Raw genomic sequence first — 288,358 nt, 5'->3', positions numbered from 1 at the left:
AATGAAAATGTTGTTGAAAATGTCCCACACAGCTTGGAGACGTTCGAAAAGGTCATGGCATGTGAGGAATGGGGAACAAGTAGTACACCTGTAAATATGTTAGTTACGCATAAATGTCTGTTCAATTACTCACATTTAGTAACCGTTTTAGATTTGTTCCCAAAGGGAAGCTCAAGTGCAGTTGGTAGTTGCAAATCAATAGAAGAAAGGATACCTCTTGCAATTGTCATTGAAGGTGAGCAGTATAAACATTACAGAGGATAATTATAGTTTCAGTCGTTGATAGTCCGTGCACTAATGGTTGACCTATTATAATGCAAAGGATGATCCCACTGGTATTGAAGATGATGATCAACCAGACTATGAAGAGTTTGATTCTCAAAATCCATATAGAGATACAACTGACATTCCTGAAGAATACATAATTGCCAGTCCTCGAAGTAATGAGGATGTTGAATTTCAAAATGAAGATAAAGTTCAAATACTAAATGATTTAGTTGATACAGCTGACATTCATAAAGAAAACATAATCGGCAGTTCTCGAAGTAATGAGGAGGTTGAATTTCCAATTTCCAAATGAATATGAAAATGAAGTTCAAATACTAAATGATTTAGTTGATACAGCTAACATTCCTCAAGAAAACATAATCAGCAGTTCTCGAAGTAATGAGGATGTTGAATTTCAAAATGAATATGAAGATGCTGCTGCGGGTGAAGTTGTGGTAGTTGAAGATGATGAAGATGATCAAGTTAAAGAATACGATCGTGATGATGGCGATATATGGTCGACTCCGAATCGAAGTCAAGAGCATTTGTGGGGGGACACACCTATGATAGTTGTGAATGATGGCGATGAGGAAGGTGCGATTGATTTGATTTCGAATGGGAGGGAATGGTTAATGCTAGGGTTACTGGTGCTAAAGATCTAAATTCTGAAGACTTACGTCAAGGATATGATCCTTTGTGTGGTTTTTATAGTCCAAAAACCACTATGAACCAAAGTGAGGTTGTAAATCCTTATAATGAGGGGTTGAAGTTTGTACCCCCTAAAGTAGGTCAGCATTACGCCACTCGAGATGATCTTATGAAGGACATGAAATCTTACGCAATTGCACATATGTTTGATTTACGTCATTGCAATACTACCTCCCAAAAGTTGGTAATCAAGTGTAAGGCAACTAACTGTCCATTTCATTTGTATGCAAAACCTGCAACTGGGTCTGATATGTGGGTGGTTATAACTTTTAGAGATGCATACACTTGTGCACAAGATAAGGTCGTTTCAAAAATTCACAAGCGCATTAAAAAGTGGGTTTCAGAAATTGTTATGTCCAAGCTTAAGGACAATGAAGAACTGACTGCAAAGAACCTTCAGTTGGAGGTGAAACAGTCATAACTAACTGATGTGGCATATAAAGTTGCGTGGAGGGCTAGAGAAATTGCATTAGAAAAGGTCAGAGTACTATTGTAATTGTCAGCAACTATGAGGATAACTAGTAGCAATATGTAACGTCTTAGTACAATTCTATGTTTAGGGTATACTATGAAGAACATCTAGTTGTACACCGAATTATTCTTTATAGTATGCTATGAAGAACATGGTTGTTGTTTTCGATTAACTTGTATCTGTCATGGCATGTAACTGGTAGGCATATGTAATCTGAGATGGTGTATTTTGTGCACATGTAGATAAGGGGCAGCTTCAGTCAATCATACCAGATGCTGCCAGTTTATTTTAAAGAACTGAAGAAAATTGATCCAGATTTCCACACTTATATAATAACAACAAGCGAGCATAGATTTGAGCGTTTGTTTGTGAGCTATGGTGTAACTGTTCATGCCTACAGAAGGTGCCTTCGTTCATTGATTATGATCGATGGAACTTTCATGAAGGGTAGATACAAGTCTGTCATTCTAACTGCTCTTTCTGTTGATGGAGATAGTCATTGCTTTCCAAATGTAGTTGGTGTAGTCCCAAAAGAGAATAATGAACATTAGGATTGGTTTCTTCAAAAACTCAGAGATGTTGTAGTTGGTCCTACAGATAAGTTTGTTCAATTATCAGATAGGCATACAAACATTCTCCAGGTAGTGCCAAAAATCCTTCCAAATGCGTACCATTGCTTTTGTGCACAACATATCTCCAACAATGTTAGCAAAGAAGACACCAAAGGGAGAGTTAAGGCTGCAGCAGAAACTTATGATAAAGCTGACTTTGTGAGAATCATGTGTCACATTTGGTGTAGTGATAGTAAAGGTTACGCAACAATAATAAAGATTCCGAAGGAACAGTGGTCATTTGCCTGCTGAAATGAGAAGGTATGGAATTTGTTATACAAATCATATCGAGAGTTGGAATAAGATGATTATGCCTGAGCGAGCTAAGCTAATTACATCTCTACTAAATGGTATTCGAATGAACATTATGAGGCACTTTTATGACTATCGGGTCATGGCTTCGAAACTGAAGACAAAGCTGACAAAATCAGCTGAGGATGTAATAATTTCCTCTCGTTATGTTAGTCGGCAGTTCACTACAATAAGGGTTAGTGAGTACGTATACTCGGTTACCAACGTAGGGCCGGATACAGTTGACCTACTAAAAAAATGTTGTACATGTGGTTTTTTTCAACAAGTTGGTATTCCTTGCAGCCATGCAATGAAGGCCATTGACGATGCTCGGTTCTGTGTATATGACTTCTGCCTGCCGTGCTACTCAAAGGAAACGATGATGGATACCTATCAAGAGAATTGGACACCGATGAAGGGCAAAAAATAGTGGCATTGGGGAAGTTACAACATCATGGTTCGTCCTCCCACATATGAGGTAATGCCTGGCAGGCCCCAAAAGAAGAGGAAACGTTATAAAGGGGAGGGTGTGCCAGTGCAAAGGAGAAGGTGCAGCCGTTGTGGTGCCGTTGGACACAACAGAGTAACCTGCCCTACTGCGACAGATGATGCTGCTTGGATTGACTTTTCAGCTAGGGTTCCGGCTGATTTTACCAACGAAGACAACATTTGAGTTAACCATCAGCGACAAATATAAGTACTGTCAGCAACTAATCTTGTAATGTTATTTGGATTTTCTTGGGCCTTTCAATGACTATGTAAGTTATTTGGGAATCAATGTAATGGTATTTTGTTGTTTATACTTGCAGATGTTTTTTCTATTGAAGTTATCAATATGTAAGGTAGCAAAAAAAAACAAATACTATAAAAAATACTATAAAATTAAGGGTTAAAATTAACGCCACAATTGAAACACTTAGGATTGTAACTTAAAAATTAGAGACGTTATCTAGGGCCGTTATCTAAACAAACTATTGACTTCAAACCCCTTCAAAATATTATGTTTGTCAAAATGGAGTACTGCAAGATTAGACACATAAGTTCCAAAATAATAACAAACATCTGAAAATGAGAGCATTTCGATGTCCCCTAGTTCTTGTCTTCAGCTATTTTCTCCTGCTGGTCAGCATACCCATCTTCAGCATCCTTACCTTTGTTGTTTTCTGATCCCGCAAAATTGTATTCGGCTTCTAGTCGTGGTCGCCATGAGTCTCTTCATCTGGGTCAATGTTGAGTTGGTCCTCAGTAGCAGCTTCAGCATCCTCCTTGACTTGGTCACTTCCAACTGCACTCTGTTGGCATTGGTTCGCCTCCACTTGGACCAACTTATTAGCAGGTTCAACATGGAGTTGGTCCTCAGTACCAGCTTCAGCATCCTCCTTGACTTGGTCACTTTCAGCTGCATCTGCTGCACTCTATTGGCATTGGTTAGTCTCCACTTGGACCAACTCATTAGCAAGTTCAACATCCTCATTCACTTGGTCACTTCCTGCTACATCTGATTCACTCTGTTAGCATTGCTCAGTCTCCACTTGGACCAACTCAGTAGCAGGTTCAACATCCTCCTTGATTTGGTCACTTGCAGCTGCAGCTGCTTCCTTTTGTTGGCATTGCTCCGTCTCCACTTGGTTCAGAGTAGCAGGTTCAACATCTTTGTCTACTTGCTCACTTCCAACTTCAACATCCTTTATCTCAGTAGCTGTTTCAACATCCTTGGGCTCTATGCCAATGTCAACTTGCTTCAGTACCTCTATCCCAGTAGCTGCTACATCCTTGGACACATGCTTCAGTACCTCTATCCCAGTAGCTGCTACATCCTTGGACACTTGGTTATCTACTTGCAGACTTTCTTCTGTAAACCTCTGTTCAAATTCTTTTCTCTTCTTAGCCACTTCATATGGATTTAATCCACAGGATATAATGTCCATTCCAATCCTCAGCCACATTCTAAATGGTTGCATGTCAATATTGTTTACCCTCTCAGGAACACCTCTAAGAAGACTATCAATAAAGGCAAGACAATATAACCCACAGCTGTTGGAATCTGGTTGTTGTGTGACACTAACAAATTCACGAGCCCATGGTGTGTTCAAATCAACAATAGAGCTTCGATCAACACACCTGAGCACATAAGGAATCATTCTCTCCAAAGCTAGTTGTTCATCAGAAATTTGGTTTCCACCAAGAGAATTATAGGTGCACACTTTCATCTCTTTAAAGTTAAAGACATCAACAATCCAGTGACTACCATGAACTTGAAGAGGTACAATTACTCCCTTACTACCCTGTACTGGGTGCGGTTGATTTCTAATCCTTCTTTCAAAAGGGTCCAAATACTCTTTCACAATTTCATCTATATGGTACAAACCATTAACCAATCTTTCCTCTGGGCTTGCAGCTCGAAAACTTGGGTCTTGTAGTTATTATTGAATATCCCATACTCTCTTATCATGAATTTCTACATCCACAAAGTGATTATTAAGCTTATCAAACTTAAGTAAGATTAGTGAGTAAGCTTCAACAGAAACTTAGTATTAAAGTATAGAGAACTCACAGCAAAGTAAACATCCTCCACAACATTATACACTTCATCTTTCGGAATGACATGTTCCTTACAGTACTGCTTATACCACCTTATCAATAGCTTGACATATAAGCTGAGAACCTATAAAAGAATCAAATAGGAATTAGTAACAATTAACTTTCTATAGTAGTTTACTTTGCACATTAATACCAAATTGTTGATAGTTTTAAAGCAAATTACTAATGGTAGATTCATTACCTCACCATCCACCCATTGTCTTCCATGTAACGAATGAAAATTATGCACTGAAATAACTTGATCATACCCAAAAACTCTCATATCTGGAGAGCTCTGTTGATCCTTCTTCCTACTGCACTTTCTCCAGTAATAATTGACAACATTTACCTCACCTGTGGTAGTTGTTTTCTTGTAAAAGGTTGATAACAGAGCAACCTTGATTAATGAATCACAGTCCTTTCCCATCTTCTCTTCCCATAAACTAGTACTTTCTTTTCCCAGTTTTTTCTCCCTCCTCCTTCTTCTACGGCCACTCTCTGCACTTTTCTTATCCATTTCCTTCTCCATCTGAGTGTGAATGAGTACCACATCAGGGTCCTCCACATCACCAACATCATGCTGACCCACAACCCACAGTGTTCTGGTCATCATCTACAGCTGCCACATCGTGTTAAGTGCTTACTCCTTCTGATGGTGATAGGGCTAGCAATACAGTTATGTTAGGGAGCTCTGCACTTCCAGCCAATAGAGAAACAAAACTGAATTTTTCCATTTCTCTATTCAAGATTGCTTCCCCATCAAGATCACCAGGAGGAAGGACTAAAACTGAAGCCAAAGGATATGATTCCCCATCAAGATCCCCAGGAAGAGGGACAAAAGCAGAAGACAAAGGAGAGTAAAAGGGAACATGATCAAGCATCAAGAGTCAAGATAAGATACTATAGCAACAGTACCCCCACCAGTCCTCCTCCAAAGACCACACTATGTTCTTGGTATGTCCCATTGGGTTTGACCTCACTAATCTCTTGCAAAGCACTTGCAGCAACTGACTCCAAATCATTTTGCCCTCTTTGTTTTTGTGCAACATCTTCATCTTCATCTGACCCAGCCTAAATCAACTTCCTTCTTTGTTTGGGTGTCTCAGCTTCCTTAAGCTTTAGCTCCCTGTCTCTTGTTCTCTCACTGATTTGATATTTTTTCTTCAAGTTTTGCCTCTTACTAGCCTTTATAGCCTCATTTTTGCTGGCCTTTAATGCTGAACTCGAGTACCACAAACTTTGACCACTTTCCTTTTCTTTATTTCAATCTGAGCAGGTATTAAAGTATCTCCCACAACTTCAAGGCTTTGATCCTTATCCAATGCTCTTTTTCTTTTAGATGAGGAACTAGGAGAAACCTCAAAGGTAACTTTCTTAGAAGCAGATGAACTCCCTTTCTTAGGTTCTGAGTGAACCTTCTTCTGGGAAGACTTCTTCGGGGTAGACTTCTTCTGGGAAGACCTTGTTGGTGTTTTCAGTTTAGCATCAGCACCTACATTGCTTGGCTTCCTTGGGCTTGGGCTTCTAGTTGTAGCTCCTTTCATAGCCTTAACCTCTAAACTTCTGCTCCTTGTTCTACTCCTACTCCTTGTTCTACTCCTTGTTCTGCCCCTTGTTCCAGGCCCTTTCACAACCTCAACCTCTGAACTTTCCATACCACCTTTCATCCCACCATGAACAATCTCTTGAATTATTGTTTCCATGCCAGTCCTTATTTCACTCTAGAGTATATCCCCAACAACCCTAACCTCCTTACTGACCTATTTTAGATTAATCATAGTACATAACAAAGAATATAAGTAAGATCCCAAACACTATTTGTAAACCACTACAGATACATTGTAGTGGCTGACATATCATGTCTAACAATAGCTCACTCATGGTACATTAACATATTACTGCCTCATATATGAAACAATGCTGCAACATACAGTTCCATAACAGCACATTATCAGTGCTTCATATAACAACATGGGTCCACACAACATTTGCAATTCCAATTCAAAACTGTACCCATATCATATTACAACTTTCTATAACATTTTAAGATTATATGAGTACTTCAAATGTCAAAAACTGGTTACCCATATATTATCATGGGTACCCTATTATTATTCTGGGATCAACATGCAAGATCCCACTTCACTATTTGTAAACCACTACAAATACATTGTAGTGGCTGACATATCATGTCTTACAATAGCTCACTCATGGTACATTAACATATTACTACCTCATATATGAAACAATGTTGCAACATGCAGTTCCATAACAACACATTATCAGTGCTTCATATAACAACATGGGTCCTAACAACATTTGCAATTCCAATTCAAGACTATATAATAGGGTACCCATATCATATTACAACTTTCTATAACATTTTAAGATTATATGAGTACTTCAAATGTCAAAAACTGGTTACCCATATATTTTCATGGGTACCTTATTGTCATTCTGGGTTCAACATGCAAGATCCCACTTCACTATTTATACATTGTAGTTGCTGACATATCTTGTTTAACAATAGCTCATTCATGGTACCATAACATATTACTGCCTCATATATGAAACAATGCTGCAACATGCAATTCCATAACAATACATTATCAGTGCTTCATATAACAACATGGGTCCTAACAACATTTGCAATTCTATTATCATATTACAACTTCTATAACATTATAAGATTATATGAGTACTTCAAATGTCAAAAACTAGTTACCCATATATTATCATGGGTACCCTATTATCATTCTAGAATACAACATGCAACATTGTTGAACACAGTAAAGAAAACAAGTTACTTACAAGGCCTTCAATTACTTTTGCCTGTCTTTGAAAAAGTTTCTCATTATTGTATGTCCCTGAAACTGCTACACCACTTTGCATGGGCTGTTACCCCAAAGCATCCTTTAGCACTTCTTCATTCAGTTCTCCTTCAAAAAGATCTAGACTTTCCAACACCACTGCCTTCCCCTTATGAGGCTGAAACTTTTTCTTATAAGTATATAGATGTATGTTTCTGGAAGGCAAGTCTACCCAATCTAGTATTCTGGGGAACCTACCATCAACTTGTCTCCGAGCCCCAAGAGATGGGATGTGAAGATACCCAAATAACAAAACAAATTAAACAGCTATAAACTGCGAAAGAATCCTTTCTAACACTTACCATGTTAGACATGTCTTCCAAAGACTTTTCCAACATTTCAAACAGAGGTGTGCCCCAAGGAAAGCTGTCAAATGCATTTAAATTCTCAGCCAGATCAATATACCTCCCATCAACTGTCCTAGCAGATCCTGAAAGCACAACCTGCAAATAAAGATATACAACCTATTCAAATTTAAACACATCATTCGACTTTCTTCACCAACACTTGATTTTGCCAAGTTTCTAGCTTCCAATATTTACGCTTTGAAAATCGTGGTTCCTTTAAAAAAGCTTGCACGAAATTGGGATAGGATCTTGATGTCCGCCGTGTAGAATGAATTAGAAACCGGCTTCACACTAAGACCCATTATAAGAGCAACATCACTTTTTTTAAACACCAAATCCTTCTTACCGATTCGGTAGCAAAGTTTACCTACTTAGTGTCCCAAAACAGCATACACTAGCGTAGTAGTGGTGTGCATTCTCTTGTTAATGCTTAAAAACTTCCCAAAGCAAGACTTCTCAAAATCTCCCCTCTCTTCAATAGTGAATGTTTTGAACAATTTATGCATTTTATCGAGTGACATACGAACAGTCAAATTAAGCTTTCTCATTTTTGAAAGATTGGAAATGGTCTGAAAATTAGGGATTCAAGGTATTCAATTTGGGCGGTTTTTTTTTGTCCGAAAATGAACACTGAACCGTCCTTATACCCTCAAACATATTACTACTGACACATGCCAGTTAAAGGTTAAAAAACTATAATTTCTTCAACAGTTCGGCGAATAATTAATGCTATCGTATTGTTCTTAATACGTGGCAAAGATTTTTCCAGCCCAAACTAGATTTTTCATCTCACCAGTTTACCTTAGTACAGACAAATTGTAATGTACTGCCTATCAACAACTTCTGAGTCTGGTCATTTTACAAAGGGTGGGACTTCCTAACATTTTGGCTATTTGTATAAGAAAACTTTTTAAATATTGAACTATGGACAAGCTTGTAACTGAGTTGGGTGCGAACAATGGTGAAATATGGCACTAAGATGCTAGTTACTACTTCTCAACTTCAGTATGTGTTATTAAATGCTACACTTTTGCTTTACTTGATATTGAATAAAGGGTTGAATAAACTCATCAAAGTTAATTTTTGTCTAACTTGTTATTGGATAATACTATTTTGTACATAAGTTATAGGTGTATATTAAAGCCAACCTGATAGTCTTAATTGTGTTCTTGTATATTTTGTGAATGTTAAATGCATTTTTTCTTTTTTCTCCTTATTGAGTTTCCATACAGATTTCTTTCTATTAGGGTCTCATTATCTCCTTATAAACAACAACAGTGATATAAGGGTACCCCTGATATAATCACAAACAAAACATATGAACATTAACAGTTACTGTGATGACACTCAAGCACAATGAACCGGCCGTTTCACAAACAACAAAATACCATTACATCGATTCAAGCCCAAACCTATACAGTGAAACATACTTCCAAAACTCTATAAGGTGATATGTAAAGTGGAAGTGGGATTTCAAAGGAAACCCAAGTTGCTGACGGCACATGTAAATATCGCTTATGGTGACATACACAGAGTCTTCATTGCTAAAACCTGGAGGAACCGCGACTGAAAAGGCAATCCAAGCTCACCACAATGACTGCTCAGTTATCTTCTTCTACTTTTGAATTATGCCTTGAATCATATTCAAGTAGTCAATTTTTTCATGGATCTAGAAAGGGACTTGTTCATCAAGTACATCATACAAAAACTCAATTTCATGCACTTGGACAAACCTTCCACAAGACACATGAATCCTTCTAAGAAAATATACACATCAAACACTCTCAATTTCACCTTACCTATTACATACTTCTTCACTCCATGCAAAAAGACCAAAATCAAAATGGAAATAGTAAACATATATAACTATGGAAACCTTAAAAAAACTCTATACACTACTACGTAAAAGCAAACCTAAGTTGCTGACGGTACATGTAAGTGTTGCTTATGGTGGCATCCACAGAGTTTTCATTGCTAAAACCTGGCGGAACCGCGACTGAAAAGGCAATCCAAGCTCACCACAATGACTGCTCAATTGTTTTCTTCTGCTTTTGAATCATGCCTTGAATCATATTTAAGTAGTCAATTTTTTCATAGATCTAGAAAGGGACTTGTTCATCAATTACATCATATAAAAACTCAATTTCATACGCTTGGACAAACTTTCCACAAGACACATGAATCCTTCTAAGAAAATATACACATCAAACACTCTCAATTTCACCTCACATGTTACATACTTCTTCACTCCATGCAAAAACAATGAAATCAACATGTAAATAGTAAACACAACTATGGAAACCTTAAAAAAACTCTATACACTACTACGTAAAAACAAACCCAAGTTGCTGATGGTACATGTAAGTGTCGCTTATGGTGGCATCCATAGAGTCTTCTTTGCTAAAACTTGGCGGAACCGCAACTGAAAAGGCAATCTAATCTCCCCACAATGACTGCTCTGTTGTTTTCTTCTGCTTTTGAAGCATGCCTTGAATCATATTCAAGTAGTCAACTTTTTCATGGATCTAGAAAGGGACTTGTTCACCAAGTACATCATACAAAAACTCAATTTCATGCGCTTGGACAAACCTTCCACAAGACACATGAATCCTTCTAAGAAAATATACACATCAAACACTCTCAATTTCACCTCACCTGTTACATATTTCTTCACTCCATGCAAAAAGAACAAAATCGATCAATATGGAAATAGTAAACACAACTATGGAAACCTTAAAAAAACTCTATACACTACTACGTAAAAACAAACCCAAGTTCCTGACGGTACATGTCAGTGTCGCTTATGGTGGCATCCAAAGAGTCTTCATTGCTAAAACCTAGCGGAACCGCGACTGAAAAGGCAATCCAAGCTCACCACAATGATTGCTCAGCTATCTTCTTTTGCTTTTGAATCATATTCAAATAGTCAATTTTTTCATCGATCTAGAAAGGGACTTGTTCATCAAGTACATCATACAAAAACTCAATTTCATGCGCTTGGACAAACCTTCCACAAGACACATGAATCCTTCTAAGAAAATATACACATCAAACACTCTCAATTTCACCTCACCTGTTACATACTTCTTCACTCTATGCAAAAAGAACAAAATCAATATGGAAATAGTAAACACAACTATGGAAACATTAAAAAAACTATATACACTCATACGTAAAAACAAACCCAAGTTGCTAACGGTACATGTAAGTGTCGCTTATGGTGGCATCCATAGAGTCTTATTTATTTGCTAAAACTTGGTGGAACCGCGACTTAAAAGGCAATCCAAGCTCCCCACAATGACTGCTCAGTTGTTTTCTTCTGCTTTTGAATCATGCCTTGAATCATATTCAAGTAGTCAATTTTTTCATTGATCTAGAAAGGGACTTTGTTCATCAAGTACATCATACAAAAACTCAATTTCATGCGCTTGGACAAACCTTCCACAAGACATTTGAATCCTTCTAAGAAAATATACACATCAAACACTCTCAATTTCACCTCACCTGTTACATACTTCTTCACTCTATGCAAAAAGAACAAAATCAATATGGAAATAGTAAACACAATTATGGAAATCTTAAAAAAACTCTATACACTACTACGTAAAAACAAACCCAAGTTGCTGATGGTACATGTAAGTGTCGCTTATGGTGGCATCCATAGAGTCTTCTTTGCTAAAACTTGGCGAAACCGCGACTGAAAAGGCAATCCAAGCTCCCCACAATGACTGCTCAATTGTTTTCTTCTGCTTTTGAATCATGCCTTGAATCATATTCAAGTAGTCAATTTTTTCATGGATCTAGAAAGGGACTTGTTCATCAAGTACATCATACAAAAACTCAATTTCATGCGCTTAGACAAACCTTCCACAAGACACATGAATCCTTCTAAGAAAATATACACATCAAACACTCTCAATTTCACCTCACCTGTTACATATTTCTTAACTCCATGCAAAAAGAACAAAATCAATATGGAAATAGTAAACACAACTATGGAAACCTTAAAAAAACTTTATACACTACTACGTAAAAACAAACCCAAGCTGCTGATGGTACATGTAAGTGTCGCTTATGGTGGCATCCAAAGAGTCTTCATTACTAAAACCTGGCGGAACCACGACTGAAAAGGCAATCCAAGCTCACCACAATGATTGCTCAATTATCTTATTTTGCTTTTGAATCATATTCAAATAGTCAATTTTTTCATCGATCTAGAAAGGGACTTGTTCATCAAGTACATCATACAAAAACTCAACTTCATGTGCTTGGACAAACCTTCCACAAGACACATGAATCCTTCTAAGAAAATATACACATCAAACACTCTCATTTTTACCTCACCTGTTACATACTTTTTCCATTCACTCCATGCAAAAAGAACTAAATCAATATGGAAATAGTAAACACAACTATGGAAACCTTAAAAAAACTCTATACACTACTACGTAAAAACAAACCCAAGTTGCTGACTGTACATGTAAGTGTCGCTTATGGTGACATCCATAGAGTCTTCTTTGCTAAAACTTGGCAGAACCGCGACTGAAAAGGCAATCCAAGCTCCCCACAATGACTGCTCAGTTGTTTTCTTCTGCTTTTGAATCATGCCTTGAATCATATTCAAGTAGTCCATTTTTTTATGGATCTAGAAAGGGACTTGTTCATCAAGTACATCATACAAAAACTTAATTTCATGCGCTTGGACAAACCTTCCACAAGACACATGAATCATTTTAAGAAAATATACACATCAAACACTCTCAATTTCACCTCACCTGTTACATACTTCTTCACTCCATGCAAAAAGAACAAAATCAATATGGAAATAGTAAACACAACTATGGAAACCTTAAAAAAACTCTATAAACCCAAGCTGCTGACGGTACATGTAAGTGTCGCTTATAGTGGCATCCAAAGAGTCTTCATTGCTAAAACCTGGCGGAACCGCGACTGAAAAGGCAATCCAAGCTCACCACAATGATTGCTCAGCTATCTTCTTCTGCTTTTGAATCATATTCAAATAGTCAATTTTTTCATGGATCTAGAAAGGGACTTGTTCATCAAGTACATCATATAAAAACTCAATTTCATGTGCTTGGACAAACCTTCCACAAGACACATGAATCCTTCTAAGAAAATATACACATCAAACACTCTCAATTTCACCTCACCTGTTACATACTTCTTCACTCCATGCAAAAAGAACAAAATCAATATGGAAATAGTAAACACAACTATGGAAACCTTAAAAAAACTCTATACACTACTACGTAAAAACAAATCCAAGCTGCTGACGGTACATGTCAGTGTCGCTTATGGTGTCATCCAAAGAGTCTTCATTGCTAAAACCTGGCGGAACCGCGACTGAAAAGGCAATCCAAGCTCACCACAATGATTGCTCAGCTATCTTCTTTTGCTTTTGAATCATATTAATATGGTCAATTTTTTCATCGTTCTAGAAAGGGACTTGTTCATCAAGTACAATATACAAAAACTCAATTTCATGCGCTTGGACAAATCTTCCACAAGACACATGAATCCTTCTAAGAAAATATACACATCAAACACTCTCAATTTCACCTCACCTGTTACATACTTTTTCACTCCATGCAAAAAGAACAAAATCAATATGGAAATAGTAAACACAACTATGGAAACCTTAAAAAAACTCTATACACTACTACGTAAAAGCAAACCCAAGTTGCTGACGGTACATGTAAGTATTGTTTATGGTGGCATCCACAGAGTCTTCATTGCTAAAACTTGGCAGAACCGCGACTGAAAAGGCAATCCAAGCTCCCCACAATGACTGCTTAATTGTTTTCTTCTGCTTTTGAATCATGCCTTGAATCATATTTAAGTAGTCAATTTTTTCACAGATCTAGAAAGGGACTTGTTCATTAATTACATCATACAAAAACTCAATTTCATACGCTTGGACAAATCTTCCACAAGAAACATGAATCCTTCTAAGAAAATATACACATCAAACACTCTCAATTTCACCTCACATATTATATACTTCTTCACTCCATGCAAAAAAAATAAAATCAACATGTAAATAGTAAACACAACTATGGACACCTTAAAAAAACTCTATACACTACTACGTAAACACAAACCCAAGTTGCTGACGGTACATGTAAGTATCGCTTATGGTGGCATCCATAGAGTCTTCTTTGCTAAAACTTGGCAGAACCGCGACTGAAAAGGCAATCCAAGCTCCCCACAATGACTGCTCAATTGTTTTCTTCTGCTTTTGAATCATGCCTTGAATCATATTCAAGTAGTCAATTTTTTCATGGATCTAGAAAAGGGCTTGTTCATCAAGTACATCATACAAAAACTCAATTTCATGCGCTTGGACAAACCTTCCACAAGACACATGAATCCTTCTAAGAAAATATACACATCAAACACTCTCAATTTCACCTCACCTGTTACATACTTCTTCACTCCATGCAAAAAGAACAAAATCAATATGGAAATAGTAAACACAACTATGGAAATCTTAAAAAAACTCTATACACTACTACGTAAAAACAAACCCAAGTTGTTGACGGTACATGTATGTGTCGCTTATGGTAGCATCCAAAGAGTCTTCATTGCTAAAACATGGCGGAACTGCGATTGAAAAGGCAATCCAAGCTCACCACAATGATTGCTCAGCTATCTTCTTCTGCTTTTGAATCATATTCAAATAGTCAATTTTTTCATCGATCTAGAGAGGGACTTGTTCATCAAGTACATTATACAAAAACTCAATTTCATGCGCTTGACAAATCTTCCACAAGACATATGAATCCTTCTAAGAAAATATACACATCAAACACTCTCAATTTCACCTCACCTTTTACATACTTCTTCACTCCATGCAAAAAAACAAAATTAATATGGGAATAGTAAACACAACCATGGAAACTTTAAAAAAACTCTATACCGTACTACTACGTAAAAACAAACCCAAGTTGCTGATGGTACATGTAAGTGTCGCTTATGGTAGCATCCAAAGAGTCTTCATTGCTAAAACCTGGCGGAACTGCGATTGAAAAGGCAATCCAAGCTCACCACAATGATTGCTCAGCTATCTTCTTCTGCTTTTGAATCATATTCAAATAGTCAATTTTTTCATCGATCTAGAAAGGGACTTGTTCATCAAGTACATCATACAAAAACTCAATTTCATGCGCTTAGACAAACCTTCCACAAGACACATGAATCCTTCTAAGAAAATATACACATCAAACACTCTCAATTTTACCTCACCTGTTACATGCTTCTTCACTCCATGCAAAAAGAACAAAATTAATATGGAAATAGTAAACACAACCATGGAAACCTTAAAAAAACTCTATACACTACTACGTAAAAACAAACCCAAGTTGCTGACGGTACATGTAAGTGTCGCTTATGGTGGTATCCAAAGAGTCTTCATTGCTAAAACCTGGCGGAACTGCGACTGAAAAGGCAATCCAAGCTCACCACAATGATTGCTCAGCTATCTTCTTCTGCTTTTGAATCATATTCAAATAGTCAATTTTTTCATCAATCTAGAAAGGTACTTGTTCATCAAGTACATCATACAAAAACTCAATTTCATGGGCTTAGACAAACCTTCCACAAGACCCATGAATCCTTCTAAGAAAATATACACATAAAATACTCTCAATTTCACCTCACCTGTTACATACTTCTTCACTCCATGCAACAAAAAGAAAATCAACATGAAAATAGTAAACACAACTATGGAAACCTTAAAAAACTCTATACACTACTACGTAGAAACAAACCCAAAACGACCTAGAAAGAAACCAACACTGAAGATAACAAACCAAAGTTCAAAGCATATCAATAAATAATGAGAACCGTAGAAGGAAAAGATAATCAATAAGATGAACCTTAGAAAAATCCATTATCAAGATTTGTGTTCTTGTTCTCCATGAAAAACCTTACCAAAATCACGAAGGAGGTGATAACTAAGAAGATGAAGTAAAAAAAGTTATAAGCTTTGGAGGTTTGTAAACACTTTTATAGTTTGGCACAAAAATCGAGGTGAACGTTGTTTCATGTCTGTACAACAAAAACAAGCCAGAAATTGCTGATAGTAGGTTCATAAGTTGCTGGTTCCTGATTCCCACAATAGCTAATGTCTATTTTCATTTTTGCTCGGTTGAAATCCAACGGTCATTAATCGCTGGTACGTATCGCTAAGAGAATCTAACGGATAATTATCACTGTGCATGTCAACATCAGAAGTACAAGAGGAGAGAGAGTGTTGTACAGAAGGGCAAAATGGTCAAAAACCAGTTGAAAAGTTCAAAATTAGAAAGCATGGCCACTTGGAGAACAATGTCGATTTATCATGGCCGATTCAAGCAATTATTCTATTTTTTTCGTCTTCTTAGTAATTTCAGGAAAACTCTAAAATATCGATACGTGACTTGACAAGTTGACATATATATATATATGGAAACCGAAATATCGAAAAATTTCCCAAGCCGACACACCGACTAATTTGTGTTGTACGTTTTTACCCTCGCTATCATTCGCTTTGTTCCAAATATACCCACACTCTCATTCTTTTCACTCTACAAACATAACTGGGTGAATCAATAAAAAAGTGCATTTCATACATCACCTATTTTACTGGTCAGTTTTCCTTATTCCCCTTTTTATCTAATTGAGAACTCTATTAAAATATATAAATATTGTAAGTAAGTTGGAAACCCAACGGCTCAATTCTAGCTAAGTAGCAACAATTTTGAGTGTTTTTGTTTATTATATTGATAATCAACTTTTGGTGTGTTTTATTCTCATCATGAATTGGTGCACTATTGAATCTGATCCTGGTGATACGATACTTCATTTCGTTATTATTAGATCATGTTATCTGTTTGAATATTCATTGTTTATCTTTCTTTTCTAGGTGTGTTTACTCAACTTATACAGCAGGTGAAATTCTTCGAGCCTTTATTTTAACTGATTTGTTTAGTTACTCTTCTAGACGCCCATATGTTACATTTTTCATGCCTAAGCAGTGTTGGGTATTTGAATTGGGGGAGAAAGAAAGGAAGTACGGCAGAATTTGGATTCATAAAATGCCTGCTTAATATAATGTTGCCTGTATATGGAATAGAAGCTCTATACAATGTTCTTTCAAGGTACTTCCGTACTACCAAGATAAATTAAGGGCCAATTTTTTAGAAAAAGGGGGTTGGGTGGGTGATCTTTGATGAAGTGGATTCTGTAGCATACAAAATTTCAATGGCCTAATAAAAGAAAAGAAAAATTCAAATTTTATTTCTGAATCACTTTTAGATGTGCAATTTATTTTCAATTAGGGTCCTTTGTTGACCGAAAGGGATCTTGGTTGCTGAGGAAATGGGGTAAAGCTAAATGTTCATGGATGAGTCTTGATGACAGTTCAAACTGGCCTTAAAAGTGCAAAATAATTTTATTCTTTTTAGAGTTTTTTTTCAATTAGCTCATTACTTTTGTCAATAAAACACTTTATGCACAGAAGCCTTTCACACCCATAATGCAGGAGCATGGATATATGCTATCATGATGAACATACAAAGGTCTCTTTTATAATAGGTTTTCAGTAGACTCTGATTCCCCCCTTCTATCTAACGAATAGGACTCATGTTTCCTATTTGGGTTCCATCTAGAATTTCAAGCCATCTTAGTACTTAAAGGCCTTGAACCCTCCTTTATTTTTTATTGTTATCGAATTTAAGAATGAAGGAAAGTTTGTTTGAAGAGTTCTTTGTGGAAGAACCTAGTTTATCTTTGGGTAGCCATTGTAGAAGCTTCTACCAACAATTCTACATCAAATTGGTAACAGATAAATAAAATCTTGGCTAAATTGTGGTGGAGCTTCGTAGAAGAGGTTATTAGTAATTTCAAGTGAGAAAAGGGATGCAAACTTATTTTTAGGGAATCGACTATGAATCCGAAAAAATCGTCAATACTTACTACCATCGCCGCCATGAAAACTTACTGTGATTGATCTGGCAAATCCCCACACCTTCTCTTCTTATATGACTTGGTTACTTATCAAAACAAAAAAAAAAAGATGGGAGTGACATTGAAGTAGCTACCAGTAATTGATCTCAACGTTGCAAAACTCTTACGGCGTAAGTTCAATGTTACGACCAGCATGTCCAAACAAAAAAGATCCTGCTGTGCCACCTGATTACTTTGGATTCCAGTGCACCATCATACTTACTATAGTAGCTGTCCATCCTAGGAAGCACAACTCTTACAACGTGCTTCCTGTTCAGACTTGAGAACATTCAAACCAATAGGCAACATCTGTGTATGCACCATCACCTCTAATTTATCCCCAGAAGATGTTTACACTCTTTTGCAGTAGAATCTATTTAGTAGGTGTTTGTAGGTCCGTCTGGCATATCTTTTTTGTTTGCATATTTTCAATTATTAATTCATTATATAAATTAGACAAAGGAATACAGTGTTAACATTATTTGTGCTTTACGAAAACAACAGATTCGGAGAAATCTCATCATCAACGCGTGACTGGGCTTCATCGTCTGCGCTCCATGTATGTATTTTTTCCTTTAGCTCTTGCCATGTGCTTCTCAAACTTAGTTTGAATGCATTTCTTGTAAAGAAGTTTCTTCTTTATGTATGGGTTCTCTTGAACTTTTTTTTTTATCGGTAAAATGTGATGTGTCTATATATATAATCATAAATCAACTTTGTAGGATGAGATATCCCACTCAGATACAACAAAGGGAAAGACAGACACAATATCGATACTAGAAAAAAGAAAATTACAACTACTAGAGAAAATTAAAGAAAAGGGATGCAATCACGCATGACCGAGCAAGGAACCACATCTGAACATAATATCCCCAAAAGATGTATCTGTCCACTACTCCCAAAACTTTGACCAGAGAAAAATGATTCCCTTGACTGCTACAATCATCTGTGCCATGGTCATTGCACATCAATCAAAGTGTCTCATGTTCCTTTCCAGCCACAAATCCCACATGATAGCAAAAGGTAAGATGCTCCACACTCTGCATCCCTTTGGGGAATGGACACTAAGCACCCAAGAGCTCAACACTCTTGAACTTCTTTTGTCACGTGTTCTCTTAATATACTCCGAAATCTTTTTTATTTTGCATTTTAATGACACCTTGTTTGGTCATTTTATAATTAATGATACCAAACCAAGGTTTCTAGGTGAAATTGCATTTTTTTGTTTAGACAAGAAGTCCTACTTATAGTAGTCATATACACTGATCAAGAAGTATGATGCTGCTTTGTAGAGGTGATTGGTGTTGTTTTATGAGGTTTATTACAACGGTCGTTGTTCTTTTCGTAGCAATCTCTTGAAGTTTTAAACTATTAAAACATGTTAGTACAATCTGTAATTCTACTCATATCTTTAACTCGAATTTCTTTTGATGGTTTTTAACTCTGATTTTTTTGAAGATTTGGGACAAGTGAAAGAGAATGGGTAGAAGCTCAAGTTGAAAATGCTAAGCAACAAGCTATGCTTGCAGCACTGAAGTTCCAAGTAGAGACTCACACTCATCTTGATCTCCATTCTCTTCAGTATTGTACATCTGAATCACATTTTTAATGTATTTCAAGTTAATATTGATATGCCTCGCATTTATTGTATCTCTCCTTTAAGATTCCTTCGCTTATTATAGTTTATTGTAACAGTATCATTCTCTTTTGGAATCCATTTTTCATATTATGCTAAGTCACATCGACACTGATATGCGTGTCGGTGTGCGTCACGGCAACCTATATTAAGTAGGACACTGGGACACAGCTAGTTAAAAAAAAGTATTACTACTCTTTAGATACATAACTAATTATCAAGACCATACAAAGCGCCGCCTTATATATATATATATATATATATATATATATATATATATATATATATATATATATATATATATATATATATATATATATATATATATATATATATATATATATGATGGAGTTGTAAGTATGTCAATAGATTATTTCCTTAGTCTTTTAGGGTATAGAAGAAACCCTAGTTTGAAATCGTATGCACAACGTGTTTGTGTGTCAAGACACATGGAAAATTTTAAGAATGTGAAGTGTCCATGACTCTATGTTACTTAGAGATTGTGTACATGCAGTAGTGACCCTTGGCTACCCCATTCTTGATATAAGAGTGTGCCTGCGGCGCACCCGCAACCCGTGGCTATGACACTAGAGCATTATAGGTGCCTTTGGCATGCCAGATGGCTATGCGTTCATCATATTTCAGTGCGCCTTCTAGCATGTCCATAAACACTCGTGACTTCGGCACATTTGCAAGCCCATAACGCAAATATAGATGTTAGAATTTAGTGTTTGTCACCAGTCTCATTTGAAAAGTCAAGAGCGTTTCAAAAGATGAAATTTTGTCAAAAATGACTTGCGAATTAAAAGTGATAACATTTTGAATTTTATAATCCTAAATCACCCAAAATCTTCTCTCTGAATATCTGCACCTATGCTCTCTTAACACACAAATCACTTATTGCCTAATTTTAGGGTTGGTCATCGAGCTACTCGTGTCGAAAGTACTAGGGTGCTCAAGCTCGGCTTGTGTATCTCTCGAGTCGAGCTCAAATTTTGTTCGAGCTTTATTTCGTACTCAAGCTCGACTCATTGAGTACACGAGTAGCTCAATGAGTCTAGATTCCTATTCTTCTATACTACAAATTTGAATTCGATCATAGGCTCTAGAGTTTGATTTGACTTGTATTATGTATAGGCTCGACTTCAACCACAAACTAGAGATAATTGAGCACAAATAGACTCTAAATTTTACCTCAAGACCAAAATAACTTGCTAAACTCATCTAAATAAAATACTAAAATGCAACTACAATTCACTAATACCACAATAACCACTATCAAACAACTATTTCAAGGTGTGCACATTATAAATACAATCAATATGTGTTGAGTAATTATAATCCAACACACTAACATAAATAATTATCCCAAATAAGTGTTAACATAACTATATAAAGTGCGAACTGCAAGTAGCTCGTGAGCATCTCGAGTTCGAGCTCAAGTTTTAAAATGTACTTAAACTCGACTCATATTATTGAATGAGCGAGTTTGAGTCGAGCCTTCGACAAGGCGAGCTTGAGTTATTCACGAACAGCTCGACTCGATGACCAGCCCTACCTAATTTGTCTTTGTCCTTTCACATGCCATATATTTACACACATTTGATCACCTTTATACGAAGCTTCTGTCATTGATGTGTGATCCGAGGAATAGTCAACCCTCTGTAAGTTGTTCAATTAATATGAAAAGAAAATGCTTTGTGTTTGAATTTTATGTCAATAAAATCTCATAGCGAAGGTACTGTATTGGCTGGCTATCATTTTACTTTTCTGTTTGGGGGTTCCATGGATGCCTTCTTTTGTTGTTTTCAAATGTATATTCTAGCATCTATCTTCATTATCATTATTGATGAAAGAATCATTTATCTATGAATATCTGATGATGCTTTTGTTGCTGCCAAGCAGGAGAAAACATTCTGAATTGGCAGGAGAGCTTTCACATCTATATCGAAAAGTGGATAAAATGTTATCAGAGGTCTGAACTTTTTAATTTTTGTTTACTGTAACATAAATTACCATATAGAGTAGTAAAGCAAATCGTGGCATTATTTTGTCCTTCAATCATACTTAAGCCCATTTTATATACTAAATCTGTATTGTAGATATAGGTTAAATGTGAAATCCTTGTTAGTATTTTCAATGTGTTAGGGTTCAGCTGTATATATTAAACGTTGTAATGTATTGTTGTGATTTCAGCATGTGGAATGTAGTCTTTGAAATTTACATGGTATCAGCACCATGTGTGCTTGATTGATTGGATTGATATATATTCTATCCCATGCAATAGCAGATATCACACAACCTTCTCTTCTCTCTTCAGTTCAGTTAGGTTGATTACAGCATGATTGGATTTTTTTTTTGAACTCCAAGAACTCATTGTTTAACTTGGTTATTGTTTGCGTTTGATATGGCATCGGATAAATATTCATATACTTTGATTGCATGATTGTATCTTTTTTTTGTCAGGTGTTTGGTTGCATCTTTTGTTGGTCAATTGCAGGTACCTTTACTTTGGCAACTTCTCCGATTGCATTTGTTTTGTTTGTATAGTGTGATTGCATACATCCCGTGTTTTTTTATTAGCGGTTACGTATATTTTATCAATTGGCAGTAGCAATAGATCAATCCATTGTGCAGGTTTTATTCTGTGGCCTTAGTTTTAATTGAATTACTATGTTAATGCAAAATAAAAGTGGGATTGATTTTCAGGTGTTAAAAATAATGGTTGTAGAGAGTGTGGGCTTCTTATGATGTTCGTAGTTTTTAGTGTTGGTATATGATGTTTGTTATTCAGTTTTGACGGAAAATGAAGTTTGAAAACGATTTGATGTTTTAAAGTTAGCGTTGGGTGTTTGATGAATTCTTGTTTCAGTTTTCGGTATGGCGAATATTTGTATGATTATGACTAAAGCTAAATCAGTTAAGCGAAGCTTGATAATGTGAATAATTATGATATTTTTGTTGCTACATTTTAATATTTTATATTATCTGTATTTCTATGGTTTGGTATAGCCGTACAGCTGATGAAATCTATGGTCATTACTGTATAATGATTACTTAGATCTTTAAGGTTGCTGACTACCTTCATCTTTGTCTCTCTTCTGATTTTTTTTTCATTTTTTTTGGAAGACAATTCCAAATCTATGTTGGGAGCTTGCTCAACTACAAGACACATATATATTGCAAGGTATCACAACTTATTTTTGATTTTACAGAAAAAGTTTATTCATCTTGACATTACCTGCATATGACTTTTGTTTTGAGCTTGTAGGTGATTACGACTTAAAAGTTATGCGCCAAGAATATTATATTGGTCAACAGAAGGCGGTATGTTTTCCCCCCTTCCAAGTGTATTGTTTTTTTGTTCATTCAGATCCAGTGATTGCAAAGTTACTAAAATATGAAACACATTATTATTGTTTAACGGAAATGTTTAACACATTCTTCTGCATTCAACTCGCTGGTTGGTAAGGAAGCAGTGCTCAATTTCTCAACGCTACCTTACTGAAGGTTAAGAAAAAATACCTGATGTCTATTTGGACTAATTTGATTTGTCCATCTTTTCTCTTTATCGAAGCTTCCGAACTCAGCATATATTTAGCAAAAATGCATTATTTGCTCATTAGATCAAAGTCAAAAAATGTAGAATGTTCTCTTGCTCAGAAATATTGAAGATATTCTTACAAGAAACCACATGTTTTCCTTGCCCATTCTCTTGCTGTCTGTTCATTGCTTCTCATCATTGCTTCATTCACTCAATCATCATTGTCTCAGATGTCTTCTCATCAGTATCTGCTTGAATGTTGTCTTCTTTTTACCAATCAATTGCATGGTCTTTTCAGCATAGCATCTTATTTTAACTGAAGATAAACAAAAAGATGAAAGATTTTATGTAAATGGATTATAACAATGGACTGGTTTTGATTCTTAAGTATTGATGTAATCTGCTTTAGATCAATAATATAAGGATTACCTGTAAAAAACTGCAACTTTAACCTATTAATCTTCTGTTGATGCACTTCACCAGTTTATGAAGTTAGCTTGCCAACTGGAACATAATACAATGCTTGGAGCTTTCTCTTTACTTAAAGTTATTGAATCAGAACTACAAGGCTACTTGTCAGCAGCTAACGGGCGCGTGGTATGTAACCTCCGCTATATTTTTTGCCATGTGATATTGTACTAGTTATGTGTGATTATGTCATTTCTGCTGAGTATAACATTACATTTTACAAACGTTACATGGACACGCCATATTTCAAAAATAATAAGTGTCGGATACATATCCACGTGTCCGGACACACGTGGACACATATTCTGTGTGATATACCTTAGTTTTTTATATTTCGCCGTGTCAGACACTCCGTATCCGTGTCGGATACGGACACACGTGTCCATGTCAATGTAACCTAGCATTTTACCAGTTGTGTTTGTGTGCTTGTTTGTGGAGAGGGGAGTAGAGAGAAGAAAGGGTTTGTCTGTGTCTGCTGCTGGGGTGTGTGTGTGTGTGTTACAAGAAGCCATGGACGGATTCCAAGGTTTTGTCTATAGAATATGCCGCAAGCCATTTTCTGGACTCTGGAGTCACTATTTTCACCATGAATCCATGATACATGTTCATCCATTATCGTTACAACAAACTTCTCCTTCAAACTCAGCTTATTGAAGATCTTATATCATATACTTATCCATCATATTTGTCCCTGATTATAGCTAAATCGAGAACTGATATGTCATAACTATACAGGGGCGCTGCCTGTCACTGATTCAAGCTGCTTCAGATGTACATGAACAAGGAGCAGTTGACGATCGGGATACGTTTCTGCATGGTGTGAGGGACCTGTTAAGCATTCATACAAGTGAGCCAACAATCTGAATTTTCATATTTGCAAGGCCAAGATTTTCTTCAGTTGTGTCTTATGAGCCTGTGTTTTTTATAGATGTCCAGGGTGTATTACCGACATATGTGTCAGCACCTGGTATCGTTCAGCAGATATCTAGCCTTCAGTCAGATTTACTAACTCTTCAATCAGACCTTGGAAATTCACTTCCAGATGACAAAAACAGATGTATCAGTGAGCTGTAAGTACATCTTCATTGTTCAAAATAGAAAAAAATCAAAATTGTCCATTCACTTGTCTCCTGACGTCACCTTTTCCTTTGATTTGATTGACGTACCATCAAATCTTCGATGTTCCTTTACTCACTTGCCTAAAGTGATTATAACTGTGGAGATCTTTTCGCTTTTCATTATATTTGTACTAAATCTTATTTCTTAGTTTGGATGTCACCAAGAGTTTTCCTTTTATTTATTTATTGATGTTTTGTAAGTGATTCAAACAACATAAAGTTGCTTGGCCTAGATTTTGGTTTATGTTATGTGATTTTAATGATTTTTTCTTTGTATCTGTTCAATCTTTAATATCTGCAATTGTCTGTAGGTGTACTCATATCCAAAGTTTGCAAAAACTACTATTTGAATCATCAACAACGGCACAACCAATATTGACTCCTTGGGTAAATACTTCATTAAAAGACTCCTACTACGTTATGTATATGTCTGTTTTGTCTTATAGTTTTACTGTTGCTACTAATTAGCATATGAATCCATGTGTAGACTCAATAGATTTTTTGTGTGCAGCGCTTGAAGTACACATCTTAGATAATTCTCTAGGTGCATATTTCAGTGTTTCATGTGATACATCATATTACATTTGACTGAAATATCCCTCTCCCCCAAAGAAAAGTTATGTCTTTTGTCTCAAAATACCTAGTATATAGATTTCCATTCTCTTCACTAAAGTATATGTTTCCATAGATAACTAGATTAACTGCGAGCAATGGGTGGAGAAGAGGGAGAGATGGGTTTCGGGGGAGAGAGTTGGGTTTGATTGAGAAGGAGTGTTGAGCAAGTGAAGAAGAAGACGGGGGGGGTGGGTGTGTTAAGAAAGTGGTCATATCGCCCCCTTTTGCAAACCAAAACCAAAAACGTTCGCATACGCTCACTGGATTACCAGTTGCCTTTCCCATGTATATCTGCTCTTGAGCATATGTATGAACAGTTAAACACACTAAGATCTCATCGTTAAATTGCTTGTATACCTGCGAGTTTGTGTATTCTTTATAAGCATGTGTTGATGTTTAAACCTTGTTGGTGTTTCTGACACTTTTTTTGATGATTATCCAGCCACTCATGAAAGAGCTAGTTGAGATGGAAAAGGTTAACGCACAACTCTCTGCTGCAGTAGAAGAAGTGACACGTGAGCATCGTGAGAAAGCTGAGGTAAATCATTGTATCTTCTATTCTCCTGTATTATTTTTATTAGCTAGTCTAATTCCTTCATGCTGTTGTAGTCCTTTATGAAGATCAGAAGATCTAAACAAAACATATGGGCTCACTTCGTAAATGAGATAAATCATAAAATAATAGACTGGGTCATCTATGTCCTGCTACAGAGATCATATTTCAGCATACTCATCAGTCCACCACAATAACAAACCATTTGACATGAGCAGTGTGTATTGGTAGATGCTCACGCCATGTAACGTCAAAAGGAGGGTTTGTAGTGAAATGATGAGGGTGCTGCAGTTTGATCTCTGTGGCCGTGCAAAGCTGATCCTTTCTCACTTATTGAGGGTTATATTTACTTGTTTAGCTCTGTTTGGATCTTAAGAAGCACTGCCAAAGGAGAAAAAGTTATCAACAAGATTTCATATTTTATTTAGCTCTAACCAATTAGTATTAATTTTCTTCCTTTTCTAAGGGTCCCGAACTGTTCTTTAGTTGTTGAGAGATTGAAACTTATTGTTATGTTTCGGTTGAAACCCTAAGTTTGGGTGTTGATTTTTTTTTTATTTAATGGTGTTCATCATTGTTCCGCTTCCATAATTGACAAACTTTTAATCACAAAAAAGTATCAGTGTATATGCTTTTGGATTTACGTTTACGTCACAGCAAAAGAACAAGCAACAAATACAACAACTTTGTGGTTGAATATGAGACGTTTATTTTTAATATCAATTACCTTACAATAAGCTCTAAATTACCTTGGTTTTTTGTGTAGATTGTCAAGCATCATCCACATGAGGTAGGGCGAGAGAGAAAGGTTTTTGTTGATTTCTTCTGCAATCCAGAACGTTTAAGGAATCAAGTGAGAGAAAGGCAGCTCGAGTCGAATCTTTGCAAGTTTAGCATTATATATCTGTAGTGCACTACTGCCACCATTTTCGTTGGGGGCTGTTCTACTGTCCAGCCGACAAAATTATTGCAGAGATAGAGATTGACGGTCCACTTCATTTGTCCGAGCAGAAATCTGATTAGAGTTGCCTTCTGCCATCAGAGCATGCTATGAGATATACCAAAGTGAACTCCATTGTAGATTATATAGAAAGCTATTTGAAATTGCCTCCCTGCGTGATATCATTTGTTTGGTGAAAACAACCCGGTTTGTATGTTCATGTAAATTAGTTTTGCAACATGTTTCAACCCAACTCAAGTTTTCAAATGGAGCTCTTTCATTTTGGCGTTCGTGTCATTTAAGTTCGATTGGGTATTGCTTCCGAACATTACTTCTACCAGTGGAGTTTGATTGGGAATTCAAAAGTTTTTTTTTTTTTTTTTTTTTTTTTTTTTTTTCCGATAATCTATTCAAAAGGATTATTTAAGTTAAATAGACCAAGGCCCAAAATATCGCTGAGATTTCTGAAATATTGCCAATTTATCTCCTTTTTGGGTACACGAGACGCTTATTTAAGATATTCATATCTTAAGTTAAATAGACCAAGGCCCAAAATATTGCCGAGAATTTTGAAATATTGCCAATTTATCTCGTTTTTTGGGTACACGAGACGAAAATATTTGATATATCTCCATCGAATATTGAATTTTGTTTTTGTCGATATATATATTGCAATTTCTGATGTATTGATATATATCAACTAATATATCTATATCTTAATATTAAAACTCCCACAAAAAATATTTTTTGAGCTCTATTAAAATTCCACATCATCACCTCCTATTTTCTCCTATTGAAACATAAATTTCTTTCTTATTTATTAGACACTTCTAATTAAAACGGGAATCAATTTCCTATTAAAACATAAATTTCTCCTCTATTAGAAAAAAGAAATTCTAACACTTCTAATTAAAATGATAATTTCTTCCTTATTGAAAAGAAAAAATATAGCATATCTAATTAAAACGAAAATCATTCTCCTATTAAAACGGAAATCATATTTCTAAATTAAGTCAACTATTAAAACGGGGTTAAAAAATGGGTTTATAAAACTTAATTAAAACAATTTGTTAGAAAATTAAAACGGGTTTTTAAAACTTAATTAAAATTATTTGTTATAAAATTACAATAGGTTAACGACTAAAACGGGAATCACGATTTGTTAGAAAATTTCTATATGTATATAGTTATGATTGTTGAACATGTTTTCAAAAGAGCCGGTGCGTATGCACGGGCCTACTTTCTAGTACTATATAAATTGTAACTTTGACTGTTTTTTTATTAATATATCAATGATATTTATGATATAATCGATGATATTTCTAATATAATTGATGTTATTTCCAATATTTTTGTATATATCAACATACAAAACAAAAATTTGACTAGTCAACAAAAAAATGGATATCTTCGATATTTCTGATATATTCGATATATCTTGTTTTTTGGAGTACATGATATATTGTCCAAATTGCATATTTTGGTCTTTGAAATTAGGAGTGTCAACGGTCCCTGGTCCAGTTCTTAGTCTTATAAGAACTAAGAATCATTTAATTTTACGTTTTCAGTTCTGATTCCAGTTCTTTGCGGTTCTTAAAATTGTAGAACCATACCCATAACCATCGGTTTCTAGTTGGTAATCCTCGATTTCGATTTTTCATTTCGGTTATTAAGATATTTACTATTTATACTATTTTTTATTAGTTTTATTAAAAAATATGTACTAAAAACACAAAAATACTGCACGAACAAATGAGTCGTTTTTTAAATATTCATATAAGTAATTATGTCATTCAATAATAAATTAAATAAAATTATATTTTTATATTATTTATAACAATAAATACTATTAAAACTACATATTACACTAATAAATAAAATTTGGTAATATATAAATAAATGTTTTGAGTTTTTATATTAAATATTAAAATAAATGTTCGGTTATGGTTCAGTTTCAGTTTTGGTCTGTTTTTTTTTAAAAAACCATTAAGTTTCGTTCTGGTTCTATATAATCTGGTTTTTTAGTACCCATTTTCAAACGGTTCCTAAAAATAAGAACCAGAACTATGATTTTTTCTACGGTTCCGGGTTAAACGGTACCCATCAACGACCTTCATTTGAAAATTGAAATAGAGAGGTTTCAAATTAAAAACTTGGTAAGTCGAACGCGTTTATGTCCGACAAAATTGTACACTAGCATGAGTCATTAATGAAACCATCAAAACTCATGAGACCAACACGTGACCTAATCTAATCGAACAACCCACTAAATACGCAAGCTAAAAATCAAGATTACTATAAGACAGTTAAACTAGTCCCATCCTCAAAATTCAACTCTTGAAAAACCTCGACTCTCCGAAAACAAAAATGGCATATGTAGATCACGCTTTTTCAATATCCGATGAAGACATAATGATGGAACCGTCTTACATAGTTAACAACCGACCACCCATCAAAGAAATCTCTCTTTCTATCGCTTTACTCGTTGTTGGTACTCTTGGTATTGTCTTGGGCTTTTTCATGGCTTATAATCACATCGGGGGCGACACAACTCACGGTACATAGATTATATATAATATTTCTCTGTCCTATTTATTTCACTTTCTTGATTTGTGTTTTTGTTTTTGTTTTTGGTGTAGGAATATTCTTTGCTGTGTTGGGAGCTATACTGTTTATTCCGGGTTTTTATTATACGAGGATTGCTTACTATGCTTATAAAGGATATAAAGGCTTCTCCTTCTCCAATATTCCACCTGTGTAGTGAGAATTGTAATGAGCTTGCAGCTGGTATTTCTATGTACAAATGTCTTTAAACTTTTGTTTTTGTTTTGAATAATAATGGTGTAGAATAGTTGTTGTATACGTGAATGTGTTATTTTGTTGCTATTAGTAATGTGTTCTTTTGGTGTTTATATATATACATTTTTATATTGATGTTTTGGTTATTTTATTCGGTGGTAAAATCTTTGCCTGAGTACTATGCTTGTATATTGAGTAAGTAAAATGGTTTCATATAGTTATGTTGATATCGCCTATCAAGTAGTTACATGAATACCCGGGAACTTTTCTGAAATGTCCAAGTGATTAATGACTAAGTACTATAGATATGCTGACAGGGTGTAGTAGATGTGGTTAGTTGAGGTATATGTAACTCCATTCTGCAAGACGGACATGAATAAGAATGTAGCATTTGGGTCGTATTGGAGAAGAGACAGCAAAATATGAACCCTTCATAAGCATAAAGGTGACATTTAGGGTATAAGTAATACAAAACCATTCTGTTATATTCCATGACGAAGCAAGGGCTTTGCTGTGTAGTATAGGTTATATACTCAGTGGTGTTAGCCTTGAATAGGTGAAAAGGGTGTGATGTGTGCTTAGGGCAGTCTCATACCTGAATACACAGATTACCCTACTATCTTCAACGTTTTTATTCTTCAAATAGGCTATATAATCAGAATAGACGTATGTTGTTCTTGACATTGAATTTTTGAGCAAACGTTGACTCCTTATTTAGCGATTGGAGCTTTGGGGCTGTTAGGTTGTCGTTAATGTACCCTCTTAAACTCAGGGCTTGGAGATCAACTATGATCATATTCTTATAGTGTACCCAGTCCATTCTACTTTTGAGCGACTGTTTTCTACTTCCACAACTTCATGTAGTCATCGGCCATGTGATCTACCAAAATGTTCTTTGGAATTGGAGATACAGCTATTTCTCTCCGTAATAGTCCAATGGCTAACTGAAGTTCTGAACATGTAGAAAGATCAATTTCCTCTTTGCTGACAGAGCAAGATCCAGAAGAGTGAAATTGAGGTTCTCTTTGCTGGAGTTAGGGACCCTAGTACTAGTAAAGAATGAAATCTGGTAAAATCTCCCTAGCTAGAGATATGAGAAGAAAATATAAGGAATATCCTCCAATTTACTACATTGTGAACACCCTTCTTTGTAATTTACATCAACCTAAAATTGAGCATTCTGAGAATCCCTTTATGCTTTGGTGTGAGCAATGCTGTCAAAGGTGGTGTGGGACTCAAGGGAAATAGTTTTGAGTCAAAAAGGTTGCAGATTGTTGTCATGGGTGTTTTCGAGGTGGCCCAAGGTGCTACTTCAGAGATCTAGTGCGTAAGCCTCTGACAACTAAGGTGTGTGGGGCTGGAAAGTAGCTTGACCATGTATCGTTTTCTATTTTTGGATGAGTAAGATGTATGTCTAACACCCTAATGACCATGTTATATAATGAAATTCTTGTCTTACTGAGAAAAAAAAAAAAAAAAAAGATAGTTCTGATCTCTTGCCCTCTTTGTAAGTTTGTATGGCTATTGGACAGTTAATGTCCCTCACTCTTACTCATAGTTGGTTTCCCTGGTTGATGTGCCTTTCTTTTGATCGTCGTCAGTTGTGTTGGTTTAGCATCTACCTTGTCCAGAGTTCAGAGGAGGTTCTAGCCTTCATGGTACTCATGAGCTTAGTACTCAAAGGATAAGTATATGTTTTCCAGAGTTCAGAGGAGGTTCTAGCCTTCATGGTACTCAAAGGATAAGTATATGTTATCCAGAGTTCAGATGAGGTTCTAGCCTCATGGTACTTGAGTGACCATTCGGAGAAGTGGCATTTGTTTGGTTTTATGAGAGGATTTAGGGCTCGAGAGGAAAGAGAAATATTCCAAGGTAAAGGCAGAGGATATTCGGAATAATTTATAAATCATTTCGATCAATAGCTTTCTTGTTTACCGAAAAAATAATAATCAATAGCTTTTTTTCCTTTTGAGCGAAGATTTGGGAGCAGTTGTGTGATATGACCTAATCTGCTGTCTGAACATGCAAACTGCATCCTTTTATCCTTTGTGTGGATGCTATATAGGTATTGGTTTTCTCCTCTCATCCTACTGTCTGTTGCTCTTACTAATAACTTTTGTATTCTACTTAACAAGTCAGGATACAGTAATGCTAATTCAAACATCCTTTTTACATGCAAGCACTGCAGTTTTGTGCTTTGCGTTTGCAACTTTATCACCTCCGCTGTTGTGTGTGTGCCTGTTTAGTGTTAGCAATGAAAAGCTATTATGCTTTTTATGTTTAAGTACGAGATTATTTTGCTCTGTGAGCGAAATGATCTAAGAAACATCTCCGGACTTGTACTTCATCCCCGGAAACCATTCGGGCATTCATCCTCATTTATACTGGGCTGTGAATGTTGCATTGTAATGTTAGCAACAGCCAACAACAAACACAATTTGATTTCTCTGTTTTGATAAATCATGAGTCCCAGAGATCATTTTTTAGCAGCCCTTGTGAAGTAAATCTCGCGTGGCGATATGCTTAAAGCATTGATAACATGTAGATTTGGACTGGAACCTTATGAGTTTGAGTCAGTCTTGCTTTAGAATATTATAATTCATTCGTACTGCAGCAGTACAAGTATACAACTTAAATAAGAGCACAGTTGTGCTTGCCATCGCGATAAGCATATTACAATTTACAAGCTCTAAGGTCTACTGTTTCGGCAATAAACTGCTTCAACACAACGAGAGCAATGATAAAGAACGCACTAAGAAACAGATGAATTTGATGTTGGGGAGATGAAACTGAACCAAATAATGGCTGCCTACGTATCCAAGATCTATTCTCTAGGGATCAAGTTTCCAATGCATTCCTTATGAAAAATAGTTTGGTATTTATATAGGTAGAGTAGAGAGTCCTTTGTAGCTCAAAGTAATCTTGTAGCTTGAGTAATTGTGATAGAATATAACCGCTAACCGATAATTATCTCTTTGATAAGAAATGAATATGGACATAAATCAATGTACATTAATTGCAAAGTTTACGTGGCTAAGGTTCAACCTTAGACACACGAGTTAATTCGCCTGTACATTGATCCACGATATTGCGAATTAGGCTTTAGCCCTGTTGATTAAATGAATAAAATAGAGACCCCCTACTAATGGACGTTTGCCACGTAGGTGGGGGTCGAAACACCGCTCCCTCTTTGTCATGCGAACAAAGTTCACATGGCAAAGAAGAGAAGAAAAATCAAGGAAAACTTGGAATAATAAAAAGTAAGCGGAGTATATAACAAAGTGTCATGTAAACATAAACGATAGAAAAATGGACAATCGGAAAAAATTCGTGAATTATTAGAAATGAAAAAATTTCAAATTAACGTATACGATACGCAAGGACGTAGTTAAATAAAAAATGGCCGAAAATGCACAGATAAAATAAAAGATGCACATAAATAAAATTTCAAAAGAAATTGAGTGCGAACACTGTACCGAACACATTACGTAACAATGCGAAAGTGATGTCGATGACGCGTGCCAGCGGAATATTGATACGAGGATGAGACCGTTGAAATTAAACATAGGGGCAATATAGTAATAATAGTAATAAAAGAAAGTTAAACAGGAATCGGACTCAAAGTGTTCGGATGTGATAAGAATATGGAAGATATAAGAATTGAGATGACGGATGAAGTTTGATTATAAAAGAATCCCTCCAGCAATGAAAAACCAGCTCAACAAAACCTTATATAAGTCTTTGGCGCAGATGGGCTTATCAAACGAGCGCGGGTCAAGACTCCCTGAAGTCGCAGAAAGCTTGACGCAGTACTGCCGCTCTAGAACGCCGTACGCCGTGTTTCGTCTTCGCTTTGACTAGCAGGTACGTTCTCTCTCCAGCAAACTCTGCTTATATATAAACTTGTGGCGGTTTCAGTTAGGCTCAAGGTTGGCTGGCAAAGCAACATGGCCTTTGGTGGTAGAGCGTTGTTCGTGCCGCATAACGACGTGCTCTCGCCATGAAGTTTAGCGTGAACGAGGAACTCACGTGAGCCAGATTTAAGATCAATGCATGATCAAACACGAACAAATATCACATGGTGGTGTTGATGGTCATTTTGTTTCCGATCTCAAGTGTTGGAAATCTAGTGGGTTTGGTTGCAAAGTGATGTCCCTCTGTAGACCATTACTCCAAATGAAAAAAAAAATCAGCCGCGTCCATTAAATATCCACCTTGCAGCTCATCTTGGAGTTCAAATATACTGTGGTAAGTAAACTTGCGCGTTACGCTGCTGTTGTGGTTTCATTGCCTCTGAACTTTTGAACTCTTTTCTCATGATGTCCCCCGCATGGAACAGATGGTGGTGACAAAAAATCTAACGTTGGTTGGTGGGGTGAACTTCATCAGGAACTGGTGTGGAAGACGTTGAGATAGCGAAACTAATGGCGCCGCTATTCAAAACTTGTTTCAACAAAACATGATACCGTGCACTGCCAGTAAAAGAGGGGCACCATACCTGCGCTTCTTTAATATGGCCCAGTGAACACGGTTTTGGTGCTTTCTGACCCGTTTTTTTTTTTTTTTTTTTTTTTTACAGGGAGAAACGACCGTATTAAACAGGCGAAAGATAATCAAGAAGAAGAAAACTTGATGACGATCATAGATTTGGTGAGGTGGAAAGAAGGTGACAAATACAACGAACACACGACGCCACGACGATGGTCACTTAAAGAATTACGGAAAATACTAGCACTCGAGAGATTTGAGATGGACGAAGTGTATGAATTTGAAACGAAAGTCGAAGAAGATGAAGTAGTAATGACTTACTCACAATTAAGTTGCGGGAGTGCAATTCCGTTAAGCAAAGAAATTGCACAATAATTGAGTTATATTGGGCTGCCGAAAAAGACGGAGAAAAGTTCGGAGAATATGACAAAGCGGTGGCAAAAAAAAATTCGACGGCATGAAACAGGTATGTCAGTATTTTTTTTTTTCCAGTTAGCTTCACATTTTGGTTAAGTCTGAAAGACTAACGAAAAGATTTATATTTGCGTCGCAGGTTGAAACGGCGGAATTATGAGCAAAAGATATTGATGAAAAGTTTCGAACGGAAAGATCACAATGCCGTAGAAAAAATAATAATAAAGAAGCTGAATAAAGTTTTCGCTTAGAAAGTTAACGTAATGCGAATTTTTGCCGCACGGAGAAACGACAGTTGTACGAGCCTTGGAAAGTTTCGCTCAGAAAGTTCGGCTTAATGCCTTAGAAAAAATAATGAAGCTGTCAAAAAATTTCAGTTGGTAAATTTCTCGTAGAAAGATCGGCAGAATGCCTTAGAAAAAATAATGATGCTGACGAAAATTTTCGCTCGAAATTTTTTTCGGAGAAAGATCGGCATAATGCCATAGAAAAAAAAGGATGATTGCGGAAAATAGTTAACCGAAAGCGTTAAGCGAAGTGAATGCAGATTTCGAAGAAGAAAATGAAGATTTAATCGAACAACCGTAAGACAATTGATAGAGACAATTGATTAGGTAATTGTGTGAATGTAATACCATAGAGCTAATACTTCTTTTGATGAAAAATAAAAATAAAAATAAAGATAGGTTTATTATTGAATATTGTTGTTGTGTCAGATAACATACCTGTGGAAAATTGACAATATTATAGATTTATGTAATTGAAATGAAATAGAACAAGACGCCCCCATGTAGAGAAAAATGTCCCCAATGCTAACTTAACTCGGCAAAATTAGACTAAGCGAGTGTAAAAACGTTAGAACTTCGATTGTCAAAACGAAACGCGGTGACTTAGTCGGATATTGTCGTAGTGATAGTAACGGACTAAGCGAGCATAAAAGCATTCAAACTTAAACTAATAAAGTTAAACGCGGGTAACTTTGTCGATTTGTTATAGTGATAGTTAAACTGTAGTAAACTTAGATCGCTTAAACGTAGTAACTTCGTCAGATTTTGTTGTAGCGATAGTAATGACTAAGATAACGTAAAAAACGTTCAAACTTAGACTGACAAAACTAAATATGGTAACTTCGTTAGATTTTATCGTAGCGATAGTAATGAGTAAGTGAGCGTAAAAAACGTTTAAACTTAGACTGACAAAGTTAAATGTGGTAACTTCGTCAGATATTTTCGTAATGATAGTAATGAGTAAGCAAGCGTAAAAAGCGTTCAAACTTAGACTGACAAAGCTAAATGTGGTAACTTCATCAGATTTTTTCGTAATGATAGTAATGAACTAAGCGAGCGTTAAAACGTTCAAACTTAGACTGACGAAAAGACGACTGCAAAAGTGATGTGTCAAACCCTTCGCTTCTAACGGCGGTGGAGAGATAAGTCAATGAATCTGCATGACGTAAATCATTTCGGGGTCTTTGAGTGATAGAGATACTATCAAATTGTTGAGCAAGACTTGTATCAAACTAAGATAAGCCGCCATACGCTCATCTCTTGCTTCAAAAGACCCACCAAACTGATTTGCAACAAGGTGAGAATTCGTGTATAACTAGAGCTTTCGCGCCCCCAGTGTCAAAGCTGTTCTCAAGGCACAAATGACATCCTCATACTCGGCTTCGTTATTTGAAGCGGCGAAGCCAAGTCGCATATATTTCCCAATCTTTTTTCCACGGGTTTAACAAAAAACACATCCATTCCGACCCGTGATTTACTATGGGAGCCATCCGAGTAAACAATACATAGGTCAATGGGTTTAGGAATTGCGTTTTCAAGTTGGTCTTCGCCGCCCCGGTTATTGGCGGCGAGATGTCGTCCATAGATTCTTCCCCGACAAAAATCGTCAATAGAGAATCATCAATCGGAAAATCAGCTACCAAAAAGCGAGAGCATGTCCTTTTTCAAGAGTGAATACGACTTTCAAAGACAATGCTATATGCATTAAGATAACTTTTCCATTTGGCTAATCTACTTGATTCGATAAAAAGACGGGTCTACCATCATCAATGAAAAGAACATCACTAACAAATTGAGTTGTAGCCGCCGGTATATGCCACTAGGTTGACCCGTTGAAGGACTTGTTAATATAGGAGGACTGGCCAAGTATTTCTTCAGTTGTTGCAATGCCATCTCACAATCAATGTTCCAAGTTACCGCCTTCTTTAAAGTCTCAGTATCCTTCGATTTAACGACTATATCATCGATATAAGTCTCCATTATTTTTCCCAGCAGATCGGAAAAAATTGTATTGAAGAGTGAAATCCATTTCACCCAGAAGATTTAAATAGACAGACGCCCCCGGTCGAGCCTATGTGGAAGATGACACCTACCATTACCTCTTACAAGAGTTAAAGATTTTAGGCGGTACACACTTTCGGGTCCGACTGAAGATTGTCTTTTTCTTTGCATGTAACCAACTTATCTAGGTCGGTAGTTTGTCTGGGATTGTGGTCTTCCCTCTAGTTGCTTCTGTGACACCTTCATCCCTCGCCTGGGACTGACTGGTCGGGATGGCGCTTTTCTCAAATCTGCGAGGTCGGCCTTCCCCGCGGTCGGTCCATCTAGGATCAAGGTTTTCATTATACTTTCTTCCGCGGACGCTTTTTTCCTATCCGGATGGACTGCCTAGGATGGCGATTTTCCGCAAATCTGCGGGTCGGCCTTCCACCGGTCGGTCGGTCACCGGGATGAAGTTTTTCTTATACTTTCTTCCGTGACGCCTTTTTTCCCTGTCTAGACGGACCTGTCTAGGATGGCAATTTTCCACAAATCTGCGAGGTTGGCTTTCCCTGTCAGGTCGGTCCAATCTGGGATGAAGTTTTTCCTTATACTTTCTTCCGCAACGCCTTCTTTCGAGGCGTTTGTACCGCCGTTTGCGGTAGCGGCGGCGGCGATGCTGCTGCTTTCCGGAACCTAGTAACAAAAGTACGTAACTTTTCGTCACGTTGTTGCTTGATGTTCAAAAGTGAGTCAACATCCTTTGGCGTCTTGCAATTGTGGCGGAAATGATTAACAAACTGATTTTCTAGTTCATTGAATTGGTGAATTGATCTTGAAGGCAATTCACTAAACCGGCGTAATGCTTCTCCCTTTAGAGTTGATGGAAAGAGCTTACATATGAGCGGATCATCTCCACCCCATAACACCAACTTATTTTTGAACGATAGAACATGCAAGCCAGGATCTCCTTCCGACTCATCATAAAGTTTAAAATCGGGTTGTTTGAAGTCGGATGGTGGTAAGCTTCCGAATGTCGAAAGTGAAAACTTATCAAGCACGCCATCATCGATCGTCAAGTTTTTCATTCTTACATCCCTTGACTCTCTATCGTTAAGTTCTTTTGCAATCAACTCTTTCAACTGTTGTTCTGTTAGAGTTAAAGTATTGGCTCGAACAACTAGATGCCCCCGTTCGTGCTCATGTGGAGAAAGATACATGCCATTATCTCTTATTGGAGTTAGAGATCTTTGGTGGTACGCACGATCAGCTCCGACCGGTGATTGTCTTTGTCTATCCCCTCGTAACTAGCCCGTTTAGGCGGTAGTCACCCTCACCGGGTGGTCGGTATAATTATACCACTTCTCCATGTTTTGTTGCTCTTGTTTGGGATGCCCGCCTTCCCAGTCATGTCGGACATATCTCGGATAGCGGTCTTCCCTGAAATTGCTTCTCATAGGTAAATCTTCCATTTGAGATCAGACATGTCTAGGGTAGTAGTTATCCCTGCCAATCCGATTCTCCCCATAAGTATGGGTAATAGGGTCATTACTCTTAGAGTGTGCACTGGTTGATTGTGTTTGAGAAATAACACGTTGTTGAGGACGATGAAGTGGATCTTCAAGACGGTCCCATACACCGGAATGGCTGCGTCCCCTTCGTGGTCGCCGATGTTGTTGAATTTGCGCCTCGTTCACCGCCTTTGCCTCTTTGCCAGCTTCCTTCTCAAGTTCCTATTTTAAATTTTTGACTTGTCGTAACTCACGCTCAACCGTATTAGGAGTGGCGGTAGCGGAGGCGGTGGTGGTGGCGGTGGCACTGCTACGGTTGGATGTTGAGAATTGATCTTACCACTAGGAGCAACTTGATTGTTCAACGGTTCTTGCATTGGCCGATTTGAATTTCGAGGGTTGCAATTCCTATTAGCAGGAGGAATATGTTGACTATTTGGTCTGCTTCTTATGCTTACCATCTTGATTGTTTCACGTGATAATGAATTCTAAATTCCCCACATGACGGCCAATTATGTTTTACGCAATAAACCGCTTCAACACAATGAGAGCAATGGTAAAGAACGCACTAAGAAATAGAGGAATTTGATGTTGGGGAGATGAAACCGAACCAAATAATGGTCGCTTCGTGCACTCCAAATCTATTCTCTAGGGATCAAGTTTCTACATAGTTCCTTATGAAAAATAGTTTGGTATTTATATAGGTAGAGTAGAGAGTCTTTGTAGTTCAAGTAATCTTATAGCTTGAGTAATTGTGATAGAATATAACTGTCAACTGATAATTATCTCTTTGATAAGAAATGAATCTAGACATAAATCAATGTACATTAGTGGCAAGCCATGTAGCTAAGGTTCAACCTGTATACACATGAGTTAATGCGCCCGCATTGATCGATCCATGATATTGCGAATTGGGCTTTAGCCCTGTTGATTAAATGAATAAAATAGAGACCTCTACTAATAGACGTTTGCCACGTAAGTGGAGGTCGAAACATCTACTCCATACACTAAACATACAATAAAAGTTTCATTCTACTATAAAGAAAAACCTCAGTCAACTATGATAGGAGCCTTGGTACTGCTACCGTCCCACTCCTTATAGATATCCGATTGAATCTCACCATCGAGGATTTGAACTTTAAACTGAATAAGCTCACTGCTACATTTTGTCAGCTCAAAGACAACGCCATCTCCAGCTTTGAGGCCATTGTCATTAACAAAGAACTTCCAATTTGAATTGAACCGTTTGCACTCACGATCTCCGTAGTAGTGCATTGTCCACTTCTTCTTTCGACCAGTAAGAATAACTGGAACCATGGCCTGAGGAAGTTTGCGGTGTATTTTTGCTGGGAGCGCCTATAAGTAAAAATACTAATAATAATAAGAGTAATTAATTATCTTATTCCTGGATGGAATTTGCTAGGCATGTGACCTGTGGGTTGTTTCGTGCTTCAGCTATTCAGTTTATATATTCTAACATCGAATAAAACAGAATTGTATCGTGCACTAAGAAAATGAAGAAACAGTATCGCACGAGAGGGAGAGGTGTAAACATGTGTTGCAGACGCCAATGTCTTGGAAGTTGGATGAAACTTACCATGTTATACATGGGTTGGACATTTTGATTGCTAAGAATGCTGTGGAAGTACGGTTTATCTTCATTAATTGGCCAGTTTTCCACTTCTTCCACTGGAGCATAACTTGATTCTTGGTTTTGCTTCAGCTTCTCTGTCAAAAGTATTAAACAAAACAAAACCAAATTTTAGGCTTGATTCTGAGTACAGCATAGCAATAAGTTGAGATTCTGAAGTGAGAGGTTTCCGAGTTTGGAACAAACACCACTGCTGTTGTCTCTAACATTTTGTCCAACTTGAAAATTCTGATGTGCCGAAGACTCCATCTGTGAAACATGAGCAAGTTATGATGGATTTATCATGTAGAGAATACCACGAATTTCCAGCCAAACTGTATACTTTAAACTTGAGCAGGCAGAGTGACAAAACATGAAATGCAAATTTGTCAAAAATGTGGAAGATACAGACATACAGTTACTGAAAAAATGTGGAAGATATACTTCATTTGCTAGGAAACTAAACCAGTGTGCCAATGTGTGTGAGATAGCTAAAGAGTACTTAAAATGTCATTGAGTTGGAGAATAGAGACTGACACAGTTAATTGAGTCGAACTCATTTTCCTTTCTTTCTCTGTGTGTAAGCATGCATGTATTCGATCATGCATTGCATAAAGGCATATATATATATATATGTGTGTGTGTGTGTGTGTTGTGTTGGACTTTGGTGTATTTGTGTGTGGGTGTGGTGAGAAAGAGAGATACCTGGAATGGTAGCTAGAATGGGTCTGCAGAGTCTATGGAAAGCCTTAAGTGGAAGATGGTGGTAACTGGTAACTAAGCTTCCACAAACTTCAATTTATAAATTGAAAAGATATCAATGAAGGCGTACATGAGTAGGTAGTGCTTTTTTCGGTCATGAATGTAGATTTATGTGCAATCGATCCATTTTCTCTAAGTAGAAGGTGGAAGCACTTTTGTGTACAACTTTGAAATCAAACAACATTATTTCATGCAACTCAATAGATGTTGATGTCAAACAGTTCAAGCTTTCAATTGAATTTCCTCCTTTTGCAAACTCTTTCAATGTCTCAAAAAGTAGTTATCACCAAACGCCCCACTAACAGGAAAACAGGTATACTTTTTCAGTTTTTTGTACTTCGTGCTTTCGTAGGATAAAACTTTGTATCACTTCCTCATCTGAGCACCACGTAACGCCAAGCCCAAACCTAGTTGGAATCGAGCTTGGACTAAAGACTTTGACAGATCCAACAATGTGAAAAGTGTCCTGAAATGGTGCGAGGAGATTAACTTCATTAAGGGCCTGTTTGGCAGCACAAATGGGCCAACCTGTATATGGGTTAGGGTGTACTTCCGGAATTTTCTTGTTTGGTTCATATATTTTGGATCATATACTATGGACCTTAGGCTACTAGTTGGTTGGCCCAACCCCAAAAAGTATGTACGGATATCTTTAGATATATATTATAGCTACTAGCATATGTGCACGCCTTCTGGCGTCAAATTGAATCAGCTATAGAAATAGATATTCTAAAATTTTGTCCTATAAAAACATGTTAAAGGATCTAATTTAAATGAGACTTCGAAACCATATAGGTTCAAAATAACTTGAATTGAGGACATTAATAAGATTGAACCAAATGACCTTAAGTTGTCAAATACCAAGGTTAATTTGGAGCAAGGTAATCAATTTTCAAGGGTTAATGGTTAAAATTTGCCCGGAAAGGTTGTATAGATTTTGTCTTCACCATTGCGCTTTATGCTTATGTGGATGTTTAATTGCATATCGAACTTTAAAGAAAAAACGACTAAAAAGGGTATCAAACTTGACACGCTTTGACAGGTTTGTGGATCAATTGAGTAATCTTGTATCAAAGTAATCAAACTATCGGTTAACCTTTCAATTCTACCTTGAAATTTTATGACACGGTGTGCACATCAATCTTTCAAGCCCCTCCACCACTCGTGTTGTTCAATTGCCTCATGTTACCGAAAGCAAAAAAAAATGAACTCATGTTAAAAAGGATACCAATTTCCGGGAACGAATGTAAATTTTGGAAACAACAGTCTCTTATTTTTTTTATTCGCCCACCGTGTCCGGGCGACTTATGGTGCACCTCGACTAATCCTGGGCACAAAAACAACATGTCTTTAAACTTTAAAGTAGTACTTTCCCTAACATAGAACTATTGAGATCGTGTGGCCCTTTGTAAATATTCCAAGTGTTTTACTTTTACATAAAAATCACTTCTAAGCCATTTGCAAAACCCATAATAATTACAATAAACCAGAAATCTAGAATAACACATCACAATAAGTCCATAATGCTATTAGGAAGGGGAAAACAGTTCTCAGAACTACCAGTAGAAAGGTTGTTGACGAAGAATCTTTACACTTCTTTATGTTAGAACTGTTGAGAACGGCATATGAATTCAATCAAAAAGTTTGGATATTAAAAAGTTCACCGACTAACGAATTCTTGGACCCCACTTTGTCAAGCATGCATTTTCGTCCTAGAGAACCATTCCTTGCTTGAAAACCCGTGACACCGTAAACCGGTATGCAAGGGAAGGCCTCTTACAAAAAATCAAAAGCACTTCTGAAGTTCTAATAGTGCTTAGGTTGATCCTACGGGGATCATTTTGACAGCAGTAGCAATTGGCATGCCTGAAAACCCAATGAAAATAATAAAAAACCACTGCAACAAAGTGAGAGGAGAGGTATATGAGAGGTAAAAGAAACAGATCCACACTCAAACACCCTAAACTTGTGCCACCACATACACACAAACACACAAATATATGTCGAAGGAGAGACTTTCAAGGGAACGATGGAGATATCTTCAACTCCTCTTTGAATGTCCATGAAAAATGGGAGTGACTCGTTCTATCTTTATAACATATATGCATACTAAATGAGCAAGACATACTGACCTATGAATACTAACTTTAAAACCAATCACAAAAAGAAGACATGTTTAAAAAAAAGATAAAAATGGGAATTCAATAGTTCAGTATATAATACTAAAATATCACCAATTTACACGTGAGAAATGTTGCGGTAGCTCAAATATATGTAGATCACTTGAAGAAAAAAAAAAAGATTTAGTGCTTGAACAATACGTTGCCGAACATTTTTAACACATTCCTATATTGAATAATTAGTTCAAGTAGTAATGCAACTAAGGATGCCTTTGTGCCCACATAGTAGCCATAGGCGAGGGAAGTGCAGAATGCATGTCCAAACAGCAATAGTTAAATGCTAGTGGGAGCATGGTATTGAAACGAATGCAGAATGCAAAAGGTGCAACACTTCAATTGCTCGAAGAGAGCTATACATGCAGAGACCAGGTGAATCCAAATTATCAATACGAATATATGATCAATAAATCTTATAAAGAAAGTAGCAGTATTCTCCATGCTTATACTGCTAAAAGGGGTATGTATTTTGACTTTATTTGGTATGTACTTGTGCATGGGACATGTATTGTACAGCATATAATAATATTGCAGCAAGTTGGGAATAAACTCCCTGCGAAACTTCTACATTAATAGGTTAGCTCAAACTTTTGATTTTTGTACAAACTTTTCACAACTCAATAGTCTGCAGATTAGAGCGCTTGAGTGGTAAAAGTTGCCCACTAATATCCATAGGATTTCAGCTTATAAATAAGTGTGCAAATTGTATTCCCACAAATCGGGTATCAAACACGGCCTATATTATGATACGTAATCATGCACTCATGGTCACTATGTTTGCTTTGATATTCTAACTTCGAAGAATTACCACCCCACTCATTGGCTTTAAGTGTGGATGGTGGGAAGCTATAAAGGCTCCTCATAAGCAATCATGCTACCTACTGTTCATGAACAGCTGAAACAATATTGGTGTGATACCTCTGGCATACTCATGGTAGTACTTGTTAGGTGAACTTCGCAGTTCAGCATGCACAGAGCAATAATTGACTACATTTTGCTTTGTGCGCCTTGGCACTTGGTAGCAATTGGAGATGTTACTGTGCAACCACCTTGGATTTCATTCTGAATGTTGTTAATCCAAATATGAACAGTGTGAACTGCACTGCTTTTATTTACCTAAGGTGCAGGTCATCTTTGTCTATTTTTCAGCTGCACTTGATACTCAATTATATGAACTATTCGCAAAAGTTATGGACATTGGACCAATTGATGCCTTTCCTATTAGAACTACACTTGCTAATAATGGCTATTGAGTCATGTGGATGCCTAGTTGATTATCGACTTTAGCACTCCAAAGACAAAATTGCCAACTAAGCCTCCGACCTCACCAGGTACACGATTTTCCCCACAACCAATCATGTTGGTCAAGTGCTTAACCCCCTTAACTCATTAAGTCATGGCCCAACAACAGTCTTTCCATGCATTGCCAAAGCCTATATAATGTGGCCCATCAGGTCCGTTGGCAGTATGGAAGTACTATGGCCTATCAAACTTTAGAGCCTTGAGTACGCCCAAAATAATTAAGCTTTTATTCATTCTTCATGAGTTTAGTGTTCTACTCTACGGTTTAATCAAATAGTCATTTGAATAGTATACAATAAGATATTTTGATTTATGGATTACTTTTACAACGATTAAAGCATATATGGTTGGATCGAAAGGGCGTCACAGTGGTAGCATTTTATGTCCACAAACAGAGGAAGGTAAAGACTGGGCTCCTTTAGTTAAACTAAACAATTCTAAAATCAAACACTTAAAAATAATTTATGTGTAAACTTTAAAGAAGAAAGAGAAAGGAGTAAGTTAAGTGATTACCGTTGGTGATGAAGAATAAGTGAATCTGTTGATCCAGAGATTGACATAGTCAATAAGTCGATAAGTCGCAAATTTCTCTCATCCTTTTTTTTTTTTTTTTTTTCTAGCTCCACAATGGAGTGAGGCTCAAATATGTGTATTCTCTCTCACCCTGTATTCGAAGAGAGAAATGAGGCAGAGGTTGCATGGTTCGGTTTTTTAGTGGAAAAGGTTAAGTTCTAAATATAATATGGGTATCACATTCTATCTTCTATGAGGTACCTACCACCCTTTGGAGACAAAAGGGATAGCAAAAGATTATAGTTCAAATTATTAACAATATAACCCATACAGGTGCATTAATGGTTAACTCTTACCCACTTCAAATTTAAGTGTTGTATTTGTATTTGTCTGGGTTGAGTGGCAGAGAAGAAGATAATTAAACAGGGTAATGAGGTAAGTAGTAGGAGAACAACATCTAAAATATGTAATTAGAAAGAGATAGTTTATTTAAAAGAAAATATGAACATAAAACAGATATCATAATTGAGACAATAATAGCAAATCAAACAGGGGAAGAATCTATATATTGGTTATTAGACTATTAGTCCATAGAGAATAGCTAGAAACTCAACCAAGGTCACTAACTTGACCTTTAGAACTGCTCATATACTTAAACCGTAAAACTACATACGAGCTATAGTTCCTATATTTATTGGTGTGTTGATAGTACTACACTCACCTTGTATGCATGTCGAGCTTGCCTCCCTCTTCATTCACTTGAACCAACCGAACCTCAATGCATGGCGTTGTTGGTATGATTTTGAAAGTTCTCTGAAAATGGAAAAATTGAGTTAGAAACTTAGAACCGAAGTAGTTATGCAGTTCCCCATTAAAATAATAGAACAAAGAAGTTTATATTATCTATGCATTCATTTGTAGGTGCCAAATTACAGTTATCAATGAGGTAGTTTGGTTCCTTATATCTCTGATACAGGTCAGGCCGTCAGGGTAAACATGATTGACAATTTGAGGAATGCATCTATTGTTGTTTGCTGGTATATAATACAAAAGTCAAATGGTATTTGTATCTAAGTAGGTTCTTCTCCTTAATAGAAAAAAATCGACATGAACATACCTATACTTCTTCGTTTAGAAAAAAACAAAAGATGTCGCATGAAAGAATTTCCACTTCGAAGGTTGGAAATGAAGAGAACAATCTAGGTAATCAATTATAGTACTATAAGGTGAAAGGGCACCAGCGTGAAAAATATGACACTATATGCTTATTTTAGTACTCAAATCCGGACTTTGGGATGCATATTCGGACTATATGCTTATTTGTTTTCTTTAATGTCGCTGAAAGAAAACGCTTATCTTACTGTTGATTAAGGGAAAACACATTAACAAAAAGATTCCAATATAGTGTCAAAAGGCACGCTTTTACAACAGAGGATGAAGAAGCCTGCCTCGAAGTTCTTTGCTATTGATATCTTGAGCTCGAAGGGTCTCATAATTTCGCCCGCCTTAACTTGGGAATAGTCTTAGAGAATATCCCTACAGAGTAATGCCCGGAAGTTAATCAATAGAATAACACGCCTAATGGAACTTTTAGCAAAACAATAAATAATATGAAAGCTGAATAAAAAGAGATATGGATCACTTCAAACTACACAACTAAATTGGTGTTTTCAATTAAAACTACCAAACGAAGCAAAAAGAAACATAATAAAGGAGCAACACCAAGATAGCTTCTCAAACCGGTAATAGTTAACAACGATGAAATAATGATAGCTAATCATTTTACGTAAGCCATATGTGACTAACTGAATATTTCAAAATTCTCCATATAAGGTTCTGTTAAACTCAAAACTATACAAAACACAAACCGATTCACTTCTAATTCAAAACCCACCTAAACACAAACCGATTCGACATTTTTTAACTTTCAAAACCAATCAACACCAAATAACTCAATTGAACCTAACCGAAACCCCTTCAATAGCTAAATGTTGCATGGATAGTGAAGAAGGGGATTAACTCAATTAGATGCCTTTGTTATCTTTTTCATAAGAATTCAAAAAGTATACTTTAAGACTTCAACTAATTGTTTCTGGAGTTGGATAGGGCATAGGCGCAACATGATTTTTTGCTTGCACCCGCAATGCTACGAAGGTAACTGAACTTCGGGTGCTGGAACTGGCCTAATGTCTAGAGGCTACGACCAAAACACCTCTTGCTTAGCGAGCATCATCATTACAGATTAGCAATTGACTTTGCATGTATGGGGCAAAAATCAAGAACGCAGACAACAACAATCATATTCCATGGCCAGAAAAAATAATTTTCAAGTAAGAAATAAGAAGTGAATGGCCAAATCAAATAGAAAATTTGAAAAATATTTCATTATATAATTCAAAGACAAAAAGTCCGAAAAAACAATAATGGAACCAAACCTGGGGGTGCTACAAAGTGGCAACGACTCCATAACAGGTTTTTTCTAGAAGTCTCAATTGAAGATAGTATGTAATGTATACCAATACAATATGAAGTATTAATGGCTTCAGCTAGATAGTTATCCAATTCTTGGTTCAAATTTCATATGGGGATTTTTGATGGGTTCCTTCCTCCCATGTCAACGACCACGCTAGAAACCACCACGCATAACGGCGAAATTTGACAGAAGTCCTTCTTTAGTTATGTTCGATCTAACAGGAATTGGAAGCATAAAACAAAAAATGAGTTTATAAAGAAAGGAGGGGAAGTTGAAAGAACTAAATTTTTTAGGTTAAGCATAAAACAAAGAATGAGTTCATGAAGAAAGGAGGGGAAGTTGAAACAACTAAATTTTTTGGGCTGTTTTTAAGACCCGGTATTAATGGTATTTAAGTGGGTATTAATGGTAAGACTACCCGCGTACATTTCAATATAAGCGTGGATTTGGTTTTCGACCTGAATTTACATAAAACTCCTTTGTGAGGGTGTTGTAACTGAATGGTATAAATAGAAATAAAAATTTAAATGACGAAATAGTCCTTTTTAAAGACATTGAATAATTTTTCTTTATATTTAATTAGGGGTATTTGGTGGTAGTAAAAAGGCTGGTCTAATTTAAAAGGCCAGGTTAATTATGATGTACTTTACTAATAGAGATATCCTCTTGGCTCTATTTTTCAAGACTTCATAGAGTCTCCAACTTTTTGTAAACACTAATACTAATTACGAAAAAATAGAAATTCCAAATCCTTAGATATATATCCCATCTAGAGTTTCCCAGAGTCTCCAATTTTTCCTAAACAATATAGCTAATTACAGGAAAAAAAAAAAAAAAAAAAAAAAAACTAAATTGCAAAAAATAATATTTTCAACCAAAAACAATTTTCTTAAAACCCTTACGCCACAAAGAATAGCTTCCACACTAATCTCAGATGAAGTTTAATATAACAAAGTTTCTTTCTAGAAAATGATAATGAAACTATGAAAGAACAAAGGAAAAAATGAATTGAGTTGCTTGAACATTTACTTTATGCATTTGTTAACCACACATGTGACTGGGAAAAAAGGAAAAAAAAATAAACTAATCATAAAATAAAATAGTGTACACCAAAAACAAATAAAATTGTATTGTATACACTATATATATGGGCCTAACAAATAAAGTTGGATCAATTTGAGGTGTCATCCACTGTGGGATTTATACATTTAGTCATAGTTAATTAAAGATTTCAAAAACCACATGTCACAATAATTACGACATATTCTAATTAATTTTATGAATTTTATAATTCCCAATTTTAGCGGAGTAACGAGATTCAGTTAAAACGGACATTGGCTTAAATAGATTATATAACTATTGATTTAGTTAAAGTGGACGTTGGGCTTAAATAAATTATATACCAAACCAAAATTAAATTATATGTGGAAAATTAAATTATACAAAAAATAACATCACAAAATATATAATAGTAAATTTAAAAAAAACAATAATAACAAATATTTTCAAATATATATAATACTGCATGAAACTAACGTCAAAGAACAATTAACGAGAAACATAAAACTAGATACAAATACATCGAACTAATCTCAAATAATATTTAACGGGAAATCAGAAATTAGATGCACATGCAAACATTAAACTAATCTTTAAAATTAATTAATAGACAATCAGAATATTGGTACAACTGCATTAAACTAATCTTAAAGAATAATTAACGAGAAATCAAAACTTGGATACAAATACATTGAACTAACACCAAAAAATAATTATCAAAAAATCGGGAACTGGATGCAAATACATTGAACTAACTCTCAGAGATTAAATTAACGGGAAATCGGAAATTTGATGCAACTGTATTGAACTAACCTAAAAAAAATAACTATAAATTGGAAACAGGATGCAAATGCTTGAAACTAATATTTAAAAATAATTAACGGAAAATCGGAAACCAGATTCAACTACACTAAACTAATTTCAAAAAATAAATTGGAAGCAAATGCATTGAACTAACCTCAAGGAATAATTAACGGAAAATCGGAAACTGGATGCAAATTTATTTAACTAACCTCAAACAATAATTAATGGGAAATCATAAACTAGATGCAAATGCAACCTCATCGAATAATAAACGAGAAATCGGAAACTGGATGCAAATGCATTAAACTGAGCTTGAAGAATAATTAGTAGGAAATTGGAAATTAGATGCAAATGCATTAAACTAACTGCAAAGAATAATTAACAAGAAATCGGAAACTGGATGCAACTGTATTGAACTAACCTCAAAAAATAAATAACATAAAATCAGAAATTGGATGCAAATGCATTGAACTAACCTCAAAATATAGTTATGTTATATGTTGTGGGAATGTCTCGATAAGTATAGTTTTGCATTTAAAACGGTGTTTTATACAAGGAGGATCATATTGTAATGTTTCCTATCAAGTTTGTTTATTATGTAGACAGATTTAAGGTCTTAAGATTCCGAGTCATTCTACTTATTATGTAAATTCGATTTTGAAAATTAAGGATATTGGACCATCATAGATAATAAGTACAAACATTTTCCACGATCTATTTCATTAATTAAAAAGATAATGGCCTTGATCCTCCTATTCCACTCACACGTATTTGCATTTTATTTATTTTACTCTGCAGTATGACATACTTCACACATTGCAGTCAAGTTTTAAGAGTTCCTGAAAGCTCTCTTCTGGGGCTTGTAGGATCAAGTGGGAAGAGCGGAACTTGACAAATCTCGCAGCTACTAAGCTAACAGGCAGCTTTCTAAAATGGCTACCCCATCTGCTACGATTTGGGGCTCACAATAGTTACACCAAACTTTCCAAAATTTTCAGTATTGGGAAAAGACGCCCACATGAGAGACAAAGAAACTCAGATTTTGGAAACAAAGATACTCACATTTAAGTCTCATTTGAAACAAATTGTAAAAGATATTCGAAACTGTATTTTGCATAATAAAGCCGTTAATGGCAGAGACCATAATGCATGGTTAACGTGTAAATTGAGCGTTCTGAGTATTTAAGATATTTATGTCCACTCAAAATTTGACATGGCTGATCATCTGAAAGTAGGGGTGTAATACAGGGCAGGTCGGGTCAACCGCGGGTCAAATAATGATGGGTCAGGTTGGGGCGGATCTAGGTGATACAAACCCAGTGGTCACCAACGGGGTGGGGCGGGGCAGGTTGAAGTGTCATGTCTTAGTACCATCACCCGACCTGTTGGGTCACCTTACGGGGCGGGTTTTGGGCAGGTCATCCGGATCGAGTGGAAATTATCATTTTAACCCAATTTCACCCAGAAAAAAAACTTTCTAATTCTGCAAGTAATATATTTCCAATTCACAACATAGAGAAAAAATATATATATATAATCAATCAATTAAAAATAAAAAAAAAATTTAAAAAAAAAAAAAAAAAAAAAAAAAAAAAAAAAAAAAAAACTTGAACGAAAACCCAAAACCATATCTGTAAATTTGAAATTTTTTTCTCGTGATTTATCATTTATAAATTGATTATTTTCCATAACATGATAAAATGAAAATGGGAGCGAAGATCTATGGTACAAAACAATAAAATATAAATTAAAAGAATTCGAAATTAATACAAAGATGAATGATTAATCTTCTCCAAAATTTGAAAGTTGAATTTAAACTTTTGATATTTGCCCAATGTTCAAACTTGAATATTTGAAATTGATGTTGAACTCATAAGTTTGTGTTCATATCTCCCAAATTCCTACAAAAGTTAAAAGAAGAAATAAACAAAATACAAAAATATTAGAGTTAGAGTCTTGAAATTGTGCGGGTCAATGGGGTTGGGTCAACGACTTTTGACACGGTACGGGTCGGGTGGCTTGATGGGTCGGGTTTGAGCATAGAACCTACATCCATAGCCCGACTGCGTAAAAACGGTAGCGGGGTGGGGCGGGTTTGTTTTCGGGTCGGTGCGGATTTGGGTGGCGGGTGAAGGCCGGATACCCTACCGGATGATGAGTCAATGGTTTTTTTTTACACTCCTATCTGGAAGTATTGTTGCCATTAAGGTTGTGCCATGGTCTGCCGTTATAGTACTTGGACCACAACATAACGCCTTTATACTTGCTTGACCCCGGAAGCACTTCAGAAGTGAGATCGTTGACAGAATGAATTCACTTTGCCCGGTACGCCGAAGTAGCGGCGGGTAGTCCTCGAATATTTGAGCACCGTGGATGGATGTGGTACATTGCTTCCATGCATCTTCAAGATTGGTAATACTTCCCGTGGCATACCGACAAAGGGATTGTTGAAAAATTGCACCCAAACATAATCTAAAAGGCCTCATTGTCAAGGCACCCCCAACCCAAGCATCGAAATGGACATTGTGGTGCGGCCAGCCAAATACACGTTTTTACCTTTCTTGCTATATCCGGAGAGGTACCTAGCAAGGTCATCCCAATATAGGTTTGAACATCCTTCAATGTTAAAATCTATTCCATCCAAAACAACATCTCCAATTGGGCGGGATGAGGATTGCCCACCCAAGAAGTTGTTCCATAGATATGTGGCAACTTGCCTAGCATCATCAGAGGACGCAAGAGAGTAGCTCCCAAAAGCACCTCCTATAGAAAGAATCACTTTAATACCATTGCTTTGACAAGTTTTAATGTCAGCACCTGTCAGATTTTTTTTTTTTAATAGGGAAGAGTTCTAATTTAGTTTCCTAATCTATACACAATTTGAAGAGTCCTAATTAGTTCTTTCTAGAAGTCTTCTTTCAGCGAGAGACTCCTCAAATCAGGAGATTCCTTTATATATTAATCTTCAAATCAGGAGAAAAAAGCTGCGACCAATTCTTGAAATTCTAAGTGTTATTTATACAAGTCTTCTTTCAATATATCCCCATTATATATAAAGCACCATCTCGAGTTCTCTTAGCAACTTCACATTAACAATGAACGGCATTATTTCTTTCACACCAACATGATTCTAAGTTCTTACTAGGTAACTATGTTTGCAAGAAAGCGATGGTCACCAACAACGATGCACCTTCACATACTTGAAAGTGCATTTAATCAAAATAGTTCATATTATACTAAGGAAGAAATCAAACTTTTGACAACTCAGCTGTCAGTACATGGTCAAATTTCGGAAGATAACATAAAGAGTTGGTTCAAGAACCGTCAAATCAAATTCAGAAAATATCAACACGGTTCAAATCATAATGACAATACCTCTATTCAAGACATAGAACGATCTACTATTGAATATCCCATAAGTATAAGTCTTTTCTTTTAAAAAATATTTGTTTAATTATTAATGGACAAGTAACCAAAAAATCATTTCTTCTTCCATTATAATTATAATGTTGTTTAATTTTGTCAACAGATGCTACATCCACTAAACATCAACTTGATGGATTTTTTCCTTCACAGCCTTTTCCTAATGAAATTGGTAAGACATTCTTCATTGTTCATTGTTACTTGGCTTTGATTTGTACTTAACATGTTTTATTCTTATACAGTGGATGGTCAAATAATGAAAAAGCCAAAAATAGCCGATATAAAAGAAGACGTATATTGAGTAATAGAGAAATCCAACCAGTTGAAACTCATGGTTATGTTAATTGTGATGGTGAAACAAGTGATGACAACCATTATGCCCAAAAAAATCACCTATATCAACCAAACGGTGTTGGAGAAAGTGACGATGACTACGATTCTCAAATAAGTGGGAATGATTCAGAAGTAGAAGATGAAAATGATACCAATGACCATATGGAAGTTGAAGTTTCCAATGAGAAACCAAGTGAAGTTTTGCATGAAAGTTAGTATTATATTAGTTATAGTTTTTAATATTATTTTATTTTTTATATTATTAGTTATAGTTTTTAATATTATTTTATTTTTTATATTATTAGTTATAATTTTTAATATTCATTTTAATTCAGGGCGTTGTTTCCAACCGTTGGATTTTGGAGAACCAACATCGGTGTGTCCTTATTGTGATGCCATTGTTTGGTATGAAGAAAGGAATGACCGAACGAAAAATCCTAAAAATCCAAAGTTTTCTATATGTTGCGGTGGAGGGAAAGTTCAGCTACCTTTTTTGAAAGATACACCTGATTTTTTAAATGAGCTTATGGACTGCAATTCTGGCTCCAGATCCAAAAAGTTTATGAGAAATATCAGAGTATATAACAGCATGTTTGCTTTCACATCAATAGGAGGTGATGTTCAAGAATCAATAAACAATGGTCATGGTCCATACATCTACAAGATAAAAGGCCAAAACCACCACAAAATTGGCACCTTGCTTCCACTTGAAGGTTTACGCCCTAAGTTTTCCCAACTTTACATATATTATACTAATAATGAAGTTGTGAACAGAATGTACTCTCTTAGTAAGAAAATTTTGAAAAACGGATCTGAAGAAAAGTTGGATCCATATATTGTGAAGGGACTGATAGATATGTTGAACAATACAAACAAACTTACTGAGACTTATAGAATGGCAAGAGACAGGTTTAAAGAGTCTGAAGTAGGTGATTTTAGTATAAAGCTTATTAGTACAAGACAAAAGGATGGGAGACTTTATAACATGCCGACATCATCTGAAGTTGTTGCACTTATTGTTGAGGAAGAGAGTGAATTTAGCAATTTCCATGATATTGTGGTGGACAAAAAGGATATGGCTTGAAAAGAATAAATGAATTGCACCCAAGTTTCATGGCCATGCAATATCCTCTTTTGTTTCCTCATGCTAAAGACGGGTACAGGATTGATATCCCTTATCGGAATAATGTCAAAGTTAGGAAAAGGACAAACATAAGCATGAGGGAGTTCTACGCTTTTAGATTGCAAATGAGACTAAAAGAAGGAAAAACAATTGTTCTTGGTGGATGCTTGAAACAACAACTTATTGTTGATTCTTATTGTGTTATAGAACAGATTAGAGTTGATTGGGTTAGAAATAACCAGCAGACTATTCGTGTTGAGCTTTATCAAGGATTAGTCGATGCAGTACTTTCTGGAGATTCAAAACCAGGTTTTGTTGGAAGGCGAATAGTTCTACCATCTTCTTTCACCGGAGGTCCACGTTATATGCTACAAAACTATCAAGATGCTATTGCGATTTGTCGATGGGCTAGATCTCCTGATCTATTCATAACTTTTACTTGCAATCCTAAATGGCCTGAAGTTCAAAAATGTATTAACAAGATTGCTCCTGGATATACACACGTCGATTTCCCTGAAACTGTCGCTAGAGTTTTTGAAATCAAACTGCATGAACTTATGACGGATTTGCAAAAACGTAAAAGGTTCGGAAAAGCTTGGGCGGGTAAGTAATTTACTAATTTAGTTGTTTTTATAACTTATTCTTTCATAATTTTTAATGTAATTCATATAATACTATCAATGTGACATTACAACACTATAACCCCCACACAAGTTTGTGACAACTGACAGCACAAAAAAGAAAAAATAATCAAAAACAAAAGAGTTAACGCACCTGCTGCATCTGTCGGGAGGTTCTACTTCTCCTTGTACCCATCCTCAATCCAAGCTGTGCTGGTCTCTGATGATGGTATGGAGCTATATAGTTAGGGGCAATCCCAGTAACAGTTGTTCCTGGAAGCCATAAGCCGATGTAGGCAAAAAGCCGTGACCACCTTGGCCAAAATACAGTTGGGAGGGTAGCCTTGGTCCACTGGGGTGAAAACCGGGCATATAATACTGGTGCCACATTAAAAGGTGCTCAAATCTGAGCAAATTGTTCCTGGAAAGGGAACCAACAAAAAATTGACTACAGACGAATCTAACTTTGAAAAGGAAAATCGCATCTGTTTAGCACAATATGAAGAATAAATTCATTCGGATCAAAACAAAAACCAACTCCTACAACGATTAGCGAAAGACTAAAATAACATAAAATAAAGACAAGGAAACACAAAATTCTATATCCATCAAACACTGATTAGGGGGGAGAGGAAAACTATATTTATTGTGACTGTGTGTGAATAATAAATAAATACATTAAAGTAACAAAATATCACGTGGTAGGAGATACTATCTAGAAATGGACCATCAAGTATAATTACTACTACTGATAGAATCTCTTCAAGATAACTTACATGTGGGGAGCTCACGTACAATTAAGTGACCAACACTCTCCAGACCATGTAGATCAAAAATTCAGGGGAAGCAACTAAGACACAACAAGTTTCAGAGTGCCAAGCCAAATGGTTTCTTACTTTTCATCTACACATGGAGAAGCATCGTTACTCTGCCCAAATATATCCAGAATATCATGCCATTTCTTTGTTTCTCTTGCTTCCCAGTATCCACCTTCATAACGATAGCAATCATCCACATTGTCTTTCCTAAACCATTTTGGTTGCCACCCCCTTTCCTCTACAAATGAAATAAAAAAAAGGCGGACTCCTTATTTTATAAAACTCAAACTAAAATAATAATAAATAAAACAAACTAAAAACTAAACAGTTATTAAAATTTTGACGTTTCATTCAAGAAGGTTTAAATGTTTTGTGGTGTTCATAGGCATGAGACACGGTTATTAATTCCTAACAACATATACAACATTTCTCCAAGTTGACATTTTTCAGGTATACTTTGTTGTTGTCATGCCAATAAAAGCTACCAATAAAAATCAAGGCATGAAAATCAATAAGAATAGTAAATTAAGAAGCAAAGAGTAACATGCGGAAGGTACAATAATCAAATCATCAATATCATTTCTTTTTTAATATAAATTTCACTTATAGGTGATGCAAACTTCTTCAAAGAACATAAATCTCCTCTTGAGAAACAAGACCAACTAAAAATTGAATAGTGATCATGATTAATATGAAGTTTAATAGAACATGATGCAGTAGTATTTGGCAAAAGAAAATTACCTTCATCTAATCAACAACAAAAGAACATTATAAAGGTGAATCAGTATGTTGAAACTCCCCAACATTATTATTATTATTATTATTATTTATTTTTATTAATATTTGTAGGGGGCTCATTGCTAACAAAGAAGATCCAAGAAACCTAGCTAACTTAGTGACATACATTGTACTTCATATAGCAAAGTTCAAGATATTACTTACGTAAAATCATGAATGCTAAATCCCAATGTTATTTCAAGATTTTCAATATCACTACTCAAACTAAATTAACTGAAAATTTCAATAGTAAGGAAGGTAAGCCCACATGCACGACTAAAATGTGATCACACTCCGCATATAACTGCATAAGCAGAGAATCTTTAAACATGTGATTTTCCATATTCCAAGTTACCTATCTATGCTGAAAAAATGTCTCTCTGTATAGCAATGAAAAAGTACCTTAGTAATCCAATTACAGTTTGTAAAGCTCCGGCAACTAGAACATCCTTCTTTATGTTTGGGGATGAGTGGACCAAATTCCCAATCACACCAACCTGACATGCACAAAAAACAATTCTAAAAATGATATAAATGTATTAATAAAAAAAAATAAAAATAAAAATAAAAAAAAAAGGAAAAAATATCAGTTATGCCTCATGCACTCATCTGCCCTAACCTTAAGATTGTTCTTACTGTTAAACAAGATCTCACAAATAGATTAAACAAGTACATAGTACTAGAAGTTGCTAAAGTTTAGCGATGAGTTCAACAGTTTCACTAGATGTTATAGAATACGAAGAATTGCACTACGATATGTTCCAACTAAATGAGAAACGACAAAAATAATTTCATATATGTGTTATAATTACAAAGCAAATACAAGAGCTTCACCTTCGTTTCCAGCAGCACAGTCCATATCCACATCTGTATTTAATTTAAAAGATTTAGACGTGAAATCAAGTGGTATGTTGAAATAACCAACCTCAAACATGAAAAAGAAAAGAAAATCCTCAAGTCTATACGTGAAAAATATAATGGGCTTAAGCCCAAGTTAAAGACACCAAACCATATTTGCGACATTAGCCGAATAGTACAATTATAGATATACATAAAGTTAGAATAATACACAAACTAAACTTCTAATCAAATAGGGACCCTAATCAATTTAAACCTATAAATACACCACAATAATGCCTCAAGTAAAATAATTTTAAGAAAACTTATCATCATAAACAAGGATTCAGAGCTACTACAAAAAAAAAAGGTACACATTACAATAATTTTTTTTTCAATCTTATTAGATTTTTAAATAATATTAGTTAACATGTGTTATTTTAATCCATGAATTAAGCATAAATATTCGAACAGATAGTTGTATGAATAGGTATTGCTACATTTAGTTATTTCGATTAAAAAAATAATCTTCTACTTACTACAATGTGAACATAACATTTTTTCTTGGCTATCTTATACAAAAACACATAAAAGGATCACTATGGAGATGAGAACAGAGCAATATTCATGAGGGATTGAAGTGTCATTCAAACCTATGCTGGAAGAAATAATGAAAAAACTAAATCTGGATCAACCTGTTTACGAAAGTTCATTACATAACGAAATATACAATGCAAACGTCAGGATGAGAAATGATGTAGTTGGTGTGGAAGGTGCGTCTGAAATCATAAGTTTTAAAAGAGTACCATCAAAATCCATTGAAGAGACTGAAAACATTGCAGCAAGACGGGCAATTGAATTTACACAAAAAGTTAATGAATTCGAAGTTGTTGACTACAACTTTAAGGAGTTGAAAATCAATGAATATCAAAGAACAACAAGAAAGAATCGAATTCCTCGAGAAATCAATGAATATCAAACAACGAATAGAGGCAAGTTTTTTTTTTTAATATGATTTTTCATATGTTATATATTCCTAACTTTTTAAAGTTTAGGTTGGAAGAATTGAAGCACGTCGCTGAATATCCAGTACAGATATTAGAAATATTATTTTAGACAATACCAAACTCATGATCAAGGAGAATAAAAAACGGTACTCGAGTTTCAACAAATTCAATAAAAAGGTAAACAAATTTAACATTCATATTTTTTTGGTTAATTGTAATTTTTAAGTGTTTTACTAACAATAAATTGATCTATAAATTGATGCAGCGAATTCAATTTCAAAAACTTATCCCTCTAAAATTCAAAGATATGCTGATGCACTACACCAAAATATTAAAGATAGACGGCCGAGAATTTTCCAATGAAATATTGGGAGAAAATAAATACAGATGTCAAATATTAATTGACGTTCCAATCTTTAACATCAAAGACAATCACCAATTCGAAGGAAATTCAACAACTCGAGAAGATTCAGAAAATTCAGCATCGAAGAAAGCAATTGATTTTCTGCGCAGTGAGATAGGCTTTGAAGTATTAGACTATAACTACGAAGAAATAGAAGAAATTTGCAACAAACTTGAGATTGCAGAAAAGAACGACATGCTTAGAAATCAGTGCATACAAATTCAGGAAGAAGAAATTCAGAGTCTGAAAAAAGATATTGATTATCTAAAGGCAATTATAAAGAGGGAATGGTAGAGTTATGATTCTCTCTACGTAATTATGTGTTCGATCTTGGAGATGAGATGACTTATCAGACATTTTTACATATATGGAATCATATTTTTAGTAATAAATGTAATCATTTTTTAGCCAAGGTTTTGTGTACAAATGGAGTTTAAGAGCTATCCCCAATCATCAAACCACAATTATAGCTATCCGACCCGTTTGTAGATAATTTTTGAAGATCCCATATAGTGAGTCAGGTATATAATTTAAAGAATAATTAACGAGAAATCAGAAATTGGATAATCTTTGATGATCCCATATAGTAAATCAAACATAATTTATTTTTATGTCATGTTTGCAAGGACACTACAGATGGATAAGTAGAAAGTTGGTATTACACACCACATTGGATAATTAAAAGAAAATCGAAAAGTGGATTCAAATACATTGAACTGAGCTCAAAGAGTAATAAACGGGAAATCGGAAACTTTATGCAAATGCAATAAACTAAACTAAAAAAGTAATTAACTAGAAATCGAAAACTGGATGCAATTGCATTAAACTAACGCCAGAAAATAACTAAATGAAAATTAGAAATTGGATGTAAATCCTTGAAAAATATTTAACGAGAAATCGAAAACGGTATGCAAAAATGCTACAAATAAACCTCAAATAATAATTAACGGTGAATCAGAAACTGGATGCAAATAATGCATTGAACTAACCTCAAAATATAATTAACAGAAAATCAAAAACCAAATGCAACTGCATTAAACTAACCTCATAGAATAATTGACGGGAAATCAGAAACTGGATGCAAATGCATTGAAATATAAATAACTTCAAAGAATAGTTAACGAGAAATCAGAAACCGGATGAAATTGCATCAAACTAACCTCAAAGCATAAATAATCAAAAATTATAAACTAGATGCAGATGTATTGAACTAACATCAAAGAGTTATTAATGAGAAATCAAAAACTGGATGCAAATGCAATAAACTAATCTAAAGACTAATTAACGAATATAAAAACATCAAAAAATGGATGCAAATGCACTGAACTAACCTCAATGAATAATTAACAAAAATCATAAATTTGATGCAACTGCATTGAACAAACCTCAAAAAATAATTAACGGGAAATCAAAAATTTGCTGCAAATGCATTAAACTCACCTAAAAACAATTAACGGAAATCAGAAATTGGATGCAACTGTATTGAACTAACCTCAAAGAATAATTAACGGAAAATCGAAAACTGGATGCAACTGCATTAAACTAAAATCATATATTAACTAACAAAAAAGCTAGGAAATCAAATTAGATGTAATATCCTTGATGAATATTTAATGGAAAATCATAAACTAGATGCAAATGCATTGAAATAACCTCAAAGAATAGTTAACTGGAAATCAGAAACCGGATGTAACTACATCGAACTACCCTCAAAGCATAAATAACCGGAAATTGGAAACTAGATGCAAACTAACTTCGAAAAATAATTAACGGGAAATCAGAAACTGGATGCAGATGTATTAAACTAACCTCAAAGAGCAATTAACGAGAAATTTTAACATTGATGCAAATGCAATTAACTAATCTCAAAGAGTAATTAATGAAACATTGAAAACTATATGAAACTGCACTGAATTAACCTTAATGAATAACTAACGAGAAATCGTAAACTTGGTGCAACTGTACTGAACTAACCTCAAAGAATAATTAACGGAAAATCAGAAACTTGATACAACTACATTGAATTAACCTCAAAGAATAATTAATGAGAAATCGAAACTAAATCCAACTACATTGAACTAGCATCAAAGAATAATTAACGTAAAATCGGAAACTTGATGCAAATGCATTGAACTAACCTCGAAACATAGTTATATTATATATAAGGAGAATATAATATCTGAACAAGTATAGTTTTGCATTTTAAGTAATGTTTATTATAATTATTTTATTATGATTGTGAATGACTTGCTATTTAAGTAGCTTCAATATCATCTTCGCCACATTGGACATTCTCACAAAATTTCAATCAAATTTCTATTATTAAACAAAACAACAAAAATAAATCGATGGGTTTTACCAAAGTTTGGTGCTTTCTTTTGATAGAGAGTGGTGTAAGAAATTTGAACAACTGATTAATATAATTTACATATCTTATAGCTATGAATAGTTCCTAATATTTTTTAGAATAATTTAATATAATAACACCCGTTCGTAGGACGGGTTCGAAAGCTAGTTTAAATTAGTAGTAAAACTAAAATAAAAACCATCGATTAAAACCCAAAAAAGAATGAATAATAAAAAAACAGAAAATAGTGGCTTCTTCTTCAATTCTTTTTCTTCTCCGGCCATTAAGCTTTCAACTCCACCAGAAATTTAAACAGTCACAATCTCTCTAAACCCATCTCTCTCTATCCATCATCTCTCCCTTTTCTCGCAATATCTTTTGGTCAAGAACTCTTGAAGATGAGGTATGTAGAAATTGGGGTTTCTTGAACCCATGTTATATCTTAATTTGTTTAGCTGATTTGGATGAATTGGATGGTGGGTATTCATATAAAAACTCTCACTTGTATAAACATACTCTTTTGAGTACTTAAAAGTTGGTTGGTTGGTTTTTTTTTTATTATTATTATTTGGAATTTTAGTTAGGGTTCTACAATGTAAAATTACCAATGTGATGGATAGAATGTTTTGGTATGCAATTTCAAATGGTGAATCTTCTGATAAATTTATATTATTTCTTGATCCTATAGTGATTCAATTTCAATGGTTTTTTTATTTTTTTTTTTTAGTGGATTGCCAATAGACTACAACAAAAATGATACCAAACACCTTCCACATTGGTTTTGAGTTGTTCATACATCTATAGACTTGTTTATACATCTATTGTATATGAACAACCTAATGCAAGGTAAACAACTTCTGCCAAACAGAGCCTAAAAGTTAAAACGAAAAATCAATAACCCGATAGATTTAGCACCAAAGAGGGATCAAATCCGATATTTTAGTTAATCTGGTTGTCTACCATCAGTTTGTTTGTATCTTGCAGATCATTGTAACACATTAGACAGATGATTAATGTAAATAGTAGACTATGTCACGGCAGAACTCGAGAAGATTGAATGTGAACAACTTAACAGTACATTAGGGGGGGAACCTCCCCCCACTGGATGAGGCAATTAGGATTCTCTTCCCTTATATATATATATATCCTAATTGGGTCGTTCAGTGGGAGTATATATTCTCTCCCCAACACTAGATGAGCCAATTAGGATTTCTCCTACCCCCACTAAATGGGAAATTAGGGTATTTCCTCCAAGTCCAAAAAAAACTATCAACTGAAGTTGATTTTTTTTTTGTTTGTACTTAGGAGGAGACCCTAATTTCCCATCTAGTATAGGGAAAATCCTAATTGGCTCATCTAGTAAGAGGGTAATACTAGTTAACCCTATATATTTTTGGCTAAAGATTATAGTATTCATCGATAACAAAGAATAAGGGTGTTACAGGAAAAAAAAAAAGAAAAAAAGAAAATACATAAAGTTACATGTCTAAAATAGGTGAATTATTGATGCTCGATTCTAATAAGAAAGTTTGGTCTGCTGCTCCACGATTGAGATATATCTTTAGTAAGTTGACTACGTACCCATTAGGCTTATATCATGCACACTGAAGAACCTATAACTGTAGGTGCTCAATATTGCTTGGTTCAGTTTGATCATTCGCATTCCATGGTCTCTACTCTCATGTGGACTTGTGGTGCAAAGTGCAAAGTGCAAAGTGATAGCTAAAGGCGATTAAGAGCATCTCTAATAGTAACACCAATTCATGACCAGACACTAAATTTTTGAAAATTTAGTAAAAAACAATTTTTTTGTGGAGAGACTAAATCATCCCGACATTAAAAAATCATCGAACCAAATACTAAATGGATTCTAATTTAGTGTTTGGTTTGATATTTCATCAAATGTCCGTGGATTTTCGAAAAATCATGCACACAAGAACCTATTTATGGGTGGGCTTTAATTCCATGGTTTTGTCTCATGTGGGACTCTCAAAACAAATAAAATACATCAATAACTAAACGCATATATATTATTGGTTTTCATATTCTTTTTCTTTTCCCTCTTTGTAGTCCCCCAAGACAATCAAATTTTGGTCCCCCCAAAATAAATCAAATTTTGGTCCCCCAAGACACATCATTTGGTGTTGAAAAGTTGATGTCTAGACTAAAAATGTTTAGTGTTTGAGTGATTTGAAATTTGGTTTAGTAAAAAAAAATCTGTGTTTTTGAGTTATCACCACTAAAAAATAGCTAAATAGTGAATCAAATAACGAATATGGTTCAAACTCGGTTTCACTGTGGAACTAATGTGAAAAGCATCAGCAATGCCAAACGGAACCACGGAATATAACTGATTCTGTTCGAAAATTTCAACATCTTTTATGTCGCAAGCCTGCAATAATGTATGTCTAGTCCAACTTCAGTTGAACTACTTGTAAAGGAAAAATATCTTTTGGTTCTAATTTGACTGTGATTTTTATCCAAATCCGCATCTAAGTGTTGACATAATGCGCACTGTGCAATAACAGAGTATTAATGCCGTCCATGCTCGGACGGTGCCCATATTCCTCTGAGTGTAACAAGCATTTGGAGCGTGGGATTTCCACCTGCGTAACACAAGAAACATTGACCTTCGGAACAGCTCCGCCTAGCTTTTTGTTCTACCTCAATTACTTTGCATTGGTATGGCAAAATGTTTTGGTCCTCACAAACAACACAATATCTCTAATTTATGTAGCAACTGCCTAGGCCTACAACTTCGTTGGGGACTTGGGGGGCTCTGGGGAAAAAGGATAGCATTTGTATGCGTGCTAGAAAAATTGGAATTTAAGTCTTGAACCAAAGAAGACGCTAGTTGACACTGACACTTCGTCAATCCTATTTGAGTATTTGACACTGACACTTCGCCAAGTGCAAGGTATTTTCAAGATTAAGGTTCCTAAACCATTGGATGATCTAAAACATGCAGTTCCTATTGAGTAGATTCCATCATCCAATCATCCCAAAATTTACTTGTACAATTGCACTAATGCATGTTTGCCCACGTGATTGTTTGAGAGCTAAGAGTTCGTAACTTCGTATGAACCAGTTTGTCAAACACGTGGTTTTGAAAAAAGAAAATAACACAAAAACAGGAGGCAGGTTGGAAAGTCCACAGTGTCTGTCCCTAAATATTAAGCAACAAACTAACAAACTAACAAATTAACAATATATTAAGCTAGTAGTATCTAAGTAATTGAGTATCTCATAGGGCTGCGAGCTTAACTGGAAAGTTAATTAGTGCAGATAGTGATCTGGCCACTCTCTTAATTATATAGTTCAATTCAAACACGGTTTTTTAAAGTGTGATTCTCGAGCAAAGTCACAGCCCACAGCCGACTCTCACTTTCGCATTTTCTTCTTTATCCGAGCTCAATGGTGAATAATATGCAGATATTCCTAGAGTGTGTCAGCAAGAGTCTGCTTCACGACATCATATGAATGGTGCTTCTACCATGCATTCAATAAACTATCAATTATAAACTCTGTTTCATTTTTGCTTCACTTTTATTTTTAATTTTTGTAGTCCAACACTCCAACATACTAATAAGGCGAATCATACTACAATATGTCGAGATCGATATATCGTGATATCTGTTCAATTTTGAAGAATCGACACGTTATTTTACAGTATTGATAGTAATTGAAATCTCTGTATTTTCGGTGTTATAGTGTCAATGTCTTCCATGTATACCATAGTTTGAGGCTTTGAGCAATCAATATCAACATTTTTAGCTATGCATGTTTCCACCATTAAACTATAGCTCCCCAGTAATGAAACTAATAATATGATTGGTGGGGATCTAGACTTGTTAGCAAATTGATGGAGTCATGGAGAGGGGCCTTTCCAACAATTTATTTGAAAACAGTGATGAATAAAGCTCATCATCTGTGTACTGTAATATCTTATCCATCACGTACATAATAAGGAAACGGAATAACTAGCGCGCGCATGGCAGGAGTAAGTGAAATGATGAGAGGTTGCAAGTTGCAACAGATCACACGCTCAGCAATGAACATGCCCCTTTTTGTGCTTCGCCTGCACTGCCATTAGTGAAGGAGAGTGAATTCATACTAATATATTGCATGTTGGCAATCAGTGAGACCCGGTTGCGTTGAATAGCTTCGAAACTTTGAAAGCAAAAAAAATGATGGTATTTGATGATCTCCCACGCGCATGCATGCATCACTGATTTGGCTTCATATATATGATCTAGCATAATAATTGTTATATGGTGTCCATTAGTTATTCACTTATTTGGTTCTAAAAGTGGTTGAGAGTTGAGACCTGAAAGCATGAGCAAATTACAATATCACAATGTAAAATAATATAAAATGAAATATATAATACAACTCCAACCGGTTATGAGGGCAACTGGGCAAGAGATATGATTTTGGATTAGAGGCGACTCTGTATAAAGTAGGGCACTGTCAACGAACCTTTTTTAAGATTTGCAACTATGCAATCATGCAACGTTAAGGTAAATTATCCATTGCCTGTATTTCTTTAGCAAAACATTGCGGACTTCGCGCGGTTCTACAACCTGAACGGCTGAACCTATAGACTGCATTCATAATTTGGTATTCCACAACCACTGGATTCAAGGGATGATTTGTGTATCCTAAATCAATCCATTATAAACCATTACTGCAAAAGTGATTAAGATTTTGTTCAAACGCTTTGAGAAACCAAAGACTTCCTTTTTGTTTCACCAGAAGATCGAATTGTAAATTTATGTAATTGAGCACCAAATGGCATTTGTTATCGTGTTGCAATATTGTTAAAAGGAATTGCATGAGTGTGAAACTGTGAAATGTGAACCCGCTGCCTTCTCAGTTCTCACACAACACTGCAAAGTGGAATTGAATGGCCTATAGCTCGTGGTTTCGAACAGAATCTCGAAATTCCACTGAATATTTCAGTTATTCAAGAAGTTGGAATAATAAGGTAACGGTAAAAATGCAAATTCCGAATTTTGCGGAATTCCGAGAATTCCCATGAACTCCTGTGCTTGACCAATGCTGTATTTTCCATAGAAAAATAGAATATTGGTGTCCTTTTTTCTTTTTTTTTCGATAACCAAATATTGGTGTTATCACTTCCTCCCATAATTCGGGATTTCGGGATTATCGGAATTCCGACAAATCCAAAAACTAAAATTCATAATATTTTGATCCATGTTATGTTCGGAATTTCAACAAATTTTGGAATTATCAATATTTTGACTCTAAACTGTTTTTTCCGATTTTTTTTAAAACTGAAATATTAGACGGAATTCCGATATTCCGTTCGGAATAATAAACACTGCTATTCCTCCTAAGAGCAAGTCCAATGGGGAGCAGCTATAATGGGCTGCTAAAAGGTGTCACATGGGGCCTTTAGCAACCCCAGCCAAATTTGGCAGCCCAAATTCAAAAAACCAATCCAATGGGGACTTTTAGCAGGTGTTAAGTTCGGGATACGGCCGGCAGAGTTTCTGCCAACTCTGCCGTCTATACGTTAAATTGCAACGGGGCATAAACTCTGCCGTCTGTCTAGTCCAGACATCCCAACGGCTAGAAACGGCTAGTTTTTCTGAAATTGAAAATTTATAGCAACTACTTCACACAACTCTCTCACCATTTGCTCTCAATTCTCATACAATTTCTATCTACTCCAACTATAACAATCACAACTCCAACTACAATAATAGATCCAAATGAACATTCAACCACATCAAAAAGAAATAAATCTACAAAGTCCACCAATTTTTCAATTCAAGAAGACGAGGCTCTTTGCAAAATGTAGATATATGTTAATGAAGATCCAATTGTTGGTACGGGACAACGAGTCACACACTATTGGGAGAGAATATTAGAGAAATTTCGAGAGAGAGTTGGCGAAAGCAACAAGAGAAGCAAGGATTCAGTGTCTACTCGATTTGGATACATAAAAAAGCTTGAATTATCTCCTCTTCAGAGAGGACAGCAAGAAATGGCACAACAATCCAACATCGGTTGGCCGAGGCAAAAATAACATATATGTTGGCTCATAACACACACTTTCAATTTGAGCATTGTTGGGCCCTCCTCAAGGATAGCCCAAAATGGAATGAAGAATTGGAGAGTCGATCCACAACTACATCGAGGAGACGAACCAACGTCATTCTCGATGTAGATGATGAAGTCATGCCTTTAACACCCACAACACCATCGGCAACTCTTGGTGGCAATCCAATTGATCCGTTTCCTACACAAGTTGGGGATAGAATTGGAAGTAGAGGTGGAGGTGGAAGTGGAAGTGGAACCAAGAAAAATGACCATCGGGAACAAGGGGTGAGAAATAAAGAATGAAGAAGGGAGGAGAGAATTACAAGATGATGGAAAAGTATTTGGCACAAATGACGAATGCCGTCGTCGATAGGGTGAAGATGATGGAGCTCAAGAAATGGAAAGAAGACAACAAAATATTAACACAAGATACTTCTACTCTTGAGCCGGAAGTTGCCGAATACTTCAAGACGATGAAAATAGAGATAATTCGTCAAAAGAGAGAGAGAGTAGAACGTTTGGAACTCCAAATGGTGCTTCTAGTGGTGGTGGTGCTTATAGTGGGGGTGGTGCTTCTACTACTTAGATTAATTTCAATGTTGTTTTAGTTATTTCATTTCCATTGTTGTTGTTAGTTCATTTCCAATATTGTAATTTCAATTTTAATTTGAATTGTCTTGAAACAACATAAAGTCAAGCATAGATAATACTTAAACTATAAAACAAACATAGATAATACTCAAACTACAAACATAGAAATACTCATACTACATTTCTTGATCCTCACGAAATTGCCAAAGGTGATTGATAAAGTCAACTCTTAGTTGATCATTAGTTTCTCTACTCTGAATATGACGAAGTGTGTTGAGTCTTCTTGCAATCTCCTTATTTTGATTCCTGACAACATGCAATGCGACTAGAGGCTCCCAATCCATGTCAATTTGCCAATCTTCGATATTAATCTCTCGTTCATCCTCGACAATCATATTATGTAAAATTATACACGTCTTCATTATTCGATTAATGTCATCCCTACTCCACATTCTCACCGGCCTCTTGATTATCCCCCATCTAGCTTGTAAGACACCAAATGCACGTTCCACATCTTTGCAACACGCTGCTTGCATCTTAGCAAAGAATCCCTCTATTTGAGTTGTTGGGTGAGGGATTCTGTGTACAAGTGTAGCCCATTTAGGATAAATCTCATCGGCTAGATAGTAACCCATTTTGTATTGGCGACTATTCACAGTGTAATTACAACGAGGAACGTCATCACGCATAAGATTGTCAAAGAGGTGAGAACGTTAAAGCATATTGACATCGTTATTTGAACCCGCCATACCAAAAAAAACATGCCAAATCCACAAGCCTTGATCAACAACAACTTCCAAAATTATTGTAGGTTTCTTCTTATGTCCTACATGTGTACCTTGTCATGCCGTAGGACACATTTCTCATTGCCAATGCATACAATCCAAACTTCCAAGCATACCTGGGAAGCCACGATTTTCACCTTGTGCAAGTAGACGTTGAATGTCTTTTTCGTTTGGAGCCCTCAAATATTCTTCCTCGAAGACCGCCAACATGGCATCACAAAAATGCCTTAAGCTTTCGAAAAGGGTGCTCTTTGCAATTTGAACGTATTCATCTCACGCATCTGCACCACACCCATATGCAAGCAAATGAATGCAAGCAGCCACCTTTTGCATACCCGTCAAACATGGCTTTCCAATACCATCAACCTTATATGTGAAGACTGAAGTATTTGTCATGGTCGGAGATGGCTTTCAAGATTCGGAGGAAGAGATGGCGGTGCATCCTAAACCTCCTACAAAAGATATCAAGGGGATACCTCGGGTATTGCACGAAAATAATCCTTCATAATCCTATTGTGAGCGTCGATTCGATCACGATAAATGTACTTTCTACCGGGGACTGAGCCTCGATGATCACGAGTAGCTTCGTGCATGTCTTGCAACAACGAGAAAATAGGTACGAACATGTTCTCATCGTCATTCATCATGTTCTCATCTTCGGATGGGGAGCTTGATTCAACATAGCGAGAAGAAGAAGTCATTTTGAATGTGAGAAGAAAGGTTGCAAAGTTGAGAATAGTAATGCAAAAAGTGTGAGTGAAGAGTTTGTGGTCTATAAAGTTGACACAAGAAATGAGGTTGGTGGTTGAAGAGTTGATGGTTGAGGAGTTGAGGGATGAGGCTTTGATTACAAGTAAATGCATGTGAGTGAAAAATTGGTTAAATTTGGCTAAGTCTAAATCGTATTGAGTGTCTGGAAGGTACGGACGGTATAGTGTCCGGTGAATTCTATTTAATTAAAACCGAGAGATTCTATGAATGAATGCTGCAAAAAATAACCAACGACGGGCGAAACTATGTCGTCCGTATCCCTAACTTATTGTGGGCTTGAAGGTCCTAACTTTGGTTGGGTTTTGACTCCTTCCAAATTTAAGACCCTTTTAGCATTCCATTGAATGACATTTTTGTGGTTGGTATAACACCCGTGTTTTATTATAATGTTCGATTTTTCTATTTAATTAATTAATTTAATTGTTTATTTTAAAATTTGTTTCGGGACTTTTTACGTGGGCTTGGTTTTGGGCCGAAGTCGGTGTTAGGCTTGGGTTTCGGACCCAAACATATAAACACATTATTCTAGAGAATAGGGTTTTGGAAGAGAATAAAATATAAAAAAAATGGAGGCGGAAAAGAAGGTGTTGGTTTGTTGGAGAGGTGGAGCACCCCACGATTTGGGCTAGGAAAATTCATCGAAATAAGTTAGTTAAGGTGAGTAGCTATTTTGCTATTTCACCGAAGTTATAGTTTTAGATGTATCGGTGTATAGATTTCTGTTTTTATAAAATTGCTCATTATCCGGGATTTATTCTCGTCGTGTTCGCCGTGTTGTTAAAACTTAAAACTCTAGAATTAGATATTGAATCGGAATCATTGGGACTCTAAGTCGCCAATGGTGGCGCCAATGGTCCAACAACAAGGAATCGTCCAAGATTTTCATTTGAACACTTATGATTATATTTACCGTGATAATGTAGAGTATGGATATATTGTTTGTAACCGTTATTTGGTGTTTTTTGGTTGGTTGATGTCGGGGTTTAGAATCGGTGATTGGGTTGAGTCACAAAATAGGGAAAAAGCTTGAACAGTGCTAATGGTGGCAAGCGTTTATAAAGTTTTGAAGAATTTTATATGTCGTGATTTTTTTGTGATGATAATGAACATGTGTTATTAGCCGCCAAATCATTGTTTGATTGGATTCGAATAGACTTTCTATTACAAGGGTTTTGTTTAATCCGCTCTTGTTAGTTGCAATCCGGGATTTGATTTGGGGTGGTTGGAAGTGTTTTGTTGTTAGGAGAGGATCTATATAGGTGGTGTGGGGTGCCGGAATGATTGGTGGTGGTGGAATCGTGGTATGAGCCGAAGCTTCGGAGCGTAACCATTAATGGCGCCGACGAGATTTTTTCATGAAATTGAGAATTTAAGGTATCGGCAGTTGGGTTTTTCTAAGGAGTGAAACCGTGGGTTTTAAATTTGAGATAGGTTGGTGGGTTGTGGTGGTCAAATTTGGTGGAAGTTTTGGTGAGGAAGGAGATGAATATAGCCTTCGATTTGGGCTTGGGCCAAACCGGGGGCTTTATATGTTTTACTTTTGGATTTTCAAATTTTGATTTAAGTTAGACTTTGGGCCTTTGACTTTGGGCTTTTGGGTTTGGGGTAGGTTGACTGCTGTTGACCCTTGGCAGGTCGACTTTGACTTTGACCAGAGTTGACTTTGATCGAGTTGACTTTTATTTTTTGACTAGGGTTGACTTTGACCAGTTGACCCAAAATTTGACTTTTCCTAAAATTATGATTCGGTCTATTAGGATAAGTCTATGACTATTAACATGCTTGGCTTTAGGCTAAGACCTCTATATATATAAACATGTGTATGTGTATTAACTACTATGTGATTTTGAAGATTTTTATGATATGCAACGCATGACACTAAGACATCCCCTCAAAATTAATAACGCGTAAATAAAAATACATGAATCAAGATACTACTTCGTTCTCGAAATAATACATGCAATCAAGTTCAATAATCGTAAACAAAATTACCCCCTCTTTTAGAACTCTCCGCTTTCTAAAATTTCATAATTGAAGTTTATAATGGATGATGTCATATGTAGGTGGGCAATTTATTGAATGTGCCATAAATGGCCCGTTAGTGTTATATAAGGGTATTCATTGAATGTGCCATGAATGACCCGGTATTCATTGAATGTGCCATGAATGACCGAGTTAGTAGTGGACCCCCTAAAGAGGAACTAAGGTATTCGGCCATGGGTTAGTTGTATTCCTTGGAATGTTGTAGGATTAGGTATTCCTTGAATGTTGACCCGGGGCATTCATTGAATGTGCCATGAATGGCCCGTTAGTGATATGATAGGTATTCCTTGAATGTGGCCCTAAGGTATTCATTGAATGTGCCATGAATGACCTTGAGTTTTGTGCCCAAAGAGGGCTCATGAAATATGTGTATGAAAGTCCAAGAGATGGCTATGATATTGTGATATTCAAATGAGGCAAAATGAATGTGTGATTTGGCAAATGTGTGGAAAATCGTGGAGTAGGTACTAAAGGGTGGGTGTATAAGAAAAGTAATGGAGTAATTGACAAGAGAAATTGATTTGTTTATACGAAAGTGTGCTTAGGTTTTACCTTTGAATACATATAGAATATCTACATATGTTATATATACAAGTGCTAACTTTCTTTGCGGGAGGGTAGGACTTAATAATATTTTGTGCAGGATGGGTCCTACCCTTATACAAATGGATATATCGGTAAAGTGAAATTCATTTATTTAGATATTAAAACGAAGTTATTAGAATGAGTTAATAAGATGGAAGTTAATAAAATGGAAGTTTTGCTTGGGAAGAAACTATGCCGTTTGAGATGACGGAACTACACATCTTCCAAAGTGAGAATGATTAGGTTATGATAGATTTAAAGTGTTAGTTGGATAAGTAAAGTTGGAAATGTTAATATGTAGTTTAGTCTATGTTCTCATCCAATTCAAATTCAATTTGTCACCCATGTTTGCTTTGTTTTTGGCAACGGGGTGTGTTCTTGGGAACATAGGTGGAAGGCCTCCAAATTTGATTCGATTTTGGAAGCGAATTTGGAGTTTAGTTATTAGGTCCGGATCTTTTAGAATGATGTAATAACGTAGGTTACATTTTTTTATATGACATGAGAATAATGATGTTGGAAATTGTTATTCTTAAAGTTTGTTTATGTTTGTATTGGGATGGAAGAAAGTTCTAATAAAGTGATATTTGAGGAATTTGGAGATTTTTGTTGTTAAGTTGATCCTGTTGTGATGTGGGTTTTAGGTTTTGATATGTGTTGTATCACCCGTCATAGCCTGGGTTTTTAGACAATTGAACATAATGATGTTTGAGATATTTATATTTCAAATATTCATTATTTTTAATTGTTTAGAAAATCGGGCTGTGACAGTTGGGGTGTTATATTTGCCTTTAGCAGCCCATATAGCCCCCCATTGGACTTGCTATAATAAGAGTTCACATCTATATAACAAATAAGGGTGGTGTGGGGCCCACTGGGCCTCCATCCTATGGTCCAAACACCTTCTCAACATTTCATGGCTGCCTTGTGACATGGCTAATCCAAGTGTTTTAAGGGTTTGTACAGTTTGTTAAACTAAATCAATACCATGAGATCTATCAAAAATTACCCAAAAGTCAACAATTACAGCTGGGTTTCTAAATTGTAGGGCCTCCAAATTTGATATGGTACTGTACAATTGGCTGGATTTTTTGGGTGAGCAGTTGAGATTTTTTTGTTGGGATTCTGCTTGGATGCGCGTCGGGGACGCAGAAGGCGCACGTATTTGTGTCGTAAGACACAGCAAAATACTAGTCAATTGACAATACACAGAAGTTGATACTGTTTTAGTAAAAATTCGTGTCGGAATTCAGTTATACTAAAAAGATTCTGTTTATATTGTCTACTATCTTTATATGTACAGTTATAAGAACTTGGTTATGTTTTCTTTCCCTTATATAGAAGCGATATAACAAAAACAAACCTAGCGTACATAAAATCCTTTTCCTATGTTGTAAAGACAGTTAACCGAATAGGCAGCTTTAAACAGTTTCAATGTTTTATAGATATACCAAATGGAAAATATAGCAATAGCGCTCTACAAATGGAAGCCATGAAAGCTACCACCTGAGAGCTCTCGAGCTTTAACGGTTTAAACTTCAACCTCCTCTTATCTCCACCTTTCCAAATCATCTCTCTCTCTCATCTCCTCTCCTCTGAAATGGAGAAAACCAATGAGGAACTACAAAATTTAGAAAAAGATTTCAACAAAAAACTCTCCATTCCTGCCCAAAAAGAAAAATGAGTAGTTCTACCTACTGATGTGTGGGAGAACATGGAGGAAAACAGCAAGCTTTTCTTAGCTGCAAATGTGGTTAGTGATAACCATCATCAACAACACCCAGGCCTCTTTTTGGAAGCCATTAGAAATGCTTGGAACTCTATCCAAATTTCATCAATCAAGCATCCTGGAAACCTGATATTCATCATCAAATTCTCATCTCAAGAAGACCTTGAAACGGTCTTCAAAAGAGCCCCCCTAGATAATAAGGAAACACCTCTTGGTTCTTAAAAAGTTGGACCATCACACTGTTACAAACAAAATTCAGTTCGATAATGCACTTGTGTGGGTGCAAATTCATGACCTTCCTCAGGCTTTAATCACAAAAGTAGCTTGCGTCTTAATTACAGATAGTGTTGGTTTCTCGATTGCAGACCCCTACGCTGAAGTTACTCAACAGGGGCGCTGCAATGTAAGGATTAAAGTATGGGTTGACATGCATAAGCCTCTTACTCTACACTCCGCCACAACAAATCCAAAAAATGGTGAAGAACTGAAAATCTCCTTTCAATATGAGAAAACTAGTATTGTTTGCTTTAAGTGTGCAAGGCTTGGACATTTTCAATCAGAATGCGAGTTCAAAGAAGCGGAAGCAGTTCCAACAGGAGCACTTTCATATATTGTCGCCAAGGTGTTCAAGCCATGGAAGTTAAACAACTCAAGTAACACATCATTGACTCCAAAAACTCTTAGTGTTGAAACAACAGTGGAGCAACCACTACCAACAACAAGCTCTCCATTAACAATTACCAGAAATCTCTTACCACAGTTGGAGGCAGTAGCTAACTCCAAAGGGAAGAAGGTGTACAGAATCTCTCCATCAAGCACAAGATCGGTCCAAAAGTAAACCTAAGCATGTGAGCTCTCCAACGGTCAATGCATCGAAATCGGTACCTAGTACCTCGAGCAAAGTATCGTTGGGGTCTGTTCCTAGTACCAAGTACCAACAAAGTTGAAAACCTAGGAACAAGCAGCCCTATGATAGACGACTCTGATTATGACCCTTCAGAAATCTCTCCAATGAATATTTCAAACTCAACAACTAGAGCTGACTCTGTTAGTTTCATTGGGCCAAACAGTGCTGCTAAGTTGGTTAACCTAGGGTCAGCCACAGGGAAACAAGTGGAGTCAAACCCCAACCCACTTCAAAGTATTCTCAACTCTGAAAGCCCAACACCCTTTGCAAACCCTGTTGCAACATTGTCGAGCCTACTTCCAGAACCCAAAAAGCTCTCCACCACTTTTGTCTTTTCCTCTCCATCACTTGAACGCCCAAAGCTCCCCACCTTGAGGCACAAGCAACAGCCAAGAGAAAGCCTGACAACCTTCGTGTTTTCACCAGAAAGCACATGGAATGTGAGCTTGACTCTTCCAATTTCAAGTCCTTTGAAGAATTTGGAGGCAGCTGGTGCAATTGGTGAGGAGATTGTGTCGTCTGAAAACGGTAATGGAGGCGTGGGCAACACCGAATCCGAGCACGACAATGCACATATTCACTTTAGTAATGCTGATATTGGAGGGTAACGCTCCCTCCTCGAGGTAACTTTATGGTTAAACTTATATAGATATAATATGAAATTGAATATTAAAGACTGCATGTTCTATTTCATATTCGATTTCTTTATTGACTATGATCAACTTTTAATTTCATTAGTTACTTCGACTCTTTTTAACTCCCCTCACCATCATAATAGGCAACATGACATGTCTTTTCTCTGTACACATGTTGAGATTACTTTTTGTGCTGAGCTTAGCTTGCTTGTTATAGAAAACATACTACTGTTGACTTTTATATTATGCTTGATCTTACTTGCACTTTGAGTTGTAATAATACATACAAGCCCTTTGACAATGATCAAATGCATCATGACATGTTAGTTTCCTTATCTCGCAATATAAAGGTTAACTTTTGGAGTATGCACTCTCATGTAAATAACAAGTTCTTGCCTGATGATAGCCCCAACATGCTAGAACTACTTATTTGTATGTCTTTGCATATTTTGCATTATGTTAGATTTAGTACCAATCCTGCTTTTTGTGGAGCCTTGAGGATTAATTACTGCCACATGTCGAATCTCATCACACAAGCACACACCATCTGTACCTATGGTATCTCTGTTGGGCATGAACATTTATTCTCTCTTTATGCTTTTATAAGGAATATGTTTAGGTCCATTGATCTAAGTGCTGGTTTTGCCTTGCTACAAGTTTCCATGATGAGTGTCGTTTTTACTCTCTATTCGTTTACGTTTGTTGAACATGTGGTGAAACCTCTATCTTGCATCATGTTTTCTTTGGCTAGTCAGGTTTGGTGTGAACACCATTCCTCTCAGTACTGTCATTTACTCTTTTTTTGGCGGTGAGCCCAGTGAAGGCTCTCCGCCAATACTAATGAGTATCTTTGTGTGGAATTGTCGTGGGAGTGGGAATCCTACGACAATTCGTCAGCTTAAAACCCACATCAAAGATCTTGACCCTGATATATGTTTCCTCTCTGAAACAAGGGTGGATACATCCACTAGTTTCATGAGATTCTCCCCCCTCGCCTTCTCCCACTCTACGTGCGTTCCAACCGATGGCCTCAGTGGTGGTCTCTGGCTGGGATGGAAATCTTCTCTTGATATGGAAATTCTTTTCACCTCGAAACGGTACATTGCAGCATTAGTAAAGAACTACCCGACCAATCAATAAAGGGCTTTTTGCACTTTCGTGTAATAATGGCACCCCGATGTCTCAAGAGACCGAGCTTTGGAACAACTTCACTGACCTCGCAGCAAATCACTCCATCCCCTGGCTTATTGTAGGTGACTTAAATGAGATTACTAGTCCAGATGAGAAATATGGAAGAATTCCTTTCAACCCTAAACAAGCAACCCCGTTCCTGGATTTTATGTTCTCAGCCGACTTCTTGGACTTGGGTTTTGAAGGTGTTCCTTTTACATGGAGTAACAAAAGATACAAGAATGTTGGTAAAGACCTTACTAAAGCACGTTTAGATAGGGCTATTGTCAACATGGCCTGGCGCACTTTGTTTCCTAATGCTAAAACTATCAATATACACATTATAGAGTCGGACCATGGACCGATTATTGTTCACTTGGAACCCCCCGATGAACGTACTCCAAAACCTTTTCATTTCCAATCCATTTGGACTACATCCCCGGATTGCAAAGACATCATCCAAAAGTCTTGGAGGGATAATAACAAAGGCTCGCAAGCCTATCGTTTTTGTCAAAAGCTTAAGAAAGTGAAGAAGAATCTCAAAGTATGGAACAATAATATCTTTGGAAATGTCCACGCTCGGATTAGAAATCTCCGAGAGGAGATTAGAATTATCCAACAAAATCGGAATTCCGATCATGAACAAGAGAGGCAGTTGCAAGAAGACCTCCGCCAAGCTACCTTATTGGAAGAAAAGCTTGGCGTGATAAGTCAAGAGACCTCAAGCTTCATTGTGATGGAACAAACTCGCGTTACTTTCATATGTCTACTGTGGTCCGCAGAAACCGCATATCTATCAACAAGATCAGAGATGCTAATGGAAATTGGGTCAAAGGAAGAAAACATATAAGTGATACCATTGTGGAGCACTTTTGGAAGCTCTTCACCTCGTCCAATCCAGATATTCATGTTGATGATCTTAATATCATCGAACCGGTCATTACAGAAGATGAAAATGATGACCTCACTAGAGAGATAACTCTTGATGAGATCAAGATTGCCCTTTTCGCTATGGACCCTAATAAGGCACCTGGGCCGGATGGCTTCACACCCCTTTTTACCAAAAATATTGGGACATTGTCCATGTTGATCTTCTCCATACTATCCAAAACTTCATGACATCTGGCCACCTTCTTATTGAACTCAACCACACCAACATCACTCTCATCCCTAAAACCCAAGGACCCGAAAGCCTAGGACAATTTCGTCCGATCAATCTTTGCAATGTCTGTCTAAGAATCATTACAAAGATCCTCGCTAACCGTCTCAAACCTTTGCTAGACAAAATTATCTCACCATCTCAAAGTGCTTTTGTTAAAGAAAGACAAAGTTTTGACAATATTGTCCTTGCCCATGAGATCATTGGGACTCTCAAGAAGAAGAAAGGAGCTACAGGATGTATGGCAATTAAGATTGACATGAGTAAAGCGTTTGACAGAGTGGAATGGAGTTTTTTGCTCGAAACGTTACAAGCTTTTGGGTTTTGTGAAAAATGGAGGAGTTGGATTTGCCAATGCATCTCTACCACCTCTCTTTCTTTCAAACTGAATGGATCCCCGACAGGGTTCTTGAAGCCAGAGAGGGGCATACGACAAGGGGACCCATTATCTCCCTTTATTTTCATCATATGTGTTGAAGTCCTTTCTAGGTTGCTTGCCAAAGTCGAGGAAAATAAGCTGATCCATGGGATAAAGATTTCCAGGAGTAATACCCCATTATCACATTTGCTTTTCGCTGATGATAGTTTTATCTTCTGTAGGGACAACATAGCGGAGTCTCACGAGCTCAAGGATATTTCGGACACTTTCAAGAGAGTCTCAGGACAAGAGATTAACTTCCAGAAGTCTGGTATCCTTTTTAGCAAGAACTCTCTACCTAAGCACCAGAGACTTGTCAAAAGAATCCTCAAGATCAATAAGAACATCACAGCAGACAAGTACCTAGGTGCTCTTTTGGTTCTCCAGAGAAAATGCAAACAAAATTTCCAAGAGATCACAACACGGGTCCTCCAAAGAATGGAAGGATGGAGAGCTAAAACACTCTCGCAAACAGGAAAAGTCACTCTTATAAAATCGGTCACCTCGGTCACCTCGTTTTCATGATACCATCGACCTCTATGAACTTTTCATGATGAAAACAATGCGAACAAAACTCACTTCATAAAAGCTGAATAAGCTTTGTCAAAAAAATCTCTTGATTCTATGAACTCCATAAAGCTTTCTTCCGCTCTTGTGGAGAATTAAAACAATGCGAACAAAACTCACTTCATAAATAATAATAATAATAATAATAATAGGAATAAGCTTTGTCAACCAAAAAACTCTCTTGGAGGTTTGGGCACAAGACTTGCTTTTGTTAAACCACAATAAAGCTCGATTGAAACTTAAGCTCTTGTGGAGAATTTTTTCTTTTCTCGCTCGCTCATCAAAGAGCCCACTAACACTTATCCTACAAAATGAAAATAAGAGAATGGGCACGTGTTTTTTTAGTTCTCTTATAGTCTCATAAAAATACTCACCTAACACACCTTTACTCAGTGGCAAAATGCCCTAATGCTTCCAAAAACTGGAAAGGTATTATCAAAGTGAAGAATGATATCCTTCCAAATCTCTGGCACATTGGCGATGGGTCCATTATCAATATCTGGATTGACCCTTGGGTACCTACGTTACCCACTCTAAAGCCCATAGGCCCCCAAGGCCTAATGCCATTAATTTAGTAGCTGAGTTGATTGATCCCACCAATCGAACTTGGAACACTACTATCATAAATAATCTCTTCATCCCTTCTGTTGTTGATGAGATTATGAAAATACCGTTGAGCCAAACTAGGCACGGAGACACTATCAGATAGTTGGGTGATAATAACGAAGAACTCACAGTCAAATCTGTGTACAAGTACCTTAGCAGAACTTATACAACAATGAAGGGAATGACCCTCGGTTTTGGAAGTTCATATGGCAACTAAATGTAGCAGAGAGGGTAAATATCTTCCTTTGGAAAGCAGTGAAAAATGGGTTGCCTACTCGAGAGAATCTTCACATTAGACATATCATTCAGTCTGCTATTTGCCCAAGGTGTAGTAATCAAGTTGAATCCACTGCACATGCCCTCTTCCACTGCACTATCATCAGGTGACTCTGGTATGCTTCTAACCTGTGCATTAGAACTGAAAACTGGGATCCAGGTGAGAACCTCTACTCTATTATTTGCAAACTTATTGATAGTAATTCATCAAAACCTGGTATTATTGATTTGCTTAGCATTATGGGCACCATTATGTACTCGATTTGGCTAGATAGAAATGACATCATTTTTAGCAAAGATTGTCATAACTCTATGGCATGCACTCTTACTAAGGCTTCGTCATTCATCACATCTAATATAGGGATGAAATGCACTAAAACTGCATTAGTTGAATCTTGGCCTAAATATGGCCAAGATTGGTTTTATGTCTCAACAGATACATTATGGATGGATGCAACTTCCCATGCCGGTATAGGTTTTGCTTTATGGAATAATAATGGTGTTTGCATTGGTGCAAGGCACGACAGGACTACAACTAGAGATCCAGAAGAGGCTCAGGCTCAGGCTATCTTCAGAGGAATAGAACTAGCTAGAAAAATGAAGGTCAAGAAACTAATGATCTTGACAGATTGTATGAACTTAATTGCTGCCATGGAAAAGCGATCAGGACTGCTATTATGGGGAGCGACCTCTGTGGCTCAGGATATTTATTTTATTTCTTCAAAGTTGGATGACTGTAAAACTTTATATATCAGTAGATCCTTAAATATTGTAGCTCATAGTCTAGCATCTAGGGGAGGTCAAGCACTTCTGTTCTTTTGTTTGGATAGAGCTTTGGCAAAATCCCTAATTGACCTGTGTAAGTGTTGGTCCCATTGAGGAATCCCTAATTGGGGTGATTCCCTTTTTGCTTAAAAAAAAAAAAAAAAACCTGTGTAAGTGTTGGTCCCATTGAGGGAATCCCTCCATTTCGGTGGGGGTGATTCCCTTTTTGCTTTAAAAAAAAAAAAAAAAAAAAAAAGGGTTTCATAGATGCAGCTTAACTGCTCAAGTAATTTATATATCTCACTTGCTCTTGATAATCGCTGATCTGAAGTGCCAATTAACATATATGATATATATCCAACTTTTTCATGGAAGGCAGAAAATGTCTACATCCGACGGTATTTTCTAACTTTCTGATATATATAGTCATAATATTGTGATATTTAGGGCCATTGAAAGTTGAGAGTTATAAAAAGGCAAAAGAATTAGGCCCTCATATGCTTCTTTGTAAAGTACTTTGTCGCATAATTTACGCAAAAATGTTTGGCAACTACGCTTGAAGAAAACCATAAATAATGCTTGCACGCGTTGTGCATTTGTTCCTGAAGCTGAGTTCTTTGGCTCTCTTGCCCAACCAACATAGTAACTGAATCAAAAGTGAAGCATTGTCTAAGCATTGCCCATGAGCTTTTCAGAAAAATTGTTGTTCAATTCTGCTGTTACAAATGGAAATCACGGACTTATAAAAGGTGAAAAGTCTATTTACGTGTAAGCTGGTCTTTCTACATAAAGAGCAAGTCGATTTAAATTTGGAGATTTGTCATAAACTTGACTATTGAACTAGCTACTAAATATGTGAACCCAATCCGCAATCACTACGATTTGACTAATTTATATTTGACTAATCTTGACTGGTTGACCATGTCACATGATCTGATGATCCCCTATAGTTATTCTCATTTCATATGCCACTTGAATCTTGGTAGGAGTCGAAAGAAAAATTTAGTATGGGGGCATATGCGTCCAATAGTGTACTGTCAAATACACGATACATACCCATATGGTGTCCACAAGAATCTGAATGAAGTGGACCAAAAGGTCCTTTTCATGTTGGATCCAACTTTTCTTCGCAGCAATTGTATTTGTTTGTCAAATAAAAACTCGGAATCACTCACGTTTCACTATCACATTTATCACCATCGTCCAAGTCAATTTAGCACTCTGTATTCCTTATTTTCTTCGGTGCACTGTGCACTACATCCCCTCTTAAATTATCATCTATTTTATTTCGCGAAACAAAATCTAACAAACATCCATGTTTTTTAAAAATAAAAAAAATAAAAACAAACATCCAGTTATGTTTACTTTGGAACAAAACAATCTACAAAAAGTACCAATTACACTTTCATTTGAATGTAATCGACTTTAAATATCATAGAAAATACTTTCAAACCGTCTAATTCGAAAACGACATTTTATTCCTAACCCAAATTTTCATTTACCGTCAAACAAATGGATGGCCAGACTAAAAACAATGATATCATCTAATTTAATCTAATATTGTTCGGATTCCATTCAAACTTTCAAATTTTCACTTTATTCAATTTTTGTAAATTATGATATGCCAATACTACACTGACCCACTTATTTGACCTACTATTTGAATTTATTAGTGTGTCAAAAGTCTTAATCATTAATTTATATAGAGATATGTGTCCGTGTGTATTGCAATGCATACTAACGTTATTCAAATAGTAAGTCGCAATATTAGGTCTAAAAAATATGTCTATATAGTATGCAAAAGTATAATTTGGGATTTCAAAATTATCCAAAAACCAAAAAACCAGCTGGAATTCTAAAATATTCCAAGTAAAATTTGGAAAATTTTCAACTCTTACATAATTATTTGGATTTCTTTAAAACCGAAATATTGGATGGAATCCGATATCTCATTCGAAATCAAGAACTATTTACCCGGCATTATTTTCTAGATGAGATATGCCAATGTCGGCATCAAAGTCGCGATAGATGAAAAAGTGGGATTGCCTCCACCAACCTCATGACTACTTTCGTCTTTTTGCTAATCTGGACACCTCAGTAATTTCAGAACTCTTCAAGGCTAATAATTCGATCATAACAACTGTTTTATAGCTGACAGAAACTGAAACTGAAACCAAAAAAGAAAAGAAAAGAAAAAAGAGTATTCGACTCCTATTGCTTTCCTCTCACCACCACCGGAGATATGTGCCCGACAACAAAGCATCTCACCACCGAAGAAGAAAAAATAAACTGGAGAGAGGAAGCAATCAATGGTGGATCTTTAAAACACGTGGACTTACTCACAGGAACCAACGGCTGGGCATCACCACCAGGCGATTTATTCACACTCCGTGGCAAAAATTTCTTGACAAAAAACAAGCAGAAAACCCCATCGGGTGACTGGCTACTCAAACCAGCCGGTGTCGACTGGTTAAGATCAGTCAACAAACTAGACAACATCCTAGCCCGAGGCGATAACCGTATCCAGAATTCACTTAACAAAGCACATAAACTCGGTAAAAACCTTAAAACATTTATCTTTGCAGTAAATTTACAAGTCCCTGGTCGTGATAACCACAGTGCAGTTTTTTACTACTCTACTGACGAACCCATTCCAGTGGACTCGTTATTTTACCGTTTTATCCACGGGGACGACAACTTTCGCAACCAAAGGTTCAAAATTGTTAACCGGATCGTTAAAGGGCCGTGGATGGTGAAAGCGGCAGTGGGAAATCATGCAGCGTGTTTATTAGGAAAGGCATTGACATGTAATTATTATAGAGGTGATAATTATCTTGAAATAGATGTAGATATTGGTAGCTCTACAATTGCTAGTGCTATTTTGCATTTGGCTTTCAAGTATGTAACAGCGGTGTCTATTGATATGGGCTTTTTGGTTGAGGCTGTAAATGAAGAGGAGTTGCCTGAGAGATTGTTGGGGGCTGTTAGAATTGCTCATATGGAAATGACTTCGGCTTTTTTTGTTGAATCTACTGCTGCTAGAGGGCTAGGGTTGTCTAAGGTTAATCATTGTCATGGAAATGGAAATGTTTCTAGATCTGGAGATGGAGGTGGAGTTCTTGATAAGGAAGGTTAGGGGATCTATTTTTCTTTTTCTTTTTTTAATTTATGTTTTTTGCTCTATTTTTTCTTTGTTGTTGTAGTTTGTACTTTGTAGATAAAAATAACTTGTGAAATTGGGGAGATTAATTTTAATTTAATTTTCTTCCCCTTTGGGCTGTTTGCAGTTTTGCACTAATTTGGTTCTAATGAGAAAATTATTTGGAATCTTTTTTCTTTACTTTTCTAGTAGGTTGTGAGATGTCCAGGTACACAATTACAGATGATAAATTTATTTATGTGAATTCAAGTTGATACTAGGACAACAAAAGCTGACACAATAATGTGAAATCATTAGGAAAAGACAAACACGTCTAAGAAATATCAATCTGCTATTTTTTCTTCTTTTTCTTGTTTGGTAATCAGATATTTGGGGGAAATGTGGGTATTTGTGGAAAGCATTTTACTCTTTAAGATTCTTGTGTGTGGAATGAAAGGGGTGAGTTAATTGTAGGGAACCTTTTTCTGTAAAAGGAGGTAATTTTACTATCAAACTTTGGGTGGTCGTTGTTTTTGTCTCTATTAGACCATCAAACTTTTCTTCTTTACTTTTCCTGTTTTGTCATTCTTGGAGGAAGATTGGGATTGAGAAAGGAAAGTCTATGGGCATCCTCAGTGCAGTTCTTACTGGCCGTCTATCTTCATAATTGATAGACCAGTACAAAAAACTTTCTGCAATGCACCCCTGATATGGCCTTTTTTTCAATCATCCTTGAGAATGTCCTGAATATTTGGAGTTCATCTCAACGGATAAGTGTCAGAAATATTCTCCGAGTTCCTTTCTCAGTACTAATTAATCAGTACTTTTTTAACACTAAGAAGTTTGTGCCGGAGTTTATTAGAACTCCTGTTACTTTTAGTCTAGAAACAGCAGCCATATTTTGAGTCATGCAAGTTGTCATTGGGTCCTCACTTTAGAGGTTTTCAATATTTGTTTACATTATATTATTGTAATTCTGTTAGTATAGTTAATAAGAGTACAGAAGCTAGTTGATATGACTAATACTCGTGATGTTGCTGTTGTAAGCTAATGTTCAGAGTGTGGTGTTTGAATAAGATTTTGAGGAGAGCTCTCCCATTGTAAAATTTTATTAGAATCCAGTTTTGGATGGATGATATCATTTGGACAGACCTTAGAAGAGTGGAATGGAACTATGGATGTAAACCCCTCAGTAGACTTTTGCATCTCCTTGTCATTGGTCCATGCATCAATTGTCCCTCTTTCAGTACAAGTTCACCTATTGAAACGGAAGATGCCATTGGACTCTCTGAATCTATGTTATTCTTGTATCAGATAACCCAACCTTGCTTCTCCAGATGATGATGTACCTTCAGAATCGCTTGTGGTGGTTGCCAACCTTTTTTGGTTCCTTCTTCTTGAACTGTGAAATGTCAATTGGTGGATTTGCAACCACTCTTAATATTTCTAGACCCTTAAGGAGGTCATTTTTCTTATGTTTTCTTGAGGGTGGGATTAACACAATGGTAGGCTGTCCCTCTGAATCCAGAAATAGCAGCTTTGTGTTCAGCGGTAAGGCGGCATGGTACATCTTTCCCTCCCTAGACTCTGCACAGGTGGGAGCCTCTTAAACTGGGGTGCGGGTGCGTTTTTCTTGTGTTTTCTTCTATATATATCTTGCAACGAGTTAGTACTTTAGTAGTTGCAGTGTAAACCCTTGTCATCTCTCATCTCCAATTCATTTTCTTATATGGCGCTGTAAATTATCTTTTTTAGGCGAGTTTTTTTGTTTTTTAAAGTTCCAATAGACATTTTGAGACCTTTTTCGAGTTAGTTGGAGCATTCACTTAATCCAAAGCACGGTTTGATTCTTGGCATACTGCTGAGTGTGGACTTTTGTCGATTTTTATTCTTTGTATTTTGGGCATGCAGTGTTCTAAACAATTCAAATTTATAATGGAGAAATAGTAACTGAGTATGCATTTCTTGATTCGTTTTGTTGTGGGTGACAGGATGAGTTGTGTTAAATAGCTTTTCTCTGAATCAAGCATGGCCATACAGGACATGCTTTGCAATATTTTTTGTGCACCACTCTTCTCAAAAGACAAAGTTTGCTGGACTAGCCAGCAAAGCTAAATTGTTTTCTAGGATTCCTTTTAGTGCCAGAGCAGCAAGAGTTGTTGTGTATGTATGTCTTAAAATATTCTAGCGGACAAAACTCAAGTTAAAGTGATTAGATCTCTGTCCTCAGTCTGCTTTCGCCCTATCGCATATGCATTAGCTAATTTTTTGCTTAATAGATTATATATTTGGAATTGGCAATATAGGGCCTTTGTGATCTTTTATATTTCTGAATTATCTTCTTGATGAAAAATTAACAGAAGCTCTATTTGGATTTGAAGACTGAAAACATCTCCCATATACCGAGTGTTGCCGTTATCCAAGCACTCTCATGAATTTGCTCAACACAGAGTGCCTGTGGTATGCCAGCACAATCATGCTGAAGCCTACAATCTGTGGATCACAAGCTCATGTGTGCACTGTTTAGTGGTGCTGTTGTAGAACAAAGAGATTTTTGATAGTCGGAATCTCCCACGTCCTAGATATATGGGTCGGTTGGTTGCATTTTATAGGATGTCCCAGGAACTTGTTCTAGTGCTGTGGAGCAATAGGTTCTGCCATACTTTTTATAGAGCAGAAAATCACTGGGAGCCCTGAAAACTTAATCGGCGTTGAGAAAGTGGCCTCCATTTTGTTCATAGGAGTAGCAGCACTCATTTTCTTGTTCTCAGCAATCTTTTGCCTTACACCAACCGTCGAGCAATCTTTTGCCTTACACCAATACGTTAGTTTGGCTTTTGGATTCTTTTACTTAAAGTGAGGGGTTATAAGGACATATTTTATCTTGACACTTAAACAAACTCAAATCGTTAGGGCATTATTTACAAGTTTCGGATTAGATTAATTTTTTGTAGATATGATTTCCTAATTATTTTAAACATTGTCATAAATAATTAAAAAAATTCAAACTTTTTTTTTTTTTTTTTGCAAATCATACTATTATATTTATATTAACCAACCACCATCACACCGATATAGGAACACAGTTTGCATCAGCCATACAACTCGGAAGATCAGAGTTTCCTAGTTGCTGATAGGCCCAAGCAGCTAGGGAGTCTGCATCCCCATTAAAAGCCCTACTAATCCATTTAAATTCTACAGAACTATAAACAGGTACTAGAGCGGTAATATAGTTTTTCATAGCTTCCCATTCCCATCGACATGAGTGACCTTGTAGTGATCTGATCACTTCTTTGTTGTCTCCTATACACACAAAATGTGGTTTCCTAAGCCTCCTTGCCCGACAAAAACCGCAACCGGTGCCTCCGGCTTCCAAATTTCAAGATCACCGCTTCTCCTATGGCTCTAAAGCGCCGGCGATTTTGCTCCAACTATGCATCCTTCACTGTCCGATGCTACGGCCCCAGCTCCTGCCCATCCCAATTCCCTGTGAAAAAATGCATCAAAGCTTATTATAATACTATCATTTAGAATAATAGGAAAAACTTCCTCAAAACTATTTTTAAGTAAAGTTGAGCTAGGGTTAGGGATGAGAAGTTCTTCTCTGAAGGCCTTGTAGCAAGTGTCTGCCTGTCTGCTGCTCTCCCTGAGAATTCTTTCTCTGTTGGGCTTTCTGTTCTCAAATTTGAGCTCATTTCTGGAAGTCCAGATGTGATAAAGTATAAAAGCCATATGTGTCCCAGCCAGCACTTGATCTTTGTCCTTACTGCAACTCCACAAGATCATCATGTCCAATCTCTGTCTGAGAGGAAGGTGCTGTGGTATCCTCAGCCCTAATATAGAACTGTACCACACAGTTCTTGTCCATTCACAAGTAAAGAGCAGATGTTCAACTGTTTCTAAATCCCTTAGGCAATATGGGCATGAGAAATCCCCTTTTATCTTTCTTTCAGCCAGTATGTCTCCCATTGGAAGCATATGCATATATAGCTTCCATAGAAACATCTGAATAAAGGCTGGTAGTGGGGATTTCCACACCTGGGTGAGGGAGTGGGAATTACAGCTTGAACTTTGTCCCAATTCATCCTCTGGTTTAAAGAACTTATATGCTGATTTAGCAGTTAGATGCCCATACTTGTCCCCATTCCATTTCATCTTGTCAGCCAAGGCATGCTCAGGTCTAACTTTGATATCCAGGATGTGTTTGCACAGGTAAGGATCAAAATGACTCCTTATCTTGGTTTCATCCCATCCACTTTTGTCAACCAAAAACAACTCCGAAACTACCTTGTTCTGCAGTCTAGGGTCTGCCACCCCCAATTCTTCCAGGGTCACAGGCTTATTCTTGCATTTTAGCCATGGGTCTTTTAGCAGAGAAGTTGTTTCCCCATTCCCAATCCCCCATATTAATCCCCCACTAATGGCATTGAAGGCTTTGTGTATGTCTTTCCAAAAGTAGGAAGCTTCATCAGGGGGTTTGTCCACATCTCCTATCCAGTTCTTCCCATATATGATGAACAAGGTTCTTGTCCATAAGGAAGATACATCAGTAGCAGCCTTCCATGGTAACTTTGCAAGGATAGCCATATTCATGTCTCTAGCCTTCCTTAACCCCAAACTTCCAACTTGTTTTGGTTGACAGATGTAGTCCCACCCTTTGGTATGGACATTTTTTGTTTGATCCTTTCCAGACCACTAGAAGTCTCTACATGCTCTGTCAATCTTATTACAAGTAGCCACAGGGAGCAAATAAGTTGACATTGCATATAAAGGTATGGTCTGAGCCACTGCTTGGATAAGTGTTGTTCTCCCAGCTTGGGACAACACCTTTGCTTTCCAGCCTTTTATCTTAGTATGAATCTTGTCTACCAAGTAGTCAAAGTCCTCAGACTTTTTCCTTGAGAGCATAATAGGCACCCCCAGATATTTCTCTTTTAGAGAGAAATTCCTGATTTTCTAATACCTCTTGAGTTTCATCTTTTGTCTATAATTGACATTCCTACTGAAGAAAACACTAGACTTTTCATAGTTAATTTTTTGCCCTGAGGCAGCACAGTAATCGTCCAGTATTTTCTTCAGGTTTCCACTCTCTACCACATTTGCTTTAGTGAAAAGGATCAAGTCATCTGCGTATAGCAGATGAGTGAGGGCAGGAGAATGTCTTTTGATTTTAATCCCATGGACCCTTTCCTCTTGTTCAGCCTTGGCCACCATTCTAGATAAAGCTTTTGAGACCAAGATGAACAAGTAAGGGGATAGGGGATCCCCTTGTCTAACTCCTCTTTCAGGGGTGAATTTCTCCAGAGGAGACCCATTGAGCATGACTTGAAATGAGACAGTAGATACACACTGGTATATCATTTGTCTCCATTTCTCATTGAAACCAAGTTTCTCAAAGATTTTGTCTACAAAGGCCCATTCCACCCTATCATAGGCCTTGGCCATCTCAAGCTTAAGTGCAATCCATCCCTCTCTTTTAGATTTCATGTTTTTCATGTTGTGAAAGACCTCACAAGCCAGGCCAACATTATCCCCAATGCTTCTGCCCTTAATAAAAGCCCCTTGGAATGGGGATATGATTTTATTAATCAGACATTTCAATCTCTTGGCCAGAATTTTGGAGATTATCTTGTACCCAAAGTTACAGAGGCTAATAGGCCTGAATTTTGAAGCATGGTCTGGGTTAGCAACCTTTGGGATCAATGCTATAAAGGTCTCATTAAACTCTGAGTTCAGGGAACCCAGGTTAAAGAAATCCTGAACAAAATCAATCACTGTTGACCCAATGGTTTCCCAGCACTTCTGATAGAAAATGCCTTGGAACCCATCAGGTCCAGGGGACTTAAGGCTCCCCATCTTCTTGACCACCCCCATATCTCCCTCGCCATAGGTGTAGCAATGAGCCTTCATTTTCTTTGGGGGTGACACAAGGTTGAAACAGATTAAGGATTTCCTCATTGGTCTCAGGTTGATCAGAGGTGAAGATCTCCTTAAAATATTGATTAAGAGAAGTGCCCACCTCTGTTCTACCTTCCTGCCATTCCCCCTCGTTATTCCTAATCTTATCGATGTTATTTTTTCTTCTTCTGTATATGGTGGATAGGTGAAAAAAATTTGTGTTTCTCCCACCATCTTTTAGCCAAGTATTAGAAGACTTTTGTTTCCAAAAATCTTCCTCTTTGATGTACCAATCCTGGAGCTCCTCTTTAAGCTTCTTAGCCTTAGTATAGTTTTCTGTACTGAAAGGCTTTGACAGAACAGAATTGAGCTTGGCTTGGGTAGCCTTTATGTTGGTGAAGATGTTCTCAAACACATACTTATTCCACAAGCTGAGATCCTTCCTGGTCTTACTCATCTTATTTATAAAGGTTCTATCTGGAAGATCAACCTTTATCGAATTCCAAGCTCTCTCAATAACATCCAAGCAATCCTCATTTTTAAGCCACATATCAAAAAACTTGAAAGGTCTAGACAACTTTTCTACTTTATTGGCCAGATTTATAAACAGGGAAATATGGTCAGAGGTAGCATTTGCCCAGGTCCTGATCTGGGCATTTGGGAAAGCAGCTAGCCAGTCAGGCGTAGCCAAGGCTCTATCAAGCCTTTCCAAGATGTGGTCTTGAGTCCTCCTATTATTGCTCCAAGTGTATTTAGGGCCCTTGAAACCTAAATCCACCAGCCCCAGATCAGTAATGAGGCCATTGAACTCCTCCATACTTTTTGTAATTTTACTTCTTCCCCCTATTTTCTCATCTAGACTAGCAATGGCATTAAAATCCCCAAATAAAATCCAAGGTCCAGGGATCAAAGGGGTTATTCCCCTTAGCTCATTCCATACTTTATTCCTATTATGTGCAATAGGTTCTCCATAAACAAAAGAAAAAAACCAAGGCTCTTTATGGAAATAATTGACAATTTTACCTGTAACCTGGTGTCGTGATGCTCTAAGAATTTCCAACTCTACTCCTTCCCTCCACAAGACTGCCAGACCTCCACTCCTTCCTATCGCAGGAACTGCAAAAGACCCACTCAACTCCAGTTGTTTACTAAGCTTCTTTATTCCTTCTTGACTTGCTTTAGTTTCAGACAAACACATAATATCAACTTCGAACTTTCCCAACAGGTCCTTTAGTTGTTGAACCGCCGTGGTGGTACCTATCCCCGGCAATTTCAGGCTTGGATCGTCATGGAGACAGAGGCGGCTGTGAGGGGACAGCCACCGCGAGCCCTGAGGGAGAAACTAACAGACCCTCACTGTTTATGTTGTTCTCACTTTCTTTCTTGTTGTAGTCTTGCTTATTACTGCTCCCCTCCATAACTACTTGTGTCTTCCTATCTAGTTCTGATTCTGTACTTTCTTTGTCCTGAATCTTCCTGATCACTGTAGAGTCGTCCATGGCAAGAGGTATAGGTTATACTTCAAACCTATCACTGTCTTCCTCTAGGCCAGCCATATCTTGGGCCTCATAGTTGATAACTTCTTGATCTGGATGTTCAGCCTCAAACTGTATCTCATCCTCCATGTCTTCAGAGTCTTCTGTATCCACCTCCTCATCCGATTCTGACTCCGTGTCTTCGAGTTTGTTGTAGGGGTTCCGAGGAGGGTATTCATGCCATCCTCATCATCATCCCCCTTGCTCACCTTGAGACTCACTCGACCCACTGGATACGGAACGATTTGCGTTCCTATTGGGATTAGTCTATGTCCTTCTCCTCTGTTTCGCATTTCATCTGCTTGTATTTTTGCCCTTTTTGATCTCTTCACAGCCTCTCGAATGCTCCTTCTCAGCCATTTATACTCGCCCTCACCAGCCATGGGTTGGTAAATTTCTACTTCCAGACTTCCCTTTCTTTTGTTGCCTGTGTTCCTTACTCCATTATGTTCCTCTTCCTTTTCTTCCAGCTCTGTTATCGCATTTAAACTGGTTTGCATTCTCTTCTTTTGCTTTTTGCCTCGAGATACCTTTGTCTTGAACCCTCTTCCACGTGTCGCTTTGCTTTGGAATTGGAACTCTGTTTTATGATCTCGCACGCTGGATATCCCCTCTTTCTCATGCTGGATCTCCTTGGTTTTGCTGAGCTTTTCCTTGGAACTAGCTGAATGTAGGTATTGTGGGTTTTGAGGGCGGCGTATCCTGCTACCTTCATCATGCTTGATTTGACTATATTGTGCTCCAGGTTGTAAGCATTGATTCTTGGTCTCGATATTTTCTTGTATTGCGTCCGATATCCCCCCTCCTCCCCTATTTAAAACATATGTTGGTGTGCCCTGGCCCATTAAATTTTCTTTAATTTGGCCCATTTTATTCTGGTGCCTTTCAAACACAACCATCTGGCCTCTTTCTTTATCTTGTCCAAGCCCCAACATCCCTATCCCGTCTTTCTCTGGCCCATATCCTTTGGGCCCAACTATCCTTTCAATCATAGGGGTCCATTATGTTGATTTCTATCCGTTGTGGGTGCATCCAGCTGTACACTAGCCGTTGTGATTTCCATTCCCTGGTTCCTCTGACTGCTGTTCTGTGTATTAGCCGTTTTTTTGTCTCGATTAGCCTCTGATTTTCCTGACGTGGCAGTGTTCCATCTTTCTTGTCTAGCTCTCAGTCCGTACCCTTTGCCCCCATTAGTCGGAGACGCCGGCATTTCTTCCACTCTTAGCTTCTGTGGCTCTCCTACTATGGTGACCCTCTGTTTCCCTGTAAATGCTATGCCATTGAAGAACTGTAGTGCTTTCAGTTAATGTGAGAAGAAAGGTTTGATGACTGCTGGTGTTCCTCCATTTTTTGATATATCATATCTATGTTGTGCCCTGATGCGACAGTTGTATTGGTCGTGCCCTATGATGCCGCAGAAGTAACAGAAGATTTCAAGCTTCTCATATTTGAATCTAACTATCAGGCTTTCCCCTGTTTCCAGTTTGATGTTCTGCTCCTTTGTTAGTCGTTCTTTAATGTCCATTTCTATCTTCACTCTAGCAACAGGTTGGTTAAACTCTGGTGGGCATGAGAGATCGACTTCACACACTGACCCAAGTTCTGCTCCAATCTTCCATACATTAGCTTGATTTATACGTGCCTTCGGAAGATCCCATATTTGTACCCAAAACTTAACAAAATCAAAGTTATATTCCTCCATCCGGTGACTTCCCCTCCACTCCTTAATCGATAGGATGTACCCATATATATTCCATGGCCCATTTGCGTAACATGTGCTCGCTCACTCTCCTCTTCAAACGTAATTCGGATATGATCTCTATCCACCATTTCCAAGCAGACTTCTTTCTTTGTTTGCCATAGTCTATGCACTTCTTCACTTAGATCTTCTAGCTGTATTTTGTGCCCTCCATATATCTTACCCATAAGTGTGAGCGGTCCATTTACTTGGTCTGGACCATTAATGCAATCCAGTTCAATCACCCTTTGTGTTTTTTTCCTGAAGAATAGATTAAACATGTTCTCTTGAAGCTCCTCTATTCTCTTGTTTCCTTCCAAATCATGTCTCAGATCTTGGTGTCGTTCCATGCTAGTTTCCATCGATGCTCTTCCAAGCTGATTAAGAGAGAGAGAGAAAAGGAAGCAGGGAATATCCTACTTCCTAGTGGAGAATTGAAAGCAATAAGTCTAAGCAGTTACAAGATGTAAGATAAATCAAAGAGAAGAATATAAGAGAGAAATTCTCTTTTCAAACTTGCCAAATGTAGTTAACAATTTACAAAATATGGCTAATTGTAAACTGTTCATTTTCACTATTTCTTATATATATTTGACAAATTTAGAAATTTTTTATTTTTTTTTATTATTTATAACAATGTTTAGAATAGTTAGGAGATCATATCTAAACAAATATTAATCTAATCCAAAACTTATAAATGTCACAATTTTGAGTAAAACATCTATGTAGAACCCTCCTTTGCTTAAAAGCTTAAGTTAAAATAGTGTTCTATATGGTGCGTGGTGGCTTCTGGTCAATATTCCGTTGCTCTTATTGATGAACGAACTTATTGCAATGGGTTCGTGATTCCCCCAACTCTTTCTTTTCCTAAGTAACGGCTACAAAGTCCAAAGTAGTAACTTCGACCGTACACCACGGTACCAGGCATTCATTCGACAATTTCGACAATCATAATTTCCTTCAGAATACCCCTCGTTGGGTCTTGGGTGCTCCATTCTGTCAATTCAGAGAGCTAAGGAGGTGGTGTGCATATTTTGTTTGTTAGGATGGTCTTTTTATGTTTAGTTATCCTGTTATCGTAACTTTGGGCACTGAAGTCGATGTGCACTAGTGTTAAAGCTGATGCGACCCCGCCAGTACCTACGAATTTACACGCAATTCTTATGCACCATCGACCCGACTTGTCTCTTCCCGCATAGATAATTGGTCTGGCAGTGTACCGGGCGACCTGCTAATTGGTTTGGCTCGCCAGATATACCTTTTTAATTTTTGGGTACCAACTACGAAGCCAGACATATACTGGAAGTACTAGACTGCCTATATCTCAAAGCGAAAATGGAAAAAAGAGTGGTATATAACTATATATTGGTAGATATGTTTTTTTTTTTTTTTATATATATATATATATATTAATTATTGGCAAATCTGTTTTAAATGAGATCAGTAACTCCCACACCAGTTATATCCAACCGCCTCCACTTTGTCTATGAAGAGAAATGAAAACTCGCTTTGCTCAAAAACCCATCACATAATTACACAAAAAATAAATCTCAACCAAGTGATTCCATATGTAACGATAATATGATTTCAATTACTCATTTACCCACATTTCTCATATTATTGCCCGATTTTCTCTGATCGGATATCTTCGGCACTAAAGTACTAATGGGGCCTTTGGGGATTTGGGGTGATAAGATTTCCCATAAAAGGCTATTGATATCTATAGTTACCCCCCAAGCATTTGCGATATGATGGGAGGTTTCCAAGAGCAAGTAGTGTCTCTAGGAGCTCGGAATTGGATCCTTGCGCCTATGCAAAGCTTATTTCTCATGCAGGAACGTTTGTCATAGCTTATTTCTCATGCAGCTTCAGCCCACCTCTGGTAACTAGCATGGACAAAAGCTCAACAAAGTATAGTACTCTGTGTTATCATGCTCCAACTCCAGCAAACATTCTGCGGTATCGGCTTACTATCAAAATGAACCCTAGGAGCAAGAAGAGCACCCCAAATTCGACTGTCTGGCGTAGTTACCATTTTCTAAATTATTTCCTTTGCTTCTCAGAGATTTCCACATCAACCAAAGAGATCTACCATGCCAGTACATAGTGATTTAAATTGTGTTTCACACCCTAAAAACTGTACAACCCTCAAGGCCAAAATGAATACAAGCAGAAAGTAAGCTTAAAATGGTGATGCTCTTAAGGTTTGACACCATCATCCACCATACGGCCAAAAAGTTCCAAGGCTTCTAAACCTAGTGCATGGTTAACTGTATCCTTCAATCATAGAACTCCATGCAACTACATCTCTAATAGATCAAAAGACCTTGCAGAAACAACACTACCGCATTTTGAATACATGCTGACAACAGAGGTTTCTATGCTGTCTTTCTACAGAGCTGAAAAACACGTTACCACCATAACACATGGACCACCTCTCCCATTGCAGAGCTGAAAAATCATGACTTCCTCAGTCAATCAAAGAGAGACTTAAAAACATTGCAAGAGAAACACTTTTGAATGACGGCAGAGTTGGCCATCTCACATGAAAACCATGTTACGCATCATTAACCCACTTACCAGACTCCACCACCTTACCCAACCAACTCTAGCTGCACCATCTTATGCCACCGATAATGGCATGAAAATGTCGAGTAACTGCGATAAGACATCATACCATTTGGACTCATTAGACTAATACTAAGGAGTTCATGCTGACCCTTATAAACAGCCTAGTTGAATCTCACATGCAAAAACAGCAGGAACACAAAACTGTAGCACTCCAGATTGAAAGTATATTTCTTGTGACCAATCTCCCAAAACATGAAGAAGCTATTTAACAAGTGAATAAAACTACTGAACAAAACCTCCCAAACAGATAGAATACAGTGCTCATTTTCACATAATAAATTTCCAATAGTCCCTCCTAATTATACATATATGATACAAAATCCACTGAAATCCTAAAGAGAAATATGCAACTTTGAAAAAAAAAATCTCATACAACGACTACACCAAAACCACATCCTATGAGCTGAAAAGACATCTTCCCCTACTCAACTTTAACCAAAGTAAAGCTTCTGATAACTCGAGCATCTCCAAATCTGCTCTCAGTCAATGTCCACCACTATGGCAGTTCAAAAGTGTTCTGTTTAAATATCATGCTCCCTTTAAGTGGGACTGCCATCAGTCTACACTACATATGAAAATATGACTAAACCATCTTCATCACCTTTCATTTAATTATTAACCTGTTTTCTTTTTTTTATAGATAAAATTCACTTTACTGTTTCTTTTAGGCTATGAACCCAACTCATGGACTTCCCACGGTTGGGACAGGTCCACTACTCCACTTGCTATTAACCTGTTAAGCCAATCTCTTTCTACTTTCATCCTTTTGAGTCCACCAATCCATCCAACTCAACATTCTTTTGTCCAGTTCTTCACTACACTAAGTTTAACACAACATGTTTCCCAATCACCTAACAAACTGTTCAACAGAGCATAAATGGCATGAATCCTATGTTAGGCAACTTAATACATTGGTCACCTAAAGAGTGCAACTGCTCGTCCACCATCCTTTCATATTTCATAGGAAGCTTCACCATCAAGATCTAATATAATGGGCAAGACCTTTCCCACTCGCTCTGTCCTTATGAAAAATAAAAGCCGAATATATAATGATTCCAAGATATTTATGTTCCGTAAATGTTTTGCTACATTGCCAAGTTGCTCTGACTTGTTTTAAATCCGTTGGACTATAAAGCATCTTTCCGAAGTCCTACTCCTGCATCAACCCTTCCCTGTCCTTATCTCAAGTTACTACTTCTCATTGATCTCTTGGATTCAAAATCAAAAAGACAAGATAAATGATTTCAAATTTAGCAAAAGGAGTAAAGGAGCTGGTGGTAGGTTAAAGTACTCTTCTAGCCATCATTCTTTGTGCAATATCTTGAGTTCCAAAAAGTGGGAGGAGCATCATCATGTAGCATTCGTGGCAGATGTAGATAAAGTGGTATTAGCCACAATGGTGATGAATTTGTAAGCTCTGGTTTCCTAATCAGAAGGAACAAAAAAAAAAAATTCAAGCTCTAGTTCTACCCTTAAACTTGTGTGTGAATTTTGGTTGTGACAATCATGTCTGAAATGGGCACATAAAGGAACAGTCATGGTTCTTATGTCTGAGTGCACCCAATGGCATGCATTCATGCAACACCACAATCCCTCCATACCAACTTATGAATAAATAGCTATAACCTACATAAGCATAAGCACTAAACCCGGAGGAAAATGAAGTTAAACAAGGGGCGCCTATCTACTCCAAAGCTCAATTAATGTAATAAAATTTCTGAAACTTTTGACTATACATTTCATAATAGTAAAATTAAAGGATAAATGCAGTAACATGCAGCCAAATGAGATTCTAATCTTATCACCAAACACCGATTTGTGCTTTCCTATTCAAAGATTGCTTTAAAAACATACTCAGTTTCTCATTCCTTTTTAATTCTTTGTTCCTCCATCTAAGCATCCTCAATTAGTCATGTCTAACAATGATGAAGCTTCATTGCGAAAGGATCATCACGTTGAAAGCCTTTGCATGGTTGTGGCTGTCTTTGAACAATGTTAGACAAAGGCCATGTTCAACTTTTTGTAATTCCATATTCAAATAACGGAAAAGAAATTTTATTAAGAAACAAAGACAAAAATACAACACGGCAGGAACTTGGTATTGCTGAGAGTATCAGGATGCAGTTGTTATCTTTATATTGTAGTGAGATTAGTCCCATGCCGGTCAGCTCAGCTATAATAGTGGGTAAACCTCTAGTATAGCTGAGCAATGCAGGACTAATTTCATCACGATGTCAATATAGAATCAAATACCTCCTAATACTCTCCACAAGATTTATAAGGACATCTCCACTAGGTCAGCAACCTAGCCTTTAGGCTACTTGTCATTTGCTTCCTATCACAAAGGTAAGTGGGAAACACCAAAAGGAGAAACAAAAAAAAACGTAAAACAAAATAAAAACCATGTTAGGAGATTCAAGAATCAAGACCGAATTTAGAAAATTTCCTTTTGTTCTCACAACTTTATCTATCCTCTTTCTTCTTCTTTTTTTATCGGTAAAAGTTAAATTGTATTAGGTCAAAGAAAAGGTAGGTCGAGATAACCTACCATTAACATAATAAATAACCACAAAACAAAAGCAACCACCCTACATACACAATATCTTCCCATCTATCTACAAATAATATATGATAATAACTAGTTTATCTATACTCTTTCTTGTTCTTTCCTTCTTTATAGTCAGTTGGTGGATGAAGAGGGCATGGGTATGAATGACGAAGAGGACAAAGATACCCATGGGTATGAAACTATGAATTGATGATAGCTCAGTCAGGTGAAGAAGATGACATAACGTGACTGGATCAGGAGGAAGAGTAGACATATTGAGAGTTGGATTCATGATGTATTTATGCTTTTCTTTTTTTGCTTATATTCGACTAGATTCATATTTTCCAATTCTCCGTTCTCATCGTTATTGGTTGTCAATGACTTAAGGCTTGAACTCCGAGAAATATTAATTTGTTGTTTGATTTTAAACAAGTAGAAATGATCTACAAGTTCAACATAAGCAACGGAGCTTCTCACCAAATAGTTTATGACTTGCTAATTTATTGATGACTTATAATTCCCATAAAATAACTTGGAACTTTTAGCAATAAACATAAAATGAAGTTAATAAACGTGTGTAACTAAACTCCAAATCAACTTTCCTAACACCTACTCCACAGAGCATAACAAGACCGACTACTATTCAGTCACCCCCCATAAACTATATAACTGTTTCACACATTATGATATATAAAATTACATAATAAAAGGCATACAAGAGATTACATCATGGCTTAGCCTTCCACCTGTTTTTTAATGTGCTTTTCTTCGCTGTGGTTGTTTTTCTGTTACTAGCCTGTAAATCCAGTACACCTAGTAACAATAATAATAATAATAATAATAATAATTAGAAAAAATGTGGAAGAGGAAAAAATAAAGATGGGAGAGAGAGAGAGAGAGAGAGTTTACGAGAGCGAGGACGTGAACAGTGATGAGAAGTACAACGATTAGAGGAACTGCTTCTAGAATCCAAGGTCGAGTCATGATTGTTGTTGTTGTTGTTTTCGGCATCTTCTTTTTGAAATATTGAATTGAGATTTTACAAATTATAAAGAGTGATGAATCAACTAACTGTTGTTTACTTAAACCCCAATTTCAACTCAGTTCATTTCTAGTGCTAACCGACTTTGTTTCTCAAAATACTACGGCCCATCCCCATCGTGCTACTCAACACCTGCCCGGGCTACGTTTATCGGACTCTTAAAAAAGTCTGAGACGAGTTTCGGGCCTTCGTGGATGCCCATTGCAAAGGTAATAAAATCTTGTTTTTTATAGTGAGACTAGCCATTAAGCCCGACCTATGGTCGGGCCTGCTACCTTGATAGATGAATATATGGTTGAATAATTTTTTTAAATATGTATGTATTTTATGAAATCCATTAAGAAATAATAGTTCAAAACGTTAAGTTGTGATGGAAAAAGAATGAACGAATTAGAACGATTTTTTTATTATTAATTGAACTATTATTTATCTACTATTTAGGTGTATCAAATTGGAGTTGTAAAATTGGAGTTGTAAAGCATGAAGAAAACTAAAATATTTGTCAGACTACTCTATTGTTCTGATATATGTCAGAACTAAAATATGGAGTGTCTACCAATATCATACTTGATCAAAAGTTCCATTTCACATTCAATCTGAACGGTCTTACTATGTGATAAATTACACAAAAGAATTTTCAAAACTAAAATTACAGAAGTTCAGAACTAAAATCTGTCAGACCACCCCTAATACGAAAGATGTTTGCTTCTTAGCAACTGAGGGCAAAACTGCTGCAGGCCTTGTTATTTGAGGTCTGAAGATATTTGCTTCTATTAGCAACAGCAGGTGGAGGTGAACTGCTTTAGCTTATTCTAAAAGGAGCCTTATCACAGGGGGTGCACATGGTACAACATTCCAGCCTGGCTTTCTTAGCTTTTAAGAATTTGGTCTTCTTGGACTGCACTTACCTAATTATATGCCTGTGAAAAGCTGGTTGGTCTTGTGCTCTATCAGAATCTCTGGGTTTGTGAAATTTCTGATCACTTCATCCATGGGCAACTTTTGTTGGAGTTATCCCTCACATGAGGAGAGAAACCGAGCCGGACGAAACGGGCAAACTCGACATCCGGGTCGAAAAAAGAGGCCGCTTCGAAGAATAACATAGGGCGACCAGCTTCAAAGTTTCCCAGCCAGCGGTGTCAGTCTTGGTAGCGACTTCGCTTCAGAGTGGCAGCGCCAGCGCCAGTCTATTTTCGTGGGCCCTTGCTACAGTACCCGCGAAATTTGGTTTTTGGAGATAAAACCAAAAATCAAGGTTTGGGAAAACCTAACCTAACAGAACCAAACAAGTCAGAAGGATTGGAATCCAGACTAAAAACAAAGAGAGAACCTTTACAGAGATACAACCCTGTAAAGAGATAAGAGTGATCTAGTAAGGTGAGAGACTGAAAGGAGAGATTGTAATCTTCCTTCCCATTTTATTAAGAACTGGCTCTTGTGGAAGTAGGCATCATTGGCCGAACCACGGTAAATCTTTGTGTTGTGGTTTGTTGTTTAACTGCTTTACATTATTATATGTTGTTGATAGTTGTTTAGTGAGTTGGGCATGTTAGTATAGGTTGTAGTTGATATTTAGATTTTGTCCGGAGTTGAAGTGTGTTCATACAAGTTATCTGTGTAGTGGGGAACCGATTGGTATTGGTGTAATCCCCAACAAGTGGTATCAGAGCCTTGGTTAGAATAGCCTAGGGTGTTATCCCAATCTTGGTCGGGCGGTGTTTGACGAAATTCTAGAGAAGATTTGAGGTTAAATAACTTGTAGAGATGGACCATTCCGCGAACACTGCATTTGATGAGTCCGAATAGGAAGAACTACACCATCCGGAAAGCCAAGATGGAAGACTTGCTTTATTTGGCACTTCCCATTGAGAATGAGGAGTAAAACCGTAAAAGGCGATGAGGGTGGAAAAAGCTTGACGTAAAGCTATTACATTCGACAATGGATAGACGCATGTGTCTTTCACCATGTGGCCCAAGAGACTACAACGCTTCGGTCATGGAAGAAACTTCGAAGACCTTTATGAGAGGAAGTCGGTGGGAAACAAAGTGCTAGTCGTTAAGAAGTTTGCGCATTATGAGGTACCAAGAAGGTTCTTCAATGTCCGAAAGATCTTAATGAAGTCTGAAATATCATCAATCGATGCATTTGATGAAGATCAATTTGGGAGACGGTTGAGGCTTTGTTTCTATTAGGCTCTCACCCGAAAGTTGGGAGACATTAGCGGTTTCTACATGGAGCAGCCAAGGATGGAATTGTTACCATGGAGATGGCTACCACGCCTTTGTTGAATGAGGAGACTAGAAGGAGTGCAAGAAGCAGCTCTTCTAACTCGAGGTCCTTTTCACGAGAAACGGGGAGAGGTCGGGCGTAAAACCATCTCGCTCTAGAGGTGATGACACTAGAACTCCTAAGGCAGAGAGGCAATGTTACTTACTATTGTGCCACCAAAGGCCACTTCGGATATGAGTCGCGTAACAAAAAGAATAACCGTACATGAAGACATGGTGCGAAGGAACGGAAACACGTGCAGAGATACTTTACCGCACTAGTCGATGACCTGAGTGGGAATTGTGGTCGATTGTGGTGTGTCTTTGTCACGAAAGTACCTCATGTCGATATCTGAGTGGGTGATAGATACTGAGGAGCATCCTATCACGCCACACCGCGCAGGGGATTCTTCACTACCTACGCCAGTGGTGAATATGGTGAAGTGAGGATGGGTAACGCATGCCTCAAGATTATAGGCATTGGAGATGTTCATGTAGAAACCAATGTCGGCTACACCTTGACACTCAAGGATGTAAGACATGTCCCCGACATACGGTTAAGCCTAATTTCGGCCGGAAATTAGATGATGATGGCTTTGTAAACTCGTTTGGTAACGGGTATGGAACCGAAAGCAGAGGTTCCATTGTAGCAGCGGAGGAAAGAAAACTTGCTCTCTTTACAAAACACGTGGCTAGTTTGTGTAAAGCGTAAGAAGAAGAAGCTTCATCCGAACTGCAGGGCACAAGAGACCGCGGTCACATGGGCATAAAAGGGATGGAAGTTCTTGCTAAGCAAAAGGCCATGCCGGACATTAAAGGTACACATTTAAGTACATGTACTCATTGTTTGGTAGGAAAGCAACACGGGTGTCTTTCCAAAGATTCCCGCCTCACGAAAAGGACAATCGCCCTGAACTAGTGCAATACGCATTTTATGTGGTCCTATGAGAGTGAAGTCCCACCGTGGAGTTTCGTAGACATTCATTGATGATCGCCAAAGAAAGATATGGGTCTATAGTCCGAAGACCAAGGATGAAAGTACTTTTGTTTGAGAAATTCCACAAATGGTGGAAAGAGAGACCGAAGTTGTTGAAGTGTTTCGCCGATAATGGGGGTGAGTACATTGGGCCATTTGAAGAGTATTGCCGAGTCATGGGATTCGCCATGAAATTCCCAAGACACCGCAATGTAATGGAATAGCGAGAGAATGAACCGCACCATTGTAGAGGGATAAGATGCATGCTATCTCACTCTAAGCTACCTAGAAGCTACCGGGTAGAAGCAATAATGTGATCAACCCGTCACCGTCAAAGCCTCCGAATAGTGATTATCCGGAGAGAGTATGGTCGCGGAGATGTTGATTATGGATACTTGAGGTATTTGGGTGCGGGGCATTTGTCATATTCCGGGATGAGAGATTCAAGCTTGATGACAAAGCCAAGCAGTGCATTTTTCTGGGTTATGGAGATGAAAAGGTTTGGTTACAAATTCTATGATCCGATTAACAAGAAGGTAATCCAAGTCGAGATGTTGTGTTCCTGGAAGACCAAACCATAGCAGACTTTGAGGAGGGTGAGAAGCTACAAGCTTTCACCAATGATCTTGTTGATTCAGAACCAGAAGTTCCTACTGTGGAACGTGCAGAAGGCATTGAGAATGCAGAGAACCATGAGTTTGAAGCTCATGATGAGAATCTTATTGCTCATGATGGGATAGAACCTATTGGTATAGAAGATGCGATGAGATGCATGAACCACCACCGAAAGCAAGCGAAGTGTATCCTCCGAGGCACCGCCAGATGGGGCAAGGAGGTCCGACAGAGAGGAGAATAGCTTCAACCAGGATCCACCACATACGTGCGCGTACTATCGGATGGTGGAGAACCTATGTACTATCAAGAGGCACTTGAAGGTACGCACAAAGAAAAGTGGTTGAAGGCCATGCATGACGAGATGGATTCTTTGCATAAGAATCACACTTATGAAGTTAGTTGAGAAACCCACGGGAGAAAAGTTCTCAAGAATAAGTGGATATACAAAGTCAAGCATGAGGAGAACAATCCTCACCCAAGGCACAAAGCTCCTTTGTTGTGGAAGGATTCGGTCCAAAGGAAAGGGATTGACTTTGATGAGATTTTCTCTCCAGTAGTAAAGATGACTTCTATCCCGTGGTGGTATTGGGTATGGCCGCAAGTATGAACCTAGAGGTTGAGCAGCTAGATGTTAAGATGAATGGAGACCTTGAAGAAGATGTCTACATGGACCAACCGTAGGGTTTGAGGTCAAAGCGCAAGGAGCACCTAGTATGCAAGCCGATAAAGAGCTTGTATGGGTTGAAGCAAGCACCGAGACAATTGGTACATAAAGTTTGACTCCTTTATGGTGAAGCAAGGATACAAGAAGTCCGCTTCCATCATTGTGTGTTTGTTCGAGATTTCGGATGGGGATTTCATTGTGTTATTATTTGTATGTGGATGATATGTTGATAGTTGGCCCAAACATCAACAAGATATCCAAGTGAAGAAAGACTTGAGTAAGTCCTTTGAGATGAAGGATTTGGGTCAAGCAAAGCGGATACTTGGGATGCGGATCACTCGTGATAAAGAGTGGAAAGTTGTGGCTTTCTCAAGAAAGCTACATTGGAAGTGTTGAAGAGATTCAACATGGATCAAAAGCGAAGCCCGGTCGGTTGTCCGCTTGGTATGACCAAAGAGATGTGTCCTAAGGGTGAGCATGAGCGAGTCGATGGAAAAGATTCCTTATGCATCCGAGCAGAATTTGATGTATGCCATGGTGTGTACTAGACCGACATTGCTTTTGCCATTGGGGTGGTAAGCAGATTTCTCCAAATCCGGGTAAAGAGCATTGGGAAGGTGTTAAGTGGATATTGAGATATCTCAAAAGCACTTCCAAATCATGTTTGTGCTTTGGTGGAAGTAAGCCCTTACTTGAAGGCTACACCGATGCGCATATGGCGGTGATGTTGACTCGATGAAGTCCACCTCCGGTTATCCGGTTACTTTTGCGGGGAGCGGTTTCTTGGCAATCTAAGTTGCAAAAGTGTGTTGCCCTCTCCACTACGTAAGCCGAGTATATTGCAGCCACCGAAAGTGTTGCAAAGAGTTGCTATGGATGAAGAGGTTCTTCGACGAAACCAGGCTAAAGCGTAAAACAGTTTGTAGTTCTATGTGACATCCACTTGAGCAAGAATCCGAAGTTTTCATTCTAGATCCAAGCACATACACGCATGCGTTATCATTGATTAGAGAAGTACTTTGAAGACAAGCATTTGTGTATCGAGAAGATCCATACCGACAAGAACGGGTCGGATATGATGACCAAAGTCTTACCGAAAAGGTAAGTTTGATGTTTGTTGTGGCTATTGCCGAATGGCGCGACACTCCTCCCTATTGATTTGGCAATTGCATGGAGGTAGCCCCCACCGCTCGAGGGGGAGATTGTTGAGTTATCCCTCACATGAGGAGAGAAACCGGAGCCGACGAAACGGCAAACTCGACATCCGGAGTCGAGCGCCGCCAGCCGAAGAAAGGCGCCGCCGAATCCAAGATTTAGGGCTTAAGCGCTCAAAGTGGCCAAAGCCGCGCTGATGTCAGTCTTGGTGTCTTCAAAGCGCCCACCGCCAGTCTATTTTCGTGGGCCCTTTGCTACAAGATTCGCGAATTTGGTTTTGGAGATAAAACCAAAAATCAAGGTTTGGGAAAAACCTAACCTAACAGAACCAAACAAGTCGGGAAATTGGAATCCGGACTAAAAACAAAGAGAGAACCTTCTGTACAACCACAGAAAGAGATAAGAGTGATCTAGTAAGGTGAGAGACCGAAAAGGAGAGATTGTAATCTTCCTTCCCATTTTATTAAGAACTGGCTCTTGTGGAAGTAGGCATCATTGGCCGAACCACGGTAAATCTTTGTGTTGTGGTTTGTTGTTTAACTGCTTTACATTATTATATGTTGTTGATAGTTGTTTAGTGAGTTGGGCATGTTAGTATAGGTTGTAGTTGATATTTAGATTTTGTCCGGAGTTGAAGTGTGTTCATACAAGTTATCTGTGTAGTGGGGAACCGATTGGTATTGGTGTAATCCCCAACAACTTTAAGGGTACAAAGTGAAAAAATAAGTTAATACACTTATATTAACAACTTGCAAATGTGATACCTGCGGGCTGAAGCTAAAAAAAGTCATTAAAGGAGAAACCGATGTTGTGTAGTACTGTTTTGCAATGCCCTCGCACTTAACGCTAAAAATTAATCACCCCGCTATTGAATGGGGGTTTTTTTTTTTCTTCTTCGATAAACAACTATTGAATGGCTTTTAGTATTCTATTAGGATCGATATTAGATTTTTGAATAATGCCGTCTGCGCAAGTTTTTGTTTACATACAAATGTTGCCACAAAAGCGATGACTGCTTCACGGGTTATTTTCATTTCTTGTCACCTGCATAACGATGCTTCATAGGCAAGTTTAACCAAAATATTGGCAAAAATATGTGAATATCTGGAATGAAATACTTCCGCAAACCCAATTGCTAGATAACCACTTTTTCTCTCCTCGGGCAGCTATAGTTATTGAATCCTCCTCACAATGTCCGAATAATGTAACTTGCTGATCATCAAGGAAAACACTGTTGATGTACATGTCCGAAAGCCCCCATCAACCACCTGAACTTTCCAGCCCATTTTCTGCCATAGAGTGACTGATAATAAACTTGGTACGGAGTATTCGATCGAGAAAAAAAATATGTTAATATCCGAATGAAATACTTCGGCAAAATCCAATTGCCGATAACCACTTTTTTCTCTCCTCGGCAGCTATAGTTATTGAATCCTCTCGACAATGTCCAAAATAATGTAACTTGTCGATCATCGGGGAAAACATTGTTGATGTACATGTCCGAAAAGCCCCCATCAACCACCTGAACTTTCCAGCCCATTTTCTAGCCAGAGTGGACTGATAATAAACTTGGTATGGAGTATTCCGATCAGAGACCAAACAAACTCGTGGGATTGGCAGTAACACCTTCAAGATCTGGACCTCCGGCATATGTGGTCTCGACATGTTTCTCGAGTCGCATTCCCACCAATTGGATCGAAGTTATGTACAGAGCAACATCATGATGCTTTCAGAGACATTGAGAACCAGGTGCCCATAAGCTTCAAACAAAGGACCGCCATGGTTTTGAGGGAGGTAAAATGGGCTAAAGGGTGTCGGGGCGTATAGACCCTAAAGCCCATATAATAGTCATATTAGCAGTAAGATTCACTGGTATATCATACTTATCATTGACTGTATCCAAAGGCCATTGATACCGAATATGGTATTATTAACCAACCCAACTGGATTAGATCCTTCATAGATACTATCCAGGCAAAGACCCTGAGCTTTTCCATCCTTGCTTATCAAACACTCATCTAAAACGCCCCACATCACATCTGAAATGCTTTTGTTTAAACATAGAGATAACTCTCCTTAGTACATGATAACAGTTTAGCACTATCCAAATGTGAATTGATATAAATATTTAATAGTAAGCATTAAAATCTCAATGCATTTGTAGTTGAGAGATTGTACTCAAGTAAATCTATTTGATCAAGATGACTGAGAATATTACTCCAAAGACCATTAAGACTGGGAACAAAGTAGAAATATCTTGGTCACTTAATCAGAGCAATTTGTAAAAAGCAATTCTTACATCACTCACCAAGGATAGTAACTTCAATGCAATAGAGATTGGTTAAAATCTAAAAGCATTATAGGTTCATATCGGGTACACGGTGATAACTTTCTAAGTGAAGAAAATTACCTGTCTAAAGGCATAGACATTATCATATCCAATTAGCTAGAAAAACAATATAAGCACAATAGATAGATAGTACATATATACATTTACCATAATCAATAGTAAGCAGTAATGTCAATATATTTAAGTATAGCAATGGATACTAACCTTTGGTTCAATTTCTAGAGCTGCTAAAAACTCTGAAACAGAGAACTCTGATCAAATTGTTCTTACTTTCAATCCCATATTATTCAAACATCTAAGAACTCCCAGGATTGAATCAATACTAGAAGATGAAATTTGCCTTTTTAATCTAATTACAGCCGTCTCTACTCTCGCCCCTTCATTCGCCAACAATTTCTTCTCAAGTTCGCGGTTTCATGCTTGCAACTCTTCCTTTAAGCCCTTCAGCTCTTGCAAGACTGTTCTTTTGACTCCCATAACTGGCTGCACAAATGAAACATTTATAAGCTATGGCTTTGTTAAATTAGATTGCAAACTAACTAAAATCATTAGAAATCAATTGGGAGTTTACCTTCGCAAAGAGAAAATATTGTGCGGATCCTCTCGCCTTCTCGAGCAATTGGTTGATGATGGATGTGATTTTTCTGAACTAACTGTGAATTTCTAGGCTGTAGTTCTTTCTTTGCTAAATACCAACGCAGAGGAGGCACACCATCAGAGTAAATGCTGACTACCTGCACTACGAAATGCAAATTTGAAGTTAGATCAAGATTGTGTTAAGAATAGATATGACAAACTAAAGACAGAGGGCTTAGCTCCTTCAAGGCGTCAACCTTATATTGATCCACATCTAATTCTCCAGGCTTACCAACATCTTTAACTCCAGAAGAGGCAATATATCACCACCACCCCCAATAAATTCTCTCTTCTCTAAAAACCTTTGCTCTACAGAATATAATTAATCTACCAATCCCCAAAAAAGCTACGACTATCAAACTACCATCAAGTGTGGAAAAACGCCTATATGAACATTATCATATCAATAATAAGAAAAAGAGATAGAACACAAATAAAAACCAACCATAAATCCTTTTACGTTAAAATATATAAATTTATCTGAGAAGATCCTCCAGCTCTTTCAACAGCAGATCCAAACCAACCATTAGCACAAAACTTCAAAACACCCATAAACAAACAAACTCCACAAAAGACTAAAAACATCCAATGCCCCAATACTCTCTTCTCTTTTAAACTATTCTCAAACAAAGGAGCAGCAGCAGCAACCTCAAACCCCCATCTCACAATCAGAGTCTCACTCCGAGAGCTTAGTCAGTAAACTCTCTCATTTTTAGTAAGAAGGGAAATGTCTCACATTAGTTTTAGTTCTATGTGTACTATTGGGCCTAGGTCCAACATATTTTATATTCAAATTTTAAGCGGGTATTTGTATCGTCAACTTATATTCAAATTAAGTTACAGAAACACACTCCCACACCCCAAGATCGAAGACTTTAACTTAAGTAAGGAGATTGGTGGAGCTGGCAAATGAGTTGCAAGAGTCTGCCTAGTACATACTCTTCTGTGGAAGCGACATAAAGGTACAATAAATTTGTTCAGAATTGTTGCTGAAATTGAATATGTAGTTCTTTCTCATTCAATGGTAGCTTGATGTAAGGTTGTTCAGTCGTAGGGTTTTATCTATGAAACAAAATGTTTTTAGTTTGTTCATTGTTCACTCTCTGTTTCAGGTACCACTCTTAGTTGTTGTATTCCATTCGACACTCTTTAACACCGTGAATACATCTCAGGTGTTCTTCATGTGTGTGTGTGTGTGTGTGTTCTTATATAGTCAAATTTTCTCAAGTAAAGCCATCACCATAGATTTGGGATTGATGTTCTCTCTCACTCAAATGGGAAAAAAATGTGAAGGTTAATGTAGAAAGATTAAAGAACAATTTGCAAGTGTTGTTGTTGGGGTGGTTGCTGTATATGCGGAAGAGGGACATTTTTAACTACTCCACAATGGCATAACTTGTGATTGTATAGTGTGTAAATGGAGTTCATATGAATAAGACATAGATACAGAATACAGTTTTGTATACATAGAACTTGATTGTACATCCATATGACTTGAGTAATAATTTCTTATTCTTTGCAGACATTGGCTGCAAAGGAACAATCCAGGTTTTCTGAGCCGGTCAAACAGCTTGATATTTTGTTGCATTTCCACAAAGGGACCTCAGATACAACCAACAGACAGATGTTGGAGTAACCATTTCCGAAGTTGTATGAGTCATGAAGAGGACCAGTTCATCCTGAATATCTATCGTTACATACTGGTATTTCTTGGAGCCCCTAATTCACAATTTTATGCGTATCTAAAGTTGAAACCTGTATATTAATATTCATATATACTGATATCCTGTCATATTTCTCGACAACCATTGGAAAGTGAATTTGTAGATTTTCCGCGTGTCTGGGCTGAGTATGTGTTAAAGAGGCAGGAGGCACAATTCCAAAACAGGCGCTTAACTTTCGAGGATCTTGAGGTAATATTATTTTCACATGAACTCATATTTGTATAAAATACTGAAAATTTGACATGGTGCCATCGCTGGTTGCGGAGGTGTTGAACTCAGGCTTAGGCGGATGAAAGTCCTTCTAAACAATCAGGAAATATAATAAATTTGTTGATACTTGAAGCAAGTTCACATAAATATTGACTAACAATATTAAAATAACTAAACTATTCCCATTCCCTATTCATAATTGCCGACATATTCAATCTCTTCTTTTCAGAATATATCTTCCTGCACATTTGATAATCCCATATAGTCTTCTTTGAGAATTGTATTTTTTTTCATTGTGTAGTATTGCAATCGATTATGCTCTAATTTGATAGATATATCAAAATTTTTTTTCTGTGCAAGTGTAATTACATAATGTTGTAGTGGAGATTCACTTTTGATGATTGTGCTTCCGTTACAATTTCCATCGTCATCTAGACTATCCATGTAGTTGACCTGTAATAATTTTTTATTTAATTTTCTCAAACATAAAATGAATCAGAAGAGTAGGTGTAAACCAATAAAATAAAATATGAAAAATAAACAAAACAGCTTTGAGAAGGAAAATTCTATGTAGAAAATATGATTGATCACAATTAAAAAAATAAAAAAAATAAAAAATGATGGCATTATTTTGAAGTACTGCTCTTTTGTCGCTCCCTTTTTTTCTTCTTCTTCCTTACTATGTTCCTTTATCGTTTGTTTCTTTGTTTTCAAATAGCTCATTGATTTTCAGAGTTGCTTTGTTTGTCCCTTATTTAATGTATTCAAATAGATACTTGATAGTTACCTTGAATTTGCTCAATATAGTATATGAAATTACCAGACTGAATGATCTTTTTCTTTTTCCATATCTGAACATTTGAAAATATTTGCAATTATTTTTCAGCCTAAAAAGGAGTCCAAATTTAATAATAAGTACAAACGGATTAAAAATAAATCTATAAATAAGAAACAAATTTTGTTTGCAATAATAAATTAATCATAAATGTTGTATGAATTATCCATTATTTTCGTCAATGCATAAATCTATAACATATTGCTTCCTCTTCCTCGAGTCTTTTATCCCTTGACGGAGCTTTATCATTTCTTCTTCTTGTAGTTTTTCTTTCGCCCATAATGATAGTATTAGCTTACGTAGTTCTGAGATTTCATTTTGTTGTTCTTCAATCTCTTGGCGTTTTTCATTCAGCTCCTTGTAGTTGAAGTCTTCAATGTCAAAAAGGTTTTTGTCTTTTAGGTAATTGATTGCACTCCATGCTGCTGAGTTTTCAGACTTTTCTTTTGTTGTTGATGGAATTCCAGATATGGTTTCTGTTTTGGAGTCATCAAATATGGTAACCTGAGATATATGTAGATTGTCTTCAAATTTTGAGGTGTAAGTTGCTTCTTCTATGTGAAGTGAATCAAGTATTTCCTCAAGCATTTTTTTTTTGTGACGTAGAGTATTTATATTCGTAATCCATATCCTGCAATATTTAATAATAATAAATGTCAAAAAAATATATATCAAGGGTAAAGTTATGATATTTAATATATGGTTCTTTAAATTTATGCACTTTACTAATTATGGTTACACCCTTACGATAAGACACAGACTTTTAATGTTAGCTAATGATAATTTACATTAGTGCGTGATAAAATGTATCAAGCGAAAGTAGTACCATAAGTTATATATAGTTTGATAGGGAGTAGGAGTATTTGACATATCATGTATAGAAAAGCCATGACATTAATGTGAGAGAGACATAACAGATTGCTCTCTTCTTGAACTTTAGCTGTGTCTATAAAAAAATGACATTCCCAGTTGACAAACATGAAAGAATCAATCAACTAATTTTCTTAATTTAATATGATCTGTTACTTTATAAATTTTGTAAATAAGAGGAAAATGTTGTACCTGTACGATTGCTTTACTGGAATAATAGAATAGCCTGCAATATACAAAAGAAGAATTCAGAAACTATCAAAATATTTTGATAAATTGTAGAATTTATTATATGTATAGTAGTTTCGTTTTCTAATAATACCTTTGTTTGGAGGAGAGAAGGTTTGGAGATTAGTGGAGTACGGTGTTTGTTTGTGATTTATAGTTTTTTTTGGATAAAGATTCAGTAGGTATTGAGATAGTAATAGAGTTTTAAGATTTCTAAGTCTCTAAGTCTTGTGTTAGTTTTAGACTTTTAATTGTATAAGACTTTTAATTGTCTAAGAACTGAAGATAAGAGGATTATGATAGCTTTCAAAGGCTAGAGATGGACAAATTCAAATCGCTTAGATAAGGAGCTGTTGATGCATTTTTATGATGTAATCTTTTCATAATAACAATACTGAATGCTGTAATTGTTCTTACAGAGTAGGCATTTTAAAACCTTTCGATAATATATGTGTGATTAAAGTTGAATGAGTTAACTTAGCTTGAACTCCTTTAGTGTCCGTATTGACTTGGACCTTGATATTTTTATTTGGTCGATTAAATTGACTTTAGTGAAAATTAAAGAACAACCTAAGCAACCGGGTGTTAAAAAACAGGATCGAGTCATATTAATCTGATAGGTAAGACATAAATTTAGATTTTGTCCATTAACAGGGACTGAACAGGTAGAACCTTTGGACAATCTCATAAATTTCTTTCTAAATTGAATAAAGTCTTTTATATCATAATCTCTTCCACGGCAGCATTTTCAATCGATATTCATTTTTGACAGAAAGCCTTCATTCAACGTCTAGTTCAATCTCATTTTGTTGGTATATTTCCAGTTTGACTTGTGTGAGGTGCTCCAATATATCTTCATCAGAAAGTTATTCTGGATGCCCATATCCTTCAATGTTATGCACTTTGTTCGTTGAATATCGTCCCTATCAACATTTCATGAGTTAGATAATTATCTATAGACACAGATGTGTTTGACTCACGAATAAGTTTTTATGCTATAGTGTTACCTGTGTACGTAGCAGATTAATATGACTCGATCAACAGTGGAGGCTCTCTTCTTATAAAATTCTCGTTTTCATTTTCGTTAGCTACTACGCTTTTTCTCATCCATGTTTCAAAGAATCCATCGCAACCACATTGTTTTGGAAGTAATCCCAGTAAAGCTACATCAGATCGAGTACTCGTAGCAAATTTCAAACATTTAAGAGTACAACGCGGAGTAGCCATTGAATCTATTAGATACTGATCCTTGGAAATACTCTGAAAGCAGATTCTAAGTGTTAGTGTAACTACTATAATCAGATCAACATACATCCATTTGATAAATTTGAAACTTGCCGCAAAGGATACCCCATGTTCAAACATTGACATTTTATATAAACCATCGCAATGCCTAATATTATTATATTCAAGATCTTATAGGAGCTCTGCAGTTTTTTCAAATTGTTGTTATGTAACTGTTTCTTTGGAACTTGGAAGCAACCCTCTGGCCCTAAAAATCCATGATCAAGTCTTACGAATGACAGCTGGCCTTGTCAGTAAATCTGAGAAGAATTACGAATGATGGTCATGCATGTGACAATCGTCTTGCTTTATATCTAGGTTACATGGACACGCCATATTTAGAAAAAAAATCCGTGTCAGATACGTGTCCGTGTCGGACACATAATGTATGTAATTTACCTTGAATTTTGATATTTGGCCGTTCCCAACAATTCGTATCTGTGTCCGATACAGACACACCTACCCGTGTCAATGTAACCTAGCTTTATATATAATGTTTTGTACTACATTGTTCTCTGTTTCTTAGGAAGTTCAAATAAATGGTTTAATCTAAACCGGGCGGAGGGATGGCATTTGCCCAAACTAAAAACTTATTTTTGAAGGGGCATGGGGGGCAACATCCCAAGAGCTTGCAGCCAATTCGAGGAGGCCACTCATAAGGTAATGGAGGGAGGCGAGGTTAGGAATTAGGAGCTGGCGTGAGGACTCCATGAAGACTACTTATGGGGTGCTTCACGCTAGAGTCCGGTCATGCCTCACTTGGTTTGTCGCCTAGGTTGGTCTGTTCCTAATGGGCCCGGTAGTGTAAAGATGAAGAATTATAACCATTCTGCATTTGCTAGTCCCTTGTCTGAGCTTTTGGGGCCAATTTAAAGTATGGGTTGAAGTCGGAGGTTGAGGATTATTTTTGAGTTGCTATGATCACTTTGTGAATAAGGGAGGTCTTGTACAGTTTTACCTTTCGCTTGTGCAAGGTTAGGGGTGTCGCACTAAGTTGTTGAGTTTGGATAAGGCATGGCGGAAGATTAGATAGGGAAATATCTTGGGACAAAGCAGTAATGATGCTTTGGATGCTCTGGAGCAGTGTTTGGTATCCTCTTGACAATGTTTTGTCAACCATTATTTCTAGGGCACGCTTCAGCAGAGAGACTGGTTTCAAGTCCTATAAACCATTCAACGTAGTTGGGATCAAGCCTTTGTAGTTGTTAGAGATCAAGACTAAAATCAAGAGAACACAGTTGTTGCAATGTAAATGTTTCTTTTTCAACTTCACCCTCACCATTTCTTTTAAATAACTCCCAGGCAAAGGGTGTTTCGACCCCTAAGTCGTACTCATATCTAGGGCAGTTTGGCTTTGTGAGGGATACTGGGGTAGTTCGAGGTGTAAGGTTCAATTTTTGTAGAAAATGCTAAGTCTAAGGACTACAATAGAATGTATTGAAGTGCTAAAAAGATAGTAATAAACTAAGCACATCTTAAGTGAGCTTCTTTATATCATTAAAGGGGAACATTTTAGAGCCTATAACTTCCTTATCTACTTTAGCAGATTATCAAGCAATCAAGTTACTTTTTGGGAAAAATACATAAAAGTTTGCTATGTGCTCTCATAAACTAATTTCGTTAACGTATACACCATCTCTTGCAGTGGAACGGTTTTCTATTTGAGTGAGAAATCCAACGCGCTTCTTGGCGGGATCATTGGTAAGTTATGCTCATGTGGGATAAGAATGCCGAGTTCACATCTTTACGCAGAGTAAAGTTACATGATCTCGCATTGCACTAAAATGAAAATTAGTTTATCGAGCACATAGCAAACTTTTACGTAAACAGATTCCTTTTCCCTTTAATACACTTCGCATTATTTTAGTTCTATTTTTATTGGAGTTGTGGACTTGTGGCATCTATGTTTGTCCTATCAATCATTTCTGGCACGAAACGGATGAGTTTATCTATCACGGGGATATCACCGACCTTTTTTTTTGTTGTTTGTTTAGGTGGCTTGATTACTCTTCCGTCCCGTAAGTTCGGTTTTATAGCTTGAGGTTTTATAATGTAGCTTTGCTTGTTGGTGTTTTGGAGGAGGCAGAAATTTGGTTAAGACCGATCAATATTTTCGCTAAATTTTATCCTAATATGGATACTCAAAAGGTTTATGAGATTCTTCTTGTAATCTTGTAATAGAATTTTGAAGATTAGTGGGGAGTTGTATCTCGATCAATATTTTCCGAGTCCGAGTGAGGTTGTCCCTTGGTGCTTTTTATGAACCTATATCTTTTTATCTCAATTATTCACCAAGTAGACTATCGCAGCCCATATCCGGGTATGAACTGTATTGTTCGGCCCATATTGTTTCTCTCTAACTCGGTCATTGATGAGAAAAAATGTCCTTAAACCTTAGTTATAGTGTAAGGTCTCGGTTAAGGTGCAATGCCAAAGATAAGTGTCTTAGCTATCCAATCAACAACCCAACCCCATCCTTTCACTTTTGTGGAAACGCGTGTGTAATCACTTCCTTTTTCCACAGCAAAGTGTGACTTTGTCATTACTTCCACCTCCTTTAGTTTATTCTTATCCTGCCTTCCACCTCCACCATCTTGCCCCTTCTTGCCGTACTACACACTTCCATTTCTAACCCAAAGACAACACTTTGTAGGACCCATCATCTACCAAATTTATCGGTTCTCCTATTTCTCTCAAAGATCACTTTCCCTTTCTTCTTGTTGAATCTTCCCACCCCAATCAATTACTTCCTCAAGTCCCTTTGAAAATGCTTCCAAAGATTCTACACCATCATCCTCAAGAACACAACCGTGAAACGGATGTTTTAACCATCATTCAACTCTAACATTTTTTCATACTTTTTCACATTAAAACAACATTCCTCAGACTTCAAATACTTGACAAACTCCTATCACTGAAACTCAGAATACTTTTCTGACACCTTCTCAACCTTATTATTTTGACAGATTCCATGACACACATTCTAATGTCATTGCGCACTCCCAATCATAATCTCATATTCATAATCAATAACATATCTAATCTCAAAATTTCCTAGTACTCAGGCAATAAGTACTTCTCAAAATGAACATACAATTCCTGTCCTACAAAATCAATCTCATCCCATCAAGTAACACCAGCTCATATAACTCCTGCCACAGCAATTCTAGACACTCATTCTAGTGGTTTCATTTTTATGCTAAGATGAAAGACCATTGACTTTTTAATTATATAGATAAAATGTTAACCAACCAACTATTGAAAACAATGAAAGTAGAAAACTTTTGCAAGCTTTTTTGGCTTTTGGAGATTCATTTGAAAGATTGGTGTTGCTGACGATTCTTTTTTATTTTGGATGTATCTTCCTGTATAGATGAATAGTAGCAGTTCCTTAGTATTACAAAAATGTTTTTTAATGTGTATTTATTATTGTGAAGTAAGAGATATACCTGTTATGTTAGATCACTTGGTGTTGATATAGCTGTAACACATTTCTCTGTACTTGCTTCCTGGTATTAAGAAACAAAATTATTAGAATTTGATATTATGAATTGAATTTTAAATATATAGAATTACATATATATGTATTTTTAATTGTACATTTTGTATAAACTCTTCCATTTCTGATTCCTTTGCTGTTGATTGTATAGTCTGCTGCAATACCTGAAAATTTGTTTGGAAGTAGTAGTATGTACATTTATAAAATTGAAATATCACTTTAACTTTAAGTATACTTACTTCTTCATTGGTGTTCATGGTAGAGACGTACAAAATATTGTATGTTTTTCTACTATAGTTACTGTTATTTGCAGATTCTTTAATGCGAAAGCAATATTCTTTTCCAACTATACTCTGTAAAATCTGATTGACCAATTCGTTTCCATTGTCCTGTTGCAAATTTGAAAGTCAACAATATATAATTGTAAAAATAGTAGATTTCTCATTTGCCATTTTACCTTATCTTCGATGGCAGCAATTTCTTTTTCAGTATGCTTGATCATTATTTCTGCAGTCTTCCCAAATGCTATTGTGCTTGCATAATTTATGCCATCGGAGATTTCAAAGTTTAACTTGTATCTGTACATTCCATATTAAAGAAAAGCATGTAAGATTGCATATCCGTTATATGATATATTTGTAAAAATTGTCATTATTGATACCTGAGCTTAGATTCTGAATGGTTTTTGCACTTTTTGCACCAATATCTTGAATTGATTTTTTCAAGCTTATTTTTACAACTTGGGCAACTTTTATAGTAACATGGCATTCTTTCATTATTGAAAACTTTCGAAACCTTTGAATTGCACATGTATGATTTACCCCCTCATTATAGAACAATAAATTTAAGATAAATTTAGATAATAAAGATGTATATTTTGAAATTTAATAGCAAATCAGACTAATAAACATTAGTTGTTACCTCATTTTCTTGAAATAATATGTCAGCTAAACTTCGGTATTCTTCTGTTGTGTTGCTTACTTGTTGTTTGTCTTTGGTGTCTTGTTAGTTTTTGAAAGTGCATCTGCTTTGATCTGTTGTGGTGCAGATATTTTTTTTAAAATAAAAATATATGTTGAAATGGAGGAACAGACATAAATTAATAATTGACTGAAAAGTAGTTTTATATTACCTTTCCAAATAAGATCACGCACTTCAGAATATTCTTATTTATATACACCTTTGTAGCAAATGTTGATCGGAGATAATCACCTGTAATCATACAATGAGTATTTTTATTTATTTACAATATTTATATAATTATTTGAATTTGGGTGAGTAAGAGATATGTACCTCTAAAATTTTGGAATGAAGTTGATGTAACAATTAAGACATAATTTTTATGGGGTGATCTAATGAAATCACCGGAATTTGGTCCATGGTGTTACCCCATAAAGTTATTCTCACGCGGTAGATTTGCTGCAGTTAAAAGTAGGATACTATTATTGACTTATTTAAATATATAAATTTTGTAACATGTTTCTTACATACCTTGTATCTGCAAAGTATAATGTCTCGCCTTTGTCTTTCACTTGCCAGATCACATTAACCGGCGTTTTCAATTTCCTTGACTTTTATAAGCACACCTATCACATCTCGTTGCATGTAAAAGATGATTAAGTATACATGTACACCATATGTTAGTAAGCATAAAAATTCCAATGAATGTATTACCTATCGTAACAATGTTATTTTTTTTTTTTGAATGAATATTTGTGAAGGATGTGAAGAAGAAAAGGTCCTTTGGAATTTCAACGTCCGATTGCTTGCTAATTTCAGTATTGTTTTATCATCAAATTCAATCTTGAACTCATGTGTCTTTGATCGAATTTTTCCTCGACGGCTCTTTCACTTTGAAGTTTTCGACGATTAGGACATTGTCATCTTGAATGAATTTTTCAAACTTCTTTGTTAATTTTAATGAATATGTAGCTTGAATTTCATGACCCTGTACAATGAATAATATATAAGTAAACAATTTATAATAATATATGATGAACAATTTATAATAATATATATGTGTTAAATAAATATTTAAATAAAACCTGTTCGTCCATTAGTAAAATGTCGTTGCTTTTAAGTGCAAGATCATTGAAGAATAGGTCATTCCACTTTCTGGTAACTCTAACTTGAATTTTCCATGGAGTATCTGCTTTGGTGATCGTTTTCAATGAATGATATTCAGTTGTCATAATCTCAACCTGTAACCAATTTCATAAAAGTTAGAGTAAAGAACATAAAATAAGAAAATAATTAAATTTTTAAAAACTAATGAAATACCTTTAAAATTGATTTTGGAAAAGAGAAAAGGTCGATGGAAAATTTTCAGGTTTTCTTGATGTGTTATATATCGTCTTATTAGTAGTTTTTTTTTTAAGAAACTCTATTACTGGTAAACTTCTATTGAATTTGGAATTGTATTTATGTTAGGTCTTTTGTTAATGATAACTTCGTTAGATTTGGGTTGTAATTAGGACATGTCGATGTAATCTTAGGAATCCAACTTAGTAAGGTATCTTTTTTGGTAATAGTAGTTTGTTTGTTTAAGTAAGTCTTAAATTTGGAATTGTATTTATGTTAGGTCTCTTTTTAATGATAGATTTGAATTGTAATTAGGACATGGGTCGATGTACAAAAGGTGGTTCATCTTTGTAAGAGAAAATAGTATAATCTGCATTACTTGTAAATGAAGAAAGCACCTTATAATAGTGTCATGCTAACGCTTTGGAGTTCAACATAACAATTACGACCCCAGGCATGTATGTTATGTCGTACTACCTTTTGCCATAGTTTTCAGTCGTGCGTGCACCTGGCTGGAATGCTTATGCAAAACAATTTCAGATTTAATAAATTAGTAAACATACCTAAAGAATCCAATAAAAGTCTTACGGTCGTCGCCTTTTGCCAAAGTTTCAAAGCTTGAGTCTGGTTTAACTGGTAATTGGAATGTTTATGCAAAAAGAGGTAGTAGAGGACCTGACTCAATATGAACTCCTCCGTCTTCATTAATATCAGGAAGCTCGTTGAGGTCAAACACTGCTGTCTGACTATGTTCAACTACCTGCGACCTCACCACTGAGTTAGTAGTGGTGGGACTTTTGACCGGTACTGGGGAAACCCTGTGACATGTTTTGTGTCCACCTAGAGCTTGAACTGTATCGAATGACTTGTTGCACGTCGTGCAATCGGGGTGGCCCTCACCCTTTGATTTGCCCACTCGTGTCTCTTTTGTTGGTGATCCATTACCTATTGCAAAAAATTTGGTACTGAATGTCTCTGAGCAATCCTTCTTTCTCTTGTTATTATGGCTAGATACATGACCACCCATGGCTTGGAAAGTAGCGAAGGACTTACCGCAGAAGCCACATTCTTTAACATTCTTTTGCTTGACATCCATCAGACTTGTACCCAATTGGATAACCCTGATCAAAATCAGATAACTTCAGATAAAACTCTACAGCATACTTTTGTGTGACCTTTGAAAACTGATAGGCGTAATTCTTCTGTAAAGAATGATAAATAAACCCAAGGTAGAGCCATCACATGGTTTAGTCATTAAGTTTTTCTTGAAGACCTTGTTCAAGGGCATATTCTCATGACCAAATGCTAGAAGAAGATACCCAAGGAAGTTTCACTACAGTTGTGTTCCTTGTCAGAGTTCCGGAAGGGAGCGTGCAGGAGGGGTGATTTATGTGAATATACTAATGGAGTTTTTGAGTGTTGGCTTCACCCTGCAGAGTATAAGACATGCCTCTGCAAGGATGGTACGGGTTGCATGCGAAGAGTGTGTTTCTTTGCGCTCACAACTGAAGAGCTTCGTCCTCTCTATGTGTCAACAGCCTCCGCTGTTCCTTTTCCCCATTTAGTTGTATCTGCTGCTATGGAAATGTCTGCTGCCTTGAGTCTATACTTGTCATCCTGATCTTCATAGAACGAAAAGAAGAATTCATATTTCATTTTGTACTAATCTCACTCTGGATATTGGATTAGGTTCTAGTTGCGGTGGCGGCAGCTGTGTTTTGGGCATATTAGAAGAATTTTTCAGCTGTTTTTTATGATTTTTAGCAGCTCCTAAGAAATTTCACTATAGGACGGATGGCCCCCGCCGAGAGAATGTTCATCAATACTGAATACAACAGAACACATATTAACGTCATTTCTTCTTTACCAACAATACTACTACATACCCAATGACTCGTTTCAAACAGGAACAAAATTTATCTTATACATGCGAGCCCATGCTTGTAACATTCTATCTACAAAATACACACTTCCAATTCAAAGCACGTGTAGAAACAAATAAGTAAGATGAAGAAGCGCAATTGAGCAAAAATAAAAGTAAAGAACAAAATGATTAGCATTCCACTCCACATTGTTTAAGGATCGGTCCTGTCTGCTTAGGCAAGAATGGATCAATACGGACCCAAAGCAAGGAGAAAATTGAGGAAAGCGAGAATAGACCGAGAGGACTACAATAGTGGGAGTCCTGTTCGCCTCCCCATCATCCTCCTTTGAGGAAAGGATACGGTGAACAATCACCCGAAAAGCGAAGAACAACTTACCGAATAAGGGACCCCATGAGCCATACCCATTGTTAATGGCATCGATATCTAAGTTTCTAATAATGTTAGCTTTGTGATGGATAACGGGTTCAAAAGCTAGGGGATAGGTGATCTTGAGATCCGTTTCCCATGATAACCTTGTTTGCCATCTTTTGTACTTCTTATTTACGTGGAGATTATTTACTAAATACGGTTAACAAAACAATCGGGCTCATAACATTTTAACCCGCGTTTCTTCATGATTAAAACAACTTCGAGTAAATGTTTTGGCCATGGCGGTGCTCCAATCGGCAAGAGTTTAGGTAGTCGATAGGAATGCGGAAGAAACAAGAAATGTATTTTGTGTTGAGATTGGTGAGGACTTATCCGGTTAAAGAAATGGCGTGTGGAGTAGATGAAGAAAAATGGCTTGTTTTGGACTTGCCGATTCACCAAGAATGTGTGGAGATGACTCAAGACCTCTTAAATTCTGAGTCCCTTTGAACATAAAAAGTGGATATTTGTTAGTTTGTTTCAGTCTTTGGCCGGTTGTTCTTTTTAGCGATTAGGTTTGGTTTAGAGGAAGTCTTCTTTTGCCACCGGTTGATTTTGAGACCACGTAACACCGAATTTTAGGTAATGCGTGATTTTCTCTAAGGTTTATGATTCGTTACATGAATACATTCTATAAATCTCTTCCTGGTTTGACATGCCTGCTTCAACTTTTTGAAAACAATCCCAATGTATATGGTAATGTTGTTTGTATGATGGATATGATAACGTTGTCTGTAAGGAAAGCATGATTGTTCGGTAAGCTCCAGTTTTTTGAGAGATCATACTAATTAGTTCTTGGTGTTGGAGAATGATCACCGTACTACTTGTCCCGGGGTTTTTATTTAAAGGACTTATGAAGGCTTATTACCAGTCTATTGCGATATAAATTGGAAATTATATGGCACTATAGTTGGTCGAATGTAATAGGGAATATCGTTAAGTTAATTCTACAGTCAACCGGAAATTTTGGCATGGAATTTTGTTGGGTTAGGGGATCTTTAGAAATCTTGTTACAGTTAATTGTAGAAAACACCTTTACCTGCTTTCGAGGGAGTGTGGTACTTTCGCGGGCTTGATGGAGCTTAAACAGGACCTTCTTGAGGGAGTCTAATGCGGGGAGGTATGTTGGAATTGATAGGGAGACCTAATGTAGTCATAATCGAATCATGAAGTAATCTCTAAAGTGAACAATGTTAAAATGTTGAGATAATGCACTTGATATCTTGTTGTGCGATGGACGGTGAGAATTGTAGTTGGTTTCACAAATTCTTTTTTTGCTCTGACTCAATGTAACAGTGCGTTTTGTTATTATTACTATGTATCAATTCCTAAAAAATACGAAAATGTTTGAAGCTATCTATCTTTTTGCTTGTTGTTCATTTGCTGCTTTCTGGTTTGTGGGTGGGGGGTCGTTCTTCCGTATAAGAGTGTCTGTGTCTGGGTCTGGTCCTAGTTACTAATTATTTAGGTGTTGCTGCACTGTTTTTAGACATATATCAATTCAATTCTTTTTATGGATAAAAAAATTAAGAGAAAAAATAATTGTGCAAAGCATCTTTCAGTTTTTCTTCCTTAAGTTTATTACAGTTCAACCTCCTCAATACCGAAACACACACAATGTGGTGCTCCGTGATCGCTTCCTTATATATCTAAGTTTCTAATAATGTTAGCCTGTGAGGGATGATTAGGAGAAACCAATCAGTACAATATCCTAACTATTTGAGCCGTTCCCAAATAAATGGCCCATCTACATAGAACACATCTGAGTATCAAGATGTTTGAAGTAGCTCAATCATAGAGTTGTTTTTATGAATTTGCTACATCTTTTAGAGTAAATTCGGCAGTAGAACCACCTAAGACCGTACAAACAAAACCCTCAAAAGTGTTCTTTCTTGAACTTCTCTTCTTACCATCATAAAACGATTCTTACAGACGTATAACCAAGATGTAAGTTGTGTTAGATTGATTGTCAGTGAGCCTGTCAGACAACCACACGACCACCCTAGCAACCCGAAAGCTGCTGAGAATGATCCTCTACAGCTAAGGGACACCATCACAATCCCCAGCCATTAATCATGGCACGACCAAGCTGATTCATCTACCAGGCTTTGGTTACGGTCTCCTTATGACTCAACTCTCAAGGATTGAGATGTATGAGCCTATAGAATAGACCATGTTCAAGTAAGGTCATGATGATCATCATAACATAGAGCAGAAAACATATTTCCAAGTGACAGGAGGATGAAAAACCATCTCCGAATCCAAGGGTGTTTATTGAGCCGGTCACCAGTGGCTATCCTTTCCTTACTCCAGAAGCCTTCAAATACTTCCTTTCAAATGAATAATAATAATAAGTTTGATATCCTTGGGAAATAAATCCAATGAAATAAGTTCAACAAAATTTCAAATAAAGTAGGATGCACTTGGAAGACAGAATAATATAGACTGCATGAAAATGAGTCTAGACAGACTTTAGTTCACTGGATTGCAACACTATCTTTATGACCTTCTAAAGTTCGACAGATAATTCCAATTACATTGCTTGAAGTGGCCTACTTGAGGTTTTGACTATATTAGGGAAAATGTGTTATTTCAGTTTAGTACGCCTACTTTTGCCGGATCTTTGTAAAAGCGGCAGAGCAAAGATTCGATTAGTAGATATATATGCTTAAATCATTAAAACTTCGGTGACACATTGATTCATTGAATTCAAAATAAATGTACACTAAAAATATTGCAGTAGCATAAACATATAAGATCATTACCTGATACTCGGTCAGTATTTGAGTCATTTATTGCCATTAAGCCAATAATTACCATTGCATAACAATCAGTACAATATGGCAATAAAAATTAACTTGGTGGAAATTATGAAGGTGCTCAAGCAGTTAAGTTAACTGAGGCGGTGGAGGTGGAGTTTCACTCTCTTTATCTGGTCCATGCTCCGCATTCATGTTTAAGAGATGGTATATAATTATCGGACTATTATTTGGCAAAACCTCTTATGCTTGCCTTTCTCTACCACCTATCCGATGTATATCATTTTCTTGTTGGAATTTGATGAAAAATGCAAAATCCCTGTGTTTTGTGCAGTGGTTGAATAATTGCGTTGGGAGGAAAATTTACATCACATTTGTGTCTCTATTGGCATTTAGTCTTCTTTGGGTGAGTAACATAGGTTTGATGCTTTACTTTCCTATAACTTCTTGAGGCTTGTATTGTAGCTAAAATTGAACGGTGACTTCTTTTTCGGTTCATGGTGACTTGGAATTGCGATCTTTTTTTCTCGATAAAAGAGCTCATGAAAGCATCATATAACCATAGTTCGGGATTGGAATTCGAATTCGGTAAATCCAAAACCCGAATCCAGCAAATTTCGTATAAAATTGAATTTCTTTCATTCGAATTTCGATTATTTCGATAAAAATTTCGATTTTTGAAAAACCGAAATTCGAAAGCGGAATTCGGAGTTTCGCTTGAATCATGCATATAACCGAGAGGCTTGGTGTTGGGTTCTCTCGGCCTATTTTAGCTAGTGTGGTGGTTAACTCCGAATTTTTTTACGCTTTACTTTCGCTTTACTTCCCGGCCTTCTTTTGTCTAGATTTTTGTCTGCAGATAAGGATAGGTGGTCTTCTTTATAAGCTTAAAGTCGGTCCTGCTCGGTGTTTCTAAATTCCATTGTTTGATGTGTCATTTGTATCATATTTGTAACTATCTTTTTATGTAGGGTAATAACTACTCAACATAAGAATCAACCACCAATGAAGCAAGATAAGGTTGTTTCTTAACACCGATGTAAAAAGCAGATATAAGCATACACAAAGGTATGTATTCATAGAAAGTTATGTGAGTTGAGATAAACTTTATATTTCTATATCATTTGTACTTGTGATAGTCATATTGATGCTTAATATTTATGCAGACATATATCTTTAAGAATGAATTTAAAGTGGGCCAACTTAAAGAAATTGATTAAAATAAATTACATATTACTAAATCCCAAAAAAATGAAATTTTCTTTAGAGTAGAGTATGTGAATAGAGAAGATTTTGTAAATGAAATTGGTCCTGTTGTGATTAAAGACTGAAAAGTCATACAATATATTAGAATAATTTAAACGAAAATCAAAAGTGGGAACTAAAAAAAAAATGTGGACATTAAAAAGGGACTACCATAAAGAAGCAAAATGGATAACTTAATCACTTTTCCATAAACTTTGGAAGTGCTTATGTGAAGGTATATGTCCTGCTTATGCATCAAGTCATGTGGGATTGTAAGTCATTGGAGCATAGTTAAAGATTTTTAATACGATTGTATTCAGTAAGTTTCCTCTGAATATTTGAGTTTTTGTAACATTCCACCGTCACTGACACCAAGGCGAGATAGGGTTTCGGGACTTCTTCACCGCTATCGCCAGCTTTGCAAAATCAAGAAAGATACTGGTGTTGCTTGGAGGCAGGGAAGAGGAAATATAGAAGCAATTCACTCTACTCACAACCGCTCTCATAGAGGAATTGGAGCAAATGAATAATGTATTGGAAATTGGTAAGTGGGGGAGAGGTATAGGAAAGACTCGAATCACAATGGAACGAACTCCCGACTTCCGTAGGAGGAGGATTCAATCTTTACATGGGTCTCCCCGCGGGAAGTGGATATGGCGAGAAAATGGAGCGAAAACAATATGAGACCTACAACATCATATAGCTCCTCATTTGAAATAGGAAAGTGGGGCAGAGGTGGAGAGATGGATGATATCCAATCATCATGGAATCGAAATTCTGATTCTTGTAGGCGAGTTAACCTTCCTTTGGCACATGCAAAAGATATTGGCTCATCAATGGAACAGGATTTATGATTCCGGGCAAATGCAGGCCTTTTCTGGTTCAGCTATTGCCAGTACAAAGAATGGCCCAGTGAGAGGCAAGGAGCATATAGTGTTATGGAGAGATCAAACTCCTGAGTCTAATATGATAGTACACGCACCAAATCAAGTCCTCGGAAGAGGTAGGGGTGTTCCTGAAGGAACATGGTTGGCAAAGAACAGTTCCTGGGCGTTAAGAAATGGCACAAAAAATGATAGTAATTTTGCCTGGCAGCGTGATTAATTACATCTGGTTTGACAAATGGGCGTATATAGTGTTCCACTTATGGTTTAGCGGAATATATTTGGACTCACCACAGTGGTGACAGGAGGAAGATGTAAGATACAATTAGACGACTCTAGCCTTTTTGTTGACACGTTAATGGGTTCCTCATTCTTGCATTGATCCTATTTTTGGTGCAAGAGAAGAAAGAATATTGTTCGATAAAGATGAAATAATATTAGTTTACCAACAGAGGTGTAAAAGTATGTTAAAGAAATGTGTCATAAGAACATTCAAAATGACTCGATACAAAAATTTAAATAAAGTAGATAATTGAAAATGAGACAGGAATAATAAAAAGGACACTATTATAACTAACCATGATCCAGAATTTAAGGATATATGAGATATGTTCACTCTAACCAAGTTTGTTTTTAAGCGCCGAGGGGTGAAGTGGACAAAGTGCTTAAGCACCTGCACCTCCCTGCTAACAACATAATAGAGAAAGGTAAATAAAAAAAAACTTACAATGACAGTGATGAGTAGAGAATGTCAAGGAAGATTGTTGAAGACTTCTTGGAAGACAATATTTTTGGTATGCTGATGCAATTTGTCTTCTCTGTCGTTTAATAAAATCTTCAAGCCAGAGCGTGAAGTCACACGTGACACTGCAACATATAACTGCCCATGCGAAAATACTGAATTTTTGAGATATACTCCAACACTGCTTAGAGTTTGGCCTTGGCTTTTGTTTATTGTCATACAATAACAAAGCTTTATTGGATACTGCGTTCGGCGTAAGACAAAAGGCCAATTTTTATTTTCTGACTTCATCACAATCCGAGGAATGGTGTGTTCATCTCCACTTCGTACTCCAGTAATGATTTCTGCTTTTAGGACATAATCTGTTATTTTTGTCACTTTCATCCGAGTACCATTGCAAAGTCCCTTACTCTGGTTTATGTTTCTAATAAGCATGATAGGAGCTCCCTCTTTTAGTTGAATTTGATGATTCGCAATCCCTGATATTTGAAGAGTGTTAAGGAACTCTGTAGGATACAAAATGTCTTGATCTGCGATTTTATCAGATGCCGCACTTAATGTGTCTGCACTCAAGTATTCATGTATTTCACCTGGAATTAATGAGAGAACATATTTGTTTAACTCATCTGCAGAAGCATTCGTAGGTGTCAGAATGCATCGACTTCTCAAGTATTCTACATCTTTGTAGTTCCTTGAAAGTTCTGTATAAACAGTATTTACAATCTCTTCTATCCCATCTCCTTCTGAACAAATAATTAGATCTTCAGGTATTTCAATCCATGATGGTTCTTCCCCTTCGCATAATGATTGACTGGGCAGTTTTCCTTCACCAATAGCTAATATCCAATTGTTAAATTCTACATCGGATTGGGTACTTGGTGATGTAGAATCTATTCTACTCAAACGCATGTTTATGGAAAGACGAAAAACCTTGAAGTGACACCATAAGTAGGATCTGTTTATCGAAGCTGATACAATAGCTTCTCTTGAGCCTTTTTCTATAACTGGAAGCGTCTGCCTGAAGTCACCTCCCAAAACAACTGTTTTCCCGCCAAATGGTTTATCTTTCAAGCTTTTATCAATCACAGACATTATGTTTCTAAATGTCTTGTCAACAGACTCAAAGTCATTTTTCTTACTCATTGGTGCTTCGTCCCATATGACCAAATATGTTTTCTGAATGAGTTTTGCCAAGTGCATCTTTAGTGTAACATTGCAAGTTGTAGATTCATCTGATCGAATGGGAATTTTGAACCTCGAGTGGGCAGTTCGACCACCTGGTAATAAAAGAGATGCTATGCCTGATGATGCTATAGGTAGAACTATTTTTTCTTTCGAGAGCTTAACTTTGCAATTATTGTATTTCCATAGATAAGTTTTTCCTGTTCCTCCACTTCCATATACAAAGAAGAGACTTCCAAAGATTACTTTCAAATGGTAGCTAATGACAAAGATCAAAAACAGTTTTTGTTCGACATTCAATCCACCATGAAGTCGTAAATACCGTGGAGGAAAGTAAATTGCAATTATAATTTAGTTCCTCTTGTATCATTCTCGTTCTCCGGCTTCATCCGCTTCGATATATCAAACTTATAATCTTTTAGACTCCACCCATTCTCGTTCATTAGAATTTCAACTTCAAGAAGTGTTTTCCTTTCCAGTTCGATTCGGATAAATTTGGATTAGCCCTTAAGATATCATCGATAGTAACTCCCAATGGCGGTTCACATATCAATAGCATTGGATAACTCACAAAACACTAAGAGTGTTACAAATAACTGGCGAATGACGGATTTGAAGACCATTCACCCGCTTCTTTAATGGCAAGATGCCATTCATTGTCATCTTGTAAAGACCAAAGCGCCGCGGCAAGGTGACTTGTAATCATCATAGAGAGTACCATTAACAGTTCGATTTCTTCAAAATTTCTAGCTCCCTTTACAATGTTTAGAAGCATACGCATATAGTATCTATCTTTCCCCTTGTGTTGGCTGAGCATAGAATATTCTTCCAATCTTCAATCATTGGCTTCTTCTTTTCCATTCCTGAAAAAATTAACAAATATGTATGTTATGAATAAATATAAATTTTATATGTAATTTCAAATATAAATTTTTCTTTGGAAATTGTAATGTATTGAAACCTTTGCATTTCTGTCCCACACAAATTGTAAAGGGAAGTCAACATATGTAAGATGTCTTCCACTTTCGGGTCTTTTTCATTAATACGATCCACTCGGTGAACATAGTTTTTGTCTTTTTTCACTTGCAACAATTTCAAATGGATCCCCATTTGCACGAAAAAACAATATTCTCTGATTTTCAAGATGGAAACTCATTCTTTCAAATGTAAGGATCTCTGTATTGGATGTCAAATTCATAAATCCTCCAACTTGCTTCCGATGCAGATACATATCTAAAGTCTAGATAGTGCTTAATCTCATCAACTTGATGTACGACCATACTTAGTTATCTTGGTCATAGACATTATTTTCTTCAACAATACCTGTAGCTCGATCTTTCCCTTTTGAAATGTACTTGAATAAGTACTTAATCATCCGTGAACGGTTACAATGTTCAACATTGATGTGACACTGAAATTCTTTAGTAAGTTCAGGGTTGTAAGGAACAACCCACTGATTGTCAATTTCAACCGAATTTTTACGGCCCACCACTGTAGTTCTTTTATTATCTCGCCTTCGATAAACTGCAAAACCTTTCTCATCAAATGTCGTTTCACTGCAAAAATCCTTTGGAAATTTCCTTGTACATTTCTTCTTCTTAGTGTCCATACATGGAGAACCCTTTTTCTTCTCACCACACGGACCATGAATCATTGTTTGGACTACAATATCATACAGTAGAGGTTCACTGGCTTTGTCTGGCAATTCAGCTGATATCATCTTGTCTATATCCGAAGCACTTTTAGCTTTATCTTCCGGATGTAAAAACAATAAAATGTGAGCATGTGGCAGTCCTCGTTTTTGAAATTCAATAACATACAATACTGCACACAAAAAAGAAAAATTTATTTATCTTCCGGATGTAAAACAATAAAATGTGAGCATGTGGCGGTCCCTCGTTTTTGAAATTCAATAACATACAATACTTTACACAACAAAGAAAAATTTATTTAGTAGCAGTCTTTAAATAATTATAAAGGTATATGATCTTATCAATAAGTAAGAAATATATCTTCCTATTAAGAAGTAAAATAGATGGATCACTTTCGAAAAATGAGACAAACCGTAAGCATCAATCTTAACAAATTGAATTTAAAAGGGTACTAAAGTACATCAACTAAGTAAATGACACTGGACACAACAAAAAAAATGGTAGTTTTCTGTTAGATGGATGCTAGTTCTCGCTTTTGTGGCTTGAGAGTTCTATGAGGACAGTTTTCATTTCATTGGGGAGTTATTCTTGAGTGGGTGCTTTCGGACTTTTTACTTCTAAAATTTGGTGCTTTCGGACTTCAAAATAATAACAGCTTAGTGTGTTTTTTCACCGGTGAAGGTAGCTTCCTTCTTTTTCCTCCATCTCTCCTTTCATTCACGATCCGGTTTCTAACAACTTTGACTATATATTATCTTAGCCACAATGCACTTTGTTTTTCCATAAAAAAACATGGCTCAATTGGTGCTTTCGGACTTCAAAATAATAATAGTTTAGTATGTGTGTTCTCCCTGTCTAAATATAGGATGTTAAAACACATAAATTTACATTTTACAGTTAATAGCAAACATGAATTTCACATTTATGAATAAATTATTAACTATTGTTTCACATTTTGTAGGTTTTTCCTCTACGTCAATTTATAGTCTTCTTGGACATTATCTATTCTAAAAAAAAAAAAAAAAAAAAAAAAAAAAAAGTATGTGATTATAACTTTTAATGATGACTCTGCCGAAATGATTTCCATAATGCAATCTTTTCATAATGCACTCCAACTTCATTTTGAATACTTTCGACACACAACGCCGGGGAACATCATTAGGCAATAGTCCAAGGTCTTTTTGTAGATAACTAAAATTTCATTCCAATTTGGATTGCAAGTCCACAAGAATAAAAGATCGTGGTCCCGCCCATCTACATATGGCAATAGCATCTTGGTAGGTCTCAGTATCATGTATCTAGGGCCTCCTCAGAAATGTTGATGGAAGGATCAAACGTTTACCAATTGATGCTGATGTAGTATCACCTGTGTTTATTTTAAAACAGGTTATTGATAGATTAAAACAAATTATAAGCTAATGGAAATAAAATTTAAAAATTAAATAATATTACTTATATACCTGCGACCACTGCATCCATCACATTGTTGTATAAATCAGCCCTAATTTCTTCTTGGTGTGTCCGATACCAACACATTCTTTGATCTTCTATACATGTATAACCATCAACAATGACTGTTTGACGTAAACGTCCACCTATCTAGAGTAGGCGACTTTCTAGTGTCCTTCTTTGCAGTCTAAAAGCCCAATATTGTCTCATACTAACCGTATCTCTTTTATGATCATCTATATTAAAAACTCTTTCATTTTCCTCACTATTAGGAAATCTTCTATAAGGAATCCCAGGTCTATAGCCATCTTCACCATGGGGAAACATTAAAGGATATTGCAAAGCCATGAATTTAGGATGCAATTCATTTATTCTCTCCAAACCTCCTCTAGTTTCAACAATTATGTCCCTAAAATCATTAACATTAAATCCATCCCCTTCAATTAAAGCTGCAACATCATTGCCAGTTGGCAGATTGTATTGTCTTCCATCACTCTGTCGAGAATTAATAAGTCTTAGGCGGACATCAATCATTTGATCTTCTTTAAATCTGTCTCTAGCCATCCTAAAAGACTGTACAACTTTATTGTGTTGATCAAACATTTTGATCAATCCATCAACAATTGCAGGATCAGGAAGTTCATTATATTCATTGAATATTTGCATCCTATTCTTCAATTCATTTTGAGTATCGTATATACATATAATCGGGCAAATTGAGGAGGCTTATTTTTGAATGGAAGAAAAGACCCAATTTTATGATGATTTTGCCCACTTATTCTGAAAAAATAAGGACCTCTTCCATCATTGATAGTCTTATCTATCTTCCCTCCTGCTTGTAAATTGAAACATGGAGTTGTATGTCCGTATATATCTTCTAAATTTAGTAGATCTTATTCCTCCTTTCAAGTCTAAGAGTTTATTAAGAAACTCAGGGGTAGCCTCAAATAGTGGAAGTTGAACTTTTCCTTCTCCACAACATATAGAGAATGTTGGAACAGATGATTTTCCTTTGTTGTTTCTTTCTTCTTCCCAAAGAATTGCTCCACAATACATACATTCTTCAGTTGGTGGTCCAAAGTCATGAACTCCTAAAATATAAAAATTAGTTGTGAATTTGGCAAACATTTTGAATAAAATATCAAAATTGAAGAAGAAAACACATACCATCACTGTTAGTATACTTGCTTAGATCACAATGAATTTTTTTTTGCTTTTGCAATCGTTTATTCCTTTCACTGATATTTGAGATTTGAGATATTGAAGTCATTATACGACGCATAGCATCTGTAAGATTCAAAGTACCTATTTGGCCTGTGTAATAAAAAATATGAAATTTCAAAAACTTTAATTAATCCTCAATCAAATATAAAATACAATTTTACCTTTATTTGAACGCAAGTTGTGTTCCTTGGATGCCAACAAATGATTACGTTTCTTTAAAGCCAACAAACGACTTCGATTAAGCCGAGCTATTTTAGCAGTCTGTTCCTTTGTAGATTCAACATTGACTGTTTGAGAATTATACCAAAAAAGGGTCAACTTTAGGCATTTCCTGTGGAAAGGATATTAAAATTGTTATGTCATTATAAAATCAGTAAGTTCATACCAGTACTATTACTTAAATGATTGCTCTGTTGCTCATTTAATTCCTGTGTGTGTATCAATTCCTCTGTAATAAAGGCATAAAGAAAAATATAGATATCAGTTACTTACATCTATACAATATCTTAAAATCAAATGAGAGTATAAAACGGTATTTTTTTATTTCTCAAGTTACATACCAGTGTGACTTTGATATTCCATTAGTTGTGGATGTTTTCTTCTATGCTTTTTAAAAAAAATTTCTCTATGGTTGCTCTTTGTATTTGCAGACATCATAATTCTTCTATGACGCATAAGGTTAGAACCTTCAATATATTCGCATAAGGTTAGACCCTTCAATATATTATTTTGTTAGAATATATATAAAGTGTGTAAAATAAAAATTAACAATTCGTACCATTATTCCTTTTCAGTGTAAGAATACATCGCCTATTGTACCGAGCAATTCTGGAGGTATATATTTTTTCTTCATCCATAAGGTAAACCTGAACAACTCTTCCTCTCTTTGGCTAAAGCTTTAACTCTTCTTATAGCTGCTGCTCTTATTCACTGCAGCTAATAATGATTTAGAAATTGTCTTCTTTGCCAGCACTTACTTGATTGTATCAACAACCTTTGGGTCGTATTGGAAGCGCATTTGCATCGGCGTTTGGGTTGTCTTCCAGTGCCCTTCTTGGTGATGGGTTTTATCAGTGCTATGATTAAGTTGCAAGTGTTTGGGGGAATTATTTATATTGTCACCTGTGCTTGGGGTGTTAAAACTCTTGGAGGTGCTAAGGGCGTTGGGGAGTTTAAGATATGTGACACTATAGGATTTGTAATTGTGTAAGAACTGAGTTAGCTTTAGAGTTTTAACTGTATAAGACTTCTTAAATTTATCCTTGGACATTTGAGTTGAATTTCTATGCAAGTAAGATAACATTATTTAATTTGTGTGTATTTAATTTAATTCCTAGTTTCGTCAAGATAAAACAGGATCCTATTCCTAGATCCTATATAATAGCTCTGTTCATGTTTGTGCTAGCTCGTGTTAAGATTTCACTGCAAAATAAGCCTCTGCGATGATATAGGTGCTGCAAGATAATGTCTAGATAATTATGGGGTGCAAGTATAAAGCTCAGCCCCATCAGTTGTTGTGGATAATATATAGGTGCTGCAAGACAACATTTAGATAGTTTTGGGGCGTTAAGTATTGAGTTCGGCAAATCAGTTGTGAATATCTTTTGCTCCAATTTCAGAAGATTTATAGTTCCTAAGATTCATTTCATCTTGAAATTCATCATCAGTTTCACTTTCTATTTAAGAGTGAACCTAACCAACTAACATCATAATAGAAATTACTGAGATATTAATCATCCTATCAGTTGGTCATCCTTAATTCAACTAATAATATTTTCTTGAACATCGTAATTGGTAATCTCTATCATCATGGAACAACTTTAACGTCTGCAGTGCTGGAAGTATTGGTTTTGGGGAGTGGAAGTGAAAGTGAGGCGTATCCGTATATCCCCTCGATTCATTTTTATGAAAATAAATAGCTCTGAGCATTGGCTTCTAAATAATTCGAATTAAGCATAACTATTACCAAAGTTTACTACCACTTCAGAGAGGGAATCCAGTCATAGAGCTAGTAGACCCTCAAAAACGTCATTTCATTTTTACAATAAAGCTTAGTAATATATGGTAAGAAAGATTTAAAATATATTAATCACTTGTCTAGCAACCAATTCAATTCCAGACTGCATCGTATGAGACACTGAAGTGAAACTGACCAAAGCTTCAACTTGTATTTGTTGTGTTCCATGTTCTGGTTTCAAGACTCCAATCCCTTCCTTGACATTCGTAACGTCTTCTTCTTTTCTGAGGCAATGGTTTCACCGACAAAACACGCAACTCCGAATTGCTATCAATCTCCAACACCTAAGGCAATCCATCACCACACCCTTTGGACATACCAACATCAATTCGAATCGCCTTGTTATCACAAACACCATTAATTCCCGTCTCTTGAATGGTACGACCCATTATCATTCTCTTCGCACCCCGTATAGTTTCCAGTACATGTTGTAAAGCCGAACGATGACAGACCTGATCAGAAAATTTCCTCGACCAAACGACCGAATCACCCCCTTTAACAAATCCCGGAGCTACCCTCCTTTCCGACCCATTAATCCAATCACGACGATTAAAGTCGCAAACATCCATTGGCCTACCAAGAAGATTAAATTCCCACTTGAGCTGGGTGGTGTTGATATTTCTCTCCGTGCAAGAAACTTTTCCTCCATTGCTAGAGATAAAGGTGATGTCGTTGACCTTTCGGGTAACGGGGAAAGCCGAAGTGGACTTGAGGCCAGTGAATGGTGCAACCATGCTAGTTTGAGCAGGGGTGGCATAGTTATTGATGGATGCAAGTGGCATGCAACAGCTGCTGATGAGAGGAGTGTTCTGTTGAACAGATGAGTTTACTGTGTTGTTGCTTCCAGTTAAGGCACACACTTCTGCCATAGAAGAAGCCAGCCCATCAAGTCCAATCATGGACGAAGTTCTAGGAGATGGGACTCTAGATATATCAGGACTTACTTGCCTTTCTTCAGCTTCAAGAGAGGGAAAACGCCTTTCAAACATAGCCTTCTGAATACTTCCAAATCCAAAGCTGCCCCAAAGACTTGTTGTTGTTATACTCTTTTCTTGAATCTGTTGCTTTTCGTTGAGAAACGTAACTCACCATTTTTCCCTCGATACTACCATAGACTGTGAACGCTTATATGCATCATTCCTACCAGTGAAGTAATTGGACACCTCAAAAGCAGTGGGATAAGGATCTCTGTATGAATAATGATCTCTCAGCCCCTTGGACTGATCTCTCACCGTTGTGGTATGCATCACAGTCCCTATAATGATGATTTCTACCAAAACTGCTGGAATGCTTTTCTATTACAACAATAAGCAATAACAATGACTTAATTTCAAGAGAACTAAAAACAAATATATAAACAACTTGGGCAAAACAATAAGTACCTGAACGTAACGAATGCCGATTAGATTGTTGCTTTGCACCATTACTACTACCTACACTTCTGTTAATAGCATGATCAGAAAAGAACCAACCTTTCTCCACAATCCCCTACACAACTATTCCTATCTAATCTAAGTATTGCACTTTTGGTCCTTCCAACTAAAAAACTTTCCTTTCTTCAAAATATATCACCATCATTGATTCCATTTCTGGAGTTATTGAGTCCTGTCGACCGACGTTGAGAACCTTCAGAAACCTCAATGTCATCTGAAGAAACTGGCTGAGGGGAAAAAGTAACAGAGTAGTATTCTTTCTCATCATTGCACTGGAAGAAGAAACAATTTATTTAACTCTATTTGTCCGATTAAATTGCAATATAAAATAATTTATGATGCACAGAGAAATTCAGAGTAATATTACCAATATGTTATCATTCCCTTTGGCATGACTTTGAAGACCCTTCAACATGCGAACTCTATGCTTATCATTCACAACACCATCACAGCCTCTGGTATAAACATCTTTTGGATATGATGGGCAAATACGCTTACGTGTGCGATCAACAAACTTCAAAAGAAGATCCCATAGCCTGACGAAAAAAAAAAAAAAAGTAGGATCAGTACCATGAGACACAAATAAATATAGAACAATCAGTTGGTTTGTTATGCTGACTTAAAGAAATGATCCAGAGAGAGAGAGATACGTTAAGACTATTAGTAAAAATTGGTCAGACTTCGTCTAGGCACTTGGCTCGAAACACTTCCACGACCCCCTGTCCTTGGCATGACTTTGAAGACCCTTCAACATGCGAACTCTATGCTTATCATTCACAACACCATCACAGCCTCTAGTATAAACATCTTTTGGATATGATGGGCAAATACGCTTACGTGTGCGATCAACAAACTTCAAAAGAAGATCCCATAGCCTACAGAAAAAAAAAAAAAAAAAAAAAAGGATCGCATTACCAGACACACAACTAAATATAGAACAATCAGTTGATTTGTTATGCTGACTTAAAGAAATGATCCAGAGAGAGAGAGATACGTTAAGACTATTAGTAAAAATTGGTCAGACTTCGTCTAGGCACTTGGCTCGAAACACTTCCATGACCCCCTGTCCTTGGCCTTCGCTTTTCGGTTGAATCATTTTAGGGATAGCTAAGTGCCCCTGTTTAGTAAGGCGTGCTTTGTCAGATCTATCGAGGGGAGAAAAGCCTCATCTTCATACTTGGCTTCAAGTCCCATAAGAGAAGGAAGAGCTTAAAAGAGGAAGAAATAGAGTTCAGAAGCTCAGCCGAAGTAGAGTTGTGGCGACGGTCGAGCGCTCTCTCCAACACGAACAACTGGCCTCCTTGAAGGACTTAAGGACAAATGCCTAGCAAGCCAAACCTTTCATAGTGGAAAAAGAAATAGGATGTATAATAATGATTATACACCTGGCTTGAAGTTACGCACTTTTGTCAGTGGTTGGGAGAAGCTTGGGTGTAGGAAACGATCACCGTCGCTTTCGATCTTTTTCTAAGCTTTTTCGTCACTGCAAAAGCCTGCCTAGCAATTTAATATAAGAAAATTGTTACTATGTCAAAAAGAAACAGATGCACATCTGAAATGTAACCAATAATTTCAAAGAATCCAGCCACACAAAAAGTATCAGTTAAACCTCAGATTCAGATCATCTCATCAAAACACAAAGCTAATCTTAGAGATATTACCTATAGCTCGGAAGTGACATTTTGGCAACAGGTCCTATCTAGTTGCTAGCGGACGATTCTTGTTGCTCTGCAATCATGAAGGTCAAACCCATAAAATGAAAAGGAGAAATAATAAGGTGTGTGCTGTAGATACTTGCATTTGTTGTCTAAGTCCAAATCAATAGTTATTTGAGTTTTATATAGTTCGCAAATAACAACGACATATACTAAATGAAAACAGATCAAGACACTATGTAACAGATGCGCCCTTTTAAAATTAACATAGTGCATACATAATCGGGTGAATATTCGCGAGATACACATACACACACACAAACACAAAGTGCAGTGGAGAATCAAATGAACTACAATTCTAAAAATAATACCAGATAGAATAACAAAAAAAAAAAAGCCATGACTATACAAAATAAGATACATAAATACTTAACCTTTAAAAAAATAGTCCTAAAGGTTTTAAGCCGGGCTAAAAACTCATGATCACAGTAAAATTATTAATGGAAGTTAATATTCCGACTTTTAACACGTTACAATAAGTACTGTTACTTCAAAGTGCTACACAATTGAATGAGCAAATTGTAATTACAAACATCAGACACGCATGCAGGAGATTCGAGAATAAGAAGAAGAACTTCATTGATATCAATTTTAACAGGCTCAATGCCACGTGCACGTTGATCTGCATCTTTGTTATCAAAGAAGCCTTCAGGAAGAGCACCCTTCACTTGCTTGACTTCTGAACCAACAACGTCCCTCTTTGTGTGGGCATCATCCTTCTCAAAGAAACCTTCAGGAAGAGGATCCTTCACTTGCTTGATTTCTGAACCATCCACCTTTTTGGTAAGTCACAAAATCCATATTGGCAAAGGAGCCATCAGGAAGAGTTCTGTCCATTTGCTTGACACTGGAATACCCAAAAAAGCTACGACTATCAAACTACCATCAAGTGTGGAAAAACTTAGGATTGCACTACAATTACCAGAACAATAAAATCAAAATAAAGAAATAATCTTTGTGAAAAAGAACGGGTTTTAAATTTCCGAACGAACCAAAGAGAATAGAAAGAGTAAAAAAATTTAGTAGTACAAAAGAATTGAATTTGGAGATTTAAGAATGGGGTTTTTATCTATTTTGAGTGAGTTAGGAACAATTGAAATCTACAAAAAAAAAATGTGAAGTAGAAAAGAATTGAATTTGGAGATTTAAGAATGGGGTTTTTATCTATTTTGAGTGAGTCACGGACAATTGAAATCTACAAAAAAGGGCGTATATTTACTTTTTTTAAGAAAAATCTGATGTGTCATTCCGAGAAAAAAAGGGGGCTGATGTGGGTGCCTGGGAGCATTCTCAACTACTCAGTATTAATGGTCTTTGATGGGATGTTAGATTTTTCTCTCGTTTGTTTTTACAACAAGATGACAAGTCAAGATTTCGTCCAATCTTCACTCCAATATAACAGTCGATACTAGATTTTGACCCGTACATACGCCCGCCTCTTTCAGTTATTTTGCATAATATATAGGATGAATTTTTTTAATCCAATTCCATTTCAAAATTTTGCACTTTGTAGTCTCTAAGCAATCTATTATTTGTATATATACATTGTAGTCTTTAAGAAATCCCATATAGTCGGACTCTTTTAGGTATCACAAAAATTGAATTTTTTCCCATAAAAAAAAAAAATGAAGCTATCAAGTCAAGCATATACACGTTCACCTTTAGTAATGACAATTTTTAAACTGCTTCGTAAAAACTCATAGTAAAACAATCAACAGAGGTACAATCCCCTACATAATTGCTTTAAAAAAAAATGTTACATGCTCTCATAGCTAAAATACCAACGCTCTATAATGTGAAAAACCTTCGTACCATGGACTATATCAAAAAAAAAAAAAAAAAAAAATCCATAATTTAACCTATAAAATTTAACACTTAGATGTCCGCGAAATTATAAAAAGGAATAGGAAATATTTAGAAGAATTAATGCAAGATAATGAGCTAATTATTGAGTATCTAAGTTTTAACAACTTTGCAACTTTAAAATAGCATCAGTGGTCTTAGTTTTTAAAGTGTTAGTAATTTCAGAAGCTTTATCTTTGTCCAGGCCAGTATCTTCACCTACATTTGAGTGACTCCCCTGCATATACTGCCACACTATTATGCATAAGGTTTTTAGTGGATATATTTTGTTTATGAATTTGAACAGGACATTGAAAGCCTTGAGCTCTACTTTAGGCATTGATCGAGCTTGGATGTACAACACCTTCAAATTAAGACAATGTTGAGTTAAGCTTTTTCTTGCCCAGTCGTCATCCTCAAACCAAACTCATCCCCTATCCATATCACACTGAATTTCATAGTAAGTAGTAATTAATTCCTTGGGCCATACACTCACAATCATATTTCTCGCTAATACACATTCTTCTATTCTAACATATTCGTTACCGAGTCTTGAGTGCTTCCTAATATTGCTAGCTACCATTCTCCATGTGTTCCATACTTGGTTATATATTCTCCACTGCAAACTTGTTTTGACTTACTGTGTCTTGTCCAAATCACATAGACTGCCAACGTTTCTGCACTTGTTAAGAATTTTCTAGCTTCTTCAATAATTCTCTACCGCTCAATCATGTAATACGTGCAATTGCATGACCAACATAATTATATTGCATATATGCATTACATATAGGAATTGAACACAAATTGAACGCATATTGTCTAGACTAGTTGTACTATCAAACTCAATGCCCCTGCTACACTCACATCAAACTCTATTATCTTGAGAAAAAAGAGAGAAACATATCATGACATAACAGGATTATAGAGTATAGTTTACTTGCAAGCATTCAAAATAGATGAGAAGGTGACAACATTATGTTTTATATTCAGTTCATGCATTTTGTGGAAAAGTCCCCAAAAACACAATTGCTCCTGAGATTCTCCTTTAATTTGGTTTCTTCCTTTGAAGGATGTGCTTTTTCAGCAGCTAATCAAACAACATCTTAACCATGTCGTCATTATTGCTCTCATTTCCTTCATTACCATTTTGGAGAACCATACAAATAGATGAATCATTATCTAACTCGATCATCACTAAATTAGTTTCAATTTGGTTGTGTTAAGTACTACATGTCAACCTTACAAACTTTAGAATTCGTGGACCAAGTTTTGTTACTCTGTGATGATTCCGATATACAAAACTTCCAATTATCTTGTGATCGATACTGTGATGTGGAGCAATCATTAACTGGATTATAGTTGCAGTTCAACAACATATATATATATATATATATATATATATATATATATATATATATATATATATATATATATATATATAGGAGTAGGTTCCGTTTACAACACTTTTTATACAACGCTTTATACAATACCTCCCACCGGACCCTTCAAGATGTTTTAAAGGCTAATATTTTGTAGATAAGATGTTCTCACCATGGATGTGATCTCCACAAAAATTGGGTCCTTTGAACATTTCTAAGTTTGCCAAAAAAAAAGTTACAAAATCGATATTTCTAGACCGTTGATAAAAATTCATAGGTTGAGAACAATATTTCTCATGATTATGAATTTTAAATGAGCTGAATTTTTGTGGAGATGATCTCCATGGTGTGGAGATCATATCTACAAGGAATCAAGGCTTAATTCACATTTTAAGGGTATTGTATAAAACGTTGTATAAAAAAGTGTTGTAAACGGAACCTACCCCATATATATATATATATATATATATATATATATATATATATATATATATATATATATATATATATATAATCAACAATCTCAGTATCATCAAGTTCCGTAGTTTCTTGACTTCCCAGTTCAATGCAACTTAAAATTTTGAAATTAATTCATGCTCTATTTCCCCTGGTGAAGTAGTATTGAATTATCCTATTTTGGAAAATTTGAGCTTAAAATACTGTAATATTGGACCTATCAATAGTCTTATCATCTGTGCTCCTCAACTTCAGAACTTGGTAGTAGTAAATGAGTACAACAGGAAGTCTTGCAAGATCAAGATGTCTACTCCAAAACTTGTATCCTTAACTCTCAAAGGTCGTCTATTTAAGGATTGTTTTATAACTAACATGTCCTCTCTAGAATTGTTGCACGCAGCTTGGAGTGTGTATGTTGAATTCCCAGAGAAACCACCTTTTTGTGTGTAAAGTGTAAACCACCCCACTCACATGACCGTAAAATATATGTGCCTCTGGGAGTCTAGGCAAGATGCATGGTCTATAATGTCCCTAAGACCCAATTAATGTGAGCTGATGTAATGACGGATAACATCCTTACATCCATGAGCATCTGAACTCTAAAGGAAGCGCTTTTCAGTTATTGAATCATAAGCAACCTAACATAATTGCCATACAATAGACATTGATTATCGGAAAAAAAAATATAAATACGGGTTAGACATTGATTTCCAAACAATACAAAAATGCTTCGTTGATATTTCACCATTTTTAATCTTGCACATTTCAAAAGCTAAAATCTATTTCACGCTTATGTACTCAATAAGTCTCTACATAAAAAATAAAAATAAAACAATTAGGCAGGAATTGGTATGGACTTAACTTGGTACCCAACTGTATTCTCATCAGTTTCCCACAAATATAAGGAACGCTAGGGTCATTAGTAAGTTGTACGCTATTTGGGCAAAAAAAAATCCTTTGTTTCCTTAAATTATTTCCTTAATTAGTTAAAACACTTAATAAATTTAATAATGCAGTGCATTTTTAAATATGAACTTCTTGAGCAGATCATACCAACGTTTTCTATCAGATTAATTAGACCTTTTTAGTAGGTCTTTTCTTATCAATTCATGGCGAATAGGATTGGTTTGCGACCATACTTGGTAGTTTCCAAATTTGACTTAGAATTACCTATTTTTTAGCAACATTTTCTATATATGGTTGCCAATTAGAACTCTCTTGCCCAAACATGGAAAGTAGAAATACAATCAAACTCTCTAAGGAGGTTTTATGTGGCATGGTAGAAAGCATGATAGAAAGCCATCTAGGAGAGAGAAAACTATTTTTTAGCAAGTTTTTTTTCTTTGGTAAAATATATAGGAAGTAGAAATATACTCAAACTCTCTAAATAGGTTCCACGTGGTATTGTAGGCTATTAGAAAAAGACTATCTCTCATATTAGAGTGCCACCTAGGAGAGATAAAATCCTCCCTTACACTACAAGAATACTGAGCATTAGCCACGGTTTATGGCCGTGGCTAAAGACCTTTTGCCACGGCTATAAGCTGTTGCACGACCGTTGCCAATGCGCCTGTGGCTAATCTCTTGCCACAGCTATGGGCTGTGGCCAAAACTTGTTTTTTGCCCACGGTTTTGAACCGTTCCATGGGCCGTGGCTAATAACCCTTTTGCCACAGCATTCAACTGTGGCCAATGCTAACATGGACCGTGGGGTATGCTTTTTTGTGGACTAGAGCTATAATTTGGCCACGGTTCTAGGCCGTGGCAAATGACTTGAATTAGGTAAAAAAAAAGTTTGGTTTGAACGCCATCACACACCACACCTGCAGTTCTTACAAAGTTCTACCATTCCAATCAAACCCACAGGAATACTAAGCATTATCCACAATTCAACATTTCATATACGATAGGTACTTGGCATAAGACTTTTTTACACAATAGATCCAATTAGAAATGCTAACCTACATAAAAGAATTTACAAATACTATTGAGAATGACTCCTACAAAAATTGAAATAATGAAACATCACCATTCCCAAAGATCTAAACAACGCTCAACTTCTTCTCGATCAAAGTTTGCATATTACGTTCATTTGTCATGTACCTTTTCATGTTGCCTCTCCAAAGAGAATAAGAATCCTTCCCATCGGTTGCCTCTCTAGTAGCCTGCAGCGTCTCTTTTTGCCTTGAGCCAATCATTATTCTTAAGCTCCAAAGCACCAATCATCATTCTTATATATTCAACATTTGGAAGCCCAATGCTCCTCACCCAACCAAAACGACCTAACACTATATGACAACAATATACAAAAAACAACAAAATATAATATAAAACAAAGTAAATTTTAGAACTTTAAAACTTGTTAGGCGATGAGTCGATTTCAAGTGTTAACCAACAAAACATAATTACTATATTGTGTTATGTATAAAAATAGTGTTTAGTTTTTTCTCATTCACAGAGCAAAGAAAGTAGGCTTTGCCCCATTTCCTATCATTCGAATTGATTTAGTTGTTCCAATTACTTAAACAAGTTCCATGAAATTAAACCATACCTTGCACTTCTGAACCATATCATCAAAGTACTTCTGCTCTTGTGGATGTAAAGTTCGAAACTTTTCAACACTGTCAAAGTCAACCTTATGCTTAGTTTTAGGCTACCAAAGGGACATGTCAGGATAGCAATCTTAGCATTTCGATTTTTTTTTGGCATCTGGGGATGGCTCATATCTTTGTCAACGATAATGCCATTAATCAGCAAAACGTTGCATCTCTCTTTTTGCTGCTAAGATCTCTACGAACTTTGTTACCATGCCTAAGTATTTTTTTTTTGTTTTTTTGTGCGGAAGTCTATTGTGCGACAAGCAACAATAAACACCATCATGAAACCCTGTTACCTAAACTAAAAAGTCTAAAGTGTTTGGTTTCCCCCGCAAAGCCTGTGTAACAATATTATCTATTGACTAATTATTATCAACTAAAACGTTTCTGGAGTGTTAAAACTATATAACTCATTCATCTCACTCTCCCATAATAAATAAAAAAAAAAAAATGGTAGGAAATTAAAGATGGGCAAGACTTCATCGCAAGTTCTCCAAATTGTAAATTGTAATTTCAGCATGAGACTGAAGTTGTATCAAGCAAGGATGCAAACCGACCGGTTGTGATAATAATTAGAGCATAGGATAAATGCACGATACCGATGACTTATGATACGAAGGTGTCTTTTGATCCTGAGATGCTCCTTTAATACAGTCCCTACATCTGATTCATCTTGGAAGACTTTAGCAAAGTCTTGGAACCTCAATAACTGGAGATAGCAGATCAAAAGGTCTCATGGATAGTGTTCGAAGAAAATAAATTTTGTCGATTCACTTTGTATTTCTAATTCAAAAATTGATAATCAGATTTGTAGGTACAACCTGATCGCAAATAATAAAAGAAACTAAAAGCAGTCAAACTGTCAAAGAGCAGAAGCACATCATATTTATAAATGTTAAGATACATAAATTTCAACAATCAACACCCACCGTAGTAAGGCAACACAAAGTCACGAGGCCTACTAATTTCCTTGACAGATGCCATGTAATAGAATCCAGCTTTCTCATAATCACCCTACAAGCATAAAACGGCATTGTTATTGACAACCCAGGAAAGAGGTAAAAGATGTGCGCACAAGGAAGAAGCTTGACACATTCACAAGCTTCGAGAACAAAGTTTGATATTTTTCACCATGTCTTACTATTAGTACTTCATTTACTTTTAGGGGTTGGGGAAGGGTCAAAATGGACTTATCGTCTAGTACCATTCCGAGATATCCAAGAAGTTTACATATGACTACAATGGTTTATCAAAGGACACCGGTATTTCCTTTTTTGGGCCATCTCAGACCGGATATTTTGATAACAACAAAAAGAGAATCACATCAATATGGTAACATTTATTTATATTTCGTATATATAAATAAGACAAATTAGGATGGGATATCCTACAAAACATTGTAGGAAACAAGAAAACACAAAAGAATGCCAAAAAAACAGAAACGCTACAAAACAGAAACGCTACAAAAGAACGATTATGACTGGCTCCTAACAACACCGCCTGTTACACCGCTCTTTTCTTCTTTGGAGATGGAATCTCAACAAACTAATACAAGTCAGAACAAAACTACTAAAGCTTTCCCTGCTGCATTGAAGTCGAAGTTTGCAAACAGTAAAGTTCACACTGGTCCAGGGGAAGAGTGTGCACCTAAGCAAATTTCTTCCCCTGGGTCAAACTCTTCAAGTGCAGAATCTGGTAGCACTACATCATCATCAGGTGGCCAAGTTTCAGCCGCCTCTAGACGGCAAACTCTATCTGGAAACCCCGCTATTCCTCTCTCATCTAAGTCTACACAATCTAGGGCTGCCTTACCTTCCAATAAGCCCACGATTTCAAAAACAAGGTCAAAACCTCTTACGCAAAAATTCTACACCAACAGATACCAGCTTAGCACCATGCATGTCCAAATCAATGTCAAGAACCACAAATGAGGAATCAACAACCCAATTGACAACATATAGAGTGTAAGGCCTCATGGGCGCCATCATCTTCGGTGGGCAAGTTGGTGCCAAAAACTACACCACATCCAACCCTACCTAATGGCGGTTCTACAATGAGATCCGGACCACGATAGCCTCGAGATGCATGGTTTGTCAACCGATGCTTCCTCAAATCCTAGTACATCGAAAAAAGGGAAGTTTCAAATTGTTAGGCATATATCGAATGGCATACTCCAATGATGGAGACAACTTAAGCCCTGCGATGATTGGAACCAAGATGGTTGAAAGTTGGTAAACATGAGGAAACCGGCACCTCCAAGGCAAGATAACCAATGCAAGATTCATCCGGCAAGGAAATCATCTTCTCCCGAATTCGGGCTTTGGAAGAACACTCTCAAAAAGCTCTCTAGATATGGCACTAAGGCATATGGACATTGGACGAAGAATCCCAAGCAACTTCACGACCATCGGTGACAAATGTAGCGCATTCCTCTACCTACACTTTGAAATCAAGACCAGGAAGAAGCGGGGTGACTAGTGTTTCCGCTCTCCTCTTGCCATGAGTAGCGATTACCGTTCAAGTTTAGTGTCATTAGCACTACCCCCATTTCGGATGATAGTGAACCCGTTGATGATCTTGCCGGTGAGAAGAAGAGGTTGACCCTCACATTCAAGCCGAACGCATAAATGATTATTGGGTCTTAGATCATAAAGATCGAACCGCTTTAGTGTATTTAATGGAGGAAGCCATCCTTAACTATTTCCCGTAAGCATTACTTGCTAGAGATCCAACGGAAAGAGTGATAGGACTAATGGAAGACGTACTTTTTAATCTTCTGTTTATTTAACATGAAAGATATAGGTTATCTTTTTTCTTAACCTTTGTACTTTTGGCGTAACCAATTGAATTTAAGTAAAAAAAAGCAAATCCAGATCTGTTTACATTAAATAATATAAACAATGATTGAAGGACCATGTTAAAGCAATACAATGACCCTTTATTAGCACTTTATTTGGTTCATTTGTTTGGCGTTTCAAACCCGAAATTCTTATCATACATACTAGACACTTACCTTCTAAAATCTTGTCTAACTCCCTCGATCCAGTCGTGATCTGAATGATTTCAAGTCTTTGTGCATGAATATTGCTAGCACTAGTAAACCCCAATGGAACCAACTTTGACACAGCTAACATTTGAGGTAATGTGGATGTCAGATTTATATTCCCCACCCATAACAAACATATGAGCATCTTTGCTTGGGGCGGAAATGAAAACCTATTTTGCACCACCCAGATCACCAAGACATCCAAAACAAAGACAATATAATTTTAAAAGGGGCAAATATATATATATATACTCAACCACAAATGAAGATATGAAAGTTAAATTCTCAACTCCTTATCTTAAAATGAACCAGCTAGTAAAATGCCAATAATTTATAACCTTTAAGTTGGCAAAATGCCTTGTCCTTGTCAATTAAAATCGAACAATAGTGATAATAGCAAAGTACAACAACAACTTCCTTGTTATGGTGTAGTGTACAATACAACAACTTCCCAAAAGGATAATATATATTTTCCTTTTTTTGTATACAGAAACCTCCATTGTTAGAAATCACACTTCCTTCCCCTAGTTGCGGTTTCCAATCAACAATTCTGAACTAAATAAAGCAAAAGAGAAGAGCATACCTGCTAGTGGAATGTCGTCCCTTCAAAGAAAATTCTTTAATGAAAATGGAGAACAAAAGAGACATACCTGCGATAAATCGAGAATGATTGAAGGAACCCAGAAATTTTAGTCGGTAGTGAAAAAGAAGAGAGAGTAGAGAACAGTCAAATGGAGAGAGTACAACAATTAAAATTAGAAGACCCTAAATTAGCAAATAAAATCGAAAAAAATAGATATGAGATAGAAATCGAACCTGGTCCTCGCGACCCTAGTGTGTGTGAGGGAAAAAATATATGCTTGTCCTAGAGTAAGAGACGAAGGGGGAGGAAAGATTTGATAGAGGAGAGAAGAAAATTTCATTTTAGAGAAGAGAGAGAATAAGAGGTTTACATCTCTTTCGATATTTGATAATTGTTTTACATCTCCTCTCATTTTAATTAATGTGATCCGAACCAGACATCGAAAACCAAGTCTAATCCAACGGTTGAAAAAACAATGGACACAACCGTGGCTAAAATGAGAAGTGAGACCCAAATACACAAACAATACCCCACGGCCACCGAAAAATTTGGCCACGGCTATAGGCCGTTGGACACTTGCAACAGTTAATAACCGTGGCTAAAGCTTGCTTGTACCTGTGGCCAAAGCTCAATTTTCTTGTAGTGTTAGAGGTCTCAGTTTCCAACGCAAATCATCATTACACCTAGACCTAGACTGACACGTCTTCTTATGCGCGGTCTTTTCAAGTACGTGATATTTTCACCCACCCTAAAATGAAGCGGTTCCTATCCAGTTTAAAAAATACCCACACCCTCGTATGTGCCATACACATGCCACCATTTTCTCTCAACAGATCTCTATTTTGGATATAGCGACCTACTGAGATGGGACTGTGTGAGGGAGTAATATCCACAACCAATGGATACTAGACACGTGTCCAACACATACAGAACCACCAACTGACCTCGTATCCTCGTCCTCAGAGCTCGCTTCATAGTGACTCGAATTAGGCAAACAACATACTCAACTCGCGCTCAGAGTGACCTCACCACCAACCGATCTCACACATTCATCATGTGAGCTCACTTCAAAGGGACTCGAGTCGAGTGGGTGATCTCATCCAGAAGCGACCTACATAGCACTCACTCCTCTCGTTCCGCAACGGTTTGTAACGTATGTCTTTATTACCGCCATCAAGACCGGAGCTTCGGGCACGCTTCATGATAAATGACCATAACTCGTCATCAAGGCTAGCGAATGACCTGAAGACCTAGATCTGACCTGATGTGGGAATGCAAGAGGTGCGGACACCTTGCCTATGTAAAGAGGATGAGGAACTACGTCTGACCTGATTCAAGTTTCCCCCCATAGAGAGAACTCGATACGTAGGCAGTTCGTCCATACAAACTCGGTCAAATCCAATCACAAACACCACCTTCCCCTTAACTGCCTACATTTGTAAGGTCAATGAAATATAACCTTTACAATGGTAATGAAAAAAAATATAGTAATCAGAATATGAGCAGGACGATGAGTAGGAAAAGTTATTGTTAATATATAGAAGATGAGCAACACAATTCGATTGCTAATAGAATTTGCTCTAATAAGTTAACTATGTGATGCTGAAATGTAATACTTGTCCAGACTTTGGCCAAACTTGTAGTCGACAATTGTGTAGTATAATATAATATTTCCCCGGGGAAAGCTCAATTTTGAAAACACTTGCTCACTGAAGTTTGATGAACATCGTATCCTGTTGAGGACTGTTTTCTGTATAATTAAAAGGGGTACGGGAAATCTTCTAATCTTCTCAAAGATGTTTCTGACTCGCATCTTGGTGACATACATGTATTGCTAGTAGTTAAACTCCACAGTAACGCATTAACCACCAGTTATCTAGCAAAACTTTCATCCATGAATTGGGTTTTGCTATATGATATGATGCTTGGGCTATTGTACCTTTTAAGGCATGCGAATCAGGCTCGAAACTTGATCAACTGAAATGTTTCTTTTTCTCTTCTCATGTCTAGGTAAAACTTTAATTTAGCTATAGCGGCAGAAACCAAGTGAGTTTAGAAATGGCAATGAATTGGATTTGTTATTGTCTTGTGAAAAGTTTTAGTGGAGAGATGAGTCTACGTGACAATTTTAATTGATCCAAGTGGGAGAGCTCTGTTGTAAGAAATTGCCACCTAGGATTGATTGTCCACCTCAGTTGTACATAACTTCTTTTTGTTCATTTAATTGCTGATATATCAAGAATCCTTTGCTCCATCCTTGCTTGGGTTTTATACCCTCAAATATCATTTTGATAATGTGATCGATGATTCAAATATGGCAGCCTAAGTAGAATAATAACATGCTAAACCAAAATTAATGCAAGTAGTACTTGATCTAACGAACGATCCATATATGCCTTCTCATCTTACCTGCTTCCTTCTCATCTTTAATTTCAGAATGTAATGTATTCTATGTAGCTAGAGACGGAACCTGGACAGAGAATTGAACACAATAAAAATTTTCACTAATGGACTCCCTATTATATATTGCTCGTGGTAGTGCGGGTATAGACAATTTTTAATTTTTTTCTCTAATTCTCTATTACTGCTTGTGATAGTGTTACTCTCATGAGCTGTTATACAACTCAATGATGAGGTTAAACCAAAGCTGAAAGTGTAGCTCAAAATCTAATGTGCAGCCCTCAATCGGTTTAGCTAAGCAAGACATTGAAGGTTTTCATTCCTGGTAGTTAGCCGACTTAGCCCTACGTGTATCCATACTCAAAGCTTGAATCTGCCGACCTTTTCATTCTGGCAGAGAAAACTTTGTTCCGGCGTGCCGCACAACCAGCACTTAACATAGTAGCTATACGATAGGGTCATAGGGTCCATTAACCTTGATTAATTGGCCTTATGCGCTCTAGTCGAAGTAGAAAGAGCAGTTACATAGCTAGAACCTTGTGATCAATGGAGCTGTGATGAATTATTTGGCTTGCAAGTTAGCAATAAAAATGGCGGTTGGGGATATAAGAAATTGGAAGTCAGATCCAAGGAGCAAAAGATTAGTACTATGCCAAATGGTAATGTGCCTGACCACATGCAGTTCTGAGTATCCAATGGATTTGGATATAAACCCCCTAGATGGACTTGTAAGCCAACTGTGATAGACTTTACCAAAAAAAAAAAAACTAAACTAACATTGATAGTAGTGTAAAGGTGCCTTTGTGCACTGACCCTATTCCTCATGGTCCTTCTCCTAGGTATTGTGATGATGTAAAATTAGTTAGTAAAGATGATGACGATAACTCTTTTGGTGCACCCAACGTAGATTAGCCGTTTAGGTCTTGATTGAGCCTAGGCATCGTGGAGTTCGGGGTAACCTTCCTTTAATGGCATGAGTATTAGTTTAGAACAAAAGTGAGGATTTCTTATATGTACGGAATTTGTGGTGTAAGTATAAGATCTATCTTTCCTATTTGTTAGGGAATAATTGCCTATTTAAAGAGAATCAACTTTTCTAGACTTGGATTGTTTTATGCAATGATGTGGACTCTTATGAGAGAGTGTCACGTGGCATGGTAGAAAACATTGTAGAAATCCACCTAAGAGAGAGAAAGGGCTATCTCTCATAATAGAGTGCCACTTAGGAGAGAGAAAAATCTCACCTAGAACTCTCTCCTTTATTATATAGATAGTAGATACTGTTTGGCCATCTAAAATTATGTAGTACTTGACCATATTTAGGGTATGCAAAATTAGTGGTGGATACTCCAAAAATAATTACTTTATAAACTGTTTGGTCAGATTGTTTGTCTCATATTGTACTTCATATTCTTTGTTTTTTTACCAACTCTTAATAAAATTTGCCGTCAAAAAAAAAAAAAAAAACATACAAACAAACAAACTCAAATCTAACTGAAATAAAACCTGAATCAATAACTTCAGCATGAAAACTCCAAACTTCAAATTCAACATAAAACACTGCCCATTACTTGAAGTCCAATAAAAAAATTAGGCTTCTTTGAAAATCCAAATTACTTTAAGCACTACCCATTACTTTCAATACCCAAATTACATGAAGCTTTACTCATTGTGAAGATGGTTCTTATTTGAATCCCCAAATTCTACATATTTTATGTGGTGGAAATGATTGATTATAAGGTGGAAATGGTGGATTATGCTTGTGTGTAATGCTTTCATAAGAGAGAAGATGGTGGGGGTTAGGACTTTCAGAAGAGATAAATTGCTATTTTCGATGGTCGACCCTTGAAGGGAAAAAAGGAAGGAAGAACCCATATTCTTTTCCTAACTTTCTTTTATTTTTCTCCAAGTATTTTTTATTTTTTTATTTTTTTTTTTTTTTCTCTCAATCTTTCCTTGACGATAATCCAGTATAACGAAATCACAGCTCTCTAAATGGATACTACAACCCCAGTTAAGACCCATTTTCCAATTTCGTTATACATTAAGTCCAGCTAGCTATCCACTCAAAATGATGGGCCAAACAAGAAACCCACTATCAATGCTCTTATTCATTATACAGGCTACCCAAACCATGCTACCAAACAGGCCCCATATGATGTTCAAAAACGGAAATTAGTATGTACCAATTTTGGATTTGGCGTGTAGCCAACCGTTTGGCTGATGGGCAATTGCATTGCTCTATGATTAATTGCCACATTCAAGGATTTTACAACTGTACACACTATATTAGTCTACCACAACAACCTTGAAGCCAAAGTTGGATGATTTACTGATTTAGAGGCCACCAAGACTACACCATATGTCCATATCAAAGTACAATAATTTTTTTGCCATGTTATTTATTTTTGTAAATTTTTAGTAAATTGTAAGCACGAATGAGGTATATACACACAATATTTTAGTACTTCATCAATTTATTGTAAAGGTTGGGCAAAACTCATGCTAACAGGTTGTTCTTAGAGGTAAGTTCAACGTGTTAGAGACCAAAACTCGAATCTATCTTAGGTTTGTTTATGAACTAAAAAAGAATTAGAGATGCAATGGAAGTCAATTCAAACAGTAACTTAATCCAAATACGAGTATATTTAACTCTCCACAAATATCTTTATATCTCAATCTCTTTAAATTATATCTTATATGTTATTACATCTAACATATTAATCTTGTACGATATTTTAACTAACATATTAATTAAGTTTTAGTAGTTTAGTACAATCAAAACTCCAAACAAAATCCTTCTCCCATTTAAGTTATCTTTTGAGTAATCTAGCAAATGTGTGACTAAGTGTTTAGCCATGAGACGATTCTCTGACTCAAACTAAATTTCAACATGAATTGAGAGTAAGGAACTTGACTTAAATGTGAGTTAGAGTAACATCAAATTAACAATTATCAATCATTTTATGTAAGTTATTATTATTATTATTATTATTTTGTTTTTTTTTTTTTTTTTGTTTTTTTTAAGATTAAACCATTTATCACAGTCCATTGTGAAATTTGAACACCGAAGAATATAAATTATGAATTCGGAGAGTAGTTTGTTATTATAATAGTCATTGGGCAGCCCAAGACAACATGTGTGTGATTTGTCTGTGTATACTAAAAAAGTTATATCTATAAAGAGATTTAAATACAGGAAGCAACTTGGTGCAAATGAGCTACATATGTTTAGATCAAACAAAAAAATACACAAAAATAAACTTCTAATCATCTTCAACCGGCCTACTTCAACAAAGTATGCACAGTCACCAATGCATACCTTTATGATTCTCGATCTCAAACATATTGAACTTTGAATATGCTAAAAAAAACTCAATGTTTGTTCTAAGGAATATAAACTAAATTAATAAGATAGTTAATAATAATAATAATAATAATAATAATAATAATAATAATAATAATAATAATAATAATAATAAAACCTTCTAATTCAACAAACAAATAAAATGAATCCAAAACAAAAATCAAATCGATTCAATTTTGATTTGAATAATAAAGTTGAGACAAACCTTCAAATTGAATCGAATTAAATGTTTTGAAGAATCTTTAAATTCAACTTTAATCTTCAATTGAAAACGATCAATCTTGTGTTTCATTTTTGTTTCGCTTCACTCGATGATTTTTCTATTTCTAGTTCAAATGAATGACTTATATACGAAGCATATAAATGTATACTTGGAACCAAAGGAAAATAAAAAGTCAAGTCAATATGGATTTGTCCTTTTAATAAGGGTGATCTTTGACACACCTATAAAAATACTCCCATATCCCATAACTAATACAAATTTTTGCCATAACCCAATAACTGCCTAAATCCAATAATATCTCCCATATATTTTTGAGGTATTTTCCATAAAGGCAAAAAGATTAAAAAAAATAAAAACAAAATAACAACACGTCTATTTTGTACCATTTTTTAAAACTAGTTTCGACCCGTTTTTTAGTGAAACTTTCTTTAGTGATTTTGTACCCTTGTTTTTAGTAAAAGCTTCTTTTCCCATTCTTCTTCATCCTTTGATGTATCTTCTACCCAAAGTGAATAATATAATTATTTTTCAGGAAAAAATAAGTAAACATTCCAAACAAAAATTCTACTCAGACTTTCCAAGCAATGCCTATATCTTATCTATTCATTCCTATTGGAGGAAGGATGGGCTTTGGATAAGGGAATCACAAAGCTGGAAAAGCCAAGAAGGGCTTCCTGAACCACAATTCAATTCTAACAAATACATGCATGCAAATATATCTTCTATCTATTCATTCCTATTGGAGGAATGATGGGCCTTCATGGATAAGGGAATCACAAAGCTGGAAAAGCTCTTAGAAGGGCTTCCTGAACCACAATTCAATTCTAACAAATACATGCATGCAAATGAACACCAGGAAGATTTTGAGGAATATCTCAAAAGCAATCCTCATGCACATCCTGGGGCCGACTTGAATATGACCGTGTTAACTACTGGATTCTGGCTAATCTACAAATCCGCAGGGCTGAACTTACATGTTGAGATGGTTAGGTCTATGGAGGCTTTTAAGGAGTACTATAAAACTAAAATGAAACACAGGAAACTTACTTGGATATACTCTCTTGGTACTTGTATTGTCACTGGGAAGTTTGAACAAAGGAATATCGAGTTGGTTGTGACTATAGTACAAAATATCAGGATATGGGTATTTATCGATATTAAATTTCTGGATATGTATCGTTGATATATCCTCCTCTTTGGGGATATATGACATTGTTTCACATGTAAATATCGTGGATATATCCAAAATATCAACAAATATCGTGGATATTGTGGATATTTATTGATATATCATGATATATTATTTATATTTATTTGAAATATAATGGTAAATATTAAATAAAATTATTATATACACAAAATATCGTCAAATATCTCCAAATATCGCAAAATATTCCAAAATATCGTAGAAATATCACCGATATTTGCAGTCGTATATGTCTCTAAACATATCGTGATATTTATATATCTTTTTCTGAAATCTGGATAGATATCCCCAAATATCGCGATATATCGAGATATTTTGTACTATGGTTGTGACTACTTATCAGGCTGTGCTTCTGCTTCTATTCAATGAAGTAAATGAACCAGGTAGCTTGAGTTATTCTGATATCAAGGAACAACTAAACTTGACAGAGGATGATGTCACTAGATTGCTTCACTCTTTGGCGTGTGTGAAATACAAAATATTGAACAAAATCCCAAACACTAGAACCATTTCTACAAAGGACGTCTTTGAGTTCAACTCAAAGTTTACTGACAAGATGCGAAGGATCAAGGTCCCTCTCCTTCCAGTTGATGAGAAGAAGAAAGTGTTAGAAGATGTTGATAAGGATAGACGATTTGCCATTGATGCCTCGATTGTAAGGATCATGAAGAGTTGGAAAGTCTTGGGACATCAGCAGCTAGTGTCGGAATGTGTTGAGCAGCTAAGCCGCATGTTCAAGCCCGACTTTAAGGTAATTAAAAAGTATCGAAGATTTGATTACTCGTGATTATATGGAGAGAGAGGCAGAAAACCCACAACTATACAGGAATCTAGGACTATGCTAAAAAAGAAGAGTAATTTAGGCAGCTAAATGTGTCTAAAATAATTTTATTTATTTATTTTAAAATTGTTTTGTTGGGTATGTCCAAAATCACCCTTTAATAATTGAAAATGAAAATCAGGTTTTGTTAATGATTTTATAACGTGTCCTGATCCATATTTTATAAATCTGGCTGGTTTTATTAGTGTTTAAAACTGGAATAAGGGCCTTTTGGCCCAATTGATTGTTCTCTTATATGCCCACGAATTATCTCATTCCGGTCGGATATGCATTCGGGCATTCGGGCCAAAAGAATTGTTCTCTGTTTATTTTGCTTTAAAGTTTAAATCCGTTTATGCAATACGTGTCACCTTCTCTCTCTCTCTCCTCCTCCTTTCTAACTCCCAACCACACGAAATATAATATTACCACAGTAAAACTAATTTGATGATCATCACATAATATAACTCATAATCCATGAGGAATGTTATCAAGAGACGGCATCTCGTTTCTCTCAGTCGCCGCTATCCTTTTATTCTCTCCCCAGGTTCATTTCCTTCCTTTTTTTCCTTTATTCAATTATTTTTACCAAACTAAAAAGTAAGTAATTACTGTTTCTTATTTTGCAGATATTAACATTGCAAGAACAATTACTAGTACTCAATGTTGTTCCCCGTTATCACGCTTACTGCACCATCACACGTTAGTATCTTTTTTGCTATCTACAATGTTTAATAACAAGCTACGTGATTTGCATTACCATAATTATCATGCTGATACTCTATAGTTTGTGTGTTTCTATAGTTTTTCTACTGGTTTTACTAGTGTACATGGAGAAAGGCCATCGGCAGAGTATGCCAAATTAAGGAAGGAATCACTGGAGAGTGAATTTGGAGAGGCACTTGGAACACAAAGCTCGAGAAGTTTTCAAGCTTATTATCGTTTTGGGCCATTCTTGGCATTGTATAGAGCAGCTATAATCTCATTTCAGGTTGTCAAGTTATCTATATGGCACTTTTTTCTTCAGGACATACAGAGCCGTGCTGTAAAGGTACTTATTCTTGATTGATATATATATTTTGCAGTATAGAGTAATGCTTATTCAAGTGTCGTGTTGATGTAGATTTTCATTAGCCCCTGAAGAATTTAATAAGAGTCTTGCCTTGTTGCTTCATTAATTGCTTCCATTTTATCTCACTAGAAGTACAACAACTCTAATGGGCAGGATGATAGTAGGAATAGGATGGGGGTGGAGAATGTTGCCTTGGAAGATGGTGGTACTTGCCTGGTGGCATTTTCTGGGATGCTATATTTTTTCTTTTTTGCTTTTTGTTGCTTTATTTTTGGTCTTTGCAGTTATTGTTTTCTTGCTTTGCCTCTTAATTTCTTTTAGAGGTGCTTTTGGTTGTGAAATAGGATTGGAGTGTTCTGGTATTATGCTATTAGCGCCTCCTAGCTAATCATCTAAGTATTGATGTAATGGCTTGCACTATATATTAACTTTTATGGATAAAAGAAGAAAAAAGTCCCACGAGAAATGCCGTCCTTTTTTTCTGCTTTTTGTTAGAAAAGAATGTGGCTCGAGTTACTGAGTTTGGGAGAAGTTTGAGTGACTAGAGGTTATCGGGTTTGTGCCTAAACCTTGGTTTTGGTAGGAAGACTGGTTCCATCGCCATTCCTCGACTTGTGAGTTGCGGCTGAACCAAGATAGACCCTCTCACTACATAGTTTAGTTTGCAATTGGGCTCAGAACAAAGTGTTGTGGTGGCAGGCAGGAACAAGTTAAGCGTACTGTTGGGTTTCATTGATAAGTGTTAAGGTCAATAATCTGGTTAAATTGGAACACGACAAAGGTTCAATGTAAGGCAGGAGAAAAACAAGCTTTTTCCGTGCTGGCATTCTATAATTATATATTGGGGTTATTTTAGCAATTGTCAGTAATCTTCTGTCTTTTCTGGAATCCCAGTTTCATTGGCTATTGCAGTATTGCGCCGGAGGGTTCTTTCTCTTAGTTTTGCTGTTCTGTATGGTTTCCTTTAAGGTAGTGTTCCATGTTATCCTTGTAACTTAAACTAAAAAAAGGTTGATATAAATTACGACTTCACAGAAAACATGCATCTGTACCATCAGGATTCATGCATCCTCATCCTGGGGGTTCACATATCTTATAACCTGCGTCTGGATGGTCGTGGCCCATACTGACCATAATTGACGTGATTCTTACGCACTAGAGCTCTTCATTCATCTTTTAATATCGAATAGATGTGATGCTCTTTTTGAGTTGTTAGCTCCTGGCTGAGGACTTGAGGGTCGATGTGATCGTCTCTTTTGACTTTTCATTATGTCAATATATTTTACAATTTATTCATTTAAAAAAATGGAAAAGAAAAGAAAAAGTGAAAAAAAGAAAAGAATAGAAAACTGAACTCATCTTCATTATTTTGAACGTCTGTATATTGTTTTTGGTATCAAATGTACTTCAGTGTTTAGGTATGCGTATCATTCCCTAATTGGTATTCAGACGGTCAATGTCCGTATGTTAAAAGACCGGTTATGTCATGCGCACATGAGAATGGATGCTGTCACGAGAGTCAACATTACTGTAAGTTTTTATTCTGTCATGGGTCCTCACAGCATTGCAAAATGCAAAAACTATTTGAAAAGGTGGATTGGGTTGTTTTTTCTTGTTAGAAATCACCACTTCTTAACACCATGTGGAGTTGTCATGATCATTGCGGCTGGGGGTGGGGGTGGGTTTGATTGGTAATCTAATTAAGGTGGATTATAGCGGCTATGGGGCATAAGACTTTAGTTACTTGGTAATGCCTTAAGGGTTGGTATAATCTTTTTGGTTATATGAATAAAGTAAAAATACATGTTATCTATCACAATAAAGAAAAAAAAAAATTGATTGCATCAAAGAGTCAATTCTAGAAAATTTGTATATCTTTGTCAATAGGCTGCAATATAGGTTATTTTACAATCATGCAATATCTTCTTATCTTCTTAAGCGGTGGGAGAACTATATTATTTTAATCTCTTCGAATCAATCTTGCTTTTAGACATATCTAGACATGGTGAGATACTAATATATGAAGTTTTGGCTGTCCGTGATGCTGACTCTGCATAGTTTTTTTGCAGTTTCGCGAGACGCTGATTCGTTTAGGACCTTTCTATGTGAAGGTAAGTCAATACAGTGATATGAAAGTATTAAGCGCGAGAAATTGGTATATTTCATTTTGCCCCCTTACCTGGAGTCCTGGACTCTTCCTTTGAGCTACAAGTCGTAAAAGCTATACAAAAGCAGCATTTAAAGTAAATAAAAATGCGTAGCCAATGTTTTTGGTTGAAAAGATGATATGATTGAGTTCACTCCCTACGTGTTCGTTCAAATGCTTGTTAGCTTAATGTTGGTTTCTGATTTGGCATGTATATTCAGTACATGGGCGGTGAAATAAAGCTGAAGAAATCAATATTCCATACCAATTATTTGTATGAGTGCTAATACTATCTATTTATCACCTGTATTCACAACTGCTTGCGCTGCATACTATGTTTTCAGCCAGGTTCGCCCCTTGCAAATAAACTTAAGCACAGGTCGGCATGTCGCCGCCACACCCGTGCTTTTTTGTGTAATTTTTATCAGTGTTCCTTTTTGGGAAAATGAGTAAAAGAAAGGGTACTTAAAACTTATTAATTGGGGTGCATATGTACAATTATAATGTTTCCTTATCCTGTGGGTAAGCACAACAACTATGCTAGACAGTAGGGATCTAGGGAAAGGAGGAAAGGTTGTCAAAGAGGGCTCTTCCCTGACTTACAATTGAATTACCTCGGTCTTCTCTGAACGTTGCTGCTACCTATTTAGAAGGGTTCAGTTATCTATAAATATTATTTATTGGGAATGCCAAGTACACTATTTGGCCGTGTAAAACAGTTTTACTCTTTTTGGTGTAGTATCTTTGTTTCGTTTTCTGGGTCTTCAACTATGAACGTTATGCCTACTTGTGCTTAATTTGTTGAATAGTTAGGTTATTCTTCGATTCTTTGTCTCGGTAATATATACTTTCTTTGGTTTGATAGCTTGGACAGGCTTTGAGTACTCGAACGGATATATTACCAGCTGTTTACTGCCATGAACTTGCCAAGTTACAGGTATATAGTCATGTTGTCCTATTTGCTACTTTAGACGTTTTAAATATGCAATAGATTCTGCAGTTTCTTCTGTTGGATGGTTTTCCCTTGGCTTGCAATTGGAACTAAATTGTCTGTTCTAGGATCAAATACCTCCATTTCCGACCCATATCGCTATCAAGTCTATTGAGTCTCAATTGGGTGTTCCGGTTTCACAAATATTTGCTGATATCAGCCCTGAACCCGTAGCAGCTGCATCCTTAGGCCAGGTGTACAAAGGTTAGAGAATCTTTTATGGCTGAGAAGACATAATGTCTACATTAATTATGCACAATGTTTCCTCTGTGGGTCTAAGCACTATCTTTTCATGTCAAATCTTTCAGCTCATTTGCACACGGGGGAGCTTGTAGCTGTCAAAGTGCAGAGGCCTGGTATGTCACTCTCATTGACGCTTGATGCCTTACTCTTTAAAATGATTGGAGGGCAGCTAAAACGATTTGCTGAGGCTCGGAAGGATCTATTGGTTGCAGTGAATGAGATGGTGAGCTAACTTCTCCTCTTTATTTGATGTTGAGGAGTTTTCATGTGATATTTGCACAACATGGTATTTTCTCGAGTTCTGGGATTGTTTTTGAACATGCTAGCTTGTAGGAAGCAGGTCTATGTTGATGATGACTTCTATATTTTAGATACATATATTGGTAAAATGTGATGTGTATATAGATAATCATTACTCTTGTAAATTTCATTAACCTGTGAGTGAACGACATCTAAGAGGGACGAATCTGTACTCTGTAGGTAGCATATCATGCCATTGTGTCACAACTGGGGTTACATGTGTGGGGATGATATTATATGGAACATCTTCCAAAATTTTACAAACAAATTTTGCTGATTGAATGGTCTTCATTTATATAGCTTATCTATTGGGTGTTTGTGAGGGAAAAAAATCAAAAAATGAAAGCACTTGGAGTATTGGTTAAAATGTGACTTTATTGTCACTATACTGTTTTCTTTTACATTCGTTCGACAAAAGTAACTCTGGAGTTGATTCTTAGAATGTGGTGATAGTTTACAAGATGCAGTACATGTTTTAGATCTGTTATTATGAATGAGATAGATAACGATGATGTGTCAATGTTTGTATTTTCAGTAGAATGTCGTGTAGTCATGTCCCACCCAGTAAATTTTGGTTGTCATAAAAATTGCCATTCTTTTAAATGGTCAGTAATACATTGTACCAGAACTGCACAAGAAAAAATATGTGGTAGTAGTTACATTCTTTTTATAATGTAACCTTGGTTTATCGTGGATGCTCGTTAAATTGTTGGTGCTAGCCCCTTAATTCGTATTGTTGATTGATTTTCTGCTTGTGGTGATGGCTATTTACCAATCGACCTTCATTAATTCTATTATTCATGTATCGTGCAATATGTTTAATGAATCTTTAGATCTTATTATAGTAGAGGTGATCTTGTTCATTCCACCCATCTTTTCCCTTCTTTGCATAGTATCTCGGTTGTTGCTTATCTTAGTTTGTTTGTTGTTTGTAAATCACTTTTGGCCATTTGTTGAGGGCATGCTTATCCATAAATACAGGCTTTGCATGAATGGACAGGTCAGGCACATGTTTGAAGAAATAGATTACATTCTAGAGGGAGAAAATGCAGAGCGCTTTGCTTCTCTTTATGGCTGTTACACAGGTAACTCCTCTTCTGTTCATGTTTTGCCAGTTTTTCTTAGAAAGATATATGGACCAGGTAGCTTCCACTCTTCGGCATTGTTATGGTTGTAAGAATGGCTTTGTACCTTTTGATCAGTAATCAGCTCTTGTCGAAGGCAAGATGGCTAGTAGAACACATTCCTGATGCCCTTGGGTCTCATGTAAAGAAAGAGTAAGAAGAATTTTTGAACATGATGAAAAGGATCTACGGAGACTTTAACATTTGAACATTTTATGTGGAAGAGACTTTTTAGTACGCGGAGAAAACCTGAATTTTTAAAAGATACAAATATCAACACCTAGTTTTTGGTTGAATTTATACTATCTCTGCGATACCTATGGGTGGGTTTTGTAACAACTCACTACATACCACTGATCAATATTGCCGCACACAGCCACCCAAAGGCCCAAGTGCAAAGCTTGGCCTTTCAATGGGTGTAGGGCTTTCTTAAAAGGCCCCGACACAAGTAAGTGGTTGTCCATTTCAATTTTATCCAGGATCCAAGACAGCTTTTTATCCGATGTGGAACGAATCTCCATGGGGTATCACAATATTATGGTGGGCTACTTTACTATCCTTGCCACATTTATAAGGGAGCAAGAGGTGGGAGCGGCTGGCGTAGCCATACCCACGCCCTCGTTATTTGACTGTTTTGTACTGTCTTATCCATTTCATAAAATTTCATTTTATCAATTAGGAAAGGACTCGCTAAAGCGAATCACAAAGTTTTTATAATTTTAACTTTTTGTAGATCACTTGATCAGTTGATCTCCATTTGGTTTGTTTTTCCTTTTCGTAGTCTGTTATTACCCTCATCTGTAGATTTCCGTATGAAAATCTCTGTGAATTTGTCTTGTCTTCTTGTCTGTAGAAAGTTGAAAGTGCTGGCATCATTGACAAATAGGAATGATATATCTCAATTGTTTGGACTAGTTGAATAATTTCTTTTCCTCCTTCAATTCTGTTCTAATGCATGATATTCTATTTTACTCCATTTTTTGTTTTTTGTTTTTTGATCTGTGGGACTGAGTTTTTTTAGGAATGACCTTTGGTTGGTAGGCAGTGATCAGGATAGTCAAGAAAAGAGGCCTGTTGGTGATCTTGGAGAAAAGAAGGTAAATTGTGTTAAGGTGCCCAAAATATATTGGAATCTTACCCGAAAGGCTGTACTTACAATGGAATGGATTGATGGGATCAAGCTCACTGATGCTGATCGATTAAAGGAAGCTTCTTTGAACCGCAAGGAACTAATTGACCAGGTATTTGATATAGATTTTCTTTATTTTCATAATTAATATTATTAGCAAGTGTTTTTCCAGTCTGTTCTGTTTTCACCTGACTTACAAACACACAAGTTTGTCTTTGATAAATTACTAATTACAGCATTTAAGTGAAAAATAAAATAAAGAAAACAATAAGTTACAAAACAAAAGCTTAACCAAAATGACCTTTATGCCCTTACAAACACACAGGATGGTGTAAATTTCACCTCATGACGTGGGCATCTTTAACAGGTATTTTTTTCTACCATCTTCAACTGACGATGGTGACAATGAAGCTTATGTATGATGAAATGAGAATGAACGAGGATGATGGTAATAATATGGATGTCGCAGAATGATAATGATTGTATTATGATGATAATAGTGACAAAGGATGATAAAGATGATTGGTGATGAGCAATGAAAATGATGATTGAAAAAACATCTTGAACTCTACTGATTAAAAAATAATGACATTAATAATGATGAGGTGTGTAACACCGCTTTGTTTTGTTTTGTTTTGTTTTGTGAGTGCTTCATATTGAATTACGTCATTCCCATTTATCCATCTCACTATACTATTAAATGGAAATTTGAAGTCATTTGTGAAGACTGTCAATTTTTCATCACAGTGTATATGTTAATTCAGCATGATATTTATAGTTCATGTTCAAGTCTCCTCTATTTCTTTAATATTGTGAAAAATTGATCGAGTTCTATAGGTATGATTGATATAACCTTTGCAGCGTACCTAGATACTACAAGCTGTCTGGATATATCTGTTGTATGATTTTGACTACATCACTGTGCCAGTATTAATTAACACAAATTTTTAAGCGTAAGAATCTGAAGTTCTCTTTCTGTTTAGGTTTATAAGCCAGATAGCAGTATATATAACTCATTGGGCGTCTCACTCATTTCCAATTGGTTTTGAGTTGGATGTGCAAATTTATTATGGTATTAGAGCGCGGTATTCCTCTAGCCCAATGGGCTCATGTACTCCACGTTACCCATTTAAAACAAAAAAATTCCACGAGTTTGGCCCAAGATACGCCACAAGTGAGGGTGTGTTAAAATATATAATTCCATAGCGAGTATTTAAAGCCTCGAATAACAATATTCATTGCCAATTGGTTTTGAGTTGAGTAAAATTATATTATTGCTAATGAAGGAGAAAGTTGAGAGAGAAAGGAGAGAGAAGAGAGTTCGGCTTGGTTAGTTCCTGCCTTCTCTCAGTAACAAGAGTTTATAATAGTCTGTTTACAATATGGAATACCTCAAAAAAAATCCAACACTTCCCCACCCTTTGGGTGGGCGAAGTGTCCCACCTATCTAATGACTCACAAAGAACTCTAATAAGTTGAATGCCCAAATTTAATACTATGCTCTATGTCAATGCATAATATCTTTAATCATTATGTTAAGATTTTACTTCCTTGCATACTATCACAGCCTTTGACAGTGGGTTTATTTGCACATTTAGTGGATTTCTCTCAGTGAACAAGAGTTTATAATACAAAGCGAATTCTTTTCATCTCGTATTTTGCAGGGACTTTATTGCTCATTAAGACAATTGCTTGAAGTGGGATTTTTCCATGCAGATCCCCATCCAGGGAACCTAGTAGCCACAAAGGACGGTTCCCTTGCATATTTTGATTTTGGAATGATGGGGGAGATTCCTCGCCATTACCGAGTTGGACTTATGCAAGTGGTGAGCCTTTGCCCAGTGCAATTTCATTTTATTAGTTCATCCATGGTTACATATTTATGTTTTTGTTCTGGTTTAAAGCATATCACACCAAAACATATATAATTTTGACTAAAGTTGGTGCAACAATGTTATGCTTTGCTAATGAAGTAGCATCAATCTTGACTCCCCCCCAGCCACCACCACCACCACCACCTCCACCACTCACCCACACACATAGAGAGACAGACAGACACCCTACCACCTATAAACAAGTATTTCGACGTACTTTTACTTATGTGTAACATAAGTAACTACACCAAAAGTGAGAAGTCAATTTCCCTTTAGCTCAGCACAGTAGTTTATGACAGTCTTTTACAATGAATACACATTCAAGAATCAGACAAGACAAAGCTGTTCAGGTATGTACTAGAACAGGAGCATGGTTCTGACAAGTTGGCACCACGAAACTGTCCTAGTGGACTGGTATGGCTAGTAGAAAAGGATAATAAGTTAGAGAAGACACTTAGTGTTACTGTTGACACAATCCGCTGTGTGCTATTGTGGTGCACCTCCTTGTGATTCCACTTCGTTCATTTTCTGGGGCGCATGTTACTATGCTAGAGTCTCATTTCTTTAAATGTTTTGCAGCTGACCACCTAAAAGTCTCTATTTGTCCTTTTATCTGTTGTGCTGCACTGCTGCACCATCTTGAACTACTAAGAATTTCTTTACCTATGGTTTCACAGAATTCCTCTCTACTTGCTTCCAAATATAATGACGCTATACTTATACTTTCTTTTCCCCTCTCTATGCAATCTTCAACTATTGTCCCCTGGTGCAGTTGTAACAATGGTGATCTAATGTCTTTCAGCTTGTGCATTATGTTAACCGTGACTCTCTCGGCTTAGCAAAGGACTTTCTTTCTCTTGGATTTATTCCTGATGGGGTCAATATACAGTCTGTATCAGATGCTTTAAGAAAATCCTTTGGTGACGGGGGCCGTTCATCACACGATTTTCAGGTGTTTTATAGTTGTATTCATATATTTCAAACAATGTCTCACCTGTTTTTCCACAAAATTTTTGTTGGTAAAAGCTTAATCAAATTTTTGTGTGTTTATGAATATCACCAAAGAATTGGTAGCTACTTGTCAAATTTTGTTGTTTTCTTTGCGTAGTCTGAACGAAAATCTCAATTTATCTCAGGAGTGTTTTGTAGCACTTTTTTTAATTCGAAAAATGTATAGCGACTCCTTTATTTGTCATTGTACATTTGCTTTTATGTGCTTCGGTATAGCATAACCATTCTGATTTTATGTTGAAGTTTTAGAGTTCACAATGATCATGCATCAGTATAGACAGAATGCTCATACGTAGGTATAGAGCGTAGACAGTTTTAGAGTTTACAACTTAAGATGTTCACATTGTGACCTAGTGTCTTTTAGAAGTTGAGTTCAATGTTATGTTGTGTGGTGTTATCGTTAAAGTAGCCACTGATTATAACGTTGCTTAACAAGACAATTGACTGAGGTTCACTTTCAGATTGCCCCACAGGAAAATTTCACGCACTTGCATGTCTTAACATAAAATACTATTGAAGTGACTCAGTGGTACTATGTTGTTAAAATGTAGACCCACTTTGGTTGTGCTCAAATTGATGCTTTTTGATGCACTCTGTTAAAATTCTTTGAAACTATAAGGGAATGGTCTTTCCTAAATTAGTTAGAATTCATTAATGTAAGGAGCACTCACTTACGAAGGACTATGATTATAAAGATTGGCTTCAGCACAAAACCAATATGTTTTACTACTGGAGGATCTCACAAGTTTTCAATTTTCTCTTTCATGTCCTTTAAAGAATTTGGTGAAACTGAATAAAATCAAGAATCTAATGTTGGTCGATTATACTTATATGGAGGATTTATATCGAGATATTTCTTGAAATGTCAGTCCGGCCTCTCAGTTTCTCCAAAACTTGAATCTTTGTCTTGAATGGAGATGTAGCAGAAAAAAATAAATAAAATAAATATTCTTTGGGTTTTATAAAACTAGATAACTGAGAGAGAGAGAGATTCGCTCCGCATCTTTCCTTAGTGGGTAAATGAACCATAGCATTTGTAACTTCATCTACAACTCAGACCTCAGATCTTACATTGCAATTCTGCATCATTGCTAATGTAGCAAAGTAGAAATTTGACTTGTTTCTCCATATATTTTTCAGGGTGTAATACATCATCTATATGATGTTATGTATGAGTTCAACTTTTCTCTGCCTCCCGACTATGCACTTGTAATAAGATCTTTGGGGTCACTGGAAGGGACTGCCAAAGCATTGGATCCTGACTTTAAAGTTGTAGAAAGTGCATATCCTTTTGTTATTGGCAGACTTCTTGCAGACCCAAATCCTGATATGAGGAAAATATTAAGGGAGCTTGTTATCCGTAATGATGGCTCCATTCGGTGGAACCGCTTGGAACGTCTGGTAAGGCAATCTCTTTCTGTTTCTTAGTATGTCCTGTTTATTCCTAGCTCTTGCCCTGTGTTTACCTTGTGCATTTTATCTGTTCTTTTGTACGTCCTATCCCTTAACGTATAGTATACGTTATGGAAACTGCCAGACCAATCTCTAGTTACTCTCTGCTGGTAATGAACAACCAACTTTCCCTTCTAGCTACAAATGAATCAAAATTGCACCATCTAAAATCCTTAAAAGACTTTTGGACAACCAAAAAATAAGGGGCTAAGACCCAACTTCTAAGCAAACCCAACACTCCCTTGGCACACCTAAGAAGCTGTATATGACTATATTCAATATGGGAAGGTAGCCCAAATATAGGAATAAAGGGACACCACAGTCACCCCTCTCTCCCACACACATGCAATGTTTACCACAAGCATCTTTCTTAAGGTTACTGATGCTTAGCGTATGTTCTAAAGACAAACTACGCATAAACAGCAATCCATGGACTGATTTTTTACTTATAACAAGAGAGAAATAAAAAGGCTATGATGAAAAAGAACCTTGATCCTGTCTTCCATGCCATACTCAGTTTTCACTTTTAATAGTTACTTAAATTGAAATTGATATTCCTCTATTTCAGATAGCAGCAATCTCTGAATCAGCTGAGGAGCCTGTTAGTGGCCCTGAAGCATCAAGTGCTTCAAATGCTATGGGATGGAAGAATTTTGACATGCGTTCAGTTGTATCTGCAACAGAAGATCTTTTCAATTTCATTCTATCTGAGAAGGGTTGGCGAGTGCGTGTTTACCTAGTTCAGGACATCATCAAAGCAGCCGATGTTGTTCTGTCAGAGAAAACTTTTCCCTTCATTTTCAATGAAAAATCAGAAGTGAGAGAAACTCCAGGGTTCGAGGTTTGTTTTTTGCCATATTCTCAATTTATTTATCTGTAACCCCCCCCCCCCCCCCAAAAAAACATAAGGAAAGAAAAAGAAACACAACACAAAACAACAACAAGAACACCCAAACCAAAATTCAGTTGAAAGTTATAAATGGAAGAAGCATTGCTTTCGAGGCTTGCTATAATACTTCTCCAGTTATATAGACTGTTTTATGGGACATGCATGTGTGTGTGTATGAGGGATTGCGTTCGCTTTTTGTGTTGCAACATTGTTCAGTTTCACCTACAGTACAAATGCATGTTTCAAAAGTTTGATCCAATTTCTTGTAAATTCCTACTCTGATTTGTTTGATGGTTATATAAGAATGGAGTATGTTCGGTTACTCAGTTTTGATTAAGGAATTGGTCCAAATGTGGAAAGTTTGGTGATATATCGTCTATATGTATAGTATTTATCCTCCTGGACTGACATATAACAAATAACTGGCCTTACTTTTAGGATGTCCAAGCGTGGCAACTGATATATTACCAATATTATTCTCTCAGATCATAGCTGCCTTCAGTGTTTGGATCCTTTGTAAGGGTGTGCATCTTGATAATAACACCTTTCTGTGCATGCCTCTCTGTGGGATGTTACCTAGATTGTAGATAGCTTAGTTGTTCACGTCATGTGTCATTCTAAGATGCTGTCGTTCACCACTTGATAGATCTTTTTCTATTCTTCTCCTTTTTAAGTTTCGGGGGGTGTCATTTTTAGAATAGAATAGCCCAGTTTAAAGGGTGTTGTATTACATGAGACAACCTTAATGAGACCCAGTGGTTAAGATGAAAAATACCTTAATTGACACCCAGTGGTTAAGAAGAAAAAGAAGAGTTTGATTTTTAGCAGCTGTGTCAAAGAGACTACAGCAAAAGTTTGCTTATGCATTGCCATCTTGTAAGATACTGTTAACTCACTTTAAGAGGCAGGGAGATAACGACTATTTCTTTTCATCAGGGACATGCAATGATAACAAGGGTGGTTAAGGCGCTTCAATCCCTCCTGCAAGCAGTGAAGTTGGCTCCAGGAGTTTGGGTAGCAATGCTATTGCGCTTGGCCAAAAAACCAGAGTTCCATCAATTTACAGCGGATATCGTTTCTGCCTTTGTCAGTCATTCTGGTCGTAAGATACCAGAAAGTACTTGGCTATGTATATCTAAGCTTCTTCATAAGCTGGAGGCAAACTGCAATTTTGAAAATTCATGATATGATTTAGTTTACCTCATTTTTAATTAGTTTGTTGTATTCTGCATTTTAAAATCTGAGGCATTTTACGACTTGCGAGATGGCATAAGCATGCAAATTGAGTCTAAGAATCAATCACATACAGAAGCTACTAACTAGAATATAGTACAGGTCCTTCTAGCCATGCGCTGCGCGTTTAAACCAGATTGGATGCATGCATTTTGCTTCGATAATCAACTGGTCGGATGCTTGTGTAGTTGTGTACTTTGAGTTAAGACTGTTTTACAATTTGTAGATATTTTTATATTCTTTGTGTAATGTATTTTAGGTTGCTTTTCTCCGACGCTGGGTTTGTTTATTAGATTATCCTCTTGGGATCTGTTCAAGTTGTCAAACTCTTATTATAGGAGAAAAGTAGAGAAATCAATAACCTTTTATCTTTATCTTAAAGGAAAGTTTCGACTTTTGAGCATTGTCCAGTCACCAGTGGTTTATCGACCCACAAAATGTCACCTATAAAATCTGATTTTGTTTTGATCGACGGTTGAAAACGAAATCCCATATCTTATCCATGTTGTCTCATGAAAAAAGAAAAAATGCACGTGGCAGATGAGTAGCAAAAGAAGACGGTTATACATTGTCGGCTTGACCAAGTCATATGCTGGACGAACTACCACCACTGCCACGTAATCCATATTTTTTAGAATTTATTAAAATTTTACTTAAAACGAAACCGTTTTTATTTCCCGCTTTTTAAGGCTCAGCTGTTATTCATGGCATTTCGTGAGATCTCGTTTGTTTGATATTTATATTTGGCTTTGTTGTGGCAGGTTAGGTATAGAATTTGGAGATGATTGATTAAGAGAGATCTTTTTGTTTTTTTGGTCTAATAGAATAGAAATAGGGAAGGTTGATTTTACTATTATTATTGTGATTGAGATCATGGGTTATTTGAATTCGGTTTTGACGAGCAGTGGGACTCAGGGTGATGATGCACCCGTTAGCGGTGGTGGTCTCAGGTATATATTTATTACATTTTTCTATTGTCTTGCATGTATAATAATTTATGCTACATCTTAAAAGATAATTAATGGTATATACTTTGTTTAGATCTCATTTTCATTGATTTTGGTAATTAATGGTATAATTGCGTTTTCTCCAGGGGAAAGATTTTTCCTTGTTGAGGGGAATTAGGGGAATGTTATCGGTTAAGTGTCAACTAATTGTCTAGGATTAAAGTGTCCAAGTAATCGTCACGGAATTTCTTTTCTACAAATGTTGTCGCAAGTAAATGATATTCCAAGCATTTTGTTTGAAACTTTTTCTACACGCCTAGGACAAAAATCTGTCATCAGCCAAAATCTGTCGTGATAGGGTGCATTTAGGTTATGTTTTCCAAGGTTTCTTTTTGTACCCGCCGAGGACAAATTTATCATCAGAAAAATTTGTTGTGGTAGGCGCATTCACGTGATCCTGTCCAATGTAGTTTGTAGGATTTAATAGCGTGGAGTTTGAAAATCCACGACATATTAACATGTTTGGCTTTGTGGTGTGTCACTACTGTCTGAGTTTGAGGAGTTGCAGATTTTCTTCTGTAGCATTGATACATTGGTCATTTGGTCTTAAGGATGTTACGTGTCAATATTTAAAATATGGTTGGTGTGAGCGCAACAAACTCCAATGTAACATTTTAAACTCTTTTAGTTTTGCGGGTCTATTCATAGAGTGATGTGGCAATTCAATTGTAAGGTTGGACAGTTTCTATTACGATGAGTAGATTCTAACAGTTGTCCATTTTTCCCCCCTCTTAACTTTTTTCTACCATTGCATGAGACATGCAAACAATTGGTACTACATTCTCATTCGACAAATTTAGATTTTTTTTTTTTTTTTTTTTTTTTAAATTTTTTTTTAGAAGGAAGCGTCGGAATAAATGTATGTGATGCTTTGCTAATTGGGATTACTATGTCATTCTAGTTTATCTTCCCTTGATGTTGACACAGGTGTTTGTGTCCGGGTCTGAAGGTTAAGTGTTTGACACGACATCTTTGAAGCACTTGAACTAGACATGGCTGTGTTAATGAACCATTTTCGGATTAACTAACTTTGAATTCTATTAATATCAATATTAAAGTGTGATTATACTTATTATGAACGTCAACTATTCATGACTATTTTTAGATTTAAATTCGTGTCCGTCTGTAACCATGACTTGAAGGTTAATGTTTCTCTCCTTTGTTGTTCTTCTTTTGTTTTCTCCGAATTGTAAGTACTGGAAGGGATAATATGTTTTTCCTCTATCACATTGTTTTTCAAACCTTTCTTCGTCTTCCTCATTTCAAGTTAAGTAAAGCTAACCTAAGACTATCTCCATCAGTGCATGTTCGTGTGTCTGACCCATGTGTATGTGCCTCGGACTCCGTTTTTTTAAAAAGTGTTCATTGTTCATAGTTCCTCTTGTTGTACTTATGTGGGATGCCTCATCCTACTTTATTGACATTATGCTTATATATATATAGACCCACTTTACTGATCCAAAAAAAATTGTGTTCATGGTGTTTTCTTTTTTTTTTAGCAGTGTGGCTTTAGTGCAATTACGCTCTATATAGAATGGATGAGGTGATTTTGTTTAGATGTAAGATGGTTTCGTGTTGATGGTGAATTTTTTTTAACTTGAACGTGAGGGAATTACTGTGTTATTTTTTTTTTCTTAGTAATTTTGATCAAGTATACAAGTTGTACAACTGCTTCTATTTAAAAGAATTTTTAAGTCTGTTGCTCTGTCTAGAAAGCTGTTTTGCAGCTTGTAGGTAGAGGAATAATTGGCAAGTGAAGAATACGCTTTGGAGGTAGAGGGTTTTCTAGAGTTCCATTTCTGGGTTCTCGAAAAAAAGAGAGTTTCTCTTCTGTTATCTACCACTGATTCTTTCAGAAGTTTTCTCTGTAGAAATTTATGCATTAAAGCAGGGAATATATATTCAACATGCCCCGTGGCTAAACATCCTCTCCTAGGTGCATCTCTCTTTTGCTTCTGCATCTTGTTTGGTTTCCTTATGGATTTGACCTAAAAACCTTTATTCCAATACAGTTCCTCTAGCAGGGTTCAGGGCTGAAGGAACTAATTTCTAGTTCCTATTCTAAGTTACCAATCAGTTTATGCTAGGTGTCCAGTAACTCTGGGCCTGTCTTACATGTCAGTGTACAACTTTGTAGTAGGTTGCTAGGCATGACAGAAATAACCGGGGGTATCTAGGTCATTAAAGATGTTTTTGGCGGACTTTACCTTAGGTTGTGCCACATCCTTTTGAGTCGTGTAACTTTAGCTATGGAGACAACATGCATGTTCCATGAAGTCTGGATGCAGCATCCATATTATATACTTGCATCCACGTTTCCGGATGAAATTAGTACTGTTCTCTGTGTGTCCAAAAGTGTGACTGCTTTTCCCCTCACTTTATTGCATTAACAGTAAGAAGTAGGAATTAGTGTTTGCAAAAAAAATAAAATAATAAGGACTAGAAATTTACATGTGCCGCATGGTCACATGGAGGGACAAAATTGGTATGGGGACAAAATCTCTCTCCACGTCAAAACACTGAACCATGGCGAGTCAGCAAATATTTGGGGGCTTACCTAAGCAGTTAAAATCGGATTTAATCGGCGATTAATCGCATATCGGAGGTAGAGCGATACGTTTTTTCCAGATTTATCAGTTACTACTCAGTTGCTGATTTATTTGGTCAAATCGGTCGAGAACACCGATTTCTCGGGGGAAATGAGAAAACAAACCGCCAATATTATCGAAACAAAAAAAAAAAGCAACAACAACTAGTGCTTCTGGTTCATATAAGCGGAGTACTCCTCCCAAATATCGCAACGCGGATGCTTCAACAATGCAAACTATTCCAAATGCGTAAACTGCTCGACAAAATGCCACAACGAATAACACAGGCTAGAAACATTGTGAATTAATACATGGGTAGAGTTGAAATTTGGGTTTAGGTTAAATGAGGATTTAGGCACTGCCATTGTTGATTTGTACACGAAATCTGGTGATACCCATTCCGCGTTAGTAGCTTTTGATCGACTTGATAATAGAAATGTTACATCGTGGAACTCGATATTGTAGTGACCACTCCAGTAAGCTTACAAGCTTTTGCTATTGTAAACACATAAAAGGCAGTAATGGTGGTCCAATTTGTTGTTGTGGCTTAAGGTTTAGGATACGAAGTTGAAGAAGGTCTGATTTGCAGTAATGGTATTCTTGGTGCTTCTAAATAAAAAAGAAACCAGTCTGGAAGGGAGGTGACGTTCTGGAATGAGCTTGATGGAGGAAGAGTACTTTTACTTATTTAATTTGATAAGGGGCCTACTTTCTTTATTTTGAATTGTTTTGACAGAATATGGAATGTATTCGGGACCTACTTTTACTTTCAAAGAATGTGAGATATATAAATAAATATATTAGAATTTACAACTTTTCCTATGTTGTTTCTTAATTATTGGGTTGAAAATTGTTGGTATTTTGTATTTTGAAGATATAATTGCATATTTGTATATAATAATGTTAAACCGATTAAATCCCCGATTAACCGATTAATCGCGTATCGCTCCTAGACCGATTACTTCCGAAAACTGATTTTAACTGCTCAGGGGCTTACAGTTGCGTTGACTTTTCATGGTATTTGTTTCACATGTTGGAGGAACTTTCCATGGAATTTATTTTAGTCATGTATCAGCGAGTGCATTGATAGTTGATAGGAGGTGATATAAGGCTACATTTTTTTGCTTCTCTGCCTTCAAATATTCTCCTTGGCCCCATCTCTTTCTCTTATAAGTTAATAGTATTCGTGTTCTGGTCTTTATTACTGTTTCATAGGAGAAGAGAAACTGTAGTTTTTTTTAGCTAGTGTGTTAATCTTACAGAGAGAATAAAAAAAGGACAGCTTTATGCCTCGATATCCTTAGATTCTTTCTGCTGATTATGTACCAGATGCTGATTCTGTAATATACTCATCAACAAGAGTAAACGTTGATTAAATGTGAATGCATGAATGCCTGAGAAGGAAGTTTTCTCATTAAAGCTGTATAGTTAACTGAAAAGAAAAGATTATATAAAAGAAAGCAATTGTTTTCATTAGGAGCTGTTGTAGTTATGTTTGTTTGCCTTTTCTTCTCTTTTTATCATTTTTGGTGTATATGCTACTTATAAAGATAATTGTGTAAGGTTGTGATTCTCACACTATTTTTAGCTAGCTCAGCAACTATTTATGTATGGCCGACTCCGGGGGAGCTGGGTGCTAATTACATGACTGTAAAAGTGTCTACCCAAGTGATTGCAAAAGAGCAGTCAACAAGTAGAGAATGTAACTTAGTATTTGCAAATACAACATTTGTGATTGCGATCTAATGGATCTAGCCTCACTCTTTGTCGTGTGCTAACATAAGAATGGATATCATTCTAGGTTTTACGCTGTATATGGTTTATAATTATATTGTGTACAGGAAATGAAGGTTATGACCAGCACTAAAATTCGTGGAAGTCGATAGTGGACCATTTTTGGGCATACTGTACCATTTAGAGAAGAAGCAAATAAGGCCTTAATTTGTTTTGTTACTTTCTTCTACACTGTATTTCTTTAATGCACTCACCATGTTTGGAATATTGACTTTGGAGGTTGGATTGAAAAATCCTTGTTTTGTAAAACCTTTCTAGTCAAAGTGTTCATGAGTTATACTTTCTACAGTTTTGAGTTGTGACCCTACAGAATTGAATGTATCACCCGTGGAATTTTTTTAACTCTTGAAGAACTTTGTTCAGTTACCGATAACAAAAAAGACTATTCAGTGAGGACTTTTCTTCGTCTTCGTGAAGGACTGCTACCTTTTTGTATACTCATTGACTTGTCTCTATTCTTGAATATCCAATAAATAGTTTGATATATTGTGTAGTCTCAACTCTATGATTAAATTATTGTAATTCACTGTACAGACTCTCAACTCCTTAATGTTGAATGATGGATGATACTGTTGGAGATTGTAAACTATTTTCGTGATGGCTTTGCTTTATTTAGAATCTCTATGTTTACTGCAGATATATGCAAAATGTCAATTTGAATGTGTTAAAACATATTTGTTACATTTGCTACAGTTTTATTGCTGTGCATGTTTAGTGTCTTAATGGTTACTCTATCCTTCAATAATGATATATCTTTTTCCTGAAAATAGTCAGAATGGGAAATTTAGCTACGGTTATGCTAGCTCACCTGGGAAGAGGTCTTCAATGGAAGATTTCTATGAGACCAGAATCGATGGTGTCGATGGAGAGATAGTTGGTCTTTTTGGCGTCTTTGATGGTAATTTTTAATTTTCTTGATTCTTTTACGTATCTCTTGATAGGTCTTGAATCTCAACAAGTTCAGCAGGATCCAAGAACTGCAACGAAGCCTCCTAATAATTCATGTTTCCATTCAGTTGTCTGTTCTCCAACTTTTATAATTAGCCTATGCCTTTGGAAGTATGCAAATGGATAATGCTGCATATTTTTCTTGTGGTTATAGGCCATGGTGGTGCTAGAGCTGCAGAATATGTGAAGCAAAATCTCTTTAGTAATTTGATCAAGCACCCAAAGTTCATCTCTGATACCAAGTCGGCCATAGGTATTTGCCTTTCTATACAAATCAAATAAAAATGCTTGCAACCTTTTTGTAACTATTTATCATTTTCATCATTTTCCATTTGCAACTATTTAATAATACCTTGTATTGTAGCTGATGCATACAACCACACGGACTCAGAGTTCCTCAAAGCAGAAAGTAGTCAGAACAGGGATGCTGGTTCAACAGCTTCCACTGCAATTCTGGTTGGTGGTCGATTACTAGTTGCTAACGTTGGGGACTCCAGGGCTGTTATTTGTAGGGGTGGAAATGGTAAGTGTTAATTGTTTTGTCTGTTTGAATTCTTTTGTTGGCATGGCGATTTGCTTTTATTTTTTTAATTTCAATGCTTGAGTATTGGTTGCAAACTCCCTTTATTTTAGAAACTAAGTCCAATGTGAAAAAGTACAAACTGATTGCACTTTATTTGCATCCCATTAGTCAAATTAGAAGATTAAGTCTTCTTATCAAGTACTTGCCAAGATGCACATTCTCTCCATGCTAACGACTGTTGTGCAGAAGTGTCTTTAATAGACGAAAACAGCTCTAGTTCCAAGAATAGATAAGGAGTAGGTTGTAACAGCCTACCTGATCTTTTGTCACAATTAACTTGGCAGAAGAGGGCGAGAAAGCAGGCGAATAAGCATTATGGAAGAAGCAAAAATGAAGAAGTGGGAGATGATGCCAAAAAAGAAGGAATCCTTAAAGTTTTGTGTTTAATTAGTTTTGATGAAATTACCATGCTGCCATTGTTAAGAGATAAAAGCTAAGAGTGTGTATGATTTCACATGGAAATTTTTTGGGCTGGAACCTTACTATTTAGTTTAAAGTTTCATGCATAGGAATTATGCATGGAAATGTCTCTCCACCCCCAAGAACAGTTTTAAAGGGAAAAATTACAGGGGGAGGGAAATGGGCAAAATTTATGGAAGAATCTTTGGGAAATGTGGGAAAGTTCCCATGCATGCTCCAATAACGAATTTTAAACTGAAAGGGGGTTTCCCATGGGAATTTTTACATAGCTTGTTCAGCTTAGTACTATACAGAGCCAAAGCCTCAAAGTGAGGCTTTTTGGCATTACAACTCTTACATTTTAAGTGAATTATTTTGAATTACAAGGACAAAAATAGGGTAGAGAAGACATTTAAAAGACATGATTACCCTAGAAATTATGTAGTTAGTTCCAATCACATTGGAAAATATTACTGCGTCTGTAACTTTATTTTTGTTAGTGCCCCGCCTATATTGATGTTAAATCTTAACTGATGGAATAAAAACTTTCCATTAGAACTGATTTTGTCAATTGCTATTTTTTCTTATCCTCATATCTTTCAAAAGTGGGAATTCAGTTAAGTTTTCAAGAAAAATGTTTAAAAAGAACGTATCTAATTTCTTCTTCTTTTAGCTTGTTGACTTGGTATTCCTATCTCGTCTTTGCAGTAGTAGTTAGGATCCTTCTCTTTTTTATAGATGTTCTTTGGACTTTATAAAGTTTCTTAAAAGTTCTCGCTCGATCAATAGCATATATCCCAAATCAGACGCTGATTTCCTTCCAGATATGCTGTACTGTCAAAGAGGGGAATCAGTAATTAAAAACCCACTAGTCATTCATCTTCTGGAAGATTATATCCCCATGCCATTGTTTTTAAAGTCAATTGATTAGTGGTTTGCTATAGACTCCTACAATCTCCAGTCAATTGATTAGCTGTTTGTTATAGACTTTTACATTCTCCCTTATGATCCTTCGTTCATAAATGTGTTTAACTTCTCGTAGCTATTGCCGTATCACGTGATCATAAGCCAGACCAAACTGATGAGAGACAAAGGATTGAGGATGCTGGAGGGTTCGTGATGTGGGCTGGTAAATATCGTAGACCACCAATTATCATATAATTTCTATTGTAATATTTGAATATTCCCCCTAAATGAGCAAAAACTTGTCACTCAGGCACTTGGAGAGTAGGTGGTGTTCTTGCTGTTTCCCGTGCATTTGGTGATAAGCTCTTGAAGCAATATGTTGTTGCGGATCCTGAAATTCAGGTGTGAACATCAATTTTAATGTTCTATACTATCTTTGTATCTCTTAATCCTAAGTGTGTATGCTGAAGTGTTGACTAGTTCTACGAAATTATGGTTACACTTGTCCATGTATAGCCCAGATATTGCTTTAATGTAACCACCAGGTGAATAATTAGCAATAGATATTTTGATAACAACTTCTGTTAAAGGATAAATAAAGGGATTTATAGTTTGATAGTATCCTACATACTTGGGCACCGCCACCGCCTTAGCGTTTGTGGACAGTCCATCCCCTCGCCTCACATAACACCTTTGACAGCATAGGTGTCCTAAGTAACGTGGTAGAGACAGCAATACTATAAAGACATAACCTACCTTCTGAATGACACCTAATCATATTCTAACCTAAAAGGTAAATTAGTTACCGCTTGGATAACCCGGATATTCAATTTGCTCAGTGCATCCAAATTACTAGATTCATAAAAATTATTGATTATAATTATTACTTATTGATTATTATTGTTATTTATTTTTTCTACAACTTGATTCTGGTAATTCCTTTATGCCCCATTCCCTGGTGAAGGTGGGGGTAAATCCCAAGACCCTGGGGCAACCTCCCACTAGATAGTTCATGAATTGCTTCATAGTCGCTTCTGCTTTCCTAGTAATTCGTATCTATGTACAGAAAATTGTAGCCTCATCCAATTCTTCTTCTTTGTTTGGATGTCTCCAATAGTGATGCACAAAAGTAGACTACGACAATATCTGCTATAAAAGCTTCACAATTGACCGTTATATTAAGGTGACTATGTTTACAGAACACATGGGGACCCTGCACTCGTGCTTGTTCTTGATATTAGGAAATCTATAGTAGTCTACCTCATATAGTTGCTAGTGGAAGGCCTGAGCCATCAGGTGTCTGGGAAATCAGTTTATGACTGAAATGATGTGTGGCTTCTGAATGTTATTTATTTTCAACTTTCCTTTAGAATTCCTATCATATTCACAGCTTCATATTGTTTCTGTGTTTATTACAGGAAGTAGTTATTGATAGCTCCCTTGAGTTCCTTATCCTCGCAAGCGATGGACTGTGGGATGTTGTAACGAACGAGGTTTCTGATATTTTGTGTTTCCCAACATGATTTTTTAATGTTGCATCAGTTTTTCCTTTTGCAAAGGGGCATTTTTATTGTCCTTCATACTGTGTTCATTACATAGAATCGGTTGGTCCAGTGTCTAGACTGATTCAGTGGTCAGTCTCCTTTTGAATGGTTGGTAGCTTGACAAAAAATGACACAGGTCCCTGGAACTCCAGGATCAATAAAACCTAAGTTACATTGACACGGATAGGTGTGTCCATGTCCGACACAGATACGAAGTGTCTGACACGGTGAAATATAAAAAATTGAGGTATATCACATACAATATGTGTTTGATGTGTCCGACACAGACACGTGGGTACGTATCCGACACGATTCTTTTTGAAATAGGGCTTGTCCATGTTACATAGAATAAAACTATCCAATGCATTAGCTGTTTTTAATTCTTCACTTACCTTTTTTTCTGGGTGTGTTTGTGCACTTCCAGTCTACCCTCATGAATGGACTTGATGTCAGTGTCATTCTCTTGGGTTACTTTTTCCAAGATGGGATCTATTTGGAATTAGGACTAATGCATAGATATCCCGTAGAATATAACCTGGTATAAAAAGAAATTGGTCATTATCATGGACACATTTTTACCACCCAAATTTTGACTTTATGTCCTTGTTTCTGAAATATGCCAGGAGGCTGTTTCCATGATCAAATCCATCGAGGATCCAGAGCAAGCTGCAAAGAGACTGATGCAAGAAGCTTATCAGAGAGGCAGTGCAGATAATATAACTTGTGTTGTCGTCCGTTTCTTGGGCAACCAAGGAGCAGCAACATCTCATAGCAGCTCTGGCTGAGCTTCTGATAGTGTCCGACTCTAAATGTTGCTAGAAAAGGGAAGTAACTCAGATGTTACCCTTCTAAGTAGTACGTATGATGTCTGAAGCTGTAAAGACTAAGTTTCGACTTTGGGTGTTGTTGTTAAACTTATGTTTCTAGTACTGTGTGAGTTTAAGTTACTGTTTCAACGAGGATATTAACCATAGCTTTCTATTCCGGTGTTCTGCTGGTTGAATTATCTCTGTTTCTAGTCTTGTGTAGCTCACGCAACAGTTGCTTAATGTTGACCAAGGAGGAGTCCCATGCTGAGTTTGAGATTCGGACTTTTGTTCGTTAATTTCTCAATAGGATCATAAAGTACACCTGTACACAAGCATACACCTATAAGCTGCTGCTGTTGCTGATTTAAAGTGTTTGGTCATTTCTAAACAAGCAAATTAAATGGGCTATAGGTGAAGAATTTGTTTTGTGTTTTTTTTTATTGGTTATTATAAGCAAATTCCCATCTGTAATTTCCCTCTGTAAACTTACCCTGCTTTTACCAGCGATTTGGTTCAGGCTTGTATTTGAACAATGTTAATTGTAATTCAGCCTTAGGGGATGTCAATTTTCTATTCTCTGGGTTGTTATTGGCAGTGTTTTTTTGTATTTTTTTTGGTAAGTAAAATTTATTGATTAGGATGTAAAAAGGGTACAAACGTGAGAGAGAAACTCACTTACATGGTACAACCAGATACCTCCCGCGACCTACTTAGTTGTGTACAACTGCTCGATCTGCCTCGAATCATAGTAGTTATAACTTAACATTAAAGATTGCACTGAAGATTACTGTTAGAAAGTTAATCTCATGCATTTCCGTACATCAAAGAAACATATCTGAAGTGAGGTAATCATCTTCTTTTATCTAAACTGACTCCTAATTGTGTTTTCTGCTAAAACGTCTTTTTGGGCAGAAAACATGTATAACAACTGTACCATGAGGAGCTAACTCCGTGTGATATGCAATTATGATACGCAAAGTCAATATGCAAAAATAATAACACCATAATAATTCAGTAAGCACAAAAATAGTACGTTTGCTTCAAACTAAGCTCAAAAACTTAAAAACCATAGACAGCAGTGTATTATACCAATATCTCAGTTACAATGACTGTCAATAAATATCCACTTAACCTAGCTATCTAAGTCCTGCTACTACAAGTCATTGTATTTGTAACTAATTAATAAAACCCCAAAACCAAAAGCTGCCAATACTACTCAAATCCCATCAACTCTTCCATTGCCGCCGTCACTAGGGAAATATCTCTTCCAGAACCAATGATTTTTCCACACCTTGGACATTTCATCAATTGGAATACCCTTTGTCTCAGGCAAAAAGAAGTTGATAAAAAGCGTCATGGCGATCACAAAGACTGCAAATACGAAGAACAATCCAAACCTTGCGTGACACAATGCCCAGAGGAAAGCTTGACCAATGATGAAAGTAATGAACATATTCATAGCAACGGTAACACATTGCAGAGTTGAACGGACTTCAATGGGGAATATTTCACTAGGCACCAACCATCCAAGAGGGCCCCATGAGAAAGCAAAGCCCGCGACATAGAAGCAAATCAAAAGTAGCAAAAAGGGGGAATACCATCCTGAAATTTTTCCAAGTCCATTCCAGCCAAACTTGTACGCAATTATAGATCCGATCACAATCTGCATAATGCAAATGCACAGGACTAGTTAGGAAACACAAATGGTGGTACACTGATTGAATATCAACTTAATTTAACTTTGGACAGAGAGAATAGATAACCATTAACGAAGAAAGGAAAATAAATATACAGGACAAGAGTATGAATAGTTACCTCGCAAATGAACATTACGACTCCACCTACGTTGAATAGAAGCTTTCTTCCAAACTTATCAACTGTGAAAATTGCAACGAATGTGGCAGCAACATTGACAGCTCCAGTAATCATAGCAGACATGAGAGAAGCATTCTTTCCAAGACCAATTGTTCTGAAAAGGACTGGGGCGTAAAACATAATAACATTGATCCCTGTAAATTGTTGGAAGAATGGGATGGCCAAAGCCATCACAAGTTGTGGCCTGTACTTCCTGGAAAAGATTGCTTTCCAGGAGTGTTCATTGTCCTTAAACTTTGATTCTACCACCATATCCTTGTATTCGGCATCAACATCGACAGTTCCACGAATGTGTCTAAGAGTTTCTTTGGCCTCATCATTCTTACCACGGTCGATCATGGATCTCGGTGTGTCAGGAACGCAAAAGGATCCAATGATCATAGCACAAGCAGGGACAACAGCAAGACCCAAGCTCAAACGCCATCCCCAACCTCCTTTAATCGTGTTGGTTTCATAGTTTACTAAATTAGCTAAACAAATACCAATTGTGATCATCAGTTGGAAGATATTGTTGAGTTTACTGCGGTGTTGGCAAGGAGCCATCTCCGAAAGAAATAGAGGTACCGCCTGTGAATTTGACCAAAGAGTATGATTGTGATTAGAACACTTTCACTATGTAAAACAGAAAGTACTAAGAGGAAGCTACAACAAACAATTGGCTCAGCTTTTGTTCAAACTTATAATCATGAATAATTTATGGAGCATCAATAGTGAAAGAGATGGTACTCCAATTATAATACATTTTCTCAATGGATAGTTCAAACCTAATAAAACTTGGCAGATTCTCCGTAAGATTTTAGTTTGAGTCTTGTTGAATCCAGTAACCGTGAATAGTAAAGTGAACTAAAAAACAGGATTACAGAAGATGAAAAATAATTAAACTACATCAAATAAGACCAGGCAATATATAACTCAATACAACATTTGATGTTGTGTCGTAGTACTTTTCATCATCTTTATTTTGTCTGAGTACGTGTGCGTGTTTTATTTTATCTAATTCAGCACTATACAAATCTTGGTATTAGTTAATACACATACAAGTACATTAGTTCAACCAGGTTGTAGTACATTAAGTTTTGCCTGTTTCCTTGTCAGACCATTTTTAGTTCCCTATCCTAGCAGAGTCAGAAATTACTAAATTTGTTGTCAAACATGGATATATATCAATGAGATTCCTAATGCATTCCTGTGCCCTCGATAAGAATACTAGTCCCACATTGCCGGGATGCTTGGATATGGACTTGGTCATAAGCACTTGGGCACCCTCACCTTGAAAGATGGTTTTCAAGGATGAGTTCTACTATACACTTCTACCCATGAGTTTATTCACAGCCCTAACTAGCATAGTTTAAGGGTGGAGCTTTTGTACCAATTCTTTCGTTTGGTAATTTTAGTACCAATTCTCAACTTCAGTATTAAACATTGGCAATTCTTGTATAGGAATCTGCACATTAGTAATTCTTGTTATATTTTTACAAGTAACCTTCAACCTTTTTTCGCTCAATCAAATTGATTTTTTTAACATGACAAATAACCATGTCACAGATAATGTGTTGAATCAAGTGCTAAAGCATTGGATGTGGGCTGATAAGTAACTCGTCAGCATGATAGGTTAACTGCAACTCGTGACTGATAAATGGTCTCCAACAAAAAGACCATCATGATTCATGAACTATATATACAAAGGAATAGTAATCAACTTATTGTAGTTATAGTTACTATTGCGTTTAATCTCCTTTTGTCTTTACAGATACAAGTCTAAATATTTATTATATTAAAATAAGATGTATGAAGATTTACCTGGTTTGCAAATCCAAGGGACAACCTTCCAAAAATAAGCATAAGGATATGAACAGCCAACCCATTAAGACCAGCTCCGATGCAAAAAAATACACCACCGCCATGGGCGGACCCAGTGTATAACGACCCTCAAGTTCAAGTAGGCTTAAATGCTTAATATTTAACTTGGCCCATTAGTATTTAGGCAAAAAAAAACACGCACAATTTTCCATTCACAATTTCTCATTCACCTTTTCTATTATTTTGATATTTTTTAGGATTTTCAAATCATCTCGAATTCTCAATTCAATTTCTCGTGGGTATTATTTTGTTTTTAAAATCATATGTTTATATTGAATCTTCTATTTTTAGTGTCCTCAAGATTTTACTGAATTATTCGTTGTTTTTTTTTTTTTTTTTTTTTTTTTACATGACACTTTCGGAAAATTTTGGTTGTTGAATTTCTCCTAAGTCTGCCCTTGAATACCCCACAACATGGACACCTTCCGCCCATATTTTTGTGTTATATAAGAGGCGAAACAGGATCCAACCAATGCGGCGAGGTACAACGATAATGTAAACAAAGGTCAGAATCTGACTGTCAAACTTACAATATTGATTTGTTGACACGATGCCTTCTTCTTTTCGATAAACTTCAGGGAAGAATTTCTTCAAAAAGGGAGACATCGATGTAACTCCACCTACATACATAATAAGATTTTATCACATTGAACATAATATAAGATCATAAACAACAAGAGCACATAACAAGTTTTGTACAATGAACTCACCAGAAATTCCAAAGTCATACCCAAAAAGCATCCCACCGAAGCCAGCAATAATACATGTGATCACTACGTACCATGTCAACTTCCCAGGGTATTGCTTGTCATTAGACGAGGATGAGACCGAACCACCCGCCATAGTATACTATCTTCTTAACCTGTTATCTTCAACTAGGAACGAGAGAGAGAAAAAAAAAAGGATCAGAGTATGAACTATGCATGGAGATGGACTACGTCCAGTATTTATAGACTTCCAATGTCCAGTACGTGGTCCGAATTTGTTCACCAGCATACTTGGCTGGTGAAATCTACCAGCGGCACGTGTATAACTAAAACTATTTTTATTTTTATTTTTATTTAGAAACTAAATAAAATAATATATTCAAAAAGGGTGATTTTGGACACACCCATAAAAACACTCTCGTACCCCATAACTAACTAAAGTTTTTGTCGTAACCCAATAACCGCCTCAGTCCAATAATATCTCCCAAATTAATTTAGGGTATTTCCAATAGGGGCAAAAAAACAAAAACAAAAAAAAAAAAAAAACAAAAATATTTTTTTTTCAAGCAATCTTTTTCTTTCCCCATTCGTCAAATTTTGATTTTGATTTTTTTTTTCCTTCATCGTCATTAGGTTGGTATTCATCCCCATTACTTTGGTATGGTTGATTCAAATTAAAATTGGGTAATTGCATGTTTAATAGTGAGAGAAGTGGAGAAAGAAGTACGCATGTCTTGGGGAGAAAATCTTGGCATCTTTTTGGTTTTTGGATATATTCTTTTTTTAGTTTCTCTAAAAAAGAAAAAAAAAAAAAAAAAAAAATAGAAGAGTTTTAGTAATACACGTGGTCTCCTTATAGCGTTAGTAGATTTCACCAGCATATTATTTGCTGGTGAACAAATTCGGACTTGTTTATAAGTGTCCAATTCTTTGGTTAGTGAGAACATGTCTTTTTGGCATTGGTTAGAGTTCTAATAATACAACTGAAACTTTGTCCGGATTCTTTTGCAAAACGGATAATCCTCTATACGTACGGAGAGTTCGAATTTGTTCACCAGCATATATAAGGAGACAACGTGTATTACTAAAACTCTTCTATTTCTTTTTTCTTTTTTAGAAAAACTAAAAAAAGAATATATCCAGAAAACCAAAAACAATATTTTCTCCCAAGACAATTCTCTCTCCACTTCTCTCACAATTAAACATAGAACATGGAAGTACCCAATTTTAATTTGAATCAACCATACCAAAGTAATGGGGATGAATACCAACCTATCAAAATTAAATTTTGATGAATGGGGAAAAAAGAAAATTGCCCGATTTTTTTTTTTTTTTTTTTTTTTATGTTTTTTATGTTTTTTTTTATGTTTTGTTTTTTTTTGCCCCCAAATTAATTTGGGGGATATTATTGGATTGAGACAGTTATTGAGTTACGACAAAACCTTTAGTTAGTTAAGGGTGTACGAGAGTTTTTTTATGGGTGTGTCCAATATCACCCTTTTTGAATATATTGTTTTATTTAGTTTCTCCAAAAAATAAAAATAAAAATAGTTTTAGCTAAACACGTGGGTCAGTGCCGGCCCTGAGTTTCTGGTGGCCCGAAGCCAACTTTTAAAATGTGGCCCTATATGTGTAAATTCATATGTCAAAAACAAAAATCGATGTATTTTTAACCTAGCGTTATTATTTGTTATCTCCTCTTTTTAGTCGAATTCTTTTTTGTTTTATGTAATAAATAAGATTTTATGCATCTTTTGACTTCGTAATCTGTGAAATAGCAAGTAGATTTAATAATTTCATTAGCCATATCTACTATCTATATACTAAAGCAGAGACTTTTAATGGAAGATTTTCTCTCTCCTATGTGGCACTCTAATATGAGAGTTAGCATTTTCTCTCCTATGACACTATAATATGAAAGATAATATTTTTTAATAGCCTAATCCCACATACATGGAACCTCTTTTGGAGTTTGGAGTTTAAGTGTATTTCTAATTCTTATATTTTGAGAGTTTTAGTGTATTTCTAATTTTTATATAATTTGATAAAATAAAAAAAAATTGCTAAAAAAATAAATGATTTGTAAAAAATAATTTCCTATTACTTAATCAAACATTTTTAGTGTTCAATTTTTATATATTTAATCAAATAAAAAAATTGCTAAAAAAATATGTGATTTGTAAAAAACTAATTCCCTATTACAAATCATACAATTTTAGTGTTAATGGTAAAACAACAACTTATTTCAAATATATCCTTAACATAGTCTCAAAACATAGTTAAAAACAATTATACAAAAAATAACATCACAAAATATATAATAGAAAATGAAAACAATAAAATAATAACGGCAAAACAATAATGACAAATATTTTTTAAAAATATATAATATTGAATAAAACTAACGTCAAAAAACAATTAATGGGAACCAAAACTGAATGTAAATACATCGTATAACCTCAAATAATATTTAACGGAAAATCGGAAATTTGATGCAAATGCAATCATTAAACAAATTTTAAAAAGTAATTAATAGAAAATTAGAATATGGATACAACTGCATTAAACTAACCTCAAATAATAATTAATGGAAAATCAAAACTTGGATGCAAATATATCAAACTAACATCAAAAAAAAATTGTCGGAAAAATCGAAACCGGATCCAAATGCATGCAAATTAAATTAACATTGATGCTTAAACTAACCTCAAAGAAAAATAATTAAAATTGGAAACATAATGCAAATAATCTTAAAAATAATTAACGAAAATTGCATTGAACTAATCTCAAAAATACACTGGATGCAAAACCTCAAGAAATTTTAACTAAATCCTCAAATTCATTGAACTAACCTCAAACAATAATTATAAATTGGCAAATGCATTTATAAATAATAAACAAAAATTGTGCAAATGACTAATCTTAAAAAAATAATTAATAGACCTCAAGAACAATTAACGGAAATTGAATGCAAATGTATTGAACTAACTGAATAATTAACGAAATCGAACCTGGAAAAATCGTTTGAACTATCTCAAAAATAAATAACTGGATAGAAAATTGGATGCAACTGATTGAACTAACCTCAAAATATAGTAAATAACGGGTTATAAATGTTAACCTCAAAATATTTCAATATGTTAGTATATATAGTTTTGCATTTAAAATGATGTTTATATTATGTCTTTCCATTATGATTGAGAACTCTTTGCTATTCAAGTAGCTTCAATATATATAAATTTCACCTTATTAGGCAATCTCATAAAACTTCAATCAAACTTATTTTATTAATTAAAACAACAAAATGAAGTTGAAGGGTTTTATCAAAAGTGTGTTCTTTTTTTTTTTTTTTAATGGAGAGTGAGATTTTCACGTTATAAAAATTTGGTTGAGGATCAATATTATATCAATATATAATAGTTTTACATATTTGCAAATATTTTTTAGAATAATTAATATAACAACACCCGTTAAGTAGATAATCTTTGAATATTTCACATAATGAGTTATGCATAATTTAAATAATAATTAATGGGAAATCGGAACTAGATAATCTTCGATGATCCCACATAGTAAATTAAGCATAATTTATTTTTATATCATGTTTGTGCATGACACTAGATGGATCGATAGAAGTTTGTATTACACACCACATTGGATAATTATAAGAAAATTGGAAAACTAGATTCAAATACATAACCGAGCTCAATGAGTAATTAATGGAAAATCGAAACTTTATGCAAATTGCATTAAACTAAACTCATAGAATAACTAACTAAAAATTATAAATTGGATACAAATCTTTGAAAAATATTTAACTAGAAAATCGAAAACGTATGCAAATACATCAAACAAACCTCAAATAATAATTAATGGGAAACCGAAAATTGAATACAAATGCATTGAACTTAACTCAAAAAATAATTAACATAAAATCAAAACCGAATGCAATTACATTGAACTAACCTCATAGAATAATTGGTGAGAAATCGGAACTAAATGCAAATGCATTGAAATAACTTTAAAAGAATAATTAGCGGAAATCGAAACCAATATAATTGTATCAAACTAACCTCAAATCATAAATAATTAGAAACTAGATGCAGATGTATTAAACTAACCTTAAAGAATTATTAATGGAAAATCGAAAACTAGATCTAAATGCAATGAACTAATCTCAAAGGCTAATTAATGAAACATTGAAAAATGGATGAAACTGCATTGAACTAACCTAAATGAATAATTAACGATAAATTATAAATTTGATGTAACTGCATTGAACTAACCTCAAAAATAATTAACGAGAAATCAAAAACTTGATACAAATGCATTAAACTAACCTTAAAGAACAATTAACAAAAAATCAGAAATTGGATGAAATTGCATTGAATTAACCTCAAAAAATAAATAACGGAAAATCAAAAAACTGATGCAAATTTGCATTAAACTAAAATCGAGAAATTAACTAATGGAAAATCAAAATTTGATGCAAATGAATTGAAATAATCTAAAAAATAGTTAACTAGAAATTGGAAGTCGGATGTAACGCATCATGATCGACCTCAAAACATAAATGTCCACTTTTTAGAAACCTCACAATGAATGTGAGTTTATAAAACGAAAGTAAGTTTATAAAAATATCTTACATGTATGCAAACAAATTATAAACAATCGAACTAACCTAGAAAAATAATTAACGAAATCGAACCGGATGCAGATTGAATTAACCTCAAAGAGTAATTAACGGAGATTGGAACCCGGATGCAAATGCAATGAACTAATCTCAAAGACTAATTAACTAAAACATTGAAAAATTTGATTGAATTAACTTTAATGAATAACTACCTTAAAAGATAACTAGTGGATGCAATTTCAAACTAACCTCATAAATAAGTAGATGCAATTGCATTAAACTAACCTCAAAGAATAATTAATGAGAAATTGAAAACTGGATGCAACGTATTACATTAAACTAATCTCAAAGAATAATTAATGGAAAATAAAAACTTGATGCAAATGTATTGAACTAATAATCCTAAAACATATTTGTATTATATATGTAGGGGAAATAAATGTCTCAACAAATATAGTTTTGCATTTTAAATAGTGTTTATTATAATTATTTTATTGTGATTGGGAATGTCTTGCTATTCAAGTAGCTTCAATATTATCTTCGCATATTGGATATTCTCACAAAACTTCAATCAAACTTTTTATTATTAAACCTAACAATAAAAAGAATTCGATGAATTTTATCAAGGCTTGATGCTTCCTTTTTATAGAAAGTGGTCAAGAAATTTAAATGAGTAATTAGTATAATTTTTAGATATCTCATAGCTATGCATAGTTGCTCATGTGATAAATTTTTAGAGAATAATTTAATATAATGACAATCTGTTTTAGAGATTTGTACACATTAATTCATGTGAAAAAAACTTTTCAAGTGGGAGTTTAGTAATATTCTTTGAGGATATGGAAACAATCAATTTGATTTAGTTTCCAAGTTTGTACACCATAATCGCTGCATTTAACGTAAGTCGAATGGTGAAATATTTACCGCTTGCCGCTCACCACCATAAATCTAATAAAACTATTATATAAGCTTAGATCGAGTTTAAGATAATTTTATTTCAAAATTACGGATTAATATTCTAAACCACAAAGTGAAAAGGCTATCTCAATTTGATCCCTTAGTTTCCAAGTACTTATGCAATATAATCGTTGCTCATTAACGTATTTCGGTTTATTTTCAATAAAAATATATTTTTATTCAAAATTTGCCACTAAATCACCATAAATCTAAGAAAACTATTATACAAGCTAGATAGAGTTTAAGATAATTCTATTTGAAAATTACGGATTAATATCCTAAACCACAAAGTGAAGAGACTATCTCAATTTGATCTCTTAGTTTCCAAGACTTTATGCACTATAATCATTTTCATTAACGTATTTTGGTTTTTATTTTTAATAAAAATATATTCTAATTCGAAAATTTGTGTGAGACATTTTGTAAAGTCTTTTCAGCACACAAAATATTTAATAGATCCCGAGCGTATGCCCGGGTCCAAAATCTACTAAACCTATAATTATATTGTTTTTATTAGTAAGTGGGGCCAAAGCGCTTGTTTGTGTGTCTTTGCCTCAGTGCCGCCAAATAATAAGAATATAACAGTAGAATCTCGAATGGATTAAGAAGTTGGATAATATCCAAATTTGGTTAATGAAGATTGTGCAACGACCCATCAAATTTTGTTCGTAATACAAGTACAGAAAGAGTTGACATCAGAACATACAATATCCAATAAATTTTCTCGAGCACAAGCGTAACCACCTTGGGATATCTAACCTCTGTCATATCAGAAGAGTTCATAGAAAAATTAGACAAATTTGAAACATGATATCCATATTAAACAAAGGCGATTACAGGCAAGGAAATTAGTTTCTGGTGACTCGTAACGTGTCTTCTACGCTCCCAAGTTCGCGTCTAGCAGCTATGCACGCAAACATGTTCTTCTGGATTATGTATTCTGTTACACTTTAATTCTTGCAATAATCACAGTACTGGTGATCGACTCCAATGCAATCCATGCTTAGTTTAGAGGTTTAACTGGCCTAAAATAACCGTCAGTACACTTGGCCCATATTAGGCAGCTCTTGCCCTTCCAGATGAGCTCATTATGTCACACGGGCGTGTTGATCATTCAATGCTAATCTGATCTCAATACCAATACACTGAAGAGAAAATGGAAACTACATTTTCAAGCACAGTTTCAGCTTTTTCTTTGGAAGTTGTACAAGGGAGGATTACTTCATAGTGAAATATTCAATGGGGATTTCTCATGCCATTCCTGTAATTAAGTTATGGAGACATCTAGCCATTTCTATTTTTCTGTGTGTCTGGGCAATAAGTTTTTGGTTTTCTTCAGCTTTTTTCCCTGTTGTAACTGGGCAATTTATCAGGAGTTGGAGCAAGGATGAACTGTTGCATACAGGAGGACTTATGGCTTGTCTCCTGTTCTTTAAGACGTGGACCCAAATAAGTAGACAGAATATTGAACATGGAGGATAGAGCAGCTCCTAGCATCGCTATCCTTCATACAGTACATATTGTGTTCTCTTAGTTAACAGATGCAATCCAGACTAATCCCTAGGATTATGCTGGGAGACTGGGAGTTCTGCCTCTTTACTTCTGGAAAAAACGTAACAATCTACTGCCAACACTCATCCCGAGAATTTCTTTGATGCTGGCATTAACAAATATCAGGAAGTGGGAGCAAGAAACAATTTAGCTAGGGGGATATGGGCAGGGTTGAGACAGCAGGTAAAAGGTAATTTAGAGCAAGAGATTTTGAGAGGCGGAGTTGGTGACTTGGTGTGGAAGTACCTATGCTACTGGATGCAAGCTTGAACTTCAATGAGTACAACCAGTTGGCGATGACAAAATCAGTCGATCACAAATGGATTGAATGTTTTAGCTATTAGTTTGCAGACTCTTAATGGAATACTCATTGGTCTATGTAGTGTCAGAACTCAAAAGACACCATTTACTTTAGGCCAATGCAAGCCCATGAAGAGCCACATCCATCAGAACGACTGTGAGTTTTTCTTGTGTATTCACCTCACAAGAAACAAACATTTCTATTGTTTTAATGATCGACGCTTGCCCTTATTTCCTCATGGACCGAATCGATACTGGGGACAGGCTAGATGCTGTCCCCCGAAGCACATTCCAAAATTTTAGTTTATCTATTTTTCACTCGAAATGCATGAAACTAACTGGTATATGTTATTAAGTTCAGAACACTTTGGGACCTGGGTGTTAAAATTCCAGCTCACTCAAAACAACCGTATGCTGCTCAACGAAACAAAGATGGGCATTGGAGGCTCGTCTCCACAACAATTCAATATTTATAAAAGCGAAAAATCTCATACAGCTATCATCTTTAATAAGTGATATTTCATAGTACACAGTGGCTTAACTTGTCAGTCATGAAGTTCATTCTACACTAGATGCACAGGGTCCACTCGTACTGTAAGGAGAATAAGATGGGGGGAATCTGAAAGTCCACCAGAAGCAGCGGGGTACCAGCCAAAAGAAGTTTTAGATTGAGAAAAAGACCGGATTCTATACTTCCGAGGGATTGCATAAAGGTAGCAGCAATACTGACAAGCACACATCTTGAATTAAGGATTGATCAATAGATACTGGGAACAACCCTGTAAGGTACTTTGTCACAGTATAGCTTCCAGTATTTCTCATACCTGTGGACAGAAATTTATCGTTATCAACATATTAATAGGCTCAGCTGGGAATACCATGCTATCCGGAGTTTAAGTCCTAATCTTAAGCAGGAAAACAAAATAAAACAAAGTCGAAGAAAAGAAGCCCAGTTTGGCTGGTTGCTTACTTGGATCTACAACAATCGTCATCCCTCTTGGCTTGGTCGAAAAGAAGGATTGTCAGAAACACCACATAGAAGTATGGCAGAGACTACAGAAGTCTGATGACAAAGAATTCAGAAATTCCCCAAAAAATGATTCCAGCCCAAGTCCGAAGCAGGGAAATAACACTGCAGCAAAGTACTCGTACATGAATAAAAAGAGCTGTCACAGTCCAGAAAAAAGCAGATAATATTTCAGGTACATAGTGAAAGTGACGAGCTAGACCCCACCTGCATGAAAATAAAAAGAATGATTAACGACCTCATCAAGAATCAAAACCTGCTACGAGTTGACGAATCTTGTTGCTAGCTGTTTAGTACTTTAGTTAGTTTTGAGAAGAACTGTAACTACTTAGTTAGAATGTAGTTATCGATTCTGTTCTTAAGAATGTACCCTATAAAAGGGTGATGACATATGTAGAAAGATTATGCTGGATAAACAATCAACCATTTCTGTTTTCTCACTTTTCTTCTTTACCTCCCTTCTACCTCTACTTCCTTACATTTCTCTCTTCAACTCTACTCGTTCTGCCTACAACTAATCTTTCCGTCTCTTGAGAACCCGACAAAACCCACTATGGCTCTATCTGTGCAGCGGGAGTCTGGCTGCACATACAAACAAAACTGGATCTCTTAATGTCATGATGAGAGAGTGTTCCTATGTTTCTGCCGTATGGAAAGCGTGCAAATGACGGCTGGAACCTAACAGCAGACAACCAACGTTTTTATTTTCTAAAGATGTGAAAGGATGATGGGCACCAAGGCACCAAACAAAACTGTTGTATCCTAAGAAAGGGACCCATCAGCCGGCGTCATAAAACTATGTGCTAGCCGTATACCAAATAGAGATATGGCATTTCTCGTCTTGACATTAGTACTACATATGCAACTTTCACCTTACAGCAACAAAGATGTGCAAAACTCACCAGCCTGAGGTCAAAAGGAGACTTGTCTTTGTTTCCCCATTACCAGTTTGATAAGAGGCCACAATCTGCAGACAATTTGGACAATATATTAAGATTTTCAGTAAGTAAGTTCCAGTGACGTATGAGTTAAGAATTTCTAGGAAGAACAATATGGGACAGAAATCAAGAAAGATTGATGGCGAGGATGAATACCTTTGATGGAAATCTATCCCATATCAAGCACTTCCCATTTTTCTTGCGAAATTCTTGCCTTTGCCTATCACAATCTTAGTTGACATATATAACACAGCAAACCGGCCGCCAGAATAAAAAGTGCAAGCTGGAATATGTGGGAAACAGTTGGAACAAAGAAACACATTAGTGTTATAGAGAATATTGAGTTTGCAATGGCATCCTACACATTTTTTTTTTTTTATATATTTTGATAATGACATCCTCATCATTGGGCTTGAACTTGAGCTTATTAAGTTATTCCTAAAAATATAAACCCTGGCCAACCCTATTTTCGTAACATGAGAAGGTCAGAAACAATGAGCATGAAAAATTTCCATCTTCTCAAGACTGTCCCAGGTGGCATGATAACAAATTGATAGTCTACTACAGTAGTTAAATTTTGCCAATAGAAAGAACCGGGCTATTAATATTTAAGCTGGACTTAAATGTGAGCCTACTTGCTCACCTGAGTACCGAGATTGACTAGATACATCCCAGGAGAAGGGTAGATAGATGGAACCCATACCAAGCATCCCCAGCATATATAAAAGCCAGCTGTTGAAAACAAAGAAGAATATCAGACATACTTTTATATATAAAAAAAATCAAACTTCTTGAAATTTCGGTGGTTAAGTTGGGAATACACGTTTACCCTCATAAGGGTGATGAAGAGTTTTGACCTATTATAGCGGTCAAAAATAACAATAGACTTGAATTCTCCAATGACTCATATTGAAGAACATGTCGTTTTCAAGAATGTCCTCATTTTCCTGTTTGTAATCCTACTTCTAGAGTACTGCCAGCTAGTAAGGGTGTCAATGTCTATCATCAAGGAAGCTTTAGATCAATATTCAAGATTTTTGGCAAAGACGATCCATGACATCCAACACATACTCAAAATGTGAGGCTAGTGAGAGAACAATATATTGTGAATCTCACGATCCAATAATGATAATCATATCATAAGAGCACACTTGCATATTTTCACCCTTTATTAGATTTTATTGTTGATGTGTGAAAAATTACTAGTTGGCAACTTTATGTAATCTATAAATCACCCTTACCATTGGGGAAACTGTACAAATCACTTAAAAAACGTGTTTTTGAGGAATACAGTGCAAAGCATTTCTGCTGGTACAGCTTCTGGCGGTTAGTTTCATGACCACTATTAGCAAAGACGTGACATGTCAGCGTACGACACAAAGTGCTTGCCATTGATGACTTTGAAGGAACAGATTCCTACAGTGAAGATCCTTCGACTTGTCTCATATTCCAATACTTCTAAGGAACATAGTCCTATAAAAAACAAAAAAACATTTCTGTAAAAACTAACCTAACAAAGGAGGATTTCTAAGAGCATAAACTTATCAAGTTTCCGTATAGAACCATGGATGATCAATAACACAATACTCCTCCAAATTCAATCACATTGAAAATATTGGCTTGAGTGCCAATATCATGACTGAATTGGTTTTGGGGCGTATCGACACATACATGTAATAAATGTCAAGCATGGAAAAACTCCAAAAAGTGCAGTTTAGATTGATGAATGTGGAATTTGGGAATGACCACTGATTTTGATGAAATATTTTAAAATAATTTATAGTCATACACATGTGGAATTTATAGCATGCTCTAATGCGATCTGTATTACATCTTTCATAGAGAGCATCTTTAAGAAATTACGAACTATTGCTAGACCTTTTTTTTCGGACTAGCACAACATAGGTGCATTCGGCGAGTTAAGTTAATTAAGAACAATAATCAAATCACACACCTCGATCATGTGCAATATCCATTGTATTCCAGTATCCAGCTTCCCACCAAAAGAACTTTGTTACGTACATCACCATCAGTGCCATATTAACAAGCATAGAGTCGTTACTAATGCAGTAAATAGATGTAAATGTTGCACAGGAGATTGGATAAAGTTTATATTGTACTCCTAGTCGACATGAAATTCAAATTGTTTATTTATAGTATAAACATGAAGACTGAAAGAACAATATGAGAATATGGTTCCTCTTAAAAATATAAACATTTGTGTATGATTTTTTCAGTATAATTGATTTGAAGAACCTGTAACCACAAGCAGGGCCACTCAAGCAATTAGTCTGGTATACCTGTAGGGTGGCACCATCTATCCGAGGATCATGCTATTAGAACCCATAAGAAGCCAAGTCAATCATATTTTCGCAAGCCAAGTAAAATAAAATAAAATAGATTCATTTCATTTTAATTTACAATAGAATGTTTGACGTTGCCAATCAGATCACTTTTTGGTCTACGAGATCATATGAGCACCCATAAAGAAATATACCATGATGAACTAGTAGATCACCCTCAATCATATAGACACTTTACATTTCTAATCAAACAGTGAAGCTTTTTTCTTTTTTGATACGCAACAACAACAAAAACAACAACAACAACAACTGTTGACAGTGATGCAAAAAAACCTATCAGATAGTGATGCTAAAACAACTAACCTGCTTGATACGATATGTCACAGCAAGAACTGCCCAGGGACATCATGCCAAATCTGCAATTTGTAAAGACCTTAACATCAAAGTTTTTACCAATTCGAGGATACAGCTCCATTCCCTGCAGGGATGAAAAAAAAATCAGTTCTTCATACAGATTCCCTTGGACATATATAAGATTTGACTTCTAGCATCAGTCTACTCATGACTCATGCCTTAAGAAAAGAAAATAACTGAAAATTGACTGTATGAAGTTAGGTTTATTTTATTCTGTTCCCTTCTACTTTCAAACCTTAATCCAGTTGTGAAATAACACTGAAGAGGATCAGAAAAGCCTTTTCACATAGAATTTTCTTGTAAAAAATGTTCTTTAACATTGCCTCGTTCACATACATGTCAATGAAGAATGAACAAGGGCCTCTACTTATCCTTCTAATCCCCTCTCATTGCCCCTCATGTTTTAGTTCTATGCCTATCCCCTATCCACCTTATGCCAACTCCTGTATTCTCCATATGCCAACTCTTGTATTCTCCTTATGCCAACTCATGATTTTAGAGCATCTAGCCCCACACTTGGCAAGCATTCAACACATGGCGATATATGATAAACAGTGGGTGCGCATAGCAAAGTGTGGCAACACGTGGCGGACATGAGTTGGCATAAGGAGAATACAAGAATTGGCATAAGGTGGATAGAGGATAGGCATATAACTAAAACATGAGATGTAATGAAAGGAAGAGAAGGATAGGCAGAAGAGCTAAATAAAAGAGAGGGGTTCAGTCCTGGAAATTAATGACTTGTAAAGTATACTTATCTAGAACGAATACCCACTTCTTTTGTCTATACCTTTTTCTTTCTTTTTTTTGAAAACTTTAGTTGGGGTTAAAGGCAGACCCCACCTGTATATTAAACCAAAGATTGAAGCTTACATTCCTCCCTATATGCATATTCAAAATTTTATTAAGAAAGAAAGAATTTCTAAATTACAATTTAAAGAAGAATATGTACATGTGCATACAAATGTATGTACAAAGAAACATTACAGTCAAAGGCATCTTGGAAACTCACCTAGTAAAAATCAATAATTGCATTGCCCGACGACCCTGAATCAGTAGAAGAAGGTGCCAGGTGACCCTTTTAGTTCAAGAATACGATTAGAAAAGAGATGGGATCCAAAGAGAAGTGTGCCTCATGAAAGTTGGTACTTGAAATATTGAGAGATACTCACTTTTATGTATAAGAAGATACAAAAAACAAAGCTTCCAAAAATCAGGGATGAGAAAATTTATCCCAAATGAACATACACTACTGAAGGATTGAGTACTCCAAACCTGAAAGATGACCACAGCTAATAGAGGATAGTAACAGGAGTTGCTGCAATATATTTTACAGATCGAATAAGATAGGGAACTCCGCTAACAAAGATGTCAAATAAGGAAACAGCTAATGTTTCGCCCAGTTTCCTCAGCCTAAGCATCTACGAGATTGTTAAAAACAGGATGCATGTAAAAACATTAAAAAAGGGGGGTTCTGTTGATGTAAAAATTGATAGTAACATGGTACAACAGATCAATTTTAAAAAAAAAAACTATAATACATGATAAAATAAAAATAAAAATAGTGCAGGAAACTTTTACAAAAAGGGGTCTACTGGAATCAAGGTTTTGGAATGGCTGCAATTATGGCATATTGGAAGGGAAGTAGAGACTATAACCACTATCATTTTTGTTATCGATCAAAGCTAATATATTCATTATAAACATGTACAATGGGAATACAGCATCAAGGGCCACCGCCATGAGGAGCAGTTGGCCTCCAAACCAACAACACCCTATAGGCAAAATTCCCTATAAGGTCTTCTAAAGCACAAGCACAAGCACATGCAAATTATACATGTGGCCCCCTAAAAGCGATGGCAAGCGCTTTCTTATTAAGGGAGGACTCCTTCATCTCCCCCACTATATTGTAAAAAATCATTGGGTACGTAATAACTCTTCAATTACCAACTAGGGTGCTTACCACCAAAGGCTGATGTATGTTATCAATGTTACTTCATAAACTGCCAAACCAATTGCCTGCAAGAAGCAGGAAGAACAATATAATTTCAAACTCATGCTGTTTAAAGGAACCATAGAGGAATTAAACTCAAATGCAGAATAAGAAGTTCAATGGATTGGATACAACTGCAGTCACATTAAAAATGAAAGAGATAAGATTGCAATCATACATAGCTCAAGAAAACTACCTTGTAAACTGGTGGATTACCCATGGGAGAAATCGGGCCTTCAACGAGCTGAAGAACAGTGGGCTTTGGCCAAATGTCCTTAAACCCTTGTAAACCTTGCTGTCTCAAATAGTCAAAAGTCATAAATTTTTTCCCAATCGTTGGTATATTAACTTAAGGGCCTGCTTGGATTCCAATCTAAAACTTAATAGACCAAAATATAAATAAACGATCAAAACAAACAGGTCCTTAATAGTATAAACAGATCTAAATCGAGATTGATAAAAAATAATACTTACAGGTCTGTTTTTTGGTTTCTTGTTGCGTTGCATGTTCTAAAAATAAACTAGGTTAACCCTTGACGTCACTATACTTACGTCAATGCCACTTGACGTTGATTGGAATCTGAGAGAAAATACCAGCTCGAGCAGCGTTTTCACCATCTGGCCTAGCAGCACCAGGAGCATTCTCAGCCCTAACAGGCAGTCGTGGTTGTGCAGGTGCCTTGTGAAAGCCACCGTATCAAAGGAGTGAGCTCCAGTCTGATAGCTGAAGAACCATGACATAAATATGATAAGAAAATCGCCCTCCTTGTGTTGTTATTCCAAGAGGTGGAACCCAATAAAACTAATATTAGGGGGAAAAAATGGCTACACAGAGTTGATCGACCTAATATGCTTACATGCTTACCAAAAAAATGTATAGGCTTGGACTTAAAACACCGTCGTCAGAACCTAGAAGCAGTATATTAGAATCTATATGATAGCATATTCTTTTATGTGATCCCATTTAAACAAAGAATGAATTTAGAACAAAAACAAGGCATAGCTTTAGAGGTTGAAGGACACTTGAATATAGCATCCAACAACTTTACTTTCATAAAAAGGAATGCTAAAATCCAACAGTGGGATTTTTTGCCAAAGGATGTTCAAGGTTCAGACTTCAGAATATGGAAGCTTGGAAACTCACAAATAAACCAGTGCTGAGAAAAACAGAAGCAGGGCGAGTCTCTGTTTTGATCCATCTTGGTTGAACACGGAAATGACAGCCGCCAACTTCAGTATCAGCAGCAAGTCAAGTTGGAATGCAAAGTGAAATCTCCTTACAGCAACTTGTCTTTGTGGTGCATGTTGTTGCCACCCCTCTTGTCCATGCTAGCTCGTTAGTCATCACTCCACCCTCAGCAGTAGTTCTCCTTCTGAGAGGAAAAAACATTAAGCAGAATGAAGGCCTGGGTATTTTCAAGTGTCACTTACAAGCTAAGTTACATTGACACGGATACGTGTGTCCGTATCTGACACGGATACGAAGTGTCTGACATGGCGAAATATAAAAAACTGAGGTATATTACAAACAAAATGTGTCCGTGTGTGCCCAACACGGACACATGGATACATATCCGACATGGATTATAATTGAAATATGGCGTGCCCAACAAAAACCATATTGAATTAGGATAAACTATTCATCTGTGATTAGCAAAGTCACATACATAAAAGTATTGGGTGCAGACACATTCTTGAAACTGAGTGGTACAACTGAATTTTGACTACCATAATAAGACTGAAGAGGCATTAATAGAACTATATTCTACATAGCATGAGTTCATCAAAAAACCATAAAATTATCCAGAGACAGAATCAAGTATTTCTAAAATGCACTCCTAGATTTTCAAATGAAATTGATGAGGGAAGCTTTTTAAAAGAAAAACTAAAGATATGAATTACAAAGCAGAAAGCACATGCAAGCAGGGTATACAAACCTGTCGCAGGAACAGGGCATGTCAGAGGCTACCATGTTTCTATGATGAAGTGATGAACATAAAATAGATGTTGTTGTCAACCATTAGCTATGCAGATAAAAAGCAAAAATGGATCCCCACGCAAGAGGATGCAAATCACTCAAAGTCTCAAACTACAAAATGATGCACTCCACGTCAGGTAGGAAATTATTTAATTCACTTTTATCTGTAAAAGTTAATATATACTGATATAATGGAAACAAACAATCTCAATACTTGCGCTACTAATTGGAGACTAATAGTCCTAAGACCAAAATGAGCACCCAGACCCCATTACACACATGAAACAAACAAGCCCAGAACTTGAGAAAACTCAAAAATGTTAATTCGATTGCTGTAAGGGAATATGTATTAATAAAAGTTCTCATTGGCATTATGTCAATTTAATAAATTGTTGTGATGTAGGATTACTTGTGCCTCCTTCTGCTTCTTATTTAAACTTGCGCATGCATGCGCCAGGATTACTTACGCTTCCACCAGGAGGACCCGAAGCTGAACTAGTGTAGATTCATTAGGCCTTTTAGTTCGTTCTTTGTTATCTTTAATGCCCATTCTAAGAATCTAAGGTTACGCCCTATAATTATACCAATATCCCAATTACAAGTTCTCGACTAACTACATCCGAAAGTTAGACCAGAGATCCCACATTTTATCCCTATCTCTAACTAATACATATATTCAGTTAGTCTACAAGATTATCATCGTGCTCCCTCTCCATGATAGGCTGATTATTGTCCGAATCAAGCCCCATTGTTTGCCCCAAAACGTTTTTCAAGACCCTACTTCCCAAACCTGATGATATCCCCAAGTTGGCTGCTAAAGGCAAAACCATATATTTGATCCAATCCTGAGAGTCGCCACTTTTTCGACAATTGTACATTCTACTTGCATTAAGATTGTCATTATGCACTTTATACATTCTTCGGACTTACAAGTGAAAAGTTCATAAAAAAAACGAAGAGTTAAAGATGAAATCTACTACTACTTACGATAATTTCATGATCGAACATGGCCGGTCAGATGTTTTAGTGTGCCAACTGTACTCAAGAACGAGTTTGTGCAAATTTGTTCTGTGCATCAGGTTATATTACGTACACACACTACATGCCTACTGGGCTGACCTTACTGTTGGATTTCAAGTTTGCCCATCAGCAATGTAGATGTATAGAATGTTTGCTTTTTGCACAAACTAAAGCTCCATGGGATGTAAACATCTTATACTGCTCTTCCTATGGATTACAGATATGGTAGTGCTATGGCTTTGGAAAGGGGAAGCGCCAAGCGTAGCGAACAACAAGGATACATATCTTTCTTTGGGAACCTGTAAAATTTCTGACCTATATGATATATCAGCCAACACGGATCCTTTTTTTTTACCTTCCCTTTTATTAGCACAATCGACTACCTTATTGTTACTTTGCTAGTATCTTCAACATATAGCGCGAACTTGTTTCTCGGGGATCAACAATGTTGGTTGATTTTTGAACCTCAGTAGACGTAACCAGCTTTTGCAAGCAATAACTCCACAGAATCCAGATCACAACATGAAGAAGCAGCTACAGCAGCAGTATAGGCTCAAGAGAAAGAGTAAGAAAAGCAGGGAACACTCACCATTCTGTCATGACCCCATTTACATCCGGTTACTCTCATATTCCAACACTCTTATCCGTCACTAACTTGCTTTCAAACTTCAGCCAGACTGTCTTTGAGCAAGCTCAAAATATTTCACCATCTCAAAACCCAAGTCAACAACACAAACAATGCTTAATGAAAGTCTCCAGAGACATAATCAAGCAGAGCCTCGGAAAGAACTGAATTTCAAATTCTCAAGTCCTTCCCCTATCAGGAATGACTAAAATTTGTACAGAAGACTCTACTGATACTAACTATCTACTTCCATTTAGACTTTAAAATACAACAATGACGGTGATGATAGTTTTGACACGGCAATAGGAACTAACAATCAAGGAACAGGTAAGGAGATAGGCAGTGCTCAATATCAAGTGAAGGGTGTTGGATACAAAAAATTTAGACGGTTCTTGGCTTGTGGGAGTCGCAGAAGTGCTCCACCAACAAATAGTGCCCCACACAATGGAGGCAAACGAGCGAAACTAGGTCAAAAGTTATATCTCTCAATGGAGATGGAGTTCTGATAAAACTCTACCTACGACACATCTTCAGCTAGCACAGGGGCATTTCCATCTCGACAAATACAAGATTGTGTGACTGTTATTAAAATTCATCTTGCAGCTCCCCTTCTAAATTCTAAAACAACAAAACATGCCACATAGTCCATAATGCCCAAAATAAACACACGAGCACAACTACAGCACCATATACGCTCATATTGCACAAAATCTGTATAGTCACAAACTATGATTAAAAACATGAAATACATAAGAAGATAAAGGCAAGTCCATGATAAAACCCAAACCAAGAGTTAAGTTATGCAGCAATATTTATATATAGCTTACATTGCACATAAAGAAAAAACTCAAGTGCTAGAATCTTTACTGTTACGAAGTCTGTAAACTATCCTTCCCCTAGTAGAATCATAACGACTGACTTCAATCCTGACTCTATCTCCAGGTAATATCCGAACAAAACTCTTTCGAATCCTCCCCGAAACATGGCCCAGAACTAAATCTTGATTATCTAATTTCACTCGAAACATACCATTTGGTAATGATTCAGTAATTAAACCTTCTTGTACCCATTTCTCTTCTTTCACTCCTGGTACTCCCTTTGAACTACTTCCCGCAAAGCAACGGAACCTTTGAGGTTGAGTCGAAAAACTAAGATTGGTTAAAGCTGAGGGAAATAATGGTATAGTTGTTTTCTTTAGGGAGAGAGTGGGGAAAGGTAGAAATGAAGAGATGATGGAGTTTGGATGTGTAGTGTAGGAAGCCATGTATGCCAGCTGAAGAAGAAGATAAGGGAAGATGAAATAATAAGCCCTTTGCGGCTTAATATATCGGATCTATATATTAGTTTAATCATACCAAATATTTCTAAACAGTGATCCGATATACAACAAAAAAAATATCAAATTTTCATAAACACATCTAACTAGTTTAATTTCAGAGTACTACAAATATGTCAAACACAAAAATTACGTTAAATATTTATTAGAGAGATAATACAATAATTTGTATATTTAACTTTCATTAAAAAGGGAAAAATAAGTAAATTCTTAGCTTTGTGTATTGATTGGGTTCTATTATTATTAATACGATTTAAGAATCTAATTCGTTAATTTGTCGTTAATTTTACGTTTTTTTTTTTTATGGGAAACCAATATTTTCAATAATTTTTTTCTCGGTTTAGCAAGAAATCGGTCATCTCGGCCAATTAATCGGTCAATTCAGTGATTAAATCGGTTCGGTTAGAAAAAGTAAAAAAATCGGTAAAAACTAATCGGTTTACAAGTGATACGCGATTAATCGGCAATTAATCGGCCGATTAATCCGATATTGATAGCATAGCCCACAACTCCCACAATGAGTATTTTTCGAGCTCTATTAAAATTCCACGTTGTCTCTTATTAAAATTGGAATTTCACTACTATAAAAATGGTAATTTTTCTCATATTTGAAAAATGGAAATCTTTTTTTACAATGGGAATTCCTCTCATATTATAACGGATTCATCTGTTCTTGAATAGTTTGAAACAAATTCTAACACTTCTAATTAAAGCGGGAATCATTCTCCTATTAAAATGGAAATTCATCTACTATTGGAAAGGGAAAATCTAGCATATTTAATTAAAATGGGAATTATTTTTCTATTAAAACATGATCTCTCTCTCAATTGAAAAAAAAATGGGTTTTTAAAACTTAATTAAAATAATTTGTTAGAAAATTAAAACGGGTTAGCGACTAAAACGGTAGTCCCAAATTTCTAAAAAATATCTAAATATTTTCAAAAGAATTTGTGCGTATGCACGGGCCTACAAGCTAGTCTTAATATTAAAGCTCCCACAAGGGGTATTTTTCAAACTCCAACAAAATTCCACGTCATCTCCTATTAAAACGGGAATTCCTCTTCTATTATAAAGAAAATTCTTATCCTATTAAAACAAATCCTAACACTTCTAATTAAAGCGGGAGTCCTTCTCCTATTAAAACAAAATCTCTTTTCCAATTGAAAAAACGAGTTTTTAAAACTTAATTAAAATTTCATTTAAAATAATTTGTTAAAAATTTAAAATGGGTTAGCGACTAAAATAGTAGTCAACGGGTTAGAAAAAATATCTAAACGTGTTCAAAAAAGTCGGTGCGTAGGCCTACAAGCTAGTCTTAATATTAAAGCTTCCACAAGGAGTATTTTTCGAACTCTATTAAAATTCGATGTCATCTCCTATTAAAATGGGAATTTCTCTCCTATTAATTAGTCAAATAAATCTCACAATGTATCATTTAAACTACACAACAATGAATAATTATTAAGCTAAACAAACAATGTTTTGACAGTGCTGAATAATATGTGCTCTCTCTCTCTCTATACACCCTATAATAAGTTCTTAACTAAATAATACGTTTTGATAGTGCTGAATAATATGTGCTCTCTTTCTATACACCCTATAATAAGTTCTTAATTGAATAATATGTAGTGTTTTTAAGGTCGCGTTAATGATATATTCGAAATAAGTTTGTGCTTTATCATATACACTAAAAGTGTATGATTTATAATAGGGAAATTAGCTTCTACAAATCAACTATTTTTTAGCAAAGAATTGGAACACTAAAAGTGTTTGATTATCTACTACAAATCACCTATTTTTTAGCATTTTTTATTTTTATTTTATCAAATATATAAGAATTGGAAATACACTCAAACTCTTTAAATGTAAGAATTAGAAATACACTGAAACTCTCTAAATACGTGGGATTGTAGGCTATTAGAAAAAACTATCTTTCATATTAGAGTACCACATAGGAAAGAGAAAATAACATATATTATATTAGAGTGTCACATAGGAGAGAGACAAATTTCTTTTAGAAGTCTCTGCTTTAGTATATAGACAGTATATTATTTTTTCGTAATTAGCTAGAGAGTTTTAGACGGTACATCTATAATATATACTAGCTTGTACGTCCGTGCATATGCACCGGCTTTTTTGAAAATATTTAGATTTTTTTTAGAAAATTGGGACTACCGTTTTAATCACTAACCCGTTTTAATTTTATAACAAATTGTTTTAATTTTAAAACAATTTATTAAAAAATTAAAATGGGTTAGCGACTAAAACGGTAGTCAACGGGTTAGAAAAAAAATCTAAATGTTTTCAAAAGAGCCGGTGCGTATGCATAGGCCTACAAGCTAGTATCAAGTATATCATATATCTTCAACAAATTTTGATGGGGATGGTTATATGAACTCCACTTAAAAAGTGACTCCAAAAAAACTCTACCACTAAATACAATGAATTAGAAGCTAATTTTTTGTGGAGATATTCTTCACATAATATAGACTATCTTTACAAAAAAATCAATTCATTTGAAGATGTACAACCCCATAAAAAATCATTTATAATGTTTTTAAATTATCCAACGGCCCATATTTGTTTAATTTAGGTATAATTTTTGATAAGTTTAAACATATTCAATTGAGCTGATTTTTTGTCAAGATTATGTATATTTCCACAAAAAATTAGCTCTCAATTCACCTTATACTTCCACTTAGGAGTGTAAAAAAAACCGTTGACCCATCATCCGGTAGGGTACCCGGTCTTCACCCGCACCGACCCAAAAACAGAGCCGTCCTGCCACGCCACCGTTTTTACGCCGTCGGGCTATGGGTGTAGGTTATATGTTCAAACCCGACCCGCACCGTGTCAAAAGTCGTTGACCCAATCCTGTTGACCCGCACAATTTCAAGACCCTAACTTTAATATTTTTGTATTTTATTTATATTTTCTTTTAACTTTTGTATGAATTTTGGAGATATTAACACAAACTTATAAGTTCAACATCAATTTCAAATATTCAAGTTTGAATAATTTATCCTTGTATTAATTTCGAATTTCGAATTTTAAGAACAGTTGTTAATCGAAAAAAGAAAAGAGAAAAAAAATGAAGCAGCAGCAAAAACAACACGAGATGAAGAAGAAGAGGAAGAGAAAGAGCAAGAAAATCAATGAAAACATCGACGTCATCATTTTCCCAACAATACTTGCATCACTTAAAAACTTGGCCACCTCAAATTTCGCTAAAAATGTCTTAACAAAACACTTGACCAAACTCCATAAACCCCACCACCTCAAAACCTTAACAACAACAACAAACAACAACTTCAACTTGTTTTTATCTCTTCTTCCACCCCTTTTAACAACTCCTTCCATTGCGACAAAAACAGCTGAGATTGTTGGTGCTCTTTGTCTTGAATCATTTGAAATGAATGAAAGAGTTGCTTGTGATGAAGAGGTGTTGAAGGGGTTGTTGGAGGGTGTGGGGATTGGGAGTAAGAGTGTTGCATTGGCTGCTTGTAATGCTGTTTTGGATGTTTGTACTACTTCCGTTGGGCGCCAAAGGTTTTGCGAGTTGCATGCTGTGGAGAAGCTTATGTAAGTGTTTATGATGTTTTGTTCATGGTTTTATGGATTGTAGATGTTTGCTTAAATTGAATTGTGAAGGGAATTATGAATGGTTTATACTTATTTGTGTTGCGTAAATTCTGGTTGTCTTGTTGTAGGTAAAATGAACTTTATTTTTGTTTTGAGAATGTTTCTTGTGAGCCATTTCTGATTATTGTGTTTGTTAAATTCCATTTATAGTCTTAATTGATATTTGTGTGTAAGCTTTATTACTTACTAAGCACACTTGACTGGAGAAACTAAGGTGCTCCATTGGCTTGCTCTATTGAGTTTTGTACATGAATCTAACCTGACTCATAGGTCTGTATTTCTTCAGGATGCAATCTTGCCTGCAAACTTTGTTTATTTATGCAGTATGGGGAGGGGAAGCAGTAAGTGTCCAGGAGGAGAAGTCAAAGAAAATGCATTTCGAGGATTGATTCTTGAAGCGACTGTGACCCTCATCAATACATGCAATGTCAAGCAGTTGTCTGGAATCCCGGAGGAACTGTCTGCAATCATTTTGAGTTATCTGAAAGCCTTCTTGGTACAAGTGCAAAACCAAAGTTCACAGAGTGACTTCACAAATTGCAGTCGAAAGAGACATTCCTGTTTGAGCATTGTTAAACTGCATGATCTGACTCAAAGTATATTTAGGCTTTCTATTAAATCTGGCAATACTACCACCTGCATATCTGACAAGGTTAAGAAGAGCATTTTTGGTCCAAACCAATCTGTATTTGAACATTTTATTTTCAACTATTGGGAGAATTCACCATTTGTCTTAAGGAGGCTCTTAGAGCCCCTGAGTGGCCCTCAAGATAGTTTGAATTCCTTTATCCAGTCTTTCAACTCTATGGGAATACATGATGTTCTTTCTTCCATCATCGAAGGTCTGGTTTCTTGTCCGCCTCTTCCTTCAGATGAACTAGATATCCTTAATTTCCTGAAAGAGAATAAGGATGGACTAGGCCACCAGATAATCTATGGCCAGGACATTCGGGTTGTAAAAGCAGTGGAGGGAAGTCTTGGAACCAGTCGTGGGAACTTGAAAACAGAGGTGCACTTTCTGAAGGAATGCACAGGTCCAAGCTGCATAAGCGATCCTAATTTCATCAACATTCAGAAATGTGAGGAAGCATATCGAGAGGGTTATTCAATTGCTCTGCGCGGTATGGAGTTCCGCTCACAGAGTATTGCTTCTATTGCAAATGCCTTAGCAGTTTTGTTTGGTCAACCATCTGTGGGAGCTAACTCATACCTGACACCTCCTAGATCGCAGGGTTTGGCTCGGCACTATGATGATCACTGTGTATTTGTATGCCAAATTCTTGGACAAAAGAAGTGGAATGTTTATCCTCAATCAACTGTACACCTACCTCGTTTGTATGAACCTCTTGATAGGAATATTGGTTTTGAAGGTGACAATCTTGAATCCGAATGCAAGCAGTTTTTGCTTGGAGAAGGTGACATTTTATACATTCCTAGAGGTTGTCCTCATGAGGCCTGTACCATCTCTGATGACAGTGGGTCTGAGATGAACGATGCATTGAGTGGATTTTCCTTTCACTTAACGCTTGGGATCGAGATTGAACCTCCTTTTGAGTAAGTGGATCTTCCTTACGTTGATATTATTTTTTAGCTGGTGAATTGATTGTTGTACTGTTTCTTTCTCAACCAATTTATGGCTGGAGTTTGTCACCCACTTGCTTTGTTACTTTCTACTGTGTTTTCTCGAAATTTGGTTGGATATGTAGATGACAAAGATAGTTAGAATTAGTAGCTTTTATAGTCGGGACTCGGGAACCATTAGGCTGTCCCATATTAATGTGGGGCGCCATGTTTTTGCTTTGTGCTGATAATCAAAGGCTGTACTTGCTGCAGCAAAGTATTTGAAAGCACCTAAAGTTAGGCGAAGAAAAAGTTTTAAGGCACAATAGGCGTAAGCCTTGTAAGCATACACCTTCAATTGGAACAAGCAATTAAGTATTTCAACAAAAGTAAACATATGAACTGGAAATTAATTAAAGTATAGTAGGACAGTCCATATTTTTGGAGTTATAAATGACTAAGGTTTAGTGAATTGGGAAAATTGCATAGGCTTTAATTTTAGTGGCTTGGACATTCCGCGTAACTTGTTAAGTCGTTGTAATAAGGAATATAATATACCTACAAGGATTCATTTGTAATTATACTACAAAGTTAATAAAAATATGTAAGAGTAGGTGTAGTGCCGAAACGCGTGAGACATCTTGCAAACTATTCTAGTTTCTTGGTGTAGCCTTTGAGGGAAAGTATCATTCCTCTAGGAGAGCCTCATGACTGGCAAGCTACTATTTATATCTTTTTAGACCAGTTGAACAAAAAAAAACAAGGGTTAGTTAGGGATACTCCCCATTTTCAAAAATATTAGGGATACCCCCCCTTCCCCGGTTGCAAGATCCAACAGTAATGCTTTTTCATGTGAAAAAAAAATCATCTCGTAGCCATTGGATCTTGCAACTGGGGGTTTGGTTATCCCTAACTAACCCAAAAAACAAAAGAAAAACAGGAATTTAGCTAGGAGCCTTCAAGGAAAAGATGAATATGCTGGCTACATACTCCCTGTATGGCTAAATTAAATTAAGGGGTTAGGTATAAAGAAGAATCAACAAAAAGGCTCCATATATGAGGCACCGACCGAAAATTTTAAAATTTTCTGTTTGTGGTCCCAAAAAACTGATGACATTCTACTTGCAGGGCTTGATTTTAGATGAGTATCAAAAATGAACTACTGATATAGCTACAGGGCAAGTTAAAAGTTATGTGGTAGGATGTCTTTTGGTTCCTTAAGACTTATACATGACTAATCTATTTTCTTTTGAACCCTTCCATTCCTTGATTTTGCTGATGTTGATGCAGGAGCATGTCACGACTGTCATAATTGAATATGTTTTTTTTTTTTTTTCCTTATTCTAATTAGCTAGTTTTCTAGTACGTATTTTTTTTCCTATTTGTTTAATAATAGGCTATTAGTAGCTTCTATTTTAGAACTCCTAATTCAATTAGGAATAGGACTCTTAGGTGGTTTCCAATTGAATATAGGAATATGCTTAACTATTTAAAGGCATCTAAGCCCTCTTTGTAATTTGTTGCTGTTGTTGTTGTTCATTAGAGAATTGCTCTTCTAGTTTGAAGAATATAAATAAAGCCTTGGTTTAGGTGTCTGTTTTGATTATTTAAATTGGACAATTGGTGTTTTTCATTTCTTGCTTCTGCGAACAAGATACATCAGAACCCTGTAAAGCTAAACTTGAGACCGATTCTTTTCCTTATTCTAATTCACAAAAACACCTTCACTTGACTGTTTCAGTTGTAAGATCAACAACCCTCCCTCCAAGCTCCTTTTGTCAAGTCTTTATAAACCTCTTAAAAATCGAAGAGGAAATTCAATCAGAACTCATTTGTGCTTTACCACTTTTTTGTAGTTAACAATCTGATAGCACTAAATCTACCTTACGTAGTCGTAGCATTCAATCTAAGATGATCCTGACCTTAAATCGTGTTTGTACTCTTATTACTGAAGCGAATAGCGAAAGACAAGGCTGTTGTTTGCTACAACAAAAGACAAGCCTTTTGTTAGAAATCTAGTGCTTTTGTTCTGAATAATGTGGTGCACATGCTTAAGGGCCCAGATTGTTATTAATCTGTGCCACCTTTTTATTTGGTGAGTCCATTGATTGTGTCATACAGTCTGAGCCAATTGCTTACTTCGGACTTACAAAAAGTTGAAAAATAGGGTGGTCGTCCAAAAGTAAAGCTTCAAATGCTGTTTTTTGAATGCTTAGTATCATATAATGATGCCAACGACTTTTGGACCCAGTGTAAAAGTAGACTACCTATCCTTTCACGCCTTTCACACAATTGTTTGCTGAGGATTCCGTAATTTTGATGATTTGTAACACACAATGATAAAGCATTGACTTGATGTGTTTGGCCTTCAAAGATTTCTGTTTTGCTTGAATATGGATTTACCTCTGTCTGCGTATACTGTGTGTTGAGAATGGTTAGCTCTTGCTGTTTTTCTGTTAACAACTTCGTATACAGTTAGTGCTTTCATTTCCGGTCATTGCTTACGTACTTTTTTCCCCTCTCCTTACTTAATCCTTTAATGTATTTTTCTGTTTCACTTTCTCCGTGGTTCAGAATGCCATCTAATATCTTGGCAGTTATGTGTTCTTACAAGCTGTGAGCCCCATAATGCATGTGGATTAACACAGCTAGTTCCAACTTATGTAATGTGGACATGTGCATTGATGTCAAACAGACACAAGGTGTCTGATCCTATGTCCCTGGGAAAACTAGCTCATTAACTATTGTAACTAACAAAACCTAACTCCTGTCGATTGTGCTTCACTGAAAACCATGTAATTAGCTGATTAGTAAAATATTAAGTTTGTGTGTAATAATTTTGTCCAATGACAGCCATTTCATGAACAACATTTAGAATTAAATGTAAAAGAGCACACCAACTCTGCCCTAGAATTTTTTATTTATCTTACTCATCAGGTAGCTTGACCACAGGTGGGAGGGATTTGCTCATGTTGCTCTTCATTGTTGGAACCAGAACAAGAAACAACAGCTGTATACACCAGTTGGCTCTTTTTCGGAGGCTCTGAATTTAATGTCAATAAATCTTTTGCACGTTGCTATCCAGCAAATTGGAGTTCTTGATCCTACTTTTGCTAAGGCTTGCATGGTTGTTGCATTTACTTCCGTATCTGATGCACAAGACAAAAATCTAAGTAATACTCTCAGTCAGAACCAGAGAACCACTTTCAACTACGTGATCAGTAAAGTTGATAGAGATGCGAGATTTGTGGAAGTGTTCAAGAGTGTCAGAGTGGCTGTTGAAAAGAAGAATGAAGATATGTTTCAAAGAATGAGATGGCTTCGCCACCTTTATCCAAAGGAAAATATAAAGGGTGGACTTCATTGGGAAAATCCTTTGACTGAATTTGAGAACATTATTCGGTTATATAATGAGCATAGAGAGGACGCAGAATCTGCATTTATGCAGGTTAAGTCTAATTTCTGTAGGGAGGTAGTATTTGAAGATGCATGTGAAAGCTTTGGGACGCTACTTCACAAATATAAAAGAGTCAGAACACAATATATGAATGGGATGCTTTCATTGCATTGTAATGGAAAATGTTACTGATTATATTCACTCCATTATATTTTACCAATTTACTTTTGAACAGAAGCTCTCGTTTCTCTATACTAGAAAGTTACTCGCACTACAACTGTTTTTTACATTTACTTTATGCTATTTTGCATTTGAATTTTCTAAGCAGCAGGCTCTACAAATGCTCAAGTGCGCATCCTGAGGTCACGACTATGAATGAGCTAAAGCGGTGTCTTCGACAAATCTTCTTGTTCACTTGGTTTGTCTATGGTCGACTTTTTGTTATTATTATTATTATGTATTTATGTTCCAGTGTATGCTCAATCTGTCTGACACACATTACAAATTTACATTGAAGAAAAGGTGTGAACGGCTAAGTTTATGCAGAGATGATGCATTTACAGATGTTCATGGGGGGAATAATTCATATAAAGATATACGAGTAACATTACATTGTAATATCAAAATAACATACATTCTGCAGGAATCTCAGCTCTCCCATGGGGAAAAATGAGAGAATACTTCCTATGGTCTGGGATGTTTGGGGCTTGGGTAAGGATGTGTCGAAACTCCATGGTAGTCAATATGGTAAAGCAGCCCATCTCCATCCTCATCAACTTCGTCTTCTCCAACGGCAAGTCTTTTGGCATCTGCTCGAAACCAGTCTTTACCGGCAACCTGAATTGACCACACAATCCCATTTAGCAAAACAAAACTTGAAGTGTGTGCTTTTAGTTTCAATTCTACCATTACGTACCTTGATGTTATGATCTTGTTGATGATGATTCAGCTTTTCAAACTCTATTGTCCTCAGGGTTCGCCTTCCTTTGAGTAATGTTGAAGTAATAGAAGGAGAAGATGCATGTGTGATGTTTAGAGATGAGAGACACAAGGCTATTAGATATAAGAAGAAGATACTAGAAGGTTTCATTTTCTTGTATTAGGAATGAAAGGTTTCTTGCTGATTGGATGAATGGAAGACCAAATATAATGTGAAGATGTAGAAGACCAAATAAATAGGTGAATTATGTCTATGTGTGTGACTGTGTGAGAGAGAACCAAATATCAATAATTAAACAATGTGTGGGGAAACATGTCCCTGCCCATGCTCTGAGTTCTGCTCTATTTTGTGAATGAGAGAGACCCAAAACCAATGCCCTGCTCTGAGTCTCTGACTTTGAATACTGTACATCTACCGTTATTACTGTCAGTGTCTTTTTTTTTTTTTTTTTTTTTTCTTCCAATAATTTATTTCACTTTTCTATCTTCCTTAACGAGTGCAAGGGATAGAAATATGGGTAAACTTATAATGATTCACCAACAGGCTAACATGGAAATGAGAGCACCTAAGAGGCTAACACCTGGGAGTTGGGACTGAACCCGTGCCACCCCTTATGTCTACCAGATGTACGTAGCCATGTAGGTGATATGTTCTGAAGAAGAGAAAGTGAGAATTGAGCACGAGCGAACCACGCGTGCTGTGTTCTCAAACCAAACTAGCTAGACCAATCACCAATGATAGTATGACACCCTCAGCCATATATTTGTCCTCACTAATGAAGATACTTTGTGTTTGATAACCTTTGCATGATGTGTCCATGTATATGTGTGGTCTTGTGTTTGCTCCCGGCCCCTTTCATTTTGTTTTGGCTCATCAGCCTTCTTGCTTCCGACTAATACACGTACTGTAACAACCTTGTATAGTTGTACGTGTCAACTCTCTACTAGGCGGCACGAATGTGTGCATGAACATGGTTGAGTGAAAATCTACTAATAAACTTTGGTTTTTTCTTCACAGTATGTATGGCGTGTGATTCTTTACTTATAATTAAGTTTTAGTAGTATGTGAAATTATAGGAAGAAAGAGCCGAACTTGAAAATGACATCCGCATATACTACACAAGTACAGAATGGCAACACTACATTAACTCGATCTGCAACTATCTTGTATGTATATACAGTCTTTTGCACGTCAAAATTCTGCCTTTGCCTGCCTGCTTCCCAGTATCATCAATGTTGTAAAATTTCTTAGAATGATCTTCTTATAAGAAAAAGATGTTTCTGTGGGAATGCCGCATACATCTTTCAATCTTTTCTTAATTTCTATTGAACTTAACTTGTGCATGTATTGTTTATTAACCAATTTCGATACCGTAATTTCTAAGGTGCCGGTTTCCTATGCCCTTAGCTAGCGCCTACGAAAACTTGAACTCGTGCAGTGCCTCATCAATTTCTCTTTTACGTTTCTCATTTTTCTTAACATCTATCACATGCATATTTTTTTTCTCCAGTGAGAGAAAGCAGTTTACCTTCTTTGTATTGGTTTTACTGGACTTTGAAGTTCGAACAAGTAAATACAACTGCGAGACAGACTGATCAAGTAATCAGGGAAACTGAATTAACTTAAATGGGCTCCATTTGATTTGGCAAGCCATTCATGAATAGGGGACCAGCAACAACCCATGTGCTCGTGGCCTCATGCGCACAATACATATATGTACTAAGACATACTATTCGAAATACTTTATATAGGCCAGGGTGCATCCTGCAAGTGATAGAACCCTCATCAACACGTCCACTTTCATGAATTATATATGTCGGTCTGCATGAAGAGGCAATTTAGACCTATGCATGAGGGGCTCTATCACTTTGTTGATGAAGGGAGGCTGCTTCAAAGTCGCTCGCGCTAATACTAAAATGTTGTATGGAGTATGGTCCATTGTAGGGGTGGGAATTTGGCCCTAACGAACCTAATCCGGTTCTAACCGACCCGACCCTAAGCCCTATAAAGTCTTCACAACTAAAGCCCTCACAGTTTAGGGCGGGGACCGAATTCCGACCCCAAGGCTTTTCTAGGGGCGGTAAATTTAAGGTTCAAACACATAGGCCCGACCCTAATTGATTCTAACCAAGCCCTAGTTATAGTTTTACATTTTCACTATAAATATAAGTACCATAATTGTCTAACTCTTTGTTAAATATTTTAAATTAAAATAACATTGTCCTTTGTAATTTATCACTTACACCAAAAGATACTTCCAATAACTTGTCTTATATAACAAAAACTTGTCAACCTATCTAGCAGCCATGAAAAACAATGAGCACTAGCCTAATAAAAAAATAAGATTTTATTCCTTTGATCATCAAATCAAAGTCTAGAACTTATTATTCTCAATTTATTTTCCCACTTACTTCTTATAAATTATATTTTTATTCACATCCAAGCCAAGTCTAAAACTAAAGGTTTCCGTCCACACCATTAAAGCGAAATACATAACAAACATTTGTAACATAGAAACCAAAAAAACAATCTTTGTCTGAAAAATGGAAACGAAGAAAATATATAGGTCCGGCCCTAAAACTCGACCTTAAAGCCTTTAAAGAGGGCTTAGGATAGGGTCAGGGCTTGAGATTTAGACTTGTGACCCGGCCCGACTCGACTCTATGCTGACTTTAAGGACGGGTCGACCCGGTCTTAATATCTAAAAGGCTTTGAAATGTTTAGGGCCGGACTAGCCCGATCCGGCCCATTGCCCACCCCTAGTCCATTGTACCCAAATATGCTCTAGTTATGTGCCTGGGCCAGTCTTATTTTTAACTAGACCCTTGCTTAATACTAAATGCCTTGGGAGTTTTAGAGAATTCTAAGATACACTGAGTCTGTGATACTGTCAGATACTGGAATCTGACTTCGGGAGTAAGGGCCACAGGCTACGGTAATAGGCATTCAGTTCGATCACTAAAAAGAATTGATATTTTGGCTGAATTAATGGAAATGTATGACCTTGCCTTGCATCATCATGAAACTAATTATCTCTCCATTTCTTGACTTTCGCTCAATAAATCCTGTTATCATATTCAATAGACCTCTAATTTAGATAGAAACAAATAATCAGATAGAAGGGTTTATGTGTAGAAGTTGCACGTATACACCTCGCTAAAAGACAGTCAAACTCATGATCCTTGATGCACATAATGGTCGAATCCCCTGAGATTAGAAAGCTCTACCACCACATAACTAATTGCCTAGAAAAATCTTCAAACTATATATAAGGATTTGCACCCTCAAATTATTTTAGCAAACTTCTACTACCGCATCTCCAAAATTTTCATAACTATAGTAAGAATAATAAATAAAAAAAATAGTATGAAAAAAAAAGACTAATAAAAAACATTCCAATAAACCAACGTTTTTTTTTACTTCTCTTTTTGCCCACAAATTTATCATTTATCATTTATTTTGAGTCTAAAACAATTTAAGAGAGACACATGTGTCTTTGAATGTTTGATGGGTTAATGAGACTAAAACAAATAGCCAAATGCCCAAAGCCCAACCGGTCAGTTGTATAATTCTAATCACCTATAACAAACTCGTAAGCTCTCCCTCCCTCCTTTCACTCTCAATTCTTAAACAAGCGGAAGACCTCAACCCGAAAAAAAAACAAAAAACAAAAAACAAAATCATAAAGGACTTGTGGCGTAGCTTGTTGCACGATTGTCTTAATTATTTATAAAACTCGTTATCATTATCAATAAAATTTTCACTTAAAAAAAAAAATTACTTTCAATGTTAATCTTTTATAGTTTTCTCCACATGATCAGAGGGTTATACAGACTTATAACATTATATGAAGTTAACAATTTGTTGAATTACTGTAGACTTGTGGACTAGATTATGTAGATATATATAGACATAGTAGTATCAATTAATGACTTAAGTGTTTAAGTAGTTAACTTTATCAGTCCATATTAAATTCTTAGTAGTCAACACACTCTAGTTTTGTGAATTGAACAAATGCATAATTTTGTTGATCTTTATTATTTAGACCTTCTAACAAAAAAAATAAAAAAAATTGCATACTTTTATTTTGTGAGTGGGGTGGGGTGTGCACATAATCTCGTACCACTGGCTTAGAATCCTGGCTTTGTCCCTGTTTGGTTAGCCAAGAGAATGGAAAGGGCTATGACCGTGAGAAATCGTAATGACCCTTGTTCATTATATTATTATCAAGTCAAAACTATCCGATCCCAGTGCTTATGAACAAATTGTTAGGAAGATTGCTGGACTCAGACACGCAATTTATGAAGCTATCAACTCTATTGCAGGTTGAGTCCGTATATTTTTGTATAGGAATCGGTTTATGATTTCAGTTTCTATATTTAACTTAGTATATATAAGTCGGTAACTCTTTTTGTATAGGTCTTGAATTTTACCTTAGTATATTTGAGTCTGTAACTCTGTATATAAGTCAATAACTCAGTATATATATATAAGTCTTGAATTTCAACAGCTATAGAATTCGAGTCTATAAATCTCAGTATATGGCTCAGTAACTCGATCAAGGAAAGATCAAGGAACGATTGTATATAAAATCTCATTGTAAATGACATATATTTCTTAACTATCATTTTGGTAATTGTTGTCGATCTATGTGAGTTTCTATTGAAACTGATAGGGTTATATACTAAAAACATTACTTTTGTATTAACTCTAATTCTTTATATTTTGAATGAGAATCATATGGACAAATGTTATGCATATTATATATGTTATTAGTTATATGCATGTGTCTAATACTTTATGTTGTAGAAGATATGGTGTGTGGTGACACACAGAAGATCATATCATCAGTACCTTATAAAGTATAAGTAAATGTTCACAACCTAGATAGATTTAGACAAACTATTGGTACGGTTCTAGTATAATCTGGTATTAGTATATCTTGACTACAAGATTACACTAGTACACTTTGTGTGTATTGAACAGGACCAAGTGAGGTTGTTTATCTTTATACTGACTATATAAGAGCACAATAAACCTCTGTTATTATGGATGCTTGTCCTCTTAATTCGGATATAATAACGGGCACTTACGTGCATTGTACATTGCTTTAAATCATCAATGAGTAAGATTCATTTGTGAATCAACAAACTCGATGGATTAGGTAATGACATTGTATGTAAGGTGTGTTGTTGATTATAGAAGGAATCCGTGACCCGCAAGAAGTCGGGTTGATGATGTCCCCTTGAGGAGCTCATAAGAATTGTCATGTAAACCCTGCCGGTGGATTTAATCCGACATGACAATGAGGTTGAGTGGTACTACTCAAGGACATAAGAAGTTGATTAATGTAGTTGTCAGTAACTTGACTTAATTAACGGCCATTCGATATCTTAAACACGGGGATATCAACAAACATATAATATGGAGCCCATAAATGTAACACGTAATTTGGGATTAGGGCGGTAGTGCAACAATGACCTTTAGTGGAATAAACCATTTGTTGACGGACATGGGCTGTGTGTTCTGGGTGAACATGGGAAGCCCAAGCCCGTCAGGAGGCCCAACACTAATTTCTTCTCATGGTCCCTGTTGTAGCCTATATAAAGGAAACCTTTTTTCTCTGGCCGACTTACTCATGGTTTTACTCAAGAAAGATTAGTTCAAATTCGCTTATGACCTTGAGAGTGATAGAGGCCAAGAGAGAAAGAAGAGGGTGGTAGATCGTTGCCCACACAACGTCCATTCCATTGATAGGAATACAACAGAAGATCAAGAAGTTGATTTGGATTCGTAGATCTTGGATTCTCAGAGTTATCTTAGCCGATCTAAAGGTATGTTTTCTATCCAAAATCGTGAGAACCCCTTATTCCGTTGCGCGTGGGTTTTCGCAATTTATAATCGTTCGTTGCAACCATAATGGTTCCTACAAAAATTGTGCTAGTTCTCGATCTATTTCAACAATTTTTTTATTGATACACATCAAAGTTGTACTCTCAAACAAATGATACTAGCTGGACAGAGATACTCATAACAGTTATAAGCAAGTATAAATTAGCTATTTGCCTAATGTTTAGATTTCGCTCAAGTTTTATTTAGTTTTCTGAGTATAGGACATAAATTTGAGTTATTCAGCTGCTTAGAGCATGAAATGAACATCAGGTCATTAGGGATTTTATCTGATTTCAATCCAGTTTGTGATTAATTTAGGGACTTAGAAATTCCATTTCATTTAGTGAACAAAGTAAGAGGATTAGAAGAAACATCCAGTTAAGAAGTGTCGCAGTCTAGATGTGGGAAGAGAGTGTTAGTCAGGAAGATAATGGAAAGAACTTTTTGGCATTTTGTGTAAACATTTGCATAAACTTAAGATTACTTTACAATTGGAAAGTGATTCCATCAAAAGGCAAGCTTTATTGAATTGATTATGCATTGACGCAAGGATTTCAATGGCATGATCATCCTCATAGCTGCACATTTGATCCCGAATCTGGTTTCCTGACTCGGTAATGCTTAAATGCTTGCTTCATTTATCTTGGAGCAATTCAAGAAGCAGATTTAGAAAACTCAGCCACAACCCACAACCCTGACAGATGAACTTCCAAATTTCAAATTGTTTTCAAATAAACAGGCAAAACATGATACAACACTGACAGATGAAAATTGCCTCATGAATTAGATACAAAATGAACTAAATAATTATGACCCAATATATATCTGTCTTATCAGGCAGAACTCAATACAACAGTATGAAATATGGTATATATGGTTCATAATCAAAACCAAATAAATATTTTGTTTCATAGCAAGTGAAGAGACTCTCACAGGCCACATAAACAAAAAAGTTCAGCATATCCGAAACTAACGAATATTTGTAAGCTTAAAAAAAGCACGTAAAACAGGTAAATCCAAACTATACAAACTGTAATTGCAGACCAGGGCTTAGTACATTCCCAAGCTGTGAATGGAGGACTTGCTTTACCATTTTCTTCTTTCAATTAGCATATTCTGCTGCCCATTCTTTGATATGTTTTTCCATCAATTTTTTTAAGGGTTAAGTAGTATTACCCCTAGATGATGAGCCAATTAAGATTTTTTTGGGGAGGATCTGGCGGGCGGGGAATCCTAATTGACTTATCTAGTTGGGGGGTAAATAATTCTACTTAACCCTTTTGATAATACTTCCATGTCATTTCAAAGTCTCTAGCCCTTACAAAAACTGATTTAAAAGCATGAGTTTATTTTAACGGTCAAGATTTAAGCAACCCTCTTTTGGCATCTTTAGACATTTAAATGAACTCATTTTTTGTAGGAATAATTCTACTTAACCCTTTTTGATAATACTTCCATGTCATTTCAAAGTCTCTAGCCCTTACAAAAACTGATTTAAAAGCATGAGTTTATTTTAACGGTCAAGATTTAAGCAACCCTCTTTTGGCATCTTTAGACATTTAAATGAACTCATTTTTTGTAGGAATATTATCCACAGTAGAAAGATTACATCTACAAAAAAATAAAGTCATAAATAAACTTGTAGAGAGATGAAGGCCATTGTATGAATTGTTGTATAAAAAATGTTGTATATTGATCATGTCCATTTACATAGTAGTTTAACTATGACAATTTATATTCACATGAAAATATGTATTTACAAAGTAGTTTATATTTGCAGATGTATATTTGCATATGAAAATTCACTTTTTTCAATTACTAGGGGGTATGCAAATATATGAAAATATGAATATATGCAGATGTATCTCAAATTATTTTATAGGGCAAGGGGGTATCTCAAATAGTTTTTAGAGGTGTATTTTGGTCAGTGCAAAATACTTCATTGACGGAAAACATTAGTTAGTGGGGTGTATCTCAAATGATTTTCAAAACAGGGGGTATCTAAAAAAAAGCTTATCAAACAGGGGGCATCTCTAATTAACCCTAAATAAATAAGATCAACAAAACAAAGACTAGTAAACATTTTGGCAGCTTAAAAAGCCCATGACCATATAATAAGAAATACTACAGAATCTGTAATTGGAGACTAGGGCTTAGTACCGTTCCAATCTGTGCATTGACTCGCTTGACCATCTCCTTCTTTCCATTAGCCTCTTGTGCTACCTATTTTTCCTACACTTCTTTTGATAATAATTCTATTCTGTGTTTATCCAGATCACAAAAGCCACAATCGTAATCATAATGTTGATGCTCATAGTTGATAGTTATTTTCTCGAGTTCATGGCTATTGCAGAGCAAATAGTTCATAAACTCAATTTCATGAGAAACACCATGAAGCACAATAAACATAATCTCCTTGAAGTGGAGACAAGAGGAATTAGAAGGCCTCCACACTTCGTTACACTCTTTAGCCGAGCAAAATAACTGCAGCAACAAAAACAATTACTTTTTTAAGGGGGGCACATAAGCTTTTACAACACTTTGTGGTAATCGCATTGATCTCATAGTAACTGAAACTAAATTCAATATTTTAAGCCTTTTCAAAATGGAACTGCATGGGGGCGAAGCTATTTCATCTTCACCTGGATGTCAAATAATACATCAAGCCATAGATGGATATAAGGGGGTGCGTGTGGGGATGGTCGCACCCCCTGAGATTAGAAAATCTCAATTACCACATAACTAATTACCTAGAAAAATCTTCAAACTATAAGGACTCACACCCCCAATTTTAGCAAACTTCCAACTACCGCACTCCCAAAATTTTCACAACTATAGTAAGATTATTATCAACAAAAAAAATAGTATGAAAAAAAAAACTAATAAAAAAATTCCAATAAACCAACTTTTTTTTTACTTCTCTTTTTTCCCTTACAAAATTATCATTTATCATTTATTTTGAGTTCAAAACCATTAAAGAAGGACAAATGTGTCTTTGAATATTTGATGGGTTGATGAAACTAAAACAAATATCCAAAGGCCCAAAGCCCAACCGGTCAATTTGTATAATTATAATCACTCATAACAAACTCGTATGCTCTATTTCCTTTCTTTCACTCTCTATTCTTAAACAAACGGTCATACCTCAACCAAAAAAAAAAAAAAAAACACACACACACACACACACACAAAATACAAATTAAGAAAGGACTTGTGGCGCAACGCAGTTTGTTTGCATGTTTATCCTAATTATTTGTAAAACTCATTATTATTATCAATAAAATTTCTACTTAAAAAAAAAAAACAAGGTAATTTTTTATTTTCAATATTAATTTTTTATAAGTCTATATAACATTATATATATAATGTATAATGTTCTATATAATGTATAATGTTATATAGAATTATAACATTATAGGAAGTTAACAATTTGTTAAATTGTTAGATTTAACAATTTGTTAGATTATGTAGATATATATAGACATAATAGTATCAATTAATGACTTAAGTGCTTAAGTAATACATTTCATCAGTCCATATTAAATTCTTAGTAGTCAACGCATTCTAGTTTTGTGAATTGAAATAAATACATAATTTTGTTGATATTTATTGTTTAGATTTTTTGACAAGAAAAATAAAACAAAATTATATATGGTTATTTTTTTTGGGTGGTGTTCACATAATCTCGAACTCCTGGCTTAGAATCCTGGATTCTTCCCCGTGCACTTGAAAACATTATATTAAGCCAATTGTATAGAACATCTGTCCAGAAAAATACATTGGAATTTCTATAACAAACTAAGGAAGCCATTTAGTAATGCGGTTATGCAATTCACTACATTGTGTTTTTCTTTTTCGCCTTTAGCAAGACAGGATTACATGACCACATCAGCTTCATTTTAAATGGACATGTTCAAGCATTTGATGGCTCAGAATCATTGTGAATTTGTGATCTACAATGGTCTAACATTATAACCATTCTTATTGTAGTTATATCACTTCGTGATAATTTCCTTACAAGTATATATAACCTCTTTGAGACTTTGACCATAATGATTATTATGACTTAAAAAGTATTAAACGATAGTAACTCTCGAGTTATCAATATATGTTTCAAAAAAATATTGTCACGTGTTAGTTTCATTAGATTTATTTGCTAACTTCCAATAAATAGGTAATTGTAACCTGTAATAGTTTTAATCATCATTGACCATATTTATTACCCAAATAAGTGTAGTCGTCTTGCTTAATTGTTATATCTTCATGTTGAGTGTTGTCAACCCTGAATTCCAAGAATCACAATACCAATACCTATCAAGTTAGAGTCAAATTGGACAATACCTATCATGTTAAAGTCAAATTGGTAAAGTTTTATGACTTGACTTGCAAGCATGGAAATATGCAAACTCATTATTAGTTTGTTTAGGGGTAGGATCAAATCTGATGAAATTGACCCTCTCTGACATTGCTGGGAAGAAGATACCATACAGAGTTACAGACCATTTAGTACTTCAACTCGTATTTATTTGGTCAATATGCATGAGGGTCTAAGTCCAAAGCGCATGCTCTCATTGCTCTTTCACATTGGCGATATTGTTGTTATGATGGATAATTTAACACGATTGCGAAGCGTCTATTTAACTCCTTTAGCTTCCTATATATAACTAGACCAACTTGGTCTTGCCCTCCAAAACCATGGAAGAAGATGATGAATGCAATATAGAGCTAGGTCTTGGACTCGGTCGTAGTGAGTCTGTTGACTCTGTTCCTATGAACGGCGAGCCAGTGGAGAATAAGAAGCGAGTTCCGTTTCATCTCTTATTCCCGCCTTGTAAAAAGGAAGATGTTGATAATGAAGTACCAAATTTTGATGGATCGGATTCAAGAACAGACGAACAAGTAGAGCACAACAACAATAGCATTTTTGTCTACAGTAACAGTAGCAGCAAGAACGATGACAACAACGCAACAAGAAAGAAACTTGTGCTCACAAGTGAACAAGTAATGTTGCTGGAGGAAAATTTCAAACAACACAGAATTCTTTCTCCGGTATACTCTATTTTCTATATATATGCATATGTAAATTTCACTATTCCTGCACTGGTACTTGATCGAAAAAATGAAAAAGTATTTCAAATTAATATTCTCATGGGATTGCTGAAGAGTTCATGATGTCTTTGATGGTTTAGTCTTTGCATTTCGTTTTCTTTCCTTCCACTAATTCCACGAGGGATTAGAGTTTGGATTCTGAAGTCTGAACATAGTATAACTGAATAAATTTGCAGAACAAGAAACGCGATTTGGCAGAGCAGTTGAATCTACAGGCACGCCAAATAGAAGTTTGGTTTCAAAACAGAAGAGCAAGGTAAGTGAAATAATATTTATCATTATTGTTATTTTGTTGCTCTAGTAATCTAACAGCGAAGATAACTAATCTTGTCACAGAACCAAGCAGAAGCAAAGAGAAAAAGATTGTGAATTCTGGAAGTCGTACTGTCAGAGTCTTCAAGATGAAAACCGAAGGTTAAATATAGAGTTGCAAGATCTAAGATCAAGAAAATTGGGATCATCATCTCTGTACGTTCACCTTCCCTTATCGATTTGAGCGGAGAAAAGAACGAAATAGAGCTCAACGGGAAGAACATGAAGCCTTGTAAGTTCATAGGCGGGTTCAGATGTTAATAATTTAGTAGATGCATGGTTAATAATTAACAACATTATGTAAATAGTCCATTAATCTATCTGCATTAAACAGTTATGGAAGCTTGGGATTCAAGCAACGTTATACCTTTGTTTTCTTGTTTATTGATATAGCAGGATTTGCTGCACTCAGATAGCTACAAATCAACAATTATATGAAGTTAAATTTAACTTCAGTTTCTGATGGTCTATTTCTTACTTGCTCTGGCGTATAAATTACCATATCCAAGTGAAACTACGGAACATTATGTCAGCTCTGATATTTCTAGAAAGTGTTCACAAGAGAAAAATGAAGAACTCTCACCTATAAGAAACCATTAGTAATGACCATCAACAAAAATCTTATCTGTACAGAAGAATTGGTTTACATTTCTGATTACTAGGTCGAGGTAAAATCAAATTCCTTTCAAAATTTAGATACAACTCAACTCAACCATGCTGCCCAAAACCAAAATATATACCCTACTCAGATAAGGTTAAGAACCAAATGAGATTTGCGCAGCAACTATGGTTCTGGCTTTATGAAGTCAACCTAAAACAACCTTAACAATAGAGTGGCCGGCTTCTTCGTGAAATTCAATGAGACTGTACGTTCAATTTGGTTCTGAAGTGTATCTGCATCTGACTCAAATTCTATTAGTGCCATAATCCTCAAGACCTCAACGATGTTCTTTCTAAGATCTGACATCATAATCCTATTGGTATCACAATCTCCAACATATCTGCCTTTCATTCTAAATTAATCCCAAGATCCACTGTGAAAAAAGTGGACTTTATAAACATCTACACTCAGTTCTGATCCATTAAGACCAAAGTGATGACTTAATTAATGAATTATACATCAGAATAAGCTTTCATAATATACTCATCATTTCCAATTAGCATGTATTAACAGAAGTGCAAAAAAAATTCTGGTGCATTAAACTGCATTTCCCTTCGTCAATGTAAGAGATGCAAACAGTATTAGGTAGGAAGGAATTACATTCCTTTGAGATGCTACCGATGCCATACATGAACATTTATATTTTTTTGAACCACAATTAAAAGTGAGTTCTTTTTATCGAATAACTTCTTTTCACTAATACTTGAATGTAAAATCCACACCCCCTACTATATTTGATATGTCCATGATCATAAAGAAGATAAAAGATCAAACAAAATTTATATATGCTACGGGTTACAATTAATTACTGATTCCTGTTCTTTCATTTGTTTACTTTTTTTATGTTTTCTTCCTTTGTTAGTGATAATTAAAAAAGAAAAAAGAAAGAAGCCAACCAAATACAAAACTTTTACTTTAAATTTGGTGGAGTTGTTTCTTGTAAGATGAGACTCACATATATCAATTCATTCCATGCATCAGGAACCCCCGGAACACACCAATGACTGCAGTCCTGCCGCCTCGTAGAAACCTTCCGTCCATCAGTCACATTTTTGCTGTAGATTGATGGGTGCCCATCCTTACGGAAGTTTGTTAATCTTGTCACATTCAACAGTATCACTGGTACCTTCATTTTATGAATAACCTCCTCCACAATCTTCATTTTCAGGGGATAGCTGTTGAGGAAAGCCCCTGTTAGAATAGGTTCTTTCTCTCCATTACATGTCCCACCAGAGTCCCAGTCACCACCTCTGGTAAAATCGAAAGTCAGGAAATAACCACTAAGCCAAATAGAACTAACATTAGGCGTTGATAAAATCCTAACCTGAAATGGGCAGAGGAGTAGCCACGGTAGAAAACCAACTTCTTTGTGGGATCTATGTTTTCATCAATCCACATTCCCCAAGTTCTCATGGCCCTTCTATAAGCTTCAATTGCATCAAAACGAGGATAGATAACATCACCTTCCTTGTAGTAATTTTTCCTGCTTGAACCAACGCATTCGTTTGTTTTCACTAAGGGCTTGGTATTAAAAAATGGCGTGAAATTACAAAGCCTACAAGGAAGTAGGAAATACACAAAACCACAGAACAGCACAAGATAAAAAGATTACAGACCCCCTAGCAGTCTTTCCATGAGTCCACCAGTGGCCAGTATTGAAAACAAGGATATCAGCTCGCTTCCATCGCCCAGCAGATTTGTCGATTCGGTCAATTGATAAGGTGGGGTTTGAACCTCCCTGACCATTCGTACGGGTTCCCTCTTTAACAAGGAAATGTGAGCGAACGAATTCAACGGTGCAGTTATAGTCCTGCCAAAGATGTAGAGATCAATGTACAATCATTTAGTTACTGTTCACCTCAGGGCAATAGAAAGGATACGATGTCAATCCAGTGGAACTGTGGGTAGTTGTCCTTAAGAAATTAAAAGAACTCTCTAGTCATTTCATGTTCAAAGTTGATAAGGATATTTAATCCCGACTCAAGTACACTGCTTAATGCCTTAATATAATGAAAGAATAAATCTGGGAATTAGGAATGATTTGTTACCTCAAACTTGAAAACATAATATCCACGCCCTTTTGTTATTTTATACCCATGGATCTCATACATTCTGCTTTTATTTGACAGGCCTTCACGGAGGAGGCATAGAATGGATTCGAACTGGTTCCGGTTCATAGAGTCGCCAACCAGCATCAGCCTTTTACCCTTCAATCTCACCAAGAAGTCTGTGGCATTAAACCTACGAATAAAAAATGAGGCAAGAAAAATGCGTCCTCATGATGAAACTGATCAGTCTTAAAACAAAAGATACAAAACTCTCAACTCTTTAGTTGTAGGAGTACAACAGTAAATCATCGAATTAGAAAAATCTCCTCAAGAAGAAAGCGATAGGTGTAACTCACCTATTCATGGAAGATGTTGTATTTATGTTATTCAAGGAGTTCTTTAATAGTATATGACTATATGGATATCAGTATCCATTCAGTAAAAAGGCTCACGTTTAGGAGTAATTCCAAGGTTCTACATCTATGCAATATTCAAACCAAAGATTTATATCACATATTTTTCGTATTAACTTTTAGAGATAAATTCGCAAACAAACACATACATATATTTACACACATGAGCTCAGAATATTTAAAAATAGTTACGGGGAGAGAGACCAATTTCCGAGTAGCAAGGAAAAGAACAATACAATGTAACTTATTGTTGTTTTCCAACATTGTAAGTGCTGCTCGTAGGTTACTCATTAAGACCTGTCTCACTGGCTCACCGCAACTTGACCTGGCCCCAGATATAGCTTACCAACTTAAGGGTTGCATTACACCACAGCTTCTTGGCCCAGACAGAAAGGACCAAGGGATCCTTCACCATCAGCAAAGCGCAATCCTTCATTTAGGATCTTAGGCCCCTACCTGAGGAGCAACTATAATCCAACTTGATATAGACTCTTCAGCTGTACCTGATCATCAGTAGCCTAGCTGTTGCTTCTTTGGTTCACATAATGGGTCATCAGCAAGCTAATGGCCTCAACATAACATTTCTTCAATGATCTTTCTGCTTTCCTATAGGACTCCTAAACAAAACATTTTACTGCTTCCACTACTGGCTATTGTACTTTTCCAGATGAAAGTTTTATCTACTTAAAAACAAAAAACACGACCATTGTCTCTTGTATATTTGCTGATGCAAAATAGTATTCCATGGCTGTTCCCACTTGTGCGTTGATGTGTCTCCAATATGAAGATTATTATTATTTTTATCTTGATATACCTAATTTAAAAACCAACAACCATTAGAGAGTTGAACCAAGGAGGCAAGAAACCATTCCGATCACTATAGCTTTGCAGTCGACTTGAATGTTCAGAAAAAAGGTGTCAAGTTGCCATCTAGATGCTATGTCTGTTGTCAATATGAAGAGAGCCTCAAACATCTTCTTTGGGAGTGTGAATTTGCAAAGAGGGTATGGAAGTGGGTCTGTTTAAAATTCAAGTTTAGAAATCGGTGTTCCTCCTTACCTGATGCTAGAAAAGCCGCTAATGGTAGAAGCCCTATGGTAAAACAATTATGGGATGCAGCCATTGTGGGAACGATTGTAACGTTGTGGAAGCATAGGAACACGATCTACCATGATGATAGACATAATGATCTCAATCTTTGTACCTCCATGATCAGAAGGGAGATTAGAGCGGCTGCAGTACTCATTACTGGGCATTCTTTCAACAGTATTGCCGACCTCCAAATTCTCAAAAACTGGAATTTGAATGCAATACTACCAAGAGCACCAAGAATTCGGCCATGCTGGTGGATGCCACCTCATAATGGTTTTGTTAAGATTAATTGTGATGGGTCTTCCCTCGGCAATCCTGGAACTGCCGGCCTTGGAGCTACATACAGAATTGCTTCAGGTGATTTTCTCCTCGTTATATGGAGAAAGATAGGAGTGAGCACTAACTATATGGCTGAGTGTTTAGCCATTCTAGAAAGTGTGGAAGTTGCCACTCAAAGAAATTGGAGGGACATTTGGGTAGAGAATCTGATTCAGCAGTGGCAATCGTGGCTTTTGGGTCAGGGAAACTGTCTTGGAGACTTAAGAGAAGATAGGATAAATGCAAAGCTGAACTACAGAGTTGTATGCTGACATCTACTTGGAGAGAGGCTACTTTCTCTGCGGACCAAGTTGCAAAAAAAACTACGAGTATGGCTAATGAGGACCTTGCTATGTACTGTGGCAAGCCATCATGGATTTATAAGTGGGAGGCAAGCACAAGTATCTATTTTAGATTTGACTAGGGCTTGTACAAATTGGTGTAAGGTAAGAGGCCTACCTAGTAGGGTTGTTACATCGCCAATTTGTTACAAATCCTCTTGTTGTACTTTTTTCTTCCTTTTCCTATTTCTTTCCCCTTTTCCCAACCTATGTAACCTTCTTATTCTTTTAATATAAATCTTAATGCTCACTTAGCAAAAAAAAAAAGATCACTATAGTTTTGACTATCTCTATACAACGCTTTCCTCTTCCATTATTCCAATGCATACTCTAAGCTTCTTCTCCTTCTTCTCTTATTACTGGTATTACTATCACTAATGTCGTCTCTACTCTCCTAGCATCACCATTTACAAAAACCAACAACCTTTCATTGCAAAGATTAATTCATTCTCCAAAAACAAATTGCTGCAACTTCTGGTTTTCCATAGAATTAAGCACATTGACATGGACTATCACCTAGGCGGCTAGACCTAGTACAAGAACTTATACAACAATCCTTCATTCTTTTACAGATGTTCCAACTTCCAAATGGATCGTCCAACAAATAACTATGGACCAAAATGCTCTAAAACCAGCTAAGGTGGACAAGTTCTTGTTTATTGGTAGGTAAATTCTATTGATTTGGAAAGTGGTACCAAAATACAAAGTGTGCAGGACAAGCAAGAGTTGTGAGGAACACACACAACGAGAACATAACACAAGGACACCCGAGTTACATGAGTAAGAATAGAAATCAGACAACAAATGACCACAGTCAATGCACGAGGACACCATAGTTACCAGTGTAAGAATAGAAATCAGACAACAAAGAACCCCAGTCAATACATACATCAAAAACAACATTATGGATCGAGGCCACCAACATGATAATCCCATTCCAATACAGAGAGTAGCTTCCACTTTCCAGTTCTAAAATATATTTTCTAATTGGTTTGACGTCATCTTTGCAGTCCCATTAGTTGGACTGTGTAGCTTTCTGAGTTATTTCTTCTTTTAATTTCTTAGCTCAATGACGACTCAGCCAGTTTTTCTCTTACCAAGGCGTCCCACATTTTTCTTATCTCTTACATCAAATCCTATTTATCACTGATCTAAAATTCCACCAAGGGCCTTAGCATAGGTCTCTAACTCTCTATTCCGGTTTAAAGTCATACCAATGTCCAGGCTCCAACTTAAGGGGAGAGTACTTGCAGAGAGTTAAATTGGAATACAAAAGGATAATTGGCTATGAGGTACTATTGGGACACTCTGAGTCAATCCAAATCCCCAAATGTACAAAATCCAATGTTGAGATTCAATAGTTTGTCCAATAAGCCAAAATAATAGAATCTAACTGGAAATATTTTTGCACTTAACAAAGCTTTTCACTTTGTGGTGTCATCCTAACCTTAAGTTGTGACTTTTTGCATTCAAAATCATTTAAGGGTAAAACTACATTTTATCCTAACATTAAGTACTGAACTAACCTGAATTTGGGACTTTTTCGTTATCTTCTGCGGCTAAAACTACATGTATCCTAACACTGAGATTTGAACCACAACTAACACCCCTAACAGATCATAGAATGTGTTGTGTTTCCCCACAAGTTACAAAGCCAAAATTGTCAATATGGGTGGGGAAACTGAAACGATAGTTCACCAGCAATGTTGGCATATATTGCTGCACAACTACTCCAATGAGTTTGTGTTGCATACCTAGACTTACAAATTAGATAAAAAGTAAATGAATGTCGGGTGTGCCAATTTCTTAAAAGAATTGACATTGTCTATACCGGGAACTGAAAAACCTATTGTACCGCCTTCAACAAACACGTTACCCTCTCAACAGGAAATTCCCACAAATTCTATAACCAGTCCCTGAAAATGATGTCAATAGGGATATTCACTTAATAAATAGAAATTTTCTCCACATTAACAATCCGAATGTATTTTCAAAACAGAAGAACTAATCAAACTCCAAGTTTCACATTCCTATAAGTATACCTTGGAAGATCGCAACCGTCGGGCTTCCATCGCCATTTAAGATACTCAGAATCAGGTCTACCATTGCCTTGACAGTTAAAAGCTTCATCAACATAAGGACAAGAACTTGGTTTATAAACAGGATACCCTTCATCCTTGACCCATTTTCCAGCATACAAATCACATTTACTTCCATAATTCATCGAAACACCCCCCTCTCTTAAATCATCCTTAGAGACCATATCATGGATGGAAGTGAGGTTTTCTTGGATGGGCATTTCATTTTCTTTTAGCCCAACATCATTGTTTACAACAATTGTATCATTTTGAGGTGTTGGTATTGTTGGTGGTGATTGCAAGGGAGACCAAATGAGGTAATCTTTATAGAAAGAAAGAGTTGGCTCAAGAGCATTTTTGCTGAATAAGAGAATGCTAATGAGTAATAAGAGAAGAAACAAGAACAGAGAAGATGTTGTTGTTAAGAAAGTGTACTTCTTTTTATGAATTGGTGGTGGTGGTGGTGAAGCCATTTTTTTATTCAGTTAATAATAACTAACTAAACTAGATGATGTTCATTTTGGGAAAGTGAATGTTTTTTTTTCTTATATTTAACTGTTCCTTTCATTTGTGTCAATTAAGTGGTTCAGTCATGACTCATGTGACCTTGAAATGTTTTGGGTCTAGAATATATTTATGTGTGGAGTCACTGTTCTAACATCCTTCATGTGCACGTACACCTTGGTGGGCGTTATTTTGTTTGAAATGTTTCAAGATATAAAGAGCCATGTGGATGGAGGTTTTTAGATTATCAAAAAAAGAATCCTTTTGGTACAGAGTAGCATAAACTTGCACTAAAACTCTAGAAGTAAAGAAGCAGATCAGTCAGGGAAAAAGTATCACTCCCGTTGCACATATTACTGAATAGCTCGCTTAGCGAGTCGAGTTTAATATGTTCGGTCTCAAGTCTTATATTGGAGCGCCGGTTCATATTGGACATTGATGCTGCCATAGCACTGTTATAAAAATCGGTCTAGGCGACCCCTTAGGCGCTAGGCGGTGCCCAACTGACTCGCCTAAGTCCAAGTCGTTTAAAAAATCGGTAGACCGACTAAGCGGGTCTAGACGGTCTCCAGGTGGTCCAATCATTTTTTTTTTTTTTTGAATGATTAAATGTCAAAAATTAAAAGCCCGTGTAGACTTAAAATTTGAATGAGTTTAAAAAACTAAAGTCTAATGTAAATTATATGTCATTATAATAAAGAGTATGTTTTTATGTGAAGTCGATATTCTTCAACAATTAAATATTTTTGTAATAAATATATTTGTTTGTGTTTATTTTTTGAGTTATGGTAAATCTTGTAGTATAGGTGCGTATTACTATATATATTAAGAAAACAAACCGCCTAGACCGGCTATATTTGTTTGTGTTTATTTTTTGAGTTATGGTAAATCTTGTAGTATAGGTGTGTATTACTATATATATTAGGAAAAAAAAACCGCCTAGCGCCTAGCCCGTCTAGGCACTGCCTAAAAAGCCTAGGAACTCTCCGACCGCCCGACTACCGCTAGCGTTTTAGGAACTGATGCAACAATGGATCTTTGGTATGGGCATAGAGTCATAGACGCCCCAAAATGAGTGAGTCTCTTTGGGGTTGTTGGATTGAAATTGATAAGGTTACTCGCACATGTGTTTCAGTATCAAAGTCTGGCTCATTGGGCTCACATTAGAGTCCAACCAAATAAATTGGACAAATTATAGCCGTGGAAGATCCTGAAGTAAAGAGAAAGGTGTTAAAGACCAGTTAGGTACAAGGTGCATTTGGAATATAATTACAGACATTGAAATCGTCAATTCATGTCAAAATCAAAGACAATTTCAAGCCTAAGGATATTGCCAAGGAATAAGGAAACAGCTGGTTTACTACCAATCGCTAGCTAACATTGACAAAGAAACATAATATATTATAAGTTAAAACTGAAAAGAAAAATGAAGACAATGTAGAAGAGAATGTTGGTTGGATTTTTCTCTAAGTTTAAAATACATCACTTTGGGAGTAATCGAGTACGAGTAAACATTTAATTTGTAATTTGCCAAAAGAAACATTCTTTTACCAAAACCAGGTCCTACGTTGTGGAAATGTGGAGAAAAACTTAGGTGTTAACTAAGTGCTCATTTTTCATGTGGAGGTTATGTCATTACGTGGAGTTGTTAACTAAGTCCTACCTTGTTTTTTTGGGTAAATCCTATCTCACTCACTTGGGCATATCATGCATACTTCAAAATTAAAATCCATATCATATATTAAACTTATCAAAATCGAGTGACCTTGGGGTTTTGCAATATTTGATTGATCACAATTCCGTATATTCTATTTTTTTTTTACTTTTTTTGCAAAGCATAATTACCCTTCAAAGTCAAATTAATTTATGGTGCTTAGAAATTAGACCAATTAAGGAGTTTATTTTAGTAATGGAAGTAGAAATAATATTGGTGTATTACAAAGAAATTGTCAAGCATATTCTCAGTGTATCATTTACCAAATCTATCAGTTTTTATTTTAACAGTTTTAAATATTCCGTCCAATACTCCAATGTGAATGAGATATGGCCAAAGATCCTAGGTCGCCATATCCCATTAAAAACAATTGCTCTGTCTATATGTTGCTGCTATATCAGATTAATTAAATGAACTTTGTTCCTCATCATTATGCTGAGTTCCTCCACTAACTCAGTGAGTTGTTACTTGGTGAAGAATTGTTCCTATTTCTGCTTAATTCCCAAGTTAATGCAAGACATGTTTTTGGTTACATATCCGAAAAGTTTGTGTGATTGGAAAATATAATAGTTGTTGAAGTATGTAAAGTATCCCACGTTTTTATAAGTGTGGATATGTAATTAGTAGTTGCTGGTTTGAGTAGCTTGACACCCAAATAAGTCAAATATAAATATATGAACTAAAATATAGAGAAAAACAACTCTCTAACCCTATAATTCTAGCCTCCACTTTTCTCCGTTCTTCTTCTTACTGGTCTCTCTCCCATTGCAACAATGTCACAACTCTCCTAGCATCACCACTATTATGGTATCGGAGCATCAAGTTCAAATATAAGTTTAGTAGTATGCTAGGAGAGGTAACCCCCAAAATAAGTACGTATACAAGAAAAAAAAAAAATCAATTCTTTTTCAGTTTTTAGTATAGTATTCAATTCAAGTTTTAATCTTTCTTACAAGAAGTTTCCGTTGGTGTTTAAAGTTTGTTTGAAGAATGCTAGGATAGAGATCGAAGTTTCTCAGTATTGGTTTCTCAGTATTGTTTTGCTTTCGTAATCTTTGTATTCCACCATCTCTCTGTCTCTCAGTATTGATAATGGGGTGCACGTACGTCCTCTTCAAGTAAGTTTTTCTTTTCCAGAAAGGCACAACCTCTCTGTATCTCGCAGTTTCTAGTGGAAGGCGCGCACACGCTTGGTTTAGCCTTCTTCTAGGTGCGCATGCACTCTGGGTTTTGTATCTCGCAGTTTCTAGTGGAAGGCGCGCATGTGCTCGGTTTAGCCTTCTGCTAGGCGCACACACGCTCTGGGCTGTTCGTCTAGCATGCTCTGTTCATATCCATATAGTGAGTATTCTCGTTTTTTTTTTACAAAGTCTAAAGTTGTTCCAAGAACTGGTGAATTCAGTACTACACTTGTATCTTATCAAGATGATAGTAGATGGAGACGCGCACAATATGCATAAAGGTATTTGATACATGTTTTGTTAGAATTTTTTTTTGTGTATTGGAGTAAGAGGTATTGTTTTTTGGAGTGGGCATTGGTTGATCTTTGGTCGTATAACTTCGTCTTTGCTTTGTTATTTGAAGTGGGTATTGGTTGGTTGTATAATTTCAAGTTTTAAGTTTAGTATTGATGGGGTGGTCAGTTTATTTATTGGGTTGGTATTTGGTCTCTTCTGTTTCAAGTTCAAGTCGGAATAGACAAGTCTTTGTATATTTCAACTTAGCCTTGTATATTCCAATTTGAGGGGGAGAATATGGAGATATGAGGACATTGAGTAGTATATGAGGCAAAGAGAATATGGAGATATGAGGAAGAGTACTCATGTCTCGATATTCCATCATGCCTTGGCGAACTCACTTCATGAGGGAGTGCGCCCCTCATTCAAGGCATATCCAAGGGCGTGTGCCCCCTTTGCATCTCAACATTATGACATCCCCACTATTCATCACTTATGCTTCCAGGTAGCAGTCACGCCTAAACTACACGTATGTTTCAGGTAGCAGTCACGCCTAAACTGCACGTATGTTTAAGGTAGCAGTTATGCCTAAACTGTGCTCATCAACATTTAGGTAGCAGTCAAGCCTAAACTGCACTCTTCATAATCAAGACATTAGTCAAGCCTAAACTGCACTCATCAGTATTCAGGTAGTAGTCAAGTTTTAACTGTACCCATATTTAGTATTCAGTATTTAGGAGTACCCATAATAGTATTTTGTTGACGTCAATAGTGATATTGATAGTAGCAGCCAAGAAGCGCACATCAAATCAGTGTTATTGTTTTCAATTTATATTATGACAGCCATAACAGCGAATGGAGTGAGTAGTAACCAAGCAGTGCGCCACTAAACCGGTGTTATGGTTTCAGTTTGTGACTGTGGTACACCTTCAGTATTCAGGTTAGACCATTGCCTACACCGACAGTTTCACTTTCCAAAACGTTTCAATAATTGTTCGAGTTCTTCAACTAAAGACAGTTCTATGCGAAGGGGGGAGCAGTATTCTTATCTTTTATTTTTGCAATCCAAACTGAAATTTGCATAATTACAGCTTGAGGGGGAGTGTTGAAGTATGTAAAGTATCCCACGTTTCTTTCTGTAAGTGTGGATACGTAATTAGTAGTTGCTGTTTTGAGTAGCTTGACACCCAAGTAAATCAAGTATAAATATATAAACTACGAGCATCTCTAGGTGGTGGTAGCATATTCTTCATATTTGAAGAAAAAAATTGAAAAAACTGGTCGCAAATTTTGACCAACTCTAGGTGGTCGCAAATTTCGCCCGCAAAATTCATTGTAGGGGCCACCATGCGCGCCATTAGTACTGGCACGCGCCAGTACCAGTGTCGCGCACCATTGGTACTGTCGCGCGCTAGTACTAATGGCGCATGCTATCGAATACAAAGTCCGAAATTTCAAGAAATTGTTTCATTCTCACCTAACACTCCAAAACTATCTCCACAACTATGACTTCTTCTTCATCATTGCAAAAAACTAGCCAACATACCGACGTTGCCGAATCAACTCAACAATCCTATTATTTTGATACACTCGATCAAGAGAGGTGCCAAATTTGCACCTCAAGAAAACATTTTGCATTGTCATGCAAGTATATGAACAAAAGGTGTCATAAAGCACCACATTGTTAAGGTTATATGCTCATACATAGAAGTTGTAACGAAGATGGTGAAGAAGTAAGATTTTTGAAATGCATGTATGATATATGTCCTGGTATGGAATATATATATGGAGACAGTTTGTTGATATGCACGTGTTGTGGCGAGGATGATCATTGGTATAGGTATTGCCCTTATGCACAGGTATCATGCCCAAATGGTTGTGATGGTGTTAGAGAGCTGAAAAAGTTTGCGAACCTTGAAGGAAAAGGTCTTGATCTATTGAAGTGTTTAGTGTGTGGAAAATGTGAGTGGTTAGGTGCTGTAATGGAAAAATGTTAAGAGTAGTTAGAGTATTATAATGTGAGTGGTTAATGTTAATTATTTTATTTTCTATGACTATGTAACTTTTTTTTTAATATGAATAAACTTTAATTTTATATAAATATATATTTAGTTTAAATTAATATATATATAGAAATTGATTAACATTGTTTGTTGATGATTAAAAATAAAAATGTATCTACGAAATTAAATTACAACAATCAATGTCGGTCACCCTTAATGCTCCATAGATGCTTGACAAGGTCGCTTTTAAGTCTATCATGCATAGTCTTTGATTGAACTCGTAGAGTCCCCTCAATGTAGTGTTCCCGAGTAGGTGAGATCTGTGGTTGCCCTTCTGGATCAAGAATGTACCTCCTCATTTCATAATTTTTATTTTTAGATCCGATTATCATATTGTGCAATATGATACATGCTCTAATAACAGTATCCATTGTCTCCACATGCCATAATTTGCAAGCTTTTGCCAAAATCCCAAATTTAGCTTGCAAAACCCCAAAAGCTCTTTCAATATCTTTTCTTGCAGCTTTTTGCATCGTTGCGAACCACTTCGTCTTTAGAACATTAGGGTTTGAAATTATTTTTATAAATGACGCATAGTCAGGATATATACCATCAGCTAAATAATAACCCATATTATAGCTATGCTGATTTACGTCAAAATAAACAGGTGGAGAAGTACCATTGATCACGTGCTCAAATACTGGCGAGTTGTCCAACACGTTGATGTCATTGTGTGACCCTGACATCCCAAAGAAAGAATGCCATATCCACAGGTCTTCGGTTGCAACCGCTTCGAGAATAACAGATGGTTTTCCAGAACGACCACTGTAAGCACTTTGCCATCCAGTTGGACAATTATGCCATTCCCAATGCATACAATCAATGCTTCCCAACATACTCGACCATCCACGTATGGCAGAATGTGCAAGCAAGTGTTCTATATCTGTAATATTTGGCCTTCGCAAGTAGACTGAACCGTACAATTTGATAATTGCATCACAGAAATGCCTTAACGCCTGGTTTCCAGTTTGCTCGGAAATGTATAATTGATCGTCAAGTTAATCAGCTACCGTACCATAACCAAGAATATGCAAAGCTGCAGCCACCTTGATCAGAAGATCTATACCAGGTGTACGTACCTCTACATTCATACCCTGGCTAACGAACTCATTAGGGACTTAGTCTTTATATTAAGTCTAAGTGACCAATCCTTGGCTACCTGGACGGCTCACATGTCCACTTAGCCACTTGGACGGCTCACATGTCCACTTAGCCACCTAGACGGCTCATAGTTCTAGTTAGCCACCGGACGGGCGGCTCACATGTCCACTTAGCCACTTGGGCGGCTCACATGTCCACTTAGCCACCTAGGCGGCTCCACGGTTCTAGTTAGCCACTTGGGCGGCTCACATGTCCACTTAGCCACTTGGGCGGCTCACATGTCCACTTAGCCACCTAGACGGCTCCACGGTTCTAGTTAGCCACGGGCGGCTCACATGTCCACTTAGCCACTTGGGCCGCTCACATGTCCACTTAGCCACCTAGGCGGCTCCACGGTTCTAGTTAGCCACTTGGACGGCTCACATGTCCACTTAGCCACTTGGGCGGCTCACATGTCCACTTAGCCACCTAGGCGGCTCCGCGGTTCTAGTTAGCCACTTGGGCGGCTCACATGTCCACTTAGCCACCTAGACGGCTCCACGTTCTAGTTAGCCACTTGGGCGGCTCACATGTCCACTTAGCCACCGGACGGCTCACGTTCTAGTTAGCCACTTGGGCGGCTCACGTGTGAAGTAGACATCGGGGCGCCCGGTCGATCCGAGCGGTCACATGTTCGATTAACCCGGTCCCTATCTAGTAAGAGTCCTTGTGCTATCGGGACTCTTATTTTCTATTTCTATAAATAGGACTCTTCACTTAACAAAGAACTACGTTTTTAGAGACTTGATTCTCGGATACATATTCGGATAATGTAGGCAGCCATTAAAGGCACCTGATCTCCTTCTTTATACAACATCTCCCCTTGCAGATTCAATAGTGTTATGCGGGTGAATTCTTACCCAAACATAATTGGCCCGTCTGCGGTTCTTATTAACGTTCTCTCTTCCGTATCTCTCTCAATATTTGTCAATGGCTACTATAACAAGATCTCTAGCGAACAAGCGGGGCAAAAGCACAACCATCGAGGGAAATAATCAACAAAATGCTTTGAAGTTAGGTGGTCGATCAAGTTGCATCAAACCAACAGGCTCCACCTTTGTTGCCTCCAAGATTACCAAGGCAAGCATCTAAATTTCCAAGGTCACGGGCTCCGGTATCTTCTCCTCCTAATGATACTAATTCGCCGGATGCGATCCGGATCTGAGATCCAGATGCAGATGCAAATATGGTTGCAGATCCAAATGATAAGGACACAGGTGACGAAGAAATGACTCTGGAGGCTCTGCGTAACAAACTTAGAAGGGAAAAGGAGCATAACGCGGACTTGCAGAAGCAAATAAATGAAGGGAAGCAAGTACAGATAGACAACAATGATACTGCTTCATCTATTCCATCAAGAATCCCAAGATCTGGAGAAAACCGCAGTGTATTCCACCGCTTGCAAAGCAATAGCGAAAGATTCCGAACCACTGATGATGTCCCTGAAAATAGTCCAAATCAATCCAGGCCACGACATATTTCAACCAATTTATTAAGGCGATTGAGGACTCCTGATGTCAATGGTCGTAATAGAAGGCGTGATAGACAACATCACAGGTCACATACTAGTCGTCGTATCTCCCCAAGGGAGTCTGAGTCACACCGAACAAGCTACCAGCCATACTACCGAGGTAATACAAACCTTGTAAGCCAGGATAGCAGCACATTACGGCGGTCAGATCGGATGATACCACCCAACATTAGAACTCACTTGGGGCAATCGAGCTGTGACCTCAGGCAAGATCTGAATCACGACCTAAGACTTGACTTGAATGAAAGGAATCAGTGCAGAAGACAACTGGAAGACCGACATAGAGATAACACTCATCATATAGATTACTCTCCAGTGCACCGAGACATTTCAAACTTCCATCATAGGTCTCGCAGTCCAGAGCACCCAAGGTTTCCAGATATGGGCAACAACTGGGGGCAGGCACATATGACAGAAGGTCAAGAAGTTCAACCACAAATCGTCCGTCGCCAAACAAATGAAGGAATAACATATACTGAACAGCAGATTAAAGACATCGTTAAAAAGGCAATGAATAATACTGATCTAAAGGAAAAACATTGGAAAGACTTAGCCGTAAATGAAGACATCGTTGGACGTTTTTCCTGGCGCATACAAAATCTGCGAAACATCGGGAAGGGTTTCAAACAGCCAGAGTTGCCTAAGTACGATGAAGCAGAAGGTGATCCAAACAACCATGTTATGGAGTTCAAAAGCAGGCTAGTTCTTTGGCGTAAGGATGACGCTCTCTTATGCAAACTTTTTCCGGCAACCCTAAAAGGGGAAGCTTTGCGATGGCTATCGGAAATTCCAGCTAGATCTATCGAATCTTTCCAGGAGTTAGCAGATCAGTTCACGGATCGATTTCAACATAATTGGACTCGGCCTAAAGATGTCAATATCTTGCTAAACACAAAACAACAGAAGGATGAAACACTTGCAAAATTCGTTGTCCGATTTCGCCAAATCCAAGCAGGGGTCACAGATGTGCCAGCTATGATGATCATTCACGCATTCAAAGAAGCTCTCGCTTTGATACTAACGGAATATATAACTCATTTGGTAAGATCCTCCTCCCCAGACGAAATCTGACTTGTTCACACGAACGCTACAGTTCATCAATGTTGAAATAGATGCGGCAGCACGAACTTCAAGGGACAAAGATTTTAGAGGAAAAGAATCTACAGATACCAAAAGCAAGCAAAAACAAAGCACAATGGAAACTCAACAACCGAAGCAGGATCTTAAAAAGACCAACAATTTTCGAGAAGAGATGAAGCTCACTCCACTGAATGCCAAATATGCCTCAATCTATGAAAAGATTAAAAGTCGCAATCTGCTTTTCCCTCCAATGCCTTTACCCGAAGGTACAAAGTCTACGCGTGATAAAAATCTATGGTGTCTTTTCCACAATGACTTTGGTCACGAAACTGAACAATGCAGATCCTTACGAGGAAAGATACAAAAGCTAGTAGAGAAGGGACAGCTAGAGAAATTCTTAAGCACTAAAAGTGCTCAACAGAATTTGTCAATCTCAGGTTACAACGTCATCAAAGCTGGTCACACCAGAATCAATGACGTGTCACGTACAAAACAAAAATGTGAGCAAAGAGAAAAGTTGGGATTTTTATGTGAGTTATATCACATAAATAGCTTTGATTTTATTGAAGGAACTCGCATAGAAACCATCGAACCAAGCCCACTATGTTTTACTGACAGAGACCTAATTGGCATCCATCACCCTCATTACGATGCCGTCGTTATCACAGCTTACATTGGTCTATGGCGAAGTACAAATGGTCATGATAGACACTGGAAGTTCTGCTAGTGTAATTTTTGCAGGTTGTTACGATGACATGAAACTGTCAGAAAATTTGATTGTCACAGATAACAACCCAATAATCGGTTTTGATGGAATAGCAGCAACTCCGGTCGGAAGAGTTTCTTTACCAGTCAAACTCATGGATAAGGCGGTCAACATTGATTTTCTTTTAATGAACTGCAAATCTTCCTACAATGCAATTTTAGGTAGGGATTGGCTCCACTGTATGGGTGCTGTTGTCTCTACCCTTCACCAAGCAGTGAAATTTCCATCTCTAGACAAAATTTGCAAAATACGAGGAGATCAGATGGCTTCTAGCCGTTGTCACGAAAGAATATTAGATGATTACCGTCAATCTGATATGCATGGAAACACAATTTTAAGCAATTCACAAGAAGTCATTCAAGCACAATCCGCACCACAAATAAACTGTTCCACCATATCATCAAGCGAAGGACCACCGACTATAGACCGCCTCTTAGAAGTTCAAATTGGAGAATCTAGCAAAGAAACAACCTTCATATCAGCCGAGCTATCAGAAAATGAACAAAGGGAAATGGTTACTCTACTCAGAAAGAACAAGAGCATTTTTTGCTTGGTCTTTGGAGCAAATGCCAGGTATACACCCAAATGTTGCCTGTCACAAGCTTGATATTGATACAAGTGTTAAGCCTGTACGACAAAAGCCCAGACGTATGGCTCCTGATAGAAAGCTAAAGGTTAAAGAAGAGATTGATCGTTTACTCTCTGTCAATTTTATTCGCCCAGTTTCATACCCTAGATGGTTGTCCAACGTGGTAGCAGTGCCGAAAAAGAATGGCAAGATGAGAGTATGCATCGACTTCACCAATCTTAACAAAGCATGCCCCATACATCCATTCCCTCTTCCGCGGATATCAGAACTTGTTGATGCCACATCCGGATTTCCACGCTTATCATTTATGGACGCTTCTTCAGGATACTATCAGATCCCGTTGTCTGGTGAAGATCAGGAATTAACATCATTCATAACTGATCAAGGTATTTTTTGCTATCAAGTGATGCCTTTCGGGTTGAAGAATGCTGGCGCCACTTACCAGCAAATGATCAATACTATATTTGGAGACATGCTAGGCAAGATTATGGAAGCATACATTGACGACATGGTTGTTAAATCCAAAATCAGTAGTGATCATCTGGTAGATTTACAAGAAGTATTCACAAGAGTGGAAAAGTTTAATATGCGGCTCAATCCTTCAAAATGCTCTTTTGGCTTGATCTCAGGGAAGTTCTTGGGTTACTTGATGACTCGCAGAGGCATTGAAGCAAACCCTGAACAAATCAGAGCAATCCTCGATATGCCATCACCAAACAAAAAGAAGGAGATACAACAACTCACGGGGCGCCTGGCAGCAATAAATCGTTTCATCTCCAAATATTCCGATAAATGTCGCCTTTCTTTCGGGCGTTAAAAGACTTCGGCAGATATGGAATGATGAGTGTGAAAATGCCTTTCGATCAATTAAAAATATCTGTTTTCACCTCCCATTCTGGCTAGTCCAAATTCTGGGGAACCCAGTAGGAATTTACTTGGTCGCCACGCATTACCCGCGGTAAGTGCCGTTTTATTTGTTGATGGTGAAGATGGGCGTCCAATTTTTTTCATTAGCAAAACTCTAACGGGGGCGGAAACTAGATATTCAAGAATTGAGAAAATTGCTCTCGCTTTGGTTCACTCTGCAAAACGCCTTAAGCCGTACTTTCAAGGACGATTGGTCAAGGTATACACTGAGTACCCTATTCGCAAAGTGCTCCATAACGCACAAGAGTCGAGTAGACTGGCTGAATGTGAAAGTTACTTGAGTGCATATAGCATTACTTTCAAACCGCGCACTTCGGAAAAAGGTCATGTTCTTGCATCTTTGATGTCGGATTTTCCAATCGATGATATGGTCCCTGAAAATAATCAAGACGAAAGCCCATCCGTTGATGAGGCAACAATTGGGGGCAAGCAGGTATCATCCACATCTATTACCCCGTCTTCAGACGTCTGGATAGTCTACACAGACGGTTCACATAACAAGTTTGGATCCGGGCTTGGGTGTGTTTTTATTAATCCTGATGATTCAGTAATTGAGCGGTCAGTTCGTTTCGGTTTCAAAGCATCTAACAATGTAGCAGAATATGAAGCAGTCCTTTATGCCATGCGTACCGCTTTAGAATTTAACGTTCGAAAGCTTCAGGTTTTTACAGACTCTCGATTAGTAGCAAGTCAATTTGAAGGCTCTTTTGAAGCACGGGATGATAAGATGGCAGCATATCTAGACTTAATCCATAGGCTTGCTCGTCAATTTGATGACATTTCAATCATTCAAAGACCTCGAAACGACATAAGACATGCAGACGCCTTAGCATATCTCTCTGCAGCAGTCACTATTGATGGACCAAGAAACGTCAGCATTGACTTCCAAAGAAGACCCAAGTATTGACTTGTCACTTGAAGCAAAATTTCAATCGACATATACATCAACGCGTGCTGTTTTTTCATTGCTTCTTCAGAGCCATCACCTTCAAGTATTCATGTTGTGAACACCAGAAAAAGAAAGTATGACAATGATGACGTTTTGTTGCCTAACAAATTAAACATTGACTCCCTGCCGATGGAGGAATGTGTCTGCGAAGGTGACACGAAATTGTTCAAGGTGACCCGAGAATGTCGACAAATCAACAGGAGGAGCCACACGCCTTTAATCTACCTATGTTAGAAGCACCAACCAAGACCGGCAAACCCCATTAATTACCTTTCTGAGCAACGGCATCATCCCTTCAAACCCCAAACTCGCTGAAACGGTCAAGCGAGATGCTTGGAAATTTGTAATAGTATCTTCGTCAAATGGTGTTCTACAATTGTACAGAAAAAGGACATCCCTTGTCTCCCATGCTCAGATGCCTCACCAAAACCGAAGGTCTACTTGTGTTGCAAGAAATTCATGCAGGCATTTGTGGCAATCACGCCGCTGGTCGAAATTTAGCTCATAAAGCAATGACACAGGGATATTGGTGGCCTCATATGCAGCTAGATGCCAAACATATTTCTCAGACATGCGTTCCTTGTCAGAAGCACTACAACATAGGCATCCTGCCTGCCACAGAATTACATCCAATTTTTTCTCCATGGCCATTTGCAAAGTGGGGTTTAGACATCATCGGCCCTTTCCCTAGAGCTCCAGGAAATGTGCGTTTCTTGCTGGTTGCTACAGATTACTTTACTAAATGGGCGGAAGTACAACCTTTAGTGCATATTCAAGCTTCCGATGTCAAACGCTTTTTGTGGAAAGATATAGTTTGTCGTTTTGGCATCCCTGCTGAGTTAATATCTGATAATGGCAAGCAGTTCGATGCAACCGAAATACACAATTTCTGTGCCAATCTCCATATCCAGCATAATTTTTCAGCTCCATATCATCCTCAAGCTAACGGACAAGCTGAAGCAACAAACAAGTCTATCCTAGCTATCCTTAAACGTCGTCTAGAACAAGCTAAGGGGAAATGGACAAGAGAACTACCAGCCGTGCTTTGGGCATACAGAACCACCCCAAAACGCTCAACCGGTTTGTCCCCATTTAACTTGGCTTATGGTGCAGACGCAGTCTTACCTACTGAAATATTTGCTGAAACGACTTCAAGACCGCTGCAATTAAAGCTGGTTGTAATGACGAAATGGTGGCTCACTCTAAAGCTAATTTAGATGAAATTCGCGAAGAAAGTATAGCTCGTCTACTCCACTACCAGGCTTCAATGAAAAGACAATTATGACAAGAAACTTTGCCTAAAAAAGTTTTCCGGAAGGAGATTGGGTGTTATCACGAAAAACCTAAAATCATCGACATGGGGAAGCTATGTGAAAATTGGGAAGGACCGTTTGTGGTTGATCATCCTGCCTCGAAAGGATCATATTTCCTTCGCACCATTTCGGGAACACCTTTCCCAAAACCATGGAATGCACTCCATCTTAGGCGTTTTTATCGTTAGGTTTTGTTTGGTACTTACCATATCAATAAATTAATTGTTTCGTTTTCTAGTTTTCATGGTTCATTGGAAAATTTCATCGTACATCTTTTCATGTTTGCTCAACATATCAATGATTAATAAAAGTTCATTTGTTAGCATTTATTTCAATTACCGCTTACACTTCGGGGTATATATTATTACTATTTTTTTTTTAATTTTATTATCAGAGTTTGCGTTTGCAATACCAAACTCTGTGCATTCAAAGTCATGGAGTTTGAGTTTGCGATACCAAACTCTGTGCATTCAAAGTCATGGAGTTTGCGTTTGCAATACCAAACTCTGTGCATTCAAAGTCATGGAGTTTGCGTTTGCGATACCAAACTCTGTGCATCCCAAGACATGGAGTTTGCGTTTGCAATACCAAACTCTGTGCATTCAAAGTCATGAAGTTTGTGTTCGCGATACCAAACTCTGTGCATTCAAAGTCATGAAGTTTGAGATTACAATACCAAACTTTACACATTCATATCATGGAATCGGTAATTGCAGTAACAGACTGTATACATTCAAGCCATGAAATTTGGTCTATAACCAAAAGATATACAACTAACGCCATAAACAGGTTAACATTTCAATGTTTATGCTTTAGTCAATTATAAAAGTTATATGAGCATTACGTATTTTATTTACTGATTTAAACAAATCAGTGATAAGATTCCATTTTCGGCATTACGTTCAATTGGATATACGCTAAATGACGTCTTAGACTTTTTCAATACATGATCAGTGGAATGTCCAAGTTAATTGGCTTATTCATATCAATCTCTCAAACAATATCATCAACAGAAGAGACGATTTTTTTATTTTTTTATTTTATTTTATTTTATTTTTATTTTTTATTTTTTTTCTTGTTTTTCCCCATTTTTTTCTTTGCCACATCCAATCAATTCCATATGGCAAAGAGGGGGCAATGTACGTACCTCCACATTCATACCCTGGCTAACGAACTCATTAGGGACTTAGTCTTTATATTAAGTCTAAGTGACCAATCCTTGGCTACCTGGACGGCTCACATGTCCACTTAGCCACTTGGACGGCTCACATGTCCACTTAGCCACCTAGACGGCTCATAGTTCTAGTTAGCCACCTGGACGGCTCACATGTCCACTTAGCCACTTGGACGGCTCACATGTCCACTTAGCCACCTAGACGGCTCACAGTTCTAGTTAGCCACTTGGGCGGCTCACATGTCCACTTAGCCACTTGGGCGGCTCACATGTCCACTTAGCCACCTAGGCGGCTCCACGGTTCTAGTTAGCCACCGGGGCGGCTCACATGTCCACTTAGCCACTTGGGCGGCTCACATGTCCACCACTTAGCCACCTAGACGGCTCCACGGTTCTAGTTAGCCACTTGGGCGGCTCACATGTCCACTTAGCCACTTGGGCGGCTCACATGTCCACTTAGCCACCTAGGCGGCTCACGCCTAGTTAGCCACTTGGGCGGCTCACATGTCCACTTAGCCACCTAGGCGGCTCCCACGGTTCTAGTTAGCCACTTGGGCGGCTCACATGTCCACTTAGCCACCGGACGGCTCACGCTTCTAGTTAGCCACTTGGGCGGCTCACGTGTGAAGTAGACATCGGGGCGGCCCCGTCCACCGAGCGGTCACATGTTCGATTAACTGGGTCCTATCTAGTAAGAGTCCTTGTGCTATCGGGACTCTTATTTTCTATTTCTATAAATAGGACTCTTCACTTAACAAAAAGAACTACGCTTTTAGAGACTTGATTCGGATACATATTCTGGATACGTAGGCAGCCATTAAAGGCACAATCTCCTTCTTTATACAACATCTCCCCTTGCAGATTCAATAGTGTGTCTGGGTGAATTCTTACCCAAACACCAGGTTTACCAGCATAGTTAAATTTAGGCTGAAAGTACTTAAAATGTGTATGAATATCGTTGAAGATGTGAAGAAATAAAGATTTTTTCATACGAAAGCGCCGTTTGAAATCCTATTTTGGAAAGACAGGACGATCGACGAAGTAGTTGGCCTTAAAGATTTCCAAAGTCAGAGCATAGTTTCTATGTATCACTTTTCGACCCTTCTTTGAACCACCATGTGGTGCTTTCGGAGCATGTACTTGTGCTTGTGCAAGTACAACAAAATGGTGCTTCATAAGGGGAATGACGTTAATAAATTCTTCATCAAGACTATCTACCGAGTCTTCCGCTGGAGAAGATGAAGAAGAAGACGACGATGAAGATGAAGATTGAAGGGGAAACATCTCATACACTTCATGATCCATTTTTTAGCAATGTGTGTGTGTTGTTTTTTAAGGATTAATGTGAAATGGTTAAGTTGTTTGATAAAAATGTTTGAGTTGAGTGTATGTAAAATGAAGAAGGAGATGAGTGTAGATATAGGAGGTAGAAATCCAACCGTTTTTTGCCCATTTTTTTTCCTGTTGGAGCACACACTATTGGCAATGGCGCGCAGTAGTAGTGGTCAAAGTCAAAAAAAAATTGGGCGACATTTGCAATGGCGCGCGACATTACTATTGTCGCTCGGCATCCGCATTTAAATTGCCAAATTTGCGAACAAGAATGCGAACAAACAGGTGATGCGACCATGAATGAGGCCACCTAGAGATGGAATTCCGAGATATTCCAAACTTTTTCTTCAAATTTGAAGAAGGCAGGTTATATTACCACCTAGAGATGCTCTAAGGTGTAGAGAAAAACAACTCTCTAACCCTATAATTCTAGCCTCCACTCTTTTCCGTTTTTCTTCTTACTGGTCTCTGCCCCCAATACAATCATGTTTAAACTCTCTTAACATCACCACTCACAATGGCAAATTGCTTTCTAAGTATATTATATATTTTTAACGAGTAATGCTATACGGAACTACTTTTTAGACCTAGTATTGCGACTTAAGTGGGTCAAATTAGTAGGTTTGTGTATCATTTTTGCTTGCCCAAATCGAATGATACACATACGGAAAAAAGGGATTTTATTTGGAAAATAAAATTCCAAGATTAGAATGGGAAATTTCGTTAATTTTGTGATTTGTCCTATTCAATTAAACAAATTGGCTAGAAAATCATTTCCCCAAGAAATAATTTGCATTTGCAAACATTAAAGATTATGTTGCAAATAATGATTACAAAATTTTTCTGAATAAACAAGGGTCGTGGTAACTGGTAACTCAGCCTAATGACCCACGAAATGATTAGAACCATAAACATGGAGATAATCGCCGTCTATACAGAAGACATACATTATTTTGAACTTTTTCCTCTCGTCTATATCCATAACAGAATTATTCATAGTCTGAAGACAAATATCTAAAGTCCTTTAACCTTAGTTTTTTCCTATGTCTTACAAGTATTGTTCACATCCTCCATTGTGCGAGAGAACACAAGAAGTTACACAAAACAACTAGAAGCAATACTTGTAATCTTCATTTATCAATGCAGCTACTCCCAGTACTACTCTGCATGTTGCCCGGTCTAGCAGTAACAGAGATAACTGTCAAGAATCTAGTGTTCTAAATTTTCAGTTATCTGGCCAATCAATCTAGTAGTATTGATTGTAGCAGAATGGGTCGCGTAGGCCTAAACTCGGAATGTAAGTTTCCAATCTTCAAGTATACTATATTATTGATCATCTTGAGTCCTAACACTTGATCGAAATTGGATGCATATCATATGAACATTACATTTCTGCGTTTGATAAATGGATATTGCTTAGGTATGTGGTTCGGTGATGGTACTCTATTTGGTGCAACTAGTACTCTTCCACCATGGAAGATTAGAAGTTATCCTCGCTACCTTGTATGCGTAGTGAGAGTTTAACAAACTATTGACTAATTTGAAGTATTGAGACAGGGAGGTTTGATTTACATCGCCATATATATGCCGGATTTGACACTTGAACTCTTTTAGGTAGAAAGCCTGATAGACTTCAAATCTTTATATTAGAGATTCATGTCAAGCATTTTCATATTTGAATATAGCTTAGGCTGCTTTCTTAGAATAAATGCTAGAGAAAATAAAATAAAAGCTTCTTCTATACTAGTAATCTTGTTTTATGATATTTCTTCTTGTGATGGATGTAGCTCCATCGGCTTCTGAAGTTTACGCACAGGGACCGCCACCTCTACACCGAGCACCAGGCTTCTATGTCCTCCTTGCACTTGTTATACTACTTTTGATGTGCTTAATTCTATTAATATTGTACCGCAAAAACATCAAAATTTTTGAGCTGATAAAGTTTCTAAAGATGAAAAGAGGGCCAGGTAATTAAGGTTCAAACTTAGCCAACACAATTATGAAAAGTTGGGAACATAATAGTATTATACTGCTGAAGAGTCTTAAATTTGAATATGGCTGAATTTTGCAGCAACTCCAGATTACTTCAGTGGAAATCTCCGAACAATCAGTTATTTCGATTTCCGGACACTTAAAAAGGCGACGAAGAATTTCTGCCCTGGGAACCTGCTGGGAAGAGGTGGATTTGGGCCTGTCTATCAGGTACTAAAGCAGAATTTAAAAAAAGAAAAGAAAAAAAGAAACAGAAAATCCGTGATTATCGATGTCTAATCTTAGATAGTTGAATCAGCAGCATAAATTCCGTTTTGTTATTCAAATTCAGTGTTAACTGAATCTCTGATTATTGATAATGGCTGACTGCAAAGTTCAGAAAGGTATAGGTAGATAATGTAGGAACAACTTTAATTGTAATTTTTTCGAAGTTGCATTAACATTTTCTCAAGGGTAGATATATATGTTGTCACAGGGAAAGTTAACTGATGGGAGGATGGTTGCAGTGAAGAAATTGTCACTTGATAAATCCCAACAAGGAGAAACAGAATTTCTTGCAGAAGTCAGGATGATTACTAGTATTCAACACAAAAATCTGGTTCGCCTTCTTGGATGTTGCTCGGACGGACAACAAAGGTTACTAGTTTATGAATACATGAAGAACAAAAGTTTGGACTTGATAGTATATGGTTAGTTTTACCTCTCAATATATCTATGAAAGTTCTTAGCATATGTATATGTTGCATTCCTCTTCACTAAATGCTTTGGATGTATCTCAAAGAGTTGCTATGAAACAGGAAAGACTGACCACTTCCTAAACTGGAAAAGCCGATTCCAAATCATTCTTGGTGTTGCTCGAGGATTACAGTATCTACATGAAGATTCACACTTAAGGATTGTTCATAGAGATATTAAGGCAAGCAACATCCTCCTTGATGAAAAATACCAACCGAAGATTGGAGACTTCGGTTTGGCCAGGTTCTTTCCTGAGGATGAAGCATATCTCAGCACCACATTTGCAGGAACTTTGTAAGTATTGTAAGGAAGAGGAAAACTTAATAGCGTTCTGTCTCAAATACTACTTAAATCTGCTTTTATGAGCATGCCATTGCCATGTGTGTGGTTTAATTCTTCCACTTCTTATCCTTCTAGAGGTTATACGGCACCTGAATACGCCATCAGAGGAGAATTATCTGAGAAAGCTGACATCTACAGCTTTGGGGTTCTAGTACTCGAGATCATTGGGTGCCGGAGAAACACTGATCTATCTTTAACATCTGAAATGCAATATCTTCCTGAATATGTACGCTTGTTTACCAAATCTGTAGTTCTTTGTGTACTGAAAGTTTCTTTGAATTTCTAGTTCTTTTGTTCTCAAATTGTGTTTCTCTTTACGCATTTACAGGCGTGGAAGCTTTATGAAAGGTCAAGAATACTTGATCTCGTGGATCCAAAACTAAGAGAAGACGGGTTTGTGGAGAAGGATGTTCTACAAGCAATTAATGTGGCCTTCTTGTGCCTTCAAGCTTACCCAAGCATGAGACCTCCGATGTCTGAGATAGTTGCTATGTTGACATGCAAAGTAGAACTGGTTTCAACTCCTACGAGACCAGCATTCTTGGACCGAATGCGTCGGAAGGATGAAAGTCTTTCGTGGGAGGCTATATCAGAAGTTTTCCCTTCACCTATATTAAGTGACAGTCCGACCTTTGCACGCTCGACCTCGTAATTGACAGTTGCATGTTTAGACTTCTGAGCTTTAACAACAAAAACGTACACTCAAGTAGTATGAAAAGCCGAAGCAATGCTTCAGGAATGCATACATATAGGTAAACGAGCATTCTTTTAATATACAGTTTTGAATTCAAGATCAAAAGGAAATTTTCATAAGTGCAAAAATTTCCAGGATAGGTTTCAAGTTCAGCTTGCAAAGAAATAAGGTTATGTCAAAGGTTAGATATGATTGAGAAGTAGCTCTGTTAAGAAGTAGCTTACTAGCTGTGGAATCTTTTCATCTGGATGATTTGTAAAGTTTTGGTAAGAAATTAATAAGATTGTTGCACATTGTGATTACATATCCTTCATTTTTATTGTAAAAAATATTATTTGTTTATTTATGTTTTCCCTTTAGTGATAACAGGGGATGAACTCGTCTTTTTCTTTTCCCTGTTATGAAGCTAATTATTTCTAAACCGGACACAATTTCACAAAGTCATGCACAGCATTTGCGTTATGGCTAGACAGATTTTGGGTTGGGGCATGCAAAGTGGAACAATATGAATAGACATTAACTTATATCGTCTTCCCAAGCCAGGAGCAGTCCCTAATGTTTGCTTGCGAACTCCTACAGGCGATACACTGATTTGCAGCCCTTCATAGCCATGTAGTGTTGAAGTATGTAGTGTCGGTCTCACACATTCTATAAGTGTGAGACCGTACCTTATTTAGCATGTTGCTATTTAGGTTATTCCATCTCTAGTATAAATATATGCATTGTAGGTTAGGGTAAATATACTCTAAACCCTACCTTCTTCTTGTGCCTCCATCCTTTCTTCTTCTTCTTCTTCTTCTACACACTCAATCCCTTTAACGTAACAAGCTAACCACCATATGTATCTCCTAGCATAAATAACATGGTATCGGAGCCGACTCTGTTTAGAGAATGCTAGGAGAGAGATCCTCAGTTCCAAGGTTCCAGTTTTAGTATTAGTTGGTGTCTTAGTATTGTTTCGCTTCCGCAATCTCTCGGTATTGATAAAGAGGAGACGCGTCGTCTCACAGTTTTCTTTGCGCCAGATTCGTTTTCATCAAGTGAGTTTTTCTTCTCTTTACAATGACCGATGTTGTTCCAAAATCCGATGAATTCGTAATATCGTCTGTTTTCTCTCGTTGGTATGACCTCTCAAAAATTGGAGAGTGTTGCCAATTACCTTCAATGGGCGAGGCGCATTCGCTTTATCTTCCTGGAAAAGGTAAGGAAAATCATTTGACAGATCCCCCAGATGATAAAGGAAAGACAACCTGGACAAAAGATGACGCCTTGGTTAAGAATTTCCTGTGGAATACTATGGAGAAAGATGTTTGTAATCTGTGCGGTTTTTTAAAACCTCGAAGGAGATTTGGGAGTATCTACAAGAATCATACTCTCAATCTCAGAATACTTCTCGTATCTTTCAGTTGTATGAGAACATCTTTGATCTCACTCAAGGAGATATGTCTATCTCTGAATATTACAATTCTCTTCGTAGCAAGTGGGAAGAACTGAATATATATCACCCACTTACTACAGACATAAATCAGTTGAAGAAACAAATGGAGGAATTTCGGGTCTCCAAATTCCTATCTGGGCTACGTCCCGAGTTTGCTAATGTGAAAGCCCAAGTTCAAGCTGAATCTAAGCTCCCTACTGCCCGAGGGCTTACTCGTTTGTCTCAGATATTCGCACCTCCTCCAAGGCACAATGACAAAGGCGGCTTTATTGATCCCTCAAAGCAGTAATAACAACCCCTCTTCGGGTCGTGGTAATGGCAAAGGAGGTAGTAGAGAGGGGGTCGAGTCGGGGGGTGGTCGTACCAAAGGGAGGCCGTGGGTCGGTGGTATTGGCAGTTTTGAGCCTTGTGAGCATTGTGGGCGCACAAATCATAGTGCTGATTTTTGTTGGGATATAACAGGACACCCACCTTTGCACAAAGCCAACAATGCCACAGTAGTTGATCAGAAAGTGACTGATTTTCAACGAGTTCAAGAAGACTTTGCAGCCCTGATGAAGCGGATACAAGCTATTCCCAGTTCATCAAGTTTGTCCGACTACCCCACTGCGACCCTAGCCGATTCAGGTAAAACATGTCTTCATACAAGTGGTAACAACTCTTGGGTTATTGACTCAGGAGCTTCTGATCATATGACAGGTAATCCCCAGTTGTTTTCTAGTCTTACGTATACTCACACACCATCATATGTCACATTAGCAAATGGGGCTAAGGCTAGTATTCTTGGTCGGGGTACTATTCAGTTAACTCGTAATATATCACTTGTCTCAGTCTTGCTTATTCGAAATTTCCCCTTTAATCTATTGTCTGTTCATCGTCTCACCCAATCTCTTCACTGTAATGTCATGTTTTCTTCCACTCATGTTGTGTTTCAGGATCTACAGACAAAGACACTAGTTGGTGGGGGTATGAGCATGGGGCATCTATTACTTTCAAGATGATTATGGGCACTCTCACCGTATGTGCTCTTACGCCTCTCGTCTCCCCGTTTCAAATTGGCATAGATGTCTTGGTCATCTTCCTTTGGCTAGTTTGTGAGTTTAGTTCCCAAAGATTTCTTCTAGTATTCAGTCTTTAGGTTGTGAGATTTGTGAGTTAGCTAAACATCGCCGTGCTACTTACAAAAATAGGTTAAATAAGTGTTCTAGTGCTCCTTTTCGGTTAGTCCATTCGGATGTCCGGGTCCTTGTAGAACCACCGGCCTTTTGGAGCCAAGTATTTTATTACATTTATAGATGATTTTTCTCGTGTTTTGTTGGGTCTATATTATGGAAAATCGTTCTCAAGTATTCTCTTTTTCAAAAATTCTATCTTTGAGATTACTAATCAAGATTCTCGCACACATTCATGTTTTTCGAACCGATAATGCCAAAGACTATACCTCTACAATATTCCGAGTTTTTAGATGACCATGGAATTACACATCAAACCTCCCATGTGTGGATACACCTCAACAAAATGGGGTTCTTTGAGAGAAAGAACGGACCCATTCTTGAAGTTAAGCCTCACCGCTTAATGTTTCAAACAAATCTCCCAAAGTTTTATTGGCGTAGGCAGTCCTTACGCCACATACTTGATTAATCGTATGCCCTCTTGATTATTAGGGGAGGCAAAACACCATACTCGTTCTTTTTCCCCGGTCAATCTTCTTTCCATCTTCCCCTCGGATTTTTGGTTGTGGTTCCGCTTTATTCATAATCTTAAGCCAGTCGATAAGTTAGACTCGTGCTATTAAGTGTGTTTTCCTTGGGTATTCACGCATACCTGAGAAAGGGTACAAGTGTTATAGTCCTCATCTGCGCAAATCATTTGTCTGTGCTGATGTTACCATTTTTGAAGATGTCCCGTTTTACTCTTCAGAGGGGAAGATGTCCTCTGAACCATTTGAGGATTGTGTTATGCCATCTGGTGGTGCTGGATATGATCTTGGTGAAAATGAGGGAGTGAGTGAAGAAGGAGCGCTACCTGCGCCCACTGATAGCCTTCCAGGAGCGCGGGCGCGCCCAGTACCTTCAGTTGCCATTCCAGAGTTTGAGGCCGAAAGTTCAACTGCTTTGCTGCCCTCACCTCTTCCCAATCGTGGTTCATGGATCCTATTGCCATTCCATCTGACCTTGATGTTCCGATTGCACTCCGAAAACTTGAACGTCCACCTGCCAGTATGCGTCTTCCTAGTAAGTATGCTCAGTATTCTATTTCTAAGTATGTTTCCACTGATCATTTACCACCATCTGTCAAGTCTTTTGCTACGCCCTTGTTGTGCGTCTCATCCCGCCTAACTACTGGGGATGCTTTATCTTATCCCGGGCCGGAAGCAAGCAATGGACGAGGAGTTGAGTGCCTTGTATTCTAATGACACTTGGGTTCTTACAGATCTTCCTTCTGGGAAGAAAGCAGTTGCTTGTAAGTGGGTTTTCACTATTAAGCATAATCCGGATGGTACTATTTCTCGTTTAAAGGCTCGTCTGGTTGCAAAAGGCTTTACCCAGACATATGGTATTGATTACTCCGAGACGTTTTCTCCGGTTGCAAAGCTCGCCTCTGTGCGTATTTGATTTCTCTTGCCGTTCATCATCACTGGCCTCTGTTTTAGTTGGATGTTAAGAATGCCTTTTTACATGGCGATCTTCTGGAGGAAATCTATATGGTTCAACCTCCTGGTTTTGTTGCTCAAGGGGGGAAAGTCTGTCGATTAAAGAAGTCTCTTTATGGGCTCAAGCAGTCTCCTAGAGCTTGGTTTGCGAAGTTTAGTCAGGTTTTGATGGCTAATGGAATGACTAGGTGTGAATATGATCATTCCGTGTTTTACCGAAAGACCCAGCAAGGGATTATTGTCTTAGTTGTGTATGTTGATGATATCATTGTCACAGGGTCTGACAAACAGGGTATTGATCAACTTAAAGTCAATCTCTCAAGACAGTTCCAGACCAAAGATCTAGGAGAACTGAAGTATTTCTTAGGCATTGAAGTTACCGTGTTCCTTGGTGAAATTCATCTCTCCGCGAGAAAAGTATGTATTAGACACCTTTCGATGAAACGGGTAATTTAGGAGCTCGCCCGATAGAGACTCCTATGGATTCGAACGACAAACTCCAAATGATGTTGGAGAGATGTATGCCGATATTGAGGGATACCGTAGATTGGTGGGAAAGTGATCTATGCTACTATTACTGCGCCCGATATCTCCTTTGCGGTCGGTGTAGTATCTCAAGATATGCATGCACCACGGATTCCTCACTACCGTGCGCTTATTCAGATTCGAGGGTATTTGAAAGGTTCTCCGGTTGTGGGTTGGTCTATCGTTCTAATGGAAATTTTGATGTTGTTGGATATTCGATCTTTGATTATGCAGGATCGGTTCAGATAGACGCGTTCCACCACGGGTATTGTACTTTCCTTTGTGGAAATTTGGTGACATGGAAGAGTAAAAAAGCAAAACATTGTGTCAAAGTCTAGTCTTGAGGTGAGATAGAGCTATGGCTCAAGGATCATGGTGAGTTAATGTGGATTCGTAATCTGCTACATGAGTTAGGTTTCGAGGTACAGCTACCGATCCCTCTTCATTGTGACAATCAGGCAGCCATTCATATCACTTCTAATCCAGTATTTCATGAGAGAACTAAGCACATAGAGGTAGATTGTCATTATGTCAGACATAAGGTTGAAACAAAGGAGATAAGTACTCCTTATGTGGCTTCTCGAGATCAGTTAGCTGATATCTTCACCAAACCAGTGATTCGTCCAGTTCTGAGTTATATTGGTAACAAGTTGGGCATGAGCGATATCTATGCTCCAGCTTGAAGGGGGGTGTTGAAGTATGTAGTGTCGGTCTCACACATTCTATAAGTGTGAGACCGTACCTTATTTAGCTTGTTGCTATTTAGGTTATTCCATCTCTAGTATAAATATATGCATTGTAGGTTAGGGTAAATGTCACAGCCCGATTTTCTAAACAACTAAAATAATGAATATTTGAAATATAAATATCTCAAACATCACTATATGCAATTGTCTAAAAACCCAGGCTATGACGGGGGGATACAACACATATCAAAAACCTAAAACCCACATCACAACAGGATCAACTTAACAACAAAAATCTCCAAAATTCTCTTTATTACTTTATGAAAGTCTATTTCCCCTCCAAAAAACAACACTATAACATGCAAAAATTCGATTATAAATTTCATAAGAAATTAACCGTTAAAACAACCAGCATTTTATTTTTCCTAATCATATCCCAACATTCCACTATAAAAGTACACACAAAACAACAAGCCAAACCAAATACCACAAAGAAACACTCCTACTACCCATTCACCACAATCCGAGGATCACCTAGACCTTCACTATCTAGGCTAACCTAAGCTCTGATACCAAAATGGCACAGCCCGATTTTCTAAACAATTAAAATAAATGAATAATTGAAATATAAATATCTCAACCATCACTTGGTTCAATTGTCTAAAAACCCAGGCTATGACGGGGGATACAACACATGTCAAAACCTAAAACCCACATCACAACAGGATCAACTTAACAACAAAAATCTCCAAATTCCTCAACTATCACTTTATTAAAAACTTTCTTCCATCTCAATACAAACATAAACAAACTTTAAGAATAACAATTTCCAACATCGTATTCTCATGTCATATAAAAATGTAACCTACGTTATTACATCCTTCCAAAAGATCAGACCTAATAAACTAAACTCCCAGACTGCTCCAGGCGAGAATCCAAATCACACGCCACGGTTCCACTGCCTTCCACCTATGTTCCCAAGAACACACCCACGTTGCCAAAACAAAGCAAACATGGGTCAGCAAATTGAATTTGCTGGTATGAGTAGACTAACCACATATAAACATTATCATACTTTAATTATCCAAATAATCACTTTATATCTTCCCATAACTTAATTATTCTCAGCTTGGAAGACAGGTAGTTCCGTCATCTCAACCGGCATAGTTCTTCCCAAGCAAAACTTCTATTATCTTAACTCATTCTAATATCTCGTTTTAATATCTAAATACCGGAATTAAAACTTACCGATATCCACTGCTGTATAAGGGTAGGACCGCGTCCCTGCGCAAAATGTTATTAAGTCCTACCCTCCTGCAAAAGAAAGTTAGAACTTGCATATATCATATGTAGATATCCTATGTATTCAAAAGTAATCCAAACACTCGCATAATCAAAGAATACAACTAACCCGCAAGGCGAATACCTTAGTTCCTCTCTAGGACAGTCCAAACAATCTGGTCATTCATGGCACATTCAATGAATACCCGGGTCATTCATGGCACATTCAATGAATACCCACCTAATATATGACATCAGCAGTCATAAGACTAAAATTCGAAACCTTAAGCGTGGAGAGTTCTAAAGGAGGGGTAAATTGTGTTTACGCATTATTGAAATTTTATTGAATAAATTATCTCCGAGAACGAAGGTGTATCTTGATTCATGTATTTTTGGTTTACGCGTTATTAATTATATTGATGTCTAAGCGTCATAACGTTGTATATCATAAAATACTGCAAAATCACATAGTAGTTAATACACATACACACGTATATATCACTACAACAAAAGGGGTCTGTTGCAACGCACTCTTTTGCCACGCCTAAAATTTGCTGCAACAAATCATCTTTTACAACACCGTGTGGCGTTGCTAAAGGTCATCCGTCTTAATAGAATTTTCATTTTGGGAAATACCTAGAGCGACTCCTTGAGCGTTGCAAAAGTGTTTGCTTAAATTTACGATAAATAAGAAAAATAATTAAATTGAAAATGTTTATTGTTGGCAACGAGTGTGGTGCTGCTATAGATTAAATATCTATTGCAACCCCCTTGCCGTCACTGGTAATTCCAGAATAGACTATGTATATGACTTGTTGCGACGTTTTTGGTGTTGCCAATGGGCTTTGGTTTGGGGATGTATTCTTTTGGTCGCAAATATTTTTCAAGCTACAATTTTCATGTTCCCGCTCCAAATCATAAATGTAATTAGAAATACTATCAAACAAAAACACATTAAAACCCTAGATTGCCGTCTCTCCCATCACCAAACTTCTTTCCTCCTTCTCCAAAACTCGTTCTCTTTCTCTCCACATCTTCAAAGCTTATCTCTCCTCCATTGTTTTGAAAGATTAATCGGTAAGAACTTCGTTCTCTTTCTCTCCACATCTTCAAAGCTTATCTCTCCTCCCATTGTTTTGAAAGATTAATCGGTAAGATTTGGTTTTATGAATTTGTATGAAGTCCGTGATGAGAGTATTTTTATAAGTTGGAATTACCGACTGAAATTTATGTTTATGATTATAATAAACTTGTCGCTTTTAGAGACCGGAATATCCGTGAAGTTTGCATAGGCAATGAACCTTTTAGGCGCAGTGATCTCTTCTGCCCCACCTCCAAGTTCATGGATTCATGGGAGTATTGTTGGAATAATTAGGAAGGGTATATTGTAGGATTTGAATTTAAAAATGCAATTTTAACTGACTAAAAGGAGCAACCATTCATCCTGCAGTTTCGCAGTTCTGACTTCGGTCATTGATGCATTCAAAAGTGAAACCTAGCCTGAAGGCTCTTATGTGTCATATTTTTAGTAGACCCAACTGTTTCCACCAAACGAAACTTGGCCGCAGGCTCTTATGCGACATTATTAGTAGACCCAGCTGTTTTCAATTTGTCAATAAATATTTGTTTTTATTTTTTGATTATTTTATTGTAGCAGTTTTCTGTTTATAATCCGAAGGCTCACCCGGTCTTAAAAGCTCATCACCTAATTATACAAAAAGAATTGAAAAGCCATTGAAGCTACAACAAAATCAAAAGCTTCGTTTTTTTGTTCCCTGCCCTAGTTGAAATCGTTTTTTTGTTCCCTGCCCTAGTTGAAATCGTTTTTTTTTTTGTTTTTCTCGTCTTGATTGATTGTTTTAGCTTTAAAGTGGGATTTTTGGTATTCTTTGCAGTGATTTGTGGAGCCGTAGAACCTGCTTTCGAATTGGGGTTCTCTACATGGGTAAGATATATTGCTTTGCTTTATATTTTAACATAATGCCAATGAAAACTTTTATTTTTTTGCCCAACTAGCATCGACCCTTTGATTGTCAATTGTGTTTGGTATGTACATGCGTTTGAAATTATCAAACACGCTTCTTTCCAATTTTGCCCCTTCATTTTTTTTTTCAGTATACTAGAAAGTAGAAACCTTTTCTTTGCAATGGAGAGTGAGAGCAGCTTCTTCATTACTACTTGTACTACCATTGTTGTTGTTGTTTTTTTCACAAGATGGTTTATTCTACCATGGAAACTCTTCTTCTTGGCAATCAAGTAGGAACTCTCTTGTTTCTCTTCTTATGATGGTATACCTTTCAATCTCTCTCTATGTTTTTTCTTGTTTAATTTTATGATTCATTGATTAAATTGTCAGATTGTGTTCATATGTGATTGTTATGTAAGTGTTGAATCTGTAATGTAGTTACTTTAACTCTTAAACAAAATTTTAGATTATATAATTTTTACTATGTTGATGAGATCTTGTTTTCAGTGAAAGAATGAGACTAGAATTTGGCTAACGTTGTGATGCTCGTATCAAATTTTTGGTTTTGTAGATTGTTCCAACTGTATTAGGATTTTATATAATGCATGTAAGTAACGATGTAAACCTGTCTAGTTTGTGCAAAGTTGATGAAGTTTAGTGATTTGAAAGCCAACAGTTAGTAACTTTTTCTTGTCTAGTTTATACCTGCGCAGACATATATAAAAAACCAAAACCAATCACGCCACCGGATGACCTAAAAGATCGCGTGGTTACGCCTTTAGGAACCGGAGAGGCATATGCATCTCTTTCCTTTAGATTGTTAGGTTTCTTTCAAAGGGTTTAAAATCCACTAAGGAACGCTATTACACTGCTTTTTGCTTTAAGCGCTCCTTCCCCTAATAAGGCCATTGAAAAGGGGGTAGTCGATTTGAGAAAATCGGTTGTTGAAACCTCGGATTGGTTCTCGATCGATAAAGTTGATGATTCCAACTATGCCGGTCCCTTTTGTCGTGGGACATACACTAAGACAGTCTTTTATCTATAAGAGCTGGTGCAATCCACTTCTTTGATAGGTGTCAAAGCCAATTTATTTAGAGATGTGCTTTCGCCGAAAGTGTTCATTAGCGGTTCGTGAAGGAGCCATGTTTTCGTAGTCTTGGTAGTTTGAAGATTCATTCTTAGCGTAGTCCGAAGCGAGCCTTACAAAACGAGCATAGATCGTCTGCGTATTTGGTAAAAGCAAGGATTACGGTAGGGGCGAATCAAGCAACTTTTATAGATGGATAGGATAGGAAAGAAGAACCACTGATAGCATTTTCAGCTGCTTCTTTCCATCGAAAGGGGTTGGACGGTACGGTTCTTCTTTCTGTTCTTATAGCCGTGGCAAGAGAGGTTGAATTCTTAAAGCCATGGAAAGGAGCTACAACGTGGAAGCCCCTTGCAAGCTACGCTAACGATTTAAGAAAAAAGAAACAAGAAATCTCCCGCCAAGCTCGTGATTCAATCCCTATCGAATTAGAGGAGATGCCAAGGCAAATGAATTAAAAAATGGGAAAGGAATGGCAAGAACTAAGGGAGGCAGTTAAAAGCCTTCTCTGAAGCGTAGTCGAGCCTCGCTGGCTCTCGTCTTCTTTTCCATTGTTGACATTTTCTACTTGACCTGTTTAGAAGGCGCTTTCCGATCTACGGTCCCTCAGAGCGAAGGGTTAGGCAGGTAGTACGGGCCCTCTGACTTCCAAATATATGTCTTTGTCGCGCGGCTCCCGCTGGCGTGAATGAAGGGAAGCTCGAAGAGCTTTCTCCGCCAGCGGCTTATGTAGTGGTCGGCCAACTAAAGCTCGCTCTTGCCGTGGAAGGACTGTAGCCTGTGGTGTGGTCCAGGAAGCAGCTAAGAGAGCTAGCAGACAATAAGCAGCGCAAAAAGCGTGTCGGGTTTCTGGATGTTCCCCATCCATAGAATAAAGAGACTTGATTGAAGCACCTTGGGCAATTGCCCTCGTCCCCGCTTGCATCCGTTTGATTGCTTGACTCACACCTCAAATCTCCTCTTCCAACGAAGTCTTCAATTCCAGCAGAACGTAATAGATTTTACCCCTTTGTATGGGATTCGTCGAGGACGACCTTTCTCGCAAAGGGATTTCCCAATCGGCAAGAAAGGCACTATCTTTGAGATGGAAGAATAAACTTTTACTCAAAATGTCTTCCATGATATCCGGCAATTACTCCCTATTTTGGGCTATCTCCGGTTCTGCGACCTCGGGCCCAAAGTCGCCAAGGTCCAACGAAGGGGAACTTCTATAACAAAGTGATGCCATTCGGTCGGGTTAAAGAACGCTGGTCGCCAAGCTTTCTATCGAAAAAGAGTCGCTCAAGAGGGATAAAAGCAGAGTAGTCCCCGGTCATCGGTTAGTAGTTGAATAATCCTCTTGCTTAGCTGAGTCGATTACTTAATGGACAATGATAGGCAGACCAAAGATTTCACATCACAGTCTAAAGCGTGCTTAGCGACCGCACATCGAATTAAATCCGCCCGGCTCGGATGAGTGGATACTTCATGTATCATAATTTTTCTTTATAACCGAGAGATAGGATACCTATGAATGAATGCAATTCTCTTTGGTCATCCGTCTCGCATTTAGGAAATGCTTTCGGGAAGGGGTGCCCTCACCCAAATGAAAAAGGCCCCGATCCTCGCCACCCATGCTTCGCAGTAGGCCTCCATGCTAAAATCTTTTAGTTTCAAAGCATAAGCCTTTACTCCACTTTTTTTTAGGAAAAAGAGCTTTCACTACTTTTCTAAACTTGACTTTCACTCTTCCCTGGCTTGGCGAAAAGAAAGAATGTTTCACTTTCTATACCACCAAAGATGCTTCGCCTTGTTGTTCGTTGCTATTTTTAACGCCAAAGGCAGCGAGACCACCACGAGCTTATGCTTGGCACGAGAAAAAAGCCCTTGCTTAGGAGATCCTCTCTTTCTTGTTGGTTGAGCCTGATCTACGACCACCCTCTCCTTACCGATGAAATGAATCCTTCAGACCTTGGACTCTGCGATTTTATTCTTTTGTTGGCTGCCTTTTTTTGTTGGCTGCCTGTACCGCACGGAGATGCACTTGAGATAGGGAAGTTTGTGTGTAGCCGGGATATACGACATCGATGGGGGTTTCACTGCTTAGAATAGATTTCCTTGAGTCTCTTCTCCACCAAAAAACAGATTTAGACGTAGGAGGCCCTGCGTTTGAGATCTCATTCACAACCTTTTGGCACAAAAGATGCGAATCAATAGGATCTGTCTCTCCTCCCGATTCGATTGGAGGTGTATTTGCTTCAAATGCGTATATCTCGTCCGGGCAGGAGCAGCAGATTCTGGTAAATGATACTCTAAGATGGGAAGTCAGGCTTATGGCCCACCTTTCCATCTCCGTCTTAGTAGAGTTCCAACGTATTTTTTTTCTTCACCTACTCATTAGTTAATACTGTGATTCAAATACTAAATACACGAAAAGAACAAGAAATACCGAGGTTTTCAAAAAAATTTTAAGTCCATGTGAAGTGGTGATGGGGAGAATGCAATGTATGTATGATGCCGGTTTTCATGTTCAGTTAGTCTGTCGAGTTTCGAGAGTGCATTGAGTAGATGAGCGAGCTAGAAATCGGGAACTTTACTAGGGTATCTAGCTTATGAAACCTCAAGAGTCAAGACTGCTCTTTTTATTTTTTCAATGAATCCTCAATACTTGTGCATAAACTTATGAAATTGATTTTTTTGGTTAAGCAATTTATACACTCTTTCATCGGGAAAGTGACTTCACCATTAGAATGGGATTCTCGCTTTGAAATTCAAAGATGATGAGATGATCATGACCATTTCATTTAACTTCAGTTTTCTCCCTCAAAGTACTGATCCCTGAACCCCAATTCCTTGTACCTTTGATCCCTTTCCTGATCCATAAAAGAAACTTGATGTCTGTAACTTCCAAAGAACTATAGTATTACCAAATACCAATCTATGAAGGTAAAATGTAACATGCAAGACTAAAGAATGTAACATGTAAGACAATTCTTACAGCGGGATCTTCAGACAGCCTTTCATGTACAATAAAATACACACAACCTTATCTCCTATCAACTAAACAAAAGCATTTCACCTCTTGAAGTTCTAGATGGGTCGAATGCTGTTGCTGTAAAGGTTTAGAGTGATATATCTCCTGCATTACCACCTAAGTAGGAATGGAATACAGCCACTAACTTTGACAGAGCATTGGAAACCTTTTGTATGAAATCAATTTAATCTTTAAAAATTTTCTAAACTTAGGAATTTACTTGATCTGAGTTTCAGTTAACAATTAAGAATAGAAGATCAATCTTCGAGAGATTCACGATGACACGGAAAGCATTTAACCTATAACAAGGGTTGGTCCAGAATTCTGAAATTAGTCATGCCTTGGTTAAATAAAGGAAATCAAGTATATAAAGATCACAGGAATAGTAGCACATAACTAAAATCTTATCTTATGAACTTTTGGGACTATGCAATATGAGTTTGCAGGTGTGCATACAAGTGTTTATACTCCTAAAACATGGTAGTTTTTGTCTTTTTTTATTTTGGCTAATTTTCTTGATTCCTCGATCTTTGCATCTTAATGTAATAGAGTGACGGTAATGTAATAGAGTGTGTTTGAAAACTTGGTTCAGGTCCTCAACTTAAGCACTTGCAACAAGGAAAATAGGTTGAAGTCAGAAACTTCTTTCAGTAGCCTTTTCATGTTCTCTAGCTTGTATATTTTTAGATTAAAATTGAATTTTTGTTTGCTGTAATGCAACTTTAGTAGTTTTGAACAATTGATAGCTATATTTTAGAATTGAGCTTTTGAACAATTGATAGCTATATTTAAGAAAGGTCTCGAGTTTTTTTTTGTAGTTGTAGATTAACTAAAGGCAAGGTCTGATATATTTCTCTAGTACACTACTAGAAAAAAGTCAATAGATAGCACTCAAAAAACGCTATGAAATCAATTCAATAGCATTTATGCAAACGCTATGAATCAACATGCTATCCTTTGTATAATAGCATTTGTGAATAAAACGCTATAAAATCAACAAAAACATTTAGTCATTAAATGGTACTAAGTTCCTAAAAAGTTGAGGATATTGCATCCATAGAAAGAATTGGTTTTTCTGTTCCTTTACAGCTTCTTTGACATCCTCTTTAGGAATTAGCTTCTTTGACATCCTCTTTAGGAATTGGTTTTTCTTTGACATCCTCTTTAGGATTGGTTGAATTCTATCATAAGGCTTTCTAGTCAGTGTTTCCCTTTTCAGAGCAGCTACATATTTATCATTTGTGTCCTCTTTCCTCTGCTTTTCGCCAAGGTATTCTCGCTAGCCTCTCTCGATTAACTTGCCCCATCATCTAATTCACAAGCCAATAAAACAAGTGAGGCTTCAATAATATAAGCTGATAAAAATTGAAGGGGGTCAAAATATTGAAAGCAAGCCTAAGGAAAACAAAACCCAAGTTATATTCCAAAAATGTGTCTTCAAAGATAGGTGTCTTTGTACAGGGCCAAATAAATGTAATTTCTGATATGAATTGTTCAACTTAATGCACACCTATATAAATGAAACCACAACAAATAAAAACTCGATCTTTGCGGTGATATTATATGACTAGCACCATCATGGATGGGTTGAGCCTCTGAATTGCAATGCAAGCGTAGAAGCTCACTTCGCTTGATATTATGAAACTTCATGGTTCTTTTCCTTTTTCTTAACCAAGTAAGATGAGATTGGGCGGACTCCTTACCCGCTATGTTAGATACACCATCTACTTTAAACATTCCAAAAGCTTTTTAGCTTCTAAAATTAACGGAAGAAGAAAACATTACATCACATAGACCTTTTAAGGAAGCTTATCTTTGGTCTCTCTAAAAATGGTTTATATGATACTCATCTACACATCCGAAGACCCCGAAATCCCATAAGTTAAGTTAAAGCGTTAAAAAACCTCTTATATCTTCAAAATGAAATGTTGATATTGATGAAAGGTTTACCCTTGAGCCCAAACATTCATTAAGTGAACAGTTACATATTAGAGGCTTCCATCATCAAAATCAATATTCCTATTTATTCACACAGTTAAGAGGGTTTCATGTCTAGCTCCTTTCTAATTTCTAATGCAATGGAATTCATCTCTAATTGGTCTACAATACAGTAATCGAATTTACATGCCACTTACAAGTTAACAATAAAACAATTTAAATCAAACTAATACCATAGACCTATAAAGAAAAATGGTTGGGTATATTTTATTGGTGTAAAGGGTGAAATTAGATAGGAAGTGACTTTTCCTAGCAGCCAGAAAGGCCAAAGAGACTCGTCAATCGCAAATCAAATTCTAGGGGAGTACAAAACACTGTCTATACTGATCACTAGAATCAAGTCTTATAAACTCAAATTGAATAATCAGGAAAAAAAATGATCGTTCTAAATACCTGCCACAACATCCATGAACGTAAACAAGAAAAGAAACTCAACATCCTAAGGAATCGCAGAGTATACATACTTGTTAGAAAATAGTCAGCAAACCACTTATAATCAACATACGTCATGAAGAATATAACTCTGATAACCCCAACAAAAATTAAAAGGAATGAATCAAACGAGCCAATCTAAACTTATGAAAATGTATACATACTATATCGGTTATTCAACCTCAGTATTCCATGTACTTGTGATAATGCGAAGTCCGAAATGCACAAGAACGTAGAATTTGGCAAGCTTACAAAGTTTTCTCAAGACAATATCTATTCCATCTCTTACAGTCTATTAACTCTTAAGAGCACTAGCAGTTGAGTTGTTACATAAACTTCATTGGAAGTTAGCTATGATTGGAAAAAGGCTTAATAATCACATGATGCAGCAATCACCGTCCTAAACAAAAAAGACATCACATAACACCATTGAATCACATTCTCAAAAATAAAACATAATTTGCGAATCAGCCATAGTTTAGACTGTTGCAACGCATTCGGAAATGTATCTTAGGAACACTGCTTGTTCCTAATTTAGTACTGTCGAGTCTTGTAAATTGCATTGAGATTGATTGACTCACTAATTCTTGCTGCTAATGCTATTGTGTCGTCTTCATCTGTTGCATCTGTACCGGTGGTGGCTGTCGTACCACCGTATCATTATTTCTCTCCTCATTATTATTATTAATCTTTTCTAACCAAGTTTAACCCTAATAAATAAATTTAAGAAATAACTATCACATCCTAAGAACTTAATTTCATAAAGTGGACTGTAAATGCATTGAAACTTTAGCAAATTTTGAAGCACAAAAAGTATAATATTCACGGTGAAATTGTTGGTCTTTACAAGGGAAAGCCACCGAATCCAAATTGAAGAATTCTACTCAAGGTTCAAACAATGAAAATTTTCATGGCCATTAAAGCTTTTTGAACATTCGAGGCTGGTGGAGGCTTGTGGTAGCCTTTCTTTAGCGATATTACAAAAAACTAAGTTTCTAAACTTAAGAGAAAACTTATAATTAGTTGCATGATGTTTTGTCTCTTGAGACTTATTTGGATTGGTAGAATTTGGTTTTTTATTTGTTTTGCAGGCTTAATGAGCACTATATACAAGCCTTTATGATATTATATACGTTATATGGATTGAATGTTTGTTTCTTTTGTTTAGAGGAGTTTGTTTTACCTTGCCTAGATATGGTTTTATACTTGGATTAGTATGTTGTTTCAGTTTCATTGTATCGGTTAAAAAATGAACTAGTGCTTGGACCGTATAGTTTTTGTCTCACTACAAGAATATATAGGTCTTGCTTATTCATAACAGACTCGCTCCTCATGATTTTGCATTGCTATTATTTTTCTTTTGCGAAAAATGCACACTAGCTGATCACACACTGATTATAGGGTGTAAAACAGCAGGACTATGTAAAAAGTATTCAATATCAATGTCATTCTGAGCATCTCTGTCCATTGAGCATTAGTTGAACAGTTCAATAAACCAAATTTAGTAAATAAAAGACATTCAATAAGACCAAAAAACATAAACCTACTAATTAACGTACCAAATCTTAGGGTCATAAGTCGTAACTTGTCTAGTAGAACGGGGAGTACAACTAGTAAAGACAATGTAATACAACCTTGAAAGTTTATTAGTTGTTGGTAGCTAATTAAAGGTAACAACGTCTATAGGTTTTTCTCTGTGGACGCCACTTTCTCCCTGTACAACATTGACAAAAGTGTTGTTATTTCTAACCACAAAATATCTCATTTACTAATGCAACATCATACTTAATTATACCAATAACAAAATTTTAACAATGAGATCCTTTAAAATATTTAGCATAGATAATTCGATTTTATCGAAAAATATTAATATATTAAGTTATTAACATACAATGACTACATTAGACAATTATAGTGATAAAAAGAATAAATCGAAGTAAACTTTTTGTAACCAATTTAATTTGAAAAAAAAAGTAACAACTATGCTCTTTCTCAGAGATAAAGTACCTAAACTATGCAGAAGATTAGGGGTAAAGTTGAAAAGTTAAAAGTGAGATGTCTTATATTGCAGTTTGTCTTTTCTTGAAGTGAATCTCAAAAGTACCTTTCATTAAGTGACTTTCACTTTAAGTTTAAGGGTTTGAAAGTTTATTAGTTGTTATATAAGTGAAAGTTTAAGTTCTCAAAAAAAAATCTGATAAGTTGGTGTGGCATGTGTACTATTTTCGTTTGTGATGTCAAAACTGATTGTACAATTATTATCTTGTAGTAGGAAACACGGAAATGGATAAGAGTTAGATACAATTGCCAAATAGGTTTTGGCCAGCGTATAAAAAAGGAATTCGGGATTTTATTGATATTGCTTTCGTGGTCATGTAGGCAGTCTTGGGGCGGGACTAGGTGTCCATGCAAAGAGTGCAAAAATAGGAATTACAAGCACATCAATGAGGTAAATGATGATCTAGAGAGGTTAGGCATGGACAAGAAGTACACTCGTTGGGTGTTTCATGGAGAAGAATATGAGGAATTAAGTGATGATGATGATGACGACGATGATGATGGCAATGGTGTTCAAATGGTAAATTTTGATGGGTTAGATGACATGATTGAAGATTTACAAGCTTCAACACATGTTGATAATTTGGAGCCTCACGTGGAACATGGGGAATCCGGAGATGATGATGCATTGAATGCAACAGAAGGTGAAGGTGGCTTTAACAACAATGGAGGAAATGTAGATCCATATGATGACCTTTTGAGGGAAGCACGCCAACCTTTGTATCTAGGTTGTAAGATTTCTAAGTTAGATTATCTTGTGAAATTGCTTCACTTAAAGATAATCAATCATTTGGAAGTAACAAATCGTTTACTATGATTCTCCAGTTGATTAAAATTGGATTGCCTGAAGGTGAGACACTGCCAAAGTCTCATTACGAGGCGAAGACATTAATGCGTAACTTGGGACTTGGTTATATCTCAATACATGCATGCAAGAATGATTGCATGTTGTTTTGGAAAGAAAATGACAGTTTCAAAATTGTCTCGAATGTGGGGAGCCAAGGTATAAAGTTTGTGAAGGCAAGACTAAAAAATACCACAAAAAGTGTTATAAGTTACTTTCCACTTAAACCAAGGCTCAAGAGGTTGTTTATGTCGAGGGTTACTGCTGCTGCAGATATGAGATGGCACAAAGAAAAACATGATCGGGGAGGAGAATGTACTTTCGAGGCACCCAATGATTCTCAAGCTTGGGGCGATTTTGATAAGGAACATGAGTGGTTTGCCAATGATCCTCGCAATGTTAAACTTGGGTCTTGCAACCGATGGATTTAACCCATTTGGCAATATGAGTAGCCAATACAGTATGTGGCCTGTAATGGTGATACCATATAATTTACCACCGTGGAAGTGTATGAAAGAACCGTTCACCTTCATGACGTTACTTATTCCAGGACCTTCATCACCTGGGAATGATATCGATGTTTATTTGCGACCTTTGATTGATGAACTTAAAGAGTTGTGGAAAGATGGGGTAGAGACTTATGATGCGATGGCAAAGAAAACATTTCGGTTGCATGCTGCAGTGTTATGGACTATAAATGATTTTCCCGCATACGGTAATTTATCTGGTTGGAGTACCAAGGGCAAACTAGCTTGCCCTAATTGTAACAAGGATACAGTTTCCATGTATTTGAAGAATGGACGAAAGTTATGTTATATGGCAAATCGTTAAACTTTCTACCGTTAAGGCATGCTTGGAGAACTCGTGGCAAACAATTATTTGATGGAAATAGGGAGAGCAGGTTGCCACCTAAAGAGTTGTCTAGGGATGAATTGTTATCACAAGTGAACTATGTAGAACCCTTTCAGAAATTTGGAAAGCCTAAAAAAAAAAGAAAGCGTACCGAGATGGAGTTGAACTGGACAAAGAAGAGCATATTTTTGAGTTACCGTGTGGGACACTCTTAAGCTGCGACACAACCTTGATGTTATGCATGTTGAGAAGAACATTTGTGACAATGTTGTGGGGACATTGCTTGACCTAGATAGCAAAACAAAAGATTCAGTAAAAGCTCGATTAGATTTGGCCGCATTGGGTATAAGAAAAAGAGTTGCATTTAATCCCAAGAGGTGATAAGTTTGTAATACCCCCGGCATGTTACACATTGTCATCTTCAGAGAAAAAATCTTTTTGCGAGTGGCTGAAGTCGGTGAAGTTTCCTGATGGCTATGCGTCTAACATTTCTCGATGTGCAAATGCTAAAGATGGTAAGATAACAGGAATGAAAAGTCATGACTGTCATGTGCTCTTGCAACAACTTCTCCCGATTGCAATACGTGGTTTCTTGTCGAAGGATGTAGCCATTGCATTGGTTGAGTTGGGCCTGTTCTTCAAAGAGTTATGTTGCAAGACGCTAAAATTGGAAGTGCTTGAGAAGATGGAAAAAGACATTGCAGTTATACTTTGTAAGCTCGAGCAAATATTTCCTCCTACATTTTTCGATGTAATGGTTCATTTGGCTGTCCACTTGCCGCGTGAGGCGATACTTGGAGGACCCGGTCGCGATAGGTGGATGTATCCTATTGAAAGGTAAGGCATATGACTTACAATTCATTTAATGTGAAATTAACATTTTAAAGTTAAAAGTTTTATTATACATTAATCATACATGTGTGATTTGTAAACAGGTATCTACACACGCTAAAACAATACGTTCGAAATAAGGCTCGCCCCGAAGGTTCAATTCTTTGAAGCATATGTTGACAATGAATGTCTCACGTTTTGCTCCATGTATCTTCAAGGAATTGAAACTTCGGTTCAATCGTGAAGAAAGAAATTATGATGGTGGTAATGAGAATCAAAAGACGAGGATTTGATGTTTTCACCTGAAATGTTCGACCATTTGGAGCTTATACAAATATCATTCTCGAACCAAAGGATCGAGACAAGGCTCATTACTATGTGTTGAATAATACAGAGGAGTTATCAACTTATTTAGAGTAAGTTCTACTGCATTTAACTTATCAATTATGTTTTATACATTTTAAGCCACTTTAAGTTGTTAAGTTTATGTGTTTGATATGCATGTAGTCAACACATGACAGAGCTTCAAATGGAAAGCTCACGCAACTTGCCTGAGAGACAAGAAATGTTGTTTCCTAGTTGGTTTGAAAAACGTGTAAGTGTTTGTATTGTTTATTTTAATGTTATTGTTATGAACCGGAATAATATGCTAATTATGCTTTTCTTGATTTGGTGTACATTTTTATGAATAGATGCAAATATTATTACGAATGAGAACTCTCCTGAAGCTACCGATGAATTGTATTCATTGGCATGTGGACCTGATACACGTGTGAAACGTTATAGTGGTTGCATTGTTAATGGGATTAGGTTTCACACCAAAGATCGAGAGAAAAATCTTCGAACCCAAAATAGTGGTGTTTCTTGTAAAAAGGAGAACACCAAGGAAAAGAGATCGACTTTTACGGTATTTTGACCGATGTTTTTGAAGTCGGTTATCTATTCGGGAAGAGAGTTTATCTTTTCAGATGTGATTGGTATGATGTTGGTAATAGAAGGACGGGGGACACAAACGGATGGTTTTTCACTAGTATTAATACCTCTAAGGCGTGGTATAAAGATGACCCGTTTGTCTTAGCCACACAAGCATGTCAAGTTTTTACGTCGATGATGCCAAATTGGGTAGTAGTTGGCAAGTTGTGCAAAAGACAAAGCCTAGAAATGTGTTTGATGTTCCGAGAGGGAAGAAGAGATTGAAGCGGGGAGGCAGCGATGAGGCATATCAACGGGAGGAGCATACAGAGGGATGGATTTGGATAATGTCCAATATGATGAAACACATGAAGCTAGTAGCGGCGAATCCAAAATGAACCTATAACACCCATACAACTAAATAGAGATGATATGGACCCAAATGAAGTTGATGCCAGGTGAGGTCGTGGATCTGCTATGGAAAGTTGCCTTCATGACAATACCATTGTTGATGAGGAAACCCGATGAAGAGGATGATGATACATTAATGGATTATTGTTCGGAGGAAGAAGGCATCATATCGAAAGATGATGACACGGACGTAGATTGAATATTTTTTAGTAACTTCATTATCCATTTTGTTATTGAATGGAGAGCTTTATCTTAGATTTTATCTTGTTTTTCCATTGAGTAGAATTACTATATCAAACCTGATTTTTCTAGCATGTGTTTCATTTTTGGATATGTTGCATACTATATTAAACCTGATTTTTATCATTCATAAATTCTTTCTTTCATATTCATGCTATATCTGTTTCTATAGTTATGGTACCTGGTCTAAATCGACCCTCGAGGGCACAATCTATTTCACAACCTCAGTCTGTGGTTAACGAGGTGAATGGTTCGGTGTCGGTAAGATTATAATTAATGGTTTTGTGTAATTAGTTGGTTAGTTCAAATAAAATGTCGTGGAAGCTCATACTTTTTTATTTAACAGCTCCATTTAAGAAGAAAAAGAGGCAAGGTTGTGAATCGAAAAGTCATAGACTACAAAGGCGTTCTTGGGTCGAAACCGAGGATAGAAATTCAACCGGGTAATACTAGACCTGTGGGGAAGTGGAGTGCTCAATTTGTCGGGGAGATTGGCCTAGTTAAGCGCCGACACGTTCCTCTTACTCGCCATGATTGGAGTAAAGTGGGAGAGGAAGTGAGAAAACCATTACGTGACCGTATTCTGGTAATGGAGTTTTATGTTTTAGCTATATGATATACCATAATTATTTTATGTAACTTTAAACTACATTTCTTGTTAGGAAAAATTGGATGTGGATATGCACCTTCCACATGTGAAGTCTGTGTGGGCCTTAATATTAGGGGCACGTTTAAGAGGATTTAGGTGTAATCTTCACAAGCATTATAGGAGTTTCAGAAATGATGGAGTCGCACGATCACACCCTTATAGTGGCTTGGCACAAGAAAAATGGAATGCATGTTGTGATTGGTTTAGAAGAGAAGATTTCAAGGTAATATACTTTATTGTGCTAATTATAGAAAACTGCTATGTATTGAATTATACTTAAGGGTTGTGTTGACTTCTTAAAGAAAAACTACATACTCGTTGTAATTTTATGTTTTAGCTTGGTATGTCTTTCTATTTGGATGATGTAGGGAGTACTTAATTTATTGGATTTTGAATGAGTTCAATTTAATGTTTTTGTTGGCATTGTTTTTGATATTGTATTCATTTTATTGCAGAAAATTAGCGAGCAAAATTCAAATAATCGGCAAAAAAAGCTTCGAAACAAACCATTGTGGTGGTTCAAAGTCATTCCTAGGATACTTGGAGGAATCTGTAACTTTCTTTATTTACATACATTGGGTTGCTTTTTGCAGTTTGATATTATTTGAAGTAAATTATAAAGGGATATGTTTTCAAATCTTTATAAGCGTGACTCGAGACTTCGGGAACCTATTGGAAAGATCGAATTCTATCGTCGAACCCACTTTTAGCGAGTAGTAAGGGATGGACTAGTCTCATTCTTTGAACAAAACTATGTAAGTAAATTTATTTGTACCTAGCTTTACCATGGTGTACTTATAGTTCGATATATTTATGGCCAATTTAAACTTATAGGACCCGAATCGACAACTTAAAGCCGAAGTCACGAGTAGAAGGCGCCGAGCCAAAGACCGAGGATGAAATATTTATTATAGTATTGGGTGTAAGGTCGGATACTCCCATGGCCTTGGGCATGGGGTCCCGCCAAAGTCATCTAGAAGGCTGGCATCCCTTCATTTAGAGGAGGAAGTGCAAAGGAGGAGGGAGGGGCGAGGAGGAAGTGCAAAGGAGGAGGGCTGAGGAAGCTGAAAAGCTTAACGAGGAGCTCACTGCTGAAATGATATCTCAAAGAAGTAAAATAGAGGAGATGGCGGTTCGTCAAGCTAGGTTTGAGGCTTGGATGTTGCAAGTCAATGCTGGTTCTTCATGGTACGTATGAACTGTTTGTATTAAATTGATTGGTTGCATGCCTGATAGAGTAACTCCTTTTGAGATGTTTTGTGTTAGTTGTCACAACTTTGGTAAGTTATTACAGTTTCAAGTGCCTGGGTTATATTGTTGGATTTGCTGGTTACATGATTGCTTTGTTTCTATGAGTATTTCCAGACCCAAATAATGTCCTTTATAGATTTATGGGGAAGAGGGGAAGTTGGACATATCTTGAGTGTGATTTATACTTGTCTGCGAGAACTATATGTGTATCCTTTTTCCTCGAACTTTTCTCAGATTACCTCATAATCTGTCTTCTATTCACCAGAAATAACTTAGATTAATCATTTTATTGTTTACTTAGATTATCACCATCCTGCCTAAAAATGAAAAGAAACCACTACCAACAGACAGAACAAACAGCAGGGCGTTTAGGTAAATCAACTGAAAAAGAGACTCTTTATGACACCTAGCATAGTCAATTAAAGGATCCGCTTCACCCGTATCTCTTCTCTCTCAAAAGCCTCTCCCCGATAGTGCCTTTGCAGCCCTATGACACGAGGGGTTACGGTTCAACTCCCCATCTTCCTTCTCTCGACTAGCTTAGCCCAAATTTGGAATATTTATTTAAATCTAAGTCAAGTGTTCAGTTGTCATGTTTTATTGTTGGAGAATCGGGGGTAGGGTAGGACCTATTGTATAGGTATGTAGCATGTAATATCTGAGTTTCAAAGTGTTTTTACTTCAATCGTATAATAGCTATTTGGGATATATTTCCAAGGTCTTTTGTAGCGAGGAAAGGCATCTCATTAAAAGCGAGATATATTCATTACAAAGCGAAATATTCTTTACTCACCAAGACATTTGTTTTGTATTTTTAATGTAGAATTTTAGATTGGTAATTAAAAGTTGCATTTCAAGTCACATTTAATAGCATCAACGCATAAGGTTCTATTTGTGATTTTTCCTCTTTCCTATTTAAGTCAAAATTTGGCATAAAGGATTTGTGTAGGTGAATGAAGTACAATCAACTTTTTCTCGTACAGTTAAATGTCGTTAATGAGGGGCAACACTGATGTTTAACCTTCAACATCTACGGGCAGGCTGATTACGTATGTGAGGATCAATTTCAGGAGGAGGTGGAAGATGTTAGACTATGGTATGAGGATCTAGTGCATTGGTGAATATGATAATTTACAGCAGTACAAATGGGAAAGAAGTGGCAATTTGGAAGTTGATAGAGATATGGGAGGCTCTGTTAATGTCTAAATTGTAATAACACTGTGGATATGTTGATGGGACATGGCCCTTTTATTTGGTTTGCGGATCAAATAATCCATTCTTGAAATCGTATTGATAGATTTATCGTTTCTCGGATGGAGGAATTGTGAGGGAGGGTGGGGTGTGTGTGTTGGACTTTTTTTTTTTTTTGAGTGGATTGTCATGACAATGCTTGGATTGTTTTATGGAAAGAAGTACACGGTTTAAAAGAAAAAATCTATGTATGGATATTTGTTTTGGCCTCTTGGAGATCAAGATGGATGAAACTACCCATTTTGACCGAAGGAAGAAGATGAATAGATTATCCAAAGGATGGTGGCAAAGAGAAATCCATCACTAAACTCCATGTTTGTTTTTCTTTGGTCTCGATTTGAGTAGAGGGATGAAGAGTAGTATATGCTTTCTCAGTCTCTTTTTCTTGTTAGGCTTGTACTAATGGGACCCCAGTTTGACCACATAAAAATATTTCCCATGCATTGATTACTTGCATTTTGCTTCAATCTTCTTTTAATTTGGATAATTATACTTACTAATGTCTCTTTTCTTTTCCAATTTGTTGTTTGTATCAGTTTGCGGATTGTTAGCGGTATATTGATAAAGAAAACTTGGGTGGATGTTGTTCGAATCGGCAGATTATGGGAATTTGGCCAAAATCTTATTTTTTGAAGAACTAATATTATTTAGTTGATGGCTTTGAAGATTTTGTAATTCAAGATATTGGAAGAGACTAATTGTATGGATGCTCAAATAATGATTTTGGATGATCTTAATTAATAAAATATATTTTGCTATAATTTATTGTGAATGAATACATCGATCGGTGTTTTAGTTTAATCATAAATTGTATTGGCGAGGTTTATATAAATTGAAATGATTCAAAATAATCGTAATACCTATTATATATATGAGTAAACCCATTTGCAATGCCGAGCTCATTGTAAAAGAATTAGGGTCTTTGCAAATGTGTTTAAACAATTACCAACACATACATTTGGTGCGGCTAAAACCACTAGCGGGGTAGCTAAAACACACACTTTTGGCAACGCCCTTGGCGCAGACTAATGGTTTAAACCTTTTAAGACAAAGACCTAGGGGCAGCTAAAAACACACTTTTTAGCAACGCCTTTGGCGCAAAATGACTAATGGTTTAAACCTTTTGTGACAAAGACACAGTAGCTAATGCTTTGCTTCTTTTGTGGCCTTGAGGGTGCAACTAAAAGTAACCCTTTTGCAACGCTAGCGGTCGCGACTAAAAGAACATTTTGCAACGCCAATCGGCGCAAATAGTTTAAATATTTTAAAAATCATTTTAGTTTGGCAAAATACTTTAGCAACGCTAATAAAGTAATAGCAAATGGGACAAGGCGTTGCAATAACCTTCAAGCTTTTGCGGCGCCAATTGTTCGTCTTCATTTAGCTTTTGTGACCCAATTTTTTGCGGCCTTTGTGGCGCCCACATTGGCATTGCCATTGCCATTGATCATTGGCGGTAGCTTTTAGGTACTTGTAGCGACACCAGATGGCGTTGCAATTGAGCCTTTCTGTTGTAGTGTATAGAGGTCTTAGCCTAAAGTCAAGTATGCTAATAACCCTAGACCTATCTTAATAACCCAAATCATAATCCGAGTTAAAAGGTCAAATTGGGTCAACTGGTCAAAGTCAACCCTTGTCAAAGTCAACCCTGGTCAAAGTCAAAGTCAACACGTCATGGTCGAAGTCAAACTGTCGTTGTCAAAGTCAACAGGTTCGAGGTCATAGCCATGGTTCATGGGCTAAAAAAAATGTAAATCGTGGGCTCGTGGACTAAGGTAAAGAGGTTGCGGTTCCTAACCGCCAAGCCCAAAACTTAGAACCCGAAAGTCTAAAAGTTGGAAGACCCAAATAGATCCATTTTAAGTCCTATGGACTGGCCCCAAACAATATTAGCAATGGCCCAAAAACTTTAGACTGAACTAGTCCACAATTTCAAATGAAACGGGCCCATAGACTAATATTAGAACTGGTCCCAAAACTTAATTAAATTGGGCCCAAACAAAACAACCAAAATCGGGCCCAAAAACTTTAAAATAGAATCGGGCCTAACATAACATATAAAGTTTTGGCCCAACCAAACAACCAAGGCCCAAAGAACCAAGCCCAACCGAAATGGTTACTGTTCATCTTCCTCACTGTTCTCCTCCACCACCAAAAACCGACCACCACAACCTCCACACACCACCCTACACAAACCCACCGATTTTTCTCCTTAAGAAAACCCCTACAACTTTAACAAAACCGAAACCCCAACTCCTTAAATCCAATCTTTCCCCAAAACTAGATCTACAAATTTTCGGCTGCCATTAATGAGTTTTGGGAGCTTCCAACAGCCCCCATCCATCCCTACTACCACCCAACATCATCAAACCACCCACAACAATATCCACACAATACAAACAATGAAAAAATCACAAATAAAAAACCATCAGTAACACAGTAATGGCGTTCGGCGCCATTAAAGCCTCCCTCGAAGCTTCACTGCCCCCCACTCGACCCTCATCAGTCCAACAGCACACGATACAACCAAGTCACAACACAAAACGAGTTCCACCCGCCACCGATGCGGTTTCACAACCACCATCGATGACGGTTTTAAAACAAAATCGGGCGTTTCCTCGCTGACGCCATTAAGCCACCACTAAACTGTTTCGAGCGTGTGAATGAGCTACAACAGTTCAAAACAACAACTATAATAAAAGGCAGTACAGTTCATGGAGCTCGCGCCTCCATTAACAGAGCTCCGAAGCTTGAACCGTTCCAACAGTTTTAATGAAGGGCATCAACAGTTCAACAGTATAACAGTTCGACAGTTTAACCAACATATAAAAACAGAAACCTATACACCGATATACAAAAACTATAACTTTTGGTGAGATAGCAAAATAGCTACTCACCTTATCTAACAGCTCGATGAATTTTCCTAGCCCGAATCGTCGTGCTCCACCTCTCCAGGAAACCAGCTTCTTTCTCTGCCTCCATTTTTTTATATTTTATTATCTTCTAAACCCTATTCTCTGAAACAATGTGTTTATATCTTTGGGTCCCAAACCCAAGCCCAACAACCCGACTTCGGGCCCAAAACCAAGCCCACGTATCCCGAGTCCAATCCGACGAATTTTTAAAATAAACAATTAATTTAATTAATTAAATAGAAAAATACGTATAAAAAAACACGGGGTGTTATAGTAAATATACTCTAAACCCTACCTTCTTCTTGTGCCTCCATCCTTTCTTCTTCTTCTTCTTCTACACACTCAATCCCTTTAACGTAACAAGCTAACCACCATATGTATCTCCTAGCATAAATAACATGTAGCATGAAGTTGCGACAGCGCAGGAGTTCCAACATTCTAGTGAAATAATACAAGTATGAAGAAGACCAAGTTCGTAAGTTAGATTACTCTTTAGGTTGCAAATTTCTTTGTGCTTTTTAACAAAAGCAACCACATTAATATAAATTAACAAACATAAGGTGAGTAAGATTTAATTGAACAGAACTCACACAGTAACATCTAAGACTAAAATCTGCCTACAATTTAACAGTACACCACTTAGTTCCAATTAACAGATTGTACCTATCGGTCCGAATTTTATTTGTTCAGCCCTCCTGTTAATCTTCAACTGCATCCTCCACCTGGATACCATGATGTAGCTTTGAGTCTACAATCTTCTTCAACGAAACCATCTTCTCCAAAACTTTTTTCATGCCCAAATCTGCATCTTCGTCACAACTCATGAAGATTTCTCCAATGTCAGCTGGTGTCATCTTGATAACAGGTAACATAACCTCCACCTCCTTCATAAGGTGATGCTTATTGATACCAAGATAATTCTTTGCCAACATTTTAAACGCCTCAATTTCACAGTATGTGAGATTAATGTGTTTGTCCATTCGACCTGGTCTCAGCAATGCCTGGTCCAGTTTCTCCTTGTGATTTGTGGTAAAGATAATCAGTCTTTCACCCCCACAAGATGACCACAGCCCATCGACAAAATTCAACACCCCGGATAGACTGACAGTGCCTTTTACTCTTCGATTGCACTTTATACTATTTGCTTCATCCTCAGTGTTGTTAACTTCCACATTCTGTTCCTTCACACGATCCGATAAATCAAGTGAACAGTCAATGTCTTCAACTACGATCACTGACTTACTAGATGTCGAGATCAAAAGCTTCCTCAACTGTGAGTTACTAGCCACAGCTGTCAATTCCAAATCATATATATCGAATTCAAGAAAATTTGCAACGGCAGCAATCAAGCTTGTCTTACCAGTTCCTGGTGGACCATATAGAAGATAGCCTCTTTTCCAAGCTCTTCCAACTCTGTTGTAATACTCGCTTCGTTGAACAAACTTCGTCAAGTCTGCTTTAATATCCTTCTTCAGAACTGGATCAATTGCTAATGTATCAAATGTAGATGGATGGGAAAATGGTACGTTGGACCAAAGGCCATAGCGACGACCTTCTTCCAAAGATTTATTGGTATATATTTTCCTTTGCTTGTTCTTGAACTTGATCCTCTGAGCTACCTCATTGATATAAGGGATATAGGAGGAGTGAACCTTCTCCTTGTATTTCTGGTGAAACGATAACTTAAAATATCGGTTCTCAAGAGACCTAGAGTATCCACCCATGCTAATATTCTTCTCAACACAATGGGAAGACCACTTGACCTTGAATCCCTCAAATGTATCTTCAACAATCTGGTCCGTAGACATGGTGAAGGTGAGGTTCTTGAAATTATTGGGTTTTGAGAGCTTGAGGACTCTAGCAGAGGAGATACACTGGGAACCAAGGTAGGTCTGAACCGCTTCAAAAATTTCATTAGTGTTTAAACAACTTTCAAACTCTTCAATGACAATTGAGACATTGGTTTGCAGGGCAGTGAAAGAGTTCGAGATGATGCATTTTAGATACTGGTACACTACAGGAGGTAAGAAGTCGCGTAATGCGGTGCGGATGAAAATGAAGGTTGCGAGAAGAGAACCTAAGGATTTCCAGTCCATGACCAGCTCCATTTTCAACTGGAAGTTAAGGAAAAGAGTAAATATGTTAGAGGACTAACTGAACACACTCACATAAACGCAAATCAACTCACAATGAAGCAGTGGCTTCAAGAGAAGATACAATCAATCTTCAATCTAAGCTTCTAATCTTCTCAAAGACTTCAATTCACACCTATTTGGTACACTAGACTCCATTAGGAATTTTCTAGCTTTTTAAACCATTTTTTTTTCTCCACTGTTTTTCTGCAAACCAACATGGTGCTAAACAGATCTGTTGGAAAGCAGTTTCTACAAAATCCCAAGTGGAGCCTAATTAACACTTGGTTTATTCTAACTATAACTAAATTTCAAAAAATTTACATACATGGTTCTTCAAATAAGTTTATACTGCTCCCCATTCCCCAACTTGAAATATACCTTTGAAACAACATCAAATATCATGAACTAGCGTAGAAAGTAGAAACAGGAAAAAAAAACTAATTGATCTTACAGATTTCGTATTCTACCAGTTATATACAATAGATAGTCATGTCATAAACTCATTAAGCATGCTCATCTTAAATACTATAAGCCTATCTTACATTACCCTGTAGGCCTGAACACAGTTAAAGTTTCTTAGAAATATATATTATTCTGAGACTCGGTAGAGTATTATGGCTAATCTAAGAGCTAATAAGTAACATTACGAAAACAATTATGGTTCTAACTTTAGAGCATAAACCAATTTTCAAAGAGAAAAGTAATCAAGACCTCCCATACCAGTTTACCTTCTGAGAGGAGAGAAAAGAATCAAAGATATGAGATGGTTTCGTTGTGGTGTAGCTTTTTTATACTGCAGACTTTCAAAGTGTTATTGGTAGTGGTACTACACGTCAGTTCTGTCCCAAGGACAATGTCATGAAGAAGAAGTGTAGTACCAGACTTTAAAGTTGCATAGAATCATTTTGATACACTTTGATGTAAAATGATCGATAATAATGGAAAAAAACATATAACAAAACAAAAACTGAGTTTTCTCAAAACAAAGTTGTACACGGCAACTAATTGTCCAGTCAGCCTAGAAAGGCGTTCATGAAATACTTGGTAAAAGGGTAAAATGCATACTGGCCTTAACCACTTAACCCTTCATCAAAATTTAGTTGTTCTAAAAGTGTTATGAAACTTGAATTCTATCTTTTTTCAGTCACATTCCCTGTTATTTCAAGACGTCTAATTATTTCGATTAATAGGATACTCATGACCTAATTTATAGTAGACTAAGACCCAATTTGTCCAGACTCCTAATGAGGGATAAAAGTAGAGAGTCTCTGTTGATCGAGCTGTTGGCAGTGGCGCTTCACCCTTGGCGGTAGTTTGCAGTGCTCATAGTCTCATACAACCCACTTGGTAGCGCACTTATCAGGATTCCCTGATTTGATCAGTACTGGAAATCTGGAACTATCCTTTGATCGATTGAGGTTGTTTAGGTGATTATTGTGGTCTTATCTTTTTCGATGAGGTCCAAAAAATTAGATTTCGAAGATTGGGTTCATATTTTGTAAACAATCTTGTACGTCAAAAAAGATATTGGACTTCCTGATTCAACCTGCCAAAATTGCATCGCTAAATAAAGTCGATAGCTTCTGATTTGATTCATGTCCTAGACTCCTAGTGCAGTTCAACCCGCGACTGGAGCAACTTCTGATATAACAGTCTAATTATTGGTATTGCACTCGAGAATCGAGAATCGAGAATCGCGGATCGCGATAGTGACTTTTGTTACTCACAGCTCTACTGAAATTGCTGTTAGAAAAATAGATTTACACAAATCCATTGAGATATAAATGAGTAATTTGTCTCTCAAGTTACTCCACTTGAGATGAAATGGGTTTATCTTGAAACAGTATGTAAAGTGAGAAAAACCTTTTCGGAAGGGTGTACTGGTTCGAAACAGTATATTATGCAAAAAAAAATGCGACCTTTCGAAATATGTACTGGTTCGAAATAATGCATTATACCGAAAAGGTGTGACCTTTCGAAATAAGCACTAGTTCGAAAGAGAGCTTTATGCCGAAATGGTGTGTCCTTTCGAAATATGTGACTTTTCAAAGAGTTAATTACCTTTTCCCAAGAGTCACTGTGTTGTTTCGAAGAGGCACCACTCACCTATAAATAGTGGATGAATTTGGAGAGAAAGACACACTATATCACACAGAGTTCTAATTTTTCTATTCTCCCTCTGTTCTTAGTCAAATACTATGTTGTGTTTACTGATTCTATAGAATTGAAGTGATAGCTTTCTATAGAAGGAAATCCGTTATATCTTGGGAGAGTTTCCCATCAACCTTCAAACACCATGAGGGAGAAAATCTGTCTTAAGGACATAATGTATCTACACTAGGCTCGGATTTAACTAAGAAGTACAAGACATGTACAAAACAAAATATTTGTATAGTTTGGTAATTGGTAAAGAGTAAGAACAATTAAGTTGTATATTTCTAACAACTTAAGACATTTTTTTTTTCTTCTTCTTTACCGAACATAATTTGTTTCTGTTTTCTTTTCTTTTTTGGTTTAAAGGAATAACAAAGTGTGGTTGTATTTAAGAATATGGCAGCACCACCAGTTACACATGTTGTTACTATTCCGACAGTTATTCCCCATTTTGTTCCTCATGGGGAGAAACCTAAAAAGTTCAATGGGATTTCAAGCACTTGCAACAGAAGATGCTCTTCTATCTGACCACCCTTAACTTGGAAAGGTTTATGTGGGATAAGGTTCCTGATGTAAGCCCTGATGAAACTGACAAGGAGAAGGTTTTGGCCAAGGATGCTTGGTTTCATACTGATTTCTTGTGTAGAAATTATGTCCTTAGCGGGTTGGCTGATTCATTATACAATGTGTATAGTGTGTTCAAGACTGCTAAGAAACTTTGGGATTCGTTAGACAAGAAATACAAGAGTGAAGATGTTGGCATGAAGAAATTCATAGTTGGCAGATTTCTTGATTTCAAAATGACGGATAGTAAGACTGTCATAAGCCAAGTCCAAGAACTTCAAGTAATCCTCCATGATGTCATTGCTGAAGGAATGACCCTAGGAGAATCCTTCCAAGTGGCTGTTATGATTGAGAAATTACCACCATCTTGGTAGGATTTTAGAACTATCTTAAGCATAAATACAAAGATATGAATATTGAAGAACTGATTGTCCGTCTAAGGATAGAGGAAGATAACTGTCTATCTGAGAAGAAGGGCAAGGATCCCATGGTGGCAAAAGCCAATGTTGTGGAATGATCAAATGCTAAGGAAAAGAGGAAGCGCCAAGACAAAGCTTAAGGCGAAGAGAGTAGTACGCCTACTAAGTTCAAGGGCAAGTGCTATAACTGTGGGAAGGCTGGACATAAGGCAAGTGAATGTCGCAAGCCAAAGAAGTACAAGAAGCAAAAGACTAAAGCAAATGTGACAATGGACATGCTTTCTGACAATGTTAATGACATGAACCTATATGCTGTGATTTCTGAATGTCTCATGATTGGAAATGAAAGGGAATGGTGGGTGGATACTGGTGCTACTCGCCACATATGCTCCAACAAGTCGATGTTCACCACTTATCATGTTGTGGAAAAGGAAGAACAACTCTTTATGGAAAACTCTTCTACGTCCAAGGTTGAAGGCAAAGGAAAGGTGGTGATGAAGTTGACTTATGGGAAGGAACTAACTCTGAATGAGGTGCTCTATGTGCCTGACATTCGCAAGAACTTAGTTTCTGGGTCGCTGCTAAGCAAGAATGGCTTTAAGTTAGTCTTTGTTTCTGATAAATTTGTACTAACTAAGAATGATGTATTCATGGGTAAGGGCTATCTTAAGGATGGGCTCTTTAGGATGTCTTGTTTTACTATTGCGCCAAAGAGCGCCAATAAAGTTGAATCTTCTGTTTACTTGATTGAGTCTTCACATGTATATCATGGTAGATTAGGACATGTTAATTATGATACTTTGCGTAAATTAATTAATTTGGACTATATACCAAAGATAAAAATAGACCCACACCATAAATGTGAAACTTGTGTAGAATCCAAGTTGACCAGATCATCATTTCATTCCATTGAAAGAAGTACTGAACCTCTAGACTTAATATACACAGATATATGTGATCTTAAGTATATGCAAACTAGAGGTGGTAAAAAGTATTTCATTACTTTTATTGACGATAACACTAGATATAGTTATGTTTACTTGTTGAGAAGTAAAGATGAGGCAATTGAAGTGTTCAAACACTATAAAGATGAAGTTGAAAATCAACTAAGCAAAAATATTAAGGCTATAAGGAGTGATAGAGGGGGTGATAGAGGAGGTGAATATGTATCACCTTTTGAAGGTTTTTGTTCTGAACATGGAATCATTCATCAAACTACGACTCCTTATTCACCTCAATCAAACGGTATTACGGAACGCAAAAATCGAACTCTAAAAGAGATGATGAATGCTACGTTATTAAGTTCTGGTTTACCCTAGAATTTGTGGGGGGAAGCTTTACTTTTTGCCAAATACATTCTCAACAAAATTCTTAACAAGAATACGCTTAAAACACCATACAAATTGTGGAAAGGTCATCAAACTTCCTACGAATTCTTAATAGTGTGGGGGTGTCTTGCTAAAGTGGAAGTCACTAAACCTAAGAAGGTGAAGATAGGACCCAAGATTATTGATTGTGTATTCATTGGATATGCAAACAATAGTAGTGCATATCATTTTCTGGTTCATAAATCAGAGATTTAAGATATACATGTTAATACGATTATTGAGTCAAGGAATGATTCATTCTTTGAAAATGCATTTCCATATAACATGTGTATAGAGCCAAGTTCAACAAAAAGAACTTTAGATGCTACAACTAGTAACCATCCTACATAAAGCGAAATTGAGGATCGGAGGAACCTAGACGTAGCAAAAGGTCAAGAACGTCAACGTCTTTTGGACCTGATTTTCTAACATATGTACATGTTGGAAAATAATCCTCAAATGTTCAAAGAGGCAATGTCATCTCCAGAAGCTACTTATTAGAAAGAAACAATAATAAATAGTGAGATTGAATCCATAATGCAAAATCATACATGGGAATTGGTGGATTTACCACCAGGTTCCAAGACTTTGGGATATAAGTGAATATTCACAAAGAAATTTAAGACTGATGGATCGATCGACAAGTATAAAGTTAGACTTGTGGTCAAAGGCTTTAGACAAAAGGAAGGATTGGATTATTTTGACACTTACTCTACAGTTACAAGAATAACTTCCATAAGGATGCTAGTAGCAATAACATCAATATATGGATTTGAGATACATTAAATGGATGTAAAGACGACATTCTTGAATGGTGAGTTAGATGAAGAAATATACATGGAACAACTCTTATTGCTCCTAGACAAAAAAGGAAATTTTGCAAGCTTGTTAAATCCTTATATGGATTAAAGCAAGCACCTAAGCAATGACATGAGAAATTTGACAATGCAATATTGTCAAACGGTTTCAAAATAAACGAGTGTGACAAGTGTGTCTATGTCAAAATCACTCAGAAGGGATCTGTCATTGTTTGTCTCTATGTAGACGATATGCTAATTTTGGGTAGTAATATTGATGTCATAAAATCTACCAAACAAATGTTGTCTAGTAAGTTTGACAGGAAAGATTTAGGTGTCGCTGATGTTATCCTAGGAATTGAGATCTTTAGGACGGAGGATGGACTTGTTCTATCACAATCTCATTACATTGAGACGATTCTTGAAAAGTTCAAGAAATATAACATCACACCAAAAATGTCACTAGTTGATGTAAATCTTCATTTAGCCAAAAATACTGGAGATAACATATCTCAACTAGAATACTCTCGTATACTTGGCAGTTTAATACATGTCATGAACTATACAAGGCCTGACATAACATACTATGTGAGCAAGCTAAGTCGATATACGAGTAATTCTGGCAGAGATAATTGGACTGACATACTGAGAGTTTTGGGATACTTAAGGTATACTCAGAATTTTGGTCTGCACTATACAAGATATCCAAAGTTCGAGGAAGGGTACTGCGATGCTAATTGGATATCTGACACTAAAGACTCAAAGTCCACAAGTGGATATGTTTTTATACTTGGAGGTGCAACTGTTTTTTAGAAATCCTCAAAACAAACGTGCATAGCGAGGTCCACTATGGAATCAGAATTCATAGCATTGGACAAGGCTAGAGAAGAAGCAGAGTGGCTTCAAAATTTCTTAGAGGATATTCCAAACTAGGCTAAACCTATGCCATCAGTGTGCAATGTATACACTGTGACAACCAATCTGCTATTGGTAGAGCACAGAGTAGCATGTATAACGAGAAGTCTCAACACATACATCTTAGATATAACACTATTAGACAATTGCTCTCAAATGGAGTTATCTCAATCGACTATATAAGGTCAAAAGATAACATTGCAGATCCGCTTACAAAAGATTTAACAAGAGAGCAAGTGGAAAGATTATCAAGGGGAATGAGCTTAAAACTTTTGAGATAATCAACCAAGAGTCCTCATAATGGAAAAACAAACCTAGTTGACTGTAGATCCCAAGATTTATATTTAAAGGGCCAACTGAATTATGTCTGTGTCTCAGTTAACATTGGAGAGTAATAATATATTCTAACCCATTCTTATATAAGACAGTGCATATCTGCCGCGAGACCCAGGATAAGTCAAGCTTTTAATGATTTAATATATCTTGAAAAGTTATGTTATCCAAGTGGAGTATTGCAGGATACTCTTTATAAAAATCACCTATGTAAGTGTGAAGTGGGGCCGCTTCTATGAGAATTTTAAGGCAAATGTCTCAAAAGCACTATCTGAAACCAAGAAGTGTTCAAGGCCAAAATGAACACAAACGTGAGAACCAACAGTATTCGAGAAGGTACTGCGTGAAGATGATTGTCTATGTTTATACAATCGACTAACAGTTCAAGGACATTAATTGAAGTCTACTGATTGTTCAATTAAATCCGATCGTTTTTCACTAAGGCAAGTTCAAGGCCTCCCATGCTACTTGACCTGATGCGGTATCTTTTCATTTGTAAAAGAACCTCGATGTTAATGATATAAGAAGCCAAATCTTCATTAATGTGGGGGATTGTTAGAAAAATGGATTTGCACAAATTCATTGAGATATGAATGAGTAATTTGTCTCCCAAGTTATCCCACTTGAGATAAAATGAGTTTCTTTTGAAACAGGACGTAAAGTGAGAAAAAACCTTTTCAAAAGGGTGCACTGGTTCGAAACAGTGCATTATGCCCAAAATGTGCGACCTTTCGAAATGTGCACTGGTTCGAAACAATGTATCATGCCGAAAAGGTGTGACCTTTCGAAATAGACACTAGTTCGAAACAGTGCTTTATGTCGAAATGGTGTCATTTCGAAACATGTGACTTTTTAAAGAGTTGCTTACTTTTTCCCAAGAGTCACTATATTGTTTCGAAGAGGCACCACTCACCTATAAATAGTAGATGAATTTGGAGAAAAATACACACAATATTACACAGAGTTCTGATATTTTTCTTCTCTTTCTGTTCTTAGTCAAATACTATGTTGTGTTCGCTGATTCTATAGAATTAAAGTGCTAGCTTTCTATAGAAAGAAATTTGTTCTATCTTGGGAGACAATTTCCCATTAACCTTCAAGCACTGTGAGGGAAAAAAATCTGTCTTAAGGACATAGTGTATGTACACTAGGCTCGAATTTAACTAAAAAGTGTCTATTACAAGACAAAAAATTTGCATAGTTTGGTAATTAGTAAAGAGTAAATACAATATTCCTAACAATTGCATAATAAGGTTTGTCAATTACCAAAAAATATATACACAGGTTTGTGGTCCACACAGTTTTGCCATTCGAGTTTGGACCCCTTCATTTTCTCTCTTAGAGCAGTTATCAAAATCATTTTCCCTCGAAAAATTAGTACTTGTGTAGTTGTGTATCGATATTAAATCGCCCAACTCAATCTAATCGTATTATCGTAATCGATGCACATATATATATCAGACTTCGTTTTCATGATATATATCTTAGATGAATTCCGAAATATCAGTGGGATTATTTCAATGCCCAAAAAGCTCCTTCGACCCTTTGTGAGTTTGTTCAGAGAAGTGAAAAGGATCCAGAAGAAAAAAGGGAATCAATTAAATAGGCCCTTTTCAAACCATCAATTGATCCATTAGCAGGTACGCTGTCCGTATCAATTATAGTTGCTGGTAATTTCCCTAGTCCGCACATTCAGTTGTCACCAAGTCTTTAGTACCCTTTCGTATAAAAGTAATAAAACTACTCTCCTAGTCTCCTCAACAAAATTCCAATTTATAGCTGTCCTTGTAAGTGGTCGACTACGGACTACCCCGGGGCCCAGGACAGTGTTGAAAATGCATCATTTAAGTGCACACTCTTTTGGCCTCTTTGCTTTGGGTTAATATTGAAACTTTCACTTGCGGTTTAACAAAAGTAGCTGCACCCATTTTTAGGGAAACTTACTCTCTTCAAGTATAGAAGCCATATAATTGGAGGTAAACTTTATAGAATGCAGCTATTGTCGCCTTGAATATGCCCATAGGAAGCCAATCTGCATAGGTGCATAAACTTCTGAAGAACCTC

At 36.6% G+C, this 288,358-nt stretch overlaps 13 protein-coding genes, 7 long non-coding RNA genes, 1 other non-coding gene and 5 pseudogenes across 51 annotated transcripts; 11 read left to right on the top strand and 15 right to left on the bottom strand.

Annotated features, from left to right (window-relative positions):
• Positions 1-18,578: 18,578 nt before the first annotated feature.
• LOC147509036 (AUGMIN subunit 3-like) lies at positions 18,579-27,104 on the top strand (annotated as a pseudogene). Its single transcript, XR_015218347.1, has 11 exons — positions 18,579-18,713; positions 19,613-19,735; positions 21,696-21,765; positions 22,920-22,977; positions 23,062-23,117; positions 23,818-23,931; positions 24,538-24,649; positions 24,731-24,872; positions 25,232-25,307; positions 25,978-26,073; positions 26,855-27,104. The product of XR_015218347.1 is annotated as an AUGMIN subunit 3-like (transcript).
• A 2,223-nt stretch (positions 27,105-29,327) lies between these two features.
• On the top strand, positions 29,328-29,962 carry LOC147509035 (uncharacterized). The gene is made up of 2 exons (XM_086601350.1): positions 29,328-29,585; positions 29,668-29,962. The coding sequence occupies exons 1-2, from the start codon at positions 29,396-29,398 to the stop codon at positions 29,787-29,789; spliced, it is 312 nt and encodes a 103-aa protein (XP_086457476.1). The 5' UTR covers positions 29,328-29,395; the 3' UTR covers positions 29,790-29,962.
• A 3,643-nt stretch (positions 29,963-33,605) lies between these two features.
• On the top strand, positions 33,606-35,411 carry LOC147509034 (uncharacterized). Its single transcript, XR_015216488.1, has 3 exons — positions 33,606-34,075; positions 34,167-34,781; positions 34,869-35,411. It is a non-coding gene; the product is annotated as an uncharacterized LOC147509034 (long non-coding RNA).
• A 4,146-nt stretch (positions 35,412-39,557) lies between these two features.
• On the bottom strand, positions 39,558-40,407 carry LOC147509033 (B3 domain-containing protein Os04g0386900-like). Its single transcript, XM_086597698.1, has 3 exons — positions 40,347-40,407; positions 40,105-40,235; positions 39,558-39,863 (listed from the first exon to the last, which is right to left on the bottom strand). The coding sequence occupies exons 1-3, from the start codon at positions 40,405-40,407 to the stop codon at positions 39,558-39,560; spliced, it is 498 nt and encodes a 165-aa protein (XP_086453824.1).
• Positions 40,408-51,408: 11,001 nt separating this feature from the next.
• LOC147509032 (hevamine-A-like) lies at positions 51,409-53,574 on the bottom strand (annotated as a pseudogene).
• Positions 53,575-82,113: 28,539 nt separating this feature from the next.
• Positions 82,114-86,140, top strand: LOC147509031 (protein ENHANCED DISEASE RESISTANCE 2-like). 2 transcript variants are annotated; one of them, XM_086601348.1, is made up of 3 exons: positions 82,114-83,122; positions 84,445-84,725; positions 85,491-86,140. In XM_086601348.1, the coding sequence occupies exons 1-3, from the start codon at positions 82,234-82,236 to the stop codon at positions 85,563-85,565; spliced, it is 1,245 nt and encodes a 414-aa protein (XP_086457474.1). In that variant the 5' UTR covers positions 82,114-82,233; the 3' UTR covers positions 85,566-86,140. The 2 variants fall into 2 exon arrangements, with proteins under 2 accessions (XP_086457474.1, XP_086457475.1); XM_086601349.1 differs by having other exon boundaries at positions 84,445-84,752.
• Positions 86,141-91,866: 5,726 nt separating this feature from the next.
• LOC147509030 (uncharacterized protein At4g02000-like) lies at positions 91,867-92,265 on the bottom strand. The gene has a single exon (XM_086597697.1). It carries the CDS (start codon positions 92,263-92,265, stop codon positions 91,867-91,869), a length of 399 nt encoding a protein of 132 aa, XP_086453823.1.
• A 1,598-nt stretch (positions 92,266-93,863) lies between these two features.
• Positions 93,864-98,733, bottom strand: LOC147509029 (uncharacterized). 2 transcript variants are annotated; one of them, XR_015218346.1, is made up of 3 exons: positions 98,390-98,733; positions 94,847-98,293; positions 93,864-94,752 (listed from the first exon to the last, which is right to left on the bottom strand). It is a non-coding gene; the product is annotated as an uncharacterized LOC147509029 (long non-coding RNA). The 2 variants fall into 2 exon arrangements; XR_015218344.1 differs by having other exon boundaries at positions 94,882-98,293.
• Positions 98,734-105,107: 6,374 nt separating this feature from the next.
• On the bottom strand, positions 105,108-136,436 carry LOC147509026 (uncharacterized). Of its 13 annotated transcripts, XR_015218332.1 has the most exons (6): positions 136,013-136,436; positions 135,669-135,893; positions 135,386-135,554; positions 107,122-107,284; positions 106,755-107,033; positions 105,108-106,247 (listed from the first exon to the last, which is right to left on the bottom strand). It is a non-coding gene; the product is annotated as an uncharacterized LOC147509026 (long non-coding RNA). The 13 variants fall into 13 exon arrangements; XR_015218331.1 differs by having other exon boundaries at positions 105,108-107,033; XR_015218339.1 differs by lacking the exons at positions 135,386-135,554; positions 135,669-135,893; positions 136,013-136,436 and adding an exon at positions 107,632-107,898 and having other exon boundaries at positions 107,122-107,289.
• On the bottom strand, positions 122,407-122,622 carry LOC147509028 (small nucleolar RNA U3). Its single transcript, XR_015219733.1, has one exon. It is a non-coding gene; the product is annotated as a small nucleolar RNA U3 (small nucleolar RNA).
• On the top strand, positions 132,023-132,762 carry LOC147509027 (uncharacterized). Its single transcript, XR_015216487.1, has 3 exons — positions 132,023-132,274; positions 132,363-132,428; positions 132,539-132,762. It is a non-coding gene; the product is annotated as an uncharacterized LOC147509027 (long non-coding RNA).
• Positions 136,437-153,386: 16,950 nt separating the features above from the next.
• LOC147509025 (cullin-1 pseudogene) lies at positions 153,387-154,678 on the top strand (annotated as a pseudogene).
• Positions 154,679-154,941: 263 nt separating this feature from the next.
• Positions 154,942-168,123, top strand: LOC147509024 (Protein kinase superfamily protein). 5 transcript variants are annotated; one of them, XM_086601341.1, is made up of 15 exons: positions 154,959-155,200; positions 155,283-155,355; positions 155,458-155,704; positions 156,620-156,694; positions 157,795-157,836; positions 158,737-158,808; positions 158,931-159,066; positions 159,171-159,328; positions 160,406-160,490; positions 161,571-161,770; positions 163,323-163,484; positions 164,335-164,484; positions 165,684-165,944; positions 166,564-166,836; positions 167,821-168,123. In XM_086601341.1, exons 1-15 carry the CDS (start codon positions 155,131-155,133, stop codon positions 168,067-168,069), a joined length of 2,253 nt encoding a protein of 750 aa, XP_086457467.1. In that variant the 5' UTR covers positions 154,959-155,130; the 3' UTR covers positions 168,070-168,123. The 5 variants fall into 5 exon arrangements, with proteins under 5 accessions (XP_086457468.1, XP_086457469.1, XP_086457467.1 ...); XM_086601342.1 differs by lacking the exon at positions 156,620-156,694 and having other exon boundaries at positions 154,942-155,200; XM_086601343.1 differs by lacking the exon at positions 164,335-164,484 and having other exon boundaries at positions 154,957-155,200.
• A 465-nt stretch (positions 168,124-168,588) lies between these two features.
• LOC147509022 (putative protein phosphatase 2C 59) lies at positions 168,589-178,892 on the top strand. Of its 2 annotated transcripts, XM_086601347.1 has the most exons (9): positions 168,589-168,734; positions 168,879-169,067; positions 174,277-174,404; positions 174,609-174,707; positions 174,819-174,977; positions 176,479-176,565; positions 176,653-176,744; positions 177,761-177,835; positions 178,510-178,892. In XM_086601347.1, the coding sequence occupies exons 2-9, from the start codon at positions 168,991-168,993 to the stop codon at positions 178,669-178,671; spliced, it is 879 nt and encodes a 292-aa protein (XP_086457473.1). In that variant the 5' UTR covers positions 168,589-168,734; positions 168,879-168,990; the 3' UTR covers positions 178,672-178,892. The 2 variants fall into 2 exon arrangements, with proteins under 2 accessions (XP_086457473.1, XP_086457472.1); XM_086601346.1 differs by lacking the exon at positions 168,589-168,734 and having other exon boundaries at positions 168,742-169,067.
• On the bottom strand, positions 168,875-174,269 carry LOC147509023 (uncharacterized). Its single transcript, XR_015218330.1, has 2 exons — positions 172,710-174,269; positions 168,875-171,681 (listed from the first exon to the last, which is right to left on the bottom strand). It is a non-coding gene; the product is annotated as an uncharacterized LOC147509023 (long non-coding RNA).
• An 818-nt stretch (positions 178,893-179,710) lies between the features above and the next one.
• On the bottom strand, positions 179,711-183,288 carry LOC147509021 (sugar transport protein MST8-like; annotated as a pseudogene). The gene is made up of 5 exons (XR_015218328.1): positions 183,141-183,288; positions 182,841-183,050; positions 182,371-182,472; positions 180,511-181,137; positions 179,711-180,358 (listed from the first exon to the last, which is right to left on the bottom strand). The product of XR_015218328.1 is annotated as a sugar transport protein MST8-like (transcript).
• A 7,759-nt stretch (positions 183,289-191,047) lies between these two features.
• On the bottom strand, positions 191,048-195,812 carry LOC147509020 (7-dehydrocholesterol reductase-like). The gene is given in 10 exon segments (XM_086601339.1): positions 191,048-191,402; positions 191,549-191,631; positions 191,731-191,812; positions 192,508-192,572; positions 192,700-192,789; positions 192,791-192,826; positions 193,187-193,275; positions 194,498-194,665; positions 195,210-195,324; positions 195,496-195,812. Coding segments are annotated over 9 exon segments (792 nt in total). The 5' UTR covers positions 195,322-195,324; positions 195,496-195,812; the 3' UTR covers positions 191,048-191,335.
• A 481-nt stretch (positions 195,813-196,293) lies between these two features.
• On the bottom strand, positions 196,294-199,623 carry LOC147509019 (uncharacterized). Its single transcript, XM_086601340.1, has 7 exons — positions 199,191-199,623; positions 198,535-198,626; positions 197,848-197,977; positions 197,450-197,548; positions 197,224-197,279; positions 196,536-196,578; positions 196,294-196,431 (listed from the first exon to the last, which is right to left on the bottom strand). The coding sequence occupies exons 2-7, from the start codon at positions 198,579-198,581 to the stop codon at positions 196,429-196,431; spliced, it is 378 nt and encodes a 125-aa protein (XP_086457466.1). The 5' UTR covers positions 198,582-198,626; positions 199,191-199,623; the 3' UTR covers positions 196,294-196,428.
• A 5,608-nt stretch (positions 199,624-205,231) lies between these two features.
• LOC147509018 (uncharacterized) lies at positions 205,232-211,048 on the top strand. Its single transcript, XM_086601338.1, has 3 exons — positions 205,232-205,794; positions 206,125-207,408; positions 210,367-211,048. The coding sequence occupies exons 1-3, from the start codon at positions 205,304-205,306 to the stop codon at positions 211,001-211,003; spliced, it is 2,412 nt and encodes an 803-aa protein (XP_086457464.1). The 5' UTR covers positions 205,232-205,303; the 3' UTR covers positions 211,004-211,048.
• LOC147509017 (uncharacterized) lies at positions 210,217-212,094 on the bottom strand. Of its 2 annotated transcripts, XR_015218326.1 has the most exons (3): positions 211,728-211,888; positions 211,446-211,648; positions 210,217-210,563 (listed from the first exon to the last, which is right to left on the bottom strand). It is a non-coding gene; the product is annotated as an uncharacterized LOC147509017 (long non-coding RNA). The 2 variants fall into 2 exon arrangements; XR_015218325.1 differs by lacking the exon at positions 210,217-210,563 and having other exon boundaries at positions 211,378-211,648; positions 211,728-212,094.
• Positions 212,095-222,241: 10,147 nt separating this feature from the next.
• Positions 222,242-223,532, top strand: LOC147509016 (uncharacterized). The gene is made up of 3 exons (XM_086601337.1): positions 222,242-222,692; positions 222,929-223,008; positions 223,089-223,532. The coding sequence occupies exons 1-3, from the start codon at positions 222,339-222,341 to the stop codon at positions 223,246-223,248; spliced, it is 594 nt and encodes a 197-aa protein (XP_086457463.1). The 5' UTR covers positions 222,242-222,338; the 3' UTR covers positions 223,249-223,532.
• A 101-nt stretch (positions 223,533-223,633) lies between these two features.
• On the bottom strand, positions 223,634-230,553 carry TBL5 (TRICHOME BIREFRINGENCE-LIKE 5). 3 transcript variants are annotated; one of them, XM_086601336.1, is made up of 6 exons: positions 229,980-230,553; positions 225,774-225,966; positions 225,342-225,535; positions 225,050-225,208; positions 224,681-224,975; positions 223,634-224,098 (listed from the first exon to the last, which is right to left on the bottom strand). In XM_086601336.1, exons 1-6 carry the CDS (start codon positions 230,486-230,488, stop codon positions 224,078-224,080), a joined length of 1,371 nt encoding a protein of 456 aa, XP_086457462.1. In that variant the 5' UTR covers positions 230,489-230,553; the 3' UTR covers positions 223,634-224,077. The 3 variants fall into 3 exon arrangements, with proteins under 3 accessions (XP_086457462.1, XP_086457461.1, XP_086457460.1); XM_086601335.1 differs by having other exon boundaries at positions 223,634-223,958; XM_086601334.1 differs by lacking the exon at positions 223,634-224,098 and having other exon boundaries at positions 224,436-224,975; positions 229,980-230,552.
• Positions 230,554-235,890: 5,337 nt separating this feature from the next.
• LOC147509014 (uncharacterized) lies at positions 235,891-236,844 on the bottom strand. The gene is made up of 2 exons (XM_086597695.1): positions 236,769-236,844; positions 235,891-236,663 (listed from the first exon to the last, which is right to left on the bottom strand). The coding sequence occupies exons 1-2, from the start codon at positions 236,842-236,844 to the stop codon at positions 235,891-235,893; spliced, it is 849 nt and encodes a 282-aa protein (XP_086453821.1).
• Positions 236,845-247,581: 10,737 nt separating this feature from the next.
• LOC147509013 (putative LRR receptor-like serine/threonine-protein kinase At1g56140) lies at positions 247,582-251,089 on the top strand. 5 transcript variants are annotated; one of them, XR_015218320.1, is made up of 8 exons: positions 247,583-247,851; positions 248,342-248,521; positions 248,626-248,756; positions 249,022-249,235; positions 249,344-249,575; positions 249,699-249,849; positions 249,952-250,583; positions 250,897-251,089. XR_015218320.1 is itself a non-coding variant. In XM_086601332.1 (7 exons), the coding sequence occupies exons 1-7, from the start codon at positions 247,824-247,826 to the stop codon at positions 250,273-250,275; spliced, it is 1,260 nt and encodes a 419-aa protein (XP_086457458.1). In that variant the 5' UTR covers positions 247,583-247,823; the 3' UTR covers positions 250,276-250,621. The 5 variants fall into 5 exon arrangements, 2 of the variants coding, with proteins under 2 accessions (XP_086457459.1, XP_086457458.1); XR_015218322.1 differs by lacking the exon at positions 250,897-251,089 and having other exon boundaries at positions 249,952-250,375; positions 250,458-250,621; XR_015218321.1 differs by lacking the exon at positions 250,897-251,089 and having other exon boundaries at positions 249,952-250,375; positions 250,453-250,621.
• A 12,774-nt stretch (positions 251,090-263,863) lies between these two features.
• On the bottom strand, positions 263,864-277,699 carry LOC147509012 (uncharacterized). Its single transcript, XR_015218319.1, has 2 exons — positions 277,593-277,699; positions 263,864-264,276 (listed from the first exon to the last, which is right to left on the bottom strand). It is a non-coding gene; the product is annotated as an uncharacterized LOC147509012 (long non-coding RNA).
• Positions 277,700-278,125: 426 nt separating this feature from the next.
• Positions 278,126-280,667, bottom strand: LOC147509011 (AAA-ATPase At3g50940 pseudogene; annotated as a pseudogene). Of its 2 annotated transcripts, none has more exons than XR_015218317.1 (2): positions 280,474-280,667; positions 278,126-279,724 (listed from the first exon to the last, which is right to left on the bottom strand). The product of XR_015218317.1 is annotated as an AAA-ATPase At3g50940 pseudogene, transcript variant X1 (transcript). The 2 variants fall into 2 exon arrangements; XR_015218318.1 differs by having other exon boundaries at positions 280,466-280,606.
• Between the last annotated feature and the right edge of the window lie 7,691 nt (positions 280,668-288,358).

Source organism: Coptis chinensis, chromosome 3 (assembly GCF_015680905.1).
Source record: "Coptis chinensis isolate HL-2020 chromosome 3, ASM1568090v1, whole genome shotgun sequence".
In the NCBI taxonomy this organism is placed as follows: domain Eukaryota; kingdom Viridiplantae; phylum Streptophyta; class Magnoliopsida; order Ranunculales; family Ranunculaceae; genus Coptis; species Coptis chinensis.
The sequence above is the reverse complement of the archived record's forward strand: the minus strand, read 5'-3'. Positions and strand labels throughout refer to the sequence as shown.

Excerpts from the sequence above, each read along its gene's own strand:
- LOC147509035 (XM_086601350.1), top strand. The coding sequence starts at position 29,396 with ATGGCATATGTAGATCACGCTTTTTCAATATCCGATGAAGACATAATG. Across the intron at positions 29,586-29,667 it reads CGGGGGCGACACAACTCACG|GAATATTCTTTGCTGTGTTG; the intron begins GTACATAGATTA and ends TTTTTGGTGTAG.
- LOC147509016 (XM_086601337.1), top strand. The coding sequence starts at position 222,339 with ATGGAAGAAGATGATGAATGCAATATAGAGCTAGGTCTTGGACTCGGT. Across the intron at positions 222,693-222,928 it reads AACACAGAATTCTTTCTCCG|AACAAGAAACGCGATTTGGC; the intron begins GTATACTCTATT and ends ATAAATTTGCAG. Across the intron at positions 223,009-223,088 it reads TTTCAAAACAGAAGAGCAAG|AACCAAGCAGAAGCAAAGAG; the intron begins GTAAGTGAAATA and ends ATCTTGTCACAG.
- LOC147509033 (XM_086597698.1), bottom strand. The coding sequence starts at position 40,407 with ATGGAGTCTTCGGCACATCAGAATTTTCAAGTTGGACAAAATGTTAGA. Across the intron at positions 40,236-40,346 it reads TGTTAGAGACAACAGCAGTG|AGAAGCTGAAGCAAAACCAA; the intron begins GTGTTTGTTCCA and ends TACTTTTGACAG. Across the intron at positions 39,864-40,104 it reads TCCAACCCATGTATAACATG|GCGCTCCCAGCAAAAATACA; the intron begins GTAAGTTTCATC and ends TTTTACTTATAG.
- LOC147509018 (XM_086601338.1), top strand. The coding sequence starts at position 205,304 with ATGAAGCAGCAGCAAAAACAACACGAGATGAAGAAGAAGAGGAAGAGA. Across the intron at positions 205,795-206,124 it reads CATGCTGTGGAGAAGCTTAT|GTCTGTATTTCTTCAGGATG; the intron begins GTAAGTGTTTAT and ends CCTGACTCATAG. Across the intron at positions 207,409-210,366 it reads GAGATTGAACCTCCTTTTGA|GTGGGAGGGATTTGCTCATG; the intron begins GTAAGTGGATCT and ends GCTTGACCACAG.
- LOC147509031 (XM_086601348.1), top strand. The coding sequence starts at position 82,234 with ATGTGCCCGACAACAAAGCATCTCACCACCGAAGAAGAAAAAATAAAC. Across the intron at positions 83,123-84,444 it reads TGGAGTTCTTGATAAGGAAG|ATAACCCAACCTTGCTTCTC; the intron begins GTTAGGGGATCT and ends TTCTTGTATCAG. Across the intron at positions 84,726-85,490 it reads CCTCCCTAGACTCTGCACAG|AAGCTCTATTTGGATTTGAA; the intron begins GTGGGAGCCTCT and ends AAAAATTAACAG.
- LOC147509019 (XM_086601340.1), bottom strand. The coding sequence starts at position 198,581 with ATGGACAAGAGGGGTGGCAACAACATGCACCACAAAGACAAGTTGCT. Across the intron at positions 197,549-197,847 it reads TGAAAACGCTGCTCGAGCTG|CAAGGTTTACAAGGGTTTAA; the intron begins GTATTTTCTCTC and ends TATTTGAGACAG. Across the intron at positions 197,280-197,449 it reads GTAATCCACCAGTTTACAAG|GCAATTGGTTTGGCAGTTTA; the intron begins GTAGTTTTCTTG and ends TGCTTCTTGCAG.
- LOC147509013 (XM_086601332.1), top strand. The coding sequence starts at position 247,824 with ATGGGTCGCGTAGGCCTAAACTCGGAAT. Across the intron at positions 248,522-248,625 it reads AAAGATGAAAAGAGGGCCAG|CAACTCCAGATTACTTCAGT; the intron begins GTAATTAAGGTT and ends TGAATTTTGCAG. Across the intron at positions 248,757-249,021 it reads GATTTGGGCCTGTCTATCAG|GGAAAGTTAACTGATGGGAG; the intron begins GTACTAAAGCAG and ends ATGTTGTCACAG.
- LOC147509024 (XM_086601341.1), top strand. The coding sequence starts at position 155,131 with ATGAGGAATGTTATCAAGAGACGGCATCTCGTTTCTCTCAGTCGCCGC. Across the intron at positions 155,705-156,619 it reads TACAGAGCCGTGCTGTAAAG|TTTCATTGGCTATTGCAGTA; the intron begins GTACTTATTCTT and ends CTGGAATCCCAG. Across the intron at positions 165,945-166,563 it reads GGAACCGCTTGGAACGTCTG|ATAGCAGCAATCTCTGAATC; the intron begins GTAAGGCAATCT and ends CCTCTATTTCAG.
- LOC147509022 (XM_086601347.1), top strand. The coding sequence starts at position 168,991 with ATGGGTTATTTGAATTCGGTTTTGACGAGCAGTGGGACTCAGGGTGAT. Across the intron at positions 174,708-174,818 it reads TGATACCAAGTCGGCCATAG|CTGATGCATACAACCACACG; the intron begins GTATTTGCCTTT and ends CTTGTATTGTAG. Across the intron at positions 176,745-177,760 it reads TTGCGGATCCTGAAATTCAG|GAAGTAGTTATTGATAGCTC; the intron begins GTGTGAACATCA and ends TGTTTATTACAG.
- TBL5 (XM_086601334.1), bottom strand. The coding sequence starts at position 230,488 with ATGGCTTCACCACCACCACCACCAATTCATAAAAAGAAGTACACTTTC. Across the intron at positions 225,536-225,773 it reads ATTATGTTTTCAAGTTTGAG|GACTATAACTGCACCGTTGA; the intron begins GTAACAAATCAT and ends CATCTTTGGCAG. Across the intron at positions 225,209-225,341 it reads CATGGAAAGACTGCTAGGGG|GAAAAATTACTACAAGGAAG; the intron begins GTCTGTAATCTT and ends TGGTTCAAGCAG.
- LOC147509030 (XM_086597697.1), bottom strand. The coding sequence starts at position 92,265 with ATGGAGGAATATAACTTTGATTTTGTTAAGTTTTGGGTACAAATATGG.
- LOC147509014 (XM_086597695.1), bottom strand. The coding sequence starts at position 236,844 with ATGAATGTAGAGGTACGTACACCTGGTATAGATCTTCTGATCAAGGTG. Across the intron at positions 236,664-236,768 it reads TTTGCATATTCTTGGTTATG|TCTACTTGCGAAGGCCAAAT; the intron begins GTACGGTAGCTG and ends TGTACGGTTCAG.